Source organism: Staurois parvus, unplaced genomic scaffold, assembly GCF_062004578.1.
Source record: "Staurois parvus isolate SC_StPar_1 unplaced genomic scaffold, SC_StPar_1.0 ptg000669l, whole genome shotgun sequence".
Lineage (NCBI taxonomy): Eukaryota > Metazoa > Chordata > Amphibia > Anura > Ranidae > Staurois > Staurois parvus.
In genome coordinates this window covers 575,215-863,572 of record NW_028318465.1, presented here as the reverse complement: position 1 = coordinate 863,572, position 288,358 = coordinate 575,215, and the positions used below count along the sequence as shown (strand labels likewise).

The window sequence follows — 288,358 nt, the reverse complement described above, 5'->3', positions numbered from 1 at the left end:
CATGCAGTAATAAATCACAATTTCCAGTATTCCTAAATTCCAAGACTCTCTGAAGATCTACATGGAATATTCCGGCGACATTATATGGCCATGCTATGTCACTATTGCAGTTAAATTCGTTAAATACTAAACTCCATGTACTGTATAAGGCTGCTTGTAAAAGGTCAACAGGAATGGAAGATAGCAGTCTAGGCCATCATCACCAAGGTTACTGCATTGATGGGCCTGCTGCGACATATTAACCCTAGTATGGAAACAGTAAGCATTGATATGTGTTGTACAAGGACTGCTTCTCTATGGAGATAAAGGAACTATTCCTAAGCAGCCTAGATCAAAACGCCGGGTCTGCAACTTCCAGCACTCACGCATGCTTGCTTTCTCTGACAAATGTGCACCAGATTATCACAAGTGACACTGGAATAAGTCACATCATTTCCAAAACCGTGAAGCCCTACAGTAGACCAAATAGAGAGCACGTGTGAATGAAAATGAAACAAGAACGGCAGACCTCATTTTATTGACCAATAAATATCAAATCTACTTCACCATCCCTTTTTAGAGGCCGCCACGCCTTGCAAGCATTTCTTTAATGTCACTCTTACGAAACAGAATTAAGTGGTGTCTCTGCTGATTCTCAGTATCCAATGCTGATGAAAGGAATGTCTGTCAAATACATTAACTAGAAGCACAACTTCAAACAGCAATTCAACCTCAGAGAATGTGTACTTCTAGGAAATACTCATAAAGCCATGGACCAAAAACCAGTCCCATATGAGCCGGATCCCATAGTATACAACTATACAAGAGAATTACATGTAGTGAGACAGACAGATCACTTCATAGACTGCCATAGGAAGGCAGCACTTGTCAGTCTCAAGGGGTCATCCTAATGACATCAAAAGGATTCCACCAGATACTTAGCAAATACTATTTGCTCTTCATAATTGACATTCAACATTCAGCTTGGTAGTGGTCCCAAGGGAACAAAACAAAATACTCATCACCTATCCCTCTCCAGCTGCTCCTAGAAAACAAAATGTCCAGCATTCACTACTTGCTGAAGAGTGATGGAAATTACAATTCCACCATAACTAAGAGATAAAAGAGCAAAGTCCTATATGGAAATGCAGTATTATCCACTTACAGTCCAGGCCAATTGTGACATTCCTCTTCTACATGTCAAAAAACATAATTTTTGTGCAAGAAAACTGCTTAGAACCCCCAAGCATTATATACACTGCTAAAAAAAATTACAGGAACACTTTTTAATCAGAGTATAGCATCAAGTAAATTAAACTCCTGGGATATTGATCTGGTTAGTTAAGTAGCAAAGGGGGTTGTTAATCAGTTTCAGCTGCTTTGGTGTTAATGAAATGAACAACAGGTGCACTAGATGGGCACCAATGAGACGACCCCCAAAGAGATATGGTTTTACAAGTGGAGGCCACTGACATTTGTTTCCCTACTCATCTTTTCTGACTGTTTTTCACTAGTTTTGCATTTGGCTAGGGTCAGTGTCACTACTGGTAGCATGAGGCGATACCTGGACCCTATAGAGGTTACACAGACAGTCCAACTCCTCCAGGATGGCCCATCGATACGTGCCATTGCCAGAAGGTTTGGCATCAGTCTCAAGAGCATGAAGGAGATTCCAGTAGACAGGCAGTTACTCTAGGAGAGCTGGACAGGGCCGTAGAAGGTCAAAAACCCATCAGCAGGACCGGTATCTGTTTCTTTGTGCAAGGAGGGCAGGATGAGCACTGCCAGAGCCCTACAAAATATCCTCCAGCAGGCCACTGGTGTGAATGTCTCTGGCCAAACAATCAAAAACAGACTTCATGAGGGTGGCCTGAGCTCCTCTGGTGGGCCCTGTGCTCACAGCCCGGTGCCATAACATTCAAATGGCATTTGCCATTGAACACCAGAATTGACAGGTCCGCCACTGGTGCCCTGTGCTTTTCACAGATGAGAGCAGGTTCACCCTGAGCACATGTGACAGACGTGAAAGGGTCTGGACAAGCCGTGGAGAATGTTATGCTGCCTGCATCATCGTTCAGCATGAACGTTTTGGTGTTGGGTCAGTAATCTGGGGAGGCATATCCATGGAAGGACGCACAGACCTCTACAGGCTAGACAATGGCACCCTGACTGCCATTAGGTATCGCAATGAAATCTTTGAACCTATTGTCAGACCCTACGCTGGTGCAGTGGGTCCTGGGTTCCTCCTGGTGCACAACAATGCCTGGCCTCATGTGGCAAGAGTATGAAGGCATTTCCTGGAGGATGAAGAAATTGATACTACTGAAAGCTCCCCATGCTCACCTGACCTAAATCCAATGGAACACCTCTGGGATATCATGTTTTGGTCCATCCAAAGCCGTCAGGTTGCACCACAGACTGTCCAGAAGCTCAGTGATGCCCTGGTCCAGATCTGGGAGGAAATACCCCAGGACACCATTAGGAGCATGCCTCGACATTGTCAGGCATGCATACAAGCATGTGGGGGCCATACAAACTACTGAGTACCATTTTGAGTTGCTGCAATGAATTATCAGCAAAATGGACTAGCCTGTTGCATCATTTTTTCACTTTCAGTTTCAGGATGTCTTTGCATTCAGTCCTCTGTAGGTTGATCATTTTTATATGCATCAAATGATGGGGCATCCTGTCATTCCTAATACATTGCCCAGTCCACATCAGTATAGATAGATATCCAGCATGAAATTACTCCCTTTTGAAATCTGATGTGTTTTCAATGTGTTTCTTTAATTTTTTTGAGCAGTGTATTTTTAAGCAGAGGCCCTAGGGAATAAAATGGAGGGTGCTGCACAAATATCAAGTGACATACAAATATGCAGCAGTTTTTCAAATACAATTTTTTTTGAAAAAAAAAACACTTTAATGACTGTTAATACACAAAAACATGATATAATATCCAATTGTTTGGTAAAATATAAAAGAGGATCTTACGCCGAGTAAATATATACCAAAAACATATCACACTTTAAAACTGTATCCGCCCGTGGAACGGCACCAAACTATGGAACCTAAAAATCTCCATTGGCAAAGCTCTGAATGCCTTTACAGGTCACAATTTCAGATGCAATTTATTGGAGACCGGGGGTCAGCAACCCGTAGATCATAGTCAGGTAATTGGTAGATCACGGTCTGGGCTTGTGACCCACCATCCCAGGGATGCATAGAGACTACTTGTAAAGTTGCCGCTATAGTAGACAGCAAGAGAGCTGCATAAGCGGATGCCTCCTCTGTAGTGCTGGGTTCTGTCCCATGCAGAGGGATACCAACTGCACTCCACCTCTTATCCTGGCTAGCGGTGGAAAGAAGAGAGTGCTGCCAGCAGCAAGAAAGAAGAGATCTTCAGGTCAGTGTGAAGCAATACACTGGGTGTAATAGTATAGGGCTGCTTTCACACTGATGTACTGCACTTTACCCACACCGCAGGTGCAGTGTACCTGCAACTTTCCTGTGGGTTTGCTATGCTTAGCCATAGACTTCTAATATATCCTGCAAGTTTGGTGCACTTTCTGAAAGCACACCAAAGGTCCTGAATGCAGGAGGTTCGGTGCGCTTTCAGAAAGTGCACCACACCTGCAAGATATAATAGAAGTCTATGGCTAAACGCAGCTAACCCAGGAAGTCACAGATGCACTGCGGTGCAGGTAAACAGCAGCACATCGGTGTGAAAGCAGCCTTATAGGGGACTCAGAACAGTAAGGGTTCATTTATATTTGCAGTTTGGAGAGGTGCAGTACACAGAGCCCTATGTCAAATGCCATTTCCATGAGTAATACTGCAATGTTATCAAGACTAATTGAATATCTACATAGAGCAAATACACAATATTGCAATTTTAAGCCATAACCAGTTGGCATTTTAGGACACATGATTCAACAGTAACACAGTTGTTATAGTGAAAGAGCTGCCCTTATTGTGGACCTATAGTATTAAACTGGCACAGTACGACTGCGGCAGAGAAAACCCTATAGCCTAAACTGAAAACTTAATACAGCATAGCGCATAAAAGGAAAAAATGCCAACTTTACATTTCTCTCAGCAAATTCACTAGAAATCTGGAATCTCCCAAAATCCAAATCTATAAGAGGTTCTGATGGATGACAGAGAAATATCCCAAAGATTTGATTGTTTTTTTACAAAACCAAGTTGACAACCACATGTTGACCAGCTTAACACTTGTCCAACAGTATACTGCCCAATACGGTTATGACAATACGTAGTGTCACTCATGAATTTTAGAGCAAGCTGGATAATCTCTGTAATAGCATTTAGTTCAACCTTTTCAACACAGAGGAACCCTTGAAATAACTTTCGATATAAGGGAACCCCCTACTAACAATTACTATATCTACAAGTCATGATACATTAGTGTGATGGTCAGTGGGAAGAATGCTCCTTATACTTGTGGTCATTGGGAATAATTACCCCCTTACAGATAGCTAATAAGATCAATGGTGTCAGTGGGAACTTATCTGAGAGGCAGAAAGTGCTCATTGTTCAAGGAACTTCTAGCAACCTCTGGAGGAACCCTGGTTATAAAACTCTGATTTAGTTTAAGGGCCCAGTCACATATCTTTAATGTCTAGTGTCGCAGGAAAGAGTGTGCTAACGCACATTACACGTGTTGTGATACCATTCATTTTCAATGGCACACCAGTCTGCATGTCATTCTTTTGCTCAGATAGTTAAACTGGAACTGCACTGCATCTGAGTACCACAAAGCAAAAATGCTATATAATTCATTTTGAATATTTAAAACAAACTCCTCCATCCATCCATGTCTCCACGCTTTATTTTGCTGAGAAATAATTTTGAAAAACACCTCCTGGCATTTCTGGTAGTAGCCATCTTAAGTAAGGGCAGATTCATTTAGCAGTTACTTCCTGGAATTAATCTGCCCTTAGCTCAGGTATTTGCTGAGCTGAGAACCCTCCCTCCCCTCCTGAGAAGTATGACATAATTTGCCTAGGCATGGAAACCAAGAAGTAAAGAAAGGAATGCAAAAAAAAAAAGGTTAAAACAAGTAAATATGATATACTTTCCTATCTATTTACTAATACCAGCAGCATAAGGATTAGAAATAGTTGACTGGGAGAGTCAAGTTCCACTTTAAGTGTATGGGGCATTCTTACAGAAAGAATGCTTTTTAAACAATAAACACACCAAATTTATGTTTTGTATGCTCTGTATATGACTATGAGATTGTAGTATGTGCCACTCACAAAAGGAAACCATTCTTAGAAATGACTAAGCTGAGAAGCCATAAAAAACTCCAATACAATAATGACATCACATTTCAACTTTCCAGTAATACAGATAAACCACAATGGATGTGTCTGAATAATCTGCCAAGTCATCCTAAAAAATGTCTCCAAGAGAAGTGATACTGGAAATGATATCAAAGGAGTACAGATGTGCTGGATAATGTATAGGCTGATTTGTAGAAGTATATATTGATGACCGCTGTAAAGGACTGCTATGCATTTCCTTTAAATCTGTACCTCCCATCTCGCAAACAGGGACTGACAGATTTTAGGAGAACAGGAGAAATAAGAGAAATCATAATAAATAAATGTGGATGGCAGTAGCAATGCGCCACCCTCAGCCCTCCTCAGTGGATCACTAATGCCCTTCAGAAGACACAGCAGTTATGCTAAAGTCAGAAAGTTAATTCATTATGTCTTAAAGCCTCATGCACACTGCCATTGTTAGTCCTCCTGCACCCTGAGGCCCTGGCCAGTGGTTGCATGTGGAGTTCATCAACTGCAATGCAGGGTCAATAGTTCTCAAAAATAAATAAATAAATTCTGCTGCAGCACATTGCGCATTGCGTTTCCATTTTGTCTGGACTGTACCTTTAAGAATCAGAAGCCTATGCTTCCTACTTAAAGCGTAAGTAAAACATAAAAAAAAAATGTAAAAAACCCCTGCGAAGTAAAGCCATAATGTGCTACATCGTATACTAGCACATCGCGAAAGACTTACCTTAAAATGAAGCCCTCCAGCAGCGAGCTGTCCCCGCTGCAGAGACTTCCATCTTCACCCGGTCTGTCTTCCAGGTTCGCGGCTGCTTGAATGGCCGAGCCGCGATGAGTCAGGGCTGCAGCACAGAGCTCTGAAGGAACGGCACAGGTATGCGCCGTTGCGCTAGTGGCGTCACTGTCTGCTGCTCCATAGAATGCCTCCTAAATAGTGCATGTTTAGGAGATATTCATTTAACCTATACATAAGCTTTATTATAAGTTTACCTGTAGGTTAACACACAAATTCAGAGTTTACTACCACTTAAAAAATATATATTTATAAAAGAAATTAGCAAAGAGCTGTTATGTTTTAGCAGCACTGCCCTCCCTGCATTTTTGCAGCTTTTTGACACTGAGAAACACAGATACCGAGAAAAACATCAGAGGTTCTTAAAGGGTAACTCCACTTTGGGGGAAAAAAATGGCAAATAGAAAAAAAAATAATAATATGGCATATATAATTGCGACACAGGTCATATTGTACTTGAATGATATTAAAAATTACCTTTCCTTTTCAATCTGTAGTGTTGTAATTTTCGGTAAAATATAATGCAATATGGCTACCTGATGGTGTTCTGTACAAAGATTTAGTACAGAACACCCCCAGAAAAATAATTTCCAGCTTGTGTAATTGGCTCACTGATTTTCCCAGAAGTCTGCACTAAGATACAAGTCAGATTTCAAACATCCCCTGCAACAAAAATGGTGAGTTACTACCAATGGGAAATCACGTCTAAAGGGATGCAGACCCTGCAATCTACTCATCAGAGCCCTGCAGGTGCAGCAGCTAACAATTATGAAACCACTCCCATTAAAATTACTTTCACCATGAACACAGGCAAACAAATAGCTCTTTCTTCAAAATAACAAAAAGTAGGAATATGCAACAACGTTTGTTAAAATCCTTGAAAGTATATAGATCCCAGAGGGAAATGAATGATCACAGAGGTCACATTGTACAAGGCTATTCACAACAGTCTTGTACCATGTGACAAGCTGTGACCAATCACAGCTCACACAGTATTTCTCAATGGCTGCAAGAATGCAGCCAGAGAGAAGGAAAAATGATTGCTTTTACAGCCTTTATGGGTGTAAAAGCAATCAGTGTAAAATAAAAAATCTTCATCACCCCCCACAAGTAGTAGTGTTACTGACGACACTGTACTGCTAGGGTGACAGTATGTTGAAAAAAAATAAATAAATAATAATAATATCAAAAATTAAAATAAAAATGTAAAACAATTTTTTGAAAAATTATAATTTTTGGTTATAAACTAATTTGGGTTATTTTTTTTTTACTAAAAAGATAGCTGAATACATTTTGGCCAAGATTTATGAAGAAAGATTATTTATTTGCAACATTTTATAAGAAGAACACGTTTTCAAAATGTTTGGGCTTTTTCATTTATATAGCAAAAAAATAAAAATTCCAGCAGTGAATAAATAGCACCAAAATAAAGTTTTATCTGTCTCAAAAAAATGCTAAAAAATTCATATGGGTACAGTGTTGCATGACCGCACAACTGTCATTCAAAGTGTGATAGCCCTGAAAGCTGAATTGGCCTGGGCAGGAAGGGGGTAAAAGTGTCCGGACTTGAAGTGGTTAAACCTTCCCACTAAAACTATATTTGTAGATGCTGCTATCCTAGTTAAAAAGATGTAAAATTGACCATTACTTCCTGGTCCTGCGCTGCATGTAAAGATGTCTGAGAGACCAGACGACCAGCGATAAGGATCAGCTTTGTGGGACCAGTCATACAGTAGGGAGTAAAGCCAGCCATGTATGGATCGAAATCTGAATGGTACAGCAGGGACCGGCCAAGTTTCAATCCACGTATGGGCAGGCTGGTTGCACACAAGTTGATCTATTGATCGCCTTGTGTACAACCAACCTACTGGAACATTTTCTTTTGATTAGTACTGAGTGTATTCTGATGGCGGGGAAATCTCCCTGCTGTCAAAATACAAAGACTCAAAAGGGAGGGATTTTAGTCATTTTCTTTCAGTCAACCAGCAGGTTGAATGAAGGAAAATGGCTCAAGCATGCCCAGCTTTAAGCAGGATAGACAAACAAAACACCAATAAAAAGCACAAAACAATGTAGATGCAGCGATCTCCTCCACTGTTCTATTTTTCTGTTTTCTGACAGCGGGGACTCCCTCTCCCCCATCAGAATACACTGATCAGCACTACAGCCAATGATGACCGAATGCTGATTTTCCAGTAGGACCATTAGAATGGCTTCTATTAGACAGCGGTATACATGTACTGAAATTCACCCAGTTCCTGCTGAACCAGCTGAATTTCAGTACCTGTATACCCAGCTTTAGCCTCAGACAAAGAAGTATAAAGACTGCCAAAGACAGCTTCAATTTCCAATGATTCCTGCTGAATTGACTGAAAATCAAGCCATGGGTGGCCCCTGTTGGCATGACCTGGCTCCACAACTGACTTCTGTCGAAAGAGCAGGGTGGAAAATTGAGGGTGCCTACTGTCAGAATACAACAGCCAGCAGTAATAAAATTCAATTTTTCTTTTTCAGTCCATGGGCTGAATGAGAGAAGAGAAATCTACAAGTATATGGCTAGCTTTAGGCAAGTATTTCTTATTTCTGCTCTCCTAGATATAGTTAGGAGGATGTTTTACTGTTGACTGGAGTTTAGCTTTCAGGGTCGGTTTACACCACAAAAAAAACGCACTCCAGATCAGTTCCTGATGCGTTTATGCATGCGCAATTTTAACTCATTTTTGATGTGCTTACAAATGCCTTTTTCTTCACTGTACTGGGGTCCAGTGCATTTTACCATGTTCTAGTACAGTCCAGTGCTGGAAAAATGCTTCATGTTTTACTTTTTTTTCTGGAACTTGAATGCTATGGAACGGACTGCACCAGTATGTACTATGCAATTGGAAACCATAAAACCTACTTTTCATGCATTTTTAAAGCAGAAAAAAGAACAGGACTGCATGTGGTGTGAACTAGCCTTAAAACAAAACATTTGCACAGTATTACTTTTAAGGGCTCGTTCACACTTGACTTTATTTCTAACTCTTGCCAAACTCCCCTACAGCATTAGACAGGTATTTGTGAAGCGTTTTTAACGTTCCGCAAACGCTCCCAAAATGCCCTATGCACGGTTTCGAGGCGGTTGATAGGCGTTTGCCAAGCGTTAAAACCGCACCACAAACTCCTATAATGAAGTTTAAATGGTATTAACGCTCCGCAACCATGTCGCAACCGCACCGCAAACGCCGGCCAGGCATTCGCGGAGCTGCACCATAAACTTGAATGGGAGGTTTCAACTCCTCCTGACCCGACCAGAGGTCACAGTATTGCCGCAACGCTAACGATTTCGTGTGAACAGCACTGTGTGCTGCCATGTGCAGAATTTTCAGAGGCGTTTGAGAAACGTTAAAAACGCTTCCCAAACGCCTGTCTGACGCCTGCTGACAAAGCTAGTGTGAACGTAGCCTAATACAGTTCTATAAATGTAGACGTTTACTCCTCATTTTAGTAAAGAGAATAGGGATGTGCAAATCATTCCTTTATTATTTTCTCCTATCACAATTTTGTCATTTTCCACGCTCCGCTGAAGTGTGGTGCAGGTGTTTAGATATCCCATAGATATGTCAGTAGGCAGTCATGACAGAGACATAATTACAGGTTTACACAAAGGGAGTGTCAGCCTTCAGGATATAGCAGGAGGACACTGACAGCATCATGGCCTGGTTATACGGGAAAAGAAAATCTTTTTCAGCTAAACTTTAAACACCGTTTTTTACTTTTTGAAGCCTTTTTGATCTGGACTTTCAACAAGAATGGAAATAAGCAACTGTGAATATTTTCAATTGATAATGTTGGTGTTTCTTGGAAAGCCGCTTAATACATAACAGTGACACAATTCATAAAAAACAAAAAATAATCCATATTTCAAGAAGTCAAAAAACAAAAACATTGAATCTCCATCTGCTGTGCCGTGTGGGGTTTTACATTAAATACCGCAGAACACCTTACAAAGCAGCACATCTTCCAATAACAAGATTAGGGCAGATGAAAGCTCGTGCAGGTCTCTGCTAATAAACCAGATCCAAGGACCAGTTAAAACATGCCTGCGCCTTGGGAGAAATAGAGAATGATCTGTCTGTCAGCCTGGATGACTCCCTTCCTCCCTCTCTGCCTTGTACAGGGCCTTTCACTTCACATGCCCATTGTTTTACCTGACAGGACCGTTGGCCAAGGTTATTATTCATGAGACCTGAGTGGTTAACAGACGTTCTAGTGAGGATTTTCTTCTTCCAGTCAGTGTGTTGTCAGTTACAGAAAACATACCAGACTTTGAAACAGTGGCATGACCATTCATACTGAATAAATGTTAAAGAGTAACTCCACTGTTAAGGAAAAAACATTCCCCTCTGGGTGATCGATGTACACTGCAAGGAATTTGTTGCAGATTCCTACCTTTTGTTACTCTGAACAACTCGCTGTTTGCTTGTCTGTGTCCATGTGAGATGATTGGAGTGATTTTATAATTATCAATCAGCAGCTGCACCTGCAGGGCACTAAGGAGGGAAGTGGCAAGGTCTGCATCCCAGACGTTTCCCTTTGGGATTATCTCACCAAAAAATATAATTTTTGTTGCCCAAAACCTGACTTGTATCTTAGTGCAAACTTTTAGGAAAATCAGTGAGCCGATCACACAAGTAGGAAATGAAAAGCAGGGTGTGTTTTGTATACCATCTGTGTACAGACCCGCCTCCGGGTAGCCATATTTCAGTGCAGTTTACAGAAAAATTACAGTGCTGCTAATTGAAAAGGAAAAGTCATCTTTAATAACATTCAATTACAATATGACTTGTCTCACAATTGTATATGATCTGTCATTTTTTTTTTATAGTTTTTTGCCACTTTCAAAATGGAGTTACCCTTTAAATACGTAACACTCAAGGTCTGAAGTAAACTGATTGTGATAAGGCCCATATATGTTTGTGCTATCACCAAATTGACACTGATCATTATCCACACTGCTGACTAAACGCATAGTACTACAATGAATTCATCGGATGTAATTCAGCACCCTGTGAACCCACTTCTATAGGCATGCCGTCATATCCCTTACTAAAGGATTAGGCAGAAGTTTAGTGCCCCAGGCTTGGCAAGTTACCTCTAGACCTAAACCTCAGTCTAACCCCAACCACCAGCCAGTAACATGAGCCCAACCCCTAAGGCTCATTCAGATGGATGGCTAGACTACATCATCTGATGGGATTTGTAGTTTCACAACTGCTGGAGTGCCAAGGTTGCTTACCCCCTCTGTCACTTGGGTGACAGGTCTCGGTGTGCTGAGGCTACTGACATTACTTCCAAGATGGTGGCACCTTCCACAAGCTGCACTATTAGAACAAAGTAGAAAAGGGGGGGGCACACCGACATACCATTTTTAAAGCCCTGCTCAGGGTGCTATAAATGGCAAACATTTCCTCTTAAATGTAAATTAAGTAAAAATTAACTTTTACTATTTGAAAGTAGATATGAAACAAAGCTGAACTGCGCTGCATCTACGCACCGCAAACCAAAAACGCTATTTAATTCATTTTTATAATTCAAAGCAAAATCCACCATCCATCCATATCTCCATGCTTTATTTTGCTGAGAAATCACCCCCAGCATTTCAGGCTGTGGCCCTCTTGAGTAAGGGCAGATGATTCATGTAGCATTTACTTCCTGGACTCCATCTGCCCTTAAAGTAGCTGTAAAGCCTGTTTGTGTACTTGTACCACCAGGTAAAGCTATAATAAGGCTCGCCTGTACGTACTGCAAATATCTCCTAAACATGCACTGTTTAGGAGATATTTATTTGTGTAGCACCGATGCATGTGCTCTGAAACAACGGCATACCCGTGCTATTCCTTCAAAGCTGTATGCCGTATACAGTGACTCCTGCACGCATACGCAGGAGCGACGTCATTGCAGCTCGGCTATTCAAGCCGCAGGAGCCCGAAAACCCGGAAGAAGGACTGAGTGAAGATGGAAGCCCTGTCAGCGGTGAAAGAGCGTCGCTGGAGGGCTTTGTTTTAAGAGAAGTTTCACATAATGTGCTAGAATGCAATGCATACCAGCACACTATGACATTGTCTTGCAGGGGAATTTTTTTTTTTTTTTGAATGATCAAGTTTATATATATAACTCAGACATACAGACAATTAGATGTGAAACCCCTCCTGAAGACTTCTGAGATGTATGAGGTCATTTGCCGAGACCTGGAAACAAGGAAGCAACTGAAGAAATGTGCATAAAAAAAAAAGTTTAAAACAAGTAAGTATGATATCTTACAAAAGAATTAAAAATAGTCAATGTTGACTGAGAGCGTTCCACTTTAAAGTATTTCTAAACTCAATACCAAAAATTAAGATGTTGTGGATGCTTTAGTTTTCTTCTTTACATTTTCTGCAAATACAGAAAAACATCTCTTGATCCTGAGAGAAACCCAATGTCCTTGTGTCTTCCCGTGCACTGAACTAAACTCTCAAACAGGGGCGGACTGACCATTTGGTAACTCGGGCACTGCCCAAGGGCCCGGGGTCAATAGGGGGCCCCATGAGATGCCCCTGGTAACTTTTTCATAGGCTTTTTTGAGTTTGGGCAAGGACACAGGGGCCCCATGATCCCCTATTGCCCGGGGGCCCCATGAGTTGTCAGTCCGCCCCTGCTCTCAAACAATCAGCCCTTCCAGTTCTCTTTTGTGAACTACAGGGGGGAGGTGTTCTGTAGTCCAACCCTGAGGTGACAACACTGCTCCTTTCAAGATAGAGTACAGTGAGCGAGCAAATTCACCCTAGGAAAGGAAGTGAATCACCGGTCGATCATCAGGTGAAGATAAAGCTTAAAACAGTATTAAACCCAAAAGCAAACATTATATTGCTGCTTATGTAATTCTCACAAATTATGGCTGCATTAGTTTTCTTTTTTTTAGGCTATTTTCATCTGGTGATTCAACCAGCAGCTCTGCTGTTTTTCAGAAGTTCAAGTTCTGAAACAGAATGTAACAATTTACAGGGATGAGACCATCCATTTAACATTGGTAGGGGTGATTAAAATGATCAGCTTTTATTTTATTCATGTAAACCCTTTATCCCAAAAGGCAAATAAATGTTTGCTGTAACTGATTATACAGTGTTAGCTGGAGTTTGGCTTCAATTTGTTATTGCATACAAATCTGATAACATATTTAACACTCCCACCCCACTCCCCGTGATTGACAACGCTGCTGTGTCCTGTGCTTTTTCCTCCAAAGTGGTGTCTCACTAATATAGGAGGTGTGTTAAAGGCCGGATGACCAGGTCAAAACAGAGGGAAAAAATGCCACAAAAAAGAAAACTAATGCAGCCACCACATTGAACGATTGGTAAACTGTAATATATTACATGTTCTTGGATTTAGAAAGACATTAAATCAATGCCACTTAGAGGCATACCTGTGGCTTTCACAAACATTCAATGGTGGTATACTACTGTCATTTAAAAACACATGGACCTGGAAGATTCACCTACAGTGCTTAATCTTTTACTGACCAAGTAAGAGTAAGAAAGTTGACTTTAATGCCCATCCGCTGCACATCTGCAGCCACAGAGGCCTGAGGCTCTGTGTTGAGAGCTCACACATAGCACACTGACCAAGTGATCTCCAACAACTCTTGGTCATGGCTTTTGATTGGGAGATAGTGGGACTCCTGATCATGTGACCGCTGTGGGAGCTAAAGACAGTAGTCATGTGATGGAGAAACAGAGCTGCTTCCTGGCATTAGAGCCCACTTACAAGGCCACCAAAAGACAGTGTGAAGGGGTTATGCACTGTGGATTATACTTCTTTTTTAATAAATAAAATATTGTTTTCATTTTTCATCCACTTACTGCAGGGGTGATCAACCTTTTGAAGACTGAGGGCCACTTAAGTGATTTGCCACTAGTCGCGGGCCACAATGAAATTAAGTGGTTCAGAATTTCACATTTTTAATTTTGAATAGCATAATGAACATTTTCCTCCTGCAGAGACTGAATGCTGGAGAGAGAGGAGAAGAAGCCAGCTTTCAGTGATTGCAGGAGGAAAATGGAATGTGTGGTGGCGAGCCAGAGTCTGCACCTGTTGTGGATTGATCTGGATTGTTTGTCTGAGCGGTATACCTTTGTTCTTAGGAGGGAAATGGAGAGGATCGGCTCCTGTGTATGCCTCCCTTTCCAGCATAAGTGTAAAAAAAAGTGTAGAATATGACAGGATGGCCAAATTGCCCCCTGGAGCATTGGGCGGGGTTGCCATTGCGACCCCTGGTACTACACCAGAGGTTGGGGGTATGTGGTTAAAAAAAATGTCTCAACTATGGGGTTTAAACCCCCCCCAAACCGCAAATGTAAATGAGCCCTTAATGTTCTAAGCCCCCTATAAGGCTGTTTTCACACTGACGCACTTTACCTGCACTGCAATACACCTGCGGGTTAGCTGCCCTTTGCCATAGACGTCTATTACATCTTGCAGGTGTAGTGCACTTTCTGAAAGGGTTTTACCACCCCCCCAAATGCACCTGCGGCTTTCCTGCGGGTTAGCTGCCCTTTGCCATAGACTTCTATTACATCTTGCAGGTGTAGTGCACTTTCTGAAAGCGCACCAAAACTCCTGCATTCAGTTTGAGGGCCACAAGCTGAGCACCCCTGACTTATTGTTTATATCCCTGGAAAGGTCTGCTGATGGTGACAACAGTGGACCATGCCTGTGCAATTTGAAAGTACAATGCCCTGTTTTTGCGGAATCATGAGCGTTCTCTACCATGCATGTGTTAACACCCTAAACCAGTGTGAATTCAGCCCTAGAGTTCTTCCCTGCACAAGCACATCAACTAACACCAACCAGTATAATAGCAATCTTTCACTGGTGTATTATGTCCTATTAGCCCTTTTAAAAAGTGTCTCTATTAAAATGGGTAGTAAACCACTTAAATGTAAAAATGAGCAATTACGTTCTTCTATTTTTTCCTGTCCATCAACACAACTAATTTCTGGTGAGGAATGGTGGTGTTCGCCCCAGGTGTGATTATTTAAGAGGTATGGAAACATTTCATCATGCATGCTAATAGCAGGCAAACAACAGGAGCGCATGGGAAAACACCCAGAGATTAGAGCCCTGATTCACACACAGGAAAGTCCATGTCTCCTAACCCGGAATTACACAAACACCATATGCTAATAGCCAAGAAGTCCTGACACCCAACAGTGGTAACAGAACACCACCGATAACATTTTCTTCGAATCCTCCTGGTCTTCCTAGACACATCACACGTCACATCAGTATTCCAGCAATTCGGCTTATTACAATATAATGCGCACCCAAGGGACCGGCCCCATAATATGCCTCTGTAAATCATGCTGTCAGCACACACAATGACTTCACACTTCTCATTTCTTACAACCAATGCAACAAATCTAGGAAAACTACAGATGAACCAATGAAACCAAACAGTGTAGAAGAACTATTTGTAACTAAACTAGCCACAAAAGCTGACCAAATGCTGGTAGATGTTTGAACAAACATACTTGGAAAAATCTTGTCAGGACTATAGATGGGAAGGCCTCGGAAAACAAATAGGAAAAACATTTTTTTCCATTTTTTTCCCAAAGCTGTTTTATGTTTTTTTTTTCTGGAAAAAAATGTAAAAAAAAGGAATGTGGAAAATGTTGTTTTACAATGATAAATAATATATTTATGACATGTTATTCACACTATATAACTTGAAGACCTCAATGAAAGATTTCTGAGCGTCTATGTAAAATGAGTTGGTTTCAAAATGTCCGGAAAATTTACATCTCTAGTCGGGACATTTGATTTGATCACCAAGACATCATTAACGAGTACTTCAAAATTGAATTTTGGAATAAATAAAATTTCCCAAGCACAAACCACATTCACTGTGAGGCTGGGTTCACACTGATGTGATGCGGAATTCGCAGCGTTTTCTGTGCGAATTCTGCACTGCATCACAATCGCACCCTGTTCATGCAAACTGCGGGTGTGTATGTTAACCCCTTAGCCCAGGGGTAGGCAACCTGCGGCTCTCCAGCTGTTGCAGGACTACAAGTTCCATCATGCCTTTGCAAGTCATAGCTGTAACTGTCAGTTTTGTAATGTTGCAATGCCTCATGGGAAATGTAGTTCCACAACAGCTAGAGAGCCGCAGGTTGCCTACCCCTGCCTTAGCCGGTGCCTCCTGACCCTGTAAGGGTATCAGTAGCGGGGAGGCAGGCGGGGTTTTAGGGTCATGTGACTGCCGTGATTCGCTGTCACAGCAGTCACGTGATCGGGAAAGGTCCCAATCGAAAAAGGAGATCTGGACCTTTCCGTAAGTACCGGACATGTGTGTTGGGAGCACGCAGGGCACGCGCTCTCAGCACATATGTTTTTCTTAATTGCACGCAAATTTGCAGCTGCTCGGCGTCAAGGCCCAGACTCTGGGAAGCCGCACATTTGCGTGCGGCCGGCGCGAAGAGGTTAAGTTAACACCCCCCCAAAATTGATCCGCAAAACACGGTTCGATGTGCAGAATCGGATTGCATAGGTGTGAATATCCATGTGATCCGATTCTAGTGCGGACCAAAAAAAGGGTCCTGCACCTTTTTGGTGTGGATGAGGTGCGATTGGAGCCATACAAAATGTACGGCTCAAATCACACCACACAGAATTTGCATGTGATTTGCACAGGAATGCGGTGCGGTTCCTGTGCGAATCACATGTGATGTACCGCACCACATTAGTGTGAACCTAGCCTTAGAGATTTGTTTAAGCAAAATTTTCCATCCTGTCCTTGAATTTTCTCATCACCATAGTCAATCATGAACGGTGCTTTGACCACCACTAATTAGTAAATCAAAGGAACGTTCCAATTTTCTAACAAAATTCTACTAGTGTGTGGCCAGCTATAACCCCATAATAGATAACCCCAGTCCTAAAGACAAAAATAGCCATCATAGGCCTCAGTTATCCAGTTCTTCTAATGCTATTTAAAGGAATGAACAGACTACAGGCAACAACCCTTCCTTCAGCCACTGATGAGCAAGATTCTTAAAGTGTCTTGGTTCTAACAGAAATATCTAGAATAATTCCAAGTATTGGAAGGCCTCATTCACATGGGCATTATCGACCCGCACATTTGTGTGAAGAGCTGTCTTCAGCTGCCTGGGATGCACAAGTGTTCCATTCCAGTATCCTGTTCAAATCAATGACAAGCGCCCAGCTGCATGGACCATGGGTCTCCAAGCACTTATCTGTGTGGGGTCCAGTGCCCAGATCCGAACGCAGACAAACTGATGTACAGTCCACGATGCTCTCAGAGATCCAGGCATCTGACTGCGTGACAATGATTTCTGGACGCCCTTGGATGGGATACCTGTGCATCCCTGGCAGCTAGAGACAGCTCTTCACACAAAAACAAAAAAATAGGAAGGCACCTCTAAGTGCAGTATTGACAATTTATTAATAAACAATAGACAAATTGCACTTACAAGATAGTTAAAAAGCGTGTGGTGTAATGAGATCCAGGTGGGACATCCAGCCATCCAACAGCGAACTCTGTCTATAGGATCAGGAAGTAGAGCCTAGGATGTGCCTGTGCATCAAAAATGAGGCTTGGAGAGCAGAGTCGGATGTAGAAGGTGAAGGGGGCGGTAATGCATTTCGGAGCATACTCAGTAGGCTCCTTCTTCAGAGAAGGAGCATGCTCAGTAGGCGCCTTCTTCAGAGAAGGAGCCTACTGAGCATGCTCCGAAATGCATTACCGCCTCCTTCACCTACTACATCCGACTCTGCTCTCCAAGCCTCATTTGTGATGCACAGGCACATCCTAGGCTCTACTTCCTGATTCTATAGACAGAGTTCGCTGCTGGATGTTCCACCTGGATCGTATCACACCACACGATGAGTCTTTTTAACTATTTATCTTGTAAGTGCAATTTATCTATTGTTTATTAATAAATTGTCAATACTGCACTTAGAGGCGCCTTCCTCTCTTTTTTATGTTACTGCATTAGAGCCATGCTTCCACTCTAAGAAGAGCTGCCTCAGTGTTACTGTTCCCATCCATCCATCCCTGATATCCATCTGGCACCTTTATCCTACAGTTACAGAGGTTGGGCTCCAACAAGCACGCCATATATAACATACATTTTCTAGGTCTTCACACAAGTGTACAGATTGGTATGCTCGTGTGAATGAAGCAAAAAGAATTAATAGCAGGAGAGATTTAAAAAAAGTCAACATAATGTGCAGCAGAGTAGGGCACATACAAAACCTTCTTTAGGCTAGTTTTTTATTACAGTATGTCAGGAATGTGCGTAAAATCATGCGCTTTCCCCGACGCGCACATAAACGCGCTGCCCATTAGCAGACGCCCAGCAGTGGAACTTCACTCTCTCAATCAACACTGATTATTTTGAATCCTTATGCTTCTAGCATTAGTAGATGGATATGAAGGTGTATTATATTTACTTGGTTTAAACTGTTTTTTTAGATTTCTTTAGTCACTTCCAGGTTCCAGGCCTAGGCAAATGATGTCATACATCCCAGGACTCTTCAGGAGGGGTTTTCTCAGCTTAGCACAACTTCCTACCTGCATGTATGCCTGCGCGAAGGGCAGATGAATTCCAGAAAGTAAATGCTACATGAATCAATTGCCCTTACTCAAGATGGCTATGACTAGAAATGCTAGGGGGTGTTTTTCAAAAGTGATTTCTCAGCAAAATAAAGCATGGAGACATGGATGGATGAGTTTGCTTTGAATATTAAAAATGATTAAACAATGCTTTTGGTTTGTGGTGCTCAGATGTAGTTCGCCTTTAATGGCCCCCATGCATCTGGTAATGCATGCATTTTTGCACACATATTCATATTGCTGTAGCACCATGCGGTTCAGTGGGGCACATTTTTGGAAGAGGGTCAGGGACTTATTTTCCGTGTTTCTCATACGTAGGGCAGCCCACTGAAATGAATGGGCTGCCCTACACGTGATTGTCAGAAACAACACATTTTAGTATACGGGCTGGCGTCTGATTTCTACATGCAGTATAGGGAGCATTGTCTTACATTATTACATGCAAGGAACGGGTTACCTTTTTCTTTTTCTTTCAATCTTATTGAATGTCAATAATGACATTTAGTTCATTCGTATGGACCGCAGCTGTGCAGTGACATCAATTGTGCTCGGGTGCATTGCAGAAAAATCTAGCATGTCTGCATTTCGACACATTACACTACAACCCACCTCAAGGCAGTATTATGGTGAAACTGGGGCACAGAGAAACAATTGTTTTTCTGTCTGCCCTTGAAATGTCCTGCGTTGATCAGGTGCAGAAAAACGCAGGTCACCGCACATGGTATGAACGAGCCCCTAAGGGTATCAGGCAGCATATTAGCTGCTCTATTGCTGCACATACTATGCCTTTAGCTGGGCTTCTTTTAATATTGGAAAATAACTTACAGGTTCACTTAGAAAAACAAATGTCTAGCCTTTCCCAGAGTCTGTTCTGCTGAAATACAGCCTTGGCTGCTGTTCAATGTCTTTGCCTTTTTGCTGCACTTGATAAAGTGTGTTATCTATTTATCAGACAATACATTTGGAATCAGACATGGGGAAACACTGGCACTTCTTCATATTTGCTTGATCAAGTAGCAGATTTGTCAGTTATAGTGTATAAGGTTAGGTTCACACCAATACAGGTTGCGTGTGAGCATTGCGTTTTGCGTTGCGTTTGTGCACCTGCGTTGTTTCTGCATTTTTGACACTTTTTTTAAGTGTTTTGTGGGAGGGGGCGTCTTTTTTTTGTCTTGTTGCTAGGCAGATTTAAAACGCAAAACGCATAAAAAATGCAGCAAAATGTATCAAAAACGCATTACATGCATTTCTGCAACATTTCCTTTGAAGTCTATAGAACCACGAATGCAACTTTTTGCATTAAAAAAAGTCCCTGACCCTTTCCAAAAAATGCACCGGGTGAAAACGCAAAGATATGAATCTGTCCCATAAGAAATTATGTTAAATGGACTGTACTGCGGTTTTGCAAAACGCTGCGGAAACCACTTAGGTGTGAGCCTAAAGTAAGGCAGGCCATAGACGAGCCGTTTATCGGTAGAATTTTTGGCCAATAAATGAAAAATCGGTCTGCCCCGTTGCCACCAGCCACGTCCACGAAAAAGTCAGTTTTACGCGGATTTTCCAGCATGACCGATAAAAATAAATGAGGAGATCCGCAAAAAACGGCCGACAGGCTGGCCCCACTAACGGCGTGATTATCGGCCGATTTTTCGTGCGGACGAAAATTCGACTGATAAACGACCCGTCTATGGCCTGCATAAGTCAGTATGTAGGTGACATGCTTAAAATGAAAAGGTGCTCATTAGATCAGCTGAATTTTGTAGTAGAATTGTTCCACATACAGTACATTCAGTCTAATAATGTACTTGTCATATCAGGGGCTTGTGTACCCAGGAATTGTCTTCTTGCGCTTGCAGTGAAACACGCATCAAATGCAGGTCAGCCAATTCCCACTGACCTCAATGGTGCAGTGTGTGCGATGGTTCAGTGGCTAAGTTTGGCTTTTCTCTGGACGCAGCATGTGCTACCGGAAAGTCAAGCAGACCAAACGTAGCCTTTTGCAGTGTTTTCTGTTTGAGCGCCACAGATACAAAAGGCAGCCTTTTTCAACAATGTTCCCTAAAACGTACTGGAATTCAATAGCAGATACTCAGATGGTATTAGAGGGAGATATTTGGGCTGCTCATTAGCAAGCAAACCAGTCCCCCATTAAAGCGGACCTCCCCCTCCTATATATAACCACCAACATTAGTGAAAAGTGTAATGTCAAATACCTAAATATGACTTTTAGAGCTCGTTCACACTTGACTTTATTTCTAACTCTTGCCAAACACCCTTATAGCGTTTGACAGGCATTTGGGAAGCGTTTTTAATACTCTTCAAACGCTCCCCATATGCCCCATGCGCGGTTTTGAGGCAGTTGATAGGTGTTTGTCAAGCGTTAAAACTGCGCCTATAATGAAGTTAAATGGTATTACCGCTCCGCAACTGCACCGCACATGCCTGCCATGCGTTTGAGGAGCAGCACCGTAGACTTGAATGGGAGGCTTCAACTCCTCCTGACTGGACACGAGGGGGTTTATTTACTAAACCTGGTTGACTCAGAATCTTGTCCACTTCTGCATAAAAACCAATCAGCTTACAGGTTTTATTGCTGAAGCTTAACTGAACATGCTGAGGTTAGAAGCTGATTGGCTACCATGCACAGGTGCCCAAGATTCTGAGTCAACCAGGTTTAGTAAATAAACCCCGAGGTGTCAGTTTTGCCGCGAAGTTAATGCTTCAGTGAACAGCACTGTGCAGAATTTTCAGAGGCGTTTGAGACGTGTTAAAAACGCTTCCCAAACGCCTGTCTGACGCCTGCTGACAAAGCTAGTGTGAACTGAGCCTTACTTGCCCCTGCACACATTCTAATGCTCATTTTCATCCTCGTGTGGAATCTGTGCCATAGTTTTAAATGTAGAGAACACTGGTGGCCAGCTTCTTCTTCTGAGTTTTCTGTGATGGCCCACTGATGACAATGACACCAGAACTGGCGCATGTGCTGAATGAGATCTGGTGCAGACTTTTAGGGGTTTATTTACTAAAGCTGGAGAGTCCAAAATCAGACTCCCTTCTGCATAGAAACCAATCAGCTTCCAGGTTTCATTGCCAAAGCTTCATTGAACAAGCTGAGGTTAGAAGCTGATTGGTTTCTATGCAGAAGGGAGTCTGATTTTGGACTCTCCAGGTTTAGTAAATAAACCCCTTATTGTTTACATATTGCTATGATGACCCAACACTCACATTGCTGAACCCGTGGCAATATACACTCACCAGTCACTTTATTAGGTCCACCTTGCTAGTGCCGGGTTGGACCACTTTTGCCTCCAGAACTGCCTTAATTCTTTGTGGCATAGATTGAACAAGGGGTTGGAAACATTCAGAGATTCTGGTCCATATTGTGTTACTGTTTCCTATCATCTCGAACCCGTCTGCCATTCTCCTCTGACGCCAAAATGCATTGATTGGCTGATTAGCAATTTGTGTAACCAAGCAACTGAAAAGGTGTACCTAATAAAGTGGCCAGTAAGTGTATAAACAATTACAAGTAATCTCCAAGAAAAAAGCCCTTCCACCCCTGAGATCTCAGGTTTACACATGGGATATTCCTGGAAAACACTGGAGGTGTATCCTTCCTAGGAGGAAGGCACCGGATTCATCACCAGTGCCCAAGAAAACCAGGAAGCGTATTAAATGAGAAGTTACATTTCTTAAAAAATGTTTTTATTTGGATTTGAATGGAATGTCTTTATACATGTGTGTGCAAAGCTGGTTGCATCTGTGGTTTTAGGGCTCATGTACACTGCAACTGATAAACTCACGTTTAGGAGCTTTTCTGCGTTTTTTTTCAGCAGCCCCTGAACTCACCCTAATGTTTTCCTATGTGTCCATGTACACATCTTCGTTTACAGTCGTTTTTTGAATGCAGAAAACTTGTGTTCAGCAGTAGATTTTATCAGTGTTTTAAACACTTACAAACGTGGCTAACCACGTTTATAGGCGTTTGCGTTTGAATTTTTTTTTAACTCTTCCATTTCCAGATGCTGCTCAGAGCCTTTTTTCATCATGAAAAATGCATGCAAAGCGTTTTCCCGGTACTCAAATGGACCTGGTACACCTTACTTTTAGGTTTTGAATAAAAAAAAAAGTTAGACATTGCTGCAATAATTTCTGCACAGAAATGAGCTGGAACACATCCAAACACCACAAGAAAAAAAAAAAAAGGACAGATAATCTCAACAAATACTGCTCTCTCTGCTGCTGCTCTCTCCATTTCTCTCAAAATGTATGAAATAGTTAATTTTTTTTTACAGTTTTTCAGTGCATTCTGGGCATTTCGGGTCTCCTGAGTTTATCTTTAAAAAAACGCTTCTAAACGCAAACGCTCATAGACGCGGTATGCAAACGTGGCTAAACAGACGTTTTTTAGCGTACGTTTTCCAGCAGTCAGTTTCCATCGTTCAGAAGTGTCCCGTGTACATGGGGCCTTAAGGTTTGTAGATCCAACATACAATGCCCAACATTCCATTTTTCACTTTGTTCTTAAAGTGGAACAACACTGCATCTGAGCACCACAAAGCAAAAATGTAAGTGAATTCATTTTTAATATTCAAAGCATACTTCTCCATCCATCCACGTCTCCATGCTTTATTATGCAGAGAAATCACTTTGAAAAACACCCCCTAGCATTTCTGGTCATGGCCAACTTGAGTAAGGGCAGATGACTTGCAGCACTTATTTCCTGGAATCCATCTACCCTTAGCTCAGGCAGGCGGGTATGCTTAGCTGAGAAAACACCTCCTTCCCTCCAGAAGACTCCTGGGATGTATGACAAGTAAATATAATATACTTTTCTATCTACTTACTAATGCTAGCAGCAAAAAGATTCAAAATAGTCAACGTTGATTAAGAGTGAAGTTCCACTCTAAACATTGGCTTGTGTCACAGGACAACAATTGTATATTTCTTGGTATATGCATGTTAAAAGGAAGCACGCTGTATGGCCATGTTTAATTACAAACAGATTAGACATGTACATCTATACTATTTTTTTTTAATAGCAATACAATTTTCCAGGACATGAGCCTCCTCCTTTGTTTCTACCAACAATACTAATAAGACCGGTCTATTAACTTACATAGATGAGATTCCACATGATAACAGAGCACACAATGTGGCCCGGAGGGTATCTAAGTACAACCTCTGCTACTATTATGTAACAAGACTGCTCAGGCCCAATACTAAGACCAATTTCCTATAGATCACCAGTTATGAAACCTTAGCAGCATAAGGTTCAGAGTATGACAGTCTAAAGAACTCCAGGCAAACAGCTGAGAAGAGAGTTAAAATGGAGCCGTTTCAGCTGCCAAAGAATTTATAATTCAGCTCAGACGTTATCTGACTCATAAGATGAACACAGACAGCTCAAAATTTGGCTAATTAATGGTGAAACAGGCACAATTTAAGCCAATGGTGACCCTGTTGGCACCTTCACCAAATTAAATATTAAAAAAAAAAAAAAAAAAAAAGAAGATTGCTCCAGTTGGAAAATGATCAACCGAACAGTGGCTGCATCCTCCCAGACAGTGACCTATTTCTGTCTCTTGTGGACTAACAGCCAAAAGTTAAGTCACCGCTGCTAGGATTCATGGGCAGACAGAGGACACCTTTTTTATACTGGTTTCAATTTACACTTCCTTTATCATTTAAATTCACAGCTTGAAATTCAACTGATTCCTGCCAAATCAGGCAAAAACTGAGCTACAAACACCACCTGGATCAACAATATTTAATTTAGAAATCAAGAAAGTCAGGTGGAAACGGTCAGTTGAACAGTGACTACATCCTATCAGATGCAGTTACTGTTTGGGTATTAAGGTAGCCATGGGTGCCAAGACTCCTGAATACAATACCAGACAAGGAAGGTACCTCCATTAATGCTTTCTACAGCTGGGAAAATCAATTGATACTCCTTTGTACAACACAAAGAGAGGAAAAAAAAGAGGGCAGCACAGTGGGTAAGTGATTAACACTGTCGCCTAGCAGCACTAGGGTCGTTGGTTTGAATCCCAACTGCAGCACCAACTGCCTGGAGGTTGCATGTTCTCCCTGTGCCTGTGTGGGTTTCCCCCCACACTCCAAAGACATGCTGGTAGGTTAATTGGCTCCTGTCTAAGTTGGCCCTAGTATGTGTATGTATGAATGTGAGTTAGGGACCTTAGATTGTAACCTCCTTACAGGGTGAATGTATGATATGTAAAGCGCTGCATAAATTGACGGTGCTGTATAAGCACCTGCAATAAATAAATGCATGGCTGCCTACAGCTTGGCCATAGATGTCTTTTTTTTGGTTGGCCAGAGAACTGATCAAAAAAAAGGAGGGAAAGTCTCCCTGCAGACAGAATACAAAAACAAATGCAGCCCATATATAATGCAATTTCCTTTCCTTCGACCACAGGTTGAAGGAAAGAAAATTGCTTGATTCTCTTATCAACACAGTCAGTGTTGATGGGGAAATCCCTCCCACTGCGCTATTGTATCCTGACAGCGACTACAGCCCCCAGCAGTGATTAAATAACAAAAATCCGACAGGCTAGTTGTACTAAAGTTGATCGATAGATCAGCTTCAGTACATCCAGCCTGCGCATAGATGGATCGCAAGTCTGCTGGTTCCTAAAGAACTGACCAAATTCCAATCCATCCATGAACAACTTAAGTGAGAAGGAGTCCCCCATCCACTTTGAGTGTGTGGATTGGAGGAATCAAGTCATTTTTTTTCCTCATTCCATCCACTGGTTGAACAAAAACAAAACAGACTCATCTATCGGCTGCCTGTTGATTACACAATGAATTAGCAACATTATCTCTGCCGAATGAGCAGGGAGATAACCCAGGAAGCAGTAAAGCTGAACCATCAATAGATCATTCTGGCTATGCAGATCAGCAAAAGGAATGATAAACTTGCTAAACAAAATTCCTAATTCTCTAGCACAGGGGTATTGAATTAAAATTCAAGGAGGTCCGGTCACTAAAATTTTCTTCTGGCCGAGGTCCAAATAGGGTGTGCCCATCAGTGTGCCCCCTTACATTAGGTGTCGCCATCAGAGGGCAACTTTACATCATGTATTCCCATCACATCAGGTGTGCCCATCAGAGTGCCCCTTTACATCAGTTGTCCCCATCACATTGCCACCTTACATCAGCTATCCCCATCAGAGTGCCCTTTACATCAGCTATCCCCATCACATTGCCACCTTACATCAGGTATTCCCGTCAGAGTGCCCCCTTACACTCAAAGTACCCCTTTCTATCATATTTCCCCATCAGAGTGCCCCTTGCCATCATATTCCCCATCAGAGTGCCCCTTGCCATCATATTCCCCATCATAGTGCCCCTTTCGATCAAATATGCCCATCTGAGTGCCCCTTTCCACAGTATGTACCCATTTGTGCCCCCTTAACATAAAATGTTCTCGTCAGAGTGCCCCTTAACATAAAATAAGGGGCATTCTTATGGGCACAGTATGTTAAGGAGCACTCTGATGGTCACATGTTATGTTAAAGGGCACTCTGATGGACACATTCTATGTTAAGGGGCACTCTGATGGGCACGTTATGTTAAGGGGCACTCTGATGGGCACGTTATGTTAAGGGGCACTCTGATGGGCACATGTTATGTTAAGGGGCACTCTGATGGGCACATGTTATGTTAAGGGGCACTCTGATGGGCACATGTTATGTTAAGGGGCACTCTGATGGGCACATGTTATGTTAAGGGGCACTCTGATGGGCACATGTTATGTTAAGGGGCACTCTGATGGGCACATGTTATGTTAAGGGGCACTCTGATGGGCACATGTTATGTTAAGGGGCACTCTGATGGGCACATGTTATGTTAAGGGGCACTCTGATGGGCACATTCTATGTTAAGGGGCACTCTGATGGGCACATGTTATGTTAAGGGGCACTCTGATGGGCACATGTTATGTTAAGGGGCACTCTGATGGGCACATTCTATGTTAAGGGGCACTCTGATGGGCACATGTTATGTTAAGGGGCACTCTGATGGGCACATGTTATGTTAAGGGGCACTCTGATGGGCACATGTTATGTTAAGGGGCACTCTGATGGGCACATGTTATGTTAAGGGGCACTCTGATGGGCACATGTTATGTTAAGGGGCACTCTGATGGGCACATGTTATGTTAAGGGGCACTCTGATGGGCACATGTTATGTTAAGGGGCACTCTGATGGGCACATGTTATGTTAAGGGGCACTCTGATGGGCACATGTTATGTTAAGGGGCACTCTGATGGGCACATGTTATGTTAAGGGGCACTCTGATGGGCACATGTTATGTTAAGGGGCACTCTGATGGGCACATGTTATGTTAAGGGGCACTCTGATGGGCACATGTTATGTTAAGGGGCACTCTGATGGGCACATGTTATGTTAAGGGGCACTCTGATGGGCACATGTTATGTTAAGGGGCACTCTGATGGGCACATGTTATGTTAAGGGGCACTCTGATGGGCACATGTTATGTTAAGGGGCACTCTCACTCTGATGGGCACATTCTATGTTGTGCCCATCTGAGTGCCCCTTAACATTCAATGTGTCCATCAGAGTGCCCCTGTAAGACTACACCCTACCTTGAGGGCAGACAGGAGCTGTGCCGGGATTCTTGCTGGATGCTTGTGTACAGACAGGGAGCGGGAGCCGGAGAGACAGTAACCTGAAAGGGGCGGGGCACACACGTGATGTCATGTTGCCATGGCGACCACCCTGCTCAGCTGTGGATCTGTCAGTGCGGGCTGGTGGTCCGGGCGGCAGCACTGTTGGGGCCGTTCACAGACTACGGTCGGCCATTTAGTGACCACTGCTCTAGCAGATGAAACAGTAAAAGGTTTTCTTTTACCTTTACATTTAGATGACTGCGTTGAGTTTCACTTTAAAGGAGAAATATATAATTTTCTATGCAATCAACTGTAAGTTTAAGGGGCAACTAAATACCCAATTGTGAGCTGACTTACTGGCAAAAATCTATATTTCTGTATAGTCAGTTTGTAATTTAGGCATTTTCTTTTCTACACAGCAAATCAATATAGCTTGGTCTGGCTGTGATTGGACAGACAAGGAACAGCAGATCACTGATGAGCTCATCTCTGTGCTCTCTTCTCCAGTCAGCATACTCCATTTGTTAGATTCCTTGTACTATGCAATGCAGTAAAACCAGATTGGCTTACACTGGTGACAATTCCTCAACCAGTCCTCAAGCTGCTGGCAGGGCATTACTGCAGGCTGGTAAACTGAATATTAAAGTGGTAGTAAAGTCCCTTGGCATAGATTTACCTACAGGTACGCTTATAATCAAGCTCACCGGTAGGTAAAATGAACATCTCCTAACATTCACCTTTTAGGAGATATTCTATGGAGCAGCAGCCGGTGACAATACTGGCACATGAAGTAATGGCACGGCTATGAGCTGTGTGCCATGGCTGAAACTCCCCTGCGCGTTCATCATCGGCGGCTCAGCCATTCAAACACAGCAGCCCACAAACTCAGAAGGAAGGCCAGGTGAAGATGGAAGCCTCCTGCAGTGGTGACAGTGAGCCGCTGGATGGCTTCCTTCTAAGGCGAGTCTTTCACAATGTGCTAGTATGCAGTGCAGCAGGGAACGTTTGTTTTTCATCACGTTTACTACCACTTTAAGGTGATAACTGATATAACAATGTGCCATCCAATGGATGTATAAGAGGATTAAATGGAGGTAAGTGCCTACAGTCAAATTCAACAGGACATCAACTGCTGTAAATATATACATGTGACCACATTGCCTCTCTCATCTGCACCCATGCTATCCACCAAAGCCCTCATCCCCCCCTGACCTCAGATCAATGGGCCCCCTCTGCCATGGCTTACCAGCCTGCAGGGAAAGGGGTCTCTCTATTGGAGACCTATGCACAGCCTGTGGAGCATACAATGAAGCCTGGCACAGCACAGGCCACAATGCTTGTAAAGGGTTCCCCATTGATCAAAGGCTTGTAGTGGGGGGGGATGGAAACCATGTGGAGGGAGAAGGGCAGGAAGTTGGCAGGCCATTGAAAGTATTTTTATCTGCTTTTCACTTTTCTCTCTGCAGGAGATGCATACATTTTGTAGAGCTCATTTACATGCGTTACAAAAACGCCGCCTACAGACGCATAGTTTTGCATGTATCTGCATGCAGCAATATTGAAGTCTATAGGGTCCATTCACGTAGCTGTGCCTAGCAATTTAATGTTGGTGCTGTATACAGGAGGAAAAAAAAGGAAAAAAAAACTAGAACAAAAGCTGCATCTGGATCCTATTGTAAGCTGCTGGCTGCCGCTGCTGCTCAGGGCGAGTGTGTTAATATCAATGTCTAGCCAAAGATGCCACCTCTGCTGGTTACACACGATTGATGTTTATATGTCGGCTCTGATTGAGTCATGCATGCGGTTGCCATACATCTGCAGATTTATTTTGGCCTTCAAACATTCAGAATAGGCCAAAATCATTTTCTGCAGGTGCCACCACTACATTAAGAGAAGTTCACCTTTGGAACACATTACCCATTTTTAGGACAGAACATGTAAACACAGATGTCAAACTGGCTGCCCTCCAGCTGTTGCCAAACTACAAGTCCCATGAGGCATTGCAAGATTGACAGTTACAAGCATGACTCTCAAAGGCAGAGGCATGATGGGACTTGTAGTTTTGCAACAGCTGGAGAGCTGCCAGTTTGATACCCCTGATTAACATGTTCCAGCATCTGCACCTTCTCCCCCCAATCCCCCCTCCCTGTGACAGTGGGCGGGGGATTATCTCCCGGCTCCCGCTGTCACAATTTGGAAACAGCATAGCCATGCAGGGCTCCCCCCACAAAGCCACATCATTCATTGACAGTTTCCTGTGAATGGAAAGACTACAAGTACCCTCGCCATTATGGCAGACGGCTTGTAGTTCTCAATGAACTATGAGTGTGCTGGTGTAGTCCATCGATCTTCCAGCTCTCAATTAACTGCATGCCCTTACATACTGCTGATTACGGGTGCAATGCTCTGCAGGCTCCTTAGAAGAAAAAAAATAAATAAAACGCACTTTTACCTACAAAAAAAGTTTTTTTTTTCAAAAGGTTAACTTAGCCTTTAATGAAGCAGCAGAGGCCCATAGGGTCCATTTACGCTGTATGTAAACATAAGTACAAATCCTACATGCGTTCCAGATGCATTTACGAAAGCGGGTTTTTGACGCATTCCAGTGGGTTTTTTATGCATTCCAGTACATTTTTTCCCCTCTCTTTTTCTTCATTTTAGATAGGGACATGTATGTTCCAGTGTGTTGTTGGTGTGTTCTGGTGCATATTTGATGCATTTTGCTGCATTCTAGTACAGTTCTGAGCAGAAAAAAATGCAGCATGTTCTACTTTTTTTTTCTGCAACTGGAACGCACTGGAACTACAAACACTGATGTGAACAATGACACTGACAACCATATAACCTACTTTCTGGGCATTTTGGATGCAGAAAAAAAAGCAACTGAAATACATGTAGTGTGAACTGGCCCTTATGGTTTCCAAAGGCATAGTTTACACTAGTGTGGTCAGTTGAAGAAAAAAAAAGTAGAACATGCTGCATTTTCCCAGCACTGGACTGGAACACAGTAAAAAGCATTAAAAACGCACTTAAATGCACCGGCACGCACATGTCCTTCATTTTTACTGTACTGGAACACAGTAAAACACATCAAAAATGCACTGGCACGCACATGTCCTTAATTATTTTTCTGCACTGAACTGTACTAGAACACAGCAAAACACATTTAAGGTATAGGAAAAAAAAGAGGCTAAAAAAAGGAACCAAAATGCATTAAAACCGCACCAGAACGCATCACAAATGTGCATGCAGAAACGCATCCAGGACGCAATCAGACTGTTTCTATGGTGTACACCAGCCTTTTGGGAGGGTTATAACCCCGTCTGACTTCTTTCCACCATCTGTGTCCTGTTGTGGAGATTTCCCTTCACTTCCTACATACATACAGGTACATTGTTACACAGGATCTTGCTGCCAGCAATCAATACAGGTGTATAAATGCATCCTCCTAGAATAGTAGTAGTTTTCATGTTCTGTACACATAGGAGCAAAATGAACTTATCTAACAGATGACGTATGAAGGCAAACCCCAAGGAATGATTCCCAATGTACATCCCACGTAGTATCTGTACAACAGTGTATTCCTCCATCACAGGTCAGCCCTCAGAACACATGGTCTACCAGCCTGACCTGTACTAGGTGTATACAACGGGTAGAAGCTGAATGCTTAGCATGGATGACAGATACTCTTCTTCTGGATGAAGGTGGCACACCGTCCATTGTTGCGGGTACTGCAAGCAGCACTCATGAAGGGAGGACAATTCTTATGCCTTTTTGTATCATTTCCATACTGGTTCCATGACACTACATACCCTTCTCCAATGATTTCCCTTCTCACTAAAGCCTCTTGCACACAGAATACCAAAAAACAGCACAACATTTTTATCAATCTAAATGCAGCCCATTATTTTTAATAGGTCTGTACGCACAGGAGTGTAAACTTGCGCAGTGTATAGATCAGTAAGTAAAAAAACCCAAAATCTTCATTAGTGGACAGTACTTTACTAGCAGAATTTGTAGGCATGTGTGCACACCAACCTGCATCTACTATACAACCCATACTTGCGTTCTTATGCAGGAATGTTCTGCCAGGATCTGATGTTCACATATACAAGTCCCCATATGGTATACCATGACCCTAAAGAGGTGGATCCAGCGTACTGTAATATATGAATTGGGGAAAACCTCTCACGACTCAGGACGTAAAATCAAAGACCGACCATAAAGCTCCAATGAACGTTACGATACACACATACACTGTGTACAGATCTGATTGCGGCTTTATTCAGGATCAATCTAGAGTGGGCCTACATCCTCTGAAGAACTACAGGTGCCAGCATGTCCTGCTCCACCGCCATGTGGAAGGCTCCCAGCAGGCGTACACGTGACTGTGCCCGGCACACACATGCAGAGCACTATTCCCAGGAACCCTCTTTGTTCCCAGCAGATGGAAGGCTCGCCCACCTTCTATTAATTAGCACTTATTGATAAGATGCCAGCACATTCCTCCGCCCAGGAGGAGGCAGCAGACATCAGTGGGGGCTCATCATACATGTCATCGCTCAGCATGGACAATGGTGACCATCCTTACACACAATGCTGCTGCCTGATCATAGAGGGGCTGAGCACTACCCCCCCTATAGGAATGACAGCTGATCACAGGTTGTCACCATTCCCTATGATGACATGTCAGGACAGGGTGACAACCCCTCACCACAATGTCAGTGCTGGGGGCTCCTGATCCATGCTGTCCCCTGTGATAGGTCTGGATGTGATGAGCAGCAGCACCTCATCCCCCTCTCCTCCTCCAGTGTCAGAGCACACAGCACACTCACCTTCTGACAGCTCCAACTCCAGCTCGGCCAGCTGTTCTCTCACCTCCTTCGGGAGGGCTGACAGGTCGAAGCCTCCTCTCTCCGCCATGGAGCCGGCCGGGTAGACTCTTCAGAAGCCCAGAGGTTTGAATTACCGGGAGCTCAGCGCATAGCCCTCACTACGGCCGCCATGCCAGGCCCAGCCTCACGTCACATGACCACACCGCCGCACATAGACTTCCCACGGCTGACAGCGTGCGCACTGACACCAGCTGGACTGTGCCGGTACTGCAGGACAAGAGCCGACTGAGGAGCTCCATGGGTCTCAGGTGCTGTGGAACCGGGATGTGACTGCCACCTAGTGTACAACCCTGAAACTTCACCTTCCAAGATTAACCCCTTCACCCCTCAGGGTAAAACAAATCTAAATGCCTAAGCACAATTTTGCAACTTTGACATGTGTTAGTAAAATCACCACAACTACCACCCAGCTCGCACACTCCGCTCCTCACAAGACCTCCTTCTCTCTAGGTCCCTGGTCTCCTCCTCCCATGCCCGCCTCCAGGACTTCTCCAGGGTGTCACCCATCCTCTGGAACTCCCTGCCCCAACCCATCAGATTATCACCTACTCTCCTCTCCTGTAGGCGCACCCTGAAAACCCACCTCTTCAGGGAAGCTTACCCCACCCCTTGCTAACTTGCCGACCTCCTCCACTCTTCCTACCACTCCATCCCCCACAGCTATTTCCTCCTGTGCCACCATCCCCTCCCTCCTAGACTGTAAGCTCAAAGGAGCAGGGCCCTCAATCCCCTCATGTATCGCATTGTATTGTTATTGTTCTATCACATGTTCTGTCCCCCTTTGTAATGTACAGCGCTAAGCGAACTATTGGTGCTTTATAAATACTGTATAATAATAACTACTTTGTACATTCAGGTGAATTATACCGCGTTCAGGACAAATTGGGCTTTCATTTGGTGGTAAATGTTAATGGATATCTCCTGTTTTTTGTTTATTATCAAAGGAAAACTGGCCCAAAATAGTAAAAAAAAATATCTTTTTTTTATTTAGCTGTGTGTTTCTTGTTACTACCATAACCTACCACCAAAGAACAACCCAAAATAAATTCTCCAGCTCTCGACAATCGCAGCGATATCATATATACAGATGAAACTCGAAAAATTTGAATATTGTGCAAAAGTTCATTTATTTCAGTAATGCAACTTAAAATGAGAAACTAATATCCGAGATAGACTCATTACATGCAAAGCAAGATAGTTCAAGCCGTGATTTGTCGTAATTGTGATGATTATGGCTTACAGCTCATGAAAACCCCAAATCCACAATTTCAGAAAATTAGAATATTGTGAAAAGGTGCAATATTCTCGGCTCAAAGTGTCCCACTCTAATCAGCTAATTAATCTATAACACCTGCAAAGGGTTCCTGAGCCTTTAAATGGTCTCTCAGCCTGGTTCAGTAAGAATCACAATCATGGGAAAGACTGCTGACCTGACAGTTGTGCAGAAAACCATCATTGACACCCTCCATAAGGAGGGAAAGCCTCAAAAGGTAATTGCAAAAGAAGTTGGATGTTCCCAAAGTGCTGTATCAAAGCACATTAATAGAAAGTTATGTGGAAGGGAAAATGTGGAAGAAAAAGGTGCACAAGCAGCAGGGATGACCGCAGCCTGGGGAGGATTGTCAGGAAAAGGCCATTCAAAAGTGTTGGGGAATTTCACAAGGAGTGGACTGAGGCTGGAGTCAGTGCATCAAGAGCCACCACACACAGACGGATCCTGGACATGGGCTTCAAATGTCGTTTTCCTCTTGTCAAGCCGCTCCTGAACAACAAACAACGTCAGAAGTGTCTTACCTGGACTAAAGAAAAACAGACCTGGTCTGTTGCTCAGTGGTCCAAAGTCCTCTTTTCTGATGAGAGCAACTTTTGCATCTCATTTGGAAACCAAGGACCCAGAGTATGGAGGAAGAATGGAGAGGCACACACTGCAAGATGCTTGAAGTCCAGTGTGAAGTTTCCACAATCTGTGTTGATTTGGGAGCCATGTCATCTGCTGGTGTTGGTCCACTGTGATTCATTAAGTCCAGGGTCAACGCAGCCGTCTACCAGGAGATTTTGGAGCACTTCATGCTTCCTTTCGCAGACAAGCTTTATGGGGATGCTGACTTCATTTTCCAGCAGGACTTGGCACCTGCCCACACTGCCAAAAGACCCAAAACCTGGTTCAATGACCGTGGGATTACTGTGCTTGATTGGCCAGCAAACTCGCCTGACCTGAACCCCATAGAGAATCTATGGGGCATTGCCAAGAGAAAGATGAGAGACATGAGACCGAACAATGCAGAAAAGCTGAAGGCCGCTATTGAAGCATCCTGGTCTTCCATAACACCTCAGCAGTGCCACAGACTGATAGCTTCCATGCCACGCCGCATTGAGGCAGTAATTGCTGCAAAAGGGTCCCAAACCAAGTACTGAGTACATATGCATGCTTATACTTTTCAGAGGTCTGATATTGTTCTATGTACAATCCTTGTTTTATTGATTGCATGTGATATTCTAATTTTCTGAGATTGTGGATTTGGGGTTTTCATGAGCTGTAAGCCATAATCATCACAATTATGACAAATCACGGCTTGAACTATCTTGCTTTGCATGTAATCAGTCTATCTCATATATTAGTTTCACCTTTTAAGTTGCATTACTGAAATAAATTAACTTTTGCACGATATTCGAATTTTTCGAGTTTCACCTGTATGTATGTTATTTGTACCCGTAGTACAGCCCAGAAACAATAGTGCGCATTTTGTTTTTGTCTTTTTTTTTTTTTTTTACCTAAAACACACTGACACAAATTTTTTAATCCTGACCTTTGACCCTGACCTTTTGACCTTGACCTTTGACCCTGACCCAAACAATAACCCTGGCACTGAACTAGATCAAACCTTGATCTAGGTATTTTTTCTTTATTTTTTAATATTTGTTTATCTTTTTTTTTTTTTACAAACATTTTTTTTCTCTCTATGCCAGGAGTTAGAGACACAATGTATCTCTCTTCTCTATTCATAGAGAGAGAAAAAAACAAGGGGGCCGGGCTGCACAGTGACTGATCACTGTGATAGCCAATCAGAGCATTTTGGATAGAGAGGTGTAGTGTTATTATACAGGATTTATATAGCGCCAACAGTTTGCGCAGCGCTTTACAATATAAGGGAGACAGTACAATTACAATACATTTCAGTACAGAAGGAATAGGAGGGCCCTGCTATAACTCCCAAATAATAATAACTCCCCAGTCATTTTTATATATGAAATAATAACTCCCCAGTCATTTGTATATATGAAATAACTCCCCAATCATTTATATATATGTAATAATAACTCTCTCTATGTAATAATAACTCCCCTAGTTTTGAAGAAGCTAAATGACATAAAAGTTGAAAGTAAGAGCTTAAATTGATGTGCCTTCTCTGTTAATATATATGTAAGAGTGTTTAACAGGTTTTAATTATTGATAGTAATTAATAATTAATTATTTGGAGGATCCATTCTTTAAAGCAACAAATTCTTTAAAACGCCAAATTCCAAGTTACAAATGCAAAGAATAAACAGAGAATGTGATTTGACTTGGAGCAAATGCGTCAGCACCTTGTGTTATGTTTGGAACAAGGAGACATGCATCCATTTTCTAGATCTGCAAAGAAATTTAGAGGAAGAAAATGCAAACTGACAAAGATAGATTTAGATTTGGGAACATTACTAACATTTTAAATGTACATAACTATGTACATTACATGTATGTTGATATTTCGTGTAATTCTTGTTTACTTTAATAAAAATCTACAATGCAAAAACTTTACAAAACCATTGTTAGTCTCATTTCTTTAATAATAAACATTTAATTCAAAAAATTAATTTATTTTAGATAACTTACACCTTTTTCTGTTTGGGAGTTATTATTACATAGAGAAAGTTATTGTAACATATATAAAAATGACTGGGGAGTTATTATTTCATATATAAAAATAACTGGAGAGTTATTATAATATATATAATAATGACTGGGGAGTTACTTTCCAGGAGAGTCATTATTATACGGTACACTGGTTTACACCACATGGAGTCCAGTGCGTTTTTTTTTTTCAGCATCAAAAACACATGAATAGTAGGTTATCCGGTTTCCAATGGCGTAGTTCAGACCAGTGTGGTCAGTTCCAGGAAAAAAAAAAGTAGAACATGCATTTTCCCAACACTGAACTGTACTGGAACATGGTAAAAAGCATTAAGAAAGCACCTTAGGCTCCGTTCACACCTATGCACTTTGCTTTTTGTCTGTTTTGTAGTGCTTTTCACAGTTCGTTTTTCTACAAGCATTTTTGATGTGTTTTTACCCTGTTTTGCATTGTGTTCAGCTTTTTTTTTCCGTTAAAGTGGATTTTTTTTTATGCTGAGCAGAATGAAAATGCAAAATGCAAAACGCGGCAAAAACACACTACCATGCATTATCAGCAGCTTCTTCATTGAACTCTATTGTAGCAAAAACACTGCTTTTTGCTTTAAAAAAAAAGTCCAAACATGCAGCAGCTCAAAAAAGCATAGATATGAACATGTTCCATAGGAAACCATGTTAAATGGACTGTAGTGTGTTTCTGCAAATAGCACTAAAAAACACATTGTTGTGAACGAGCCTAAATGCTCCAGAAACGCACTGACACGCACATGTCCTTATTTATTTTTTCTGCACTGAACTGTACTGGAATGCAGTAAAACACATCAAAATCATACCAGAACGCACATGCCCTTATTTAAGGTGCAGAAAAATGAGGCATAAAAAAGGAACCAGAATGCATATAAAATGCATTAATACTGCACCAGAATGCATCAAAAACACGCATGCAAAAAAGTATCCAGATCGCAATCTGACTGCGGTTCTATGGTGTAAACCAGCTTTTTGGGAGGTTATAACACCTGTCGATTTTTTTTCACCATCTGTGTCTCATTGCGGAGATTTCCTTTCACTTCCTCTCCCATAGCCAAACAGGAAGTGAGAGAAAATCCCTGCAAATTAACCACTTGCCCTTCAGAAGATTTACCCCCCTTCCTGACCAGGCCATTTTTTGCTATTTGGTGCTGCACTATTTCAACTGGTAATTGTGCAGTCATGCAACACTGTACCCAAACTAAATGTATATCCTTTTTCTCCACACAAATAGAGCTTTATTTTGAAGGGATTTGATCACCACTGGGATTTTTATTTTTTGTGATATAAATGGAGAAAGACCTAAAATTTTCTGCTTTCTGTTATAAAAAAATATTCAATGAACTCAAATTTAGTCATAAATTTAGGCCAAAATGTACTCTGCTACATGTCTTTGTAAAAAAAAAAATCCTAATATGCGTATATTTTTAGTATTTTTGTGAAAGTTATAGCGTCTACAAACAATGGTATACATATTGGAATTTACGCTACTTTTACTTTCTAACTTCCTATCACATTTCTTGAGGTGCTAAAATGCCAGGACAGTAAAAAACAAACAAACAAGGAGTTTAACGAGAGGTACGTTGTGTCCATGGAAGATTTATTTTTGCCAAAAATGTTTACAAAATGACAAAACATTTTTTTTTACACTAAGTTGGTCACTTAAATGATATATTGCTCACACATGCCATGGCTATATGTGGAATAACACCCCAAATATATTCCCCCCGGAGTATGGGGATATCACATGTGACTTTTTGACAGCCTAGCTACATACAGACCCCCAAAATCCAATGACCACTGTGGCAATTGGACACGGACAAACATTTTGTTAAATATCTACCATCTTGTATCATACTCTGCAAATGTCATTCTCTCTCCCTCCAGCCCCTTCCCCTTGCAAGGAATGTGGTCTGTGTGTGTGCTGAGTTCAGGAGTGCACATGGCACAGCTGGATATGCTTCATGGTTGTAAACTCAATTAGCTGGTTCCATGATGTCTGTCAGACCCTTCCCTTGGCCTGGTCGTAAAGCTATAAATCAGTTCGTCACTGGACATGAAAAGCATTCCAGAATGGCAGTAAAACATACATCCCACTTGAAACCACTTTTTCATGCAAATTCATAAATCCCGACAGGAACAAGGTACAATAAAAAAAGGATATATTCAGATAGGTCAGTTTAATACGAGTCACCTGACACATTACACCCCTATGTGGCACCTACAGGAGAGTAGAAAGGAATATGTTGTTATCTGGAACGGTAATATACGTCATATGTGATGTCTGGACGTTCAGGATACAATTCTGCATATTAATCAACCAGTGGCTAGGCTGCTACATGTACCTAGTGAAGGTTATTGGCCATGGTATAAACGTGTGAGGGATTTGGTCATAGCCTGAGTCCCCGCCTAAACACCCCCCGCCTAAACAGCCCTCCCCAAATGAGGAGATTGTTTTTCTGCTTTAAGGAAACACCCTGCAGGGTTCTTAGAAAAAAAGCTGTCATGCCTGGGGAGGAGGTTGAAGAGATTCTCCCTTTTTACATTAGGAACCCACTTCGGGAGAAAAGGTACCCTTTTGTTCAGGACACTTGAACTCTGCTTAAACCGGGACTTCTGCAAGTATCCTACCTTCTTAAACTTCTTTCTTTTATCTCTCTGTTGTGTTATTGCTCTCTCTATTTATATATATATATTTGTTACATCTTTTCTGTAAATATTTTTATTGCACCATTTTGACCTTTTTGGTAATAAATTCTATTATCTGAAAAGTGTTGAACTTTTTCTAAAGCTCTTTAATTGCAAACTAAGAATTCCTGTCTCTGAAGCGTGCTACTGTGTGTTTTAAATCCTCTGGATACATCTGTCTGCGGTGACAGTGTGTATACAGACGCTTATTCAAACATCATAGTGTTACTGCTAAGATTTGTGAGTTTCCTCCTTCTCTATAAAAATGTGGTGGTGGCAGTGTGAAGGGTTAATTGCGTAATTAACCTGACCCAGTAACAATCGCTCTTAGGCTGCTGGTACCTAGATTGTGGCCCAGCGAGCTGGAAAATCTTTGTGCAGGCGCAGCTGAGAGTGGCATTGTTACACAAGAGGCAGCGTGGTTTTAGATTGGCTAGTCCTTTGGTCACAAGTTGGTGAGAAGGGCTGGAGTCTGACGCCGCTAACGTCACAACCACCTCCAGGCTTTCAAAGGGCATATTTTCTCATATCACTTCCTCGCTACTTATCACAGTTTTGGAAGAACTAAAAAGCATGGATAGCACCAACATCCCCCCCCCCCCCAAATGACCCCTCCCTGGAAAGTAGACACCCCAAGGAAATTGATAAAAGGCATGATGAGTATTTTTCAGTTATTTTTTGTCCTGAAATTTTATGCCCAACATTAGAAGCTTATGCCACACATCACCCACTCTTCTAACCACTACAAGACCAAACCTTTTCTGACAATTTTCTTTTACATAAAAAAAAAAAATTTTTGCTAGAAAATTACCCCAAAAGAACCCCAAGACATTATATTTTTTTTTAAGCAGAGGTATAAAATGGCGGGCTTCGCAATTTTTTATGTCACACACAAAGTATTTGCGCAGCGATTTTCAAGCGCAAATTTTTTTGAAAAAATATACTTTTTTGAATTGTACTGCACAAAAACGCAATTTATTGCCCAATTTTTGCTAAAATATAAAAGAGGATGTTATGCAAAATAAATGGATACCAAACATGACATGCTGTAAAATTGCGCATGCCCGTGCAACAGAGACAAACTACGTGAATCTTTATTATCTATAGGTGATGCTTTAAAAGCCTTTACAGGTTACCACTTTAGATGTACACAGGAGGTCTAGTGCTAGAATTACTGCCCTCGATCTGACATTTGCGGTGATACCTCACATGCGTGGCAAAATCTCTGTTTACATACCAACACTGGACCGACTCTTGCGTTTGCCTTTGCCCGTGAGCAGAGGGAGGGGTGTTGTGGTTTTTTTTTTTTTTTTATAATTATTTATGTTGCTTTTTAATTTTTACACTGACCCATTCATTTTTTATTGCTTTTATTGTTATCAGAGGGAATGTAAATATCCCCTATAATAGCAATAAGAAGTGACAGGTACTCTTTTCTGAGAAATATGGGGTCTATTAAACTCTAGATCTCTCCTCTACCCTTAAAGCATCTCATCTCACCAAGATCAGTGTGATCAGATGCTTTCCCAATGTTATAATGGTGCTGTTTATATCCATTGAAACCAAAATGATGAAATGCTCGTAGCTTCCAGTTTCTTAGACTATAGAGATGATTGAAGCCATTCTGGTCTCCAATCAGCTCTATGGTCAGCTGGCAGAACCACCGGCTGCATTCTCGGGTTCTCTGGTGGAACAGGAGAGCACAAGAAAGTAGTGTGAGGTGGCAGGAGGGGGGTGGGGAATGTCCCTTCCCGTAGCTTGTAAAAGCGATTCAGTGGCTAATTATCTTCTAGGATTGCTTTTACATGAAAGCCGACTGCCAGCTGAAAAAATGATACTAGCATGATGCCTGTAGCTGCAGGCATCATCCTGGTATAACCATTCAAAGGCCAATACAATCAGTACAATTACATGGCAGCAACTCAATGCATTTAGATGTGCCAAAGTTCAAACCGAGCATCAGAATGGGAAGAAAGGGGATTTAAGTGACTTTGAAAATGGCATGGTTGTTGGTGCCAGATGGGTTGGTCTGAAAATTTCAAAAACTGCTGATCTACTGGGATTTTTATGCACAACCATGTCTAGGGTTTACAGAGAATGGTCCAAAAGACAGAAAATATCCAGTGAGCGGCAGCGAAAACTGTGGGCCAATCACAGCTCTCCAGGAACGGCAATAAAGCTGTTATGAATCAGATTGTTTCATAACAGCTTCTCTAGCATTGTGAGCATGTGATTGCATAGTGATCACATGATCACCAGGTCCTGATTACCAGGATCTGGTGGACACAGCGGTCACGAGAGAGGTGTGGGGGGGTGCACCTGTGTTGGTATAGCCATGTCACTGTGCCTGTAGCTTCCACCTGTCTGCAGTAAACGTACTGTGGGCAGTCAGCAAGTGGTTAAGGGAATCCCATGGGTCCCCTAGGTCACCAGAACTAGTGTCCTCATTAGAAGATTTCCCCTCATTATCATTGAAAGTGACAGTAAAAGAAAATCCCACATTTTGGGTTGAAGCTAAAACACTAATAGAGGGGAAATTTTCCAATGGGTCCCAAAGGGATTCCTTTAAGTTGTAGAAATTTCCTCTCACTTCCTGTTTTGGTTATGGGACAGGAAGTTCAGGTATATCTTCCCAATGGGACACAGATGGCAAAAAAATTAGACAGGGGTTAAGAGAAGCCTTTCACACCCTTAAACTAAACTTTTATCACATCAGCTCATCCCTCACAGTTATAACCCTCTGTACCACTTGCTCGACCCTATTAGATCGTAAGCTCTTATGAGCAAAGCCCTCTTGTATTTTATTGTATTGTAATTGTACTGTCTTCCTTTATATTGTAAAGAGCTGTGCAAAACTGTTGGTGCTAAATAAATCCTGTATGATAATAATAATAACAACCCTCTTTTATTCTATCTAAATGAAAAAAAAAGGTTTTGTCTATAATTCTACTTGAACCTATTCATGACAGAGGGTGAAACAAATCAAAATGCCTTTGCAGCTTTGACATGTCAGTAAAACTGTACATATCATTGCAACTACTCAGTGTATCTGGTGAATTTAACCTTGTTAGACATGTGCATTTAATTTTGTAACAAGTCGATTTTCATCAAAAAATTTTATTTTTGGAGATTCAGATGTTTACGAATCTCCAATTGAACATACTAACAAATAAAAAAAAAAGTTATAACGAAATTACTGACTGTGTCCTTTTCATTCAGATGACTTTGCATGATTTGATAGTAGTTCGGGCCCATGGGAAAATTAATTCAATTTGTGAATTTGTTTGATAATTCGGATTTGAGTAAATTTGTGATTTATATTGAATTTTTAATTGTCACAGTCAGTCAGTTCAATTCCAGTCTAATGCAGGTCCTAGGTTTGGAAATGTTGGGGGCGGCCAACTTTACATTATATCTATTCCATTGCATCTGAAAATATCAAATCCTTCAGAATAGTTTTGATATATCAAATCCACCCAAAAACTATAGCAGTCTTCTGAAAAACTGAAAAAAAAATGTTTGAATCTACCTGAACCAACGAATATATGAAAGAATGCCAAAGATACGAATCCCAAAAATGAATCGATGCAATTTAACAAATATGACAAAATTAAATTCTTTAACAAATGAACCGAAATTAAATGGAAATTTCCAGCGTGCACATGTCAAATTTTATTTGTTTTTATTTGGTGGTAAATGATAATGGCTATCTCCTGCTTATTTTTTTTTTTAATATCAAAGGGAAACTGAAACTTATTTTTACATTTAGTTATATATGTCTTGCTATTACAATAACCTACCACAAAAAAAACAACCAAAAACATAATATCTCTGATGATTGCAGTTATACAACATATGTGTATGGTATTCATTATTTGTACCCATAGTATGGTCCAGAAACGAAAGTTCCTATTTTGCCTTTTTGAATCCTGCCTGATACTGATACTGACACTAACTCTAATCTTAACATTTTTTAATCCTACCTAAACCACCCGACCCTGACCTTTAACTCTGACTGTGACCTTTGACTTTAATACAGAAAATTAAAATAAAAAACAACAGTAAAATAAAACATGGCACCTGCTCCGGTCTATAACTGGCTTATGAAGCCAGGACTACGTGAACCGGGCAACGCATGTCAGTAAAAAAGGAAAATGGTTAAAAAATCAACTCACCAGCCAGCTTGCCAACAACCAAATTGACCTGTCTAACAGTATGCGTTAAAAACAGGGGTTTAGTTAGCACACATTGGCAAATACATACGTAAGCTCTGTGGCTTACATATGTATTTGCCAATGTGTGCTAACTAAACCCCTGTTTTTAACGCATACTGTTAGACAGGTCAATTTGGTTGTTGGCAAGCTGGCTGGCGAGTTGATTTTTGAACCATTTTCCTTTTTTACTGACTTTAATACAGACACTAACTTTGACACTCATCAAACTCTGATCTAGCTATTTTACTTTTTTATTTTTTTTTATTTTACACATGCATCTTTGTTTACAATTGTATCCTTTAGCAAGGAGAAAAAGTTACATTGTACTATAAAATAAATCTTGTATGTAATAGAATGTATCTTTTTGTCCATTCAGGAGGTGAAAAAAAACACAGGGTAGGGCTGTACAGTGACTGATCAGTCAATCAGAGGTTATCACACCAATCAGATGATCGGGAATCAGGCCTCCCGGCTCCCGATTGTTAGTACGAGACCCAGGCTCAGTGAACACAAACACAAGCACACATGTAGTATATGGGGACCCACAAAAGAAGACCCACTTCAATGAGGTTGCATATATGTGTTCATTCGGCAAGCTGCACCAACACTCTAAAGGGCTCCCCTGGTCCCTGCTGTACTTACCATTGTGGGTGATGAGCTCTCAGTGCCCTTGCAGCCAGTGTAGCAGACTGGGGATTTGAAATGCCCACTCTTTTCCCTCTTCTTTCTGCAGCAATGGGACAGATCAGAGCAATTCTGATTGGTTAGCACTCTAATTCATCCTGGAAGTGCTGCAGAAACAAGGGGGAGAAGAGTGGGGATTTCAAATCCCCGGTCTGCTACACTGGCTGTGTAGCACTGAAAGCTCATCACCCACAGATACAAGTACAGAGGGGACCAGAGTCTGAAATGCAATAAAAATTATAACTAAAGACACAAATTTTTTTCATTCCACCTAGAGTAAGGAAGGGTCCTTACCTGTCAGCTTTATTTTTTCCATAAAGTCCCATTAAGGATTCCATTGGGGAAATTTCCCTTCATTTCCTGTTTCATAGCCAGAACAGGAAGTGTTCTCTCTTTCTCTAAGCAGTATTTTTTCTCTCTCTCTCTAAGCAGTATTTTTTCTCTCTCTCTACCCTTAGGAATACAGGCTAAACATGTTTCCTGCTCAGTCACACAGGCTAAACGTCTCAAAAATCCTGTCCACTCCTGTATGAATGCAAAACATCCTCAGATTGGAGGAGATGGAGAGGTGGGGTGGTGATGTCACACTCCTCATCTCGTCCAGTTAGAGAAATTTTTGCATTCACTGACAAAAAGCATTGAGAGTGACTGAACTCCTGTCTTCACAATGCATCAGGCTGGCCACTAAGCACAGGAACCAGAAGCAAGTAGAAATCATTGGAGTAGTGGTGTCTATTTCAGTGATTTCTAGCTTTCAGAGGCATTGGCCAGGTATGGTTAACAATATACATAACTACACTGGAACTTTATTTTTATTTTTTACTAGTAATGGTGGTGATCAAATTATTGTGGCACTGCGGCAGGCATTCTGACACTCTGGGGAACTGGCACTGACATCACCAGTGACACTAATACAGTGATCAGTGCTAATAAAAAGCTGATGGGAGAGATCTGTATTATCTACATACAGACCTCTCCCCCGTCAGGGTTCCTCAGCAATTGCCAGGTGCTGGCGGGGAATCTCTGGCCGTGACCTGACGATCGCCAGCTGTAGCCGCCAATGGCAGCACGGGTGTGTGCCCCCTACCCAGAAATACAAAATCACATATATACAGTTGTGTTCAAAATAATAGCAGTGTGTTGAAAAAAGTGAATAAAGCTCAAAATCCTTCTAATAGCTTTTATTTCCATACACACTAATGCATTGGGAACACTACACATTCTATTCCAAATCAAAACATGAAGAAAAATATATCAAATTTGTGTTGTTCCTCTAAAGAAATTGAAGAAAAGTGAATATTAGACTGTTCAAAAAAAATAGCAGTGTTTGTATTCTTCTTTACAAACTCAAACATTCACTATATAAACTGAAAAATGTTTGAAGATTTTGCTTTCCTTTGAATCACTTAATTAATATTTAGTTGTATAAGCACTGTTTCTGAGAACTGTTGTACATCTGTGTTGCATGGAGTCAACCAACTTCTGGCACCTGTGAACAGGTATTCCAGCCCAGGATGATTGGACTACATTCCACAGTTCTTCTCTATTTCTTGGTTTTGCCTCAGAAACTGCATTTTTGATGTCACCCTACAAGTTTCTATTGGATTAAGATCCGGGGATTGGGCTGGCCACTCCATAACGTCCATCTTGTTGGTCTGGAACCAAGATGCTGCACGTTTACTGGTGTGTTTGGGGTCGTTGTCTTGTTGGAACACCCATTTCAAGGGCATTTCCTCTACAGCATAAGGCAGCATGACCTCTTCAAGTATTCTGATGTATTCAAACTGATCCATGATCCCTGGTATGCGATATATAGACCCAACACCGTAGTATGAGAAACATCCCTATATCATGATGCTTGCGCAACCATGCTTCACTGTCTTCACAGTGTACTGTGGCTTGAATTCAGTGTTTGGGGGTTGTCTCACAAACTGTCTCCGGCCACTAGACCCAAAAAGAACAATCTTACTTTCATCAGTCCACAAAATGTTGCGCCATTTCTCTTTAGGCCAGTCAATGTGCTCTTTGGCAAATTGTAATCTCTTCAGCACGTCTTTTTTTCAACAGTGGGACTTTGCGGGGGCTTCTTGCAGATAGCTTGGCTTCACATAGGCGTCTTCTAATTGTAACAGTACTCACAGGTAACTTTAGACCTTCTTTGATCTTCCTGGAGCTGATTGTTGGCTGCGTCCTTGCCATTTTGGCTATTCTATCCATTCGAATGGTAGTTTTTTGCTTTCTTACACGTCTTTCAGGTTTTGGTTGCCATTTTAAAGCATTTGCGATCATTTTAGCTGAGTAGCCTATCATTTTCTGCACTTCTTTATATGTTTTCCCCTCTCCAATCAATTTTTTAATCAAGGTATGCTGTTCTTCTGAACAATGTCTGGAACGACCCATTTTCCTCAGAATTTCAGAGAGAAATGCACTGTAACCAGCATGTACAACATTTGCTGCCTTCCTTCCTTAAATAAGGGCAATAATTGCCACCTGTTTTTCAAAGAATGAATGACCTCACAAATAGAACTTCACACTGCTATTATTTTGAACATGTCCCTTTCAATTAGTGATTAAATTACACAGAATCAGCAGCATGCATGTCATGACTGTTGGGTCTGTTGGAATTCTATTACTCTACTACACCTGCTAGTAAATTATTTGCCATGTAGAAATATAATTTCTACCAAAACCAGTTATTGATCAGGTTAGTGATGTCTGACTGCTATTATTTTGAACACAACTGTATAGTATATACTGTACATATATACACAAACACACACAATACTCAGCATAAATGAATACACCCCAACAGATTTGTCAGAAAATCTGAACAAAGTTGGAACTGCAACCATCTCAAAGAGACATCCAAGCCATCCGTGGAAGTTAAAACTTTGACAGGAGCGTCTTCTGATGTGAAGGGTTGAAGAAAATCGCCATGCAACATTGCAGTTTGCTAAAGAAGTAGTAAGCTAAACTGGGGTGATTGTTTCCCATGACATAGTACAGTGTACACTGCAGAGGAATGGCATTTATGGGTGTCATCCATGAAAGAAGCCTCTTTTAGTGCTCATGCACAAAAAAGCCTGCCTAGAATTTGCCAGGGCCCATGCTGAAAAAGAAGTCTACTGGGACTCTGTACTCTGTCGCCAACTTGTTCATTGCATGCCCAGAAGACTTGGTGCTGTTCTTACAAATCATGGAGATCATATAAAATGCTATATGTAGTAGTTTGTGTTGTGAGGTGTATTCACAGATGTGGTAAAAAAAAAAATTAATGTCAATATCACCTTTAAAAATATATTTACCTAGAAAAATGGTGACGTGTTTAATACTTATTTTACCCACTGTATGCAGTGTTTGTACCACACATGAGGCAGCTCCAGTCCTCCTGTGTAACTCTAAACTGGTAACCTGTAAAGGTATTGAAAGGGTCACCTATTGAATTTTTTTTTTGTATCGTAGTTTGACACTGTTCCACGGGCATATGCAATGTTAAAGTGTGACATGTTCAGCATCTATTTGCTTGGCCTGATAGCTTTTATATTTGACCAAAAATTGTGTATTATATACGGTCTGTGCACAATAAAATTCATTGAAGTTTTTTTTTTCCTCCAAAAAAAATGGTGTTTGAAAATTCACTGCACAAATACCGTGTGAGATTAAGAGAAAAAAATTACAACATCCAACATTTCCTGGAGCCTCAGCAAATAAAATATATAGGATGTTTGGGGGTTCTAAGTAATTTTTTAAGAAAAAAAAATTGTAGATTTGTACATATATGTGAAGTGTCAGACTCGGCCTGGTGTTAAAGTGGGAAAAGCAGCAGTACTGAACAGCAATAAAAATGCCCAGCTCCTATGAAGGGGATAAATCATTCAGGGGTTAATATGATTTGTTGCAAAATCTCCCAGCTCTTTGTTAGTACCACCCACTTTGCCAGCTTTTAGCTACCCTGTCCTAGCTGTTTTTTTAGAGATGTTGCTGCCATCACTTTCAAAATTATTTTTTTCCCCTAAAATTGTGCATTTTCTCAAGTTAAACATAGTTTTTTTATGGGTTTACAATTTGCAGATCATTGCATTCTGTTTTTATGTAGATTTTTCACAGCATCCCAACTTTTTTTTGGGGAATTGGGGCTACACGGGCAGTTGGATATGTACCAAAATTATTTTTCTAAAATACCATTCAGTGGAGACCAGAAAGGCCAAGCTCACCTTTTATACCATGTACACCCACAGTTAGGGTGGAGCAGTTAACAGAATGCTGAAATTTTTTTTTTTTTGCAAAAGGTGAGCTTATCCCTTAAATGGACAACATTCAAAATACACAGATCTTTTCTAGAACATGATTTGGGAAGATCTTAAACATGCACATGCAAGGTACCCTCCCCCAATGTTGAACACATGACCCATAATGATTCAGGAGGGGTGGGCCACACACTTACAGACATGTAACCTGGCCAGCCCAGAACAGAAAAGAAGGGGGTGGGTGGTCAACAAGTATACCCATACCAGGGCCACATGCCTTCAACATTGGGAGCATACTTTGCAAGGGGGGTCATGAAACCCCTTAACATCCACCTCCCTTACCCTGCAGGCAATACCTAATTAAAGCCCATTAGATAGCTAAAAGGTGATCCTGGCCAAACTGACCCTGAATTAAATGCATTTCTGTGTTGGGTCTGTGATTATTTGACTAAGTGTATGTATGTAGCAGAAGCCCTGGCTCTATAGGTTTTAAGGCGACATTGTCAGTCCTTATTTTTTAAGGCATTTCTAAGTGGATTCTGGTTAAAAAAAGGTTCAATATTTTTCCATGTTAAAGGCACAGTTTGTTTACTTTATGAGGCTACCTTGGATGGTACCCCTTTGGTACAAGCAATAAAGTTACCCAGGATCCCTAGCTGTCTTTATTTACAAACCGAAGCTAGCCAGGAACCAGTCATGTAACCTGAGGGGGGTAGTGGTGCAGTCTCTACTCCCTGTTCCAAATTATTATGCAAATTCTATTTAAGTGTCACAAAGATTAAATATTTTGTTTTTCAGTTTAACTCATGTATGGCATTGTGTGTCAGGGCTCTTTTGATCACTGAAAACAATCTCGGACACCTGTGATAATTAGATTGGCCGGTGAGCCCAATTTAAGGAAAAACTACTAAAGGAGGGTGTTCCACATCATTAAGCAGAGCACCATTTTCAAGCAATATGGGGAAGAAAAAGGATCCCTCTGCTGCCGAAAAGAGTGAAATAGTTCAATGCCTTGGACGAGGTATGAAAACATTAGATATTTCACAAAAACTTAAGCGTGATCATTGCACTTTTAAGAGATTTGTGGCTGATTCAGAGCACAGACGGGTTTGTGCAGATAAAGGCACATCGAGGAAGATTTCTGCCAGATCCATGCATCGGATCAAGAGAGCAGCTGCTAAAATACCATTATATAGCAGCAAACAGATATTTGAAGCTGCTGGTGCCTCTGGAGTCCCATGGACATCAAGGTGTAGAGTCCTCCAGGGTCTTGCAACTGTGCATAAACCTTCTTTTCGGCCACCACTAACCAATGTTCACAAGCAGAAACGGCTGCATTGGGCAGAAAAATACATGAAGACTAATTTTCAAACAGTCCTGTTCACTGATGAGTGCCATGCAACCCTGGATGGTCCAGATGGATGGAGTAGTGGATGGTTGGTGGACATGCACCCTGTTCCAACAAGGCTGTAACATCAGCAAGCCAGTGGTGGAGTCATGTTTTGGGCCGGAATCATGGAAACAGAGCTGGTCAGCCCCTTTAAGGTCCCCGAAGGTGTAAAGATGACATTTCCAAAGTATGTGGCGTTTATGACTGACCACTTTCTTCCCTGGTACAGAAGGAAGAACTATGCTTTCCGTAATAAAATCATCTTCATGCATGACAATGCACCATCTCATGCTGCAAAGAATATCTCTGCATCAATGGCTGCTATGGAGGTAAAAGGAGAGAAAGTCATGGTGTGGCCTCCATCCTCCCCTTACCTCAATCCTATTGAGAACCTTTGGAGCATCCTCAAGCAGCTAGCAAAAGATCTATGAGGGTGGAAGGCAGTTTACATCCAAACAGCAGCTCTGGGAGGCTATTCTGACATCTTGCAAACAAATTCAAGCAGAAACTGTCCAAAAACTCACAAGTTCAATGGATGCAAGACTTGTGAAGCTGCTATCAAATAAGGGGTCCTATGTTAAAATGTAATGTGACCTGTAAAAATGTTTAAAAAGTTAAATTGAAATAGCTTTTGATTTCAGTAAATATGCTGCAAACACAACAAATGACAATTTTCAATTCTTTACAACCTATAAAGTGTTTTGAAACTTACTGTGTGTAATAATTTTGAACAGTGCATTGGAAGTTTATGTTTAAAAAAAATACTGTTATCATTAGGTTTGTTCAATAAAATTTGAATTGTACTCTTAATAGTTGATAACATGAGAATTATGCTGACTGTTATTTACATCAATTATTTAGGTAAATGAGAAAAATATAATTTGCATAATTTGGAACAGGGTGTAAATCACAGACCTTCAGCGGTTTCTTTAAAAACAGCAGCTAGTGGTTCAGGAGAGTGAACTGGTCAACTGTGGCCAGTTTGGCCCCATACTACAAACATTAGTGACAATACTGCCCCCTCCATATGGAGGGATAGTGGTCACCCTGGGACAGGCAGGATCAGTGGGAAGAAAAAAAAAAAAAAAAAGGCCAGGGCTTGCTTCAAATAACTGCCTGAAGCACCTTGTGGCCAAAAGCAGCATCCACCAAAGTCTGAACATCAACCCAGTAAAACTTGGTAAATGTTTGAACTAAAGATCAAGTGTAGCCTTACAAATTTGCAGCAAAGAAGCTTGATACTGTGCAGCCATGATACGTCCCACAGAGTACTGGTGAGGACTAACTTTCCACTATTCACACCTTGGAAAATAAGCCTACCAGGTGTGGTGATAGACTTTGAAAAGCACGTTTTCTGAACCTTAAAAGCGTAGGGATCTGCGAGTCATCCAGGAACCTCTAAAGACATGCACTTCAACAGCCATGCTGTCAAAGTCGGCGACCAAGAAGCAAGATGGAACACAGAACCCTAAGACAGTAGATCGGGAGAGTTAACAGCCACAGGATGTCCACCAGAAACCAGTGTACTTTGGTGTACCAAGTTCTTAGCCAGTTTGGGGCCATGAGCATCACCGGAATCCCTCTGTACTTGATCTGTCAAAGCAGACAGGAAAGGTATATCAGGGAGAAAATATCACAGGGTCACCAGAATGTCTACTGTAAAAGCCTTCAGAACCGATGACCAGGACACGAGGAAAGTTCATAGGACGCATCTGCCATGGGGACAATCAACTTGAAGATGATAGCTGGTGTATATTATGACTAGTAACATGCACTGGGAAGCACTTCTAAGAGTATGACGCAGACCCTGAGGTGAGCGTCTTCTCATTCTTTTCTCTCATCACTGATACATGAACCTTTCCACCTTGTGGGTGAATCTTTACTTAAGGAGATCAACATCTGGGATCCCCCATTTCTGGCAAATGTCCTGACACCCCTATGGGAGTAGGGACGACTTTCTTGAAATCAGTTGCTGGGCAGCTGAGTGTGCCTGCCAATTTTTAACACCAGGAATGTATATGGCTGAGAAGGCTGGAATGTGAAATTCTGTGCAGAGCACAATTATGTTCATGTCCTGAGCTGCTCAAATTCTGGTCCCACCTTTTAACCAACTATGCCACCATGGCTGTTGCAGTCTGACTGAACCTGTGTCAGTAATCCCCAAAAGGCAGCTTTGTCCATCTCTAAAGGGGGAGGCAAACCACTTTTAATTCCAGAATGTTGATTTAGAAAAATTAAAAAAAAAAAAACAGATCCCTGTAGCAACCAAGTTCCCTGTACCGTGGCTGTCCTAAGGGCAGCTCCCTAGTCCAACAGGCTGGCATTAATCATGATCTTCCAGTTTATTGGGAGAAAAAATTTCCTCAACTGCAACACCAGATTGTATATTCACTACACTAGGGAGTGTCTGACCTTTGCCAACAAGCTCATGGGCAAACCAGAGAAGTAGTCTGCTAATCTCAGTCAGAATGTTGCTGTAATGGCCTTGAATGAAGGCATGTGGCACCACTTCAAAGGAGGCAACCATCAGACCCAAGATCCTAATGCTAAACTACACATAGAGTAGTCAAAGTAACAGTAGAGCCCTTGTCTGAAATTACAAATACATTTTTACTGGTGGGACAGATTCGAGAATGTTGCATCCAGGATGAGACCTAGTTACTCCAAGCCACAAGTCAGAATTCAAAGCAGATTTTTGGAGGTTGTTTATACAACCAAAGGCTTGCAACAGTTGAGGCAGCGAACTGTCATTCAACAGATTATGGGCAGAATGCACTCAATAGAAGGTTGTCCAGGTATCCCACAATATAAACACAGAACACAAAGAATGGAAAGGACCAGGCCTAAGACTTTAGCAAACACCCAAGGGGCCGTGGACAGGCAAAAAGGGTGCACTACAAATTGTGTTTCTCGCCTCAGGCAAATTGAAATAATCAAATCATTGTTAAAGAGGAACATGCAAATAAGCATCTTTGATGGTACAGAGGCCAAGACTTGTTGAAAAGACTAACAGATTTGGCAGATGCCATTTGGAATTTTCAGATCCTTGAGTACTTGCAGACCTTGAGGTCTAAAATGGGATGCACATCCATGGTTTTAAGACAGCAAACAAGTTGGAGTAAAAAAAAAAAAAAACCTCAAACCTTCCTCCCACTGGCATGGGTGCAATAACTCAAGCTGGTAGAGGACAAGCTGAAGAGCCTGTGCCCACTGCAGAGAAGAGGGCCGGTTTGAAGTCAAACCAAGAGTGAGCAGAGACACTCCAATTTGAAGCCTTAGGTGATGGGCTGTTAGCCTGAGTTTGGACCTCTCCCCACACTCGCTCACCCTCAAGTGGGATTGCTCCAGCTGGTTTTGGATTCCAAGATTTGCATCAGAACTGCTTTCCTGGTGTGGGCTTGGAAAGTGTGGCTTGTAAGAGACTAAAGGATTCCTCAGTAGTATTTTCCTTGTATATGTTAGGCAATAGGGCAGCATAGTGGTTAAGTGATTAGCACTTTCGCCTGGCAGTACTAGGGTCGTTTGTTCGAAGCCCAACCACGGCACCACCTGCCTAGACTTTGCATGTTCTCCCTGTGCCAGTTTCCTCCAGGTCCCTCCCACACTCCAAAAACATGCTGTTAGGTTAATTGGATCCCATCTAAATTGGTCCTAGTATGTATGAATGTCTAGGTTAGGAATGTTAGATTGTATGCCCCTTGAAGGTTAGGGACTAATGTGAATGTAATAAGTGTGTGTGTGTGTGTAAAGCGCTGCGTAAATTGACAGCACTATACAAATACCTGAAATAAATAGGGTCCTCTTACCCCCAGGGACCTTTGATAAAAGTCTAGATAACTTGCTGAAGGACAGTCTTCCTACAAAGGCAATTCCCTCCAGTTGCTTTTTGTATGCTAGTGCTGCTGTCCAGTATTTAAGCCACAGGCATCTGTACAGTTGGAAGGCCCACCCTAGACATTTGAGGCATGGGGTAAGCCATGCACACTTAAAAAAAAAAAAAAAAAAAATCTGAGGAATTGACAGGTGTTCCAAGTGCTAAAAGATTTGCGCCAGTAGAGATTAACCCCTATTCAAAAGGACATTCATTTTGTCCAGATTGTCAGAGTATGACATACCACCATAGAGGTGATGACATTACTGCAACAATCAGAGCAAGAGAATGTGAAAAGGACTTCAAATCTTATCCACAGGGAGAAGGATTGCTTACAATTCTGATGTAACATGTCAAATTGTAGGACGTTCAAGATCTGACTGAATGGACAGGGATGACTAAAATCCTTCTAAGGCAGGTGGAGTGTGGGATGCCAGATGAGGTGATAGAATTGTATGAAGAGGAAAGTCAGGTGACAGCTGAGAATGCTCAAGGTTGAACCCAAGGGAAGGGGGCTCATTGGCAGCAAGGGCAATGGTATAATTTGTTTTCTCTATTTCTGGCATTGTGTGAGCCCTCAACAGGGTACTACCTGAGACCTAGAAGTGAAGAACTCCCTAGTCTGCAAACACTGTTTTGCCTGTGAGTCTGTCCCCTTATGCAGCACAGTGTCAAACTTTCTACTCAGCAGCACGTGTACAGTCCACTTGTGCCAGCCATTTAACACCCCAGGGAGAGCTGTAGGACTGCCCAGGGCTGTCTGCAGCACTGCCCAAGTGGCAAGATTACTCCCTGGCCACTTACCTGTTAACCTAACAAGGTAGCAACAGAAATGGGGAAGGGACCAGACAGTAAGCAGATACCCACACTACTACAAATTGGGAGGAAAGTAGGCACCAGAGGGTCATAATCATGATTTGGCAAACAGCTAACACAGGAGAGGAAAGTGGATTAACCCTATACATCTGACTTCACAAGAGGGTCTTCAGGGACTGGGTAACCCATTGTGGATTGCCTCTGCTCTGGACCAGTATAGCACCCTGTTGCTAACCAAATGTGCCTAGTGCCCCTAGCTACTTTACAGGGGAGAGGAGCTAGGAACAGGAAAGGGTTCTACGCAGGTCCTCACAGCCCTTTTTGCCAATCCATCAAAAGGTATCTGCCTATAACCCAGTAGTCTCTAAATCTGCCCATGTCTTGTACAATATGAAGAAATTGAGTTTTAGATGGACTAAACCATTCTCTGGAGACACATTATACATTTTCTGCAAAGCAGTTAACTGAAGAATCCATAGTTGCAATGTCTTTAGATACTTTTATTTTCTAGCCATTTTGTTGGCCAGACTTTTGGATGAGGCCAAGGGTAGAGGTCTTACCACATTGGTTGACATTTCCACCTGATCACCATTATCCGTCTGGTGCAAATATTAGACAATTGCTAATATTCAGAATGGCTGATGTAGGCAGATCAGATGTACTGATTTACATCACACGCTTATTTCAGGTCAGTGACTCAAAATACTGAATGTAGTTTCTAAACTGTACAACCAGTGTAGAAATATTTACAGTCTCTAAGTTTGACTACATATGCAGCATTGCGCTTAATTACTGCAAAACAGATAAACTGTAGGGTATACTCTTCAAGGACTACAAGGCACCTTATACACAGAGCTGTCTAGCTGCTATGCACTTATGTCATTTTAGTGTGCCCTGGAGTGTTGTCCAGCCCCGCAGCCTACAACCTGTCAAAATCTAGGGACAGTGTACCTCAGTGATATTCTCTTAGGGCCATGTGTGTTCAGGGATGAATGTCCAGAATCCAGACTACCTTTGTCCTGGGTATTACCCTCTGACCCCATAGGTCCCCAAGCCCTTTGACATGATAGAACCACTTTAAAAAGGTGTCTAAACAGGAAAAAAGTATTAAAGGTAATGCATTCTCTGCAGGTGTCTGTGACCCCCTTCCCCCAACTCTACTTCCCTGAGCCAGATCTCAATCCAGCACTGTACCAGTCTGTAGCAGCTCTTCTCAGAAACCTCAGCAGGAGCCAGTAAGGAGGAAGCAGGGGAAGGGGCTGACCCACACTATCTATAGACAAGCACACAATATGTGAGATGAACACACAATAGGAGGCAATTAAATGGACAAACTTGGCATGCACTTCAACAAGAAGTTGTAGATCATTCTTAATGCTATCCAAGTCTTTTTTCTTATATATTGCAATTGTCAAATATTGTTCCACACAAGACAAAAAACCCAAAAGACTTCTGTACCCTTTAAATCAGCTTTATTCTTCTAAATCTGTTTTATTCAATATTTCATAGCACCTTGGCAATGTCCAGAATAGAATACAAATACATGTATACATTTAAAGCATGAACCCTACTTCACAATTTTTAAATTAAAATAAGCTGAAACAGAAAAAAAAAATGCATGTTCATTTTGACTAAAAAGCCCCACATATAATTGAAAAGATGCCAAGGCAAGTTAGAATTACCAGGTAAAAAGAAGTTGTTACAATTTCTTTCAGTTCGGCCTAAAAGTTTTCCAAAGATGAATTTTGAGTATAGTTCAGATTTAAACATAAGCAGCTCTTTAAGTGCCAGAAAGTCGATTTTATTTTTAAGTGTCTCAGGTAAACAAAATTCAAAATCATGTTCCAGATTGAGAATACAAATATTGGTATGTATTCCTTGGAAATTCACAATTAAATTATACAAGCTGACAATTCAATGGTACCATATTATAGGAAGCCCTGACAATATACAAAACGCCAGATTAATGAAATCACACACTAACAGAATAAAACTAAAAAAAGGAGATTTAGGGCATGGCAAAGAAAAAAAAAAGCATAGCAAATAAAACACATAAAAACAAAAGCAATCACCTAGTGCATATGCAACAAATTATGCACTGTACAACATTACTGGGAGTAAAACTAACCTTCTTAAAAAGCTGCAAGTGTGTGATTTTTGTGTCGTAGCAGATCATAATCCAACTATAATTTTGAGCAACAGCTTCATGTTAGCGAACAGGAATGTTACACCACACCATTTTAGATGCAGATTATACTTGTATGCCTAGAACTTTGCAATGCAATGTAAAACGTGTTAATAGTGGTAGAAATATTACAAAAAATAAAAAGATGTAGCAAAGTTAATGAAAAAAAAATTTCAAGAAAAAAAAAAACAAAAAAAAACAACACCCTGAAGGAGGAAAAAAAAAACAAAAAAAAAAACAGCTCTTGAAACATGCAAATCAAAAGATCTATTAAATAGATTATGATTGCTATGAACAAAGCTGTAATTTTAAGCAGGTATTGCAAGGTTTGATTAAAACAGGATGTTTTAAATCACAAGATTGCCTAACAGAGCTGACAACAGTATAGTCTGATATCTGAAATTTGCCTGAGAATATACATATTATGTGGAGAATATGACAGACTGCAGTCAGCCAATGAAGGCTGTGTGCTTGTCATGCAACATACTGCATTTGTAGTTCATACACAAATCTAAATATTTCACAGCCTTAGTTATACTTTGATAGCCCCGATCCACACACGAGAGGAGAAAAAAAAAATACCTACAAGGGCACCAAAACATTTTGCACAGGAAATTTAAATACTTTGTTATGGAAAATCCTAATGTTGCACTTATACTGAAAAAGCAAACCGCTTTCACACATTTTATCATTTCTGTACATGAACTATAAGTCTGAAAAATAAAAATGCTACACACACACAAAGCATCCTCTCAAATTCACATATCAACTTACATTATAGGATTTCTGCAAGTCACAATCAATGATAATTTATTTTACATCTTAAAAAACAAAAACAAAAAAACCATACAAGAAATACTCAAGTCCTATTTCAAAATCATATGGTCAAATGCATCGCATCCATATGTTCAGATTTCCACTAGAACAAGATACAGAGACCAAGATATGTTAGATGAAAACTGTACCAAGATTATCAGAGTAGGCCCAGCAGGTCTTTATGTATAGTTGAGTGACAGCTAATACACTTAAGTAGACATGTATTTGCCATAACAAAATGGCAACGGCCAGCAAACCTAAACTGAGTAATCTAGATGGATTAGGGGATAAAAGTTACTCATACCAGATATACCACACACTTAATGTTAGGATACCCCTTTAAACTAGGAGGTGTGTACTCTACACACCATTAACGATCAGTATTCCACTATAGGTCACTATACACAGCTTTGCAAAACTGGTGTTTTTCCAGTTTCAATACTGCACATCCCAACAGCCGCCACCACTAACCTACCAATTATAGGATTTGTAAGTGACATTTAACTTGCAAAGTCTTGGAACATGCAGCAGCACATGGTCATATAATGCCATTAACAGTCACAATTGTTACAAAACTTACAGTCTCAGATGTTATACAGTTGTGCAATAGTATTAAGAACCTGCCAGTGTAGCAAAATCCTTGAGACCCTCACATTATGCACACAGTGCGTTTACTATGAAGCGTTTACTATGAAGCTCCTTAAGCTGCATGCCTGGCTTTTGGCGCTACTAAAATCACCTGTGATTAACCATGTAAACCCCTAATGGAACAAATATCTTCTGAAAATATAAGCTACCCAATAGCATGCAACTCACCAAAAAAAGATTGCCCAATATTCTAACTCTGCATGCCCCACCGCAACTTCATGGTACCACAGGTAGGCATTTTTCCTCATCATTCAGCATACATTTAGTGATTAATCACAAGCAATTTTAGAAACTGCTACTAAACCTGTGCAGCTCAGGCCCCAGTTGTCAGTAAATAAAAATCAATGTTCAGCCATAAATCTAGTGTGGAATACAAAACAAGTTGAAGGTCAGGAAGACTAGCTACAGTCTTTGTGGCAAATTTACTGCATGAGAAATGCAGGGCTGTGGTGTATACGTGTGCTGGGCCTAAAATGGTGGCAAATTTAAAGGATAAGTTCACCTTTTAACAAAAGATAAAATGCAGGTAAAAAAAGGAAGGTTTATTTTTTGTTCCTGGAGCTTCTAAAGCATTGTACCAGCGATCAACAGATCCCTGGTGCCATGCAGGTCTTCTGCAGACCTGTTGGCATATCTGTGTGCCGTATATTGTACGAGCAAGCAGATACTGACAGGAAGACTCGAACTATCACAGCTCTGGTAGTTAATTGGTAACAAGCCGACAGCCGGTACAATCCCCGCACGGCCTGTTTTAAATTGTGATAGCAAACGGGGAGAAGATCCACTCTAGCCGCGACTTATAGCAGGACTGCGGCAGGCATTCTGACACTGGGTGGGAACTGCCACTGACACTAATACGGTGATCAGTGCTAATAAAAAGCACTGACACTGTACTGACACTGGGCTGGTAGGGGTTAGTATCTGGTAAAATCAAAGGGTTTACTGTGTGCTGTGTTTTACTAGGGAGACATGCTGTTTTGTATCTCTTTGCTGTTTACACAGGTCTATCCCATCAGCTTTCCACAACGACGGTCGAGTGCCGGCCGGAAACAGCCGGTCGAGTGCCGGCCGGAAACAGCCGGTCGAGTGCCGGCCGGAAACAGCCGGTCGAGTGCCGGCCGGAAACAGCCGGTCGAGTGCCGGCCGGAAACAGCCGGTCGAGTGCCGGCCGGAAACAGCCGGTCGAGTGCCGGCCGGAAACAGCCGGTCGAGTGCCGGCCGGAAACAGCCGGTCGAGTGCCGGCCGGAAACAGCCGGTCGAGTGCCGGCCGGAAACCGATCCGGTGATTGACATCTCTAGCCGCCAATAGCGGCATGGGTAGGGCGGTGCGCCTGCCCCCTACCCGGAAATGAAAATCGCGTATATATACACACATGGTTTTGTGCAGCCCTGTAGCAGTACTTCTGCTATAGGGTGGAGGACAAGCGGGTAATCTCTTTAGCAGTTCATGTTTCCTACCCACCCTCTAATTCAGTGATGAAGCCTCAATCAGGCTGTCATTTAATATCGGATGTGTCAGATGCCTGTGCCCATCATTGTGGACTGTGGTGCTGTCCTCCAGTTATAGCACTGCTGAGTCCTGTAAGTCACATTAGGCATCAGGCAGATGGATCCAAAAAGCGCAGAGAACTGACATAGCAAAAAGTCTGATGGAGGCTGCAATGCTGGAAAAATCAAAAGGTAGCGGGCACAGCCCACTAGAGAGAAGAGTTTTGTTATCTCTTTCTACTGCAGCTGGGTGTTATTTTTGTAAAGCAACTGACGGTCACTTTCAATGCTACATGGAAAACCTTGAATCTTGTAAACTTTTTTTTTATAGTAAATTCTGAGTCTAGGTAAAAAGGGACCCTTGAAAATCATATGCTACAAAATTAGTTAACAGCAAAGCAAGTCTGATTTGCTTTACAAAAATGAAAGTGTCAATAAGCAAACAAAATATTAAGTCCTAGCTTTAAATTTGTGGAGATGAAAACATGTAGGGCAAACTTTAAAATGTAACTATTTAAGTGCAAATATGTCTACCAAAGCGCATAAGCTTTTGCACAGCTAAATTCATTTAGGTAAACAAATCAGGCTACTACTTTATAATCTTGTACTAGGGTAGAAAAAAAAAAAAAAAAACAAAACAAAAAAAAAAACAAAAACACCACATTTCAATGATAAAGAACAAATCAGTCACTCCAATGAGAACCCTATGAATTCATAGGTCAGTTATGCATAGCCCTTTCTGAAACAAGACATACACATAGTTTGGATTGATAGATTTACAGTTGTGATTAAACATGCACAAAATGGGAAAAAATTAAATTAAGGGGGAAAAAGAAAAAAAAAAAAAAAAAAATTACTGATGCACATGCCTTTGCTTTAACTAAGCCTTTTTGCCATCTTTTGAAGCTTTTATTTTTCCAAGATAGTGAAAAAGCTTAGAGAAATTTTAGTAAGGTCAAAAGACAAACTAATATTTCAAGCTAACTGACATTACATAACATCTGTACATTCAGGTTTATAATTTGTGACGAAAACAGTATCTGGCCACAGTTACACACTGTCCACACACCGCATCCATGATTTTAACTTCAAGGCCAAAATGGCATACACATACTACCAGCAAAGCCTTAAATAGATTAAAAAAGTAATTTTAAATTTCTATATTTTTATATTTTTTTATTTTAACATCTATTTTTCAAAAATATTTTCTTTTACCCTCTTTAGAGGGTTTCTAGGTTATGTCACAACCCTGAAACTGACATATGGCAGGTAATTTCTGCAACGTAAAATATTTAAAATGAAAAAAAAAACAAAACAAAAAACCAAAACAGAAAAAAAAAAAAAAAAAAAAACATACTGATTTATATGCTTTTTTTTTTTAAATCACATCTGGAACTCACTACCACCTCATATCCATTATCTGAGATGATTTTTGGATTCCATTATGTCCATGTTGTGTTAAACATATTTAATGACCATTTCCAATTTCAAAGTCTCTTTGCTGTCATCAGTCCAGTTAGAAATTTTAAATTAAAGACGAGAAGTTTTTACTTTGGTGATCTGGGTGGCACATATTGCTCCTTGCCATTACGCCGTGTTGCTCCCTGAGGTGAAGACCTGCGTCCAAACTGTCGTCTCTGTTCCCTGATTTTCCCTGCACCTCCTCTCTGGGTTCCATTGTTGCGATATCCAGGGGAATCTTTGACTTTTCCTTCAAGCTTCTCATGAGGCTTTTCAGTGTTTTTCTCTGGAGTAGTGCTTTCTTCATTTTTGGCAGGTGGTGCTATGTTGGAGCGAAGCTCACGAAGTGGCTGAACTGGAGCTGGTGTAGGCTCCTTAGGAGGTTTCTGACAAACTTCAGCATAACTTAATTTACGTGGTTCCTTGAAAAAGAGAAGAAAAAAAAAAAAACAAAAAAAAAAACAAAAAAAACTTTAGAATTATAAAATGAGCAGCTTGGAAGTCAGTTTTTTCAGACCCAGTGGGGTAGATTTACTAAATCTGGAGTGTGCAACATCTGGTGCAGCTCTGCATAAAAACCAATTAGTTTCTTGGTTTTATTGCCAAAGAATAACTGAACTAGCTGATGTTAAGATGATTGGCTACCATGCACAGCTACAACAGATCTTGAACTCTGCAGTTTTAGTAAATCAGCCCCAGTGTTTCTTACAAGTTACAGCATTTAGGATTAGAAAAGTCAAAGCGTTCAAATCTGGTACTCTAATCCCTCTAAAAGTGCATTTCCTTAGTATTCTTTAGTAACAGGCTGGAAAAAGAAGCCTTTACACATTAAAAACCCTTATAAATCAAGTAAATAGGCAATGTTCATTGGGTTCACCAACTAGTCCTGAGCACTGTCCATCTAAGTAGAGTAACCAATTTTAAACCAACTACCCCTTTTCTCAATATGGGGGCAAAAAATAGGTGACAGCCTGTATACGTGTAGCAATATATGCACGAGTGTACAGCCAATCACATTAAAGTGGTATTAAAACCAAACATATTGCAGCTTACCAATTCTAAGATGTGCTGGCAGCATTAGGGCCCGTTCACACAAAGCTGTGCATTCTAGCTGCAGTGAGCCAATGGTAGAAGGGTGATGTGGTGCATGATTCAGTGCATCACAAAGCTCCTTTTCTTTTGTTTGCCAAAATAACTTTATTTGAAGTGCACAAAAAGGGACTTCATTCATGTCAACGTACAGAAGCATGGTGCACTGCTGTACAGTAACATGCAACCCCATCCAGTGTACAAAGATTCAATATGAATAGGGCACTTGGAAAATAACTGTTGTGTGTCCTAGCAGTGATTGGTGTTTTAGTCTGGTCACTGCACTGTGTGAATTGGTTTGGTTTTTTTAAGCATTCGCTAATTTTCACCTGGTGATCCTGTCAGTAAGTTGTTTTACAAAAGAAAAACCTGACCTATAGATGTAGCAGACAGAGGGCTGAGGCAAACCATTTAACACCGACAGGGGTGCAATGATCCGCTTATATTTATGTAAAACCTTAATCTAAAAAAGGGGTGGGGGGGGGGGGGGGGAGTTACTGTAAAAGTTAATAAAGTATTAGCGGGAGTTTGGCTTCAATTTGTTAAATGCACTAGTGGATTTAAAGACACTCACCTCCCTCCAGAAGGACAATGCTGTTGTCCAAAGGGGTCTCTGTGCACATTCACCCAGAATGCATGAGGTGTTACAGGCCACAGCTGAAAACACGGACAATAAACCTAGGTACTGCAGCCACTACATCTGATTGGTATAGCTGCATTATATTAGATTTTTTGTTTTGGGTTCAAATCGGCTTTAACTTTAGAAGACCATTTTCCTTTCCAATACATTTTTATTAAGTTTTTTCCAAATATGGAACAGTTGCATATGAATTTTATGATCCCTTAGTTATGGTACTTTTTAAATGAATTGGCCACTATCATATACCAATTTAATGAAATGCTATTCTAACACATCAAATCACAAACTGGGAAAGAAATAGAGGTCTTACCTTTGGGATCAGGTGTACACTTTGCTTTCAGGCTTTGTCCCCCACTCCCCGTTAAGGAATGGCACCTTTGGGGAAAGACGGGGGGAGGTGGGTATCCGAATTTGACCCACTCCCAATGCAATCCCCTAAGGCTATCTGAAGCAGAAGTTGTCCTCCCTCTCCCTTCCCCCCCGTAGTGTTCTGGGACACGGGACAATTCACAAACTGCAGTGTAACTCAAGCAATGCACAGTGGGCACCCAGCTGTGAATATGCAAGCTGTCATAGCCGGTTACCCACACTGAAGATGCCAGCGTTAGGGACAGAAGACTGCCGATGAAACCAGCTGTGGCAAGGACACCGCTGGACCAATGAACAGGTAAGTATTTTAAAAGTCAGCAACTACAGTTGTAGCTGCTGACTTTTTTCATTCAACTGGAACTCTGCTTTAGGTGGCAACAAAAGAAAAAACTCAACTAACCTTTCAGGACAAAAAAACAAAACAAAAAAAACAACAAGAAAAACAAAAAAACAACCATGCTGAGGGAATATACAGGGGATAGCTCCAACGGTTTCAATTGTCACCTTCAGAAGCCAGCAGTATAACAAACTTTTCTGAATTTGAGTGTCACAGAAATAATTTACATTGTACTTAGTGTCACTAAAGGAAAAACTCCTTTTATTTATGGATAGTGGAGAGGGATTAAAATGCGTCCATTTTTATTGCTGTCTGTGCCCCTGTTAAGGAGATTCACCCACTTTGTCCTGTTTACCCAGGGATGCTGAATTTATATAGCTAGACACCAGGGACATGTAGTTCCGGGAGCCAGGCAGGTAGGTTTTTTTTTTTTCTTTACCCTGTCAGGTGGAAGCATTCGGACAGCCGATTGCTTCCACACAGAGCCAGCATCTCACAACCCCCCCCCCCCGATGTGAGGTCTCCTGGGCTCCGCTTGCCCATCTGTGGGCCCGGGATCACCTCACCGTCATTGGCTAGAGGGGAGGGAGGTGAGCTAGCATGTCCCCTCATCACCTCCCCTTCTTGTCCTGACCCATAAGTTATGTTATGATGTCCGGCCATGGAGGAAAGAATGTAATGCGGTGTGAAGTGCACTGCATTACATTCAGGGGAGCACAGGCAAGACATCCAGGGTCTTTTAAACCTTGGATGTCTCAATAAAGAGAACCTTTCACGGAAAATCATCACAGGGGACAAAGTCCCCTATGTGATGAAAAAAGAAAAAAAAAAGTAAAGTTTTTTTTTTACTGTAAAAATAAAAAAAAGTTACAGCCAACAACGTAATATCTCCCCAAAAAATTGAGGCACCCCACCCTGATATATACACACATACAAACTTAAAAGCACACGCTGGAGCACCTACGCATGAAAATGTTGATTGCGGTACACGTTACATATTTCTGCGCATGCCAGAATGAAAAGCAACAATTCTAGCCAGACCTCCTCCATAACGCTAAACTGATGACCTATAAAGGAGCTTTAAAATTGTCGTCTATAGAAAATATAGGGGAGTGAAGTTCGTTGCCATTTTATGAGTGCATGCAAATTTAACATTTAATATGTTGGACATTTACTAGATACAACCTCATCTTTTATATTTTACCAAAAAATAGAGTAATTTATTGCTTTTTTTGTGTCCTAAAATGAACTTGCTTGTATTGTTTTTACTGAAATTGTGCGGTAATATGCGAAAAAATTGGAACTACCACCATTTTATTCTCTAGGGTTTCGGCTTTCAGAAAACATATGGTTGGGGGTTGTGTGTAATCTTCAAGCCTAAAATGATTATTTTAAACTTGTGAAAATGCAAAAAACAGCTCTGGCAGCGAAAGAGATAAAGGCTAAGCCCAGCATTCCCCTTTCCTGAGGAGCACCCAATCAGTGCTCATTACACTGCAAGGTCTCTCCCATCCCTGCTAGTCCCAGAGTGTGGTGCTGGAGACAGGAGGGGAGGAGATATACAGTGCAGTTATAAATATTACATGTTTAAGTCACCATAAAGCCCCTTTTGTTTTTAAAAGCCCCAGACATTCCTAAAATCTGATTTAAATACGGTTTTGGTTGAAAAAAAAATTTTTTTTATCAGGACAAAGTATTTTCATAAAGGAGAAGTAGATTGGGGACCAGATTTAGTCCATGGACAAGTAGTTTTTTAAAAAAAAAATTCCACACCAGTGTTTATCATCGAAAGTGAAAGTAAAAATACTCACGTTTTGGGTTAAAACAGGAAGAAAGGGGAATCTTCAAACGAGGACACTAGTTCTGGTGAAACTAGTATTTATTCACTGGAGTGATTTTCTCACTTTGTTCGGTTGACAGGAAGTGAGGGAAATCTCCCCAATGGGAAACATGGCAAAAAAAAAAAAAAAACCACAAAACAACACCTTGACAGGGGTTACAATCCTCCCTTACTATATGCAAAATGAAAAGGTTTGCCTTTAGTGACACTTAACTAATGCTTTTATACATGGATCAATGAACAGCTTTGTTCTGCACATATTCAAGATGAGAGGGATCTGTGAATGAATCTTGTATATGATATCGGATACAAAGCGGCATGTCTTTCAAAGCCCATTAATGTACTGATAAAGACTGCCAGAAAAAGCATTGCAGGATTCTCAAAGTAATGGATGTTGACATATAAATTACTCATTATCAGTGTGATAAGTGACAAAACAAAAAGGCACTTACCTGTGTGCTCTGGGCAGGGCAGACACTTGCTATAGGTGCAGTGGTGGTAGGTTTGGGTGGTTTTACAGAAGTAGCATTGCACACTGGTAATACTGCCAATGTCTGGCTGGCAACGTCTTTGTGACAAGAAATTTCCGTACTTTTTTTCTCATTATTTGGATTACTAAAAATACACAGTAAAAAAATGATATATGTATATCCTGTACAAAAGTAACCATCTCCAAATTAACTCGTTACCAGGCACCCATAACATCTGGTGCTACAAAGGAATCCAAGGAACCTCAATATTTATTTACTTCAGGTAAATCTAAAGCACTGTCAATTTACACAGCGCTTTACATATATATTGTACATTCACATCAGTCCCTAACCTTCAAGGAGTGCACAATGTAAGGTCCCTAACTCACATTCATACATATACAGTGGGGCAAAAAAGTATTTAGTCAGCCAGCAATTGTGCAAGTTCTCCCACTTAAAAAGATGAGAGGCCTGTAATTGGCATCATAGGTAGACCTCAACTATGAGAGACAAAATGAGAAAAAAAATCCAGACAATCACATTGGCTGATTTGGAAAGAATTTGTATAAAATTGTAGACCTGCACCAGGCTGGGAAGACTGAATCTGCAATAGGCAAGCAGCTTGGTGTGAACAAATCAACTGTGGGAGCAATAATTAGAAAATGCAAGACATACAAGACCACTGATAATCTCCCTCGATCTGGGGCTCCACGCAAGATCTCACCCCGTGGGGTCAAAATGATCACAAGAATGGTGAGCAAAAATCCCAGGACCACGCAGGGGGACCTAGTGAATGACCTGCAGAGAGCTGGGACCAACGTAACAAAGGTTACCATCAGCAACACACTACGCCGCCAGGGACTCAGATCCTGCAGTGCCAGGCGTGTCCTCCTGCTTAAGCCAGTACATGTCCGGGCCCGTCTGAAGTTTGCTAGAGAGCATTTGGATGATCCAGAAGAGGATTGGGAGAATGTCATATGGTCAGATGAAACCAAAATAGAACTGTTTGGTAGAAACACAACTCGTCATGTTTTGAAGGAGAGCGAATGCTGAGTTGCATCCAAAGAACACCATACCTACTGTGAAGTATGGGGGTGACAACATCATGCTTTGGGGCTGTTTCTCCGCAAAGGGACCAGGACGACTGATCCATGTACAGGACAGAATGAATGGGGCCAGGTATCGTGAGATTTTGAGTGCAAACCTCCTTCCATCAGCAAGGGCATTGAAGATGAAACGTGGCTGGGTCTTCCAACATGACAATGATCCCAAACATACCGCCCGGGCAACGAAGGAGTGGCTTCGTAAGAAGCATTTCAAGGTCCTGGAGTGGCCTAGCCAGTCTCCAGATCTCAACCCCATAGAAAACCTTTGGAGGGAGTTGAAAGTCCTTGTTGCCCAGCGACAGCCCCAAAACATAACTGCTCTAGAGGAGATCTGCCTGGAGGAATGGGCCACCATACCAGCAACAGTGTGTGCCAACCTTGTGAAGACTTACAGGAAACGTTTGACCTCTGTCATTGCCAACAAAGGATATATAACAAAGTATTGAGATGAACTTTTGATATTGACCAAATACTTATTTTCCACCATAATTTGCAAATAAATTCTTTCCAAATCAGCCAATGTGATTGTCTGGATTTTTTTTTCTCATTTTGTCTCTCATAGTTGAGGTCTACCTATGATCCCAATTACAGGCCTCTCTCATCTTTTTAAATGGGAGAACTTGCACAATTGGTGGCTGACTAAATACTTTTTTGCCCCACTGTACATACTAGGGCCACGTTAGACAGGAGCCAATTAACCCACCAGCATGTCTTTGGAGTGTTGGAGGAAACTGGAGTACCCAGAGGAAACCAACGCAAGCACAGGGAGACCATACAAACTCCAGGGCAGGTGGTGCCGTGGTTGGGATGTGAACCAGCGACCCTAGTGCTGCCAAGCTGAAGTGCTAATTTAGCCACTGTGCTGCACATCAATAGTATAAAATCTCTCAGATCTCATAATCTTGCAATCATTGGAGGAAATACTACAGTCAGAGTATGGAATGAAAAAAAGGAAAAAAAAAAGGTGGGGGGAGAGGGAGGGAGCGAGAGAAAGAAAAAGATGTGGGGGGGGGGGGGGGGGGAAGCTAACGACAAACTCAAATTGTAACTGAACATCCTTTTTTCCCCCTCTAAGTGTGATACTTCATCACAGGGTTAAATGAAGAGTGCTATCCACACATAATTTGTTCCGGCAGAAGTTTATTTGGCCCCAACCAGTGCACACTGTGGAAGTAAAAAGAAACATTTGTCAAGAAGAAACCGAACCAAGGCAGGTCTGTTGCAGAGAACTGGTAACCTAAAGTCCACTGGAACATGGACACTTGCAAGAGTGCATTTCTATGGTAAATGTAGGAAATCGTAATAGCATGGAGGTCAACAGGAAGAACCAGTGTTGGGAGACCACAGATCGATACTTTTAAAAATGTAGATTTCACAGTTGACTTAAAAGGGATCAGTTCTCTGCAAAGGAGCAGTGCAGGCAGCAGGAGAGGCAAGTATTCAGCACTGCAGTTAGGTTCTCAGCATACCAGTTCTCTGCAATGGAACAGTGTTGAGTGGCACAAGCAGCAGGAGAGAAGTATTTGGTCTCTTCACAGGTATGTGCTTCGGTGGAAAAAAAAAATGTATAAAAATGTGAAAAATGGCCGTTAACCCAGGTGCAGGAGATATTAATGGTTGACCTTTGGACCATTTCCAACCCTACCCCCTTGGTAAACCTTTTAGCCAAACATATAAGCAACAATTTCTGAATGCAATGGAAGTTTTTGTTTTAGGGGAAAAAAGTTATATGTAATAAAGAGCCAAGGGGGGTGGCCAGTTTCCTGTACTCCAAGGTAGAATCTTTGTTTACTATATATTCTTTTTCATCTCAACTGTACAGTAAAGGACATAGGCTGGAGCCTTAATAGACTCTGGAACATCCAAGAAACGAACGAAAAGGGTGGGCAAAAACTAGGCAAACAGAACTGTGGTAACAGGTCCAACAAGAGTTCGACCCAACTTGAGTGTAAATGCAAAAACCTTGTGGCCAAAAGACTCCTCAGAAGACTGGATGTCCATCTAGAACTTTGTAAGACTGCTAACTGGTCCTCTGTGCATACCTTTTCAAACCTGGGCCACAGAGCCTTGATGCAGGAATATCCCAATGGAGAGTGCAAAAAGCACAGGAGTTTTGTCCTCCCACAGTACACAGAACATGGAAATGCAATTTTAGTTAATAAAACTGCTAAAAACCTTTTCTCATCAACAGTTAGAGCAGTCTTGTGACTTCTAATCAGTGTTCAGCAGAGAACTGGTTAACGCTTGTAGGCGTTTTCTGTTATAGGAAGATTCAGAACCCATTACCTGTCTGGACAGTGGCAATAGGCCCTGTGCTGATCACACGCACTCTCAAGGAAAAAAAAGCAATACACACCAAACTGAGCATGTCCAGAGCGTCTCCACACAAAAGGACTTAACAGGAGATAAGCACCCGACCAACATGGAGACAAGGTGCTTTGGGGAGGGGCAAAGCTCCCCCTGCCCTAAACCCCCCCCCCCCCAAACATTAAGGGCAAGTGGCCTGGTATAGTTTAGGGGGACACTAGTGTGTCCACCCCCCTATTCCTGACCTGCCAGACTGCATGCTCAGATAAGGGCCTGGTATGGATTGGGGGGGGGGGGCATACCCACACCTTATATTATGGCCTGGGGGTTCCCCTCAAAATCCCAAACAGATTCGAAGGGCCTGGTATGAATTGGGAGGGGACCGCCACAGTTTCTTAATTTGTAATTACCAGCATTTTTTTTTTTTTTTTTTTAAAACAGGAAACCTGCTGAGGACTTGTCCCATTACTGCATGTTTTCACTAAAATCGCACAACTTCATAAAAACAAAAAATGCTGTATTTCCGTAGCTTTTTTTTTTTTAGTGGATTCCAACAAACTTTTTGTGCGGTATCTTACCGCATACTTGGATGTGGTAAGATAGCACTTTGTGAATTGTCCCCCCCCCCCCCCCCCCCGAGAGAAGCAGATATCCCCCACTCTTAGGAATGAAAGTACCCCTTCAAGAGGAGGGCTTTGGGGATCACTTGGTGGGCTTTGTGGTCTAAGTCATACACCGAAAGGGGGGGGCTGAACTTGGGTTTAGCTGCTATAGGTTTAAAAAAAAAAAAAAAAAAAAAGAAGGTCGAGGCTCCTGGAGGAGAGGGGTTTACATTTTTGGCTGTGGAAGAAATCCTCTCTCCCAGTGGCATCTTCGATTAATTTGTTAAGCGTCTAACCAAAGATGTCCTCCATTTGTATGGTGTCTTACAGACAACTTCAGCTGACCAGGCTTTGAGCCACAAGATACTGCACATAGTGGATGGACATTAGAGCCACTCCAGAAAATGTGTGCCATTACTTGTTCTAGGGCATCCATACAAAAGAGCACAGCAAAAGTTAATAGCACAGTTAAAGCACCTGGAATAAAGGATTGTGTCTATTGTTCATTGCCCTAGTCCAGTTAGCTGCAATTTGACAGACAGAAATTGCAACAATAACTGGTTGCAGAGCTAGGCCTGCAAATGTAGAGCCTTTAAAAAGTCTCAAACTTTATCTGCAGAATCTCTGAATAAGGAACATCTTCAATTAGTACAGCAAGCCATTTAAGGTTGAGGTGGCAGATCTACTACCATAACAAGACCACTTCGACAATTTTTTCCACTGGATAGTTCGGCAAGGTTTTTCAGAAGGGCTGAAAATCTTTTCTGAATTGATCTAAATGTCAATTTGCCTAGGTCCAGCAGCATGATAATTTTCCCATTTTATTTGTTCAGAAAAAGGTAATGTCTATAAATTTAGCAGGTCTCCTTGTACCTAATGGGCCATGGTGAGACAGATGCCAGTAAACAACGTCAATTCTTTTGCACATGGCTTAAGTGAGCATATCCACACTGACCAGCTTAATGCACAAAGCCAAATCAGGTGTACAAGCGTCTGGGGGTGAAAAATCTTCTGCAACCTCCTTTAAAGCCAAATCTGGGTCCTCTTCATTGTCTTTTATGCCTGTCTCTTTCAGGCTGGAAATATCTGGATTAGATAGACATGGAGTTGGAGAAGAAGCCTGGCAGTCTGGAGCACTGGAAGGCAATGGTTGTACTAAAGCTGTTGTCCAAGGAATTCTGACAGTTGCAGAAAAATCTGCCTTAGGGAGAAGGCTTGCTGTGTGCCGGAGATAGGGCTACAACTGGATGCAGATACTGGTGTTAAAAAAACAAAACAAAAAACGGGTCCTGCAAAGGAAGCATAATCAACTTATCACAATCAAGGCTGAGTTGTGCAGAACTTTAAAGTTAAGTAGTCCAAGCAGTATGAAGCAACCAATTTGCAGCCCATCCTGTTGAAGTACTTGTGATGAAAAGGGTAAAAAGTATCTGAGCATCTTAGTCAAGTGTGCGACCTGATAGATGTAACCCTTAGTCATCCAACTGAGACAGTCCTGAGTGATTGAAGTTTAACACCAGTTTGAAAAGGTTGCATCATAAAGTGAAGACATTTCAAATAGTCTTTTACATAAATGTTTAGAGATAAGGTAACCATGTCAACTGTCTACATTGCTGGTCCCTGTATTGGTCTCCTATCATGACAAGACTCAGATTCTGGATTCCACAGTGATGGACCATGCCCCTGAACCTGTATAGTACCCTGTGACCAATTAGACGCAATGTACAAATTGCAAAGGTAGTCATCTATGCAGGATCCAGTGCCCGAAGCAATACTACAGGCCGTTGCCACTTCGGCTAAGGCTCCTAAGTTTTTACCGAGGTTGCACTGATCCTGATTAACTGAATCTATCGTTGCATTAGAAGGCAGTGAATAGCTGGTTTAAGACTCAGAAGATAAAGTAGTTAAGCCAAGAGTGATCTCTCCATAAAGAGGGTCTATGAATACTCATGTCCTGTACTGTACGATTAAGATATACTATTGCACGCCAAAGCTGGCATAGAAGCCAAAAGAATCATTGTACTGGAGTGCTAGTAGTGGTATCTTAATACTGAGATAGGTATCTGGCCATCGATGATCAGGAAGTTTGGTTTCCTTTCCCAAACATGATATCTCTCTCTATATCTATCTATCCATAGATTCAGCCAACTATTCCCATTCAAGCATGTACAAAGTTGGTTTACCTTGGAGGAGCCGGAAGTGGGGTAACATCCTCTGCAGTACTGTGTATGGAGCATGTCACTGACTGCGGAGGAGTGATTTTTGAAGGTTCATCCTGAGTATGAGTAGACATATTTGGAGGCAATTCTTTACTTTCCTTTAAGAAAAAAATTATTCTATTACTGGATAACAAAATAAATTTGTACTATTCATAATGCAAAGGTCAGTCAACTAAAACTTAATTTCAGTAACAGGGGAACACAGTAAGGTTGACTCACCAGCACAGCCTTTATCCATGGTCTTGAGATCTACGTACCTTAATCCCAAGTTGCTGCTAAAGTGCTACTAAAATCTTTATTTTTAAAAAACATATCATACTTACCCACTCTGTGCAATGGTTTTACACAAAGCAGACCAAATCCTCTCCGTCGAGTCCACCAACTGTGCTCGTGGCCCCTCCCTTCTTTTGAGTGCCCCCACAGCAAGTAGCTTGCTATGGGGGCACCCGAGCAGGCAAGCCACGGCTCTGAGTGCCATTCACACACAATGGCAGCTGGGTCCTGCACCTCCTCAATTTGCTCACAGTCAATGGGACCAATACCTTCTGCTGCAGCCTCAGCCAATCAGGAGTGAGTCCCTGGAGAACCGAAACTCTCATGGATAATGCCGTATCGAGAGGAGGCTCAGGTAAGCATTAGGGGGGCTGCTGCACAAAGAAGGGTTTTACCTTCATGCAAAGAATGCATGAATGTCAAAAAACATTGAGCCTTTAGAACCACTTTCATATCAAGTAGGGGAGGGTTACAACCCCTGTGGAGTTTGTGTCCATCTATCTCCCACGGAGAGCCTATTCGTGTCCCAAAGCCAAAGTGAAGTGAGGCAACTAGAGCCCATATTGGTGGATTTTCCTTGCATTTATTAATCAACAGTCAGTAGAACAAACAGGTGCACAGACACTTATTCTCTACTCAAAAGTTTAGTCTCAGTTATACTTAAATCCAAATGAGCAACTACAGAAATAACAGTGTACAAAGGGATGGCAAGGTATTCAGGCATATAAGCAAAAGATCCTGTTGGACAATACCCACTTTTTCTTTGCAAATCCCTTTCACAACATCAGCCATCCTGCTTTCAAGTACCGGCTCTCCAGGTGTGCTTGCTATACTTCCAGGCAGTGGAGGAAAATTGGATGCTAATAAGTCAAACTTTGGTGTCTGTGCCATATCTTCCATTGTAGTCAAAGGGTGCTGAAATAAAGATGAACAAATGAATGTTTATCAGGCCAAACTTTTCAGTACACAGGAAAAAAAAAAGAAAAAAAAAAAAAAGGCCATAGCCCTCAGATCTCATAATCTTGCGATCATTGAGAAGACTGAACAAACCTGGTCTGAGTAGAAGAAGAGTGATCAGAAAGTATAAGATGGATAAAAGAAATGAGTAAAGAATGAAAAGGATAAGCTCAGACGTCCGAATGTCCAGCCCTATTCCCTCTAAGCGCGATACTTGATCATCACTGGGCAGTAAAATAAAACAATCCTACTTCTGCAGCTAATGCCATTAATAAGAACCCCTTTTAGGAAACTATATTCAAAAGAATATGGATGTTTACACCATCTTGAAAAACCCGATGGCATAAATGCAGTAGCTGATCTGAAGAACCACTAGTGAAGGCAACAAATTAGCTGCAAAATAACTGGCTAAAGCACAACTGTACAGTGTGCAATGCAAAACCAGAATATTTTCTATTAGCTGCAGGACAGGCATGTAACTAAATTTGTAAACTGACCTAAAGTGGTTGTAAAGGCTCAAGGTTTTTTACCTTCATGCATTATATGCATGAAGGTAAAAAACCTGTGCCGCATTCCCCCAACTTCCCCCTAGTACTTGCCTAAGCTCCCTCTCGATACAGCGATGTGCACTGGAGTCTTGGCTATCCCAGGACTTCCTCACCTCATTTGGCAGAGACAGCAGCATGAGCCATTGGTTCCTGCTGTCAATCACAGCTGGTGAGAATGAGAAGAGATGGCAGAGCCAAGCTACAGCTCCACGTATGAATGGACACGGAGCAGCGGTTGGGGAGTGCGCATGCTCAGGTGCTCCACAGCAAGCTGCTTGCTGTGGGGACACCTCACAGGAGGGAGGGTCCAGGAGCGCCAGCGGAGCACCTGAGAAAAGGATCTGGGCTGCTCGGTGCAAAACCACTGAACACAGCAGGTAAAGACTTTTTAAGTCTTTAGAATCACCAAGTTAAACTAGAATTCCAGCCAAACTGTTTTGGAAAAAGTGGGAAGGGTTAGAGCACCTGGGAGGTTTTTACTGCTCTCCTGACTGGCAAGACTTCCCCTTAATTTTTCTATGGTCACAGGAGAGGAAAGGAGTATAATCTCCCCAATGGCAGTCACCAATAATAAAGATTAGTGCATTTGCTGTAAAAAAAAAAAAAACCCTTGGAGGCCATTGTAAAGCACAGGAATTCAATTGTCAGATTATACTGCCACCTACAAGACTGGACACTTGCAAACAGACTGCATGCCAGCCACAGGACAACCCGTCTTCTACCCAGCAAGATTACTCAGCAGCAGATAGTATCAGGAGCACCAACAGTGGAGAGACCTGTGCCCCAAGGGGGATATATGAATTCACATACTGTCAGGACATCCAAAACAGTCCAAGTGAGGGGTGGGAAACATGGCAACCATCACCAGCTAGTTCATCTAGAGAACTGGACATTGCTTGCAGTCCAGACAATGCCTAAAAGCCCCGAAGCAGAACTAGATGAGACTAATCCCCACCGGGGAACCTGTGAGCACAATTAAAGTGAGGGCATGGAAAACCAACCTGACGCTCAGACCTGATGTCACTACCAGTGGGCAAGACTGCACACAGGTAGAAACAAACTGAAGGTAAAACATAATTCCCAAAAGGAATAAGAACCCACAACGTAACGTGATTAACCGAAAAAGAGGAATACCTCCTTAAATGAACAAGCCCAGGAAGTGGCATAAAATTATATAGGTGCAGGGGATAATGACCAGCTGGTCTACAAGGAAGGTCTCAGTACTCTAAAATTCCTGATCTTCTAGGATGGATGAGAGACCAAAAACCACAGTTAATGCAGTAGAAATATCAACAGCATCATTAATGCCAGAAACAATCCCTGTAATTCTTGGGTGACAGCAGGCAACTGGATGCATTAAGCACAGTCTTCCATAGAACAAGTCTGTCAAATGGTCACAGCAACTGGTGGCCTGGTCTGTTTTAAGTTCATGGTACAATCAGACAATGCAGGGAATGTCACTGGAGCATGAATCGAGTTTCTGCAGCTGGTACCCAAGAGGAACTCGGTGAGAGCATAATGTCCTGATTTTACATGGAAAGGACTCTGCTTCACCAGACAGAGCTGAAGGGGACTCGAATGACGCAGGCCCTGTACCAATATGTCTCCAGATTCTAGATTACATACATTTGATGCCTCAGAGGATACATGGTAGACACCCTAGAACCATTTGAGAAGTGTGGGCTGAGGTCTCCTACAGTAGTGAGACTGGCTCCTGGGTTTACATGCAGGCATGTATCCAACCGGCAGTACAGCAATTAGGCCCAGAACGCAAGGTTTAGCGCGGAAAAGAATCAGCTAGAGGTCACTGTAGGTGGGCAGTGGAATGGACTGGCGTTCCAAGTGGTGCTTGCAAAGCAGGAGCAGCAGTGGGCAGCTTCCTCCAAGCAAAATGTTAGAGAAAGTTTGAAACAGGAACACTTCCGCCAATTGATACCTTTGGGCTCAGTCACCATTAACCCTTATCACAGTAACAGCAGTGGCAAGAAATCAGAAGAAAAAAAAAAAAAAAGCAATGAGGAGTGAAACACCATCATAGACCGGCAGTAATTGCAGACCTGGAAAAACACCTCAAATAACTTTTAGCAGTACACTCAGTCCTGGAAAGCACCACACCGCAGAGCCCCGTGCCAAAGGTCACATTACAGACCCAATTGGGTCCAGCACTCTAAAGCCAAGCTAGGGAAAGGCTAGTCCAGATAGCTGCTATGTAGAGACAAGCATAAAGGGTTATTAGTCTACCTTAAATAAAAAAACAAAAAAAAAAAAACTTGAAAGCTCAAACCCTACATCCACCCGGTTACTTGCTGTGCCCGCCCCGCCATGGGTGATGAGCTGTCAGTGCCCACGCAACCAGTGCAGCTATCTGGGGATTTGTAAAGATTTGTACTGGGTGGTGATTTCATCTGCCAGCACTGACCAATCAAAACATACATACATCATACATCCCAGAAGCCCTGCAGAATGAAGGGGGGAGAAGAGTGGAGCTGTACTGGCAGTGTGGCAACTAACAGCTATTCATCAGCAGAGATGTGAGGAAAGAGGTGAACTTACACTTTAAGCAGCAGTGCAGTAAGGAATCCTACAGCCAATGGAAAAAGAATCCAAGGAAATATTCAAATAGAAGGCTAGCAAAATGTTCTTCTATCCGAAGGTAGCAAAGAAAAAAAAAAAAAAAAAAAGGCATTCTGGCTAGTGTTTTTCTGGCATTGGCCTACACTTTTTTTTTTTTCGTTTGCCAGAGTGCAATGCTAATGTAGGTGGCAGTGCAACCCAACAGTATCTGAATTGTTCCTAATGGATGAGAAAGGCAGGCATTTGTTTTAGCAGCCTGATAAGCATAGTTCTAGAAACAAAACATACATATATAGTAATATATATTACACACACATACACTACTGTACATAGGTTTTAGCTAGGTGCAAACTACTGTAAGTTTTGGAAGTGATGGCCCCTTACTGTTGCAACATGGCTGCACACCAGTGTACAAAGCAAGGTCCATAAAGACATGGATGAGAGAGTTTGGGGGGGGTGGAACTTGACTGGCCTGCACAGAGTCCTGACCTTAATCCGATAAACACCTTTGGGATGAATTTGATTGCAAGCCAGGCCTTCTCATCCAACATCAGCGCCTGACCTAACAAATGAGCTTCTGGAAGAATGGTCAAACATTCCCATAGACACTCCTAAACCTTGTGGACAGCCTTCCCAGAAGAGTTGAAGCTGTTATAGCTGCAAAGGGTAGACCAACTCAATATCGAACCCTACGGACTAAGATGCCATTAAAGTCAAAGTGCATGTAAAGGCAGGCATACCAATACTCTTAGGCAGGTGTGAAAAAAGGCTGTAAAAATTAATGCATTCAGAAATAGCTTTAATAATTTTAATACAAAAATAAGTAAATGGAGAAGAGAAATCAAATAAAAATTTGGTGTGACCACCCTTTCCCTTTAAAACTGTATACATTCTTCTAGAATCAATACTTCTAAAACCAAATAATGGGACATGCTTTACTTCTACTGATGCTACAACACTTTCTACTCCCAATGTCTGGCCTCACCTAAAGCCTGAAGGACAGTAAGCTGGCCCTTTGTTTAGAAAGTATGGATACCCCTGTTATAGAGTAAACCGTGAATTCAAAGTTCAAACATATCATACATGTTTCACTTACCATGGGCTAACGCCTAAATCAAAACCAGCAAAAGTAAAACTACAAACTTACAGTGGTGCGGTCATCATCTCTTCGTCTTCTGCCTCTAAAAGCACTTCTCCTGCAATAGGGAGTAAAAAAAGAATGTGTAAATTGTCATAAGAAGTGCAATACACCAATTCAAAAAAAGTTAGGATGCTGTGTAAAATCTACATAAAAACAAATGATAAACAATAGTTTAACAATCGTTAATGATGTGCAAATCTTGAAGTAATATTTTATTCACAATAGAAAACCTATCAAATGTTTAAGCTGAGAATGTACCATCAAAAAAAAAAAAAAAACTTGGGTAATTTTGCAAATGATGGCAGCAACACATCTCAAAAAAGTCAGGACAGGGCAACAAAAAGCTGGCAAAGTGGTCCTAACAAGGATGAGCTGGAAGAAAACTGTGCAACTAATTAGGTCATTAATAGGTCAGTAACATGATTGAGTATAAAAAAAGGACATCTTAGAGAGTGTCTAAGGAGTAAATATGGGCAAAGGTTCACCAATCAGAGAAGCTGCATCCAAAAAAAAAAAACCCAAATATTAAAAAGACAGATGGGAAGAGCCTGTGTCCTGTACACTGAGATGAGCAATTTACAGGCAAGTCAAAATTCCTATTACATTCTTCATACAGTTGAGTCAAAACCTGTCAATTGAGGGTATGCAGGGCTAGACGATGGTCAAGAGCAGACTGAAGTATAATCAAAATATTAGGGTATTCCCTGGGACTTCTGTTCTCACAACAGGCGCAAAGCTGGCATATCATGATTTCGTGCCATATTGGTTAAATCAGCAAGAAGCAAAATGAAATGGGGGCCATAGTAAGTCTAGTCTCTTTGGAAGACACCAAAGATCAACCAAAAATCCAAGTATGTCTGTGTAGCATGTCCTCTTGGGCCAGTTTAGAGTAATGGGAATCACAGAACCCTTTGCTTATTTTTCACAGCAAGCGATGGAGGACCTTAAGAGGAAAGACCTATACCAGCTGGATTTGAATCAAAGGAAGAATTTACCATGGAAGCTAGTAATGGCTGAAACATTGTTTGAACCAGGGAGGCCAGATGTTTACATCTGTCTTTCCCCACCTTGTCTTGATAACGTAGGAAGTCCACCTGGTAACTCCACTCCAGGGATGCAGACAGCTGGGAAAACTTGAATGTGAGCTTCTACTTAGGTGTATCAGACTTTTTTCCTTAGTGGAGCCTGACCTCCGGGTCTCCCTTGATGGTTTATGTACGCCACTGTTTAACTGTACCCTGACTAGGTGAACCTGCAGAAGAGGTCCAATGTTGTAGAGATAATCTGATGGCTCAATTCCAAAACGTTGCTGGGGAGTTTTCACTCCTCTGGGGGACCCTGTTCCCTGGAAGGGTCAGGGAGTTTTAATTCCTCTCTCAGCCTAAGGTTGGCATCTATTGTCACCACCTCCCAGGACATATGAAGAAACATTTTTCCAACTTAAGGACTGAATATCCACCAGGCCAAGGATAAAACGGTTTAGCTAGACAGAAGCACTGGGCGATTCAAGGATTGGATTTGCTTGCTCCATGTCATAAGTATGTTGGATTGAAGAGATCTGGAGTGAAACCACGCAAAGGAAATTGCCACAAAAAAGGAGGCTACCAACAAACCCAGAACCCTCGTGCTTACTTCTCCTAATAGTCTGGCTTGGCCTATATCCAAGATTAAGTCCAGGTACGACAGTGTGATTCGCTGGATAGCAAACTTTGGAATTTTGATTACCCAGCCAAAGGTTTAAAAAGGACCTGAACTTTCCTTTGAACACTGGCAGATGAGGTTGAGTTTACTTCAGGAGGAGGTCATCCCGTATAACCCTTGACATGAATGTTCAGAATCTGCAGAAAGGCTAGAAGCATGGCAAGCACTTTTGTAAATATTTGGTGTGCAGAACAGTCACACACAAAGCATTGAAGTGAGATGTGGATGTGTAGATTGGCATCTTGTAAGTCTAGTCAGATATAAATAACAAATCTTGTTGATTCCATGCAGAATTTTTTTGCACTATTTTTCTTAGCCTGCAGATCATTGCACCCCAGATCAGTTTATCGCAGGTGCAATCTCAGACGACTTCTCAGCACACTGTGCACAACTTCCATACAGGCAGTTACTGAAGAGCAGGAAGAATTAAACTACGAAGGTACTCACCAATGCTCACAATTCGAATGAATGAGCTACAAGCCCTGTCATTGAAGCAGATGGCTTGTAGTTCTCAAACTCTGAACGAATGGCACAGCTGTGTGGACGAAACCCTGCACAGCTATGCAGTTTTTAAATTGTGAAAGCAGGTGCGGGGAAAGGATCCCCGCCCGCTGTTACAAAAGGGGGATCAGGGGGTGCGGGGCTGGTGCTTTAGTAGCATGTTACACCTTGAAAATGGGTGTAACATATTACTAAAGAAACTTTTTCTAATCCTTTGGTTTGCCTTTGTAAACAGTCTGTCTTCGCTAAAATAATCACAAATGGTTCCATGCTGAAAAAGCTAATGCCCAAGACAGCAAAACATACTAAAGAAACGTAGGACAATCCAGGAATGTTGCATATATAAATGGTAATAGGAGTGATTACATCTTGTCAATACATCCTCTACCAGTTTCACATGCCTTGGCAGGCTGTAATAACCTAGTTATTCAAGCAACAAAATGGGGCGTTACCAAAAAACTTAAACAGGGGAAGGAGCAGAGGCCAGTAGTGGACTGCGGAAACAATGCAGACTGCCTTCTTTACCACTGTGTCTGGAGTTATTTGACAAAATCTCTGCACTTCTAGTACATTCACTTTCCAGAGGCCAGTAACGTTACATGTAGTTTCTTCCCCGATCAGATTCAAGATTTAGAGGCGGAACCTTTGACTTGAATATATTATGGAGGAAAGTATCATAGATTCCAATTTTGCAGTGAAGACTGCAGAGGATTTCCCTTCCCCAGCATTCTATGCTCACCGGCCACTTTATTAGGTACAACTGTTTAATTGCTTGGTAACACAATTGCTAATCAGCCAAACACATGGCAGCAACGCAATGCATTTGGGCATCTAGACTTGAAGACTTTACGTTTAAACAGATCAGAATGTGGAAGAAAGGGGATTTAAGTGACTTTGAACGTGGCATGGCTCTTATGCCAGATGGGCTGGTTTAAGTATTTCAAAAACTGCTGATCTATTGGGATTTCACGCACAACCATCTCTAGGGTTTACAGAGTTGTCTGAAAAAGAATATCCAGTGAGCAGCAGTTGTGTGGATGAAAATGCCTTCTTGATGTTGGAGGAGAATGGGCAGACTGGTTAGAGATGACAGAAATGCAACAGTAACAACCACTCATTACAACCAAGGTATTCAGAATACCACCACTGAACGCACAACACGTCAAACCTTAAAACAGATGAGCTACAGCAGACCACACCGGATGCCAATATAACCCATCTTCTGATGGCTACATCCAGCAGAATAATGCACCAGGTCACAAAGCTCAGATCTCAAACTGGTTTCTTGAACATGACAATGAGTTCACTGTATTCCAATGGCCTCCACAGTCAACAGATCTCAATCCAATAGAGCACCTTTGGGATGTGGTGGAATGGGAGATGTATGGCTTCATGCCAAATGCTTTCTACTGTGGGCATACTAATTGATATTCTGCTAGCTAGTCCTTGCCTAGCAGCACCTGTCTATGGTCACTAAGAAACTGGCTGAGTCTAGACTTTTTCCCAATACAGGGGGTATAGAGAAGAATACCTACTGTATTGGAAAAAAGTCTAGACTCAGCCAGTTTCTTAGTAACCATAGTCCGGTACTGCTAGGCAAGGACTAGCTAGGAGAACATCAATTAGTATGCCCACAGTAGAAAGCATAGGAAGAGGTCCACAAATGATTAAATTTGTCCCCTGTGCATACAAACAGTACTGTGCAAAAAAAAACAAGAAAAAGAAAAAAACATGCAGTATGGCATACCTGCCTCGGACCCCTCCATCTGAACCATTCTGCTCTGGATGTAGAGACAATGTGTCTTTTGAAAAAACATCCTGGTGCCCGGTTAAAGATGTGTTGTGCCTTTCTGTGGGGAAAGAGCGTGCTCTATTTACATTTAGGTCTGCTAATGATACAGGACCTGTTGTGCCACTGTCAGTCCTTTCTGAAGAGTTTGTGGATGATCGAAATTGAGTCTTCACACTGAAATGGAAACAAAAACACCCTTAGTGCAGTCTTGCATTAAAAAAGAAAAAAATCCAAACATAAAAAAGAAACTCAAACTGCAATTCCAAGCTAGAACAAGGTTTTGAGAAATTTCCTGCAATTTTACATTACGCAAGTGGTTCTAAAGCAGACATTTACCTTAATGCAAGCAGCTTCCCCCACCCCTCCCTTACACTTACCTGAGCCTGACCTCTTGGTTCAGTGATGTGCACGAGGGCAGAGGCTCACGCCCTCACAGGCTCATGGAGAACAGTGTAAGCCATTGGCTCCTGCTGTGGTCAATCACAGCCAGTGAGGGAGGGTGCTGGGCCAAAGCCCCACTGTCAGTAGACAGCAGGGGTCGGGAGTGAGCAAGCACCAGTGCCCACATAGCAAACAACTTGGTATGGGGGCACTCTGCAAGAGGAGGATCCAGGAGCTCTGGCAGGGGACCCCAAAAGAAGAGGATCGGGCCTGCTCTGTGCAAACTCATTGGAGAGAAATCCAGAAAGTCTTGCTACACTTTTGCGGTGGTCTTTGCTAGACAATTTAAGCTCTCCCTTGTTCACCCACTGCCATCAGCAAAATCAGCTATTAAAGTAGATAGCCCTCTTTCCTGCCAGCAGTATGTTTTTTACACCAAGCTCTGGTTCAAACTAAATGCAGCTTTGAAATCAAGTGAAATAGCAAATTTTTAAAGCCGCTGATCAGTGCGATTTTATGTGCGGCTTGTCTTACATTTGTGTGGTTTAATGCACAGATGACTATGCAAGTCACACATCAAATCACCAAAAATAGTGCAGGAACCTTTTATCAAAATCAGTGCTGCACCACAAGGAGTGACACCAATTTGAATGGTTCCATAGGCACAAATAGGGTGCGACTTGCAATGCAATTTTGAACTGTCAAAATCACATGACAAGTTGCACCAGTGTGAAGCCTAGGTTCACACTTATCCAATGTGGGAAGCAATTTTACACATTAACCCGCAGGCAAAACTCACTGCTCTTTGGCAGATGCAATTCGGAATGGCACCTGCACAGACATGTTGCATTTACGAGTTCTAGTGCGTTTACGTATGAAAAATGCAGTTTGGTGTCCTTTTTTTAAAAGCGCAAAAGCAGCACTATGGTATAGTTTAGGCTCAATGAATTACTTTCATATGTCGTTCACTGCATATGGTGTAAACAAGCCCTTAAGTCTCAAATGTAAGGCACCGCCACAAAGTAAAGTGGCACTAGTTATAGATAGGCAGACTAATTTGATATTCAAAAAGATAATGGCACATATCTTATGTACTCCTACACAAATTCTACCTTTGCCAGTTTTAAATGCCTGATGGGGTAAAATAGAACTCTGTTCAAAACTAAAAAAAAAAAAAAAAAAAAGTTTTGCCTTTAGTTATACTTTAAGTTAACACCTTTCCGCTGTGTGCACACATTTATGCGGCCTCACAGGACTGGGTCTTTGAGTGGAACAAGCCATTTTGTGCTGACAGCATGCTGCACAAAGCTCCAGGTCTCGTACCAACAATCAGAAAATGAGAGGACTGGGCTCCTGATCATTATAACCAGTCACTGTACAGCCCACGCCTGTTTTTCTCCTTTTGAAAAGATACACTGCATCTTTTTCTCCTTGCTAGAGGCAAATTGTAAACAAAGTACCAAAAAAAATTTAAGATAAATCAGCCAGATCAGGGTTTGATCTAAGTCAGTGTCAGGGTTAGATTCTAAAGTCATGCTTTGATATAAAGCTGGGTGAAAGGTCAGGGTAGAGGGGGGGGGGGAAAAAAAAAAAAAAAAAAAAAAAAGGATTCTGCACTATTATTTCGATGCCCTACTATGGGTACAAACAAATACACATGGTATTGAAGTAGCAGAATTTGCTTTAAAGTGGTCCTAAAGCCTAGACATTTTATACTGATATACTGCTACAGGGCGGCAGGGGTGTGCAAAATCATATATGTGCGATCTTGCATTTCTGGGTATGAAAAGGTTTAGCACTGATCACTGTATTGGTATCACTGGGGATGTAAGTGACACTAAGTCAGTTCCCCCTAGTGTCAGAATGCCTGCGGCAGTCCCGCTATAAGTCAGTGATCGCCCCCATTATTAGTAAAAGAATAAAAAATAAAATTCTAGTATCTATAACGCCATTTTTAAACGCTGTAACTTTCACGTAAACCAATTTACACGTATTGGGATATTTTTTTTTAGCAAAGACATGTAGCAGAATACATTTTGGCCTAAATTTTTTTTATTTATTTATTTTTAACTGGACATGTTTAATAGCAAAAAGTCAAAAATATTGTTTCTCAAAATGGTCGGGTGTTTTTATAAAGCAAAAAATGCACAGGCGATCAAACACCACCAAAAGAAAGCTCAAATCGTGGGGGAAAATAAAGGACGTAAATTTCATTTGAGTGCAGCGTTGCATGACCGCGTAATTGTCAGTTAAACCAACGCAGTGCCGTAACGCAAAAAGTGGTCTGGTCAGGAAGGGAGGTAAATCCTCAGGAGGGTAAGTGGTTAATGCAAAAAAACGGTTTATGCATCGGTAGTGGCCCTTCACTTCCCCTCATACTTACCTGAACTCTAATTTGATCCAGCTCTGTAGCTCTTCACTGCCATCAATTCTAGGTTTCACAGCCTAGGCTTTGCTGAGACAGCAGGAGCCAATGGCTCCCACTGCTGTCAAAGCCAATGACAAGGGAGTCACGGGCAGGGCTGAGTCCCACTGTCAATGGACACAGCAGCAGGGCAGGGAGCAAACCAGTACAAGTGCCCCCTATGGGAAACTGCTTCCCACTGGAGACACTTGGCAGAGGGGAAGGGGCCAGGAGTGTCATCAGGGACCCAAGAAGAGGAGGTTTGGGGCCACTCCATTCTACAGCGCAGCCATGAATAGACATGTTATTAAAAAAAAAAATCCTTTACAACTTTAAGCTGTTCTTTTAGTTTACGGTAATAGCAAGAAAAACAAAGCTACATTTTTCAAAATATATTTTACAAAAAAAAAAAAAAAAGCAACACAGGAGATATCTTACTATTAACTACCAAAAGCATTTTTTTTGGCAAACTTGTTGCTGGGCAGATTAAAAAAGCAAAATGTGTCCGCCTCAAAAACCGCTGGGAGGTGGATGTGGGGGAGCAGGATGATGAAATGTGGGAGGAGGTGTTGTCCTCGACTAAGACGGTTTCGGACCGACTCTCACTCAGCTATATATTATACACGACACCAATTTGATTGTCTAAAGACAGGCCACAACATAGCCCGCTTTGCCCTAAATGTGGAGACCCTGACAGTACTTTTTTTCATTTAATATGGTCTTGTCCCCTCATTCGGGGTTACTGGTCTCAAGTGGTCCATTTCCTTCATAACAAAATGGGCTCTCCCCTTACCCTCTGCCCTAAGCAGTGCCTACTCTGTCTTCTTCCTAGTTCAGAAACCGACAAAATTTCAGACTATTTTTGCAAGAGACGCTATTTGAGGCTAGATTATTGCTTGCTCATATGTGGTTGCAGGCGTTGTCGCCTACGTTTTCACAGTGGGTAGCTGCGGTAAATAGTACTTTACCATATAAGAAGGTCATTTATATACAGATAGGATGCCCTGCTAAATATCAAAGTTTGGGATAAATGGCTCAACTCTACGTTTACTTGTGATGAGGAGGAGGAATGATTACTCTCTGTAAATCTATTATGTTGGTTATTATGCTGGTCCTCCTTTCCTTGCGGCAAAGGCTCTACAATCTGTATAATGCATTACTAGCTTGTATAAAATCGACCTGTGTTTGTTTTCATTGTATATGTGATGCGACTGCATGTCTGTTCTCAAAAAGTTTGCTTAATACAAAAAAAAAAAAAAAGAAAAAAAAAATACGTGAAAACATGTCAAACCACACTACATGGGTTTTCTGCACTGTCTCAATTGAATCAAAAATGCAATGTCCCTGACCCTTTCCAAAAAACGCAGTAGTTCAAAAAAAGCATAGATGTGAACGTGTCCCATAGGAAATCATGTTAAATGGAGTAGTGTGTTTCTGCAAAAAGCCCTAAAAAATGCACTCGTGTTAACCAGGCCTCAGTGGGGAGGTGCATTTTTTAACTCACCATATACACAACAAAAATGCAGCAAGCAGGATTGGACCAGTGTCAATACGTTGAATTTAAAGATGCATTTTTCTTGTGGTTTTGTTTTGTTTTTGTTAAATCGCTTCAAACACTGCTCAGTGAAAAAGCAGCCTACTGGCCAAAAAAGTGTTGAAAATAAATTCATATTTAAATTCATGATATGAATATAAAAGACTAATATTTTATATATATATATATATATATATATATATATATATATATATATATGTTTATTTTTTTGGTTTTCGGCCAAATGCATCCTGAATTTCCTGTCTCAAAGAATTTTCATTTCGCAGCACCACTAGTGGCAAGTAACTAGTTTGACATCCAGTATGCTTTAGAAAATCTTTATTACCACCAGTTCAAAGAACGCTTTAGTATATAGTCAAATTAAATTTACTATAAGCTACATATTAGATAAGTAAAACCAGTAAAAAAAATAAAAAAATTAAACCTAAAAAACTCTCAAGCAGTGGAAAATATCACACAGGTTCTACCCATGCAAGCAGAAATCAATGCAGACAATGGAAATAAGCTGAAAGTGTCCCCTACATGCCCTGTTATAACATTTTAACTCAGCCTGTGACCTTACAGAACTCAAACCTACCTAGTCATTAACAAATGAGAAGCTAGCTGAACCATTCCAGAAAGCTTGTCAGACAGTTTTAACACAATACATTGAATTGCTAAAACTATTCTTTTGTTTGCAGAGCTGAATGTCAGTCCTCTTTGCAGATGTTTAACATGCCTTTTCCAGCAGTAGAGTAAATGGACATGAAGCACTTGCTGCATATAACAGAACAAGTTATTACATTTAAAAAGGCAATTGAAAAAGGCAACCACACTCTGCATTAACAGTTATTGTTGATATAAATTATTAATTTATCACAATACAAAGTATACCTAGACCTATATATACACATACCGGCCTCTATGGAAAGGTCTTCCTATACTTATTGAGGCAGAACTTGTTTTATAAGAGCCTGAAGAATTAAAACCATTCACAAAGCCACCATTAGGAAACGGAGCCTGCAGAAAAGAAAAAAAAAAAAAAGGATTTGTTAGATGCTGAATTTATATAGTAGGATGTGATCAAAGTTTAGTTTAATTTCTTCCTCCTGGGTACCATTTTAAGCAACCAATATTACCTTCTGGTACAACATTATACCCAACAAAGCCCCATGATCAGAGTTTCAGCAAAGATTTAAATACTGTTCCTTTCACTGCTGTGAAGGCCGCAAATTAAATTTTTGTACTCAGCAGAAATCATTTTCCTTGGGGCTTATTGTGGCAAATATAACTTTTGGGTTAAGCTGCCACCTACAGGAGGATTGCAAACCAGTGATAACACTCAGACCAGCCCAGGATAACTCCTATAACCAGCAACAGTCCTTAGAAGCAAAGCAATACAAAGGAGCATGATCATAAACCAAGCCGTGTGGCCCTCAATGGACTCAAGATTTTACAGCGAGAAAAAAACCCAAAAACTTTTTTTCATCCAGTGTCAAGTCTAACTTACCCAGTGATTAAGGAATGAGAAGCTAGCTGAAGGTAGAGTCCCATAATACCACAGGCCAAGTTAAAAACTTGGCACTGCCTGCAGCTTGAGTAGGTGCCTGAAGGACCACATGCCCAAAGCTGGCATCTGTTAAGTCTCAATGTACATCTGGTAGAGCATATGACTAAGGGCACACGCCTTGACCACTTAGGGTGGAACCCAGTCCTTTAGACAATAAGCCTGGATGATGGTTTCTGAGTCACTTAGAAATGGTGGCAAGAGAAGCCAGAGCAACCTTCTGGGGTCCATCTGGGACAAGAATAAGTTATCCTGAGGAAAGGGAAAAAAACCCCCCACAGAAGCTGAGAGAAACTCACAGCCCAAACCACATCCAGTAGAGAACTTTCCTTTGGGCAAGTTGAAGCCAGGGTACAAAAGAAAGATGTCCAGGTTTAGGTAGAAGCTGCATAAGGAACTAAAGGGAGACCTATAGCTCAATACCACTTTCCTATGGAAACCAGAAAGGGTTGCTTGTAGGATAAAGCTGTTCAAATGCTCACTTAGCATAGGTGATGGCAATAAGACCACTTTGTTCATAAGAGTAAAGAATAAAAACAGCTATTTCTCAAAGAACCAGATCTCATGAAGTGAGAGGAATGGATGGGGAGAAACATGGTCAGCCTCATAAGGTTTCTAAACACTGGCACCAGAATAATTTTTTCATTTTTGCACACAACTCTGCATTTTTGTCCAAAAAAAATACTTAAAACCCACAAAACCTAATATATATTTTGAAAGCGGAGGCCTTGTAGAATAAGATGATTAATGCAACTTCTCATGCTCCATATTTGCACAACTATTTTTCCCAAAAATTTGTGTGATTAACAAAAGATTATAGTGCACACAAATATAACAACCAGTATTTTGGTAAAATATAAAAGATTGGTACATATTTAATTGACACAGACCTAACATGCCAAGTTTTAAAAATTGTATGCTCCTGTGATATGAAACAGTGGTACCCAAAAACCTCCATAGGGAATTTAAATGCCTTTACAGCTCATCGGTTTAGAGCCAACTGAGCTCTGGCGCTAGAATTATTGCCCTCACTCCTGACGTTTGTTGCGATTGCACATGTGGTGCAATCACTGTTTACATACACATGCGTAGGTTTGCATTTGTGGGTGTACGCAGGACAGCAGGAGAAAAAATTGATTTTTTTCTCATATTTAACTACTGCTATCATAAGGGGTTCACACGCAGGTGACACTGTTTATGGAGACATTGGGGGTTTTTGAGATCCAAATAGTTGAACTAGGTAATCAAATGGGAAACCAACTGTCTCTGAAAGACTAAAAAGGACAGAAAGCTGACCCTTGATAGTATTGAAAGCCAAACACTGGTCCAACCTCAACTGGAAGAAGCAGAGGATATGTCCCTTCGACAAACACCTGGAGTGGAAGTCTGGAGACTTACACCAAAAATGCCTTCCACGGTCGATGAAAACTAAAAAATTTTTTCTGGTCTTTCAGCATCAGACTCCAATGCCCCTGGGCTTTAACAGCCAGGGTGGGGAAACAAAAAAGGGACATTTAACATTATACTGACATTAAAGACTTTGCAGCAGAGGAAACAAGACTGTAAAGATTGGTGCTCCTACCCCAAGTAACATCCTTGATGAAGAGCTGATCCAAAGAGGTTGTCTTGAAGGCCATACTAATCAAATGCTGTTTATAGAAAGGTTCACCAGTCCAGTACTATTGCCAAACTAGTCTGGTTAGTGCAACTACATAAAGTGAGAAAAGGGAAGTTTCCAGTAAACAGTCACATCTAAAATGTAAATGCTACAGTCATCTACACCGTGCATTCTATAAGTGAGGTACCAACTACAGCAGAAGTTAGAGCTCCTTTAAGGGATTTTGACAAGACACGTTTGTGAGTTACAATCAGAATCAGATGAAGGGCAGGACCTATCAATGAGAAAAGCTCTAGAAAGGGCTTCCAACCATATATCTGTTGGGACTTATTATACAGAACTTATATAGCGCTAACAGTTTCCTCAGTGCTTTACAATATAACAGGAGACAATACACCAACAATACAGTTCAATACCAGAGGGATAGGAAGGCCCTGCTCCTTGGAGCATACAATCTAGGTACTTGAAGAATAGCTCTACTTGTGTTGAGAAAAATCCCCTGTGGGTGATGAATGTACATTTTAGTGATTTTAAAAATGGTAGCGGCTTCTTGCCCATTGATGCTCTGAAGAAATCGTTGTTTCATTATGTCCTTTGGATAGTGATTTAAATGGGAGGGTCTGGTTCACTATATATTCTGCTGGCGCTGTGTTTTAATAGCTGCAGGGTCTGCATGCCTTTCGAATTTAAACTGTACACAGAGAGTTCTGCACACAGTAGCAGCAGATTGAAAGGAAAGGGAAATTTAAAACAAGGCTTGGGTAACAATTGTATAAGCTTACTTTTATTGGCAATATTTTTCCCCACAACGTGCAGTTATTCAAGGTAGGCAGATTTTAACCGAGTAAGACACTGTTGGATCCAAAGCTGGATAAGACCACGTCTGTACAAAATCCTCACATAGGCCTGGCTCACACTTTTGCAGGTGGCTGCGGGAATCACAGTGATTCCCGCAACCACCTGCACTGTTGTAAAACGCACGGGGCTGCCACTCATTTTTAAAGTGGTCATAACCTCCCATTTTTACTTTGTACCTGCATGTAGGTACCATAAATATTTCCTAAGCGTGCACCATTTAAGAGCTAGTTACATGTGAAGCAGTAGCTGACACCACTGGCGCATGCACACTGTGCTGTTAATTGAGAGTCCATTGAGAGAGCTGTGTCCAGGACTCCCGTGCACTAGCGGCTGAAGTCAGTGAACCCAGAAGGAAAACTGAGTAAAGACTGATTCCCTGGAGGAACCGGTTTCACAGGTAGGTCTGTCATAATGTGCTACTATGTGGTGCATACTAACATGATATGACTTCACCCTGCAGGGGGACCACTTTTTTTTTTTTTTTTCCAAAAGCAGTTTGCTACCACTATAATGAGCCCCCATGCATCTTAAACCGTAGCGCTTTGAGGGTGTGGGAACCACAAGGAAATCGCATGGTGATTGCATGTTTAGAGCAGTGCACACCGCATTAATAGCAGCCAACAAATGTAATTTTGTAACATGTAGAAATACGCTTTTGTTTGAAAAGTACTTAGAGCACCAAACAAGATATTTTCTGAGAGCAAAGATCCTTGAGAATAAAATGGTGGCTTTTGTAGGGGGGTCCAACTATCTTGGTAACATTTTACCACACACAAAATTTAGGATACACCATATTTTAATTTTAAAGCACAAAAAATACTTAATTTTTTTTGCAACATAGAAGATGCACACCTGTGCAATTTCGACAAACTACGGTGGATTAAATATTTCATAGGCGATGCCTTAAAACCTTTTACAGGTTACCAGTTTACAGTTACACAGGAGGTCTGGCGCTAGAATTATTGCTCACTGACATTTGCAGTAATACCTTAGTGATGCGATTACCATTTCCATATGAGTGCATTTGCACATGAGCACAGGGGGATGGGGCACAAAAAAAAAAAAAAAAAAAGGCTAATGACTGCAGCCATGATCCTGATATCACCGCTCCTACTCAAGGACAAATACATAGAATGGAGAGGAAGTATCTAAAAGCAGCATCACCACAGCTTAAAAACATTTGACCCCCCAAAGGACTAAGCATATGGTACACTTGGTAATGTGATCCATGTGGTTGACAGTTTGCCATTTGGCTTTGGGAGGATAACACTTGAGAGCACATAAGATTTTCAATGGCACAAGAGGCCCTCAGATCTCATAATCTTGCAATCACAGGGAAGGTTCAATATTCATAGACTGAGCAAAAATGTGCTGTCAGGGACCAGGAAAGATTAACATTCAGGTCTCTGAGAGCTGTAAAATTTTTAAAACTTAAAAAAAAGCATCTCGTGTATGAATATGAACCTTTCTTCCCTCCAGGCGCAAGTTTTCATCACTGGGCCACAAACGAAGTCCACCAGAGGACCAAAAATAGCAATGTAGTCAGCTTCAACAGAGCCATGTTTATATTAAGGTAAATGTACAACATATTTATATTGATCGCAGCTGCTTACCAGCGGTGTTTCAAAGTAAGGTGCTGGGCTTGGAGACCATGTTTGAGGCACAAGATTATAAAGTGAATACTGTTGAGGACTATATACAGGCTGCATAAATAGAGGCGAGGCAAACTGTGCTTGAGTCTGAACAGGTTGAGTGTACACACTGGAGTCCACTGCTCGATATCCATTCTTTGCAAAGAATGTGTTGATGGCTTTTATCCTAGCCTGTTGGGAAGCAAAAGAACAGTTAAAGTGCATAGATGCAAATAAGCTATGTTTCAACCCTTTGAGAACACCATTTCTATTTCTTTTAAAAACACCCAAAGACTGAATAAGTGTTAACACACATGAACACTTGCTGATGTATTAAATATATACATAAACAGAAAGCTTTAAGTGCCAGCATGTCTCTTATTTTACTTTGTTCCTTTGGCTAGAGACCTTGAAAATCTTGTAACATATCCAGGCTTGTAAAATTATTGCAAAGGCATCTGCTGGAAGCTTAGTCCCTATCCAAGTAGACATGCCCAAAGATCAACATTTACCAAGAATCCCCTTACCTACATACACTTTCTCCAAACTACAGTTATGATATCTTGTATTAAGCCACAATTCAGGGCTCTTACAAGCAAATAAAACCCAAACATTGCTCTGCTTAGCAAATCTGCATATAAGATATCAAAGCTGTATATAACATGATCGGGGAAGCTTGCTTACAAATACATGCAACATTTTTAATGTATGTATTTCCAATTCTGTAGTGGAATTTGAGAAAATCCTGCTGATATTTCTCTCTCATTTGTGAAAGAATGGGTCACTCTCAGCAGCTCAGTGAATTCAAGCGTGGTAATGTGATAGGTTACCACCTGTGCAATAAGTCCATACGTGAAACTTCCTTGCTACTAAATATTCCACGGTCAACAGTTAGTGGTAGTGTAACAAAGTGGAAGCAACAGCATTTCGGCCACAAAGTGGTAGGCCACATAAACTGACAAAGCGGGGTCAGCGCATGAAGCATACTGTGAGCAGAAGTCGCCAACTGCCTGCAGAGTCAATAGCTAAAGACATCCAAACTTCGGCGTGGCCTTCAGATTAGCACAACAGTGCGTAGAGAGCTTTATGGAATGGGTTTCCATGGCTGAGCAGCTGCATCCAAGCTTTACATCTCCAAGTGAAATGCAAAGCGTCGGATGCAGTGGTGTAAAGCGCACCAACAGACTAGAGCAGTGGAGACGTATTCTCCTGACAACTATCAAACCTAGTCTGTCCATCGGATTGCCAGATAGAAGTGTGATTCGTCACTCCAGAGAATGGTACTTACCTGACTGCACTGTGCCAAGTGTAAAGTTTGGTGCAAGGGGGATTATAGTGTGGGGTTGTTTTTCAGGGGCTGGGCTTGGCCCCCTTAGTTCCAGTGATGGGAACTCTTAAGGCATCAGCATACCAATAAATTTAGGAAAAATTTCATGTGGGAACAGTTTGGGGATGGCCCCTTCCTGTTCCAACATGACTGCGCACAAGTGTTCAAAGCAAGGTCCATAAAGACATGGATGAGTGAGTTTGAAGTGGAACAACTTGTCTGGCCTGCACAGAGTCCTGACCTCAACCCAGAACACCTTTGGGATGAATTACAGAGAAGACTGCGAGCCAGGCCTTCTTGTCCGACATCAGTGCCTGACCTCACAAATGCACTTCTAGAAGAAGGGTCAAACATTCCCATAGACACACTTCTAAACCTTGTGGACAGCCTTCCCAGAAGACTTGAAGCTTTTATAGCAACAAAGGGTGGGTCAACTAATATTGAACCCCATGGACCAAGACTGGGGTGCCATTAAAGTTCATGTGTGTGTAAAGGCAGGTGTCCCAATAATAAATATATAGCTGGAGGGGGGTGTTGGAGGCTGGAAAGTTTCTAGGTGGCAGAAGGCGACCTTTAAACTGTACAGTGGGGTAGCAAAGGAAGAATGGGACTAAGCTAGGAGTAGGATAGATGTTAGTGATAGCTGATAGAGTGGGATAATGACAGGTTGGCCAGAATGTTTGACAGATTAGAGGTTGTAAAACCTGCAGGGGAAGTTGGAGCGGCATAAACCAAATGGGCAAGGAGTGATGACAGCAGGGCAGCCATCAGAAATTTTGAGGCCCCTTACAAAGCTTTAGGCTTGGGCACCAACAGTCACCATGGCCCACCCACTGGCCATTTCACGTCCTCCTGTCCCTCCTCCATCCCATGTTGTCATAGTCCTCCCTCTGCAGTCCCATCTCCTCCATCCAATCTTGTCCTCCTCTAGTCCCATCTCCTCCTCCAGTACCATCACCTTCATTCCCTGTTTGACATGGAGTTGGAGGTGGTACAGGCAGCACTGAAGCCACAAATTCTGTAGCTTTTCTGCCATGCATCCCTGTGTCATTTCTGATCTATTTCCACTAGTGGTGCACCGAAATGAAAATTCTGGTGACGAAAAATATACCGAAAATTTAGAATGCATGTGGCCAAAAACCAAACCGTAAGCGAAATATCAACGCATGTGGGGAGGCTGGTTTTTTGTTCTTACCTCTTTCATGTATTTTTTTCTTATTAACTTATGATTTTATTGCCACATAGGGGACCAATAGTCCCCTATGTGATAGCATATGAGTGACAGGGCATCTTTGTAGGGGGGAGTGGGGGGCGGGGCAATGCGTACAAGGAGGGGAGCAGGAGAGGAGCAGTGTATAGAGAGGCCCCCCCTCGCTGGCTGTCACTATGTGTCAGTGCCAGTTTTTAAATGCAATTGCCGGCTTTTTTTCTTCACCATAGCTCAGATGAGCTGTCACTTTACCCAGAGCTAAAGGACACTGTTTTTAGCTCGGCAAAGAAACTAAAAAGAAATGGTTTCTTTAAGCTCGGGGAAAGTGACAGCAGACTGAGCCATAGTGAAGAAAAAAAACCAAAAAAAAAAACCTGGCAATAGTATTTAAAAACTAGCACTGACAGCCAGTCACTGTATAACTGCTCCTCTCCTGCCTTTATCCACCCCCTCCCTACATCTGCAGTACACAGTCCCCTGTATCAACTAAATTAGAGCTATTTTCGGCCGATGTTTCGGTGGCCAAAATTTCAGTGCATCCCTAATTTCCACAAAGAGGCGGAGCCCACTTCCTCCCCCAGCTCACTCTGCATTTTGCAGTCATACCTCCTTTGCAACTGTTAACAGGCAGAGCCTGCAATCTCCAGCAGCCACCAGCTAGTTCAGTGGAGTCTAGTTCTACCCCAGATGAATGTAGTAGCAGCTGTTGTGTGCCATTGTCAGCTTGTTTTTGTGCAGGCTCAGTCTTAACAGAAGAGGAGGAATGACTGCAGAATGCAGATATGGGTGTGGGAGATTGTGGGCTTGTGGTACAAACAGAGCAGAGGAGCCACAGGGATGCATGGCAAGAAGAGCTGTGAATGTTCTGTCTGCAGCATTCAGAGCAAGCAGGGGTTATGTAGGCTCTGTCTGCACTGCCTTTAGCCTTTCTCCAACTTCTCTTCAGTGTTGTCAATCAGAAGCTTTTTTCACTTTTGTCCAGAATTGTCAGATAGCGGTAGTTATCCAACATACATGTTCTCATTTCCAAAGGTGAGAAAATGAATAACCCAGATCGGAGCTCACTGTGGAGAAGGGGTTCTATATAAGAAGTTCATGATACTCCTGCATGCTTACACCACAGTGCTGCATCACCAAGATTTCATTGCAATGATCCTTAGGGGGCAGGAAATTTAAAATGCAGTTCAGGCATAAACCATGCCTGGCCGCCAGACTCAAACACACAGCTCAAGATAAAAAGAGGGCCCATGTGGCCAGCCTGCAAGTTACCTTTGCACAAGAATAATTTTAAAGACTTTGTTCACTTTTTTCCTAAATTCCATTTCTCCTATGGACTAATATACCATTAATGTACTTCTGTTGCAAAACTGATATAGTTTTATAAGTATTTTAGGACAACCTCCAGATTTCTCCATAGAAGAGTTCATGACTTCCTGGTATGTAGATTTAGGATATGAAAACTGTTACGACACAGGAAGTAATTCACCAGCTGGCCTCAGCACACACCCTGCACATGCCCTCCCTCCACCTCTGTACTCACATACAGGCATTATTGAAAAGAGGAGATGTCTGCAAAAGCTCACCCATACACTACATAATCTGATTGTACAATCTCCTTAAGAGCTACCAACTATGTAGTGCAAGGTCCTGCCTGACTGGATAGATAGCGGTGTCCCCTGTTGTATAGTGTTAGTAAATCTAAAGGTGATTTGCTGCACAGATTGTATATTATGTGGCGACCTTTATACACCTAAAATGAACTATTTGTGCTTTCAGTGTCATTAACTGCACCCCAAACACAGAAGCAAACACATTTTGGTGTTTCTCTCCCCCACAACCGACAATGGTCTTGTGTCATGCCTCCTAGCTCATTCATCCAGTGTTCTCTCACTAATACTGGTGGTGTTACTGGACAGATCAACAGGGGACAAAAGAAAGCCAAACAAAACGGATGCAGCCACCACATGAGATTGGTAATCGGCAATATTATTACGTCTGGTTTTTGGGTTTAATACCAATGTCAGTTTGCTATGTGTCTAGTGTCCATTTCTCTTAAAGGTGGCAGTATAACCCTAGACTTTTCACCATCAAGCTCCAGCATGTTCCTCAATAGACAACAGAGAAATACAACGTACGCCCATCAATTGCAAATATTTCATAGCATGTCAGAGAGCTTAAGGGCATCTGCATAATCTGGATTTTAGTACCTATAGAATACACGTCTGCATACCAACTTCCCAAACTAATGTATGCCTACTGCAATACAATAGCTGATTAGACCCAACTAGGTGAAAAATGTTATTTGCGTGGGGGGGGAGGGGGGGGGGTGTTGAAATGCACAAAAGCTCTGACAATGACTGGGTCAGCCAGTGTAAAATGTTCATGTTCTGACCAAATGCACAGTTGGACACCCACTGCTCTAGGATTTTAACTGAACACGTTCAAAGGCATTGCATGACCAGCATTGATGGTAGAACGAAGCCGTGTTTGCAGCAACTTACCATTATTGGCTTGTCCTGAAATGTTTTAACTTCTTCCCTTAGATATTTAAATGCCTGGATAAAGAAATAAGATTATAAAGATGAAAAAAAAAAAAAAAACTAAAAAAAGGCAACAAGTTAAATTTTGCAATATTGCAGGACTTTGCGTATACTTCATCTATGGCCAAATGTAATCCAGCACAATCAGCATACATAACTCCCTCTACCCGCCCACCCCCCCAAAACAGCTCTACATTGCCCCTTCACTTCTGCCCTCTCCCCACTACGGCACTCACCACCTCCTCCTGGTACTCCACTCCCCGGTCGACCCACGTGCCACCACTACCAGACCCACACGCTCCTACACCTCCCATTCCCATGCCACCCTCCTCACCCTTCTCCTATCCGCTGGGGACATCTCCCCGAACCCTGGCCCCTCACCACCTCTCCCCCCCTCCAGGGACCCCCCTGCCCCCGCCAGCCGCCGCAACCCCCTCAACCTCATACCTGTGCACCTCCTCCCCGCATCCATCCCCCCTCTCTCGGTTGCACTTCTGAACGCCCGTTCGGTTTGCAACAAACTAACTGCCATCCATGACCTCTTTATCTCCCGCTCCCTCAACCTCCTAGCCATCACCGAAACCTGGGTACAGGCCACTGACACTACCTCCCCTGCGGCACTCTCCCATGGAGGTCTCGCCTGGTCCCATTCACCAAGACTGAGCGGTCACAAAGGTGGTGGTGTCGGCCTGCTCCTGTCACCGCTGAGCACCTTCCAGGTCCTCCCTAACCTTCTCCTCCTTCGAGGCTCACTGCATCCGGCTCTTCTCACCCACCCCCCTAAGGATCGCAGTGATCTACAGGCCCCCCGGATCCATAGCCCGCTTCCTGGATGACTTCGCCGCCTGGCTTCCCTTCTTCCTCTCCTCTGAGCTACCGACCATCATCCTCGGGGACTTCAACATCCCCATCAACGACAACAGCCCGGCTACTTCCCAACTCCTCCACCTAACCTCCTCCTTCGCGCTCACACAATACACTCAATCCTCCACCCACATCAATGGGAACACCCTGGACCTAATCTTCTCCCACCTCTGTACCCTTAACCACTTCACTAACACCCCCTTCCCTCTCTCCGACCACCACCTCCTCATGTTCTCCATCTCCCCTTCCCCTAACTCCCCCCCCCAGTGCGCCAAACCATCACCAGCCGCAACCTCCACAACCGGCCCCCCTCCACTCGGCTGCCGACCGCTTACACGACAGCATCCTTCCACTGTCATGTCCTGACCTAGCCACCACCGCGTACAACGACTCATTATCAGCTACCCTAGACTCTCTGGCACCCCTAACCACACGCAACATCAAACCCAGACCGCTTCAACCATGGCAGAACGACCATACTAAATGCCTCAAACATCGCAGTCGTGCGCTGGAGAGACTATGGCGCAAAACCAGGTCCCCTCATGCATTCTCCCTCTACAAATCTGCCTTCCTCACCTACACCCCCTCCCTCCACGCCGCCAAGCAGGCCTACTTCGTTAACCTGATCAACACCCTCTCCACCTGCCCTCGCCGACTCTTCTCCACCTTCAACTCCCTGCTCTCTCCCCCCCCTCCTCCACTCAGTACCTCACTTACCGCCCACGAGATTGCCACTCATCTCCACAACAAGATTGACGCAATCCACAAGGACATAGTCAACTTGCAATCTACCTCCCCCCTTCCACTCTCCCCTCCTCTGACCTCGCAACGGCACTGCCCCCCACCACACCCAAGGCCCTGCCTACCGTAACCCCCCCATCGCTGCACTCCTTCAGCCCTACTACCACTGAGGAAGTCACCAGAGTCTTCTCAGAAGCCCGCCTCACTACCTGCCCTCTGGACCCTATCCCCTTCTCAACTCCTCGGGTCACCCCCCTCTTCCCTCATCCGCTCCCTTACCCACATCTTCAATCTCTCCCTCTCTACTGGCGTCTTCCCCTCCCCCCTAAAACATGAGCACATCACCCCCATACTCAAAAAGCCCTCCCTGGACCCCAATGACCTCAACAACCTCAGACCAATTTCCCTGCTGCCACTCACTTCCAAGCTCCTTGAGCGCTTGGTCTTCGATCGCCTAAGCGCCCACCTGACAGCAACCTCCTTGACCCACTACAGTCCGGCTTCCGTCCCCTACACTCCACCGAAACTGCCCTCCTCAAAATCACCAACGATCTACTAACCGCCAAAGCCAAAGGCGACTACTCTGTCCTCCTCCTCCTAGACCTCTCCGCGGCCTCTGACACAGTCGACCACCCCCTCCTCCTTAATAAACTACTCTCCCTTGGCATCAGAGACACCGCTCTCTCTTGGTTCTCGTCCTATCCCAACGCTCCTTCAGCGTTTCCTACAACGATGCCACCTCCTCTTCCCTCCCCCTCTCTGTTGGGGTCCCCCAGGGCTCTGTCCTTGGACCCCTTCTTTTCTCCATCTACACCTCCTCCCTTGGCAAATTCATACACTCCCACGGCTTCAACTACCACCTCTACACTGATGACACTCAAATTTACCTCTCCACCCCTCACCTCACCCCCACATTCTCCGCCCGCATCACTCACCTCCTAAACGACATCTCTGACTGGATGTCGCTCCATTTCCTCAACCTCAACCTCTCCAAAACCGAGCTTCTCGTCTTCCCCCCAGCCCGCGCCCCCCCCCCCCCCCATCCTTTCCATCACTACCAACACCACCATCAATCCCGCCCAGCAAGCCAAGGTCCTTGGCGTCATTCTGGACTCAAACCTTTCCTTTCAACCTCATATCAAATCACTTACAAACACATTCAGGCTCCGCACCCCAGGAACATCGCCAAGATACGCTCCTTCCTTACCCCAGACACCACTAAACTACTCGTACACTCCCTGATTATCTCACGCCTTGACTACTGCAACTCCCTCCTCACCGGCCTACCCCAGTGCAAACTCTCCCCGCTTCAGACCATCCTGAACTCAGCTGCCAGACTCATCCACCTCACCAGCCGCTCCACCTCTGCCACCCCCCTCTGCCTCTCCCTCCACTGGCTCCCCATTGCCCAACACATTAAATTCAAATTGCTCACCCTGACCTATAAGGCCATTCACAACACTGCCCCTAACTACCTCACCGACCTGATTCCCAGGTACCACCCTACCCGTACCCTTCGCTCTTCACAGGACCTCCTATCTTGCTCCCTGGTCTCCTCCTCCCACGCACGACTGCAAGACTTCTCCAGGTCCTCCCCCATCCTCTGGAACTCACTACCCCAATCCATCAGACTGTCACCTTCCCTCACCTTCAGGTGCTCCCTGAAAACCCACCTCTTCAGGGAAGCCTACCCCACCCTCACCTAACAGCCTCTGCCCTTCCCTCCTCCTACCACTCCATCCCCCACAGCCGTTTCCTCCTGTGCCTCTACCCCCTCCCTCCTAGATTGTAAGCTCAAAAGAGTAGGGCCCTCTTACCCCTTGTGTGCTGTTTGAGGTTACTGTTTCATGTATTGTCCCCCCCCCCTCTATTGTACAGCGCTGAGCACACCCTTTGGCGCTATCGAAAACTCGATAAATAAATAAACAGATGCAAATCCAGCAGCCTTTCAGGCACCAATGTCTATGCAACAGTGTTTAACTGGTATTTGCGACTCCAGTTCCTATAGTTTTGTAAACAGGCAGATTTGCACAGGACTAACAGATTTAACTCCGACAAATGCACAGTTAAGCTCAAAGCTCTTTTGGCTGTACTTCTGTGAATCAGTTCATTCTGCACTACTGCAACCAGTTTTCAGCGGGCAGAAGCCCACTGTCAGCTGACGTCACTCAGCTGGTCCAGACCGGGGAAAGATCCCAACTTTAAAGTCGAGATCTACCCTAGAGTCTGGAGTAGCACCTGGCTCAGCCACTCACCGAGCCGCTGCGAGCCTGAGCGAGCCACTTCCTTCTCCACCATTGCCCAGCGCTCCAGTGAGAAGGGGGGTTGGGTAGAGCAGACAGCGGTGACAGACAGTCACCGTTCTCTGCTCAGAGTGGCTGTGAGAACTCAGCAATCACATGATAAAAGTTGCTTAGTTCTCACACTTAGAGTCGACGAGGGACAAAGTGATTTTTTTTTTTTTTTTAAAAACCCATCCCATACTTCCCATTTAAGTGTTAAGGGTCAGAATTCTGCTGCAATGATAAAAAGCTAAGGCAGGAATTCATCACCACTCCTGTTTAGTACTGCATGGCTATGCGGCAAATGATAAAATGTCCTGCCATGCATTTTCAGCGTCAATATGGCTGCTATCAATCGGTTTCTAATTAGTTTTATTAATGATCAAGTTTATTACCACTTTATACAGTCAGTAACACAAAGCACCACTGCATTCTGGATTTTAAATTTTGATCTATTCTATCCCATACAGAGCACACCATCAGCACTAAAAACCTACAGTATTTACAGTTAAGACGCAGCTGCACATTAATCTCTTGCCTCAAAACCAGCACTCACATCCATTTAAGATAACTTTCCCTAATTCACAAAGCTAAACACATCACATTAAATAATAAAAAAAAAAATTTAAAATGTCATACTTAACTGCTCTGCGGTTTTGCACAGAGCAGTCCTGATCTTCCTCTTTTTGGGTTCCCTGCCAGCACTCCTGGCTCATCCTCCTTGATCAGTAACCCCAATAGCAAGCCGCTGGCTATGGGGGCACTGGTGCGTGTTTGCTCCTGAGCCACACTGTGCCCAAAAGATACAGCTGTGGCTTTGCTGCACTCCCTGCTCTCTCCTCCTTGACTCACTGGCTGAGAATGACCACAGAGGGAGCCAATGGCTCCAATTGCTGCATCCAGCAAAGGAGAGAGAGACCCAGGACAGCAGGGCTCTAGTGGACAGTGATGGATTGAGAGGAGGCTCAGGTAAGCATTGGGGGGGTGGGTGCAAGCACACAAGTTTTTTATCTTCATGCAAAGAATGCATGATGCTATAAAAATCTTCAGCCTTTACAACCTTAGAGCTATCACAAAGGGGCCCAACAGGCCCTTATGTGATTTCTCATCAAGGGTCAATAAGACTAATGGCTCTGCTGCCCTCTGTTCAAGCACAGACTATGCTGGATCTGCTGGGTACCCAGCTTTTCAGATGTGTTTTTGACAGCTGTGAATGCAAAAATGCTCAGAGCCGAGTACTTTTGGGTTCACAGTAAGCAGAATAGATCAGGTAACCGCACATAACGAGTCCCATAAAAGTGGCTGGGTGGCTCTACATTTGCCCAGACCACTTACAGTAAAGCCAGGAGGCAGCCATGAGCTTATTGTAACCTTTTCACAATTTGGACAAACTAGACATGTCCAAAGAGCTGAAAAAAGTTACATCTATACACTCTAAAATGCCAAGGTGATATTACCCTTAATGCAAACCAGTATTGAGAAAAACACAGTGATTGCGGTTCCATCCTCCTGAAAATACTTTTTGACCAGCTATGCTCATTTAATGGTTTTAATACTCTGGAGGCACTGGACAGAAATTGATTGGGCGCTCAGACTTCCCTGATTTTAAACAGTTTGCTTGTTCCAGTGAGTCAAATACAGAGCCAAAGATATTCAAACAAAGCAGCTTTGGAAAAAAAAAATTTTAAATTGCCAGTCCCCATGTTCCTCTCACAGAGTCCGACACGGTTAGAGGACAATAATGACTATCCAGATGGTAAAATCGCTTATAAAACAAAAGGAATAAAATGCAAACCGTATATTCCCTAGAGGCCAAACACATGCTGAAATACACAATGGGAAAAAAAACAATTTTTTAGCACTGTCTTGACCTCTTAAACGTTAACTGCAAAAAAGACTTACCTGCTGTGCATCAGTATCAGACTGGAATGTAACATACCAGTTGTTATTGTGAGCAAACTCACAGCTTATTACTTTGGGGCAATTTTCATTATCAAATAATGCTTTCACCTCCTGTAAACAAGATAAGAGAAGACATTTTTGAAAAGATCAAATCTGTCAGACAGACAAGCAGAAACTACTACACTACAATCCCGAAAATGACAGTCAGTTAAGTTTTTTATTTAATTTCAGGTACTTATATAGCGCCGTCAATTTACGCAGCTCTTTACATATATATTGTACATTCACGTCAGTCCCTAACCTTCAAGAGGTGTACAATCAAAAGGTCCCTAACTCACATTCATACATACACATACTAGGGACAATTTAAAGAGGCTCCAATTCACCTACCATCATGTCTTTGGAGCATGGAGTACCCGGAGGAAACCCACGCAGGCACAGGGAGAACATGCCAACTCCAGGCAGGTGGTGCCGTGGTTGGGATTCAAACCAAGGACTCTAGCACTGTCAGGCAGAAGTGCTAACCATTTAGTCACTGTGCTGCCCTGTTTTAAACCACTTATTTTATAGAGCTACTGTATAAACATTCCAGACTTCCCCATATGGACTAATTCCCTGATCATTCAAAGACCAAGAAGTCTGTAGCAATCAAGAGATTCAACTGTTCAAATGGTAGAATAGAAAAATGACTGGTGCTTACAAGGTTTAGGTCTTATAAATATTAGGCACGTATTAAGAGGTGCCAGCCATCATACCTCTACAGGAGTGGTTTCTGGGATTTCACGTAGAATGATAATACATCGCTTGTGATTTGGTCTCACTTTTTCGCCTTTCTCATCAACTTGCACCACAGGAGTAGCTGAAAGCAGAAGATTTAGGAGAACCTATTACAGTATAGATCATCAATCTGTTCTATACATAGACAAAGTACAAAATGTTAAAAACCAGATGCTGCATTTTTGAAGCAAGGTCCACTATAAGCCTAACAAAAAAACAAGACACGAAAAAAAACAAAACAAAAAACACGTTCACATACTATTTGATGCAACAAATCCCCATTTTGGGACATGTGGCATAGACCTGTCTTGTACACAATTAGTAACCATTTAATCCATGGCTTGGGAACATCATGCACTTTTAGTAATTACAAATGTTTTACTTACAGCGAAGAACGTCAACAATGAGGTCCATATCAGTGGTCAACTTCTTAATTCCTTCCATGTTTGCAATAGTCCATATTGGTACAAACTGGTCACTATCCATTTGTGACATTAGATATAAATCTTTTGATAGGTTCTCTCTGCATCCACCCCAAAAAAAAAAAAGAAAACAACATTTTTTTTTACCACCACAAATATTTTTCAAGAGACAATTAAAAGGCACTGTATAATTAAAGAAATTTGGTATCCAGCATTGCCAACAACTCATTGTCAAATGCTAGCTGCCTGGCTGTTTTACAAGGGCATTTTGGCTTAAATTTGATGTTTGTTCCAGGTTTGTGATTCCAGGCTTTACAACAGAAACTAGCAGAGCTTGCTAAGGATTGGTTCACACTGCTGCCACCACAAAGTGGTGGAACTTGCTTGCAATTTCCTTGTGTACTTGCTTACCACTTTTGTGATTAACATTACCGTCTACAGCGCTCAAGTCAGAGAAGTAGTGCAGAAACTTTTTTGGTCACTGACTTGAATCGCATTAAGACATTCACCCATTAAAATGAATGTGTTCTGACTTGTCATGCGACTGTCGCAAGTCATATGATAAGTTGCAGCAATGTGAACCAGAGCTAAAACTTGCAGAAAAAAAAACATCAACCACATCTCCATACAGGTGTACTTCAAACCCTGAATGCATATTAGCAGGGGCTGACTACTTGCTGTATGTTATTATTCTGGATCAGTGACCTAGGCTTCATGCACATAGGGCATTTTTGCAGCCACTTTTAGGGAAGCCAGGTTTTTTTTTTCCCCCTACTTCCAAACAGCCCTCCATGATATCCTATCTGTCCATGCACACACAAGCTTTTAGTAGCAGCAGCGTTTACCAAAAGAGAAAAACACAGGGCCAGTGCGTCCAGGAGCACCAGAGCACCATTTTGGAAGAAAAAGCACTTGATGCACGCAAGTGCCTGTTAACCTGTAGCGCGTGAGCGTTAATTCATTTCAATAGCAAGAATAACCTGTAAATGCTTGTAAAAGCACGAGACACTGACAAGCATCAGGCATCAAGAAGAGCGTTTTTAAAAGGACATGTGTGCATGAAGCGTTAGAAGTACAGAAGTCATAACAAGGAAATTAGCATTTCAAACAAGCAATAGCCACAATTGTGGCTATTGCTGAAAGTGTAATTGTAAACAGGCAGCGATATACACATAAGTTAAAACATCATTAAAGCTTAATTCAAAATCAGATTTTAAAAACGCATCCAGGATCTGGTTTCAGACTAGCTTCATGCAATTCCCTGTACAGCAGAACTCAGCAGTATGAAAGATACAGGGCCAAAATTACAAGTCATTCAGGCTCTGCTGCACTGTACAATTCAGTCAAGTTTATTGCTGGAAATCCAATGAGAGCAGAGCAATACACCTTTACTGCTCATGTTGGTCAATAACCAAGCTGACCGCTTAACTGCAGTGGTGAAAAGTCAAGGTCAATGACCTGGCTAGGCTGTCTGCCAGGAATATTCGATTACAGAGTCAGCTAAAATACAGTTCACATGTAAGGTAGTCAAGTATATATTAAAGTGACACTAAACCTAAAAAGTTTACATTAATGCGTTGCTTGCATTGAGGTAAAAAATGTTCTTTTTGTGCTCCCCCTTCACTGTGTGAAGGGGAGAAAAGGGAGAAGAGATCAGAGCTGTGCACAGCTGCATCTCTTCTCCCCTCTCTTCCTCTTCACACAGGGACTCTAACAGCAGCAGAAGCCATTGGCTATTGCTGCTTTCAAATGTAGTCAAGAGGAAGTGGGAGGATCGCCAAGTCCAGCTATGTATTTCTACAGAGCACAGCTCCATAGACACAGGTCAAGAGTGTACACGCAGAATGTGTAACCATAGCAGACAACTTTCTATTGGGAGGTTTGACACAGGAGGAGCTGAGATCGCCAGCAGGGGACCTGGGAAATGAGGAGGATTGGAGGCCGGTCTGTGCAATACCACTGAACAGAGCAGGTGAGTATAACATGATATAGAGAGAGAGAGAGAGATATGACTTTAGCAACACTTTAAATGGGTTGAGCAGTTTTACAGCAGTTTTTCAATTTTAACTGATCTGTAAGCAGAAAGCTAAAACCTGACAATCTGCACCACACAGACATTTTTATATTAGTAAAAATTAATATACCAGTAATATATTGAACAGATTCTACTTCATATTCGTGAAAGAGCTCCATATACTAATATAACCATATAGAGGTTGTAATTTGATAAAAATTTAGAGTGGTACAGAATACGGAACAATTTCGGCAGCCTGTTAAAATGCAATTACAAGCTTTTTAACAATTATAATTGCAATTTAATTTGCACCCCACACACAAAAAAAACCCCAAACACTTAAGCCTACCTTGAAAAGCAAAATTCAAGTTGTTTTTTTAAACACTCTTTAAGGTCCTCAGCAGAAACAGCTTGTGGAACTGTTGAAGTGCCATCACCTTTTTATAAGAAAAAAAAAAAAAATTAGGAAAATGAATGTTAGAATTGATATTTGCACATATGTCATTAACTCTTAACAGGCCCCTGCCTGTGACTTCTCCTGTATCTTTTTTGCAGCCACAGGTTTACCTTTTACAGCAGGGCAGAAAAGAGTCAAAGTCTACATCTTAAATGTACCAGCAGATTTAAATACACTACCAAATTGAAGCTGGCCTCCAGCTAATACTTTAGAGCCAGTTGCAGCAACTTGTTTTAACCTTTTGGGACAAAAGGTTTTACACAAACGTGATCATTGTTTGCACTGCTACGAGTGTTAATGGTTTTTCTCACCCGTGTAATACTACATCTGCAACAGAACTTGTGCTTTTGAAAAAACAGCTTTACTGGATCACCAGATAAAAATATAAGAAAGCCTAAAAAAAAAAATGCACCCATTATATCTAAGAACTGGTAAGCTGCAATATAATTAGTGGTGCACAGAAATGAAAAGTCTGGTGCCGAAACCGAAAATTCTAAATGCACCTGGCCAAAAAGTGCAGTTTTAAAAATCACACTTTGATTTAAAAAAACAAAAAAAACATCTACATACCCCAATTTTTTGTTAAATATGTAAAGGATGTTATGGAGCATAAATAGATACCCAACCTGTCACACTTTAACATTGCGCACACTCGTGCAATAGAGTGAAACTGCGGTACTTAAAAATCTCCATGGCTGATGCTTTAAAAATTTCTACAGGTTAACAGTATCAAGTTACAGAGGAGGTCTAGTACGAGAATTATTGCGCTTGCTCTGACGTTTGTGGCAATACCCCACATGTGTGGTTTGAACACCATTTACAACTGTGGGCATGGCCTATGTATGCGTTCACCACTACGTGCGAGCACGGCGGATGGGAGCACTTTAAACTTTTTAAAATTTCATTTTTTTTTGCATGGTCCCTTTAAAAAAATGTTTAATCACTTTTATTCTTAAAAGAAATGCATGCATCCCTTGTGATAAAAATTAGTGTCCTCTTAATGGAGCGATATGGGGTCAGTGAGACCCCACATCTCTCCTCTGCAATATAAAGCATTGAAAAACAAAACAAAAAACACACCATTGATCTAGTGCTGAAAAAAAATAAAATAATATGGTCGGAATCAGAAGTGACATCGTTCCGGTCCTTGAAGGGCATAGAGATGCGTGGAAGCCATCTATGCTTCACTAATCTCTACGCCCAGCACCAGGATCATTCGATGGTTTCTCAGGTAACGCTGAGAGCTACCGTGCGGCAGCAAGCAACCGGGGTTTTTCAGCACCTGTATCTGATTTTTTTTTTTCATATCGGCCGAAAAGTTTCAGCCACCGAAATTTTGGTGTATCCCTAAATATGTTTGTTTTTGGGTTCAATAGCGCTTCAAGGGCTATTTGACAGTGAATGAGGGATGACAATGCTAGTGGGACTAGTGATGACGTGGAGTCTTTTGGGGCAGGAGTCTGTGCCTAGAACTTCAAAATTGAAAAAACAAAAATGTAAACCAATTGTGGATGTATGCAATAGGCCTCCTAATGTTAAGGATGAGGAGCAGACCCATCTCAATTCACAGTTCGAGATGGCGCAGAGGCAGGGCAATGTTACAGTCCTGGGGGACTTCAACTAGGCTAACACAGGCTGGGCAGACAACTCAAATAAGTCTTCATTTCCATGTAATGTAGGACAATTTAATGAGTCAAACGGTGGAAGCTCTAACGCTCTGCTGGACCTACTAACTACACAGAGCTGACTGCACTATTCAGAGTAATTACAGTCAAGAACAGAAGTATTTGAACACCCTGTGATTTTGCAAGTTCCCCCACTTAGAAATCATGGAGGGGTCTGAAATTCACATTGTAGGTGCATTCCCACTCAGACAGAATTTAAAAAAAATTCAGGAAATCACATTGTATGATTTTTAAAGAATGTATTTGTCTTGCACTGCTGAACATAAGTATTTGAACACCTAAAAAACAGCAAGAATTCTGGCTCTCAAAGACCTGTTACTGTGCCTTTAAAAAGTCCACCTCTACTCCACTCATTAATCTACCTTAGTAGCACCTGTATGAGCTCTTTAAAGACACCTGTCCACCCCACAGTCAGTCAGACGCCAACTACTACCATGGGCAAGACCAAAGAGCTGTCAAAAGACACCAGAGACAAAATTGTGGACCTCCACAAGGCTGGAAAGGGCTACGGGGCAATTGCCAAGCAGCTTGATGAAAATAGATCAACTGTTGGAGCAATTGTTAGAAAATGGAAGAGGCTAAAGACGACTGTCAGTCTCCCTCGGACTGGGGCTCCATGCAAGATCTCACCTCGTGGGGTATCACTGATAAGAAAGGTGAGGAATTAGCCCAGAACTACAAGGGAGGAGCTGGTCAACGACATAAAGAGAGCTGGGACCACAGTTTCAAATGTCTGTCGGTAGAACACTACGCCGTCATGGTTTCAAATCATGCATTGCACGGAAGGTTCCCCTGCTCAAGTCATCACATGTCCAGGCCCATCTGAAGTTTGCCAATGACCATCTGGATGATCCAGAGGAGGCATGGGAGAAAATCATGTGGTCAGATGAGACCAAAGTAGAACGTTTTGGTCTCAACTTCACTTGTCGTGTTTGGAGGAAAAAGAAGGATGAGTTGCATCCCAAGAACACCATCCCTACTGTGAAGCATGGGGATGGTAACATCATGCTTTGGGGATGCTTTTCTGCAAAGGGGACAGGACGACTGCACTGTATTGAGAGGATGAATGGGGCCGTTTATTGTGAGATTTTGAACAACCTCCTTCCCTCAGTCAGAGCATTGAAGTTGGGTCGTGGTTGGGTCTTCCAACATGACAACAACCCGAAGCACACAGCCAGGATAACCAAGGAGTGGCTCCGTAAGAAGCATATCAAGGTTCTGGAGTGGCCTAGCCAGTCTCCAGACCTAAATCCAATAGAACATCTTAGGAGGGAGCTGAAACTCTGTGTTGCTCAGCGACAGCCCTGAAACCTGACAGATCTAGAGGAGATCTGTGTGGAGGAGTGGGCCAAAATCCCTGTTGCAGTGTGTGCAAACCTGGTCAAGAACTACAGGAAATGTTTGACCTCTAATTGCAAACAAAGGCTTCTGTACCAAATATTAACACTGATTTTCTCAGGTGTTCAAATACTTATGTTCAGCAGTGCAAGACAAATACATTCTTTAAAAATCCTACAATGTGATTTCCTGAATTTTTTTTTTTTTTTAATTCTGTCTGAGTGGGAATGCACCTACAATGTGAATTTCAGACCCCTCCATGATTTCTAAGTGGGAGAACTTGCAAAATTGCAGGGTGTTCAAATACTTCTGTTCCTCATTGTATGTTTGCCAGAAAATTACAAAAAAAGAACACTTGAATATAGGACAAGAATAAAACTTCAAAAGAACCAACTTTACTAAACTTGCTCCATACTACAAGCTACTAAAATGGGATCAAATTCTTGCTGCAATAAAAAAAATGTAATGCTTTAAGGACGTATGAGTCAATTCATCAAGGTAAATATTGCATAAATTTTAAATATTTATGTTTTGCAATATTTAGATCTTAAAATTGCACCAGCGGAGGGGTTGGGGCAGAAACTGGCTCAGGCTCTCAGCAGCTTTATGAGAAATTGTGCCAGGTGGATCCCCACCATATGGCTGCAATCTTCCTCCAGCTTGGACTGGGATTCTCTGATGTGTTGAAACCTAGTCAGAGGAGTGCAGACTGAACTGTGATCCATAGAAGTACAGCCAAATGAGGTTAGGCTGCTCTTTAATGTGGGTAAATCACCAGGAATAGGTCTCAAGGAACTTAGCCATGTAACAGACAAGTTCCTAATTTGTAAAGGACATGACTGGAATGGTACCCAGCAGATGAAACTACAACCAACCAGTAATGCCTAGGCAATCTGAGTGAAATGCTCAAACCCAACACTCTCCTCCCCCCCCCCCACAGCATTCTGGGACACTTCACAAGTCCCAGTACGTCGTTGGACCACTCAAAGGGCGCAACATACATACACACCATAGATTGTAGACGCTATAACTTTCACACAAATTGATACACATGTATTGGGACTATTTATTTTCAACCAAAGCCATGTAGCAGAATACATTTTCGGCCTAAATTTATGACAAACTGAGTTTACAATACATTTTTAAGAAGTAAAAAAAAAATTGTTTCTCAAAATGTTTGGTCATTTATATCACCAAAAAAAACCCCATTGGTGATCAAATACCACCAAAAGAAAGCTCTATTTGTGTGGGGAAAACGGACAAAGTTCGGTTGGGTACAGCACTGCATGACCACGCAATTACCAACTGAAATAACGCAGTGTCGAATAGCAAAAAGTGGCCTGGCATGGGGGGGGGGGGGGGCCTTCCAGAGGGAAAGTGGTTAATCTAAGGTCTCTAAAGACACACGGCCAAGCAATGAGGTTAAAAGGGAGGTGACTCAATTAATCTACATAAGAGTTTCTTCACTGTTTGAGCAGTAAGGATGTGGAACGCCACGGTGGTGTTAGCGGGTGAATGTAGATAAATTCAAAAAACTTCTAGATGCGTTTTAGAGAAGGCTATCTACAGGGACATGGAAAATGGTAGTGAAAAACAGGCTGAACTGATGTCTACTCAACCTTACCAACTATGCAACTATATTGTATGGGCTGAAAAAAAAAAATTCCCAAAAAGGAAAAGAAATACTAACAGGACATTGTCTGTGGTCCCCAAACCAACACCATAGAAGCCATGGCTTCAGCACTGCACTGTTGTTGCCCGAAACAGGCACACCTAGATTTAAGTGGCTGTACTCACTGAGATGTAAAGGAGAGTTCTAAGACGGCATTAGCAAAGGAAAAAAAAATGCTCTTTTCGTGTTATGCATTAGCAAACAAAAATGATCAATCTCAACACATTCTTAAATGTGGTCATCAGTTGAGAATGTTCCTATGGGGGGGGGGGGGGGGGGGGGGGGATATAAATATTATGAGATGTCCTGTGTGTCAAAGGTTTCATAATCATTTTGAGAAATGGAAATAGCTTTCATACTAAGGGCTAATTTCTCTAAAAACTGAAGTTATGATTTTTAAAATAAAGGACTAGTGAGCAGCATTGCCCACCTATTTCATGTGTTTCTTGAAGATAGTAATAGCAAGATTTCATATAGTGATTTCGGACTGTGCCTCTAGTACAAAGAATGTGTTCCCTAGTCTGTTCCATCTACAGAACAGAAAATCCACATGGGCTGCAGGATATTATTTGACTGACTAATGTTGGGTGAACTGCCCATTCTGGTGGCGATACTTTTCCAGTGAAATCACTATGGATATAACAAGCCAGTGATTGATTCAAATCACTGGTGCCTCAAAAATGGAAATACCAGTTTTGGTAGAAGGCATTTTAGTCAAACATCTAAGCAACAGTAGCAAATTCAATTCTAACTAAAATGAAGACCCACATTTGTAACGTAGTTACACAAAGTGGCAAAATAGTTATAACTTGAGTGGCACTTTGAGTTTAGATTTGACATTGGGCTATTTATCTTAGAGTGGGTAGATGCTCCTTTTTGGGGAATTATGTTAAAATTCTAAGGCACTACATCAGCCTAGAAAAAAAATCTGCAGACTCACCTGATACATCAAACATTTGATATCCAAGTTCGTCCTGTACTAATAAGTCCATTCCATTTGCAGCCGTTTCCTCTACATGAAGACCATTCCTGTTCACTTCACAAGAGGTGGGATACATTACTTCAAATGGTTTACAAGCCTCGTTCCGACTTTCTAAATTGCCTACATGAAAACGAGTAAAGAACCTTTTAGTATTTCTTATACTCTAATATCCCTTTCTTATATTCATACTGCAACCTTTGGATTTCATGCACCCACATTTACAGGCTTAACATAAAATTCTGGCTCATATCCATGCCCTGGGAGCAGCAGCTGGTGTGTACGGCCAGCCATAGAAGTGAATGGATGTACACACAAGCACTTAAAAATACAATGATCCTTTTGTGCATGGTCTTAAAAATATGTGCACTAATGATGCATTCTCCAAATGCAGAAGTATTCAGGGAATAAATCATTTAAACATGCGCGTGTATATTACATCATGCACACGGACATTAACCGCTTTCGCACCACCCTATAGCAGAAACTGCTACAGGGCAGCACTGGTGTGCAAAATCACACACACACACACACACACACACACACACACACACACACACACATATATACATACACCATACATATAATTCTGCAGTTCCGGGTAGGGTGTCGCATGCGCCGCCATTCGCCGCCTCTCGGCTGTCAATCACCAGGTCCCAGCCGGTGATTCCCTGCCAGCAGCCTCCGAGGATTTCCGACAGGGGAGAGACCTGTATGTAAATACAGATCTCTCCCGTCAGCTCCTGCACTCTGCTTTGTATGGCTCTGCATAGCACAGCCATACAAGGAAGTGTGCTTACAGTGTACAAACCCACACAGCCCACATAGTAAAACAGCACAGTTAACCCTTTGATCGCTCCACGTTAATTCTTTCCACCCAGTGCCATTAGTACAGTGTCTGCTTTTTTTTTTTGTTTTTTTTTGTTTTTAACACTGAGCACTAATGGTGTCACTGGGGATGTCAGTGACACCAAGTCAGTTCCCCCCAGTATCAGAATGCCCACCACAGTCCTGCTATAAGTCGCTGATCGTCGCCATTACTAATACAAATAAAAAAATTACAGTATATACACCGCCATTTGGAAACGCTATAACTTTCATGTAAACCAATTGACACAAATTGGGAATTTTGTTTTAGCAAAGGCTTTTAGCAGAATAAATTTTGGCCTCAATTTGATTTCAAATTTATTTTTTACTGGACATGTTTAATAGCAAAAAGTCAAAAATAGGGTTTTTCAAAATTGTCGGTTTTTTGCTTATAGCACAAAAAAATATAAAAACCGCATAGGCGATCACATACCACTGAAAGAAAGCTTTATTTGTGGGGGGAAAAAAAGAAGGTAAATTTTATTTGGATGCAGCGTTGCATAACCGTGCAATTGTCAGTGAAAAGTAACAGTGCCGCATCGCAAAAAATGCCCTCCAGAGGATTTACCTCCCCTTTCCTGACCAGGCCAAGTGGTTAAGCGGTTCTTAAAAATACACCCCGTGTATGATCCCAGCCTTGTTCCACAACTGGAGAGTAGTTGCATGCAGATGTACTCCGATTCACAATGATGCTTATGTGCATTGGCTTAAACATGTTCACAAATGTATAATGTATTCCCCCAAATAGACGTTCCGAACTCAGAAAACGTCCCGCCAAGTGTTTATGCCGATGTACAAAAGCATTGGGGTATTTAGCCTCAAGCACATGGACATTTAGAGGCTCTTGCCCATCAGTCTTTTTTCGCCACAGGTAGTGGCCGCAGCAGTGAAAGGCTGTATGTGCTTGTGTTTGAATATACACCAAGGTTTTCACACATTGGCATACACATGTGCATATGACACTCTCCCAAATGTGAAGTTGTGCATCTATGTCCAGGCAGCCTTAAAGTGGAAAGTACACAGAATATATCTGTTTACCGGTTTAAACAATGAGGGTTTTGATACTTCCTGGTATTAAAAAAAAAAAAAAGTGTTCATTAGCTTTACCGCTTTCAGAGTTAGTTCCCTTCTCATTGGACAGAGGAAATTATGCCAATTGATATACAGACTGAAGACAAAAGGTGAAAGAAAGAGGTGGCATCCTGTGATTAGGGTGGTTCAGGATTACCCACAAAAGGTTCAGCAGGGTTTCCTGCGATTGGCTGCAGGCAGCAAGCCCCATTCAAAGGCAATAAGACAATGAGAGCACTCCCAGCTATTTGTGTCCATTTGCATAGAATCGGTCAAGCATTACCTGTGGATATCAGCTTTAGAGGCAGACTCTGTCCAGGGGCAGTCACTGGCAGGTAATCACTAAACAGATTACACATGAATCATGGAAAATAGCTACCAGTGCTGTCAGTGTCCCATTGCATTGATTGGAGCTTCCTGACCGCAGTTAATCTTGCGGATTCTCCCATGTGTAATTGTTAATAGCCCCATTCACAAGTGTGAAGAGGGCCTAAAGTTACACTTGCACCATCAAACCAGAAAATAAGCATGTGACTTGCCAGGCTGTGCAGTCAAGTTTACTGCTCATGAGGTTCACATTTAGAATTATAAATCCTGTGGCAGCTAAAACTGCAAACATATGCATCAACTACTTTTGCTCAAAACGGTTAAAAAAATTGACTTTTGTAAATTCCATATCATGGAATACATACAGTACAAGACACAGGCAGAATATTCACATACCATGGAATACAGGCATGTACCTTCAGGCAATCGGACACTGGAATAACAGATCACAAGCCCCTTGGGTGCCTCCCCAATAACTCTACCCTACTGTACAGATATGGAATTTACAGACAAGCAAACTCAAAGGCAGAATGTTCATACACCATGGGATATCCCCACGCATTAAAAAGAGCGAGCAAAAGGCAGAAATCTGTGGAAAGGCTCAGCAAGCATCAATAGACGCAACCTCAGAACTATTGTGAACCTTGCAGCCAAAAGCTGCATCAAAAAATTTGACATCCACCTGGTAAAACTTTTTAAAAGTTTTAATAGAAGACCAGCTGGCAGCCATATGGAACTGGGCTACAGAGACTCGATACCAAAATCCCCATAAACATGCCCCAATCCGGTGGAATGGGCAAGTAAAATCACAGAACCTCTGAGAATGTAAGCACTTGCAACCAGATTTTGTATCCATCATGCAATGGTGGACTACGAAACTGTTCTTGTGAGGTCCAGAGAACAGGACAAAAAAGAAAACCATCTGTCTGATTGCCTTTTTCATCAAAGTGGTTGTAAAGACTCAAGATTTTTAAAAAATGCATTCTATGCGTGAAGGTAAAAAAAACCTTGTGTGCAGCAGTGCTCCCAGCCCCCTCAATACTTACCTGAGCCTCCTCGCAATCCAGCAATGTGGACGGCCTCAGCTGTCCTGGGTTCTCTGCCTGCTCATTGGCAGAGACAGCCAATCATAGCCAGTCAGCCAATGAGGAGAGGGGGCGGGGCAAAGCCACAGCTCCATGTGAGAATGAACACACAGAGCAGCGGGTGCCCCCATAGCAAGCAGCTTGCTGTGGGGGCACCTAACATGTGGGAGGGGCCAGGAGAGCCTGTGGGGGACCAGAGGAGGATCTGGGCTGCTCTATGGAAAACCACTGCACACAGCAGGTAAGTATAGCCAGTTTTATTATAAAAAAAAAACCTTTAGAATCGCTTTAAGGTGTGATAATATATCTTTCAGCAAGGCAACAATCAGACTCAAATTGCTCTATCCTTTTAACACCTGAGTTTCACCAGCCATATTATTATAATCAGAGACTGGGAAGCAGGACAGGATAGAGTGTCCAGCATGGTACCATCTGGTCTGTGGAAAAAAGGTCAGGGGTCATTTACTAGAAGTCTGACTATAGTCTATGTACCAGGTTCTTCTGGGCCAGTTTTCCTCTCTTGCTCTACATACTTGAGCAGACGCAGTAGGATTTGCATTGAAGGAAAGGTGTAAATTAGTTTCAACTGAGACCAAGGGATTATCAAGGCATCTGAGGAAACAGAGGATCCCTGGTTCTGGCAAAAAAAGACAGTATGTTGAAACTGGTGGCTAGGATCTCTACATCCGGAGTTACCCATTTTTGGAGTATCTGACAGACATCTGGATGAAGGGCCCACTCCCCTTGATTGAGGGGATGGCAGCTCAGATAAAACGCTGCAAACATGTTTGTCCAAAAGAATCTGGTTTACTCTGTTCAAAGAAGCCAGATTCAAGGTGTTCCCTTGATTGCTAATGTAGTTGATGCAGTCTATGTCCAGGGATCACCACTTGCAAGAGATTGCTGCATGAGTGACTAGGTACATACAAGGGAGCATGATTAGCTAAACTGGCAGCCTCCCATTACTGTCAATGGGTTTGCCTCTTGCAGCCAATTACAGGAACCCCCTTACTAGGGCTCTTACATCTAAATCGCTGAGCGAGAGAAGAGGGGGTGTTTGAGCCCTGGACAAAGATGGTTGAATTAAAGCCATGATTTGTCTGAGCAATTGTGACAAAGGCAGAGAATTCTGCTTTTGTCAAGTAGGCCAATTGTGTGCCTGAAATATAGCTAGAATTGGATGTGGAGAGCGGTGTTAGAACTGGGTCCTGCTCTAGTGCATCATTTGAGTACAAGATTTGTGCAGCGCAAATATTGCATTTAGAATGCATGGTTTCCACTATAGCTACAAGTGAAGCTATTCCCCACTGGGGTACTTGTAGAGTAGAAGACAGAGTAAAGCCGCTGAAAAAAGGACTAGATTACCCCATCCACACTTGATGGATGGGGGAATCCTCCCAGCTGAGCTTTTTTCCCACATCAGAATACACTGATCAACGCTACTGGCGGTACTGATTAAGCAACCAGAAATTTGACAGGCAGTTTTACAAAAAAAGTAGATCAACTTCTGTACAACTACCCTGCCCATACATGTATCACAATTCAACCGGTCCCTGCTGAACTAGCTGAATTTCAATCCACGTATGGCCAGCTTAAGAACGTTTGGAAGGAGTATGAGATAACCCAGGTGTTGACTGCCCTACAACAAATCCTCCTGGTAATTTAAGGAGAAAGCACAAGAGTACGTTATAAGGAAGAAGAGCATTAAAGTGTCTGATCAGTGGATATGTGTTCAAGCGCAGTCTCACATGGATGACCAGGAGTTGAGTGGCCTAATTTTAGCACAATGGTCGAAAAGTTTAAACTGTAAAGTGAACACATTCCAAACATAGCCCTGCTTTACACAGCAACAGTCAGATACTGGGTGACCCCATCTTAGTTGTCCATGAGACTGCAATGTATATATATATTATTATACAGTGTTTATATTGCGCCAAAGGGTTTGCTCAGCGCTGTACATTAGCAAGGGGGACTGAACATGAGACAATACAGTACAATACACGAGGAGTTCGAGGGCCCTGCTCTTTCGAGCTTACAATCCAGGAGGGAGGGGATAGTGGTACAGGAGGAAATGGCTGTGGGGGATGGAGTGGTAGGAAGAGTGGAGGAGATCGGTTGTTAGGTGAGGGTGGGGTAGGCTTACCTGAAGAGATGGGTTTTCAGGGTGCGCCTGACGGTGAGGAGGGTAGGTGACAGTCTGGTGAATTGGGGTAGGGAGTTCCAGAGGATGGGGGAAGTCCTGCAGTCGGGCGTGGGAGGAGGAGACCAGGGAGCTGGAGAGTAGGAGGTCCTGTGAGGAGCGAAGGGCACGGGTAGGGTGGTATTTGGGTATCAAGTCAGTTAGGTAGTTGGGGGTAGCATTGTGAATGGCTTTGTATGTCAGAGTTAGTCATTTGAATTTAATGCATTGGGCAATCGGGAGCCAGTGAAGGGATTGGCAGAGGGGGGTGGCAGATGTGGAGTGGTTGGTGAGGTGGATGAGTCTAGCCGCTGAGTTCAGGATAGACTGGAGTGGGGATAGCATTTGTTTGGGTAGGCCAGTGAGAAGGGAGTTGCAGTAGTCCAGGCGTGAGATAACGAGGGAGTGTACGAGTTTAGTAGTGTCTGGGGTGAGGAACGTACGTATCTTGGAGATGTTGCGGAGGTGGAGCCTGCATGACTGATAGTGATTGGACATGAGGTTGGAAGGAAAGGTTTGAGTCCAGGGTAACACCCAGGACTTTGGCGTGTGGGGTGGGATTGATGGTGGCGTTGCTAGTCGTGATGGAGAGGATGGGGGGGGGGGGGCGCGGGCTGGGGGGGAAACTAGGAGCTTGGTTTTGTACAGGTTTAACTTGAGGAAATGGAGCAACATCCAGTCTGATATGTTGTTCAGGAGGTGGGCGATGCGGGCGGAGAGAGAGGGGGTGAGGTGAGGGGTGGAGAGGTAAATTTGTGTGTCGTCAGCATAGAGGTGATAGTTGAAGCCGTGTGAGTGTACCAGTTTGCCAAGGGGAAGGTGTAGATGAAGAGGAGGGGTCCAAGGACAGAGCCTTGGGGGACTCCAACAGAAAGGGGGAGAGGGGGAGGTGGCAGCGTTATAGGTAACGCTGAAGGAGCGTTGGATACGTAGGAGGAGAGCCAGGAGAGAGCAGCGTCCCTGATGCCAAAGGAGTGCAGTTTAGTAAGGAGGAGGGGGTGGTCGACGGTGTCGAAGGCCGCGGACAGGTCGAGGAGCAGGAGGACCGAGTAGTGGCCATTAGCTTTGGCTGCTAGCAGGTCGTTAGTGATTTTAAGTAGGGCGGTTTCGGTGGAGTGTAGGGGACGGAAGCCAGACTGTAGCGGATCAAGGAGGTTATGAGTGAGGTGGGCGCTTGTAGGCTAAACGCTCAAGGAGCTTGGAAGTGAATGGCAGCAGGGAGATGGGTCTAAGGTTGTTTAAGTCAGTGGGGTCAAGGGAGAGTTTTTTGAGTATGGGGGTGATGTGTGCGTGCTTTAGGGGGGAGGGGAATGCGCCAGTAGAGAGGGAGAGATTGAAGATGTGGGTGAGGGAGTGAATGATGGAGGAGGGGGGTGACTGGAGGAGTTGTGAGGGGATAGGGTCCAGGGGGCAAGTGGTGAGGCGGGCTTCAGTGAAGACCTTAGTGACCTCCTCAGTGGTAGCAGGGCTGAAGGAGCGGAGTGTTGAGGAGGTTATAGTGTGCGGGGCGTTCGGTATGGTGGGGGGCAGTGCGGTTGCGAGGTCAGAGGAGGGGAGAGTTGACGGGGTGATGGAGGGAGGGAGGCTAGGTGGAGAGGTAGATTGCGAATTGACAATGTCCTTACGGATTGCGTCAATCTTCTTTTGGAAATGATTGGCAATCTCGTGGGCGGTGAGTGACGTACTGAGTGGAGGTGGGGGGGAGAGAGCAGGGATTTGAAAGTGGAGAAGAGCTGGCGAGGACAGGTGGAGAGGGTGTTGATGAGGGTTACGAAATATGCTTTCTTGGGGGCGTGGAGGGAGGTGGTGTAGGTGAGGAAGGCAGATTTGTAGAAGGAGAACGCTCGAGGGGATCTGGTTTTGCGCCATAATCGCTCCAGCGCACGACTGCAGCGCTTGAGACATTTTGTATGGTCGTTCTGCCAGGGTTGAAGCGGTCAGGGTCTGATGTTACGCGTGGTTAGGGGTGCCAGGGAGTCTAGGGCAGCTGACAGTGAGTCGTTGTACGCAGTAGTGGCCAGGTCAGGGCATGTCAGTGGAAGGATACTGTCGTACAGACAGTCAGCTGCCGAGTGGAGATGGGCCAGGTTCAGGTTACGGCTGGTGGTTTGACGCTTTTTTGGGGGGGGGGGGGGGGGTGGTAGTTAGAGGAGGGAGAGATGGAAAACATGAGGAGGTGGTGGTCAGAGAGGGGGAAGGGTGTGTTAGTGAAGTTGTGGAGGGTGCAGAGGTGGGAGAAAACGAGGTCCAGGGTGTTCCCATCGGTGTGGGTGGAGGACTGTGTGCACTGTGTGAGCGTGAAAGAGGTTAGGAGGAGGAGTTGGGAAGTAGCCAGGTTGTTGACGTTGATGGGGATATTGAAATCCCTGAGGATGATGGTCGGTAGCTCAGAGGAGAGGAAGAAGGGAAGCCAGGTGGCAAAGTCGTCCAGGAAGAGGGACACTGATCCAGGAGGCCGATTGATCACCGCACGGGTGGGAGAGAAGAAACGGATGCAGTGGGCCTCGAAAGAGGAGAAGGATAGGGAGGGGGGGTTAGGGAGGACCAGGAAGGTGCTCAGCGGTGACAGGAGCATGCCGACCCCACCGCCTCTGCGACCACTCGGTCTGGGTGAGTGGGTCCAGACGAGACCTCTATAGGTGAGTGCTGCAGGGGAGGTGGAGTCAGTGGCTTGGATCCAGGTTTCGGTGACCGCTAGGAGGTTGAGGGAGTGGGAGACAGAGGTCATGGATGGCAGTGAGCTTGTTGCAAACCGAACGGGCGTTCAGGAGTGCAACTATAAGACCAGGCATTGTCCTCAGTGGGCATAGCCCTAAAGGATCTTAAGGGACTGGGCTCCATAGCAATGTACCACAGCCCTGGACTGCTATAGCACCTGGTAGCCAACGTTAATATGTTACACCAAATGCAAAATTACAGGCCTGCACCACAGAGTAGGGTCCAGGTGGGACTACAAAAGTTTTACCATAGTTGCCCCGATCCAGATACACTGCTTCTGTGTAGACAGCAAAAGGCAGTAAGGGCGGATTGAAGAATCCAAAGAAAAAAAAAATAAATCAACTAGTGAACCTGGTTTCTTCGAGAAGAAGTCGTCCATCTTCAGACATTAGCAAAAAAAATGAGGATTCACCGAGTTGAGCAGGGTTATAGGGGAGGCAACTCAGAAGGTAAGGTAGAGTGAAGATATATGTCCTTAAAAAGTTTGCCAGTGTGCAATCACCTGAAGGAACAAGCCTACAACCACAGCTTAAGAAAAAATGGTGCATGTCCTCTACAATTAAGATGGTTAGATTTCACTATGCTACAGACATTTGAATTGCAGGGTCAACAGCTACAAATGACATGGTCAGCCAAACTGCATACAAATATCTTTGCATTACCTCTTGGCGCTTTTCTGTAGACTGTCATATTGCTGTACTGCTAAGTGGCACAGTGACAACACAAAGGCCTGCTAAATGAACCAATAGCTAAAATGGAGACACCTTGTCTACAGCTATACCTCCCACATGTTTTCTTTTACAATGTCTACTGGCCTACAGGTCTGCCTGAAAGCAAAGAAAATTCAGAAGCTTTCCAGTGACAATGTATTAGTATGTTATCTAAGTGGATAAAGGATGTAGAAGGTCACGGTCTTGGGAAATGGAATTGACTGAAGCATTGGGAAAAGAACAAACATTTAAGAAAAGATAGCCCAAATCTCCTGCTTTACTATAAATCCTGCTGACAGGCTTTAGATGCATTTAAGGGAACCTGACAAATAGTAACTGCCCTTTTTCATAGGTTTCTTTCAAGTGCAAGAGCCTGTTTTCTCCATCATGTATGCTCCACTACTTGGCAAATCTACCCAGTAAATGTATGCAAGAGTCCCATCTTCAAGTCTGCAATGTAGCAGCTGGAAAAATCCTCAAATGTCATCTTCCATATACACCGATCACCCATAATTTTATGACCACCCACCTAATACTGGGTAGATCCCCCTTTCGCTGCCAAAACAGCCCCGAGTTAAGACATGGACGCCACAGAAAAACTGAAGGTATGCTGTGGTATTTGGCACCAAGGTGTCAGCAGTAGATCATTAAATTCCTGCGAGTTATGAGGTGGGGCCTACATGGATTGGACTTGTTTTTTTCAGCACATCCCACAGATGCTCCGATGGATCGAGATCTGGAGAATTTGGAGGTCAAGACAACACCTCAAACCATTCTCGAACCAGAATGTTCAAAGACCTTGAAATGTATGGGGTGCTGCTTCTGATTGAGTGCGGCTTCGAACGAGTGCATAGAAGAAGCAGTTAAACGCAGCAATCTAATTATGCCTTCTCTACTTTCACAGGTAAATGCTCCTTTCTTCTACCTCCACTCTTAACTCCAAAACGCACTGACTCCTGCTATATTCAGAACAAATGGTGTATTTATATTTTTGTATATGTGGACCAGCTCTCACCTTTAGCTACACCCGTTTTACGACTGGTGTCTGTTTCCTGAGAGAATCATCCCCCACTCCTCATGTGATCTTTATCAGCTTCTAATTGGGGTGGAGTTGAATGCTCATTTGAGCATCTCCCTATAAATTTAGATCAGCTCATGGGGGAGATCTCTGATGGGGGGCACAGTCTCTGATGGGGTGCTGCTTCTGATTGAGTGCGGCTTCGAACGAGTGCATAGAAGAAGCAGTTAAACGCAGCAATCTAATTATGCCTTCTCTACTTTCACAGGTAAATGCTCCTTTCTTCTACCTCCACTCTTAACTCCAAAACGCACTGACTCCTGCTATATTCAGAACAAATGGTGTATTTATATTTTTGTATATGTGGACCAGCTCTCACCTTTAGCTACACCCGTTTTACGACTGGTGTCTGTTTCCTGAGAGAATCATCCCCCACTCCTCATGTGATCTTTATCAGCTTCTAATTGGGGTGGAGTTGAATGCTCATTTGAGCATCTCCCTATAAATTTAGATCAGCTCATGGGGGAGATCTCTGATGGGGGGCACAGTCTCTGATGGGGTGCTGCTTCTGATTGAGTGCGGCTTCGAACGAGTGCATAGAAGAAGCAGTTAAACGCAGCAATCTAATTATGCCTTCTCTACTTTCACAGGTAAATGCTCCTTTCTTCTACCTCCACTCTTAACTCCAAAACGCACTGACTCCTGCTATATTCAGAACAAATGGTGTATTTATATTTTTGTATATGTGGACCAGCTCTCACCTTTAGCTACACCCGTTTTACGACTGGTGTCTGTTTCCTGAGAGAATCATCCCCCACTCCTCATGTGATCTTTATCAGCTTCTAATTGGGGTGGAGTTGAATGCTCATTTGAGCATCTCCCTATAAATTTAGATCAGCTCATGGGGGAGATCTCTGATGGGGGGCACAGTCTCTGATGGGGTGCTGCTTCTGATTGAGTGCGGCTTCGAACGAGTGCATAGAAGAAGCAGTTAAACGCAGCAATCTAATTATGCCTTCTCTACTTTCACAGGTAAATGCTCCTTTCTTCTACCTCCACTCTTAACTCCAAAACGCACTGACTCCTGCTATATTCAGAACAAATGGTGTATTTATATTTTTGTATATGTGGACCAGCTCTCACCTTTAGCTACACCCGTTTTACGACTGGTGTCTGTTTCCTGAGAGAATCATCCCCCACTCCTCATGTGATCTTTATCAGCTTCTAATTGGGGTGGAGTTGAATGCTCATTTGAGCATCTCCCTATAAATTTAGATCAGCTCATGGGGGAGATCTCTGATGGGGGGCACAGTCTCTGATGGGGTGCTGCTTCTGATTGAGTGCGGCTTCGAACGAGTGCATAGAAGAAGCAGTTAAACGCAGCAATCTAATTATGCCTTCTCTACTTTCACAGGTAAATGCTCCTTTCTTCTACCTCCACTCTTAACTCCAAAACGCACTGACTCCTGCTATATTCAGAACAAATGGTGTATTTATATTTTTGTATATGTGGACCAGCTCTCACCTTTAGCTACACCCGTTTTACGACTGGTGTCTGTTTCCTGAGAGAATCATCCCCCACTCCTCATGTGATCTTTATCAGCTTCTAATTGGGGTGGAGTTGAATGCTCATTTGAGCATCTCCCTATAAATTTAGATCAGCTCATGGGGGAGATCTCTGATGGGGGGCACAGTCTCTGATGGGGTGCTGCTTCTGATTGAGTGCGGCTTCGAACGAGTGCATAGAAGAAGCAGTTAAACGCAGCAATCTAATTATGCCTTCTCTACTTTCACAGGTAAATGCTCCTTTCTTCTACCTCCACTCTTAACTCCAAAACGCACTGACTCCTGCTATATTCAGAACAAATGGTGTATTTATATTTTTGTATATGTGGACCAGCTCTCACCTTTAGCTACACCCGTTTTACGACTGGTGTCTGTTTCCTGAGAGAATCATCCCCCACTCCTCATGTGATCTTTATCAGCTTCTAATTGGGGTGGAGTTGAATGCTCATTTGAGCATCTCCCTATAAATTTAGATCAGCTCATGGGGGAGATCTCTGATGGGGGGCACAGTCTCTGATGGGGTGCTGCTTCTGATTGAGTGCGGCTTCGAACGAGTGCATAGAAGAAGCAGTTAAACGCAGCAATCTAATTATGCCTTCTCTACTTTCACAGGTAAATGCTCCTTTCTTCTACCTCCACTCTTAACTCCAAAACGCACTGACTCCTGCTATATTCAGAACAAATGGTGTATTTATATTTTTGTATATGTGGACCAGCTCTCACCTTTAGCTACACCCGTTTTACGACTGGTGTCTGTTTCCTGAGAGAATCATCCCCCACTCCTCATGTGATCTTTATCAGCTTCTAATTGGGGTGGAGTTGAATGCTCATTTGAGCATCTCCCTATAAATTTAGATCAGCTCATGGGGGAGATCTCTGATGGGGGGCACAGTCTCTGATGGGGTGCTGCTTCTGATTGAGTGCGGCTTCGAACGAGTGCATAGAAGAAGCAGTTAAACGCAGCAATCTAATTATGCCTTCTCTACTTTCACAGGTAAATGCTCCTTTCTTCTACCTCCACTCTTAACTCCAAAACGCACTGACTCCTGCTATATTCAGAACAAATGGTGTATTTATATTTTTGTATATGTGGACCAGCTCTCGCCTTTAGCTACACCCGTTTTACGACTGGTGTCTGTTTCCTGAGAGAATCATCCCCCACTCCTCATGTGATCTTTATCAGCTTCTAATTGGGGTGGAGTTGAATGCTCATTTGAGCATCTCCCTATAAATTTAGATCAGCTCATGGGGGAGATCTCTGATGGGGGGCACAGTCTCTGATGGGGTGCTGCTTCTGATTGAGTGCGGCTTCGAACGAGTGCATAGAAGAAGCAGTTAAACGCAGCAATCTAATTATGCCTTCTCTACTTTCACAGGTAAATGCTCCTTTCTTCTACCTCCACTCTTAACTCCAAAACGCACTGACTCCTGCTATATTCAGAACAAATGGTGTATTTATATTTTTGTATATGTGGACCAGCTCTCACCTTTAGCTACACCCGTTTTACGACTGGTGTCTGTTTCCTGAGAGAATCATCCCCCACTCCTCATGTGATCTTTATCAGCTTCTAATTGGGGTGGAGTTGAATGCTCATTTGAGCATCTCCCTATAAATTTAGATCAGCTCATGGGGGAGATCTCTGATGGGGGGCACAGTCTCTGATGGGGTGCTGCTTCTGATTGAGTGCGGCTTCGAACGAGTGCATAGAAGAAGCAGTTAAACGCAGCAATCTAATTATGCCTTCTCTACTTTCACAGGTAAATGCTCCTTTCTTCTACCTCCACTCTTAACTCCAAAACGCACTGACTCCTGCTATATTCAGAACAAATGGTGTATTTATATTTTTGTATATGTGGACCAGCTCTCACCTTTAGCTACACCCGTTTTACGACTGGTGTCTGTTTCCTGAGAGAATCATCCCCCACTCCTCATGTGATCTTTATCAGCTTCTAATTGGGGTGGAGTTGAATGCTCATTTGAGCATCTCCCTATAAATTTAGATCAGCTCATGGGGGAGATCTCTGATGGGGGGCACAGTCTCTGATGGGGTGCTGCTTCTGATTGAGTGCGGCTTCGAACGAGTGCATAGAAGAAGCAGTTAAACGCAGCAATCTAATTATGCCTTCTCTACTTTCACAGGTAAATGCTCCTTTCTTCTACCTCCACTCTTAACTCCAAAACGCACTGACTCCTGCTATATTCAGAACAAATGGTGTATTTATATTTTTGTATATGTGGACCAGCTCTCACCTTTAGCTACACCCGTTTTACGACTGGTGTCTGTTTCCTGAGAGAATCATCCCCCACTCCTCATGTGATCTTTATCAGCTTCTAATTGGGGTGGAGTTGAATGCTCATTTGAGCATCTCCCTATAAATTTAGATCAGCTCATGGGGGAGATCTCTGATGGGGGGCACAGTCTCTGATGGGGTGCTGCTTCTGATTGAGTGCGGCTTCGAACGAGTGCATAGAAGAAGCAGTTAAACGCAGCAATCTAATTATGCCTTCTCTACTTTCACAGGTAAATGCTCCTTTCTTCTACCTCCACTCTTAACTCCAAAACGCACTGACTCCTGCTATATTCAGAACAAATGGTGTATTTATATTTTTGTATATGTGGACCAGCTCTCACCTTTAGCTACACCCGTTTTACGACTGGTGTCTGTTTCCTGAGAGAATCATCCCCCACTCCTCATGTGATCTTTATCAGCTTCTAATTGGGGTGGAGTTGAATGCTCATTTGAGCATCTCCCTATAAATTTAGATCAGCTCATGGGGGAGATCTCTGATGGGGGGCACAGTCTCTGATGGGGTGCTGCTTCTGATTGAGTGCGGCTTCGAACGAGTGCATAGAAGAAGCAGTTAAACGCAGCAATCTAATTATGCCTTCTCTACTTTCACAGGTAAATGCTCCTTTCTTCTACCTCCACTCTTAACTCCAAAACGCACTGACTCCTGCTATATTCAGAACAAATGGTGTATTTATATTTTTGTATATGTGGACCAGCTCTCACCTTTAGCTACACCCGTTTTACGACTGGTGTCTGTTTCCTGAGAGAATCATCCCCCACTCCTCATGTGATCTTTATCAGCTTCTAATTGGGGTGGAGTTGAATGCTCATTTGAGCATCTCCCTATAAATTTAGATCAGCTCATGGGGGAGATCTCTGATGGGGGGCACAGTCTCTGATGGGGTGCTGCTTCTGATTGAGTGCGGCTTCGAACGAGTGCATAGAAGAAGCAGTTAAACGCAGCAATCTAATTATGCCTTCTCTACTTTCACAGGTAAATGCTCCTTTCTTCTACCTCCACTCTTAACTCCAAAACGCACTGACTCCTGCTATATTCAGAACAAATGGTGTATTTATATTTTTGTATATGTGGACCAGCTCTCACCTTTAGCTACACCCGTTTTACGACTGGTGTCTGTTTCCTGAGAGAATCATCCCCCACTCCTCATGTGATCTTTATCAGCTTCTAATTGGGGTGGAGTTGAATGCTCATTTGAGCATCTCCCTATAAATTTAGATCAGCTCATGGGGGAGATCTCTGATGGGGGGCACAGTCTCTGATGGGGTGCTGCTTCTGATTGAGTGCGGCTTCGAACGAGTGCATAGAAGAAGCAGTTAAACGCAGCAATCTAATTATGCCTTCTCTACTTTCACAGGTAAATGCTCCTTTCTTCTACCTCCACTCTTAACTCCAAAACGCACTGACTCCTGCTATATTCAGAACAAATGGTGTATTTATATTTTTGTATATGTGGACCAGCTCTCACCTTTAGCTACACCCGTTTTACGACTGGTGTCTGTTTCCTGAGAGAATCATCCCCCACTCCTCATGTGATCTTTATCAGCTTCTAATTGGGGTGGAGTTGAATGCTCATTTGAGCATCTCCCTATAAATTTAGATCAGCTCATGGGGGAGATCTCTGATGGGGGGCACAGTCTCTGATGGGGTGCTGCTTCTGATTGAGTGCGGCTTCGAACGAGTGCATAGAAGAAGCAGTTAAACGCAGCAATCTAATTATGCCTTCTCTACTTTCACAGGTAAATGCTCCTTTCTTCTACCTCCACTCTTAACTCCAAAACGCACTGACTCCTGCTATATTCAGAACAAATGGTGTATTTATATTTTTGTATATGTGGACCAGCTCTCACCTTTAGCTACACCCGTTTTACGACTGGTGTCTGTTTCCTGAGAGAATCATCCCCCACTCCTCATGTGATCTTTATCAGCTTCTAATTGGGGTGGAGTTGAATGCTCATTTGAGCATCTCCCTATAAATTTAGATCAGCTCATGGGGGAGATCTCTGATGGGGGGCACAGTCTCTGATGGGGTGCTGCTTCTGATTGAGTGCGGCTTCGAACGAGTGCATAGAAGAAGCAGTTAAACGCAGCAATCTAATTATGCCTTCTCTACTTTCACAGGTAAATGCTCCTTTCTTCTACCTCCACTCTTAACTCCAAAACGCACTGACTCCTGCTATATTCAGAACAAATGGTGTATTTATATTTTTGTATATGTGGACCAGCTCTCACCTTTAGCTACACCCGTTTTACGACTGGTGTCTGTTTCCTGAGAGAATCATCCCCCACTCCTCATGTGATCTTTATCAGCTTCTAATTGGGGTGGAGTTGAATGCTCATTTGAGCATCTCCCTATAAATTTAGATCAGCTCATGGGGGAGATCTCTGATGGGGGGCACAGTCTCTGATGGGGTGCTGCTTCTGATTGAGTGCGGCTTCGAACGAGTGCATAGAAGAAGCAGTTAAACGCAGCAATCTAATTATGCCTTCTCTACTTTCACAGGTAAATGCTCCTTTCTTCTACCTCCACTCTTAACTCCAAACGCACTGACTCCTGCTATATTCAGAACAATGGTGTATTTATATTTTTGTATATGTGGACCCAGCTCTCACCTTTAGCTACACCCGTTTTACGACTGGTGTCTGTTTCCTGAGAGAATCATCCCCCACTCCTCATGTGATCTTTATCAGCTTCTAATTGGGGTGGAGTTGAATGCTCATTTGAGCATCTCCCTATAAATTTAGATCAGCTCATGGGGGAGATCTCTGATGGGGGGCACAGTCTCTGATGGGGTGCTGCTTCTGATTGAGTGCGGCTTCGAACGAGTGCATAGAAGAAGCAGTTAAACGCAGCAATCTAATTATGCCTTCTCTACTTTCACAGGTAAATGCTCCTTTCTTCTACCTCCACTCTTAACTCCAAAACGCACTGACTCCTGCTATATTCAGAACAAATGGTGTATTTATATTTTTGTATATGTGGACCAGCTCTCACCTTTAGCTACACCCGTTTTACGACTGGTGTCTGTTTCCTGAGAGAATCATCCCCCACTCCTCATGTGATCTTTATCAGCTTCTAATTGGGGTGGAGTTGAATGCTCATTTGAGCATCTCCCTATAAATTTAGATCAGCTCATGGGGGAGATCTCTGATGGGGGGCACAGTCTCTGATGGGGTGCTGCTTCTGATTGAGTGCGGCTTCGAACGAGTGCATAGAAGAAGCAGTTAAACGCAGCAATCTAATTATGCCTTCTCTACTTTCACAGTAAATGCTCCTTTCTTCTACCTCCACTCTTAACTCCAAAACGCACTGACTCCTGCTATATTCAGAACAAATGGTGTATTTATATTTTTGTATATGTGGACCAGCTCTCACCTTTAGCTACACCCGTTTTACGACTGGTGTCTGTTTCCTGAGAGAATCATCCCCCACTCCTCATGTGATCTTTATCAGCTTCTAATTGGGGTGGAGTTGAATGCTCATTTGAGCATCTCCCTATAAATTTAGATCAGCTCATGGGGGAGATCTCTGATGGGGGGCACAGTCTCTGATGGGGTGCTGCTTCTGATTGAGTGCGGCTTCGAACGAGTGCATAGAAGAAGCAGTTAAACGCAGCAATCTAATTATGCCTTCTCTACTTTCACAGGTAAATGCTCCTTTCTTCTACCTCCACTCTTAACTCCAAAACGCACTGACTCCTGCTATATTCAGAACAAATGGTGTATTTATATTTTTGTATATGTGGACCAGCTCTCACCTTTAGCTACACCCGTTTTACGACTGGTGTCTGTTTCCTGAGAGAATCATCCCCCACTCCTCATGTGATCTTTATCAGCTTCTAATTGGGGTGGAGTTGAATGCTCATTTGAGCATCTCCCTATAAATTTAGATCAGCTCATGGGGGAGATCTCTGATGGGGGGCACAGTCTCTGATGGGGTGCTGCTTCTGATTGAGTGCGGCTTCGAACGAGTGCATAGAAGAAGCAGTTAAACGCAGCAATCTAATTATGCCTTCTCTACTTTCACAGGTAAATGCTCCTTTCTTCTACCTCCACTCTTAACTCCAAAACGCACTGACTCCTGCTATATTCAGAACAAATGGTGTATTTATATTTTTGTATATGTGGACCAGCTCTCACCTTTAGCTACACCCGTTTTACGACTGGTGTCTGTTTCCTGAGAGAATCATCCCCCACTCCTCATGTGATCTTTATCAGCTTCTAATTGGGGTGGAGTTGAATGCTCATTTGAGCATCTCCCTATAAATTTAGATCAGCTCATGGGGGAGATCTCTGATGGGGGGCACAGTCTCTGATGGGGTGCTGCTTCTGATTGAGTGCGGCTTCGAACGAGTGCATAGAAGAAGCAGTTAAACGCAGCAATCTAATTATGCCTTCTCTACTTTCACAGGTAAATGCTCCTTTCTTCTACCTCCACTCTTAACTCCAAAACGCACTGACTCCTGCTATATTCAGAACAAATGGTGTATTTATATTTTTGTATATGTGGACCAGCTCTCACCTTTAGCTACACCCGTTTTACGACTGGTGTCTGTTTCCTGAGAGAATCATCCCCCACTCCTCATGTGATCTTTATCAGCTTCTAATTGGGGTGGAGTTGAATGCTCATTTGAGCATCTCCCTATAAATTTAGATCAGCTCATGGGGGAGATCTCTGATGGGGGGCACAGTCTCTGATGGGGTGCTGCTTCTGATTGAGTGCGGCTTCGAACGAGTGCATAGAAGAAGCAGTTAAACGCAGCAATCTAATTATGCCTTCTCTACTTTCACAGGTAAATGCTCCTTTCTTCTACCTCCACTCTTAACTCCAAAACGCACTGACTCCTGCTATATTCAGAACAAATGGTGTATTTATATTTTTGTATATGTGGACCAGCTCTCACCTTTAGCTACACCCGTTTTACGACTGGTGTCTGTTTCCTGAGAGAATCATCCCCCACTCCTCATGTGATCTTTATCAGCTTCTAATTGGGGTGGAGTTGAATGCTCATTTGAGCATCTCCCTATAAATTTAGATCAGCTCATGGGGGAGATCTCTGATGGGGGGCACAGTCTCTGATGGGGTGCTGCTTCTGATTGAGTGCGGCTTCGAACGAGTGCATAGAAGAAGCAGTTAAACGCAGCAATCTAATTATGCCTTCTCTACTTTCACAGGTAAATGCTCCTTTCTTCTACCTCCACTCTTAACTCCAAAACGCACTGACTCCTGCTATATTCAGAACAAATGGTGTATTTATATTTTTGTATATGTGGACCAGCTCTCACCTTTAGCTACACCCGTTTTACGACTGGTGTCTGTTTCCTGAGAGAATCATCCCCCACTCCTCATGTGATCTTTATCAGCTTCTAATTGGGGTGGAGTTGAATGCTCATTTGAGCATCTCCCTATAAATTTAGATCAGCTCATGGGGGAGATCTCTGATGGGGGGCACAGTCTCTGATGGGGTGCTGCTTCTGATTGAGTGCGGCTTCGAACGAGTGCATAGAAGAAGCAGTTAAACGCAGCAATCTAATTATGCCTTCTCTACTTTCACAGGTAAATGCTCCTTTCTTCTACCTCCACTCTTAACTCCAAAACGCACTGACTCCTGCTATATTCAGAACAAATGGTGTATTTATATTTTTGTATATGTGGACCAGCTCTCACCTTTAGCTACACCCGTTTTACGACTGGTGTCTGTTTCCTGAGAGAATCATCCCCCACTCCTCATGTGATCTTTATCAGCTTCTAATTGGGGTGGAGTTGAATGCTCATTTGAGCATCTCCCTATAAATTTAGATCAGCTCATGGGGGAGATCTCTGATGGGGGGCACAGTCTCTGATGGGGTGCTGCTTCTGATTGAGTGCGGCTTCGAACGAGTGCATAGAAGAAGCAGTTAAACGCAGCAATCTAATTATGCCTTCTCTACTTTCACAGGTAAATGCTCCTTTCTTCTACCTCCACTCTTAACTCCAAAACGCACTGACTCCTGCTATATTCAGAACAAATGGTGTATTTATATTTTTGTATATGTGGACCAGCTCTCACCTTTAGCTACACCCGTTTTACGACTGGTGTCTGTTTCCTGAGAGAATCATCCCCCACTCCTCATGTGATCTTTATCAGCTTCTAATTGGGGTGGAGTTGAATGCTCATTTGAGCATCTCCCTATAAATTTAGATCAGCTCATGGGGGAGATCTCTGATGGGGGGCACAGTCTCTGATGGGGTGCTGCTTCTGATTGAGTGCGGCTTCGAACGAGTGCATAGAAGAAGCAGTTAAACGCAGCAATCTAATTATGCCTTCTCTACTTTCACAGGTAAATGCTCCTTTCTTCTACCTCCACTCTTAACTCCAAAACGCACTGACTCCTGCTATATTCAGAACAAATGGTGTATTTATATTTTTGTATATGTGGACCAGCTCTCACCTTTAGCTACACCCGTTTTACGACTGGTGTCTGTTTCCTGAGAGAATCATCCCCCACTCCTCATGTGATCTTTATCAGCTTCTAATTGGGGTGGAGTTGAATGCTCATTTGAGCATCTCCCTATAAATTTAGATCAGCTCATGGGGGAGATCTCTGATGGGGGGCACAGTCTCTGATGGGGTGCTGCTTCTGATTGAGTGCGGCTTCGAACGAGTGCATAGAAGAAGCAGTTAAACGCAGCAATCTAATTATGCCTTCTCTACTTTCACAGGTAAATGCTCCTTTCTTCTACCTCCACTCTTAACTCCAAAACGCACTGACTCCTGCTATATTCAGAACAAATGGTGTATTTATATTTTTGTATATGTGGACCAGCTCTCACCTTTAGCTACACCCGTTTTACGACTGGTGTCTGTTTCCTGAGAGAATCATCCCCCACTCCTCATGTGATCTTTATCAGCTTCTAATTGGGGTGGAGTTGAATGCTCATTTGAGCATCTCCCTATAAATTTAGATCAGCTCATGGGGGAGATCTCTGATGGGGGGCACAGTCTCTGATGGGGTGCTGCTTCTGATTGAGTGCGGCTTCGAACGAGTGCATAGAAGAAGCAGTTAAACGCAGCAATCTAATTATGCCTTCTCTACTTTCACAGGTAAATGCTCCTTTCTTCTACCTCCACTCTTAACTCCAAAACGCACTGACTCCTGCTATATTCAGAACAAATGGTGTATTTATATTTTTGTATATGTGGACCAGCTCTCACCTTTAGCTACACCCGTTTTACGACTGGTGTCTGTTTCCTGAGAGAATCATCCCCCACTCCTCATGTGATCTTTATCAGCTTCTAATTGGGGTGGAGTTGAATGCTCATTTGAGCATCTCCCTATAAATTTAGATCAGCTCATGGGGGAGATCTCTGATGGGGGGCACAGTCTCTGATGGGGTGCTGCTTCTGATTGAGTGCGGCTTCGAACGAGTGCATAGAAGAAGCAGTTAAACGCAGCAATCTAATTATGCCTTCTCTACTTTCACAGGTAAATGCTCCTTTCTTCTACCTCCACTCTTAACTCCAAAACGCACTGACTCCTGCTATATTCAGAACAAATGGTGTATTTATATTTTTGTATATGTGGACCAGCTCTCACCTTTAGCTACACCCGTTTTACGACTGGTGTCTGTTTCCTGAGAGAATCATCCCCCACTCCTCATGTGATCTTTATCAGCTTCTAATTGGGGTGGAGTTGAATGCTCATTTGAGCATCTCCCTATAAATTTAGATCAGCTCATGGGGGAGATCTCTGATGGGGGGCACAGTCTCTGATGGGGTGCTGCTTCTGATTGAGTGCGGCTTCGAACGAGTGCATAGAAGAAGCAGTTAAACGCAGCAATCTAATTATGCCTTCTCTACTTTCACAGGTAAATGCTCCTTTCTTCTACCTCCACTCTTAACTCCAAAACGCACTGACTCCTGCTATATTCAGAACAAATGGTGTATTTATATTTTTGTATATGTGGACCAGCTCTCACCTTTAGCTACACCCGTTTTACGACTGGTGTCTGTTTCCTGAGAGAATCATCCCCCACTCCTCATGTGATCTTTATCAGCTTCTAATTGGGGTGGAGTTGAATGCTCATTTGAGCATCTCCCTATAAATTTAGATCAGCTCATGGGGGAGATCTCTGATGGGGGGCACAGTCTCTGATGGGGTGCTGCTTCTGATTGAGTGCGGCTTCGAACGAGTGCATAGAAGAAGCAGTTAAACGCAGCAATCTAATTATGCCTTCTCTACTTTCACAGGTAAATGCTCCTTTCTTCTACCTCCACTCTTAACTCCAAAACGCACTGACTCCTGCTATATTCAGAACAAATGGTGTATTTATATTTTTGTATATGTGGACCAGCTCTCACCTTTAGCTACACCCGTTTTACGACTGGTGTCTGTTTCCTGAGAGAATCATCCCCCACTCCTCATGTGATCTTTATCAGCTTCTAATTGGGGTGGAGTTGAATGCTCATTTGAGCATCTCCCTATAAATTTAGATCAGCTCATGGGGGAGATCTCTGATGGGGGGCACAGTCTCTGATGGGGTGCTGCTTCTGATTGAGTGCGGCTTCGAACGAGTGCATAGAAGAAGCAGTTAAACGCAGCAATCTAATTATGCCTTCTCTACTTTCACAGGTAAATGCTCCTTTCTTCTACCTCCACTCTTAACTCCAAAACGCACTGACTCCTGCTATATTCAGAACAAATGGTGTATTTATATTTTTGTATATGTGGACCAGCTCTCACCTTTAGCTACACCCGTTTTACGACTGGTGTCTGTTTCCTGAGAGAATCATCCCCCACTCCTCATGTGATCTTTATCAGCTTCTAATTGGGGTGGAGTTGAATGCTCATTTGAGCATCTCCCTATAAATTTAGATCAGCTCATGGGGGAGATCTCTGATGGGGGGCACAGTCTCTGATGGGGTGCTGCTTCTGATTGAGTGCGGCTTCGAACGAGTGCATAGAAGAAGCAGTTAAACGCAGCAATCTAATTATGCCTTCTCTACTTTCACAGGTAAATGCTCCTTTCTTCTACCTCCACTCTTAACTCCAAAACGCACTGACTCCTGCTATATTCAGAACAAATGGTGTATTTATATTTTTGTATATGTGGACCAGCTCTCACCTTTAGCTACACCCGTTTTACGACTGGTGTCTGTTTCCTGAGAGAATCATCCCCCACTCCTCATGTGATCTTTATCAGCTTCTAATTGGGGTGGAGTTGAATGCTCATTTGAGCATCTCCCTATAAATTTAGATCAGCTCATGGGGGAGATCTCTGATGGGGGGCACAGTCTCTGATGGGGTGCTGCTTCTGATTGAGTGCGGCTTCGAACGAGTGCATAGAAGAAGCAGTTAAACGCAGCAATCTAATTATGCCTTCTCTACTTTCACAGGTAAATGCTCCTTTCTTCTACCTCCACTCTTAACTCCAAAACGCACTGACTCCTGCTATATTCAGAACAAATGGTGTATTTATATTTTTGTATATGTGGACCAGCTCTCACCTTTAGCTACACCCGTTTTACGACTGGTGTCTGTTTCCTGAGAGAATCATCCCCCACTCCTCATGTGATCTTTATCAGCTTCTAATTGGGGTGGAGTTGAATGCTCATTTGAGCATCTCCCTATAAATTTAGATCAGCTCATGGGGGAGATCTCTGATGGGGGGCACAGTCTCTGATGGGGTGCTGCTTCTGATTGAGTGCGGCTTCGAACGAGTGCATAGAAGAAGCAGTTAAACGCAGCAGTTGAACGAAAGCAGGAGAACCCAAGCAGCAGGAAGACACAACAACAGCAAGAAACTCTACTGCATGCTGGAAGACTGCAAGCAAACACCCTGGGAAACCTCTTACATGCCTGAGACCCACTCTGTGTACCTTTATATGATACACCCCTCTTCTCATCATATTACTACCCTCTGTTCCCAAATCTCATTTCTCTACCCCTCTGCTCCACCCCACAACCTGTACATCTCCCCCTCACTGCTATCATCTCCCTACTACTGCTCTCTTCACCTCCCCACAATGTCTCTTCCACTCCTCCTTCTCATTTTCCTCTCCTCCGTTCCCAAAATCCATTCACTATATCCCTCTGCCCCTCCCAAACATTTGTATATCGTGTCCTCACTGCTTCCCTCACCCCTCTATGGCACCCACCATCTCCTCCTATTACTCCTCTCTCCCACTGACCCCAACACCTCCACTAGGAGTTTCTCACACTCCTGCACATCCCGCTCCCATGCCACCTTTCTCACCCTTCTCCTCCTCCTAGCCGCAGGGGACATCTCCCCGAATCCTGGCCCTCCACCTCCCTCACCCGCTCAACACCCTCCCACCTCCACGTCCTACTGCAACCCCCGAAACTTAGTATCTGTCCCCCTGCTCCCTAAAATCTCCCCCCCGTTTTCATGTGCACTCCTGAACGCCCGTTCGGTGTGCAACAAGCTTACCGCCATCCACGACCTCTTTGTTTCCCGCTCCCTCAACCTCCTAGCGATCACGGAAACCTGGATCCAGCCCACTGATTCTACCTCCCCTGCTGCACTCTCCTACGGAGGTCTCACCTGGACCCACTCACCCAGGCCTAACGGTCGTAAAGGTGGTGGGGTTGGTCTGCTCCTGTCACCGCAGAGCACCTTCCGAGTCCTCCCAAACCCCCCCTCCCTATCCTTCTCCTCCTTCGAGGCCCACTGCGTCCGACTATTCTCCCCAACCCCCCTGAAGATTGCTGTGATATACCGGCCTCCTGGATCCATACCTCGCTTCCTGGATGACTTCTCCTCCTGGCTACCCTTCTTCCTCTCCTCTGAGCTACCCACCATAATTCTTGGGGATTTCAACATCCCTGTCAACCTCGACAACCCGGACACAGCCCGTCTCCTCCACCTAACCTCCTCCTTTGCACTTGCACAGTGCATACAATCCACCACCCACTGTGACGGAAATATCCTGGACCTTGTCTTCTCCAACCGCTGCGCTCCCCACAACCTCACTAACACCCCCTTCCCTCTCTCTGACCACAACCTGATGACCTTCTCTATCTCCTCGTCCTCCAACGCCTACCCCTCCAAATGTCACACTACTACCAGCCGTAACCTCCGCAACCTTAACCCTGCCTCCCTCCACTCTGCAGCTGATCAACTCCACGACCGCATCCTCCCCCTGTCCTGCCCCGACTTGGCTTTGACCGCCTACAACAATGCGCTCTCAACAGCCCTTGACTCACTAGCGCCTTTAACCACACGCAACATCAGACCCCGACCGCTCCAGCCCTGGCAGACTGATCACACCAAAACCCTCAAACGACAAAGTCGTGCCCTAGAGCGACTATGGCGCAAAACCAAATCCAAACAAGCCTTCACCCGCTACAAATCTGCCTTCCGCACCTACACCTCCTCCCTCCATGCTGCCAAACAGGCCTACTTCTTGACCCTCATCAAGGCCCTCTCCTCCAATCCTCGCCGACTCTTCTCTGCCTTCAACTCTCTACTCTCTCCACCCCCACCTCCACCCAGCACCTCACTCACTGCCCTTGAGATTGCCAATCACTTCAAAAACAAAATTGACACAATTCGCAAGGACATTGCCGCAACTCACACGCCCTCTCAACCTGTCCCCTCTCACACAGCTACCCCCTTATCCCCCCTCCCCCTCGACATAACCCGCAGGGACCTCGTCGCTGCTCAAACTTTCTCCAACCCCCTTCACCCTCACTCAACTACCCCCTCATCACCCCTCTCCCACGGCCCCACCACTGCTCTGACCTCCTCTTCCACCCCACCCTACATCCCTTATACTGAAGCTCCTCCAACACTCCGCACCTTTGACCTTACTACCATCGAGGAAGTCTCCAAGATCCTCTCTGATGCCCGCCTCACCACCTGCCCCCTCGACCCTATCCCCTCACAACTCCTACGACCTTCCTCCTCCTCCATCCTACGCTCCCTCACCCACATCTTCAATCTCTCCCTCTCCTCAGGCACTTTCCCCTCCCCTCTGAAACATGCACACATCACCCCCATACTTAAAAAGCCCTCCCTGGACCCCAATGACCCGAATAACCTCAGACCCATCTCCCTGCTCCCATTTACATCTAAACTCCTCGAGCGCCTAGTCTACACCCGCCTATGCTCTCACCTCAACGACAACAACCTCCTCGATCCCCTACAGTCCGGCTTCCGTCCCCTACACTCCACCGAAACTGCCTTACTCAAACTCTCCAATGACCTGCTAACCGCCAAAGCTAATGGCCACTATTCAGTGCTCCTACTCCTTGACCTCTCTGCGGCCTTTGACACAGTCGACCACCCCCTCCTCCTCAAAAAACTACACTCCCTCGGCCTCAGAGATTCTGCTCTCTCCTGGCTCTCATCCTACCTGTCACAACGCTCCTTCAGCGTTACCTATAATGCTACCACCTCCCCCTCACTCCCCCTCTCTGTTGGGGTCCCTCAAGGCTCTGTCCTCGGGCCCCTTCTCTTCTCCATCTATACCTCCTCCCTTGGCCAACTCATACACTCTCACGGCTTCAACTACCACCTCTATGCCGACGACACACAAATCTATCTCTCAACCCCCCACCTCACCCCCTTGGTCTCAGCCTGAATCACACACCTACTGAGCGACATATCAGACTGGATGTCACTCCACTTCCTTAAATTGAACCTCTCCAAAACCGAGTTTCTTGTCTTCCCCCCAGCCCGGACACCACCCCCCATTGATTTCTCCGTCACATCCAACAACGCTACCATCAAACCCGCCCCGCAGGCCAGAGTACTGGGTGTCATTCTGGACTCCAACCTATCCTTCCAGCCCCAAGTCCAATCTTTAACAAACTCGTGCAGACTCCACCTCCGCAACATCGCCAAAATCCGCACGTTCCTTACCCCAGAAACCACTAAACAGCTCATCCACTCCCTCATCATATCACGACTCGACTACTGCAACTCCCTCCTCACTGGCCTGCCTCGCCGCTGGCTATCCCCTCTTCAGTCCATCCTGAACACGGCTGCCAGACTCATTCACCTTTCCAACCGCTCTGTCTCCGCCACCCCCCTCTGCCAATCCCTCCACTGGCTTCCGATTGCGCAACGGATCAAATTCAAAATCCTAACGCTGACGTACAAAGCTGTCCACCATACTGCCCCGTACTACATCTCTGACCTAATATCCAAGTACCGCCCAGCACGCACACTCCGCTCCTCACAAGACCTCCTTCTCTCTAGTTCCCTGGTCTCCTCTTCCCATGCCCGCCTCCAGGACTTCTCCAGGGTGTCACCCATCCTCTGGAACTCCCTGCCCCAACCCATCAGATTATCACCTACTCTCCTCTCCTTTAGGCGCACCCTGAAAACCCATCTCTTCAGGGAAGCCTACCCCACCCCCTGCTAACTTGCCGACCTCCTCCACTCTTCCTACCACTCCATCCCCCACAGCTATCTCCTCCTGTGCCACCACCCCCTCCCTCCTAGATTGTAAGCTCGAAAGAGCAGGGCCCTTGATCCCCTCATGTTTTGCATTGTATTGGTATTGTTCTGTCACATGTTCTGTCTCCCTTTGTAATGTACAGCACTGAGCGAACTATTGGCGCTTTATAAATACTGTATAATAATAATAATAATAATAATAATGTATGTTAGAAAAGAAATTATTTCTTGTAGGAAAAACCCTTTAATCTCCTCCTTCGCTACTCCCTATCAACACCACTGATTGTTCTGACTCCACAGCCTCTCCCTGCACTGCATGAAAACAAGGCATGTGTGAGCCGCACAGGTGGAGCTCTGCTGTGAGCATACCTGCATTGAATCTGTTTATCTGACAAGCCCCATCCTCCTGCATACTTGTGACACTACTCGTCTTGGGAAAGGATGAGCAGCCAGAAACATGCAACTACCAATTCCTAGAAAGTTGGGATGCAAAATCTACAGGGGAGAAAAATCTAAAAATAAACAATGTGGGGATTCGCAAATCTCAAACCCACACTTCATCCCCAGTGGAAAAGCCCAGTGGAAAAGAGAAAACATAACAAATGTTTAAACAGAGAAAAGATACCATTTAAGAAAAATTTGTAGGTGATTTTTAAAAATGATGGCAACATCTCAAATGTTGGGAGGGGGGGGGGGGGGGGGAGAAGAAGAGAAAAAAAAAAACCACAGGAAAAGTGGTACCAAGAAAAAGCTGGAACAACATTTTGCAAATGAATTGGTAACAGAACAGTAACATGACTGGGTATAAAAAGAGCATCTTAGAGAGCCAGGGTGTCTAAGATGGGCAGAAATTCGCCAATCTGAAAAACTCCATCTGAAATTGTTTGAAAATTTTTTAGAATAATGTTCAATGTAACATTGCAAAGACCAACAACTTCAATACTGGCCACTTTTACCCCGTTCCTGCCCAGGCCAATTATCAGCTTCCAATGCTCTCGCACTTTGACAATTGACTGGTCATGCAACACTACCCACACTAAATTTTTTTCATTTTGTTCACATAACTAAAGCCTTCTTTTGGTGGTATTTTAGCACCACTGTTTATTTTTTGCTAAATTAACTAAAAAAGCCTGACGTTTTTCTTCGTTTCGGTTAAACAATTTTGCAAATAATTCCTCATAAATTTAAGCCAAGGTGTATTCTGCTACGTTTCTCTGGTGAAAACTCAAATCAGTATGTCTGTAGGAAAGTTATAGTGTCCACAAACTATGGTATATAAGGGTACCTCGGTTTACAAATTTAATGTGTTCTGCAGGACTTTGTTTTGCAAAAAATTCGTAATCCGAAACGTGGCTTCCCATAGGAATGCACTGAAAACCAATTAATCCGTTCCGGAGGTCAGAAAAAAAAAAAAAAAAAAACTATCAATAAATTTTTTTTTTTAAGATTACTTTTTTTCTTTATGATTTTTTTTTCCATAGCACACTGACCAGAGTTGTAGAAGATTACCATAGTAACACTACTCTGGGGAAGTGATCAGTTTTTTGGTCACATACTAATTTCATTGCAAGCATTTAACTGAATGAGAAACTAACAATTCAGGTTTTTTGCTGTGATTAGCCACAGCTAATCATACGACACAGATGTGCTGTTTGGCCCAGTCAGTACTATGTGAATACTATGACCAATCAAAGCTAGTAACAATTTTATAAAGTGGATAGCATGAAAGGAAGCCATCCATTGTTTACAATTGTCATGTGACCTGCTGTGATTGGACACAGAGGTCACAAGGTACTGTTAACTTGCCGGTACAAAGATCTGTTATTGGCTGTGTCCGAGGGACTGATCTCGCTACAGCACAGCCCAGCAGGCAGGTATGCACGAGGCGCGATCCGGGAGGGAGTCATGACACTCACCCGGATTGAGAGTCCTGCTCGGGCATCATCTTGTTAAATCTATCATCTACAGTACAATTTCAAAAGATAACGAGATTCTAGAGGAATCTCTTGTCGCAAGGTATAAGGCCGAAATGCAATAATGAATGCCTGATCTTCAGGCCCTCAGACGACAGTGTATTAAACAGGAATGATTCTGTGATGTACATCACCGCATGGGTTTAGAAATACAAAAATCACTGAACATCGTTTTCTGCGCATTCCAAAATTGAAAAGGTAAAGTTCTATTATGCAAAGTCATATCTGAACATGATCCAGAATCACCACTTCTAGGCTTAAGCACATTTTAAATGGTCTGTTGTGGGGGTATGCCCAAAATGGTTACTGCAGTGGCCGCATAGCGAAGAGCTCTGCTTTCTTAATTTTTAACATGGCTCCATCCAAGGGCTAGAGCTGCCAATGTTTCACCCATCATCCTACCTGCTAAGGCTGCTGTCTGGGGGAAGCTGCCGATTAGCATTTAACCGCTGCACTGGGGACGGTCTAGTTTCCTCCACTTTCCACTGCATATTACTCTACCGATTGTAGATGACTAAAGGTAGAACTGCAACCTCTTGCAAATGATCTGGTTTCTTAGAACCCACCAAGGCTAGCAAGCCAATGGAGCCTGTAGGGGGCAACAGATATGGTCTCACAACCCTAAAGGGCTCAACTCACTTCCAGCACCTGCTGACTAACTTGTTCATGGCAGTACAATACCCGTCAGGTAGTTCTCAAAAAAAAACAAACAAACACCAGAGCACTTACAGACCAACAATGGACTGATTTTGCGGGACTTGGATGCATTTCGAGGCCACAAAGCTAAAATTCACTCTGCAGGTCACGGTCAAGTACCTGGAGGGTAGAGCGGAGGATGCAGAGAATAGAAGTCACTACCTGCGTGAACAGTCAGGGCAGTGCACGTTACCTTTCCTCATGACATTGGGAAGTGTTGGAGGTAGTGTTGGAGGTGGTGGTGGTAAAGGGGGGGTTGTTTATGTTTTGTGGGAGTTTTTAAATTTCTTTTTTCAACTGAGGTACATTATATGTTCTACATGGTCAATTTCTGCAATTTTCAATACTGCAAGAGTCCTATTTCTGTCATGCTGCCTGGTCTGAACTGTGCAATTTTTTTGGGAATCCAGCCTGAGGGGTCATATATTTCCTAAATTCTCCTATAATGATATCCCCCGAATTGAAATGCATTTCCTGGAAATACAGTGCGATTGGAAATCAGTGGGGGAAAGGTGCGGTCATCCGTGAGGCCTCCAGGTCTATAGCACACAGAAAGATAGGAAAAATTGCTGCACTTGGTATCCTTAAGGGAACAGGGGAAAAAAAAGTTCAAGTTCACCTTTACATGAACGGAGGCCCCAGTAGTTTCAAATGCATTGTGTCATAGGTAAACTTACCATTGGATGCAAATGTCACACCTGTATGCTTTTCTGTCACCCGTGAATCCTGGCCAAAATGTTTACATTGCTACATCCTGGCTTGTTTCCAGGAAGCTGCATACATTGGCTCCCCCTCATTACAGGAGCAAGAGCCTTTTCCTGGTGTAGAAGTCACACAGTGCGCTCCCTCTCCCCTTATTCTAGCAGCAGCTGAACTCAGCATTAAAGACTTATAGGCAGGGTTTTTACAACAGAAGAGACCTTAATATGGTCTCTTCTTCCCCCTGCCTGTCAGATGTAATGTACAGGGCATACACAAAAATGGAAACGCTACATTTGCAGGTGTGAAAGTGACATGTTTCAAGTTGAAAGTGGAAGTGATGCAACATTATTTTGCTTCTGTTGTGTGATGGGCCACCTGGCTAAGCCTCACTTGCATCATTCACTGTGTGCACGGAAAGTAATACGGAGTCATGGTACAGTATTAAAGGTATTGATGGCATATACAGTTTCCAGGAAAAATCGTCTAAGCAGCACAAGTGCGGTCAACTGATCGAAAGACAAAAGGACATTGCACAGGATTGTGACCTGGAAGAAAACAACTGCTGCAAAAGTGGCTGCAGAGATCAATCTCAGGCTCCATACACACTAAGCTAAAAAAAAAAAAAAAAAAAAAGCCAAAAAACCACTGGATGAAAGTTGCTCATAACAGTTATTTAGCGCCAGCTATTACCAAAAGTGGTTGTAAAGGTTCAGGTTGTTTTTTACTTTAATGCATCCTATGCATGAAGGTAAAAAAAAATAAAACAAAAACAAACTTGTGTGCAGCAGCCCCCCAATACTTACGTGAGCCCCATCATGATCAAGCAATGTGCACGAGAGCCTCGGCTCTCCAGGGACTCCCTCATTGGCAGAGAGCAGCAGTGGCAAACAGCTCCTGCTGCTGTCAATCACAACCCATGAGCCAATGAAGAGAGAGGGGCAGAGCCGAATGTACGTTCAGAGCAGCGGTTCAGGAGCAAGCCTGCTTGGGTGCCCACATAGCAAGCTGCTTGCTTTAGCGGCACTTGGCAAGAGAGGGGCCAGGAACACCACAGGGGGATCCAACAAGAGGAGGATCAGGGCTGGTTTGTGCAAAACCACTGCACTGAGGCAAGTATGACTTTCAAAATTGCCTTTAATATCACTTAAAGCAAGCTGCAATAGACATGCCAAATCTCAAAGCAAGTATGGGCAGGACAATATTCGAAAATCAGACCTGTATGAGACTCTGTTGCGGCTCCTGCCTCATCCCAAGAATCTTCAGTGCCATTGACAGTTTGTGAAACTTCAGTGCTTCCTTGTGGAATTTCCTGCCATACCTTTGCATTTGGATTCAAACCAGCACCTTTTGACGCCACCTAAAAATAAATGGCAAAATGAAATGGTCAGCATTTGTACACATTAAGGAAATTTTTTTCAGAAAGGTAGTATAATTATAAGAAGCCAACATAGCTCAGTGACCTTAACTTTGCAAATACAGATACACTACTGTGCAAAAGTTTTAGTCAGGTGTGAAAAATGTTGTACTGAATGCCATCAGAAACAGAAGTGTTCAAAGTTTATTTTCATCAATTAACCACTTGCACTCCTGAGGATTTACCCCTCTTCCTGACCAGGCCATTTTTTGCATTACGGCGCTGCATTACTTTAACTGACAATTGTGCGGTCATGCAACTCTGCACCCAAATGAAATTTACGTACCCCCCCCCCCCCACTAATTGAGCTTTCTTTCAGTGGTATTTGATTGCCTGTGCGGTTTTTGAGAAAAAAATATTTTTTACTTTTTGCCCCAGTAACACCAATACAGTGATCAGTGCTAATCAAAAGCACTAACTACAAAAGGCATTGGGCAGGAAGGGGTTAACATGTGGGACGATCAAAGGAGACCTCGGCAATCACTGGGCGACGGCGAGTAATCACCGACCGGGACCTGGTGATTGGAGGTAACAAGTGCGGCGCGGGTAGGGCGTGTGCGCGTCCCCTACCCGGAAATGCAAAATCACGTATGAAAATCACAGTGAAGGAAATAAGTATTTGATCCCCTGCTGATTTTGAAAGTTTGCCCACTCACAAAGAAATGATCAGTCTACAAATAGAATGGTAGGTGTATTGTAACAGACAGAATAGCAAAATTCTAAAGAAATGCATGTCTAACAAATTATGCACTGATTTGCATGTTCATGAGGGAAATAACTATTTGATTCCCTTCACAAAACATGACTTCGTACTTGGTGGCAAATCCCTTGCTGGCAATCACCGAGCTCAGACGTTTCCTGTAGTTGGCCACCAGGTTTGCACACATCTCAGGAGGGATTTTGACCAACTCCTCTTGGCAGATCCTCTCCAAGTCATTAAGGTTTGGTGGCTGACGTTTGGCAACTCGAACCTTCAGCTCCCTCCACAGATTTTCAATTGGATTAATGTCTGGAGACTGGCTAGGCCACTCCAGGACCTTAATTTTCTTCTTCTTGTGCCACTCCTTTGTTGCCTTAGCTGTGTGTTTTGGGTCATTGTCATGCTGGAACACCCATCCACGACCCATTTTCAATGCCCTGGCTGAGGGAAGAAGGTTCTCACCCAAGATTTGACGGTACATTGCCCTGTCCATCGTCCCTTTGATGCGGTGCAGTTGTCCTGTCCCCTTAGCAGAAAAACACCCCCAAAAGCAGAATGTTTCCACCACCATGTTTGACAGTTGCGATGGTGTTCTTGGGGTCATAGACAGCATTCCTCCTCCTCCAAACACGGCAAGTTGAGTTGATGCTAAAGAGCTCAATTTTGGTCTCATCTGACCACAACACTTTCAACCAGTCCTCCTCTGCATCATTCAGATGTTCAGTGGCAAACTTCAGACGGGCCTGGACATGTGCTTTCTTGAGCAGAGGGACCTTGCGGGCACTGCAGGATTTCAATTCTTGTCAGCGTAGTGTGTTACCAATTGTTTTCTTGGTGACTGTGGCCCCAGCTGCCTGGAGATCATTGACTAGAACCTCACGTGTAGTTCTGGGATGATTCCTTACTGTTCTCATGATCATTGACACTCCACAAGTGAGATCTTGCACTGTGCACCAGACCCAGGGAGACTGACAGTTGTTTTGTGTTTCTTCCATTTGCGAATGATTGCACCAACTGTTGTCACCTTTTCACCAAGCTGCTTGGCGATAGTTTGGAAGCGCAGTCCAGCCTTGTGTAGGTCTACAATCTTGTGTCTGACATCCTTGGACAGCTCTTTGGTATTTGCCATGGTGGAGAGTTTGGAATCTGACTGTTTGATTGCTCCCGTGGACAGGTGTCTTTTATACAGGTAACAAAATTAGATTAGCAGCACTGCCTTTAAGAGACTGCTTCTAATCTCAGCTTGTTACCTGTATGAAAGACACCTGGTAGCCAGAAATCCTGCTGAATGATAGGGGATTAAATACTTATTTCCCTCAAAAACATGCAAATCAGTGCATAATTTGTTAGACATGCATTTCTTTAGAATTTTTTGTTGCTATTCTGTCTCAGTGTTACAATACACCTACCATTCGATTTTTAGACTGAACATTTTTGTGAGTGGGCAAACATTCAAAATCAGCAGGGGATCAAATACTTATTTCCTTCACTGTATATACATACAGACACACACAAGTCATTTGTGCACCCCTGCCACCCAGTAGCAGTATATCTGCTATAGGCCAGTGGGAATGAGGTTAAACTGGAAAGTACACAAATCAATATTTGGGGTGACCACACTGCCTTCAAAACAGCACCAATTAAAGGAAAACATGCAGTTTCTGAAGGAACTCGGCAGGTAGGCTGTTCCAAACATTTTGGAAAACTAAACACAGATCTTCTGGGGATGTAACCTTCCTCTTCATGCAATTTCCATACAGACTTGATGTTGAGATCAGGGCTCTGTAGGAGTCTATCACTTCCAGGACTCCTTGCTCTGTGCACTGGCTCCAATTTTGGGGTCAATCATACACCTCCCTGATGGTATGATATGGACAAGTACCTGCTTGTATTTCTCAGCACGAAGGACAACCTTGATCCTGAAATTCAACTCCATGTGAAGAAAAGCAGCCCCAAACGTGCAAGGAACAAGAGCCATGATTCACTGTTGCCTGCAGACAATCATTGTACCGCTCCTCCAGCCTGTTGGCTAACTGCCTCCTGTTACAGTCAAATATTTAAAGTTTTGACTCATCAGTCCAGAGCACCTGCTACCATTTTTCTGCACCCCAGTTCCTATGCTTTTGTGCATAGCTGAGTCAGTAAGCGTTGTTTCCCAGTTGGAGGTATGTCTTTTTTGCCGCATTTCTTCCATGAAGACTACTTCGGGCCAGACTTCTCCAGACAGTGGATGGGTGTACCTCAGTCCCACTGGTTTCTGCCAGTACTGTGCTAATGGTACTACTGGATACGTTCGAATGTCGAAGGAAAGTAAGCATGTTGTGTTTCATCTGCTTATAGGTCTCCTTGCCCGACCATTGCGTCTGTGGTCCTTAACCTTGTGCGTTTCCTTATGCTTCTTCAAAAGAGCTTGAAAAAAACATCTTGAAATGCCCATCTGCGTTGAAATCTTTGCTTGGGAGAGACCTTGTTGGAGTATAACTACCTTGTCTCTTGATGCTGTGCTCTTAACTTTGGCTTCAAACCAGCATCAATTCTTACACGTGCACAAAGTGCAGCCACCCCAAACATTGATTTGACATTCTTCTGCTCACTCTTTCTACATTTTGCAAAATGATAAAAACCACTTTGGCTGCAGAAGGTTTTATCCCCTTCATAACCAGGGCATTTTTTTCTGCTATTCCTCACTGCACTACTTTAACTGTTAATTGCACAGTCATCACACACTGTACCCAAATAAAATTTCTCTTTTTCACACGAGAGCTTTCCTTTGGTGGTATTTGATCACCACTGAGTTTTTTTTTTAATAAACGAAAAAAGACTGATTTTGATAATTAAAAAAAAAAAAAAAAAGTTAAAGGTCTTAATAAATTTTAGGCCAATATATTTTCTATTTTATATGTCCGGTTTAAAAAAAAACAAAAAAAAAACAAAAAAAAACTTCCCAGTAAATGCATATTTATCGGTTTGTATAAACATAGCATCTAAAAATGACAGTATATATACTGGAATTTACGTAGCTATGGAGCTATACTGGTAAGTGATCAGCGACTTAGTAGGACTGATGGTGTGGCAGGCAAACTAGAGGCAGCTGACGCAGACTGGGAGATGCACTGAAAATAGTGGAACCAATACAGTGATCAGCGCTAATACTGTACACGGTCACCGTACCAATGACAATAGCTGGGAAGGGGTTAACTAGGGGCAAGCAAAGGGTAAACTGCGTGGCTAACAATCTAACGTGTGTAATATGTGCTGCTTTTACTACTAGAACATGCTGTTTTTATCCCGGAGAAACAGTGAGATCGCTGCTCTATGTACAGAGCCCTGTGCTATTTGTAAACACAGGACTATGTGTTGTGTTTGGCCGGGACCTGCTGACAAACCAGTGCGGAGCGGCATCAAGCTTGCAACATTTACATTGCTGAGTCTGCAGCTGCCGCTCGGTCATAGCAAGTCTGGTGGCAGCTTGTGAAACGGACAGGCTGAAAGATACTGTGGCTGGACACTGCATTAAGCGGGTCTAACATTTAGGAAAGTAAATGCCCAGGGATGAATGTCTGGAATGCCATTCCATGCACGGTCTAGCTGCAGTAGCTTTCAGCCTACAGATTTTACAGGCCTTCTGTAGTAGGGCATGACAATGACACCTGCACAAAAGAACCAGAAACGCATGCACAGGGACTAAACTTCCACTGTGCATGAGGACTAACAAAGTGGTTGTAAAGGCTGAAGGCTTTTTACAAAAACCTGTGTGCAGCAATGCCCCCCAGCCCCCTCAATACTTACCCGAGACCCATCAAGATCCAGCGATGTGAATGACTGCCTCGGCTGTCCCAGGTCACTGTCTCCTCATTGGCAGAGACAGCAAGCGAAGCCATTGGCTCCAGCTGCTGTCAATCACAGCCAGGCAGCCAATGAGGAGAAAGGAGGGTGGGGCCAGGCCAAGGTTGTGTGTGAATGGACACGGAGCAGCGGGTGCCCCCATACGCAGTTGCTTGCTATGGGGGCACCCGACAGAAGGGATGGGCCAGGAGCGCCGATGGGGACCAGAGGAGGATCCAGGCTGTTCTGTGCAAAACCACTGCACACAGCAGGTAAGTACACACGTTTGTTTTCCAAAAAAAATAAAAAATGAACTTTTAGAATTGCTTTAAGCCTTATTAACACAACGGCTTTGGCTCATGCACCAAGAATGAGCATACAGCCAGGGCAAAGATCAAAAAGTGTTTGCCATCAGCACTCGCTGCTCAGACTGAACAAAATAACGGGAAAATGTTGTGGTAGTTCGCATGTAAACTGAAACATTTGCATACAGTTAAGAGCAGATTTAGGTTGTGCAAGTGCACTGTGGCTACATTGCTTTTTAGGGGGAGATCTGTACTTTACAAGATGGCTTCCTATATAAACAAATGGTGTTGTGGCATGCAAGTACAAGCTGAGGACAGCAATGAATTTTCAGCAGCAAGGCTGTGCGCCAATATGCAGGGCTGCACAGTAAGTGTTAGATCAAAGACCAAGGTGAATAAAAAACCAGGTGGGCTGCATTTAAAGACAACTTCTACAAGAGATGTAACTCATTTAAGTTTTGCCCTCGCTTTCAATTGTGTGACAGCAGGAGAAGAAATTAGGGTAAAGTCATTTGTTGACGCAACACATTTTTACTGTACTATATTCTATTCACATATGCACATTTGGAGATTCTATCTTCAGCAGCCATCTGTAGTAATCTGTAAACTAGCATTAGGTCACAACCTCAGCTGAAAGGGCTTAGGGGGGTATGACATTCAGAGACCTGCCTGTCAATCGAACTTGCCGAGATGAAATGCCAGCATATATACACACACCATTCCAACAAGTCACCGCACTCAATATATCTGAGAAAGACATAGTGAATATAAAAGAAATGACAGTGCAGGACTTCTCAGCAACAAGAGACATCTACACTTCATTTGGCCCATCATTCAATCTGACATAACCTATTAATCTTCTGTGTCCCTTGTGCTGCTGGCTCCTGCATTTCTTGAGTTCATGCTCCTCCAATGCCCTGGTGCTCTCACATGTAATTGATGTCAGGTGAGACTGTAGCCTAATGCAGGCCATACATGGGTTGAATTCCGAACCAAGTTTCTTTAGCAAATCGGAAATTTAGTGTGTTTTGTAATTCGATGGTGCCACCATTGATTTCTAAATTCTACCAACCAAGCCTTTAATTTCACCTCATGCTGCTACAGAAAATTTTCATGGCCAAGAATTTTCTTTTCTTTCCAGGTCACAACTCATGCTCATTTCCTTTTCAATTACATTTCTTGCACATTTCTATCATTTATTAGAAATTTGTTTTACAAAAATTCCAACATGCCTGATAACGCAAATTCGATGGCCGATCGAAAAATTGGCCATTGCTGTGGCCCACTAATGGTGCAAAATTTGAACGAACAGTCTCAGAAAAGACTCAAGAAAATTCTTATGGAATTCGACCCATGTATGACCGTCTTGAGCTGAAAAAACTGTGAAAGGCCCATCAAAAGTGCCCTAATATGCCAGCCATTTCCACCCACCTCTTTCATTAATTCAGAGAAGCTATGGTACGGCTTCTAATAACAAATCTATGAATGGAGGAATGGTGTATGACTAGGGTCTGTCTCCTATGAAGATTTAAAAGCTGCCCATAACATGTAGTGCCTGATCACTTTTTAACCATTTGCCGCCCGCCCTATGGCCGAATGGCAGCCAGCAAATGTCATCAGTGTTCCGGGTGGATGCCAAATGGCGTCGTCCACCACATGCGCAGACTGCGCTCCTGCAGAGCCACGTAGCGGTGCGATCTGTCACCGGCCGTGTACCTTGGACACGGCCGATGACAGATTGAGTATCGGCCCCCGTTGCCAGTACCATGTGACCAGCTGTGACCAATCACAGCAGGTCACGACAGTTGTATGCAATGGATGGCTTCATTCATGCCATCCATTGTATACTTGTGTCTAGCTGTGAATGGTCAGTTAATCACATGCACATGTCATGTGATTAGCTGTGGCCAAATCACAGCTAGGCACAAAAAAAAAAAAAAAACCTGAATGAATCGATGTCATTCAGGTAAATGCTTGCTTATAGCAAAGCAATTCTTTGCTATAAGCAAAAATTGTGGAAAAAAAAAATAAATAAAAAAATACTGATCACTTCCCCAAAGTAGTACAATGTTACTATGGTAACATTGTACTATTTTGGTCATAGTGAAATATAAAAAAAATAAAATCTTGAAAAAAAAAAAAATTTTAATTAAAAAAAACAAAAATTTTTTTTTTTTTTTCATACTGTCACCAGTGTCCCTGATCACTACCATGCCAGTTATATGATGACGCTGAACTGCACTGGTGACAGTATGTAAAAAAAAAAAAAAAATAGTGAAACTAATTTTTTAAATTTTTTCATTTTCCGAAAAATTATGACAAAAAAAATACAACTTCAAAAAACTCGCCATGCCTCTTATGAAGTACGTCGGACTGTCTACTTTGCAAAAAGGGGTCATTTGGGGGATATCTGTACTGTTCTGATATTCTTGGACCTCAAAAAATTAGATTGGCTGTCAGTACTTCAGGATTGATCAATATTCAGATATATACCATAGTTTGTGAACTCTAACTTTCCTACAAACTAAAAAATACATCCTAATTTGGGTTATTTTCACCAAAGACATGTAGCAGAATACATCTCGGCCTAAATTTATGAAGAACAATTATTTGCAAACTTTTATAACAGAAACAAATAAAAACCCCAGCGGTAATTAAATACCACCAAAAGAAAGCTCTAGTTTGTACCCAAACTAAAATTTTATCATTTTCTTCAATGTTGTATGACCACGCAATTGTCATTCAAAGTGTGAGCGCTGAAAGCTGAAAACTGGCCTGGGCAGGAAGGTGTAAAATTGCCCGGTATTGAATTGGTTAAAGGGAAGGCAAAAGTTTTAAATTAATACGCTATCTTAAAAACTAGAACACATCTATAGACAGTATACATACAAATACATCCTTGTTTAACCCACTTGCCCTCCTGAGTATTTACTCCCCTTCAGGACCAGACCATTTGTTGCATTACGGCGCTCTTACTTTCACAATTGCACAGTCATGCAACACAGCTTTTTTATGGTAGTATTTGATGGTCTGTGCATTTTTAATTTTTTTTGTGCTAAAAAAAAAAAAAACCCAAAAAAAAGACATTGCTATTAAACCTGTCCAGTAAAAAAAATTAAGATAAAATTTTGTCATAAATTTAGGCCAAAATATATTGTGCTACATGTCCTGGCTAAAAAAAAAAAAAAAAAAAAAAAAAAAAAAATTAAAAAAAAATCCCAATACGTGTAAATTAATTTTTATTTTTACTAGTAATGTCATTGATCAGCAACGTTAACAGCCTCTGCTGTCTGGGGACTTTCCCTCACTGGCTGTGATAGAAGGAGCCCATTGGCACCCGCTGCTATCACAGCCAGCAAGCCAATGAGGAGAGAGTGGGGGTGGGGCCAAGCTGTGGCTATGTCTTATGGACACAGAGCAGCGGCTCAGGGACGAGCATGGGGTGGGGCCCCCGGGGTCAGCGGCTTTCCCTGGGGGCACTGCTTGAGTGCAGAAGCCAAGAGCACTGGCAGAGACCCCCCCCCCCAAAAAAAAAAAAGATCAGGCTGCTCTGAGCAAAACCACTGCATAGAACAGATAAGTTTAGACATGTTTGTTATTTATAAAAAAAAAAAAAAAAAAAAAAAAAAAAAAAAAAAGAAAGCTAGTGTTCACACTTAAGCATTTAGTAGCTTAAAAATCAAAGCACCACATTTCTTAAGTCCTATGCTTTTAAATTGCGCCTAATCGTATAAGTGCTCAGGCACCCAATGCTCAAAACTGTATATGAGCTACTTTTGAAGCAGAGCAGGGCATATTTAAACCTAAGCTCTTCAATGGTAGGGCTGAAAACCAGCCCAAATAATCTAGCAACTAACTTGCCATTGTATATAAATAAAAAACAAAAACTCAAGCCTGAATACACATGAATATACCTGGAAAAAAAAAAAAAAAAAACCTGGAAAACTCCAACACAAGGTCAAAACATAGCAAAACGGCATGGTATCAGTGTTGGGTGTATTCCTACAAGAACAAGCTAAGAAACTGTGCAGCAATGTCTTAACAACTTTGCCCCAAATAAAACCATCATAAGCATTACATATGAAGGCTAAGAGATCATGAATTTCATATATGTCAAGTCTCAACAACCAGATTTCTTAAGGTGAATCTAAAGACAAGCTATTTTTAAGAACCATGTCATGTCATATGCTCTGTGCAATAGTTTCGCACAAAGCAGCCATGACTCCACTGTTCTCAGCCCCCACCACTTGCTCCTTCCCTCACACCCCATGTCAAGTGTACCCCATAGCAAGCCGCTTGCTCCTGAGCCGGCTCAGATAAAAGACAAAGTGCAGCTCAGCCCCGCCCCCAACCCCTCCTCACTGGCTGAGTAATGGGAGCCATTGCCCGCCCCCCCCCCCCCCCGCTGTGTGAACCAATGAGAGTCAAGAGTCGAGATAGCTTCTGCTCACGGGCACATTGCTGGATGGAGATTGGGCTCAGACAAGTAATAATTAGAGTGGCTGGGGAGGGAGCTGCTTGCAGAAGGTTTTTGCTTACCTTAATTTATAGAGTATTAAAGTAAAAAACATTTTGCCTTTAGAATCATTTTTAACCCCAAGCCATCTATTCCATGTACACACTGAAGTCCAATCAAAACCAGAGTTAAAAGGATGACTAAACAAAAGTACAAATATATTGCAGGCTATTAGTAGATGTGGCAGATACATTTTTTTTCTCAAACTTAGAACATTTTCAGCGAATACAGAAAATAGCCGTTGATCTTGAAAGAAATGCAGTGTCCTTGTCACTTTCTGTGAGCTCCACCAAAAATCTTTCCTAGCCATCTTCTGTCAGCCACCAATTGCCATGCCATCAATGTAATTGAGATGGATTCAAACCTAGGGTGCCATCCCTGGCTCCCTCCATAAACACAGTGGAGGGAGAAGCCCCTTAAGGACAAACATATTTGCAGAAATGCCAGGTGAAAAAGCCAAAGAAATCTTAAGGAAAAACCAATGAAGCCACCACACTAAAAACATTAATAACTTGCAATATTACATTGGTTTTAAGTTTAGATACACGTTAACTCCAATGTTGTGTATTTAAAGTGGTATTAAACACAAAAACTAAACTTAAATTGCAGCCTACCAATTTTTAGATACAGTGGCTCATTTAGTTTTCTAGTTTAGGCTTAATTTTCACCTGTGATCCTGCCAGTAAATGTCATTTTTCAACTTCCTTTAAAAAACTAAAGTTAAGGGCTAGACAAACCATTTAATACTAAATATCCAGTATGCATAATGTAGGCCGGGTGTCGGCAACCCGCGGCTCCAGAGCCGCACGTGGCTCTTTTTCACCTTTGCTGCAGCTCCGGAGCACACTGCCCACCAGGTGACAGGCAATAGGGTTGCCGTAGCTCAGTGGTCGGCAAGCTGCGGCTATTTACACACTTCAATGCGGCTCTTCTGTGTGCCGGGCGCCCGCTCCCCTCCCTCCTCTCGGGCGGCCGCCCCAAAAGTGAGGACTCTGCAGCTAGCCCAGCAATGGGCAAACTACGGCCCGGCGGACCTTTTAATCCGGCCCGCGGAGCGTGGCAAACATTGGCTGTCAGGATGTAGGCGGGGCAGCGTGACAAACTCCTCTCCTCTCAGTCCGCCCTGAAGACCGGAACGGCGCGGGAACACGGCGAGAGGAACGCGCGGAGCAAAGGTAAGTGAATTGACACAGGGGGGACTTACTATAGGGGGGATGAATTACTATAGGGGGGATGAATTACTATGTGGGGGATGTATTTTCAGTTTTAAAAATGTAGCTCTCAAAATAAATTTCAATCGTGGTTTTGGCGAGATTTGGCTCAGTTGAAAAAAAAGGTTGCCCACCACTGACCTAAGGCTATGATTGTGATTATGACGATACACTGTGGCCCTGATTAACCCTTTGCTTACTGGGCCCTTAAACCCCCTTCATGACCAGAGCGCTTTTTGCAATATATGCAGTGTCGGATTTGTTTTAAATGTTGCAATGGTTTTGCGGCTCCCAGTCTTTTTTTCCCTCTCGGAAACGGGTCCAAGTGGCTCTTTATGTCTTAAAGGTTGCAGACCCCTGATGTAGGCCATAGACTGGTCCTTTATCGGTCGAATTTTCGTCCACACGAAAAATCTGCCGATAATCGCGCCGTTAGTGGGGCCAGCCCGTCGGCCATTTTTCTTGGATCTCCTCATTTATTTTTATCAGTCATGCTGGAAAATCCACAAAAAAACCTGCAGTTTTTCGTGGACATGGGTGGCAGCATCGGCAATGTGGCTGGCCGATTTTTCATTTATCGGACTAAAATTCGGCCGATAAATGGCCCGTCTATGGCCTGCCCAAGTTCTAAACAACGCAACAACTGTATGCATTAATATGCCCCCAGTACCCCCTCCTGCATACCTGAAAGTGACATAAGCGTAGGAAGGAGTAATCGGTTGAACTACTGCTCAACTCAGAACATCTGGCACTTTGCTCTGCAGAAAGAGGGGCTAGTGCCACAGGCTCTGCTTTCACCTTGTCATGCCAATGGTGGAGAAGAGAGTACATTCAAGTCTGCATTTTTAAGAGGCATTCACTGCTCCAGTCCTCCCTTGGCATCTAAGCCCAGAGATGCTGGAAGAAAAGCAGAAACTAAAGATGGCATACAGTGCAGACTTGGACTTGTAGGCCAACAGTGCACCCACTCAAACCCAGGAACTACCAGGAATAGTTCAGTTCTCAACCTTATGCATAGAAGGAGCCATCAGCAGACACCCACATATGGCTCTACTGAATTCACCATAGAGCTGCTGCGCAAATCCAACATAGCAGCACTGTAAGCCATCTCTTCCACTGACCTCCAAAACTCTAGTACCACTCCCAATTAGTATCACTAAGCCTTTGGGAATGGTTAACCCTTAGGGTGGCAAAAGGAAATCTCAGGGCAGTAAAGACTCTTCAGAGGAAGAGGGTTAAGTTTAGGATCAAAAATCTCCAGGGACATCCAAAAGGGGTCTCCACTCACCAATGCCACCTATCCAAGCCACCAAGGTCCACTGTTCCTGGTGTAGAATGCAAGCTGGAGAGCACATGAAGACAACCAGCAGGAAGGCCTTGCAATATCAATATTGTTCCTGCTAGGTCTGAGGGGAAAAACTCAAGCAGTGATTATGAGCTTGTTCTTTTGTCTGAACCTTGTGATTCCAGTTTTGGGTGAGAAAAAGCCACACATGTGCGATCTTGGGAAAAACTAACATTATGTAAACTACATATATTTCAGTGGAGGGGCTGGAAGACCGTTTACCAAGTCATACAGCTATTTTACTGCTAGACCAAGTTAAACAGGCTTTTCCCCCCCAAACAGTTCCAAAATAGTGGAAAGGTCACATAAGGTATGACTAATCTATGACACAGGAACTACATATATTCTAAGGGCAAACAAAAAAAGGATTTATGGTACCATCGTAAATTTTTGACAAATCTTTTTATCAGAAAAGTTAAATATGGGTCTTGGGACTAACAAGAACTGGGGCATGCATTTTATCACATAGTACAAGAATCAGGTAATATTCGGTGTCCTCTTTTGTAGCCTTCCCCCAACCCCACACACAAGTCCTACATGAAACCAATAAAAAGTACCAACTAAACTTAAAGTGGTTTATAAAGGCAGTTCCCCCCCCCTTTACTGTATTATCTGCATTAATGTAAAAAGCCTACATGCAGCTCCTCCCTAGCCCCCCAATACTTACCTGAACCCAATCTCAATTCAGTGATGTGCACAAGAGTAGCAGCTCTCTCCTGAGACACAGTAGCAGGAGTCATTGGCACCCATTGTTGTCAACCACAGCCAGCAGGGGCAGGCCCGTGTCAGACTGTCTTATGTACAGAGCCGGCTTCAGAGTTAGCAAGCATAAGCGCCCCCAGAGCAAGCACTCAGCAGGGAAGGGGGGGGGGCCACAAGTGTACCCAGCAGGGGACCCAAGAAGAGGAGGATCAGGGCTGCCCTGTGCAAAACTATTGGCCTAAAAACCATGCCTTTACAATCGCCAAGTTAAACAAAAGGCATAGTATTTTATCACTAGACGCTAGGTACACTCATATGCTTCCACCTCATTTAATAATGAGCAAGTACGATGAATCTCATGTTTACAAATGCACATTAGGAAGTGTATAGGTAAATTTACATGTCTTTGGCAGATTTCTGCTCAACTTGCGCTTCACTGCAACAATCTCAATGTTTTCATTAGAACCAAGGGGGAGAGACATGAACACATTTTAAGTATCTCATATCTTATATATTTGGTGTATTCCCCATGATCTTATTAAATATGGCATATACCTATAGGTGTCCAGTTTTAGATTTGTTAAAATAAAGTATATACATATTATAATGATGTATGGTCTCATGTGGTGGCTATAAAGTCAGCTCCCACACCTAGTTTTTCTGGCAGTCTTTTCTAGAACTCAGGAAGGTTAACAGTGTAAGAAAATTACTGTTTGATGCATTAAAGATACAGTGCCACTTAGTTACAGACCTGGCCAAAAGTTGACAAATATTTTCACAAAGTCTGCTGCTTCAGTGTTTTTAGATCTTTTTTTGTCAGATGTTACTAAGTATACTGAAGTAGAATCAAGTTTAACCGCTTCCTGACATCCCAGTAGCAGATATACTGCTACAGGGCAGCACGGGTGCGCAAAATCACTATATATATATATATCTATATATCTATATATCTATATATATATATACACACACACACACACACACACACACACACACACACACACAGTGGGGATCAAACGTTTGGGCACCCCAGCTAAAAATTTGTATTAATGTGCATAAAGAAGCCAAGGACAGATGGAAAAATCTCCAAAAAGGCATCAAATTACAGATTAGACATTCTTATGTTATGTCAACAAAAGTTACATTTTATTTCCATCATTTACACTTTCAAAATAACAGAAAACAATAAAAAAAGGCGTCTGCAAAAGTTTGGGCACCCTGAAGAATTTATAGCATGCACTGCCCCCTTTGCAAAGCTGAGACCTGCCAGTGTCATGGATTGTTCTCAATCATCGTCTGGGAAGACCAGGTGATGTCAATCTCAAAGGTTTTAAATGCCAGACTCATCTGACCTTGCCCCAACAATCAGCACCATGGGTTCTTCTAAGCAGTTGTCTAGAAAACTGAAACTGAAAATAGTTGACGCTCACAAAGCTGGAGAAGGCTATAAGAAGATAGCAAAGTGTTTTCAGATGTCAATATCCTCTGTTCGGAATGTAATTAAGAAATGGCAGTCATCAGGAACAGTGGAAGTTAAAGCAAGATCTGGAAGACCAAGAAAAATATCAGACAGAACAGCTCGCAGGATTGTGAGAAAAACAATTCAAAACCCACGTTTGACTGCACGATCCCTCCAGAAAGATCTGGCAGACACTGGAGTTGTGGTACACTATTCCACTATAAAGAGATACTTGTACAAATATGGTCTTCATGGAAGAGTCATCGGAAGAAAACCTCTTCTACGTCCTCGCCACAAACATCATCGTTTGAACTTTGCAAATGAACATATAGACAAGCCTGATGCATTTTGGAAACAAGTTCTGTGGACCGATGAGGTTAAAATTAAACTTTTTGGCCGGAATGAGCAAAGGTACGTTTGGAGAAGGGGCACAGAATTTAATGAAAAGAACCTCTGTCCAACTGTTAAGCATGGGGTTGGATCAATCATGCTTTGGGGTTGTGTTGCAGCCAGTGGCACAGGGAAAATCTCACGAGTAGAAGGAAAAATGGATTCAATAAAATTTCAGCAAATTTTGGTCGGTAACTTGATGACATCTGTGAAAAAGCTGAAGTTAAAGAGAGGATGGCTTCTACAAATGGATAATGATCCTAAACACACCTCGAAATCCATGGGGGATTACGTCAAGAGGCGTAAACTGAAGGTTTTGCCATGGCCTTCACAATCTCCTGACCTCAACATCATTGAAAATCTATGGATATACCTTAAAAGAGCAGTGCGTGACAGACAGCCCAGAAATCTCAAAGAACTGGAAGACTTTTGTAAGAAAGAATGGGCAAAGATACCTCCAACAAGAATTGAAAGACTCTTGGCTGGCTACAAAAAGCGTTTAGAAGCTGTGATACTTGCCAAAGGGAGCAGTACAAGATATTAACTCTGCAGGGTGCCCAAACTTTTGCAGACGCCATTTTTCTGTTTTCTGTTATTTTGAAAGTGTAAATGATGGAAATAAAATCTAACTTTTGTTGACATATAAGAATGTCTAATCTGTAATCTGATGCCTTTTGGAGATTTTTCCATCTTTCCTTGGCTTCTTTATGCACATTAATACAAATTTTTAGCTGGGGTGCCCAAACTTTTGATCCCCACTGTACATACACATATATATACGAGCGCACATAAAGAAGTTAACCCTTTGATCATCCTGTTAACCCATTCCCTGCCCAGTGCCCTTAGTACAGTTAGGGCTTTTTTTTTTTTTGGAACGGATCACTGCATTGGTGTCACTGGGGAAGTCAATGACCCCAAGTAAGTTTTTCCCCCGTATCAGAATGTCTGCCGCAGTCCCGCCATAAGTTGCTGATTGCCGCTATTCGTATAAAAAAATTTGTATATCGCCATATGTAAATGCTATAATTTTCACGTTAACCAATTTACACGTATTGGAATTTTTTTTTTTTTTTTAATCAGACATGTTGCAGAATACATTTTAGCCGAAATTTATGATGAAATTTGATTTTTAAATTTTTTTACTGCACATTTTATAGCAAAAAGTCCAAAATTTTATTTTTCTCAAAATTGTCAGTCTTTTATATATACCACCGAAAGAAAGCTCAATTTGTGGGGAACAAATGATGTATATTTCATTTTGGTGCAGCATTGCATGACCGCACAATTGTCAGTTAAAGTACCGCAGCGCCGTAACACAAACAGCTTCCTGACCGCCCTATAGCAGAAATACTGCTACAGGGCGGCACAGGTGCGCAAAATCACATATATACGTGATTCTCGCGCCTGCGGTTTTCACGCCCCTCCCAGATGGTGTCAGATGGCCACTAGTACACCAGTAATCACATTTAACCCCTTGATTGCCAGGAAGACACTCATACACAATAAACCGCCATTGCTAGTATAGTATCTGAACGGATGAATATCTGATCAGATCAGCACTATGCCACTGTCACATTAGTATAGCGTCCCCAAAAATGCAGCGTTAGTGGGATCAGCCCCGGCACCTGCCAGCATCTGTGTTTAGCCCCTACGCTTAACCCCCCTTCTCCCCCAGCAAGTGCAGTGTCAGTAGGTCACTGTCACTTGATACATTGCACACAAAACTGCAGTGTTGGCAGAATCAGGCCTGATCTCTGTTAGCACTTGCCGGTAAATTTTGATGACTCATATGCAGCAGAGTGCCAGTACTAGTGCTACGCTACCTTTTGGTGAACTGGCGAGCACCAGCGGCCTAGTACATCCTGGTCTTTCACATATGTTAGATTGCAAGCTCCCAGGATCAGGCCCTCCTAACCCTCTTGTATTGAACTGTATTGTTGCTTATTGTCTCCCGTTATATTGTAAAGCGCTGAGCAAACTGTTGGCGCTATATAAATACCATATAATACCAGCACTGCAATATGACTTGGTGACGTGTCGAGTGCAGTACAAGCTGGTGCGGTGGCGAGCACAAGTATTGTCCCGTAGCCACCAAGAATTTGCACAGGCCCCAGTATCCTTCTGGATGAGCTTGCAAATCCCAATTGGCAGCCCACAAATACTGCAGCACCCGTACTTTCCCCATTCACTGCCCAACCTGTAATTCAGGTGGAAACAGCAAATTTAACTACTCCCCCTTGATTTTTTTGGAGCGGATTTTCATGGAAGATCTGTATGCATTGATTGTGGATCAAAGCAATTTATATGCACAACAATTTATTGCCGCCAACCCAAATTCAAACCTTGCCAGACCAATCACATGGAAATCCATTACGGTTTCTGAATTAAAATTTTTCCGGCCTAACCCTCAACATTGGCATTACTAAAAAATTGAATTGTGGTTGTATTGGTCCACAGACCCGATTCATCATATGCCCGTGTTCTCTGCTGCCGTGGCCAGGACATAGATATGAGAGTATAATGTGTTTTATGCATTTCAACGATAATACACTCAGTTCTCGGGGTGACCCTGAATTTGACCGGCTCCACAAAATTCAGCCCCTCGTAAATCACGTTAACAAAAAAATTGCAGATGTCTATACTCCCCAGCAAAAAATCTGCATTGAGTCCCTCATTAATTTTTCTGGCCGCCTTGCATTCAAACAATTTCTCCCCAGCAAGCATGCCAGATATGGCGTCAAGATGTATAAGACCTGTAAGAGGTCAACAGGCTATACATATACGTTTCGGATTTACGAGGGAAAAGGTCACATGGAGCCACTCGGATGCCCAGACTACATGAGGAGCAGTAGCAAGATAGTTTGGGACTTGGTGTCATCCTTTTTCCATATGGGGTACCACTTATATGTAGACAATTTTTATTCAAGCGTGCCACTATTTAGACATTTATTCAATCTTGGAACTGGCGCATGTGGCAGTGTGACCTAATGTATGCCTACCATTAAAAGTGGATGTATGAAGGGCGGTATATTCTAATGGTGGGCATACCACACACTTTCTGGCAGAGATTTCTTTTTTTATTCAGCCAACAGGCAGCATAGCAAAAAACAAAAAGAACATAGCATATATACCCAACAAGGATCAGCGATGTACTGGTACATCACTGGGCTTTAAATGGTTATACCAGGATGATGCCTACAGCTGCAGGCATCATCCTGGTATCGTTTTTTTTTAGCCAGCGATCGGCTTTCATGTAAAAGCAATCCTAGTGGTTAATTAGCTGCAGGATTACTTTTACAAACAGCGGGAGATGATGCCCCCCTCCCCCGCTGCCTACCATGGCCTTCTCAGGCAGTCCTGTGCCATCAGGGGAACCTGAGAATGCAACCAGTGTTTCTGCCAGCTGACCATAGAGCTAATTGGAGACTAGAATGATGCAAATCATCTCTATAGTCTAAGAAATTAGAAGTTACGAGCATTTCATCATTTCAGTTTCGCAGGATATAAACAGAGCCATTTGTAAATTGGGAAAGCATCTGATCACACTGATCTTGGTTTGATTAGATAGTGTAAGGGCAGAGGAGAGATCTAGAGTCTGATAGACCCCAGATTTCTAAAAAAAAAAAAAAAAAAATATGACAATGCCCATTGAAGTTATAGGGGATATTTCCATTCCCTGTGATAGAATTAAAAGCAGGGTGGATTTGATTTAAATCAAGCGGATTTAAATCACGATTTAAATCACTAGTCAGTAAGGCTTGATTTAAATCCTAGTTTTCTACATAAAGTCGAATTCTTGCTGGTATAACTTTAATATGCAAGTAGATGAAGATTTTTAGAACAACTTTTCATATTAGTTTTTTTATCCCCAGTTTAATAGGTTAATCATTCATATTTGGACAACTTTTCTGTTGTACTTAGGAAGGAGAAAAATAATCATTACCTTAATAACAATTTAAATAGATTTGTTCAACTGAAACAATAACATTCCAGCATGTTATTTGCTTAAACAAGCATCCATGTTTGTTAACTAATTTGGCTAAACAAAATATATATATTTTAAGAAACTTAGACTGTCAGCCCCTCCTTCCTCCTCGCACTTAGTTTCACTTTCTTCTTGTGCAGATCTATTCCACTCCAAACAATTAAAAAAATATGGTTTCTATTCTATTCACTGAACTTCTTGAAACTTAGCACTGAAGGGGTTGATTCTGTATTCATAGGTTTGAAGAAGTTAGGATTAAGGTCTTTCTTAATTCTGTTCATGTTATAACATTTTTGCTGTGAAGAAGAGGCATGTGATCTCTGCTGAGTCAAATTCAGTTTTGAGAACTGCAAAAGTAAACCGAGCATCTGTGATAATATCTTGTAGGCAGAGAAACTGCCCAATAATCTTACAAAAACCTCCAGAAGAGCATGACATTGTGAATGGATTAATGGAATTTATTTACCAAAAAAAAGTAAACATATACAGCCTTATTCTACATAATTAAAAAACTAATCTTTATTTGATGATGGAATAACCTTTGGATGGTAATATATTTTCCTCAAAAAGCATTTTATTTAAAAAAATCCAATTTAAATTAAAAAAATCAGATTTTTTTAAAAAAAATCATTGATTTTTGTCCACCCTGATTAAAAGTGATAAAAAAAAAAAAAAAAAAAAAAAAAAGAAAGACACCTCGCCGCCCCCCCCACGCATGCGCACACCTGTGTGCACAAGCATTGACCCTGTGCCGGTATGTAACCAGCGGTTGCACCATGCATGTGAGCGCGGATCAAGAGCAGTAATTCTTACTCTAGACCTCCTTTGTAAATCTAAAATGGTAGCTTGTAAAGGCTTTTAAAACGTAGCCTATGGATATTAAAAACGTATGCAGTTTGTCGCCATTGCACGGGGCATGCGCAGTTTTAAAACATGTCATGTTTGGTATCTATTTACTCGGCATACAATCATCTATTATATTTTACCAAATAATTGGCCAATATATTGTGTTTCTGTGCATTAAAAAAATTGTAGCACCCACCATTTTATTCACTAGGGTGCTTGCTTTAAAAAAAATGTATAATGTTTGGGGGTTTAAATTAATTTCCAAGCAAAAAATACTGATTTTTATTCATGTGAACAAAAAGTGTCAGAAAAGGCTTGGTCGTCAGGTGGTTTGAAGAGTGAATGACATGTGGCATAAACTTCTAATTCTGGGCATAAAATGGCCCCCACCCCCCAAAACAACCCCTTTTTGGAAAGTAGACACCCCAAACTATTTGCTGAGAGGCATGTTAAATCAATAGAATTTCTTTTTTACAAGTTTTTGGAAAACAAAAAAATGTTTTTCTCTTCACATAAAATTGTCACTTAAATGATTTACAGCTCACACATGCCATGGGTATATGTGGAATTACTCCCCAAAATACATTCTGCTACTTCTCCCAAGTATGGGGGTACCATGTGAGAGACGTTTTGGCAGTCTAGCCAAGTATAGGACTTCAAAATCCAATAAGCACCTTCAGGCTTTTAATGGGCTTTATTTCCTCATTACACTTCCAGACTACCTATCAGTATCACTATCAGTTCAAGAGCCCTGAAATGCCAGGATAGCACCAAATCCCCTCAAATGACCACTTTTCGGAAAGTAGATACCACAACACTGTTCAACAGGTAAAATGTTTTGGGCATAAAATTAGCTAATCTTAATAATTTTGGGGTGCTGAAAACAAAAATGACCCTAAAAAAATGTTGATTGGCTCTAGTTTCCATGATATATTCACCCATCTAATGACGTAAGCCATTCAAAATTATGATGCAACTTCAGCTGCATATTGCGCAATTGATACTGGTGACCAATAGAAAATTGCATGTATACTGAGATGATGCAATATTAGCCTTTAATTGCATCACTTCACTGCATAAAAGCTGCAGTATCTGTAGCTGATTGTAGTTCGACAGCGTCTTTACATTTCGTTTTATGCTTATATAGGCTACTCAGTAATGCCTCGAACTTGTGTGAATAAAGCAGATAATTTCTGCTATATCTGCGGTGAAATAACTTTTATCTCACAAAAAAGGAGGATAACAGGAATGATTAAGAAAGCCTACAACTTGTATTTTGGCTGCAAGATAGGAGACCAGGACAAGAGCTGGGCACCACATATATGCTGCAATTCTTGTGGGACGGCACTGGAGCAATGGTTGAATGGAAAAAAGGCATCTATGCCTTTCGCTGTGCCAATGATTTGGAGAGAGCCAACAGATCATGTTAGTAATTGTTACTTTTGTATGGTGCCTCCAATTGTAAAAGGGCTAAATAAGAAGAAAAAGTTATCTGTGCACTATCCAAATATTCCATCGGCAATACGTCCAGTTCCTCATGGAGAGGGGCTACCAATTCCTAAAGCACCAGAATCCTTCGTGGTTGAGTCAAGTGAGGAAGAACCTGAAGCGTGTAGTCACGTGCAGTTGTAAGAGATAGCCCTTTCCTCGAATACAAGAGAAAAGCCAAGAGAAGCAAAACCGACACAAACTGAAGACAAAACTAGTGAGAATCCTAAGTATTAAAATGATTCAACTTAGCTTATGGCTATAATTTTTCTTGGTAATCCTATGCAATATATTATGCCATTTAGGCTTTGTTATGTAGTCAATATCACTTGCTTTATATTTGTGGAAAGACATCTATCTATATAATTATTGTGCATTATGTAGTCATTACGCCTATAGTAGAAAACTTTCCGTTTACAGAAAAACTAGAGCCAATTGACAAATTTCATTGTTATATTTGAACTCAGAATGTGAAATTCATTAAGAAATGGATCCCTTTGTTTCCAAAACTGGCAAAAAATAAAAATTTGTTGAACAGTGAAGGAATTTGATAAGCATGGTGAGTATTTTGCAGATCTCATTTGTTGCCACAAGTTTTTGGAAAATGAGGAAAAACAACAAACATTTTTTTCTTTTCTTTTTTTAGATTTCAAAACCTTGTGAGAAAAATTAGATGTTCAAAATACTCACCATGCCTCTTTAATTTCCTTGTGGTGTCTACTTTCCAAATGTAGATTTGGGGGGGTTTGGCGCTATCCTGGCATTTCAGGGCCTCCAAAACTGTGGTAGGTAGTGAGGAAGTGAAATGAGGAAGTTACGCACCTTCAGGCTTTCAAAGTGGTCATTGGATTTCAGGCTCCTGTATGTGGCTAGGCTCCCAAAAAGTCTAACAGATGTGGTATTCCCCCCGTACTCGGTAGAAGTAGCAGAATGTATTTTGGGGTGTAATTCCGCATATACCCATGGCTTGTGCGAGAGAAAAATCATTTAAATGACAACTTTGTGTAAAAAAAAAAAAAAAACCCTGTCATTTTCCAGAAACTTGTAGGGTGTCTACTTTCTGAAAAAGGGGTCATTTGGGGGTGTTTGTACTGTCCTGGTATTTTAGCACCTCAAGAAATGTGATAAGCAGTCAGAAAGTAAAAGCTGTGTAAATTCCATTATCTATACCATAGTTTGTAGACGCTATAAAAAGCAATAAAAATACACTTATTGGTATTTTTTTTTAACCAAAAACATGTAGCAAGATACATTTTGGCCTAAATTTATGACAAAATTTTTGTTTTTTTGGATATTTTTTATGACCAAAATGAGAAAATATTGTTTGTCAAAAATATTTTTTTTCTTCAAAACTTTTGTTTATAGCGCCAAAAATAAAAAGCGCACAGGTGAACAAATACCACCAAAAGAAAGCTCCATTTGTGTAATAAAAAAATAAAAAATAAAAAAAAAAGTACATAAACTATTTATGAACCGTATTGCATGACCACGCAATTGTCAGTTAAACTAGTGCAGCGCTGTATAGCAAAAAAAATGGCGTGAATTGCAGTATCTATACCATAGTTTGTAGACCCTATAACTTTCACACAAAGCAATCAATATACACTTATTGGGATTTTTTTTTAACCAAAAACATGTGACATAATACATTTTGGCCTAAATTTATAACGGAGTTTACTATATATTTTTTATAGCCGGAAGAAATATTGTTTTTCTTCAAATTTTCGGTCTTTGTTTATAGCACGAAAAATAAGAAGCGCACAGGTGATCAAATACCACCGAAAGAAAGCTCTATTTGTGTGAAAAAAGGACGTACATTTCGTTTGGGTGCAGAATTGCATGACCGCACAATTATCAATTGAATTAGTGCAGCGCCAAGTAGCAAAAAGAGGCCTGGTCAGGAAGGGGGGTAAATCCTTTAGAGGGCAAGTTGTTAAGCCAAGGGTATGAGCTCTGTTTATGACAGCAACATTTACTTCAAAAGCATAAAGTGCTCACAGGGACTCAAATAAAAACTAATGAAGTTAACTTGTGTATTTCCCATGCTCTTGCTCTCCCCAGAATAAACTTGCTTTTTGACAAAGTTAAGTGACAGGGGGAGCATGTGCTGTTGGGGAGGAAAGACATTAAGTGAACCTGTTGCTTTATCCCCTTCTTAGATGACACTTTGGGGTTGATTTACTAAAGGCAAATATACTGTGCACTGGAAACAGAGCTTAGTAAATGAGGTAAATCTTTACTTTGGAAAGAATACCCAGTTACATTAAAAGAAAATGAACATTTTTGCTTGCACATGATTGGATGAAAAATTGGATTGAATTTAGAGCAACTGTACTTGTGAATGCACAGTATATTTGCCTTTAGTAAATCAACCCCTATGAATGTAAAAAAAAAAAAATCATAAGGTAGCAGGATATACAAATTAAACCCATGATAGATGCCCATGAGGCTAACCGAGGGTGCCTAGGCACAGTCACAAATACAGAATTAAATTACTGTTTCTAATTAGTAAATATATGCCAAGAGGTATATCTTTAGTATATGTATTTTGTCACATTAAACAATTGTAAAGTGTTAGGGATTTTTTTTTTTTTTTTACTCACCTGCTCTGCGCAATGCTATTGCACAGAGCAGCCATGAACCTCTTCTGGGGTCCCCTACTGCAATTTTGGATCCTCTGTGTGCACCCTTAGCAAGACACTTGCTATGGGGGGTACCTGGGCCAGGACAAGGGGTGGGCGGAAGGGGCGTTTGCCCTGGGCGTAATAGTTTACTATAGGGATGGGGGCAAATTCTGTTACAAGGCTGACAGTAGTGACTGACAGTGATTTTGACAAGCGAGTGACTGCTTGGCGTAGGATTCCCTAAACTTGCAGGTCATAAATGGGAGGGCGCAGTTTGGCATTTTTACCTTGGGCGCTGACTGACCTTGTGCCAGCACTGGAGGACACACAGTGCATGCTCATGCCCAAGCTACATGTGTATGTACCTGTGACTGACACACACACACACACACACACACACACACGGGCTTAGCCCCACCCCCTCTTTGCATCTGATAGCAGAAGGAGCCAATGGAGAGTCCCTGTGTGACGAGAGGGGAGGAGAGATGAAGCCATGCACACTCCCCTCCACACAGGTAAAGGAAGGACAGAAAGCCATAAAAGGTTTACCTTAACCGCTTGGGGACTGCCCACAGTACTTCTACTGATGCAGGGCAGCCCCTGTGCGCAGAATCACGTAAATCCTACATTTCTGGGTAGGTGGCGCGTGACTGACCTATCCGCACCGCCGATTGCGGCCCCAGGTGTCAATCACCAGGTCCCGGCCAGTGATTACCGGCGGTCACTGTCAGGGAGGAGGGCTGCATTGTTTACAATGCAGCCCTCCTCCCTGTCAGTTTGGGCACACTGTGAAGCACACACCCCCCACCCCTAGTAAAACACTCCCATCACACAGTTAACCCTTTGATTGCCCCCAAATGTTAACCCCTTCCTCCCAAGTGCCATTAGTACGGTGTCCGTGCTTTTTTTTTTTTAGCACTGATCACTGTATTGGTGTCACTGGGGATGTCAGTGCCACCAAGTCAGTCCCCCCCAGTGTCAGAACGTCCGTCGCAGTCCCGCCATAAGTTGCTGATCGCCGCCATTAGTATTAAAAAAAAAAATCCAGTATCTATACCGCCATTTGTAACCGCTATAACTTTCACATAAACCAATTAATTTACACGTATTGAGATTTTTTTTTTAAGTAAAGACATGTTGCAGAATAAATTTTGGCCTAAATTTGACGAAATTTGATTTTTAAATTTTTTTTACTGGACATTTTATAGCAAAAAGTCAAAAATATTGTTTTTTTCCCTCAAAATTGTTTTTTTTAATAGCGCAAAACTAAAAACAAAAAAAAAAATGCACAGGCAATCAAATACCATTGAAAGAAAGCTCTATTTGTGTGGGGAAAAAAAAAGGATGTAAATTTTCGTTTGAGTACAGCATTGCTTCACTGCGCAATTATCAGTTGAAATAGTGCAGCGCCAAATAGCAAAAAGAGACCTGGTCATTAAGGGGGGGTAAATCCTCTGGAGTGCAAGTGGTTAATGCAGGGAAGGCAAAAAAGTTTGGGCTTTAAAACAACTTTAATGAAACCTTTTAAAAGTCATGCTTTAGATTTTAAGTATAGGTTGACACTAACTGGCAAATGAGGGCATTTGAACACAGAGGCACAGCATAATGTGGCTTATGCTCTAGCATGCAACGATAAACACAAGATTACCACCATCCATCTATATAGTGAAATGATGAAAGGAGGTAGCTGCACACACACAAAGCTAGCTCTGCAACTAACTTTGCAAGCAGCACAGGTGCAACCCTGTATTTAGTTACATGAATCATAATGAAAGCCTTATAATATGAATCAAAGCTGAAAAGCTAAGCCATCTCAATTTTATAACAATCTTTATATATACTGCACCACAATTAAACCAGTTACATTAAGTGCCTTCTAAGCAATATGAAATCTGACCAATTTACATAGAAAAACACACTGTCTTTGAACAAGCTTTAAAAGTAAGCCTGCGTGTCACAAGTTTATTTAACCGCAAGGCTTTGTAGCAGACAACTAAAGGCAAATTAGATTCTTTCTAAATTAGATTCAGTAAGGGAGAGTTATCACCTTTGTCAGAATTTTGTCAACTGTGCTCCACTAGAGAACTTTCCTTCACACCTTCCCCAATGTCAAAACAAGAAACAATAGGAAAACCCAAGTGAGGGAATTCCTGGTTGTCACAAGGGATACCAGAACTAGTGGACCCATTGGAAGACTCCCCCTTTATTCCTGTTCTGTGGACAACTCAAACATTTTTAATTTTCTCTCACTGTTGAATAGAACAGTAAACTTAATATAGAAGGTGACTCACGAACCCTAGGTTCACACCTAAGCGTTTTCAGCAGCCTTTTGCGCTTTGCAGAAACGCAGTACAGTCCATTTAACATGGTTTCCTATGGGACAGGTTTCAATCGGTGTGCTTTTTGGAAAGGGTCAGGGACTTTTTTGAAAGCAAAAGTTGCGATTTTGGTTCTATAGACTTCAATGGAAACACTGCAGAACACCATGTAGTGCATTTTTACTGCGTTTTGGATGCAATTTAAATCTGCCTAGCAAGAACACCCCTCAAAAACACAGTGCAAAAATGCCTCAAACGCAACCTGCATAGGTGTGAACCTAGCCTAAAGGGAACAAAGCATGCAATAAACTCGACAGGCGTTCCAATCACTCAACTCAGTCCAAAACCTCCAAGAACTACAGAAAAAAAGTTTTTTTTATGCCTTTCATTTACTGAAAACTTGTGCTTGCCAAGCTGTTGCATTATCGACTAACAAAAATTTGTAACTACCTCCATTTTATTCTCCAGGGTCTCTACTTTCAGAAAATATTTTTGGGCACTTTAATATTCAGACCCAAAAAGATTTTTTAAATGTGTGTAAAAATGCAAAATTGGCTGTCAGTAAGAGAGTCAAAACCAGTCACTAATTGAAATTGTAAAGAAAGATTTAGGTACGGGTATATGTTAAAGCAGAAATTTGTCAATTTATACTAGTCCAGCTTGGCAGGATGTAATCCACAACTTATATCTGAAGGTCTGCTGGGAATACTGAAAACCACTAGTAGACTGCACTACAGTGGTAGCCATGCATGGAAGTTTAATTTGTATTGCCCGGGACATGTAGTTCCAGGCAGTTTCTTTTTTTAACCTTTAGCCCTGCTGCGGGCAAGCAGCAGGGCTCACCTGTCAGGTGGAAGCATTCGGATGGCAGCGCTGCTGCCCGAAAGCTTCCACACAGTGCCAGCCTCTCCCCGGCATGTGAAACTCCCCCGCCCACTGTCTCCCGGGCTCCGTTCACCCATCGGCAGACCCAGGACCGGCTCTCCGCCATTGGCTAGAAAGGAGGGACACATCCACTCCCCTCTCCTTGTCCTGTCCTGGAAGTGACGTTATGTCACTTCCAGGTCCTCATTCAGAGATTCCCAGCCATGGAAGCCAGGAAAGAATGGTAACCAGCATTTCCATCTTCGCTTGGTCTTCATTCCAGGTTATGGCTGTCTGGCCTCTTGAATAGTCATCAGGCCATGCATTAGCATGGGAGTGACATTACCACAGCAGGCACAGTAATTGTACGCCAAGCTGAGCTACACAACTGTGTACGTTACTGCTGACAGGCGGGGGGAAATATTTATGACAGAAGATCCCAATAGGGTCATTTCTGTCAAAATCACTGCACTTCTGCAATCATTTAAAAAATGGGTTTAATACAACTTTAATAAGAATTTATCAAAACTGAAACAGACAATCTGGATTATCTTTGCATAGCAATTAGCTTTTTATCTTCAACTTTTCTAATTATCCTTTTCAAAATTTAAGTGAAAGCTTATTGGTTGCAATGCAAAGCTACTCCAATTTTGATAAATTCCCCTCCTTGTATGCTCTCTTTCAACGAATACAAAGTGGTCTGACTAGACAGGGGAGAAGACCTTCACATTATCTGCCACTCCTCTCCAACTAGTCTAATTAGAGAAAGCCTTAAATGCATTAAAAGAGTTTTAATTTTTTTAGGGTTTTGGGGGCAACTCTACAAAATTTATTGAACAAAAAAGTTTATATAATGTTAATTATGGAGGATTAAGGTAAACTAAGATCATATAAAAGGTTAAATAGGTAAACAATAACATTTTTCACTTTATAACTTCTTAGGTTCTTTTGGCTGACACACAAATCGAAGCTCATCCCTTTGATCTGCAGATGAATGAAACAGTACATATCAAAGTGGTTCTCCAGTCTCCCCCCAAAAAATTCAGTCAGCAGCTACAAATAATCTAGCTGCAACCTATAATATAAGGACACTTACCTGTCCAGGGATCCAATGCCATCTCCCCTGAGCCGATTCAGTCAGCTTTGAGTCCTGGATACATCTTAAGGGAAACCTGCAGTAAAGCCTTGCGGCTGGTTTCCTACCGCACATGTGATTTGTGAACGGTTTGCAGTCTTCTGGGACCTGTGATGCGTCCCAGAAGGCTGCTGGGTAAGGGGAGTGGGTACCTGTCAAAACCAGGTACCCGTCCCTCTTTCTTCCCCAAAAAGAGGGAGAGGATGCAAATCTGCATAAGTTCCCCTTTTGGGTGAAGTTCCACTTTAATGTTACATAACAAGGTATAAAGTAGCTGTTGTATTTACAAAGCAACTCTTGGCTGTCATTTAACAGCTGGGAACTGTCAGTATGAAGTGGGGGAAGCAGTGTAGCAAAAGAGCAGGGCATACTACACAATCCCCATGTACTTAGATTTTTTTTTTTTTTTGGCATGTGTAGCAGGCTCAAACGCAACAAACTATATGAATAGCCCAGGAGTACCTGCAAAAAGTGCTCAGTGGTTCCTTCTAACAACCTCTTGTCGCTACTGTGTCCTTGAGTACTGTAAGGGGCAGGAGGACCCAATGCATGCTGGAGGGGATCAGCCTTCTATCACTCCAGAAGTATCAATTTCCAAACAGACTGTTGGATTGTTTGACCTCAGAGCAGAATTCAAAGTGTGGGCAGGATAGGCATTAATAGGGGTATTTACCCCTTTTATGACCAGGTCGTTTAGCATTCAGCACTGTGCTACAACGCAAAAAATAAAATGTATATTTTTTTCCAACAAAGCTTTCCTTTGGTGGCATTTGATCACTTTTTTTATTTCTAATATATAAACAAAAAAAAACGTACAATATTGAAAAACGAAAACATGGTATTTTCTACTGTTAAAATTAAAAAAGTTTCTCCATAAATTTAGGCTAAAATGTATTCTGCTACATGTCTTTGGTAAAAAGACAATCCAATAAGTGTATATTTATTGCTTTATGTCAAAGTTATAGTCTACAAACTATTGTATATATATTTTGAAAATTGATCAATCCTGATGTACTGACGTCCTAAAATTTCTTGATGCCTTAAAATGCCAAGACAGTACAATTACCCCCCAAAAGACCCTTTTTAGAAAGACAGTCTGAGGTTATTTAGTAAGAGACATGGCAATTTTTTTTCAAGTTGCAATTTGTCACTTTTTTGGAACAGGAATTAAAGCCGCGCTCCAGTCTCTGGCAATTTAAATTTTTTATTCTCTTCACTTGACAATCAAATTTTTTTTCAACACACACTATTGCTCATACAGTGAAGATCACTGGATAAGTAATAGCTTTAGTTGTCATGAATGTGTTTCCTATTCATTAACAGCTTGCTTTTGATTGTGATTAGAGGTAAGCCAGGTACCCATGTGATTGCTGTGGGCCAATCACAGATCACAACAGTAAGCAAGCGGTTTGCAAATGGAAAGCCATTCATGACAGGTTGTTTACACTGTTAAATAAATCGCTGTCCAATCCTAGCAATCACATCATACCGGTTTCAGGTAAAAGTGATACCATGTCCTGTGGGCACAGTAGTCAGAGTAAAGGCAAGCTGAGCACTCCTAACATATATACATGTGACTGAGCCTGCATGTGCTGCTCTGCCACAATAAGTGTACTGTAGGGGTGGCAAGTGGTTAAAAAAAAAAAAAATCTGCAAAAACATTGTAATTACAACAGTGTACTCATTTGCTGCACACTATATTTCTCTGTTAGTCCTTATGACAAAAAAAAAAAAAAAAAAATCTACAGCTAAACACATACCAGACAATCCAGGTTCCTTTGGAAAGTTTTAGATGTCCTTAAAAGTAAAAACTGATGGACAATGTACAAAGTGTGGTAACTAATAAAAAGTTTAACGTACCCACGTTTCTTCCATTTTTAATATGCAGATTTAATATTTATAACACCTTTAATAGAAAAAAAAAAATCTAAAAGTGCATGTGCCAGAATCCACCAGCTTACCAAATTCTTAATGTCACATAGCTTAAACAGGTAGAGATGTACAACTGAACTAATATTTCAAGGCCATAATAAGAAAATGAAGGACAGCCATCAGCAGTGATCTCAATCTGCAACAGAGGCAGCAGGAAGTGTTATAACATCCACCACTGGCTGACATGTTGCTTATCACATGGGGCAAACAATCCCTTAACCAACGTAACACAGGAAAAAAACTTGCACAATGCAAAAAGACATCTCAGAGGACACTAAAAGCATTCAACACACTAAATTCTTGAATAAAGTTACATGGGAATGCGTCACCAAAACACACCATTCTAAGACTTTCCTAGGGACCAAGCTGAGGGCGACATGTGATGTTACCGCTCTATAAAAAGAAATACAAGATAAATAAGAGCACCTAAAGTAAATGTGACCGTCCATCCAAAGAAGAAACACCAGCTTCTAGCACTTGAAAACTTTATGAAGACTACCCCCCTTTCCCTTCATAAACATATGGAAACTGCCGTTGCAGATTTGTCCCCCAGATACAAGCTGCATGGCTGTTACTGATCTGAAACAAATATGCAGCCCATAAACCAAAAAAAATGCCACAATCCTATAATGCTATAAGCCTGTGACTAACTAGGTAGTGAAGGCAAGATCAAAATGGATCCCTCGGTAACTGGACCTTGGAAAAAAGGTTCAACGCTAGCACCTCACTAGTCCTGGATATGTTGCTAGTGTCTTGGAATACCAGAAAGCTCCCTACTATTGCAGTGACAGTGGAAACAACCACACATTGACAGCAAAGACCAGGACAAAAAAAAGGGGGGAGCGCCAGCCTTGTGCATTACCAAGATAACATTTCTTGATAAAACACAAGTAAATATACCAACAAACCAATCACCTGGAAAAGTGATTAAACACCAGGCAGCAACCAGCTTCAAGAAACTCCTTGGACAGTGATCAAGGTGGGGGTAGATGACATCCCAGAAGCTAATGTGTTTCGAGGGTTATAATCTCCTCCTCAAAGCTCTAACTCTCAAAACACGTTAGCCTCTGTTTCTGTAATGAAGTCATCTACGCCCTTGGATACTTATCAAGGTGGTTCTTGAGGCTGATTTCTGATATAGTTCAGGGTTAAACCCTCTTCCTCAGATCTATAACCCTTGAGGCACATTAGCTTCTCCCATGTCATGATCTATACACACCTTGTGTGCTGTTCATGGTGGTTCTTGAAACTGGTGTCTACTACAGAACAGAAGCTAATGTGTTTTGAAAGCTTTACCCTCTTCCCCAGAGCTATAACCTTCAAAACACATTTGCTCTGCTTCTGTTATGCCATCTATGCCCTCCTTCAGTACTTAAGGTGGTTCTTAAAGCAGTTTTCTGACATAATGGACGCTGACATGTTTCAAGGTTTTTACCCTCTTCCTCAGGTCTAAAACATTAGCTTCTGCTATGTCATCTACACCCACATCTAGTACTGTTCTAGAAGTTGGTTTCTGTCATTGTAACAAAATCGATTGTCTTTTGAGGGCTAAACTCTCTTCCTCAGGTCTAACATTAGCTTCTGCTTCTGTTATGTCATCTACACCCACATAGAGCACTGTTCCAGAAGCTGGTTGCTGCCATTGTAACAAAATCTACTGTCTTGAGGGCTAAACCCTCTTCCTCAGATCCATAACCCTTCAAAACGCACTAGCTTCTATGTGGTCATCTATACCCACATTGAGTGCTGTTCAAGGTGGTTCTTGAAGCTGGTTTCTGCCATTGTAACTGAAGCAAACATGCTTCAAGCTTTATACCCTCTTCCTCAGATATATAATCCTTGAGGAAATTAGCAGCTGTTATGTCATCTATAACAACCTTGAGTACCAAGTATCTTGAGCTAGGTGTATCTTGACTCTGGTTTCTGCTAACAGAACAGAAGATAAACTGGTTTTGAGGGCTATAACCTCTCCCCAGAGTAATAAGTGTCAATATGCATTTTCCTCTGCTTCTGTTGTCATCAATGCCCTGCCTTGAGTACTTATCCATGTGGCCCTTGAAGCTGGTTCCTGTCATTGTAACAGAAGCTAAAGTGTTTTGAGGGCTATACCACGTTCCTCACATCTACAACACTTGAAACGCATTAGATTCTGCTATATGGTCCTCCACCATGAGTACTGTTCACAGTGGTTCTTGAAGCAGATTTCTGCCATCAGAACAGCAGCCAACACCTTTAGCGGGTTATAACGTTTTACCCAGAGCTAGAACCTTTCAAACACATTAGCTCCTGCCATGTCACCTCCGCCTGCCTCGAGTACTGTTTAATGTGGCTCCTGAAGCTGGTTTCTGCCTTACATTTACTAGCCTTTCCCTCTGCTTGGTTTGTCAGTATAGTCACTTGTGTTCTATACAATCTATTGTATCTCAGGTTGGGGCTTCCTGCTGTCTTTGCTGTGCAGTTACTAGAACCCTCCATGACCAAAGTGGGAAGCAAGGCCTGGAGCAAATCAGGTTACCCGTAGGAGGCCGAAACCTAATAAAGAGAATGTTGTGAGAATTATACTTGTCGGTCCTCAATCCACCCCAGACCACTAAGAGGTCTTGTAAACATAACTGACAGCACAGACCCCCCCCCCCCATGCAGTGAGGGGCAGAACATTAGAGTCTGGGAAGTCTACAGCAGAGTCTTGAGCCTGGTGAGGCCTCCACCTGCTAGGACACATCCAGACACCAGGGTGGAGGACATATTGATCCAATCTGCCCACTCAGGTAATACAACAGCCAATGACGAGGGAGAAGAGGTCACTTCCCCCTCCAGTTCGAGGTCACGCCCCCTCCCCCGGTATATGAGGTCGCTCCCCTCCCCCCGGCAGGCCTACGTCCACACCGAGGCCGGTCATGTGCTCTCTGCCGACCTCCCCCCCCAGACATGTATGCCGGGCACGTTCCATATGTGCGGTGCCCTCTCCTCGGTATAACCTTGACTCCTCCGGCATCAGCTTTCCCCAAAGGTCACTGCGGTGTGCCAGGCCTCCCCTCCCCCACTCCGCCGGGTCAGCACGCTATCCGGCCGCCCTGTGCGCCTCTCACCTCACGAGGCCGGCACAGCTCCCCGCCCTCCCCAGCTCCCCTGGCCGGGCGCTCAGAGCCGGTGTGAAGACTGCTGTGTCAGGCCGGCCTCAGTCACATGGCGGCCTCCTGTGCCCTGATCCCTCCCCGCTCACCCTCTCACCTCCACGAACAAGAGCATCCTCTGGCACGGAACGGGACCCGGGGTGACGATGATGACACAGAGGGGAGGGAAGGGGGGGGAAGACAGGCGAAGATTAGTGCGGGATGGGAGGAAGGAAAGACGTGTGAGTGACAGCGGCGGGCCCGCACTGCTTGTCACACACAGGCCAAGCCCCCCACACCCTCCCCGAGCGGCGACACGGCCCGGCCTCTTCCGGCAACTTCTCCTCCCCCAGGTCGCTGCTGCGCACGCTCCGTCCGACTTCGCTTCCGGCTCTTAGAGGTCAGCGGCCGGCGCCATCACACAGCACGTGCCGCACAGCAGCGTCCCAGGCGGGAGCCGCCATTTTACCGCAGGGCAACGGGGGACTGGGGAGGAGAGCGCGGGCGGAGTCAACCAGAGAGAAAGGGCGGGGACAGAGAGACGAAGGCGCTGCCTACTGGAGCGCGTGACCTACCTGCTGAGAGTCCGCTACCTCATATCAGTTCAAGGCGGCGCGTGTGGTCGTCGTCGGTGGACTTGTCTGTAGCTTCCAGCATTACCCTGCCTATGAGAGGAGGGGGTTTTCCGGCTGAGCTTTGTCGGCTAATATGCCATTTGTACGGCGAAACCGGAGCATAAGCAAAAGGCCCTTATATGGGTTAGTGGGCGGAGTCAGGCGCGCACTAGGCATAGTTCTGTATTTGCTAGTGGGCGGAGTCGGGTACGGTGGAAGGTATAGTCGTGTAGCTGCCAGTAGGCGGAGTTAGGTGCACCATCAGGCTTGTTCCCGTAACAGTGGGAGGAGTCAGGCACCGTCTGCCTATTCCTGTATTGCTAGTGGGCGGAGTCTAGTTTTACTTGGTGTGTGCCTGTAGCTGACCTCGTGGTTGTGTCGTGTGTGCTGTGCAGTTCTGCTTGTTCAGCGACAGGAAATACCGGTCAGCATTACCCTGCCCTGTATCACTGAGTGTAGAGGAAACCTCTTTGTGTAGTTAGTGATCAGAGACCATTGGTTCATGGAACTTTCACAATTTATTATACAGGATTTATATAGCGCCAACAGTTTACACAGCACTTTACAACGTGAGGACAGACAGGACAAGTAGAATACATTTGGAAACAGAGGGCCCTGCTCCTTAGAGCTTACAATCTAACAGAGGGTCAATTGATAACAAAAGAGAACTGTGGGGGGTGAGCTAATGGAGTACAGATAAGCGGTTGGGGCAGGACAGTCTTGTCTGAAGAGAGGTTTTCAGGGATCTTCTAAATGTAGACAGTAGGAGATCAACGGATTGAGGTAGGGAATTCCATAGGATGGGAGAGACTCAGGAGAAGTCCTGGAGGTGGTGATAAGGGAGCTAGAGAGCAGGAGGTCTTGGGAGACAATGTACTCCTGTCACCTGTACTGGGACAACGAAAGTTAGATACAGGGATTAGACAAAAAATGGAAACACTACATGATTTGCAGGTGTGAAAGTGACCACATGTTTCATGTTGGAAGTGATGTAACATCGTTTTGCTTCTTGGGCCCCTCCTTTTCTACCTCTATCCTGCCTCCCTGAGCCAATTGATAACCTCCCATGGCTTATAATACCAGCTCTATGCTGATGATACCCAGATCTATCTCTCCACACCCCAGTTCACCCCCGCAATCTTCTCACATATCACAAACTCCTCCTCTCCCTCTTTCCATTGGGATACCCCAAGGCTCTGTCCTTGGGTCCCTCCTTTTCTCCCTCTACACCTCCTCCCTGGGCCAATTGATAACCTCCCATGGCTTATAATACCACCTCTATGCTGACACCCAGATCGCTCTCTCCACTCTCCAGCTCACCCCCTCAATCTCCTCACATCACAAATCTACTAAGCGACATATCAGTATGGCTGTCACACCACTCCCTTAAACGCAATCTTTCCAAGACCTAGCTTGTAATATTTCCTCCCCCTTATCCCCCAGTCATGACATTACCATTAAGATCAACAGTACAACAATTGGTCCCTCTGCACATGCCAGGGTGCTAGTGCAATCCTAGAAACTGACCTCTCCTTCAAGCCCCACATCCACTCACTGGCTAAATCCTGCTGTCTCAACCTCCTCAACATTTCCAAAATCTGCCCCTTCCTAATGACACCACAACTCAACTTCTCCACGCCTTGGTTATATCCCTTCTTGATTACTGCAACTCCCTCCTCACTGGCCTACTGTTACACAGGTTATCCCCCCTTCAGTCTATTATGAATGCTCCTGCTATACTCATACACCTTACCAACCAATCAGTGACTGCTGTCCCTCTCTGCCAATCCCTTCACTGGCTTCCACTAACCCAACGTATTAAATTCAAAATACTAACCACAGCTTACAAAGCCATCCACAACACTGCTCCTAGCTACATCACCAACCTCATCTGCAGATATCGGCCACTCCGCTCCTCCCAATACATCTTCCTCTCTAGCTCCCTCATCACCTCCTCCCATACTCTCCTCCAAGATTTCTCCAGAGCCTCTCCCATCCTCTGGAACTCCCTATCCTAGTATGTCTGGTCAGCCCGCACCCTGTCTGCTTTTAGGCAATCTTTGAAAACTCACTTATTTAGGGAAGCCTACCCCACCTCCACCTAAGAACTGCACTTGAGCCACCTCTATCAGATCATCCCCTGCAGCTATCACCTTTTGTACCACCTCCCCCTTCCTTTAGATTGGGAGTTCCACAAGCAGGGCCCTCCTATTCCTTCTGTATTGAAATGTATTGTAATTGTACTGTCTTCCTTTATATTGTAAAGCACTGTGCAAACTGTTGGCGCTATATATATCCCGTATAGTAATAATAACATTATGGGAGTGGTTGAAAAATGCACATAACACACATTTTTGCACATTTTGTTTTCTATTTCAAAAAGTTTTTAATTAAAGTTCTAAACCTGAAATGTATTTTTAAAGTGGTTCTAAACCTCAGAAATGAAATATGAACAAAGCATATCCCTCTATAGTGTTGTGTACTTGTCTCAATTAAAGCACTAAGTTTCATTTCTGTCTGCTGCTTCATTCCTCTGCTATCAGCATGAATCACTTTGGACAAGTTTTCCTGACACCAAGAGAAAAATGGTGACAGGAGGGAGCTCCAGATGATTGACAGCCTCAGCTCTATTTCTGTGAGCTGTGGGGGGGGGGGGGGTCTGTTCCCTCCAATCAGTTCTTAGAGTTCTACTCACTGAGCTCTGAAGAGTGTTTGCTGCAGCTCCCCGCCCCCCTTTAACTTTCAGACAAGCTTTTATAAATATTTGGCTTTGAATGGATGTAGAAAAGAGAATACTGCAGATAAATATGTACAACTTATGTAGGACGATTTGTTTAATCTCTGTATCACCTGAGGCCAGTCATTTCATTGGGTAAATGTAGTGGTTTACAACTACTTCAATGCACTCCCTGCATGAAGGTAAAAAACGCCCCACTACCTTTTCACCCTGAAAACCCTCTCATCAGTCCAGCACTGTCCCAGCTGCAGCACCGCTCTCCTCTCTTCCTGGTCTCATGGGAGACACTGAGGGCAGGAGGAGTCATAGGCTGCTGCTTTTAGTGAAGCTACTGCAAAGAGGGAGGAGGGGCATGGCTGAGCCATGCTGCATGTGTCTATGGATGCACACAGTCTGACCCAGGAGCGTACCTGCGCAAGTGCTCCCTTGGCATCCAGCTTGAGGATGGGCCACTTGGAAGAAGCAGGAGCAGATAGCACCGGTGGGGGACAGCCAGAAAGAGGGTAAGGGGCAACAATGTTACAGGAAACAAAGGTACCAAATGTGCCAGAAAGGGGAAAATAGGAATGGTGATTAACAATGACTATTTTGGGGGGGGGGGGGGGGCTTGAGTGTTATATGGAACAAAGAGGAAAATAAACCAGACAAAGGGGTCAATTTACTAAGAGATAAATAACACATTAATTTTTGATTGAAAATAACTCATGCAGTATTTATCTCAAAAGTAGTCAATTCTCTAAAAAAGCATTATTTCCCAAATGTGTTAAATATTTATGTTTTGCTGTATTTAGTGACTAGATTTTGTATTATATTTGGTCTTGTTTTTTTCATATTTTTTTCTTTTCAGGCTAACACTGCACCAGAAGGCACACAGCAATATTGTGAAACTGAAAACATTGTAGTGTGCTTTCATTCACAAAATGATCTCCCTCAGATGAAATGTCACAATTTATTTTCATTCCTGAGCTCAGAGGAGAACATTTCCACACTGATACATTGTATACTCTTCACTTCCCAGCCAATGCAGAGTTCCTCTAATTGTTGTTTTATATATTTCTAAAATACCGCCAGCAACCACCAGTTGATAAATAACAAATGCGTGCATTTTTTAATGAATTGACTTTAATGATTTATCTCATGTTTTTTTGCAGTATTTATCTCACTATTTTAACAAATATGCGGTATTTACCTTACATTCAGTATTTTACTTTGATGAATTGAACGTGACCCTCATATCGCATGTGGCAACCAGGGGCGGACTGACCATTTGGAAACTTGGGCACTGCCCGAGGGCCCGGGGTCAGTAGGGGGCCCCATGAGATGCCCCTGGTACCTTTTTCATAGGCTTTTTTGAGTTTGGTCAAGGACACGGGCCCCATGATCCCCTATTGCCTGGGGGCCCCATGAGTTGTCAGTCCGCCCCTGGTGGTAACCTTTAGTGAATTGACCCCATTATCCCATATCACCCTTAGAGAGGCCAAGGCTGCTGTGCCCTAAAAGCCCACTATATCAGCAAAGCATTAACAGAGTGTAGCGCCCTCCTGATTAGGCTGCTAATTAAATTTAGTTTTTGGCTTCTTCTGTAGTCAGAGAAGCAGCAAATGTTTGATCTGGTCTGTTCAGAGCTTCACATGCTGACAGTTCAATTACTCTCCACTGCCTTGAGAAGATTTTTCTGAAACTTAGGTAGAGAAAATTCAGATGTTCATCCTGAATATTGAGCAGGGTCTAGTCAATCCGTGTGAAGGTATGCCCAGATGGTGGCTGGGCTACTGCTAAACAGTCTGGAGCCCTGAGGACAGGGCTGCTGTTAGAAACTATGGGGTCCCATACAGCCAAACCTGAGGCTTCAGTTATGAATGAACACTACGTGATCAGTACCAATCACTCATTGTGTTCATTCAGGAATGGAAGGGGCTGGTAAATTGTATTCTTACTCCACTCTCCATCCTGAAGGATCCTATTGTTTGCTTGCAGCTGCCAGTGGCAAGGATATGAGGGAGTCCGGCAGCACTGCAGGGATGGAGGCAAACGGAGGTCTGGGTAGCAGGGGGAAAGGTATGGTGCACAGGGAGGGTGATGGGTGCAGTAGGGAAGGGGGCAATTACTGGAACTGATCCCCTGTCACTGCCTCTGCAGCTAAAGGGAAACTGATTGGGGGCAGTAAAAACACTGCTCAACCATGGGGTTTTTACTGCCCCCAACTGCTAGTATGAATGGGGGAACACATGGTAACACATTCCCATGTGATGTTAGAAGAAAATGGCACATGCCCAATTTAATATTTTGTGGTGTGTTGAATGGGCTTCTTTAATGCACTTCAATGGACCAGCTAGGTGTAGATGGGTCCATCCTGTGATCTGCGTTACTACCACTAATTGTAAAATTAGATACATTGGGGTGAATTAATAAAAAGCATTTGTGGCAAACTCTGTCTCAACTGGAGGGGAGCCAATCAGCTTTTACATTTTAAGTTTATGTAGTGTGACTTCATACCCTGTTGTGCTGTACAGATCCTGGCTCTTTAGATATGCTAGAACCATGCATGCACCCCTTAAATAACGTCAGACCAGATTCAGAACAGTTAATGTGACTTTACTGGAGAAACGTTAACATTACAGTCCATTATGAACAAGTCCAATCATTAATCTTGTCTACAGTTGTGCGGTGGCCCCAGCATACCTCTGTGAGTTGGTAGTCCATGCAGGTAGTCTCCATAGCTTGGATGTCCTCTGTAGCCCCAGTGCCTTCTGTGGACTTCAAGGCGCAACCAACCCTCCCACAAGTTGAGATAAAAGTGGGAAACATCAGCACCAGACCTCAGCTTTCCTCATTTTTATGTCACAAGTGGGCAGCCTGGGACCCAAAAATCTGGGAATTGAGCACACATAACTTAACCCTTTCCCCTTAGCCTGGGCCAGCCGCTAACTTACTAAACTGCCATTTAACACAACCTGTCTACATGACCAATCCAGATCCTGCAGTGGAAATCCTTTTGTTACTATCCTGGTAGGTTACCTTTAAGGTTATCCAAACGTCAATATGCTAAGCAAATGCAGGTTTAAAAAAGCAGCCTTCGGCCCCTTTCACATGGGTAGAACGATAATTTTTTTAGGCAGACCCTATATTATCCTGTATGGAGCAGCGGATGTAAATGGACTTATGTCCATTTACATCTGCTTACATTGGATCTGTTAAAAAAAAACAGATGGATGCGGATCGTATGGCAGTCGGGTATAAACGGACAGGTGGTACGTTTACAGCCAAGCACCTATAGGGGACCGCGGGCTGTGTCTGCTCTGCATAAGTGGAGTGGACACGGAGCAGCCATTCGCTTGCTCAGCAGGGATCAGCGGACAGATTGCCCCATGTAGTGACCATTGCAGTGACAGATGTCCTAGTTTTGCTGTCATCAAAGAGATTAAAAAAATTACATTCGGATGTCCTAATATCTGAAGCCAGCACATACTGTGTGTGATCAATGGTGGTGGTCAGATTTATATTGCAATAGATATATACTCTGCAGTCTGTGTAATATAACAATGTGATTGAAACTGATTCTTTAAACTGGACGAAATTGGAGGAAGTCCCTGGACTCATAAAAAGATACTCCTGGACACTAAGGAGAAGAAAAATTCCAGAGGCGGAGGAAATCTTTGGGAAACCATGAAGTGAAGGACTGTCCTACCATACCTCTAGTATAACTTTCTGGGATGAGTAAGAGCGACACCTTTTTGTTTAAATTAGATAGGCAAATGACAAATTCCTGAGATGAACCAGTTATGTTGACCATACATTGATATGCCAAAAATGACTGGTTTGACCCACAATTGTTTTTTCACCTCTACTTTCCATTATACTGGCTTTTCAAACTAATTCTGTGCTTGTAAGCCCCATAAAAAGATAACACCATACTATATTACAAAATCATTTCCAGGGGCATTGTACTAGGTAGGAGGTCTTCTGAAAGTAAATCTCAGCACAGTGTATACATTTCTCATGCTATCAATATGAGATTTATATTATATCATAAACAGTATACATTGCTGGAGGAAATAGACCACTTTAAATCATAAATTGACTCTAATGGTTTCCAGAACATGCTGGGACTTGTAGAGCTTTGTAGAGGTCCTTGCTAAATCTGTTGCAGAGATCCCACCTATGTGCACTGAATGGCATTTAAAACATCCAGCGTCACAATAATCGCCACCTGTGATAGGTGTGTTTGTCAGTGATAACCAACACCAAGCCAAGTAATGATCATACTGAAAACAGGATCTTCAGGAGCAACACGCCCAGCACTTGCTGGACATGTTGCTTCTGAAGTGAGTACAGAGAGCCACATCCACCATAGTGAAGTACAAATCTGTGTGCTGTGTTACTCACTGCAAATGTTAGTGGAACTTGTCCTGTGACCTTTGAATATTTGTTGCTGATGTGTGTGAGGTTAAAAAGACACCATGCTATGTTTAGCTACCAAATACAAAGAGGATACAGGGCTAGGTTGGATTACAAATTTAGCTCAGTAAATCTATACTCGTAAAGTGCACTTGTCCTGGGATTCTGGAACGTTCACAAGCATGTTTTACTGGACAGTGATATATCAAATATGTGTAGACCTGTCATGTCATTTGGGAAAAATAAGAGGCAACTTATATTTTGGAGTTGTGACCTAAGAGCTTGATTGGATCTCCTGAAGTTTTCTGTTCTGATTGGCTGAGTGTAAATAGCACTGCAATTATGCTGGTACGGTGTTGGGCAGAGTGATCCTGTGTCCGATAGTCAATGTGAGGTTATGCAGCACTGGGCTTCTTTTTGCTGCCACAGGCACTAATAATTGGCAGTTCTTTTATCCAACTGACACCAATGATAGTGTTTATATTATCCCAATGACATCTAGATCTGGGGTTTTATTCCATTGATATGGGACTTATTTTCTTTAGGAAGCAGCCACAGTCTAAGCAGAAAAGTAGAAAATCAGCATGGTGCAGACAAGACCACTTGCAAACTAGAATAAAGTGCAGCGCTCTTAATCAAAAAAGTATAATAAAGACTACTATTAATATACTTATAACTATACTCATGTAATCTAAGGCTTACTATGCACTATATCTTCTTTAGAACTATCAACTATGTAATGTAAGGGCTTGCTTGACTGGACACTATTTGAATGGATTGTTTAGGTTTTGCCTCATATTACAACCCCAATTCCAAAAAAGTGGTTTTAAAGGCTCAAGGTTTTTTATCGTCATGCATTTGTATGTGAATGGACATACAAAGCAGCTGGTTCTCCCATTGCAAGCTGCTTGCTGTGGGGGCACCCAACAGGAGGAAGGGGCTAGAAGCGCCAGTGGTGGACCAGAGATGAGGAGGATTCGGGATGCTCTGTGCAAAACCACTGCACACAGCAGGTAAGAATGACATGTTTGTTATTTTTTCTAAAAAAAAATAAGCCTTTAGAATCACTAAGTCTGTAACTAGGTGGTGAAGGCAGGATCAGGATGGAACCCTCTATGACTGCCCCTTGGAAAAAAGGTCAACACTGGCACCTTTCTAGTCTTGGATTTGTTTCCAGGGCCTTTTCTGTGCAGCAGCCCCCCCTAAATACTCACCTAAGCGGCCTTTTTTTTAATTAACCCTTCAATATCACTTTAATGTTTAAACTAATAAAATGTAATTTTAAAATTGATGGAGCAACACATCTTAAAAGTGTTGGGACATGGTCATGTTCACCACAGTGTAGCATCCCCTCTTCTTTTAAGGCCTCTTTCACATGGGGCGGACCCGTCAGCGGATCCGCTTGCTCAGCGGGGGGATCTCTCCACTGAGCAAGCGGATGACATGTCCATGTCCGCTTCGCTGCTGCAGAGTGGACACAGACACAGCCCGCTGTCCTCTATTGGTCGTTGGATGGAAACAGACCGCCTGTCATCCCATCTAATCCAATGGATGAAGGGGAAAGGATCCCCATCCGTCTGTCTCTCTTTGGCAGATCGGATTGGATGTCGGCGGGTGTAAACTGACACATGTCCATTTACACCCGCCTCTCCATAGAGGAGAATAGAGGTTCCGATTGGGTCCGCCTGCAAGCTTTTTGGGGACGTCTCTACCAGCTTTGCACATCTAGAGAGTGAAATTTTTGCCTATTCTTCTTTGCAAATAAGCTCAAGCTCTGTCAGATTTGATGTGAGTGTCTATGAACAGCAGTTCTTGGCACAGATTCTCAATTGGATTTAGGGCTGGACTTTGACTGGGCCATTCTAACACGTGAATATGCTTTGATCTAAACCCTTCCATTAAATAAATAATTTGCGCTAGTAAATGTGTATAAATATATAAATATATATAAAGAAATCATCAAATCATAAGTCCAGAAAAAAATATATATATGCCAATACCACAAAAAAATATATAAAAAAACTTTTAAGTGCAAAAAACTTTTGAGCAAAAAAAGTGTCTAAATATGAAAAATTTCACCAAAAAACCTTGATAATATAATGGCAGATCATCCATAAATATTTCTTCAGAAACGGAAACTCTGCAACACACCGATCCTCATCGATCGAAATAACAGGATAAAAAACTTTGTAGTTAATCGAAAATCCACTTCTCCAATAGAAAAAGGACCACCTTCAAACGTATCCATGGGGGGAAATGCCAAGCACTCGAGAGAAACAGAAAGACTTCATGGTGCAATATTATAAAAAACAATTCCTTTATTAGGTACTCATTGCACTTACTCAAGAGGTGTCCCAGCCGACACCAGCATCAACAGCATAACAGCAATCACATAAACGAGCCTGGCTACTCAGCACATGCGCAGTAGCTGGCAGCCAAAAACGTAATGACGTCACATCAATCAAGCTTCCAACTAAGCTCTGGCTGTATGTTTAGGGTCATTGTTCTGCTGGAAGGTGAACCTCCACCCCAGTTTCAAGTCTTTTGCAGACTCTTACAGGTTTTCTTCTAAGACTGCTCTGTATTTGGCTCCATCCATCTTTCCATCAACTCTGACCAGTTTCCCTATCCCTGATGAAGAAAAGCATCCCCACAACATGATGTTGCCACCACCATGTTTCACGGTGGGAATGGTGTGTTCAGAGTGATGTGCAGTGTTAGTTTTCTGCCACACATAGCGTTTTGCTTTTAGGCGAAAAAGTTTAAGTTTGGTCTCATCTGACCAGAGCACCTTTTTCGGATGATGGATTGAACAGTGCTCCATGAGATGTTCAAAGCTTGGAATATATTTTAAAAATTTAACCCTGCTTTAAACTTCTCCACAACTTTATCCCTGACCTGTCTGGTGTGTTCATTGACCTTAATGATGTTGTTTGTTCACTAATGTTCTCTAACAAACCTCTTAGGGCTTCACAGGACAGCTGTACTTATATTGAGATTAAATTACACACAGGTGGACTATTTACTAATTTAGTGACTTCTGAAGGCAGATGGTTCCACTAGATTTTAGTTATGGGTATCAGAGTAAAGGGGGCTGAATACAAATGCATGCCACACTTTTCAGATATTTATTTGTGAAAAAAATTTGAAAACCATTTATCATTTTCCTTCCACTTTACAATTATGTGCCACTTTGTGTTGGCCTATCACTTAAAATACATTTATGTTTTTGGTTGTAACAGGATAAAATGTGGAAAAAGGGGTTTGATTACTTTTTCAAGGCATTGTATGTACAGGAGAGAGGTGAGCATGGTATGCAGAGTGGAGTAAAGATAGTAGGCAATATGCGCAGGAGGAGATTGTGAAGACTATTAGCAGCAGGAAATGTGTGCAGGAGAGGAGTGTGGAGGGCATGACAGTGGGCAGTAGGTGCACAAGAGGAATGCAGAAGGTATGGCAGTGAGCAGTATGTGCAGTAGAAGACTCTGGATAGTATGGCAGTGGGTAGTAGTGCGGGACGGGAGATAACTATGGAAAACATGACAGTGGACTTTATATGCAGGACAAGATTATGTAGGGTATGATAGCAGGCAGAAGTTAATATTTTGAGTCAAACTGGTGTTTACTGATCTTTCCAAAATTAGAAATCGAATCAATAAAAAATATGGTCATAGCTATACAGGTAAATGGCAAGCTGGATAATTATACCCATAATGCATTTTGCACTCATTTACAAAACTGACTAATTATAAAACTGTGGTATGGGAGCCAAGCTCATCACACAAAGGAATTTACAGAGGAGGGATACAGGTTAAAATCAATGTCCAGGAAACAGGCCTTGAAGCAAGTTATTTTAGTACAGTGGAAGTAGGGTTACCACCTCATCCCTTTAAACCCAAACACATATTATTTATACAGGTTCTGTGGCTAATTGAATGCAGATAAGGCACCAAGTCAATTTAATTACCACCTTAATTTGCCACAGAACCTGTGAAATTAATATGTGTTCGGTTTTAAAGGGATGAGGTGGCCACCCTAAGGCTGGCCACACATTATACAATTTTCTTGAGATTTTTGGTTTAGATTTACCAAAAACCATATAATAGGAGGTTAAACCTAACAACACTTTCAATTGTATCCAATTAGGCAGGCTCTTGCACTACATAGTTGAAGATAAATCGAAAGGAAATTGGACAGAAAATTGTATAGTGTATGGCCAGCCAAAGCAAAGTTGGTGGGGAACGTGTTAGCAACACTGTGGATGGTGGTAAGAAGGATATTGTTTCTAAAACAGCACTTGTCTGTTAATAGAACTGGGGCAAAAGAGGTTGAACAGGAGACACTAAAATTTAAGCAAGTTATTAGCAGGGCCTGTGCCAGAGTGCTGGAACAGTGAATGTATTGCGGGGGGTGTGGGAAATGGGGCATGGTATTGTTGGGGGGAATTTTTAAGCAGGAAAGGGGGGGAGTTAAGCTGAGAATAGCACCAAACCAACACACGTGCACTTGCCTTCTGCACATGCTTTTGAAGTAGATCACATACACTGCAAACAGGTCATGTAGGGATTCAAAGCTATAAACTGTGGTAGGTTAATGAGGGGCTAACACATCTTCTGTGGTGGCTGATCGTTAAGAGACGTGCCACCAGAGCAATTCACATTTGCTTTTTGCAGGACTAAAGTTTACTGCACCAGGCTCCTGGTACTGAAAATGAACCTATCACCATCCTGCTGTCCTAACACCCTAGTGGCTACTACAAGCCATGTAATACTTACCGGTCAGCAGCTCCAGGCACACTTCAGCTGCCAGAACTGCTGCTAATTTTTGTCACTGCAAAATTATCAGCTGCTGGAGCTGCTAGGTATTACCCCCGGTTCACATCTATGCGGCCACACGGGCCGCATTTTGCACGGGCACGAGAGCCCATTCATTTGAATGGACTCCCGTGCCCGTGACACGCATGGAAGAAGTCCCTGCACTTCTTTGAAACACGCAGCCCACACAGGAATCTCGGTTCCCAGTACGGTTGCATTATCCAATGCGGGCAGCGTGCCATTAGAATTAATGGCACCCGCCCGCGGGTCCGCATTTCTCTGTGCGGGTGGTGGATTCGCAGGGGCACCACCCGCACGGATGTGAACCTAGCCTGAGAAATATCCATAGAAATATGGATCTATGAATGTGCATCAACATGCAAACACATGCACGAACATGCATCAAAATGTGTTCACAGAGTGCATTGCAATGTGTGTTAAAATGCATGTCCACACATGGTAATGTATTTTCATTTATTTCAATGGAAAATGCAGCTGTCAAAAAAACAGATAGGTGTAAATCTGCCATAAATCTCTTTACTACGGAGTCCTCATGCACACTGGATGTTTTACAGCTTCTGTTTTTGGCTTTTGACATATTTTTCTACAGCCAGTACACCCCAGCATGTTATCCTATGTGTTTATGCACACATAGACTGTAATCAATGTTTTTTGGCAGGGGCGTTTTTTGGCTGGTAAAAAAAACGCAGGACTGGTGGGTTTCTAAAGGAGTTTTTTAGCTGTAAAAATGCTCTAACGGTGAAAAACACAGTTACATGCTGCAAACGTTTTTTTGAGCAAAAAAAATTTTGTGGGGTAGAAAAAAACCTAATAAAAACGCAAACGCAGAAAAACGCTGCAAAAAGCCGCTAAACGCTAATGCAAAAACACTAAAAAACGCAGAAAAACTCACGTTTTTGACATGACTTTACACAGCTAACGTTACCAGTGTTATTAAAACGCCCAGTGTGCATGGAGCCTTAGATTTAAAGGCTAAATGTCCTTTTAGACAAAGTACACCCACCCACTGTGTCGATTTTCTATAAAACTATTGAAGCCCCAGTTGCTTGCTTACATGAACATTACATCTTGCTGCTGAGACTGCACCAGTGGGAAGAAAGATATGGGCTAGAGTCACTAGAACATATGAACATTGTACAGGCTGAAGTATTTACATATGTAATTAGTTGGGGGTGGAGAGGATTGTGTAGTTTAGATCAGGGGGTTAGGCAGGGTGTGTAAGAGCTTTGAGAGTACACTTACCCTTTAACTACTTTTTGACAATCATTTCATTACCCCTTTTTTGGTTAAAGCAAGCAACAGTTAAACATTCTTGTCAGGTTTTGTTTCCTGCTGTCTGTGGCAACATTTAAGAAAGTTTCTTTTACTTCCTGTCCAGGTGACAATCTTACTCATCATTGTCAAACCTTTATTGGTTACACAGTAACATCTGCAGTGTCAGCAGCTGATCTGTAGTGACTGAGGTGCATTGAGCTAAAGAAAGTGGAATGATGATGACAAAGCTTGTGCACTCCTGAGCAATGGTGTACAAGAATGCCAATTTATGGGCCTGATGTATCAACATGTTCTTCACAACCAGGTCTGAATATGACTGACACCTGGTTTGAAGTAACTCCACTTCTTCATAAAAAAAACCCACAATTTAAAAAAAAATGGACTTAATGTTCTTATTATCATGTACAACCTGACAGCTTTTTGATATAACAAGTACTACTCCATTTCATAAATTATTTTAGGGTTTTAAATAGTTTATTTTAAATTGTTGCTGAAAACAGGAATAAACTCCTTATGTTGGGGTGCAGTACTGAACATAGGACTTGTAGTCATAGACCATGGGCTGTTCAACACCAGGGGTGGACTGACCAGTTGGAAACTCGGGCACTGCCCGAGGGCCCGGGGTCAGTAAGGGGCCCCATGAGATGCCCCTGGTACCTTTTTCATAGGCTTTTTTGAGTTTGGGCAAGGACACAGGGGCCCCATGATCCGCTATTGCCCGGGGCCCCCATGAGTTGTCAGTCCACCCCTGTTCAACACTACCTTTACTGTCATTTGGATTGTCCTCAGTGCACCATCATATTACCCCATCCACTCCGTGGAACTCCAGTTATGTAGCACAAAATATGGAGACACTGAGACCTTATTGTACTCAAAGATATAAAATTTACAGGTAAGTCAAAATTCTCATTATCTTAATCGTACAGTGCAGGACTTGTAGTCATAGACGATGGTACGTCCCCAAGCAACAAACTGGCTGGTGTGAAAAAACCTAGCAAACAGCTGTAGGCAGGCCTACAGAAAACAATGGTCAGCAAACCTGAAACATTCAGATGACAGCTTGAAGAACCTTGTGGCTGAAACACATATGAGCAGAGGCCTGGCGATCCACTCTTTAAAACTTTGGGAAAGTAGAAACAAAGGACCTAGTGGTGTCCTTGCAAGCCTGTGAAATGGATGCTTGATGCTGAAAAGCCCAAGAATCTTTGACAGATTTGGTTGAATAGGCATTCATAGGGAAGGGAGGAACCCTTTCCTTGATGGCATAAGCTCTGGAAATTAGCTGCCTAGGCCACCCAGCACCACTACCCATGGTGGAAGAGGAAGCAAGATGTCCCTTCTTGGGACCTCCAGGGAGGACAAAGAGGGACCCTAAGGAATGATCTATATTTCTGGGCGTTGAGATGCCTGGTTTTGCATCAGCAAAAGAATGCCTTCAAGGCACGATGGTAGATCCTATTAGAGGTAGTTTTTCACAGCTTGAATAAAGTCGGTGACAGTGTCAGAAATGTCCCTATCTTTTATGACCTGGGTTTTAACAGCCCTGCTACTAAAGACAGAAAGCTAAGAAGCAGAATGGCACAAAGGACCTTGTGACAGGAGATCTGGACTGTTTGGAAGAGGTCTAGGCACTGCCAGGAGTCTGTGTACTAAGTTCTCCTAGGCCAACTGGTTGTAATAAGAATCACTGAAATCTGCTTTTTATCTATTTTGCAGAGTAGTCAAAGAGGAATCCTTACTGGAGGGAATACATACATCAGTCTTAACATGAACCAAGCAATCATCAGAGCATCCAACTCGAGAGTCAGTTGATTCCTTGACCTGGCCACAAATCTATCTAGTTTTTTTGATGTTCATATTGGGTGTTCTCCATTTCTGACAGAGGATCAGCAGCATCTACAGATAGAGAGCCCACTTCCCTGAGTTCAGGAGTTGGCCAGTCAGGAAGTCAGCTTGACAATTTCCCAGCATGAGGAAAGCAGAGAGGGTTGGAATGTGTTTTCTACTGTGGAGATAATCAGGCTTTTTTTCCTTCAGGAATGCCCAATGTTTGGCACCATGGCACTTCCTTGGTTGTTTCTGTACGCCACTTCTGTGGCATTGTCAGACTGAAATCTGACTGGGTGACTGTGTAGGAGAGGGGTAGAGTGTTAGTGAATCATTCTTATGGCTCACAGTTGCAGAATGTTGATGGAGAAGTACTGCCTTCTGTGGGGACCAGGTTCTCTGGACAGCTAGGGAATTGTAGACTCCAGCTCAAGCCCCATTCGGTTTTGGAAAATAAAACATTTTGAGCAAAACCCTTTAAACCTTTCCTCCACAGAAACTGGGATTACCACTCCATGTACCTTAAGATGACTCAGGGCTGTCCACAAATCCGCTTGTCTTTGGGGCAAAGCTGGCATACTGGATGTTAGGAATTAAGGAGAGAGCAGGGATAAAAATTGTATTATGTAGCCCTTGGAAATAACAGATTGGATCCAGAGGTCCGGGAGGTCTCTTATCTATACTGATTCACATGCAAAAAAGGCTCCCTCCACTATGGGGAGTGAGGGAGCTTCTTCATTGTGAAGAGATCTTCTGGGTAGTCTTGGATAGTTTTGGAGTCCATGGCTTATGACTAAAGGATTGATCCACTTTCTCCTTAGAGGAGGATGCTTGGGTGGGGTGAAAGGCCCCCTTTTCTTGGATACAGGAACAAGTCATGGTAGTAGTAGGCTTAGAAAGATTTCTTTGGGTTAAAAAGCCTCCCCCCCCCCACAATGCCCTTGATACACTTATCAAGGGATTCCCCCAAACAGGCATTCACCTTCAAAAGGCATGTGTAAAAGTCTTATTCAAGCAGGTTCTGCCAACCAAGCCTTTAATCACAAAATTCTGCACAAAAGAGAGCAGTGTCATCCAAGCAACCTGATGAAGCACAAACTCTGGAGCAGCAGCATAAAATAGCAGTGCATGAGCTTCAATTGTTCCACCTCAACAGGGTTCTCAAAGACATGATTGTGTTCTCTATTTATTTGCTTATTTCAGTTACTGACTAACAAATGGATATGGCCGCAATGGCTGGTACTAAGGCAGGACCAGCAAGGGCAAAGGTTGCTTTCATAAGGGATTGAACAAACAATGGACTGTGCAAAAAACACACCTAAGCCAAAAAATATGCTTGCAAAATGGCAGAGTGATGTACCTTATTGCCATGCAAAGGAGCCACAAAAAAAAATAATTTAATTATGGTAATAAAATATCACTTTGGTAAAGTTCACTTGTAGATGAACAGATGAAACTCTTCAGATACCGCTGACTATCTACAACCAAACCTCCCACCACACCTGTTTGCCATCCCGTGTACCTCATTAAAATGCCTCTTCCACTTCTCCTCCTCATATTCCTCTCCTCTGTTCCCAAAATCTCTTCCCTATATCCCTCTGCTCCTCCCAAACAACTGTATATTGTGCCCTCACTGCTCCCTTCACCCCTCTACGGCACCCACCAGCTCCTCCTAATACTCCACTCTCCCACTGACCCGAACACCTCCACTGGTAGACTTACACGCTCCTGCACATCCCGCTCCCATGCCACCTTTCTCACCCTTCTTCTCCTCCTAACCGCGGGGGACATCTCCCCGAAGCCTGGCCCTCCATCACCTCGCTCACCCACAAGGCACCCTCCCACTTCCACGTCCTGCCGCAACCCCCTCAACCTAGTATCTGTCCCCCTGCTCCCCAAAACCACCCCCCCCCGTTTTCTTGTGCACTCCTGAACGCCCGTTCGGTGTGCAACAAGCTCACCGTCATCCACGACCTCTTTGTTTCCCGCTCCCTCAACCTCCTAGCGATCACGGAAACCTGGATTCAGGCCACTGACTCTACTTCCCCTGCTGCACTCTCTTATGGAGGTCTCATCTGGACCCACTCACCCAGACTCAACGGTCGTAAGGGTGGTGGGGTTGGTCTGCTCCTTTCACCACTGAGCACCTTTCCGAGTCCTCCTCCAAAACCCCCCCTCTCTATCCTTCTCCTCCTTCTAGGCCCACTGCATCCGACTATTCTCTCCAACCCCCCCCCCCCCCCCCGAGGATTGCTGTAATCTACCGGCCTCCTGGACCCGTATCCCGCTTCCTTGATGACTTTTCCGCCTGGCTACCCTTCTTTCTCTCCTCCAAGCTACCCACCATCATCCTTGGAGACTTCAACATCCCTGTCAACATCAACAGCCCGGCCACGTCCCAACTCCTCCACTTAACCTCCTCTTTTGCACTTGCACAGTGCATACAATCCACCACCCACTCCGACGGGAACATCCTGGTCCTTGTCTTCTCCCATCTCTGCGCTCCCCACAACCTCACAAACACCCCCTTCCCTCTCTCTGACCACAACCTTATTATCTTCTCTGTCTCTTCGTCCTCAAACGCCTACCCCTCCAAATGTCAAACTATTACCATCCAAAACCTCCGCAACCTGAACCCTGCCCCCCTCTACTCTACAGCTGATCAACTTTATGACAGCCCTGGCAGACTGATCGTACCAAAACTCTCAAACGACGCAGTCGTACGCTGGAGCGACTATGGCGCAAAACCAGATCCCAACTAGCATTCACCTGCTATAAATCTGCCTTCCACACCTACACCTCCTCCCTCCACGCTGCCAAACAAGCCTACTTCCTGACCCTCATCAATACCCTCTCCTCCAATCCTCACCAGTTCTTCTCTACCTTCAACTCTCTACTCTCTCCACCCCCACCTCCACCCAGCACCTCACTCACCGCCCTCGAGATTGCTAATCACTTCAAAAACAAGATTGACACAATTCACAGGGACATCGCCACTGCTCAAACTTCCTCCCCACCTATCTCCTCTCACACAGCAACCCCCTCATCACCCCTCTCCCTCAGCCTCACCACTGTTCAGACCTCCACCCCACCTAACATCCCTCACACTGAAGCCCCCTCAACACTCCACTCCTTCGACCTTACTACCACTGAGGAGGTCACCAAGGTCTTCTCTGAAGCCCGCCTCACCACCTGCCCCCTCGACCTTGTCCCTTCACAACTCCTATGACCTCCCTCCTCCTCCATCCTATGCTCCCTCACCCACATCTTTAATCTCTCCCTCTCTTCTGACGCATTCCTCTCCCCTCTGAAGCACGCACACATCACTCCCATACTTAAAAAGCCCTCCCTGGACCCTACTGACCTGAACAACCTTAGACCGATCTACCTGCTGCCATTCACATCCAAACTCCTTGAGCGCTTAGTCTACAATCGCCTAAGCTCCTACCTCAACGACAACAACCTCCTCGACCCCCTACAGTCCGTCATCCGTCCCCTACACATCCACCGAAACTGCCTTATTTAAACTCTCCAACGACCTGCTAACCGCCAAAGCTAATGGCCACTATTCAATGCTCCTGCTCCTTGACCTCTCCCCGGCTTTCAACACAGTCGACCACCCCCTGCTCCTCAAAAAACTACACTCCCTTGGCCTCAGAGACTCCGCTCTCTCCTGGCTCTCGTCCTACCTATCACAACACTCCTTCAGCGTTACCTATAACGCTACCAGCTCCCCCTCACTCTCCCTCTCTGTTGAGGTCTCACGGCTTCAACTACCACCTGTATGCCAACGACACGCAAATCTATCTCTCGACCCCTTACCTCACCCCCTCAGTCTCCGCCCGAATCACAAGCCTACTAAACGACATATCAGATTGGATGTCGCTCCACTTCCTTACACTGAACCTCTCCAAAACCGAGCTCCTAGTTTTCCCAGCAGCCCGCTCACCCCCCCCCTTCCCCCGTACTGAGTTATCCATCACGTCCAACAATGCCACCATCAGGCCCACCCCGCAAGCCAGAGTACTTGGTATCATTCTTGACTTCAATCTGTCAAGTCCAATCGCTAACAAACTCATGCAGACTCCACCTCCGCAACATCGCCAAAATACGCCCATTCCTAACCCAAGAAACCACTAAGCAGCTCATCCACTCCCTCATCATATCACGACTCGATTACTTCAGTCGATCCTGAATACGGTAGCCAGACTCATCCACCTTACCAACCGCTCTGTTTCCGCTACCCCCCTCTGCCAATACCTCCACTGGCTTCCGATTGCCCAATGGATCAAATTCAAAATGCTAACATTGACGTACAAAGCTGTCCATAATACTGCCTCAAACTACATCACCGACCTAATATCCAAATACCACCCAAAAAGCACTCTCCGCTCCTCACAAGACCTCCTTCTCTCTAGTTCCCTGGTCTCCTCCTCCCATGCCCGCCTCCAGGACTTCTCCAGGGCATCACCCATCCTCTGGAACTCCCTACCCCAATCCATCAGACTATCACCTACTCTCCTCTCCTTTAGGCGCACCCTGAAAACCCACCTCTTCAGGGAAGCCTACCCCGCCCCCTGCTAATTGCTGATCTCCTCCACTTTTCCTACCACTCCATCCCCCACAGCTTTTCCTCCTGTACCACTATCCCCTCCCTCCTAGATTGTAAGCTCCAAGGAGCAGGGCCCTCGAACCCCTCGTGTATCGCATTGTATTGTTATTGTACTGTCTCATGTATTGTCTCCCATTGTAATGTACAGCGCTGAGCGAACTGTTGGCGCTTTATAAATACTGTATAATAATAATAATGTATCGGAAGGTAAACATATCTGCTTGAACTAGAATCTCTCCTGGAGGAATATGTATAGTTCAGCCATCCACATGCTGGTGTAGGCAAGAAGTCTTGGACAGATGGAAACCGATCCCACTCTTGGCCAGGGAGCTGGTGGGAAGGAGCTGGGACCGTAAACAGTAGGACCGCCCACCAGAAAGGAAACCGCACTGCCACCCACAAGCCCAGGGAAAGCATGGAGGTGGTGGGATACTGGTAGTGTCTGTGTGGGTTTCCTGGCCAGCACCATTCTTCAGAAAAAGTGTTTTTTTCTCAGCGGCTTTCCCTGGACATGTGGGCCACATTATGGTTTCCTCCTACTGTTAGCTGTCCTGACTCCTTCCGACCTGTTCCCTGGCTAAGAGTTGGATCGGTTACCATCTGTCTGGTCTTCATTACCAAGCTCCTCTGGATGACATTAGCTGCATACACTCCAACCTAGCCTCCCAGTTGGTTGTTTAGAGTTGTGGCACTGGTTAGTTTTGATTTTTTCATAAGGGAATCTAAAAAGTTGATTTACTAAAACTGGCGAGTGCAAAATCAGATGCAGCTCTGCATAGAAACCAATCAGCTTCCAGGTTTTACTTTGTGAAAGGTTAACTGAAGCGGCTGAAGTTAGAAGCTGATCTGCTACCATGCACAGTTGCACCAGATTTTGCACTCTCTAGTTTTAGTAAATCAACCCCTAAGTGTCTATCAACAGAATCCTTAATCCGCTTCCCATCCACCCTATAGCAGATATACTGCTACAGGCAGGGGCGTATTTGCTGCGAGGCAAACAAGGCGTTTGCCTAGGGTAGCACTTTTCAGGGGGGTGGCATGGTGGCGGCACCGCCCCCCCCCCCCGCTTTACCATGGAAGGGACACTATGGACAGGGGCTGCTCTGTCTTACCTGTGTCCACGAATCCATGTCCCACTTCGATCTGGTCCACAAAACACTGCTGGAGGAGGGGTCCAATCTGGTGTCTTCATCTCCTTGGATCTTGGATCGCGATGTGGGCAGGATGACATGCTGCCCCTCTCATCTGGCCACACCCCCCAGATCACTGGGCAGCCTATGGCAGCCTGTCCCTTCCTCTCCAAGATCTGCCTTCTCGCCGGTGATAGGCCACAGGATCTGTAGCTCAGGGAAAGCACCCAGGCAACCAATCACTGGTGAGGTGGCGGAGCTTGGAGAGGAGGAGCCGAGCGGCAGCATGAAGATCGAAGAAGCTGATTGGAGTGAAGGACCAGCCGCAGGCGGTGAAGAGGAGGAGAGCGGCCAGAGAAGGAAGACAGCTGATCGGTAAGGTAAGTGTCTGTGCAGCCGAGATCTGGGCAGAGCAGATGGTGCTGCTGTAGCCAGGTATGATGGCTATGGATTGGAGAGGGAGGGAGCCCGGGCTGGAGCAGGGGTCAGCAATGTAAGCATCATTGGTGTCAGTGGGATTGGCAGTGGGAGTGCTCCATCATTAGTGTCAGTGTGGGAGGAATAGTGTACCATCATTGGTGTCAGTGGGAGGAATAGTGTACCATCATTGATGTCAGTGGGAGGAATAGTGCCCCATCATTAGTGTCAGTGTGGGAGGAATAGTGCCCCATCATTGGTGTCAGTGGGAGGAATAGTGTCCCATCATTGGTGTCAGTGGGATTAATAGTGCCCCATCATTGGTGTCAGTGGGAGGAATAGTGTCCCATCATTGGTGTCAGTGGGAGGCATAGAGCCCCATCATTGGTGTCAGTGTGGGAGGAATATCCCACTATTCCTCCCACTGACACCAATGATGGGGCACTATTCCTCCCACTGACACCAATGATGGAACACTATTCCTCCCACTGACACCAAGGATGGGACAGTATTCCTCCCACTGACACCAACGATGGGACACTATTCCACCCACTGACACCAACGATGGGACACTATTCCACCCACTGACACCAACGATGGGGGACTATTCCTCCCACTGATACCAATGATGGAGCACTATTCCTCCCTCTGATACCAATGATGGAGCACTATTCCTCCCACTGACACCAGTGATGGGGTACTATTCTTCCACTGATGGGGCATTATTCCTTAAAATGACACAGATAATGGAATAAAATAAGAGGTGGAGCTCTTATAGGAAGAGGTGGAGCCTAAAGAGGAAGGGTGGAGTTTACAGATGAAGGGATGGATTTTAACAGGAAGGGGATGAATTTAGATAGGGGGTGCCCGATTTTAGTCTTGCCTAGGGCATCACAAAACCAAAATACACCACTGGCTACAGGGTGGCATGGGTGTGCAAAATCACGTATATATACACGTGATTTTGCATTCCTGGGTAGGGAGCGTGCGCAAGGCACGCGCACCCTACCCGCGCCGCCATTAGTGGCCGTGGCTGTCAGTCACTGGGTCCCGGACAGTGATTACTCACTGGTGCCCGGTGATTGCTGAGCATCTCCGATGGGGGGAGACTCTCCTCTCTGTCAGCTTGTGCACACTGCTCACAGACATGCAAAGCAGTGTGCTTACAGTGAAGCACTAACACACAGCCCCTAGTAAAACAGCACAAAGTTAATCCTTTGATCACCCCACCTGTTAACCCCTTCCTGCCCAGTGCCGTTAGTACCATGTCAGTGCTTTTTATTAGCATTGATCACTATATTGGTGTCACTGGGGATGTCAGTGACGCCAAGTCAGTTCACCCCAGTGTCAGAATGCCTGCTGCAGTCCCGCTATAAGTCGCCATTACTAGTAAAAATTTAAAATAAAAAACCCCAGTATATATACCGCCATTTGTAAACGCTAAAACTTTCACGTAAACCAATTAATTTACATGTATTGGGATTTTTTTTTAGCAAAGACTTGTAGCAGAATACATTTTGGCCTAAATTTGTGATGAAATTTGATTTTTTAAATTTTTTTACTGGACATGTTTAATAGCAAAAAGTAAAAAATATTGTTTTTTTTCTCAAAACTGTCAGGTTTTTTTTTATAGCTCAAAAAATAAAAAACACACAGGCGATCAAATACCACCAAAAGAAAGCGCAATTTGTGTGAAAAAAAGGACATAAATTTAATTTGGGTGCAGCGTTGCATGATCACACAATTGTCATTCAAAGTAACACAGCACCGTAACGCAAAAAATGGCCTGGTCAGGACGGGGGGTAAATCCTCCGGAGGGCAAGTGGTTTAAGAAGTGTGTATTCTCAACAGGAACAGTGAGTAGCTTGTTAAGAAGAGAAATGGTAGGATATACTACCTAGACAGACCTCATAAAATTATTTTCCATACTATACAGTATAACTATGGAAAGTGTTTTCAAGAAGGGAATATCTTTTCAGGATTTGATCAATCTTCCTTCAAAGCACAGGCTATTTTCATGCGCAAGGGAAAAGTCTTTTTGTGCCCATAGGAGCTTGTTAGATTGAGGAGATTCCAGTGCTGCTAGGCAATGGCTAGCACACACTACATCAATAAGTGTGTTCACTAGAAAGTATATTGTTTGAAGCCTTAGCTTGTGTCTCATAATATACACAAGGTGAACAGGGGCGGACTGAGAACTCATGGGGCCACTGTGCCCTTGCCCAAACTCAAAAAAGCCTATGAAAAAGGTACCAAGGGCATCTCATGGGGCCCCCTACTGACCCCGGGCCCGAGTTTCCAAATGGTCAGTCCGCCCCTGAAGGTGAAATTTTCTCTGCAGGATACTTTTCTGCATACACATCTCATTCTTCAGCCTATTCTTCAAAGAGGCTAGAAGTGTCAGGGTCATGCTCCTGAGTAGGATACAGGTGGTGGAGAGGCAGAAGAGCACTTTTGATCCCTGGAGACCAAAGGCTATAAAAGGGCAGAGAGTTTTCCATAGAATCACACATAGTTGCAGTGACTTAGTCAGGTTGTCTGTTGTGGGTCTGAAAGGGAGCTAGAATTAGAGGAAGGGAGCTATGTCAAGGAAAGCAACCACTATACCCAAGGCTCTGACCAATGTCTTGTTGCTGTGTCGCTGAAAGGTAGGCAGTTGGGAGACCAGCTAATGAACTTGTGTTTTCTGCAAAAATGGCACGCAGAAGTGTGTTAGCTAGAAGGCATTTGCAACTACATTACACACCCAAGAAGCAATTCTAAATGGGAAGCACACCAAATTTAAAACATTAACTGCTCTCCATGTAGTAGAGACATTTTCAGGAGGGGAACAACACACTCAGTAACTAACACCACCCATGTAAAAACAGGACCCAGTTGTAGTATGGGGAAACTCTGTTTGCCATATGCATGCTGCAGGTTCCCAGAAGAATCCAAATCTCACCGATCACGGTGGACTTTTTCCCTAAGGTCTCTGGTTACCATATGAATGGATCATGGCCCTGGACCTGTATAGCACCCAATGGCTAACTATACTTGCTGCATCATGTGCCAAGGTGAGCACCAAATGTAGGATCCAGTGCCCAAAATAAACATTACAAGCTAGCCCCGCTGCTGTTGGATCCAGGTATGGTTCCTAAGAATTAAAGTGGGAAAATCTACCCCCCCCCCTTAAAATAATCACATTTTGTTGCTTTGCAGCCTCAAATTAAGACAGTTGCTTTATTCAAACAGTTGTTTTATTCAGCTGTATTTACTCAGTGCATCCTCTAACATGCAAGTGAAAGATATATCACCAACATGTCAGAAAAAAAATAAATAACAGAATCACTGAGTTGAAAAAAGGATCACCCCCTTTGCCAGTTTTTTGTTGAATCACCTTTTGCTTTAATACAGCCATTAGTCTGTTGGGATATGTCTCTGCTAACTTTGCACATCTAGACTTTGCAATATTTGCCCTCTTTTCATTGCAGAACTGCCCAAGGTCAGTTAAATGTGACGGTGGCCGACTGTTGACTGCAGTCTTCAAGTCATTCCACAGGTTTTCAATGGGGTTTAAGTCTGGGTTCTGACTGGGCCATGTGGGAACATTTACCTTTCTCTCCTTCAACCACTGTCATTTTGGGTCATTGTCATGTTGGACCGTAAACCTTCTTCCCATTGACAACTTTCTGTTGGAAGGTAGTAGATTTTCCTCAAGAATTTGGATTTCGTCCAGACTAAGCCATGATAGGACATTCACTTTTTTCTCATTCAACCACTATGTGTTCCTTTTTGCTGTGTGCTTTGGGTCATTATCATGTTGGAAGGTAAACCTTCTTCTCATTGACATCTTCTGGCAGAGGGCAGCAGATTGTTCTCAAGAATTTGAAAGTATTTTGCCCCATCCATTTTTCCTTATATTCTGACAAGTGCTCCAGCCCCTGATGCAAAGAACCACCCTATAACCGGATATTACCACCTCCATTCTTTACTGTGGGAATGGTGTTATTTGGATGGTGACCTGTATTGGATTTCCGCCAGTGTTGAGGCCAAACAATTTCAATTTTATTATCATCTGACATGCATTTTGGCAAACTCAGTGGTGACTGTATGTAGCCCTTCTTGAAGAGTGGCTTTTTTCTTGCAACCCTCCCATACAAGCCACATTTGTGGAGAATTTGTGATATTACTTTCACATGCACACAATGACCACTCTGTCATAAATTCCTGCAACTGGTTCAGAGTTGCTGTAGACCTCTTGGTAACCTTTCTGACCAGTTTTCTCCTGGCTCTTTGATCCAGTTTGGAGCGATATCCTGATCCAGGGAGGGTCTGTGTTCTAAAAAATATATTCCATTTCTTAATCATATACTTTACTGTGCTTCTAGGCATTGATAAAGCCTTTGGAATTTTTTTGTGTCCATCTCCTGACTTGTGCCTATCCACAACTTTATCCTGTAAATATTTTGACCATGCCTTGCCACCCATAGTTGACTGTTTTCTTAAATTGCACTGCTAGGGACTAAATGCTCCAGAAAACCTTTTTTTCATGTTGAACTAATCAAAATGACCACAGATGATCACAGCTGAAAGTCAAATGGCCATTGAGAAGGCTATTATTTTTTTCTGACATGTTGGTGTTATATCATTTACGTGGATGTTATAAGTTTCACAGATAAATACAGATAGATAAAACAAAAACTGCATCTGCCTTAATTTCAGACTGCAAAACGACAAAAACTGAAAATTTCCTATCAAATACTTACCATAATTTTCCTTTCCTGATGGCATGGCAGCATATATATGGGTTAGCCCTGCCCTCTCCTCTCCTATATGATCCCACTCCCATAAATCTTTGCTCCTTGCCAGAGGGCGTGTTCCATAACTAGCCTGCTCATGGCATTGGGAGGGTATTACTGCTGCCATGGAGTCCATCAGGAAAGAAAAATTACAGTAAGTATTTGATCTGAAATGTTCGTGGCAGCATACGTATGGGAAATAACTAGCCAAACACACACGAGTGGGCAGTTACTCAAATACTTTAATTTGCCCCATCAACCGACAGGACTTTCAAACCAAAATTAACCACTTGCCATCCTGTGGAATGACCAGGCCTCTTTTTGCTGTTTGGTGCTGCACTGTTTCAACTGATAATTGTGCAGTCATGCAATGCTATACCCAAACAAAATTTATGGCCTTTTTTCACACAAATAGAGCTTTCTTTTGGTGGTATTTGATCACCTGTGCGCTTTTTATTTTATGTGCTATAAACAAAAAAAGGCCGGAAATTTTCAAGAAAAACTATATTTTTTTTACTTTCGGCCATAAAAAATCTATAGTAAACTCAAAGTTAGTCATAAATTTAGACCAAAATGTGTTCTACTACATGTTTTTGGTAAAAAAAATCCCAATAAGTGTATATTGATTGATTGATTGATTGCTTTGTGTGAAAGTTATAGCGTCTACAAACTATGGTATAGATACTGTAATTTATGCCATTTTTTTGCTATATAGCGCTGCACTAGTTTAACTGACAATTTCATGGTCATGCAAAAAGATACATAAATGAAATGTACGTCCTTTTTTTCACACAAATAGAGATTTCTCTTGGTGGTATTTGATCACCTGTGCACTTTTTATTTTTGACGCTATAAACAAATAAAATTTTGAAAACAAAATTGAGGGGAAAACCCACCCGATATTTTCTCATTTCTGTCAAAAAAAATTCCAAAAAACTCAAATTTTGTCATAAATTTAGGTCAAAATGTATTCTGCTACATGTTTTTGGTTAAACAAAATCCCAATAAGTGTATATTGATTTCTCTGTGTGAAAGTTATAGCATCTACAAACTATGGTATAGATAATGGAATTTCCACAGCTTTTACTTTCTGACTGCCCATCACATTTCTTGAGGTGCTAAAATACCAGGATAGTAGAAACACCCCCAAATGACCCCTTTTTGGAAAGTAGACACCCTAAGTTATCTGCTAAGAGGCATATCGAGTCCATGGAAGATTTTTTTTTTTCCCCACAAGTTTTTGGAAAGTGAAAAAAACTTTTTTTTTTTTACACAAAGTTGTCATTTAAATTGTATATTTCTCACACAAGCGATGGGTATATGTGGAATTACACTCCAAAATACATTCTGCTACTTCTACCGAGTATGGGGATACTACATGTGTGAGACTTTTTTGGAGCCTAGCCACATACAGGAGCCTGAAATCCAATGACCACTTTGATAGCCTGAAGGTGCGTAACTTCCTCATTTCACTTCCTCACTACATATCACAGTTTCGGAGGCCCTGAAATGCCAGGATAGCACCAAACCTCCCCAAATGACCCCTTTTTGATAAGTAGACACCCCAAGGAATTTAAAAAGAGGCATGGTGAGTATTTTTCAGATCTAATTTTTTTCCCAAAAGGTTTTGAAATATAAAAAAAGAAAAAATATGTTTTTGTTTTCTTTCTTCATTTTCCAAAAACTTGTGGCAACAAACGAGATCTGCAAAATTCTCACCATGCTTCTTATAAAATTCCTTGTGGTGTCTACTTTCCAAAACGGGGTCATTTGGGGGGGGGGGGGTTGGTGCTATCTTGGCATTTCAGGGCGTCCGAAACTGTGATAGGTAGTGAGGAGGTGTGATAAGGAAATAAAGCCCTTTAAAAGCCTGAAGGTGCTTATTGGATTTTGGGGTCCTGTACTTGGCTAGACTGCCAAAGTCTCACATGTGGTATCCCCATACTTGGGGGAAGTAGCAGAATGTATTTTGAGGAGTAATTCCACATATACCCCTGGCATGTGTGAGCAATAAATCATTTTATTTCAGTCAGTATCCACTTGAAGACTTTCGCGTTGAAAGACCACTCGTTGTCTAATTGAACCATGAATAGGAAGTCCACTTGCGAGTCCTGGGCTCCAGGAACACATACTGCTGATATATTGGACAAGTTTCTCTGAGCCCAGTTAATGATTGGCTCTACCTCCCGCAAGAGGGACAGGTAGTGGGTCCCACCCTGTCTCCTTATGTAGGACACTGCCGTTGTATTGTCTGACCTCAGGAGGACTGATTTCCCCTGTGTTAGGTGCTAGAAGGCCTGTATGGCACAGAAAGCCAATAGCAAAACTCCATCTGCCCTGAGCTATCTCTAACTGGTAGAGAGCGCCCCATCTGGAGTTGCTGGCATCCGCGCTGCCACAAGGGAGCCCACAGCTTACCGATCACAGCACTCCCGCCTCGTCCATTCAGGCTACATGGCCACCCTCTATTAGCAGGCTATCCGGCCCAAGTTGCCACTTGCTCGCCATTGGCAGACTCCCAGCTCTTCAAGGCACTGTCTCCACTCACCTATTTCCACCCTGCCATTAGCTGGGGAACACTGGAATTGATAAGGGACACCTCTGCACAACTCCACCAGAACCGCATCCATCCACCGCGTCCAATACTCCACCATTAACTGGGGACCCCTGGAACTGATGAGCGGCACATCACCTCACATCTTCCGTAGAGGCTCGCCAGGCCTTAGTCGTGGATGCTGCCATCTGTATACGGGAACAAGGTAAGACTTTCTTCACTAGGTCCATAGGAGGAGGACAAAAAAGGAACATTGCTCCTGGCAAGGAGCAAAGATTTATGGGAGTGGGGTCCTATAGGAGAGGAGAGGGTGGGGCTAACCCATATGTATGCTCCCATGGAGTCTGTCAGGAAAAGTGATTCTTTTATACTGCTAGTGAGCCCTACGGCAATTAGCAGTTGGATTCAGATAGAAATATCAGTCAAAGTAGTAGTAGTAAGAAAGATAAAAAATACATAAAAAGGAAAAAAAGAAATACAAATTAGAATAGAAACATCTTTAACCTCTTGCCCTCCAGAGGATTTACCCCCCTTCCTGACTAGGCCATTTTTTGCAAAACGGCGCTGCGTTATTTTAACTGACAATTGCGCGGGCATGCAACGCTGTACATAAATAAAATTTATGTCCTTTTTTTTCACAAATAGAGCTTTATTTTGGTGGTATTTGAGCATTTTTAATTGTTTTGTGCTATAAACAAAAAAAAGACCAATCATTTTGAAAAAAAACCCCTATATTTTGGACTTTTTGCTATTAAACATGTCCAGTAAAAAAAATTAAAAAATCAAATTTCGTCATACATTTTGACCAAAATGTATTCTGCTACGTCTTTGCTAAAACAAACCCCAATACATCAAAATTAAATGGTTTATATAAAACCTAAAGTGTCAACAAATGGCAGTATATATACTGGAAATTTTTTTTTTTATACTAGTAATGGCGGCGATCAGCAACTTATAGTGGGACTGCGGCCGGCATTCTAACACTGGGTGGTAACACTGACATCCCCAGTGACACTAATACAGTGATCAGTGCTAATAAAAAGCACTGACACTGTACTAATGACACTGGGCAGGGAGGGGTTAACTTTTGGGCGATCAAAGGGCTAACTGTGTGCTGTGTGTGTTTTAATGTATGTGCTGTTTTACTAGGGAGGCATGCTGCTTTGTATTTCTCTGTTGTGCAGAGAAATACAAAGCAGTATGTCCTTGTTGGCAGGAGAGAGACCTGTGATGTTTACACACAGGTCTCTCCCCTGTCAGCTTTGCATGGTAATCACCAGGTGCCAGCAGGGAATATCTGGCTGGGACCCGATGATTGACATGCCTGGCCACCAATGGCAGGCGAAGGTTGGGTGGCGTGCACCCCCCTACCTGGAAATGCAAATCGCATATATATACATGATTTTACGCAGCCATGCTGCCCTGAAGCAGTATGTCTACTATAGGGCAGCAGGGTAAGTGGTTAAGGAACAAACGGTCCATTACTAGGACACTTACAAAAAAAAACTGTAGTCTCTCTGAGTGGGTAAAGTTACAGTATATGAGGGTGCACTGGCAGAGATCCCAAAAAAGATTTTTGTCAGTGTTCAGTCACCTGAAGGTAGTGGCATATAACCCATGATTATGCCTACAGTCCGTATATGCAGTAAAGCATGCTTGATATACTCACTGTGGAACATTGTGTAAAAAGGCTGTTTGATCCTGTCTTCTCTGATCTTCCCCTTTTTCCACTGTACCCAATCCATCTGCTGATAGTACAGAGCTCTAGGAGTCACTCTGCACATGCTCAGTGTAGTGTGTATGGCTAGAGGATTTTTTTTTTCTTTTGGAGTGTGCATGTGATCAGCACAGGGCCAATCAGCACTGTCCAGACAGAAGTTAGGGGTCATGCAGGCTCCTAGGACAGTCAGAGGAGAATGAGAACTCCTTCTACAAACTTTAACCAGTACTCGGCTGGACACTGATAGAAGTCACAGGACTGCTATATACTGGTGATGAGAAAAGGTATTTAGCAGTTTATATTTACTAAACCAATTGCATTTCTATGTTCTGTGCGAGACCAGATATAGTGAATGCAGGGTCTTGGATTTACGAACACTTTAAATGTTTACAAGCACAGTGGCTTAGAGGTTAGCACTTCTGCCTGGGGTCTTCAGTTTGAGTCCAAGTTAGAGCACTATTTGCATATTCTTCCTGTTTTTTTGTATAGTTTGCCTCCCCATACTGGTAGGTAACTTGACCCAAGTATGTGTGGGCACGTATATGCATATGAAATAGGGACCTTAGACTATAAACTCCTGGTGGAAATTGTCAGCTCTATTTAAATCCCTGTAATAATAAATAAAACTGACATTTATAAATGCATTTGATTAATGCACAGATCTGTGACCTGGGCCTAGTTTTAAACTGTAAAACAGTAAGAGGTCTGTTTATCAATGTATTCAAAAAAGATTTCCCAATAAGTTTCATCTAGGATTTACACATTTTTACATGAGATTTGATTTGGAAAATGTTTTAATCTTGGAGAAAAACATTGATAAATAGACCCATAGAGGTTCAAGTATGGTGGTGAGAATCTGTGAAAGAAAGTATATGCTAACAATTCTATAGTTAAATAGAAAAGGAAATCGTTCTGTAGAAGTAACTGTACACATTTTCTGATATGGTTGATCTGGAAACACCCCTCCCCAACCGAGCAACATTGATTTATATATCAGCTGCCTATGGCAAGAATATCAGCAGTTGAATTAAGTATGTGCCTGGAGGAGAATGTTTGCCAACTTAGATCTGTGCTGCATTCGAGTCTATTATTAGGTCATTACATCTGACTAGAGAAAACCCTGTTCACCTAGGACTCTTCGCTATTTAGAGTGAATTGCAAGATCAAACCAATTTTGGGGGTTGGCACAGTGTAGGGTAAAGGCTGCAACCTGTGTCTGTTTTTATTGTTGTCTGTGTCACCATTGGAAAGATTAGGGCCAGATTCACATTTGCATTGTGGTACTTCATGCTAATGTGCAACAAAGCATCCAAGAGTTCTTCTAAAATATCCCACCCTCAGGAGTGCGCCATCTTTTCATTTATAACTAGTAGGCAGCTAATAATCAAGGAGAACATATATTTTACCGCAAAAGCATTTATCAACTTTTTCTCTCCCATCAGGCCACTCAAGATATTTGTATATTTTTACTTGCTGAGCACAATGCATTTCTTCCATGTACCAGAACCCAGGCTTGCAAGTTGTCCTCAAATGGACCGAGCACTGCACTATGGGAAGGCAGAGGGAGTGTCACATGTTCTGGAAGTATTGGGAATTCTCCAAACCCTGGTGGTGGATGGGGGAAGCAGGGGAGTGAGTGAAGGTGAAGTAAACACTGCTAATGGAAATGTGCAGTTTTTTTAACCACTTCAGTACCTGCACTTTTACCCCCTTCCTGCCCAAGTCAATTTTCAGCCTTCAGTGCTGTCGCACTTTGAATGACAATTGCACGGTCATGCAACACTATACCCATATGAAATGTTTATATTTTTTTTTCACACAAATAGAGCTTTCTGTTGGTGGTATTTAATCACCACTGAGTTTTTTTTATTTTTTGCTAAATAAAACAAAAAACACCTGAAACTTTTGAAAAAAAAAACACTTTTTTTTGTTTCTGTTATAAAATTTTCAAATAAATAACATTTATTCATAAATTTAAGTCAAAATGTATTCTGCTACATTTCTTTGGTGAAAATAATACTAATTGAATTTTTTTTTTAATGTTTCTATTTTTTTATTTTTTGTAAATAGTTTTCTTTTTTTTACTTTTTTATTATTCAGCACACTGTAGCAACACTGAACAACTCTGGGCAAGTGATTTTTTTTTTTAACACATTATGATTGCTAATACCAATGTATTTCATTGATATTTGAAATCATTGTTACTGAATGAAACTGATTCATTCAGTCTTTTGTAGTGATTAGCTGTGATTGGGCAAAGCTGATCACATGATACAGATGGGCTGTGATTGGCCCTGTCTGTATCATGTGACTGCCTTGACCAGTCACAGCTAACAACATAATTGTATACAATGGGCGACATTACAGGAAGCCATCCATTGTATACAATTGACATGTGATCTGCTGTGATTGGTTACAGCGGTCACATGACATTGGCAACGGGCCAGTGTAGTGATATGTCATCGGCTGTGTCCCGTGTGCGGCTCGTTTTGACAGGACGTCATATAACGCCCAGTCACAATAGTGAGTGTCCCGCCCGGCTGTCAATCTGCTATAGCCTGGGTGGGAAGGTGTTAAAATATATTTTATTATGGTTAGGATTAAAAAAAAAATCATCACATTTTATTGAACCCTTTTGTGATCAGAGGTCCACGTTACCTAGGCCAAAATTCTTAGTATTCTTAGCATAAGGCTGTCCCCTCCATCCATTCAAAGTGCAGAATTTACACATGATCTCTCAGCTCTGAAAAGCAGGGGGTGGGAAATTGAATTTACATCAGTGAGCAGAGTTCCAAGAGCTGATTGGAGGGAACAGACACACCTCCTTCACACAGCACACAGGAACAGAGCTGAGGCTGTCAATCACAGACGGTGCCCTCTCTTGTCACCATTTTTTCTTGGTGTCAGGAAAACTGAATTGACTCATGCTGAAAGCAGATGAACGAGGTAGCAGACAGAAATTACACTTAGTACTCTGGATTGAGACTAGCACACATTATAGAGGGATATGCTTTGTTCAAATTTTATATCTGAGGTTTACAACCCGCTTTAAATGCATTAATTTCAATTGGTATTAGACTCTCACAATCTACTGTACAGCAAAGCTCAAAGAGGGGATGAGAGAAGCAGCACAAGAAGCCGATATAGTGACAGAGTGACAAAGAGATTAGCTCTCACATTCTGCTCAAAAATATTAAAGGAACACTTTGAAAACACATCAGATCTCAATGAGTAAAAACATCATGCTGGATATCTATATTGATATGGACTGGGTAATGTGTTAAGAATGTAAGGATGCCCCATCATTTGATGGAAATGAAAATGATCAACCTACAGAGGACTGAATTCAAAGACACCCCGAAAAATCAAAGTGAAAAAATTACATAGCAGGCTAGTCCATTTTGCTGAAATTTCATTGCAGCAACTCAAAATGGTACTCGGTAGTTTGTATGGCCCCCATGTGCTTGTATGCATACCTGACGATGTCGGGGCATGCTCCCAATGAGACGACAGAGGGTGTCCTGTGGTTTTTCCTCCCAGATCTGGACCAGAGCATCACTGAGCTCCTGGTCAGCCTGAGGTGCAACCTGGCGTCGTCAGATGGACCGAAACATGATATCCCAAAGGTGTTCTATTGGATTTAGGTCAGGTGAGCGTGGGGGTCATTCAATGGTATCAATTCCTTCATCCTCTAGGAACTGCCTGCATACTCTCACCACATGAGGCCGGGCATTGTCATGCACCAGGAGGAACCCAGGACCCACTGCACCAGCGTAGGGTCTGACAATGTGTCCAAGGATGTCATCCCGATACCTAATGGCAGTCAGGGTGCCATTGTCTAGCCTGTAGAGAGAGTTCTGTGTGTCCCTCCATGGATATGCCTCCCCAATCAATGACTCACCACCAAAATGGTCATGCTGAACGATGTTACAGGCAGCATAACATTCTCCACGGCTTCTCCAGACCCTTTCACATCTGTCACATGTGCTCAGGGTGAACCTGCTCTCATCTGTGAAAAGCACAGAGCGCCAATGATGGACCTGCCAATTCTGGTGTTCAATGGCAAATGCCAATCGAGCTCAGTGGTGCCCGGCAGTGAGCACAGGGCCCACTAGAGGATGTCAAGCCCTCAAGTCACCCTCATGAAGTCTGTTTCTGATTGTTTGGTCAGAGACATTCACACCAGTGGCCTGCTGGAGGTAATTTTGTAGGGCTCTGGCAGTGCTCAACCTGTTCGTCCTTGCAAAAAGGAGCAGATACCGGTCCTGCTGATGGGTTAAGGACCTTCTAGGGCCCTGTCCAGCTCTCCCAGAGTAACTGCTTGTCTCCTGGAATCTTCTCCATGCTCTTGAGACTATGCTGGGAGACACATCAATCCTTCTGGCAATGGCACGTATTGATGTGCCATCCTGGAGGAGTTGGACTGTCTGTGCAACCTCTGTAGGGTCCAGGTATTGCCTCATGCTACCAGTAGTGACAATGACCCTAGCCAAATTCAAAACTAGCGAAAACAGTCAGAAAAGATGAGTAGGGAAAAAAATGTCAGTGACCTTTAATTTTTTTTGAACAGTGTATTTTTAATCCTGGGTTCAAACTTCTGCACCACATTCCTGTGCAAATCACATGCAACGTCTATGTGGTGCAATACACTACATCCACACCAAAATAGTGCAGGACCCTTTTTTTTGTCCGTACTAGAATCGGATCGCATAGGTATTCACACCCATGCGATCCAATTCTGCACATAACACCGCATTTTACGAACCGATTTCAGGGTGTTAACATACACACCCACAGAGGTTCGCATGAACGGGGTGCAATTATGAGGTTTGGAATTCGCACATAAACCAATGCGAATTCTGTACCGCATCAATGTGAACCCAGGCTAAAATATATAAGGATTTTATTTGGTACACAGTATTTATTAAATAGCTTGCTCTGTTTTTTTTTTTTATTTTAATGTATTTTTATTTTTAATAATGCAACTATATCTGGCAGTTGAACTATAAAACAACATGGCACTGCAGGTGAACACTGTAGGCTGAAATATTTTATTTTTCAGTAGAGCCCTCAGCCTGCATGTGATCTCTGTCAGAGCTAACATGATCAGCAACCTCCCTGGTTCAGTGGAGACCCCAACAGTTGTTGATAGCCAGGATAGAGAGGCCACTGGCAATCATAGAGGAGAGCATTTAATAACATGTCCTTGGCATGGACATAGTGACATAGACTGTTAATATACAGATTGCAGGTGGACGGGTTTAAATGTCCAAAATTTGCACACACAAGAGTCAGAGCAGTAACTCCCTCTTTCTACCTCTATTAGTGGGGTCAGGCAGAATATTCAGACCGTCTAAAATTGAAAAACATTTGCTGGGCAAAAATAAATAAATAAAATAAAAAAAAAACACAAGTAGCTAAACGTTTATTTAAAACTTTTAAAAAACTTTTTTGTTTTTTGGTAGAGTAGTGAACCATGTCAAATGTTTATGTTGCTGTCCGTGTACCATCTGAGGATATTCATCTTCTTTGGTGTCATGGGACCACTGCTATCGGGATAGAAAGTGGACTTCCAAGTGTGATAATGGATGCTACAAGAGGCAGTTATTCTCATCTTGAAAGTCATTCCTACCTGCCTGTTCACAATTTTTCCTTTTTGCTGCCTGTAGAACCGGTTCACACCAGAATCGCAGAGGAACACGGTGCATGTTCCTATGTGATTCCTGTGCATTCCCCTGCAGAAAAATTTCAGCCCATTCATCCGAATTGGCTGAAATCACACAGGATTGCACAAAAAGTAGCTTGTGCACCACTTTTTAAAAATGTACCACACCAGATCACATAGTACTACAGTACCACGTGATCTGGTGCCTGGAAAGGTACTGTGTCTGTAAAGGATAAGTTTGCCTATATTCAAGGTGTAAAACATGTAACATGTAACTGTAGCACTGGCCCCCGCAACCCCCCAATCCCCCGTCTGACAGTAAGCGGGGGGGATCTCCTTCTGCTTGCTGCCACATTTTAAAGAAAACGCAGCCATGTCATTCATTCATAGTGTTCTGTGAATGTGAAACTGTTGAACACTCTGGTAGTTCATTGATTCTTCTTGTCAGTGTGAAACTGCCTGCCTATACGATGTACGTGCAGACAGCTTACACTGACTGTCTGTAGGAGATCTGCATGGCACCTGCAATCAGCAGATCATGGTGCAATGCTTTCCAGACTCCTAATGATAAAAAAAAAAAAATAGTACCTGTAAAAAAAATGTGCATTAATTTTTTTTTTTAAGTGAACGTATCCTTTAACAATGTTAACAAGCAAATGCAGTGCATTTTGAATGTGGTGCAAGAACTGCACACAGAACGCACCATTTCTGCACCACATTCTGGTATGAGCTGGCCATCAGATAAGAACATTTCTGTAATCAATTTGAGGCCTTTTGTGTGTTGAGAGGTGACATTAAATTGGTAAATATGAAACACAAACAAAGGTTTCAAGAGTTTATTTAAATAAATGGGTTATCATCTTGAAACAGTACCAGTATAATGAAAAATAGTAAAATTGTCTAATTAGGTGTTATCATATACAGAGAAATGAAGACATTCATGATGCCCATACCAACCAATCGTATGCTAGTGGTCGTTCTTCTAGTGCATGCTAGAAAAAGATAGCAAACATCTAATTGGTTTCTATGGTCAACAATTCCGTTTCTCCTTCCCTCCAGATTTTACATACTACAGGCCTGGATATCAGATGAGATGAAACACTATCAGTTCCATTTTGCATTTCAGGAACACGTATTACAACATACTCTGACTGGCACCTTTACTAATCCTTATTCCAGGAAATGTACTCTGATGTCAAACTGGGAAATACAACAATTGGTGCTTTATTGTTCTAAGTTTTTAAACTGTAATTCTACACAAACTAAGACCTTTTACTGAGAGAAAAAAAATTATGAAAGGTGCTTTAAATAACAGGGCCTGAAATAAAAGTGCGTCCATTGCCTGCACATAGTGGAGTTAGCCATGCTGAAGTCTGAACCCGATATTATAAATGTGAAAACAAAAACATGAAAATGGAGACTAGAAGCAACATTTACCTCCTGTTTCCATTATATCACCCCTTTCAAAGTTTTGGAAATATCCTAATTACTACTGTTCAGTATGCAAGATAGCTGCCTCCATTACATGCAGGGAATTGGTTTATTCTAATTCCCAATAACAACAAAGAAAAGCCCTTTGAGGTTAAAAGTACATGTCAATTATCTTCCAGACTTAGGATTCTGAGGATCTCTTCCTGGTAATGTGCTCCAAGTGTGCTGCCTCTGATGTGTCCAGGTTGATGTTGTATTTAGCCAGAATCTTGAGGATGGGGCGAAGTTTCAACCACCACTGCTGCTTGGGCAGGCGATGTCTAGAACACATGGAAAATTACACCATTCATACATATACATTTACGAATTGCATATCATTCTTTTAGATTCTTTTTACAAATGGTCAAACTATAGCAGTTGCAGAAGTCTGCCCTGAGTGCTTGCCTAATAGAAGTCACACATGTGTTGATATGATCATACAATCATTCAATGCAACTATAATAATCATTTTAAATAAAAATTGCAAACCAATGATCCTCTGTTTGATCAGTTTAGTGAACCCAATTAATTTTACCTCTGCCATGACAACTGTCTGTGGCAACACTGTGCCAATCACAGATCTGTACTGGGGGTAAGGTTTGAGCCTGTGTTACCCTCTCTTGTGCCTTTGTGTGATATGCACTCTTAATCACTGCAAAACACTTACTCCTGAGTCCTGTGCCCTTGTGATATGCTCTTCTTTGTGTGTTACTCATTCCTAAACCTTGTACAAAACAGTGCCTAGCATACCAACTATTTGGTGTGATGGGCTAAACGTGTGTGTGTGTGTGTAAAAGTATAAAGTTTTCAAGTACAAAAGCAGAAAATTAAGTAATGTATTTTTTCTTTGCAAAGGAAAGCAAATTAATAACTCACACCCAATGCTTGTTAGAGGGCATATTGACAGCCAAATAATAAAATCAAGCTTCTAATTAAAGTTTTAACATGCCTTTTTCGGGAAAAAAATGGAAAGATTAACACTGTACACCCTCCCCTAACCCCCCCCCCCCCAAATCCCTGCTGTGCTTATCTCTGCGGATCCTGAGCTGTCATTGCCCACATGGCCAGTCCACCAGTCTGTGCATTTGAAATGCCTGCTCTTCTCCCTCTTCTCTGTGCAGCACTTCCAGGACGGTCCAGAACAATTCTGATTGGTCAGTATCTGCACAGTGAATTGCTCTGATCCAACCTAGAATTGCTGTAAAGAGAAGAGGGAGAAGACTAAAGATTTCAAATTCCTAGACCACTGGACCTGAGGTGTTGGCACTGACAGCTCAGCATCCCTGAAGGTAAGTACAGTGGGGACAGGGGAGGTGGGGAGGGCATACAGTGTTAGTTCCCCTTTTAATTTTTTTCTAAAAAGGTGAACATTTTAAAGTCATTTTAGAACCCAAAAGTGTCAAAGTTTTTCAAATCACATTGAAATCTGGTACCCTATTTTTCATATTGCTTGTTTATTAAGCTAAACTTTTTACAACACACAATAACACTGCAAATGATTAAAAGGAACCCTGCCTTTACAATGTCTACCCACCTCCACAAGTTACTGCTGGAGCCCCTAAAAGATCACATACAGATATTATACTGAGCTCTAAGCATTGCATTGTGGATTAGGCCTCATGCACATGGGCAGAAAAAAAGCCGCTTTTAGAAGCATTTTTCCATAATAGTCAATGTGTCCATGCACATTGTGTTTTTTAGATTTGTACTTTAGAGCAGCATTTAAAAGGCATAAAGAAAAATGCCCCAAACCTGCGTTCAGGGAGAAGTGCACTGGCATAACTTACACAGATATGTGCATGAACGCACGTATGCATATAATTTCATTTCTAGTGGCTAGAACAAATTAATATTCTAGTCACTAGATGAAATTAAACACATACACCTATAAACACCATGCATGCAAAAACGCACATGAACACACATATACGTATGTTTTAGACAGATCATTTTTTATGCAGTATTTTTTTGTAACCTCCTGGCAGAAAGATCCTTCATAAATAGGATTATATTAATATGCCAGTGTGCCTATAGCCTTAGAGAAGGAATGTACAAATATACCCTGAAGGGCTCAAGTAGTGCAACAGGTAATGCAGGCATTGTAAGGTAAGATGTGGCACTGTAAATTGTCCTCTGACTGTCTGCTGTGTTACTAAAGAAATAAATTCCTTAGACATGCATTTAAAACCCATGTATGTTTTGGAAAACTTAGACTTTCACTTAACAAATCTTATCAGTCTGCAATGTGAAGGCTGTAGAAAGAAACATACTCAAAATCGGTCTCTTCTTTGATTTCTGACAATGGCTGGAAAACTAGGCTTCTCTTGCGCATTCCCAGTAAGCATGCTGAATCTGCTGTGTTTGCAAATATACGACCTAAAATAGAGTTAGAGTTCAAAAGATAAATCATTCTACAGAAAATAAGGCATTAAACAGAAAGAGAGTCAATTAACATAAAACAATTTAGGGTGTTTTACCATGTCTAGAACACTCCTTCACTTTTCCAGTCATCCATAGCACAGCTTTTGCACCCATTTTTGTTCCAAAATTCCTGTCAAATGGGGTGGGTGTTCCTCCCTGGAAATAAAAAAAATTGTAAAGGAAGTGCTGCAAATATATCTTTTCCACGCCAATAATACAGTTTAGACCAAGATCAGCTTCTAGAAAAATATCGTGACATTTCCTAAATCTAAGTGTGCCAGCCTGCACTTTTTATTTACATTTGAAATTATTTTTTGTGGAGTCTTGAGATTAATAATTTGTATGTCTGCACTATTGTCCAACACAAAACACCCAGATGGTAAAGATTGGTTTGTCAAATATTAATTGAACTAGATGGACTTGTCTTTTTCCAACCTGACTAACTATGTAACTATGTAAATAATACACTAATAAAGAGCAGTTGATACATTTTCATGTCTGCCTTTTTAATTTAATGGAATACATTAGTAATAATAATATATTTATATATTAAGAATGATATGCTTATATTTATTGTAACCCCACATTTTATCTTAACATGCATGACGACTGCATTTTCTTTGGTATAGTTAATAAATAGAAACGGTCAAATCATTTAGGCAATGACAAGATCTCCCTGTCCTCAAAGACAGCACTGAGCAAGGAAACCTCAACATTTACATGCAAGGGACTTATAAAGCTACCTGTAGTTATCAGACAGCTGTTGCACATTACAAACATTACATCTATTACCAATGGCAGGTGAAAGTAGAGCTTGCCAGGTTCGGCAATAGGCCAGATTGAATATTCTTTGCTGACCAGCACTGTACTCCTTTAATAAATCTAGCATTGTTGTGATATTCTTGGCATACCTGCATTCAGGCGATTACAGTGTGCATGCACCGGTTTTAATGCAGAGTCCCTTGTATCATTAACCCAGAATAGTGCTTACTTTGCCTTCGAGATAACTTGCCACTAAGAGGACATTTTAAAAGGCTACTTTATTTTGTGCAAAAAATGTTTCCTACTGAAGTGGAAGCCATCACATCCCCCATCAACCTCCTTCTGAATGCAAACAGTCAATAATAAACTCTCCCTCTATAAGCTGACATATAATAGCAGACACCCACATTTATATAAAATGGTATGCAATAAATAGGCCCAACACCGTAGTATGAGAAACATCCCCATATCATGATGCTTGCACAACCATGCTTCCCTGTCTTCACAGTGTACTGTGGCTTGAATTCAGTGTTTGGGGGTCGTCTGACAAACTGTCTCCGGCCACTAGACCCAAAAAGAACAATCTTACTTTCATCAGTCCACAAAATGTTGCGCCATTTCTCTTTAGGCCAGTCAATGTGCTCTTTGGCAAATTGTAACCTCTTCAGCACGTCTTTTTTTCAACAGTGGGACTTTGCGAGGGCTTCTTGCAGATAGCTTGGCTTCACATAGGCGTCTTCTAATTGTAACAGTACTCACAGGTAACTTTACACCTTCTTTGATATTCCTGGAGCTGATTGTTGGCTGAGTCCTTGCCATTTTGGCTATTCTTCTATCCATTCGAATGGTAGTTTTTCGCTTTCTTCCACGTCTTTCAGGTTTTGGTTGCCAATTTAAAGCATTTGCGATCATTTTAGCTGAGCAGCCTATCATTTTCTGCACTTCTTTATATGTTTCCCCCTTTTCAACTTTTTAATCAAGGTATGCTGTTCTTCTGAACAATGTATGGAACGACCCATTTTCCTCAGAATTTCAGAGAGAAATGCACTGTAACCAGCATGTACAACATTTGCTGCCTTCCTTCCTTAAATAAGGGCAATAATTGCCACCTGTTTTTCAAAGAATGAATGCTCTCACTAATAGAACTCCACACTGCTATTATTTTGAACATGCCCCTTTCAATTAGTGATTCAATTACACAGAATCAGCAGCATGCATGTCATGACTGTTGGGTCTGTTGGATTTCTATTACTCTACTACACCTGCTAGTAAATTATTTGCCATGTAGAAATATCATTTCTACCAAAAACAGTGATTGATCAGGTTAGTGATGTCTGACTGCTATTATTTTGAACACAACTGTAGCAGCTGAACACACAAACCCCGATACCAGGCAATAAACAATATATACATAAAGTGCAGAGCTTAATAAAGTGACAAATAATTAGTGAAAAAAAACTGTGAAAAATGTGTCATAAAAAATAGTCCATCCAAAAATAAAGAAAAAGTCCCTAGAGGCTGTGATGAAACAAAGGAAATCCAAGGACAGTTGTTGTGTCACCAACCACTCATATGAAAGGCTTACCAGAAAGGCATGACCCCCTGTTAAGAGTGGTCAATCACGCTTTGTTATAAACAACCCAGAAAGCCAGACAATCGGATCCTCCTCCAGATCACCAAGAGAGCAAGTAAAGACCTTCCAAACAGTGGAGCTTAATTAGGGTAGCTAGACCACTCAGGATAAAGTTCAGACTCGTGGTAGGAAACATATAAAAAAAAGAGTGCTCCACATAGTGTAAAACCATTAAGACAATATTTATTTAAAGTATGGTTGCACTCGCATGAAAGCAAACATCATTAGGCATTGATAGGCAAAAAATCTAAATTTTCCAGTTTCCAAAATGGCCAGTCGCGCATACGCAGTACCGTGTGTACGTGGCTCCTCCCTACGCATTTCATCACAGGTAACGTCATCAGTGGCACACTGTTTTTTTCACTACTTTTTGGTCACTTTATGTATGTATGTATGTATATATATATATATATATATATATATATATATATATTTAGTGACTGGGTGTGTCTAGCTTAAAATTCAACTGAGCCCTCCTAATGTATTAATGTAAAAGAGTTTAACAGCAAAATAACTAGATAATAAGAAAAGTAAGATGATAAGAAAAAAGAAGCATTTTTATTACTATTGCTATGGGTAATACCTCCTGTTATAAACTGTATATGATGCCTAATGTATTATAATGAAGTACATTATGGCTAAATATACAGAAAGCATTCTTACCTGTTGCATGTGGCCTAGAACATTTTTTCTGCAGTCAAAGATTCCTTTTCCTTCCTCTGAATACAAATTAAATATAAAATCGGTGGAGTAGTTTTCACTGCATTTTTCATTCCTTTAAAACCAGAAAAATTAAATTTTTTTTTAGATTACCCATTCAAGCATATCATGAGTATGAAAGATGAAACAAACAATTCTGTTTAATTTCTATTGTATGTTTAGATAAAATATCTCACAAATGAAAGAGATCATGTTGATATCTCAAATTAAATCCCGACAGAGCTCTAAAGCCTGGAGGCATCTAATATGTAAAGAGTGACCAGGGGCGGACTGACCATTCGAGCACTTGTGCACTGCCCGAGGGCCCGGGGTCAGTAGGGGTCCCCATGAAATGCCCCTGGTACCTTTTTTATAGGCTTTTTTGGGTGTGCTTTGAATGATCCCCTATTGCCCGAGGGCCCCATGAGTTGTCAGTCCACCACTGAGAGTGACTTTACTATTCAACTATTTCCTTCTCCCTTTCCTCATTATTGGCCAGGAAGGCTGCCTATTACAAGGAAGGGCAGATAGTAAACCTTGAGAAGTGAGAGGCGACACCAAGCAAAACGTCTTCAACTGAAGTCACAATGTAGTTGACACATTAGGGTTTATCAAGCTAGGGGGCTCAGGGAAAGGTAACTGTCCATACAAGAAGGCACTTGTTTATGCTAAGGAAAATAGCAAACATCAAACATGGCTGATTGCCTCTTCCAAGAGTAATGATTTCCTAGGGTCTCTGGAGACATCTGCTGGTGCCCATGCACACAGAGGTATTACTGCCCAGCTTGACAAAATTGGTCTGAAAATCATATGTCCAGTTGTAGATTTTAGTATAGGGTTTGAGTAGAAATAACTTTTTCTGAAAGCTGAAACTTCAGTATGTCAGCTTTGAGCATGTATCTAGTGTAAATGATAGCTTGTGGGTTTATAAATTAATAGTTTATATCAGTGTTTCTCAACCAGGGTGCTGTGAGGAGTCCTCAGGGGTGCTGCAGCAACAGCCCAATCTGAGCGATCCTCTGTTAGCTCCTGTGATACAGGAGGGAGAGAGCACTGTTAACACCTGTGTACAGAGGACACAGATAATTCAGCCTGCACCTCCTCCCACTATCTGCTCCTCTCAGTATTCTTGCCAAAAAACAGAAAGCTAAGCTGACTGCCTGTCCGCATGTTACCAACTGATTATGTCATCAGTTTCTAAGGACTTGCTGACAAGAGTACAGAGAGGAGCAGAGAGCAGGGGGAAGGTATGGGCTGAATTCTCTGTCTCCGCTGTGTACAGGAATTAATAGTGCTCTCTCCCTCCTGTAGCTGATGAGTTGACAGAGGATCACTCAGATCTAAAAGTACAGGAAGGGGAGGGGCTGGGGGAGGGGGGGAGAGAGCACAACCCACACCTCCTCCTGGATTTTTTTCTTCTCTCTACTGTGGTGACTACTGTAGGGACAAAAGTTATACTAGGAAGAGGGGGGGATTTGGGGGGGGGGGTTTGCTAGGTGGGGAATTTAGGAGTGGGTGTGGGTGACGGGGGGAGGGGGGTTGTGCTGGGAGGGTGATTTGGGTGGACAGGACATTTGGGGGGGAGGTGCTAAGAGGGGGGATTGGTGAAGGGTGTTGTACTAGGAGGGGGGATTTGGGAGGGTTTGTGCTGTGGGAAGATTGAGGGGGGATTTGGGCAGAGGAGTTTATAACCTACAGACCACTGAACTCTGCCTCACAGAGTACATTTTAAAACTTGTTCACACCAGGAGCAGTGCAATAACAGATGCAAAATTTCATTTTCCCATAGAGCACAAACAATGTGTTGCCTTTTGCAGTTGCACATTTAGCAAATGCATGTACATTTCAGCCTGCTAAAATGCATGGTACCATAGCATCATGTCTTTTAGTGCTGCGCAATTTTTACAAAATCATGCTGGCACCCTTTTGCATGTTTCACATGCACAGAGCAACTCATTAAAAAAAATGCAATGTGTGGAAACGTGCAAAAAAGCATGTGTGCTCGGATGTACCACTTGGTGTAAACAAGCTGTCAGACTGGTGTGTCCCAGGATTGTGAGCAATTCAAAGTCCTTATGCACACTTGACATTTTTACAGCTGCAATTTTTGGCTTCTGACTTTTTTTCTACAGCTAGTAAACCCCCCAGCATGTTATCCTATGTGTCCATACACACAAAGACGGTAATCAACATTTTTTGGCAGGGACGTTTTTTGACTGGAAAAAAAAAACAGGACTAGTGGGTTTCTAGAGGAGTTTTTTAGCTGTAAAAACGCTCTAATGCTGAAATACGCTGAAAAACGTGGTAAAAACGAGGTAAACTGCCACAAACCGGCGTTTTTGGAGAGTTTTTTCTAACCAAAAAAAGTTTTTTTTTTTGGTAAAAAAAACACTAAACAAAAAACGCAAATGCGGCAAAATGTCAATGCAGAAACGCTAAAAAAAGCAGAAGAACATTTTTAACGTGACTTTACAAAGGTAACATTACCAGCGTTATCAAAACGTCCCATGTGCATGAGGACTTTAAGGTGCCTTGACTGAAAAAAAGGTTGAAAAACTGGTTTACTGTGCATACTAACAGCACAAACGTGAGCATAAACACAGAACTCATCATTTTGCTATAGAGTAATGTGCACTGAATAAGGAGTTCCTTATCAATACAGACACTTTCCCTGTAAACAGAGCAGCTAATATGAACCAGGACCCGATACTCTAAAACAGCCTATGAGGCTGATTTACTAAAGAAGTTCAGAAACCCTATTCAAAAATTTAGATGAACATTCACCTCGATTATCCAGTCATGTGAAAAGCAAATTCCTGTTCACGTAGAATACCCAATCACATGCAGATGTTTTTCACATGATTGGATAATTGAATTGATTCTCAACTCCTTTAAAAAACCAGCCGAAGTGTTTGTGGCAAACATGTCATATTTACTATGTACCGACAGAAAATGATAATGCAGGATGGGAAATGCGGCTTTTTGCCTGGTTCATTCATCTAAATCAAGTGGAGGAAAGGCTTGACTAAACATAGCTCCTGATTTGACATTTCCGCATATGACTGACTGTTAGGGTAACCAATAAGGTCTAAGTAACTTTTCTGAAACATTTGTGGGTCACCCATAAGGTGTAAGTAACATGTCTGAAGCAGAGCTGTGACTATGTTGTGTGATCAGTTCAGTTTAGAGGAGTTAAGAAAACATTAAGTCTGTGTTCTATAATTTTGAGCTTCGTCTACTATGATGCTATGAGTGTATTCTCACCAACAAGATCAAGATGAGACAAGCTCACTCTATGATATATAATTCCCCTGGAGAATCACTGGCTGCAGGTGCAGATAACTGCGAGGATCTCCCAGAGGCTAACACAACCTACATTCAGCTATGGCAGCTGGAGATGGGAAGAAAAAGAGTACTGCGCTTTCAGCTTAATCTCATAATCAACCTCTGCTGCAAACTAAAACTTACAACTTCTATGTAAAGGATTTACATTCAATCAGAATATATTCTTAAATGCAACATACCTTAAAATTAAACCTCTCTTCACAGTTGTTTTCATTTTTTCTGTAAGATGGTCCACATTTACCTGACAAACACAAGGACACTCAATGTTTTCCTCATTTCATATATTATCTTTCACGTTCATTAAGAAAGGCTTAAAGTCAGAGTTTAAATAAAAATCTCTGTTCTAGTTGAAATCTGAAGTCCTTTGTGCAGGAGCTTCTTGTAATATTGACTAGTCACTGCTCCTATCTCTCTCCTTGTACTAGTCTTGCATCGGCCCCCTCTGTAGTTTTCTGCAGACAGTTTGTAGTAGGTCAGTCTGTTCATTTCTCCTACAGCTCTTCTCTCAGCACAGGCTATGTGCAGATAGTGATAAGGTATTTGTTGCATAGATAGTGGATTTATGTCCTTTGGCTATTGAGGAATATGTTTAAATGAAAATTCTTGTTCCCAGAGTCCAGTTTTAAAGCATATTTTCACCTACAATATATAGAATGGGGAAGGGCTATAAGCCCTGTTAGGTCTTTACATCGATCTGGGGCTCTGTTACAGAGATTCTTTCTTACTTACTGTCCTGATGCCAACTGTTGCAGCAGACAGGAAAAGAGGAACACAGACACAAATAAAAATGTAAAACCGTGAATGTCGAGACCCACATTGAAGAAAAAATATTTGAAATATATTATAAAAATATTCTTCCCAAATATATATATACACACTCACACTGCATGTTGAAATGTGTTTTTATTAAAAAATATATGAAAAATGTATTTTTAAAAATATTGTTCAACATAGAGTATATATATATATATATATATATATATATATATATATATATATATATAGGCAGGACAGTGGCTAAATGGTTAGCACTTCTGTCTGGCAGTACTAAGGTCATTGGTTCAAATCCCAACCACGGCACCACCTGCCTGGAATTTGCATGTTCTCCCTGTGCCTGTGTGGGTTTCCTCCGGATACTCCAGTTTCCTTCCACACTCCAAATACATACTGGTAGGTTAATTGGCTCCTGTCTCAATTGGCCCTAGTATGTGTATGTATGAATTTGAGTTAGACCTTAGACTGTACGCCCCTTGAGGGTTAGGGACTGATGTGAATGTACAATATATATGTAAAGCGTTGCATAAATTGACTGTGCTATATAAGTACCTATAATAAATAAATGTTTATATATATTATATACACATTTTTAATATATTGAATATGGCCAAAATTGTAGCATTTCAAATATATGTCAATATATTTGGAAAAAATATTTTTAAAATATATTTCAAATATATTTTTCTTCCATATGGGGAACCCCTGTCAGATTTGTATTGCTGACAGTCAACCTGCACGAACAAGCCTTCAGCTACAGCTTACTAAGAAAATCTAACTACTGGTTCAGATGTATATACCCCATAACTATCTGATGGGGGGGCACAGTCACTGATGGGGGTGCTGCATTGCGTGAGTGCTGCGTTGATGGAGTGCGAAGAAGCAGTTAAACACAGCAGTTGAACTAAAGCAGGAGAACTCAAGCAGCAGGAAGATACAACAACAGCAAGACACTCTACTGCATGCTGGACAGACTGCAAGCAAACACCCTGGGAAACATCTCTTACAAATCTGAGTCCCACTCCGTGTACCTTTTAATATGTCCCCTCTACTCCACCTTTTCATATTGCGTTACAAAAATATCACTTCTTTATTCCTCTGCTCCACCCCAAAACTTGTACATCTCACCCTCACTGCTACCATCTCCCTACTACTGCTCTCATCTCCTCCTGATGATACTTCACTCTCCTGCTGACCCAAACACCAGGACTGGAAGGCATGTGCACTTGTGTACATCCCGCTCCCATGTTACTTTCCTCACCCTTCTTCTTCTCCTAACCTCTGGGGATATCTCCCCAAACCCTGGTCCTCCACTATTTCACCCCCACACCAGGCGTCCTCTTTCTTCCGGGAATAGCCGCAATCCCCTCAATTTAATATCAGTCCCCGTGCTCCCAAAAACCACCCTCCCTTTTTCACGTGCACTCTGGAATGCCCGCTCTGTCTGTAATAAGCTCACAGAAACCTGGTTCCAAGCAGCAGATTCTGCTTCCCCTTCAGCACTTTCCTATGGAGGCCTCATCTGGACCCACTCACCCAGACCCAGTGGTCGGAAAGATGGTGGGGTTGATTTGCTTCTATCCCCACTGAGCACCTTTCAAGTCCTCCCTAACCCTCCCTCTCTATCCTTCTCTTCTTTCGAGACTCACTGCATCCGGCTGTTTTCTCCCATTTCTCTGAGGATTCCAGTGATCTATCGGCCTCCTGGACCCGTGTCCTGCTTTCTTGATGATTTCTCCCCCTGGCTACCCTACTTTCTCTCCTCTAAACTACCCACTATCATTCTCTGAGATTTTAACATCCCCATTAATGTCAACAACCCGGCTACATCCCAACTCTTCAACCTAACCTCATCTTTTGCATTAGCACAGTGTATACAGTCCTTCACTCACTCTGATGGGAATACATTAGACCTTGTTTTCTCCCATCTTTGCACTCCCTACAACCTCACAAACACCCCCTTTCCTCTCTCTGATCACAATCTCATCACCTTCACAGTCTCCTCGTCTTCAAACACCTATCCCTCCAAGCGGCAAACAATTACCCGCAGAAACCTTCACAACTTGAACCCTGCTCCTTTCCGCTCTGCAACTGACCAACTCTATGACAGAATCTCTCCCCTGTCCTGCCCTGGCCACTGCTGTCTATAACAGTTTGCTTTCATCCACATTAGACTCACTTGCTCCTCTAACAACACGAAGCATCAGGCCCCGACCATTACAACCTTGGCAGACTGACCACACCAGAAATCTTAAACGACAATCATGCGCTGGAGCGATTGTGGCGTAAAACCAAATCCCACCAATCATTCACCCTATATAAATCTGCTTTCTTAACATTCCTCCCTTCATGCTGCCAAACAAGCCTACTTTGTCACTCTTATTAATACCTTGTCATCCAGTCCTCGTCTCTTCTCTACTTTTAACTCTCTACTTTCTCCACCTAAACCCAGTACCTCACTCACTGCTCACGAGATTGCAAATCATTTCAAAAACAAGATTGACGCAATTCGTAGGGGCAATGCCGATGCACAGACATCCATCCCACTTAGTATACCTTATACTAAACCTCCCTCAACACTTTCCTCATTTGACCTCGCTACTACTGAAGAGGTCACTAAGGTTTTCTCAGAAGCCCGTCTCACTACCTGCCCCCTGGATCCTGTCCCTTCACAACCACTACGGTCACCCTCTTCTTCCATCATATGCTCCCTCACTCACATCTTCAATCTTTCCCTCTCTACTGGTGCCTTCCCCTCCCCTCCCCTCCCCTCCCCTCTAAAGCATGCACACATCACTCCCATACTTAAAAAGCCCGCCCTGGACCACACCAACATGAACCTAAGACCCATCTCCCTGCTGCCATTTACCTCTAAACTCCTAGAACGCTTAGTCTACAATCACCTGAGCTCCCACATCACCGACAACAACCTTCTTGACCCTTTACAGTCTGGCTTTCGCTCTCTACACTCCACTGAAACTGCCCTACTAAAACTCACTAATGATGAGTTGTTTTTGAAATAATGAGTAGTGGCCATTGCTAAAACCAATGGCCACTACTCCGTACTCTTACTACTTGACCTCTCTGTGGCTTTTGATACTGTTGACCATGTCGTCCTCCTCAAAAAACTCCACTCTCTTGGCCTCAGAGACTCTGCTCTCTCCTGGTTCTCCTCCTACCTATCGCAGCGCTCCTTCAGTGTTACCTATAACGCTGCCTCCTCCTCTTCACTCCCTCTTTCTGTAGGGGTCCCTCAAGGCTCTGTCCTTGGACCCCTTCTCTTCTCCATCTACACCTCCTCCCTTGGTCACTTGATAAACTCCCACGGCTTTAAGTACCATCTCTATGCTGATGACACACAAATCTATCTTTCTACCCCTCACCTCACCCCTTCAGTCTCCACTCGCATTACTAACCTACTAAGTGACATCGGCATGGATGTCACTCCACTTCGTCAAACTCAATCTTTCCAAAACTGAGCTCTTAGTATTCCCCCCAGCCCTTGCCTCCTCCCGTGACTTCTCCATCAAGATCAATATCACAATCATCAGTCCCTCCCCTCATGCCAGGGTACTAGGTGTAATCCTAGACTCCCATCTGTCCTTTCAGACCCAAATCCAATCGCTGTCCAAATCTTGTAGACTTCCCCTCCGCAACATCTCAAAGATATGACCGTTCCTAACCTTGGAAACCACTAAGCAACGTATTCACTCCCTTGTTATATCTCGCCTTGACTATTGTAACTCCCTCCTCATTGGCCTACCTCATCGCAGGCTATTCCCTCTTCAGTCTGTCATCAATGCTGCTGCCAGACTCATCCACCTTACTAACCATTCTGTATCTGCCACCTCTCTCTGCCAATCCCTCCACTGGCTTCCCATTGCAACAGATTCAGACAATTCAAAACACTAACAATAACGTATAAAGCCATTTATAACTCTGCCCCAAATTAAATCACCGATCTTGTCTCTAAATATCACCCAAACCTTACTCTCCGCAAGACCTCCTACTCTCTAGCTCCCTTGTCTCCTCCTCCCATGCTCGTCTCCAGGACTTCTCCAGAGCTTACCCCATCCTCTGGAACTCTCTACCCCAATTTATCAGACTATCGCCTACTCTGCTCACTTTTAGGCGATCTCTGAAAACCTATCTCTTCAGGGAAGCCTATCCTGCCCTCAGCTAATACTGGAATCTTCTACTCTTCCAACCAGTCCATCCCCCACAGTTACTACCTTTTGTACCACTAGCCCTCCCTCCTAGATTGTAAGCTCCAAGGAGCAGGGCCCTCAAATCCCTCTTGTATTGAACTGTACTGTTACTGTATTGTCTCCCGTTATATTGAAAAGTGCTGAGCAAACTGTTGGCGCTATATAAATCCTGTATAATAATAATAACACTGTGGTTGGAAACGCTTGATAGACTCTTCTATTTTGTGACAAATAATTACAAATATATCTGGACTGATCCCTGCAGCATGGCTTGCTCATTCTTTCATTGCACAAAAAAAAAAAAATTGTTCTTGATGTTTGTGTCTTGTTGCAGATATTCCCTCACTACTTCCTCACTGGGACAGAAAATCACTCTAATGGGCCCTAGATAGCAGTGAAAACCCTGACAGTAGTTCCAATCCTTTCCCACTATTCCAAACTAAAAATATGCACATCACAAAGTATGACTTACAGCACAAGCCCTTGCTTTGTATATATAGATTTGCTCATGTTGGTATGAATTTACCATCGTATAGGCAAATACGAACATTGACAGGCAGAAATACAGCCATTTTACTTCTATGAGACTTTGCTTAGATGTTGCGATCTTTCTTAAGGACTGAATTTTTACAGCATTCATCACAGACTTTTAATTGACTTTAAATGATCACCTACAATTATTAAACTACAGTTTTTAAACTATATATGTTTTAATACTATAATGAAACTACTGTGTTAAGACTAAATAAAGTTAACTTTTATTGGAGCCTACTTTCTGCCCACAAGTGAACACATACACTTCGAAAACAGTTGGAGACCCAGAAGAATAGTGATTCATTCAATATAGGTGATCTTCTCAAACTACACCTTTGCACACCACCAATGATTCAGAATACCTAACTACACAGCACTTCCTGTTAAAATTAACTTCCGTTGTAATTTCTTGGTAATTTGCTTCTTTAGTAGCAATGTTTCTTGAAAGAGGCAACATTTTAAGCCAGAAAACTCTGGCAACATGCTAGCTCTCTTTGGTATATGACAGCACTCATATTTCCCATTCCTTACCAATTTCAGGTATAACGATCAAATTAAATGTAATGCATTTTGCCATGTGTAGCAATATACTGGGGATATGGGCATTACATGCTTAGGAGTAAATTCTATTATCTTTTCACACAAATTCAATCTGTGTTGAAGAAGCAATATCAGGGTATGCATTCAAGGTGCGTTTTAGACTTTGTTTCAGGCAACTTTATAGCTAGAACGGCCCTTTGAAGATATTTAGTTTTATATTCTGTCATCTATTATTCTTAAAGACAACTTCTAGATTTTTGATGAAGAAAGCTGTGCAATTATTGCAGTTTAACCACTTGCCCTCCAGAGGATTTACAACCTTTCCTGACCAGGCCATTTTTGTGATACGGCACGGTGTTACTTTAACTGACAGTTGAGTGGTCATGCAACATTGCACCCAAATTAAATGTATGTCCCTTTTTTACACAAATGGAGCTTTCTTTGGGTGGTATTTGATTACCTCTGCGGTTTTTATTTTTTGAGCTGTAAACAAAAAAAGATCGACAATTTTGAAAAAAAAAAAAAATATTTTTGACTTTTTGCTATAAAACATGTCCAGTAATAGAATTTAAAAAAAAACAAATTTCGTTATAAATTTAGGCCAAAATGTATTCTACTGTCTTGGTAGTTCTGCTATAGGGTGGTCAGGAAGTGAACATAGTTGCTACTTTATCCTTTAACCCCAGAGTTTTGCCAGTAAAACATACTGCAGTGAATAACTGGAGGAAATCAATTTCTTAATAAATTATCAACAAGGAATCGGGAAGTTGTATTTCAACTTAACTGTATCGTCCCGAAAAATAACAACAACCTGTCACTTTACATTTACCTGCAGATCATGTATAGAAAAGGGCTCTTCATAAATATAGGCTGCATCAGCTCCACCAGCTAGCCCTGCCATAGTAGCTAAGTATCCACAGTAACCTCCCATGGTTTCAATGATGAATACTCTTCTCTTTGTTCCAGCAGCAGATTGCTTGATTCGGTCACAGGTCTAAGCAGAGAAAACACGGACAGTTAGAAAACCAAGAATACAGTTTGTATACTGAATATTTCCTCTAAAATCGTATTGCTGCTTCATATTTACAATTTCTAAACCTAAATTACATTTTCAGTTTAAATTTGCTAAATGCCAAGTGCATAAAATAAGTGCACAAATTCTTAGTTTTGTTCTTTTAAAAAGCTGCCACTGACCATAGCTGCGGGCTGGATAAGCATGGTGTGCAGAGGGTCCCTTCCTCTCTGTGTGGTGGTATCTTTGAAGAGATCAGTTCTAGAGCTCTGTAAATCAGCAAAGTTCATGCTCCCTAATATTTGGAGAAGTCTAGCTCTGACTCAAAATGGGGTCTAACACAACAAACACTTTACTCCTGCGCTAGGAAAGGACTCAGTAGACCCAATAGGAATGTTCTGGAATTTTCTGGAATATGCACTGCTTGCTGCCCTCAACAGACCGGGGTAGTCCGAATACACTGGATACAAATGGAGAAACAGAAAAAGGGTGCACCGACCTAGTGCATTATCGTGTATAGAGCTCTGAGGAAGAGGTTGTGTCCTTGAAACGCGTTAGCCAGTTGGTCATCCAGGGTTCCATCATATGGACTCAGATGTTGTTTGGATCATACATCTTGTTCAGTTTGACATGCCTGTGTTATTATGTCCATTGTGAGTATGATACCTATTTTTGTTTCTTTAATAAATTATTTTAAACGATAATGCACTAGGTCGGTGCGCCCTTTTTCTGTTTCTCCATTTGTATCAAAATGGGGTCTGGCAGATCTCTGCAGGGAAGACACTGCTTCCCCAAAAAGAGCAAGGGTCTTTCTCTGCAGCATTCTGGCAGGGGATAGAGTTTTTGCTCAAGCTGTGACTAATTTCTACAGAAAACAATGTTCTTTGCACACTTATTTTTATGCACCTGGGAATATATTTAGTCAATTTATTATGAAAGTTTAGTAAGGCTATAATGTGTATATTATCATATGCAAATTATATAAAAGGTGCACACATACTTAATTTGTTACAGTAAATGAAGGACATAGGTCCATAAAAAGAAAAGGGGATAATCCCATAAATGCAAGAAAGCCTCAGGAATTAGTTCTTTGCTCCTGGATTGCATCTACTTTCTACAGTCTTTCAGATACCTGGTGAGCTCTGATCTTACAAAATATACATTTTTCAATATGAGACAGACATTCCATGTTTCTCTTAGTACAGGTTCCTTTTAAAGTAAGGAGGGCACTGGTATGTTGTATTTTTAAGTCTTGCTTCAGCAAAACTAGAACCCCATAATCAGTAAAAAAAAATGTTTCTAAAGCTCAAAGGAACAGTTGCATGTTGTAAGCAACTGTAGAACGGATTGATTTGTTTCACAAGTACATTTTTATTTTCTTTTTTTTCTGTTTACTCATAAGCACTAGTACTTATGGGATTACCTATGTTCAGCTTTGTCTGCGTTGCTGCTAAGCAAAGGGAGGGACTATGGAAGGAATGAAAAGTCACAATGACAAGTACTTTCTTCTCACTATTTATACACTGGTGACCAATGATGATAATTGTTACATGTCATATATTGCTATACAGTGGGGAAAATATTTATTTGATCCCCTGCAGATTTTGAAGGTTTGCCTACTTACAAAGAAAATAAGGGTCTATAATGTTTATCATAGATGTATTTTAAATGATAGAGACAGAATATCAACCAAACATCCAGAAAAAACACATGATATAAATTATAAGTTGAGTAAAATAAATATTTGATCCCCAAGCAAAAAATGACTTCGTACTTGGTGGAGAAACCCTTGCTGGCAAGCACAGAGGTAAAGCATTTCTCGTTGTTTGATTACCAGGTTTGCACACATCCAATGGTGTATTTAAGTTTTGTGCTGCCCTAGGCAACACGAAAATTGCCCCCCCCCCCCCACCGAGAGAGCCTGACACCAACAAACACCCCCCTCCCATGGAGAGAGCCTGACATTTACCAACAACATCCCTGCCCCCCCCAAAAGAGCCTTCCATTACCACCCCCCATACACTGAACACCACTTCCCGCCCCCTGTGGAGAGAGAGAAAGACACTGATCTGTACAACTTCGGACATCCCCTGGAACGAGAATCTGACTCTGCATACATTGTCACTCAGCCTGCAGCCTCTCTCGGCTCCCACCTGGTCCCCATGCCACGTGTGCCCCTTCTTCTTGGGGGCAGCACTGCCCCCCTGAAAAATGCAGCCCTAGGCAAATGCCTTGTGGTAAATATACCCCTGCACACATCTCAGGAGGGATTTTGCTCCACTCTTCTTTACAGATCTTCTCTAAATCCTTAATGTTTCTTGGCTGTCACTTGGTAACTCAAAGTTTCAACTCTCGCCATAAATTTCATTTGGAGTAAGGTCTGGAGACTGGCTAGGCCACTCCATGGCCTTAATGTGCTTCTTGGTGAGCCACTCCTTTGTTTCCTTAGCATACACTGTACACTTTAGAGCATTGGTTGCAAAGTGTATGTGAATGTGTGTGCACTTGTTTTTCAACAGAAAAACAATTGCAGACAATCATATTAAAGAATCTTGCCACGCAACCCAACAAATTGAAAAGAGGGTGATGGAGGAAGCCTGTGAATAAAATAATACAGTTCCTATTTCACAAATAAAAAGGCTTTTTCCAATCACATCATGATTCTGGACAAACGATTCCAAGTGGAGTGTAATATTCTAATAAAGAAGCACAGTCATTTCCATATCAGTGATTAAAGTAGAGTAGGTAATGCCCCTTGTTTCAACATTAACAAAGCTGTCATCAATGGTACAAACAGCAAGGAGAGAACTGTAATACTTGCAGTGGTAATAGTGTTGAGAGCTGTATCAGCACCAATACTAAAGTCAGATCCGGGGACATTGTTGGAGACAGTGGCTGGGATAACAACAATAGGTATACATAGTTCTTCATACTTAGAACGTCCTTCCACCAGTTCTAGACTGCCTGTAAATGCCTGCAAGATAAATAACATTTACTACTACTAGGATACATGACAAAAGGTAGTACAGTTGTAGAAAAAGCCAGAGAATAGAGATGGCAACACAGATGTAACTATAATCAGAGTCCATGTGATTATTATGTATCCAGCAACACAGAGTGCTCAGTAAGCCAATAAAATAAATAATTGCTCAAAGTCCAATACTCTTTGGCTCTATAACAGCCTTTATACAATAAAGACAAAATAATTTAGATATACACAAACAGACTAAAGCAAATCTGTAAATAGATTAGGCATGCCAGACTGGTTATTTTTTTTAAAGCAAGCCCGATACAGACCCCAGATCCCATTTCCTTTCTGGAGTTTTGTCACTGCAATGAGGTCATCTATTAATTCCATACTGAATTCAATCCACATACACAATACAGTTTACGACAGAATGCTTCTTACCTCAAAACCACCAATAATGATCAGGCCATGTATGTTAAAGTTGCTTATATTTGCACTGATTTCCTCAAAGTATTTCTTTGGCAGCACCCTGTGAAGATTATATTATACATATTATTTATATAAACACACACATAAATCTTAGTGATATAACATAATATAGAAATAAGTGACATTATTTTAGTGTATTAACTATCTTGTAAACAGGGATACTAGCAAAGGACATTACTATAAAACGTTGGGCACACATGTCACAATCTGGCCTGCCTAAGCAATCTGATCTTTATCCAGTTTATTAGGTGCTTGCACTGTATAGTTGTCAATAAATCTAAAAGGAGTTTGGACACTCAGGTGGGAACGTATTTTGCCAGCTTTACCCTACAACTATGTGACATAAATTCTATTCTGTGTTATGACATTTATATACATTATTGCAAGAAACAAAGCACAAACTTTTCAAAATGATCTTGTACTTGGTATGGATAGAAAAATGCATAAGGGTTCAGTGTCTCGGTGATTTCATTTCTCCTTTGCCTATTAACTCTCAAACATATTCCTAGAAAAAGTCACCTTTTGGTTCCAAGTTTAGATCCTCCTTGTCCAGTCCATCCTCCAACACCACTCCATCCAATTTCTTCTATCTATTAATGAGAAATAAGAAAATATATTAATAAAAAATGAAAGTGTAAATTCTATGCTAATTTTTCTGTCAAATAGTAATAGTATCAAGAGATTCATGTGTGCATATTTAATTTTGCCTATTCACAACATACAATGTTAGTGAAATGAAATTTCTCAATAAAAATATCTACATTTAAATTTAGTTCAGAAAACGACATCAAATAAAAGATTAAGTTTAACCCCCCCCAAGAAAAATAAAGACACACCAGGTGGCCCTATGAATATTGGTGTCCTTTTATGAAACAGAGATCAGAGGATCGTTGCTGATCTCTGATCATTTGTGGTTTAGCAAACAGAAATGATCAGCGGAGAACATGTTCTCCTCTGCTCATCTCAGCACACAGATAGCCAGTGTATGAAGGAGCCATGTCAGCGCGATCTGTGTTCTCTCTCTAGATTCTCCAGCCCAAGCTGGAGAAATGGAGAAACCGCAAACTAAGCAGCGATAATTTACCGCTGCTTAGTAAACAGTGTTTGACTGATCTCTTGCTGTAATCTCGCAAGATTATAGTAAAAGCAGCCGTTTTCTAGCGTTTGTAGATCGTTCTCCCTTCATTCGGAAAACTGATCTACACCGCTTCATAAAAAGGCATTCAAAGGAGAACTGTGTTCTCCGAGAATGCCCGAGAACTGAGCAGCGGTCATTTACCTCTTCATGATAAAAGGACACCATTATCCAGTAAATACAGCTTCTGCATAATGTATTGCTGCCACCTAGTGCCTATTCTATAGTAGTGCAAGAAAAGATCATGTTAATTAGTTATACACCATACATACTACATTTTACGTCATTGAAAAAGTTTAGATTTTTAATTTATGTATTGCATTGCTATTCTAGCCCAAATTAAAAATACATACCAACTGAGCAAAAACCTAACCAGTCTTAACCATACTTCACAAGAGGACAATATTTTGGCACAGGTCTTTTTTTTGTTGTTTATTATAAAAACATGACCTGTATGCACTCCGAATAAAAAACCTTGTGGTACATTATATATTTATCAATAATTTTGTGCACTGCAATACAAGGAATGATAAGGATGTTGTTTTAGTATCAGCATCTATCAGACCTAGAAAACCACATTAATACAATGACTTTGGTTCATACTCTCACTAATGTAGTATTCTCTTTATGCAAGAAATAAAGGTAAGTACCTGTCCTTTGGCAAGGCCCTCAAATCCATCATGCACAGCAAACATCCTGTGGCCTTGGATAATGCCGATTCTGACAGTGGATCTCACTGCAGCGTTCATGCCAGCAGCAGGGGCACCAATATTCAAAATAGCCAAGTTATAACCACTCTGCAAGTAAAAGATAAGTCACTGCAACAGCACAACTGACATTACTTCTCTCTTAATATGCACACGAATGTGTGCATATTATAAACCTGAAAAAATGTTAATGTTTCAGTCCAGATTTCAATGTTTTTTGTACATACTGGAGATCTCTTACCATTTTTGTATAACTCTTAGTGTTTACGTTGGATTTTTACATTTATTTTATATGATGGAGAAAACAAAAGATGGACCTGAAGCGCACAAATGTAGGCAGAAACACCAAAACTCCCAAGTGAACAGTAACAAAATTAAAGTTTTATGGCAGGAAAATATTATTATTTGAGTAACATATAAGGGACATATGAAGACTAGCTTTTTATACTGAGACCTAAGACACCAGAGTCTAATGCCCCGTATACACTATAAGAAAATCAGACGAACGTATTCGTCCGACAAGCAATCGAGCAATTTTCTGATGGTGTGTACATCATTTTTGACAGCCGATTTGATTTTACAAATGAAAATTAACGATGGTGCAAACATCAAAATTTTTGTAGTTTGGGAACAGAACAAACGATTTTTGTTTAATGTGTACTGTTTTCGTACGAAAAGAATTGGGTACGAAAGACCACGCATAATCGGAAGCTGCTTATGACCCAGAAGAACCTGAAGAAAATAAACACCACGGAATATTTGTAAGCATTACAGCCATTAATGTCAGTAAACAGTTGTCTTCAACCCACCCCCAAAAAACAAACATTACATATGCCACTGCATCACAGTGAATGTGTATGTCTGTATGTTGTTGTAAAAATAAAACCACAAATAAAAATTATATATTTTCAACAATAAATTTTATTATTCACTATATACCATGTTACAAAAATAACCATAACCATCTAGTTAGATGAACAAAATACACAAGCTATGACATTCCTACACAATGCCTTTACCGTACAATATTTTTCTCATGCGTAAAAGCACATCACTTTCGACCAGCTGCGTACAATCGATGATAATCGGATGATCGTTCGTCCGATTTTCTTATAGTGTGTACTGGGCATTACCCAGGCCTTCAGGCTCTACCTATAAAGCTCTAGGCTCTATCTCTAAACTAAAATTTTTGGGTTGACTGGTCACAAACACATGCAATACCCTTAAAGGGATTAATGAGTCTCAATCGTTGTCAATCCTGAATCAGTATTCAAAGTTTCAAACATGTCACAGTTACACTCCACAAGAACTGAAGAGATCCCTAAATGCTGTGTGTAATAATAAGGATAAGAAGATTTTCATTATCTCAATACACTCTTTCGGAGATTTTTATTAGCTCAACACAGGGGCGGACTGACAATAGGGGATCATGGGGCCCTTGTGTCCTCACCCACACTCAAAAAAGCCTGTGAAAAAGCCAATGAAAGGTACTAGGGGCATCTCATGGGGCCCCCTACTGACCCCAGGCCCTCGGGCAGTGCCCAAGTGTTCGAATGGTCAGTCCGCCCCTGGCTGACCACACTCCTATTTTCCATGCAATGTTCAATGCAACTATCCTTATATGCACAGTTAAAAACGCCACAGTGTTACTTAAAAACCATAATTACTACACCAGGTTAATACTAATGTAAACACCAAAATAACAATATGGAACCTTTTGGTAATACTAACTGTTTAATCAAAGATAGTTCATCACATGTTTCAAAATGTAGAGTCTTGTCTGAAGTGAAGCAAAGAGTGTACATTATTCTATAGAATTAAATCTCTGCCTAACAACCGCTGTGCACATTTTCTACTTTTTAACCAATTGAACAAATAAATGTAGATTTCTCACCTTTGTGGAAGGGGGCCTTATGTGAGCCAGTGTCCTATAGACATTCCAGTTGTTTTCAAAACTCCTGTGAAAAAAGTCAGTTTAATAGGCAGGTCCTTGTCTCTTAAAAACACAAAGTCTGCTGTACATGAGGATAGTGTTTAATTTGCTTCTGAATCTCATGTGCATCTCTTTTAAAGGTGGTCTATGGTCACGGCAAAAAATATTTTTTTTCCAATATCAGCATTAGAATAACAATGCACACAACAGTGATATTTTACAATCCAATATAAGCGTACTTTAAAAATCTCCTTTCATGTTGTGATTGCTGCCTGTCTGCTGGCCACTTCTTTCCACAACTTTCTGGATTCCCTGCATGCTTTGCAGCTTCTCCTCTGCTGTTTACTTTCTATTTCTATGGACTACATATTCCAAGGTACCTTGCTGCCTGCAAGCAGTGATTCCTGTACTCATCCTCCCTTAACCTCTGTAGTTCAGAAGGCAGGTTCTATAAAATGTGCGACACAGCAGTGCCTACTCATAGGGCATAGTGAATACGTGTCATAGAATTCAAGGAAGTAAACGTGTGGGATCTTCACAAAGTGAGCTTACAAACTTCAAGGTTGCGGAGATAAATAACACTAGGCTAGAAATAATGTAGAAATGAACAAATGATTTCACATTTTCACTATAAAAATGCAGAAAAGTCTTTTTTAAAAACAAAAGCAATTAGCTACAATGCATACAGTATATGTGAACCAGCCTCATAGGGATATACATGTGTCTAGACCCATTAGCATTACCCGCCGTTCAGTGGCTACCACTCTTCTCTGCCAATCCCCCATTGGCTTCTGCTAGCCCAACAAATAAATTCAAAATATTACCAAAATCCATCCACAACTCTGTCCCCAGCTAAATCCTCCAACCTCATCTCAAAATGCTAGCCAAACTGTTCTCTTAGCTCCTCCCAAACGCCCTTGTCACTTCTTCTAATGCTCATTTCCAGGACTTCTCCAAATCTCTCCCATCCTATGTAACTCTCTCCTGCAATCTGTCCAGGTATTAAAGTAAAAAACAAAACATATGTGAAGTAACTGTACCAAACGAAAACGTAAATGGACAAGGATTAGTGATCTGGGGTTGTTTTTTGTAATGCATTTACCTTCCTCTTAATTTAACAGCTTCATTGAATTTTTTATTACCCATGGCCGTTGTCACATCCTTGGTCTGTAAAAAAAAAGATGAATAATTGATTGTTACAATAAGTCATGCATACATTGCTGTAAATAAAGGTACTTATATGTAGCCTTTGTGAGACCTACTCTACTAGTAAGCTTCCCGCTCACAAACAAGGGCCAAGCTAATCTTCATTTGGGTAGAAACCTTTCAGTAAATGTGACTTCTGTATAACTACATTTATTATGTCCAGTGCAATCTGAATACTAGTATGCATAAAGCGACCCTAAACTCTTGAAAAAAGAAAATCTATTCAAGTACTGTATGTATTCTTAATTCAAAAACATCTTTTATTGCTCTCAGCCTTCTCCAAATTCCTTCTTTTTTTTTTTGCTGTTGTGATCCAACCTACTGTTAGAGGTTGAAGGGAAAAATATCAGTTTAGGAGCTCACAGAGGAAGTTACACGGAGGCAGAAAAACACGGTCAAAATTATTTAAAGTGTTGCTAAACTCAGGACCCTGTACTCACTATATCTAGTCTCCCACAGTACACAGAAAATGAAAATGTATTGAAATTTATTTAAAGTGTTACTAAACTCAGAACCCTGTACTCACTATATCTAATCTCCCACAGTACATAGAAAATTAAAATGTAATGAAATTTATTTAAAGTGTTACTAAACTCAGGACCCTGTACTCACTATATATAATCTCCCACAATACACAGAAAATGAAAATGTAATGAAATTTATTTAAAGTGTTACTAAACTCAGGACCCTGTACTCACTATATCTAGTCTCCCACAGTACACAGAAAATGCAAATGTAATGATTTTAGTAAATATAACCTGCTAAATACCTTTTCTCATTAGCAGCATATAGCAGTCTTGTGACTTTTATCAGTGTCCAGCTGAGCATTGGTTAAAGCCTGAAGGAGGAGTTTTCATTCTCCATTGACAGTCCCATGAGGCTGCATGACCCCTGACCCTCTGGACAATTCTGATTGACCCTCTGCTGATCTCATACACCCCCCCAAAAAAAACTCTCTAGCAATACACACTAAACTGAGTATGTGCAGAGTGCCTCCTAGGGCACCTCCTAATTATCGAGTTGACTGGCCAAGTTCAGGCCAGTGGATACACTGTATCTGCTTGTGTTTGGACACTTTATTAATGTATGTATAGGCACATTTAATTTTTAGTTTGGGATAGAGCAGGAAATGGATAGAACCCCAATCAGGTTTTTATTGATGTCTGTGATTCCACTTGGAAGATTCCCCCTTCTTTATGTGTCCTGTTGACCACTGACGACAGAAGGGGATGAAAGCTCAAAAATTTTATAAAATGTTACTAGAACAGAATGTGAAAAGAAACCCTCTATTGGGGACATCCATTCTGGTTAAAACTGTTTTAGAGAGGATTGCCCTAATGTTATAGAGATTATTTTTAGTTTCCTGCTGTGTCTCTAGCATAGAAAGTAAAAGGAAATTGCACCAATGAGACATAGGCAGCAAAAAAATAAAACAGACAAGGGTTTTAACCAATCCATATTCTATCCAAAATGGAAAAGAAATATTTTGGCTACGCATAAACTTTAATATTTGAGTTTAAACCATGTTGTGTTTAAATAATACCAAATTTATGATATGCATTGTACTTGGTGTGATATCAGGCTTGGATGCAGCTGCCTGGCCATGGAAATGAAGAGCTCTATACACTGTTGTGCTAATCTAAAGGTCATACAAAGTTTGGAGATCTTTAGATATTGACTCCGCAGACAGTTCTGCACACTTTGTGCTTCAGCATGCAGTGACCCCTCTCTGTCATTTTACGTGGTCTACCACTTCGTGGCTGAGTTGCTGCTGTTCTCAGTTGCTTCCACTTTGTTATAATACCACTAACAGTTGACCATGGAGCATGGTGGCCAAGACAATACAGCGGTTTAACAGGACAGGTTCCACTCAGAACAGGCCTCGCCATGGTCGACCAAAGAAGTTGAGTGCACGTGCTCAGCATCATATCCAGAGGTTGTCTTTGGAAAATAGATGTAGGAGTGCTGCCAGCATTGCTACAAAGGTTGAAGGGGTGGGGGGGTCAGCCTGTCAGTGCTCAGACCATACGCTACACACTGCATCAAACTGGTCTGCATGGCTGTCGTCTCAGAAGGAAGCCTCCTCTAAAGATGATGCACAAGAAAACCTGCAAACAGTTTGCTGAAGACAAGCAGACTAAGGACCTGGATTACTGGAACCATGTCCTGTTGTCTGATGAGACCAAGATAAACTGATTTGGTTCAGATGGTGTCAAGCATGTATGGTGGCAACCAGGTGAGGAGTACAAAGACAAGTGTTTCTTGCCTACAGTCAAGCATGGTGGTGGGAGTGTCATGGTCTGGGGCTGCATGAGTGCTGCGGCACTGGAGAGCTACCTTTCTGTAGCAGAGCATGATCTCCTCCCTTCGGAGACTGGGCCGCAGGGCAGTATTCCAACATGATAACGACTCCAAACGCACCTCCAAGACGACCACTGCCTTGCTAAAGAAGCTGAGGGTAAAGGTGAAGGACTGGACAAGCATGTCTACAGACCTAAACCCTATTGAGCATCTGTGGGGCATCCTCAAATGGAAGGTGGAGGAGTGCAAGGTCTCTAACATCCACCAGCTCTGTGATGTCATCATGGAGGAGTGGAAGAGGACTCCAGTGGCAATCTGTAAAGCTTTGGTGAACTCCATGCCCAAGAGGGTTAAGGCAGTGCTGGAAAATAATAGTGTCCACACAAAATATTGACACTTTGGGCCCAATTTGGACATTTTCACTTAGGGGTGTACTCACTTTTGTTGCCAGCGGTTTAGACATTAATGGCTGTGTGTTGAGTTACTTTGAGGGGACAGCAAATTTACACTGTTATACAAGCTGTACACTCACTACTTTACATTGTTGCATAGTGTCACATGAAAAAATTATATATATATATATATATATATATATATACACATACATACACACACACACACATAAAATCTATTTTCAAAGCTTGTTGAACAGCACAGATGGAATTCTTCAAGCAGTAGTACCAACCCCATAGTCCAACATTTTTAAATGCAACAATGTAAAGTAGTGAGCTCAAGACTGCAGCACTCCAGTTCTTTTTCTTCTTTAATTTAGTGAATAATATTTACAACAAATATAGAATCACATTTAGTGTTCCATCATCAAACAAGCTTTTGGCCAGCACATCCTTCCTCCAGGCTAGGAATGCTGCTTAATGAAATCACACAATCTCAGCATTTGTGAATACAAGAGAACCAGATACTCAGCATACATATATATATACACACACACACACAGATTCTTATCCATAACCATACACCTCTTGAATATAGAAAAAAAATTATTGCTAAACAAACACACTAGCACAATACTAATCATAAATGACCATAAAGAAATATAAAATAAAAATACCTATAAAAAGAAAAATTATTATCCAAGAGTTGCATAATTTACACATCCTGCATTTCCATCCTTTTTTTACTCATTTGCGATACAGGATTTAAAAAAAAAATTATATACAGTGGATATAAAAAGTCTACACACCCCTGTTATAATATCAGGTTTCTCTGATGTAAAAAAATGAGACAAAGATAAATAATTTCAGAACTTTTTCCATCTTTAATGTGACCTATAAACTGTACAACTGAATTGAAAAACAAATTGAAATCTTTTAGGGGCGGGGGGAGTAAACATAAAAAACTAAAATAATGTGGCTGCATAAGTGTGCACACCCTCTTATAACTGGGGATGTAGCTGTGTTCAGAATTAAGCAATCACATTCAAAATCATGTTAAATAGGAGTCAGTACACACCTGTCATAATTTAACCCCATCATGTAAGCCTCTGATTAACCCCAAATAATATTCAGCTGTTCTAGTAGGTCTTTCCTGACATTTTCTTTGCATCCTACAGCAAAAGCCATGGTCCGCAGAGTTTCCAAAACATCAGAGGGACCTCATTGTTAAAAGGTGTCAGTCAGGAGAAGGGTACAAAAGAATTTCCAAGGCATTAGATACACCATGGAACACAGTGAAGACAGTCATCAAGTGGAGAAAATATCAACAGTGACATTACCAAGAACTGGACGTCCCTCCAAAATTGATGAAAATACGAGAAGAAAAATAGTCTGGGAGGCTACAGCAACATTAACCTCTTCCATACAGGGCACTTTTACCCCCTTCTTGCCCAGGCCATTTTTCAGGTTTCAGCGCTCTCACACTTTGAATGACAATTGCACGGTCATACAACACTGTATCCAAACTAAAATGTTATCATTTTCTTCACACAACTAGAGCTTTCTTTTGGTGGTATTTAATCAACACTGGGGTTTTTATTTTTTGCTAAATTAACAAAAAAAGACTGAAAATGCTGGGAAAAAAACACGTTTTTCTTTGTTTCTGTTATAAAAGTTTGCAAATAAATAATTGTTCTTCATAAATTTAGGCCAAGATGTATTCTACTACATGTCTTTGGTGAAAATAACCCAAATTAGGATGCATTATTTAGTTTGTAGGAAAGTTATAGAGTTCCCAAACTATGGTATATATCTGAATATTGATCAATCCTGAAGTACTGACAGCCAATCTAATTTCTTGAGGTCCACAAATGTCAGAACAGTACAGATATCCCCCAAATGGCCCCTTTTTGCAAAGTAGACAGTCCAACGTATTTCATAAGAGGCATGGCGAGTTTTTTGAAGTTGTAATTTTTTTGTCATAATGTTTCAGAAAATGAAAAAATGAAAAAAATTATTTTCACTATTTTTTTTTACATACTGTCACCAGTGCAGTACAGCATCACCATATAACTGTCATGGCGGTGATCAGGGACACTGACTGGGGACAATATGAAAAAAATTATACTTTTTTTTATTTTTTTTTTTATTAGTTTTAAAATTTTATAAATTTTTTTTCTCTTTTTTTAAGATTTTTTTTCATATTTCACTATGACCAGAGTAGTATAATGTTACCATAGTAATATTGTACTACTTTGGGGAAGTGATCAGTATTTTTTTTTTTTTTTTTTTTACACAATTTGCTTATAGCAAAGAATTACTTTGCTATAAGCAAGCATTTACCTGAATGACATCGATTCATTCAGGGTTTTTTTTCTGTGCTTAGCTGTGATTTGGCCACGGCTAATCACATGACACAGCTGGGCTGTGATTGGCCCAGCTTGTGCATGTGATCGCTGTGACCATTCACAGCTAGACACACTAGTATACAATGGATGGCATGAAAGGAAGCCATCTATTATATACAACTGTCATGTGACCTGCTGTGATTGGTCACAGCAGGTCACACGGTACTGGAAACGTGGCCGGTACACAGATCTGTCATCGGCTGTGTCCGAGGTACATGGCCGGTGACAGATCGCGCCACAGAGTGGCCCTGCGGGCAGGTGCACTGCACATGCCTGAAAGGACGCCATATGGCGTCCACCCGGAGGGATGAGGTGTTTTGCCGGGCAACCTTTGTGCTATTGGACGGGCGGGAACCGGTTAAAGGAGTTGCAGGAATATCTGGCAAGTACTGATTGGGTGGTACATATGACAACAATCTCCCGTATTCTTCATATGTCTGGACTATAGGGTAGATTGGCAAGACAGAAGCCTTTTTTTATGAAGAAAAAAATCCAAGCCTGGATACATTTTTCAAAAACACATCTGAAGTCTCCCAAAAGCCTGTGGGAAAATGTGTTCTGGTCTGATGAAACCAAGGTTGAACTATTTGGCCATAATTCCAAAAGATATGTTTGGCGCAAATACAACACTGCACATCACCAAAAGAACACCATACTCACAGTACAGCATGATGGTGGCAGCATCATGCTTTGGGGCTGTTTTTCTTCAGCTGGAATTGGGGGAATTAGTCAAGGTAGAGGGAATTATGAACAGTTACAAATACCAGTCAATATTGGCACAAAACCTTCAGGCTTCTGCTAGAAAGCTGAACATGAAGAGGAACTTCATCTTTCAGCATGACAACAACCCAAAGCATACATTCAAATCAACAAAGGAATGGCTTCATCAGAAGAAGATTAAAGTTTTGGAATGGCCCAGCCAGAGCCCAGACCTGAATCTGATGGAAAATCTGGGGGGTGATCTGAAGAGGGCTGTGCACAGGAGATGCCCTGGCAATCTGACAGATTTGGAGTGTTTTTGCAAGGAAGAGTGGGCAAATATTGGCAAGTCAAGATGTGCCATGCTGATAGACTCATACCCAAAAAGACTGAGTGCTGGAATCAAATCAAAAGATGCTTCAACAAAGTATTAGTTTAAGGGTGTGTACACTTATGCAACCATATTATTTCAGTTTTTTATTTTTACTTCCCTCCACCTAAAAGATTTCAGTTTGTTGTTCAAGTTTATAGGTTTCATTAAAGGTGGAAAAAGTTCTGAAATGATTTATCTTTGTCTCATTTTTTTACTTCACAGAAACATGACATTTTAATAGGGGTGTGTATACTTTTTATATCCACTGTATTATACATATATATATGAAGCTATATCAACGTACATGAACAGTTATATGTATTAGTGCATTCAGCACTGTCCAGATCATGTCCACGTGACATCTGCAATTGGTGGCAAGAGAGATTCTAGAACTATAACGGAGCCTTCTTGCACCTAGACATGCTAACGGATTTGTAACCATTGTCAGATAACACATGCCTGCAATAAAATGCCTGCACCCTGGCGGGTGCAAAAGCCGAAGGCACGAATGGCAAATCTATAAAGAGCTCTAGCTGCTTGACAACCACTGGATGAAAAAAAAAAGAGGCATAAAGTGAAACAAAATGATCATTTTTAAACTGCATTTTAAACTGTTCAGACATGTTTATTGTATTTATTGACAATGAGTACTACCATTCCATAGAGCTTTACAGAGGACACTGAACCATTCACATTTATCTCTGTACCAATGCAACTTACAATGACGCCAATGTGATTATTTATGGGCGGTGTTAATATCCCTGGTTCTATAGCCTCCCTTGAACAATGCCTCTAGCCCAACCCACATATAAAAGGAAATCAAACAAGCAGCATTGTAAATTAAATCCTCAATTTCCATATACATGTTACACTTATACACGTTATACAGGGGAGGGAAGGGTATATGTCCCAAATACATATCATAGGAAGATTAATAGTAGACTACTGTGCCTCCCTGCGCAATTTTACTTCTTCTTAAATATATAATATACATGCATGTAAAAGGAAATAGAACACATGAGAGTTATTAAATATTCAGAACGGAGCAGAATGAACTTACCACTTGCACACACTCCATTAGTGGCAGTCTGACTGCTTGATTTCCAGACAGGCTGACCACACAAGCAGGTGTGTCTGGTGTACCTTCCAGCAAAGCCATGACAGCTTCAACACCCATTCGACTTCCCTAGAAAATGCAACAATCACCTCAATGAAACACCATGAAAACCTTTCAACAAGAATAAAACAATAACTCCAGATTTCTGAGAAGTAGTCAACATGCAAGTATTATTTACTACTTGTTTTAATCATTGGTATGAACATTTTAAACTTCTTATACAGCCAATAAGGAATGTTGTGAGGAATCAGTTCACATAGCGGTCTATCTTTGCAGTATAACTGCAGGCACAGAGTGCTCCAATGGCAACACATCAAATGTAGACTGTTTTTTTTAGATGAAGTATAGTGTACAGAAACATTAGATTGGTCTTCAGTAACAGACTGCAAAAAAGCCCACTCTTACCAGAATTCTGTCAAAAGCTGAAGGAGTTCCACCACGCTGAACGTGTCCAAGAACGGTGACTCTTGTGTCATACCCAAGGCGTTTTACAACTAGCTGTTAAACAATTGACATTATTGGTTAGATTTAATTAATTTATATTTTGCTGTATGCCACTTGTATTAAATCTTCATGCTTATCATACAGTAAATAAAATGTTAAATGCATTTGAGTATAGTACGTACGCTTTTAACATCTTCTGATGTAATAGGTTTACCATTCAGGTCAATAGCTCCTTCAGCAACGATTATAATGTTTAACCTTGATCCACGACCTCTAGTCTGAAAAAGAACAATGATGTTAGCTCCTTTACCAGGAAAGTGCATGGTGAAAAAAATCTCTGAAATTTGTGAGTTTATAAATATTTGTTGGAAATGCACATAACAAATCAAGGTGTCCTTTTTCAATACAGTTAAGTTATAAAAAAAAAGTAATAGTCACTTTATAAAAATCTTATTCTAAAGAATCCTTACATTTTAACAACTTCTTACCCATCTAACGTCGCTATAAAAATAACAAGGGCTTTCAAAGCCCATCTATGGGCATTTTCTTATAATTCTTTTGACAGGGAAAAAATACTTTGTCAGGTTTTTAATGTTGTGTCCCCATTATAGAGATTTTCCTCATGCCCTCACTGCCTGTCATATGAACCGGAAATGAAGGTAAGGGAATCTCCTTAGGTAGGAAAGGAGGCGAAACTTCTGAAATGACCCTGTTGGAAAGATTTCTGCTCTCTTCCAACCTATCATTTTCCATGCAACAGGGTATTATTGAAACCAGAAATGTCGCAAAGTCTTTTCAGGAGGCAAATAGATAGCACAGAGAGTTTCAAATCCCTCTCGGCACTGTTTAATACTACAAAAAAGTTTTGTATGATACATAAAATTTACTTTACATGTAGATTTGATCTGCCTGGATCTTAATTTAAAATTGTTATAATGCGGCCTTACAAATTTCCCCATCCCATCATCAGGCATACTTCCCCTGATCCCATACTTTGGACAATCAGCTATATTGACCTGCCCACAGCCACTGCAGTCTGTTTTGATTCTATGCAAAAGCCTGAGAAAATGGTCAGTGCATATACCAGGATGAATTGAAGCCTTAAAGTAATATGTCAAGATACCCAGTACAATCAAAGCAAAGAAAACTAGAAATACCTCACTTAATCTTCTGCAGAGATGTTCTTCCCAGTTTTCTTCTGGCGGAGACTCTGGAATAAAAACCCAATCTGCTCCACAAGCCAGAGCTGTTACTAGAGCCAAGTATCTATGTTTTGAAGAAAGTGGTACACGGTTAGAATATACTGTACAATATATCTATGTAAATATACAGTATATAGCGTGTGTATGTCTATATATACACATACCAATATGTTTAATATAATTCACATTCAACTTACTGTATGCAAACTATTGTATATGGCCATTAACAGTACTTGTGAATAGAAGAACTTACCCACAGTGGCGACCCATGACTTCAAGAACAAAGGTCCTTTGGTGACTGAAAAGGAACATTTTATGGGATTTAGTTCTCTTTGTGATTTAAACGCAAAGGCAAACACAGTTTTTATTTGACATTGCTACCTAAAGCTGGTGTAGCCATATTAGTATAGCTATCTGTCATGGTATTTGCAGGGCGATTATATGACTAGAACTGATGTCCCTGGACTGAGTGAATTCAAAAAGCACCGAAATCAGAACAACTTACAGGTAATACGTTTTCACAAACGTAAATGTATTAGTTGACTCCCTTACTCCAAACCTACAGCCTAGATTACAGGGTGTATCATATAACTACAGGCGGAATGGATCTTCACAATTTCACTCATCTCTAATCATGACTGCAAAAACCAGGAAAGCGGCAGAAAGACCAGAGAGAAGCACAATGCAAGTTCTGATTATTGTACTCTATAGTTACTCTTGCAGAAAGCATACGGTCTCACTGACTTATGGAAACTGAACACTATTCCTTGATTGAAAATGTACACATTAACTTGACTCAAAGCAAACCTGTAGTGAAAGTTAGTAATACACCACTTGCATACAATAGCAAGCCCCTACAAATAGTTTTGCCTTTTTTCTAGAGTCCTGGTGGCCTTTTACTATGCAGTTACTGGCTTCAAAGGAAGCTGGTACTTTAGCCAAAGTATGTCATTGTTAGGCAGAGAGGTTGCCCATTATAGTGGTAGACCCATAATAGAAGACAGTGGACCAAAATACCGACTTCTTAGCTGAAGTCCATATCTGTATAACAGAGAATTCCAGGTTTGCTTGCTCTCCAAGTTCTCTGGAAAAAAAGCTATGTACATACAGCTGAAGGTTCTATTACACTTTGAAGTGAAACTCTACCTATGAATACATTTTCAATCATACATTTAGTAATTACTAAAAGTATTCCTTCATTTGTAATTTTTTTTTACACCAACATATTTACATTAAAAAAATCATTTTTGAGAGCGTATCTTCTGTTCATTGCCAGCAAACCATGTGACTTACAAAGGTTTCCCTTTCCTAATAATACAAGTCACACTTGACAGGTTCGGACATATTTATACAAAAGTGAATATGACATTGGCTAAACATTCACTGCAGACAAATCTTCCAGGTCCATGTAATTTAAACAACAGTGATTGAATCACCCCCCCCCCCAAGTGAGTGTTTGGGGAAAGTCACATTCATTGCCGTAGAAATATTCCAATTAATTTGGAACATTATGTCAGATTTGAGGATTTCCAGCAGGCAGAGACAGCATGTCCTGTTAACCTCATACAAGTAAAAGAAGCGATATAATTGAAAATGACCAAATTTGTTTAAAAATAATTTTTCAAAACTATGAGATAGGATGATATGGCAAGATAGAATTACCTAGTACATCTTAAAGAAAACTAGCAGTAGGGGTTTCACTATTGAGGCTTGTATGCTCAGAAATGTAAAATAATCAGTACTTCACATACATGAGTGTGATAAATATATAAGAACAATACAAAGTTATATGACTATACAACAACAATATTATATTAATTTATATATGTATGTGTGTTTATATACAGTATATGAACTGACCCCCATAATATAAAACATATAGATGAATCCTCCCATAACTACTAATGGTGTGAGTTAATCACAGAGTTCCCAAAGTGTTTGCTCCACCATAAATCAGATACTCACATTATATAATAAAAACAGCTATGATGGGAAATTTCCTCTCACTTTATTTGGCATCTCCAAGACTATCTTCTATCTATCCAGCCAAGGATACTTCCAATATGTCCTCTGTTTGATCTGCAGTTGCCTTGCTTATGTACAGTGGGGCAAAAAAGTATTTAGTCAGCCACCAATTGTGCAAGTTCTTCCACTTAAAAAGATGAGAGAGGCCTGTAATTGGCATCATAGGTAGACCTCAACTATGAGAGACAAAATGAGAAAAAAAATCCAGACAATCACATTGGCTGATTGGGAAAGAATTTATTTGCAAATTATGGTGGAAAATAAGAATTTGGTCAATATCAAAAGTTCATCTCAATACTTTGTTATATATCCTTTGTTGGCAATGACAGAGGTCAAACGTTTCCTGTAAGTCTTCACAAGGTTGGCACACACTGTTGCTGGTATGTTGGCCCATTCCTCCATGCAGATCTCCTCTAGAGCAGTGATGTTTTGGGGCTGTCGCTGGGCAACACGGAGATCTGGAGACTGGCTAGGACACTCCAGGACCTTGAAATGCTTCTTACGAAGCCACTCCTTCGTTGCCCAGGCGGTATGTTTGGGATCATTGTCATGTTGGAAGACCCAGCCATGTTTCATCTTCAATGCCCTTGCTGATGGAAGGAGGTTTGCACTCAAAATCTCACGATACATGGCCCCATTCATTCTGTCCGGTACATGGATCAGTCGTCCTGGTCCCTTTGCGGAGAAACAGCCCCAAAGCATGATGTTGCCACCCCCATGCTTCACAGTAGGTATGGTGTTCTTTGGATGCAACTCAGCATTCTCTCTCCTCCAAACACGACGAGTTGTGTTTCTACCAAACAGTTCTATTTTGGTTTCACCTGACCATATGACATTCTCCCAATCCTCTTCTGGATCATCCAAATGCTCTTTAGCAAACTTCAGACGGGCCCGGACATGTACTGTCTTAAGCAGGGGGACACGTCTGGCACTGCAGGATCTGAGTCCCTGGTGGCGTAGTGTGTTACTGATGGTAGCCTTTGTTACGTTGGTCCCAGCTCTCTGCAGGTCATTCACTAGGTCCCCCCCGTGTGGTCCTGGGATTTTTGCTCACCGTTCTTGTGATCATTTTGACCCCACGGGGTGAGATCTTGCGTGGAGCCCCAGATCGAGGGAGATTATCAGTGGTCTTGTATGTCTTCCATTTTCTAATTATTGCTCCCACAGTTGATTTGTTCACACCAAGCTGCTTGCCTATTGCAGATTCAGTCTTCCCAGCCTGGTGCAGGTCTACAATTTTGTTTCTGGTGTCCTTCGACAGCTCTCTGGTCTTCACCATAGTGGAGTTTGGAGTGTGACTGTTTGAGGTTGTGGACAGGTGTCTTTTATACTGATAACAAGTTCAAACAGGTGCCATTGATACAGGTAATGAGTGCAGGACAGAGGAGCCTCTTAAAGAAGAAGGTACAGGTCTGTGAGAGCCAGAAATCTTGCTTGTTTGTAGGTGACCAAATACTTATTTTTCACCATAATTTGAAATAAATTCTTTCCAAATCAGCCAATGTGATTGTCTGGATTTTTTTCTCATTTTGTCTCTCATAGTTGAGGTCTACCTATGATGCCAATTACAGGCCTCTCTCATCTTTTTAAGTGGCAGAACTTGCACAATTGGTGGCTGACTAAATACTTTTTTGCCCCACTGTATGTGATCATTTCTGACCCCAAGAATCTGATGGCTTGACAGTTCAGTTGAGAACCCAAGCAACTTTGACAGCTATCTTTCATTACATGTCTTGAATTTAACTTCCATGTGCCAGTTTTCAGCCATCTTTATTGGCCAGTGCAGGATGAAGTCACACCTGTGCACGTAGGGGAGTCAATTATCCTTGAATACTGGCGCTGTGGCGGAAATGTAAACGGAGCTGTGCATTACATGCGCAGCCCCATGTACGTTCTGAAGAGGATTGCAAATGTGCAGGTAATAGTATTTTATTGCAGAAGGGTCAATGGGTTTTGTTTGGCTTTAAATGAGCCCAATAGCCTTAATTGACGATTCTGATTTACTGTGTTATGTCTGCTTTTTTAGAGCGGAAATTATCATGTGCAACGCACTCCACACTGCCAGAGCAGTGAGTCAGTAGTAGAGAATGGTCCAAAAGGATATTGATTGGGGCAAAAGGGGTTTTCAACATTTTCTATGACATGGAAAACCTGCATCAAAAATACAGCACGCAGGATTTAAGGGAGAAAAAAAAAAAAAGGACACCGGACTCGTAAAGGATCAGTATGAAAAGTTCCATAGCAATACATGGTCACACATTTTTCTTCTGCTTTCTTTATTGCAAAAGTGGAAAAAAAAAATGGATCAGTGTGAAAAGCAGCCTTACAGGGACTTACGTCAACAGAAGAATATATTACAGACAGGGAGAAATACATGCAGGGCTCAAGCTACCTTTGTGCTGTTGTAGTAATTGCATCCACTATCTCCATAATTCTGTGAAGAGCGGAATCAGTTCCAATAGTCATATCTGTGCCACAGAAATCATTGTCAATGGAACCCACCATACCGACGATATTCAGGTAGCCAGACTTGCTGGCCTCATCAGATGATATTCTCCCTAGAATAATATACAAAATATATTGTATATACTTTTAATATGTAGATAATCGATACAACTCAATTGACTCAACTTTACAATGCTTTCTGGTTAAGTCATAAAGAATACAGAAATCAACAAAAGATCTGGACCCATACCAGATTTCAGTTTCTGTATGGGTCGTGGGTACTTTCACTTACACAGATGTCAATATTTATTTTTTATGTGGTATAGTGTTATTATATCTGTGTGGGGTTGACACTATATATACACAATTTCCTTAGTATTCACAGATACTCAGGGCTTTTTGTTTAGCGGGAATGCAGTTCTAGCACCTCCAGCACTGAACGTATGTAATGGCAAGGGGTGCTGGAGTGTGCTGCAGTTTTTATGAATGCTGGCTGCGGGGGGACCTATTGTTGCTGGGGATGTCTATTGCGGCTGTTGGGGGATGTATTGTTAGTGGGGGTGGATCTTATGTTGCTAGAGGATCAATTGTTGCTGGAAGGGTTCTACTGTTGAAGATGGAGTCTGTTGTGGGCTGCAGGGAGATCTGTTGTTGCTGCTTTGGGTCATTTTGTTGCGGGTGGTCTATTGTTGCTGGGGGATCTACTGTTATGTGGAGGGGGGGGTCTAGTGTTGCTGGCTGCAGAGGATCAATTTTATTGCTTTTCTTGTTATCATTAACAAATTCCATACAAATCACTTAGCACCACAACATGATACTTGGTTCTGTATTCTCTAAAAAGGTAGTACTGGGAGGTGGGTAGCGGGTGGAATAAAGGAACGGCGCTCGGAGGTGGGTAGGGGGGAGGAGACAAGGGGGGACTCAGAAAGGGAGAGTTCCTTGTCTGATTCTCTGAGAAAAAAAGCCCTGCAGATATTAATGGGGTTACACGGTTACACTACCAAGTTAAAATTTCAGACAATTATATTTCCACTCTTTGTATTTTTCACCAGAGTACAATCCTATTCAAAATTGATATTTAAGTTTTGCATGGGTGCTGCCAAAATTAGTTGCAGACGAGGCTCTTATTTCACTTGGGAATATATAGAAATGTATACCGTGATAAATTTTCCATGACTGCAATTCTTTTTAGGAAAGTATGTGGTCTAGCTGCAGGAGAGTGACACTATTGTTATGGCCTTTTGGAAGGGGCAACACACAATCTATCATGGAAAAATCTCACCACTGTAAGCACAGGAATATACAAATGACTCAGGTCAATAAGACCCTCCTTTGGGTGGAGTTTATATAAAAACTAACTTAAGTAGTGGTTGCAGAACAAAACCCTGAAACCAGATCTGTAGTGCAGTAGAGAAGAGATAAAGGAGTTAGTTTGGAATCAGTTCAGCAGTAGACTGACTGGCACAAATTAGACATAGTGTCACAGCTTTACCTGCTTTCAATAGGTCGGCTAGTAGTCCACTCCACTCTGCTCTGAAAGTATCTGCTCCTGTCAGACTGCCATCTCCTCCAATGACACACAGGTTAGTAATTCCTTTCTTCACAAGGTTACATGCTGCTTTAAGACGCCCCTCTCGAGCTCGGAAATCTTGGCATCGCGCACTTCCTATTACTGTGCCACCCTACAGAGAACAAAGAGATTGATATTACAGCATTAAAAGGCAAAATACACATGTACATTTCTAAACCTGACAAACAACTGTTTCATCCTATTTTACCTCTATTAACACAATTTATATAGGTTTAAAGCAAGTTTATGGCCAGCAATGATGCCTACCAAATGTTTTAGGTCATGGGAAGGAGAAAGCATGGAAGTATCTTCCAAGCTTTGCAAAGGTTTTAGGACAACTCAGCCATTGTCACAATAGCTACTCTGCTACCCTCAACTCTAAAGCTTGCCAGATATGTTACAATCTAACTGTACATTTTCCTTTAGATCTGTCAACAAGTATGGAATGAAATGGTATTACTGGATAGTTAGATATGTCTTCATATTACATAGGTTTGGTATAGATAGATGATAATGTGTATGGTGTGCCTAAGCATATGATCTGGATTCAAGATCTTGTTTTACCAAATTGGATAACAAATAGAACAGTTTTTAACAGTGGCTAAAATGGTTAGCACTTCATCCTGGCAGTACTACGGTCATCGGTACTAATCCCAACCACAACACCACCTGCCTGGAGTTTGCATGTTCTCCCTGTGCCTGCGTGTGTTTCCTCCAGGTACTCCGATTTGCTTCCACACTCCAAAGACATGCTGGTAGGATCATCGGCTCCTGTCTAAATTTGCCTTAGTATGTGTATGTATAAATGTAAGTTAGGGACCTTAGACTGTACGCCCCTTGAGGGTTAGGGTTTGATGTTAATGTTCAAAATACAGTATATATAAAGCGCTGTGTAAATTGATAGCACTATATAAGTACCTGTAATAAATAAAAAAATAATCTCTTAATTTTTTGTGATCAGCTGATCATACATTACTGTACACAGCATTCCATGTACATAATAAAATTACACTTTATTGAATGGTTATTCAGTTAAAAAGTGATGCCTCCTGCTTGACAAACGGCATCATTATAAAGTGCACTAGCCAACCTTTGTGGCCAAACTGCTTTTTGCAGGGAACCTACAATTGTTACCTATCAATTCTGTAAAGTAATAGCAAACTCTGCATATAGATTCATGCCGAGTAGCCAAGGGAAGAAAACACTATGGGGTTTATTTACTAAAGCTGGAGAGTGCAAAATCAGACTCACTTCTGCATAGAAACCAATCAGCTTCCAGGTTTCATTGCCAAAGCTTCATTGAACAAGCTGAGGTTAGAAGCTGATTGGTTTCTATGCAGAAGGGAGTCTGATTTTGGACTCTCCAGCTTTAGTAAATAAACCCCTATGTGTCCTTCTCCACACCAAAGCTACATGGGGTGACTTTGTAAAGAAGGACGAACATTGACGATTCGGAAAGTTGAAAAAAGACCTGTGTCCATAAAGGTCAACCTCTCAGAACTGTTGCAGCTGTTGTTCAGAGGAAAGCAACAGTGCAAATGTTGCCAATTTTGTCTTACAAGAGGAAAACATATCTTCATGACCCCCATAGGAAGTACTTTCTTGACCCTTTAGTAATTATAACTATATATTATTAGTTTATTAGTAGTATATATAGTAGTATATTATTAGTTTATTAGCAGTATTCAGTCCTTTTTTCAAATGTAATTATTGTCTTTGCCATTACTACCTAATCTGGTAAAACATGCCACGTCTTAACCACTCTTACTGTAAAAAAGCTCTCTAAACTTATGGAAAAGTCTTCATTCTTGCATGGCAACTGATATCTCCTTGCAATTTGTATAGTCCTTGTAATAAAAGTAAATTTTCATGACACTGTCCCCAAAGCAACCTAAAAGTAGAACTAGAAGCAAAACTTTTTTTTTCATTTTGGAGTAAGGGAGGGTTGTAACCCTTGTCAGAATTTTTTCTTCTATCTGTGACCCATTGCAGAGATTTCCCTTCACTTCCTGTTCCATAGCCACACAGGACGTGAGAGGAAATCCCTGCAAATTAAAGGAATTCTTTGTGGACTTGCCAGGTCACTAGAACTAGTGTCCCCATTGGAAGATTTCCCCTCCATTACTTTTCTGGGGACAACCCAAAATTTGGGATTTTCTTTTACTTTCACTTTCAATGACAACGGTAAACAGGACAAATAAAGAGGGTGAATCTCCTTAATGGGGGCACATACACTAATACAAATTGACAGGTGTTCGAAACCCTCTCTACTCTATCCAAAACTAAAAAGAAATGTTTTGCCTAAATATGAACATGTCTTGCAGGGAGAGATGTGCAACAGATGTAGATGCACACAGTGGCCTTTTATTTTAGAACATTTACCAGATGTGTCTTTATCACATCCCAAAAACTGACCAAACCCAAACCAAATCATATCACATAGAGCTTATCATACCTCCTGACAGCTACATCAATATGGTCATAGATCAAATCTTGTGCTATACGTGGGCAAATTCATGGAGACCTAATGCACATGCTCTGAAGGTGCCCAAATTTCTTTTGGTACTGGTCTGCTGTTCTAGATACCATAATTTCTGTCAATCATTAGAGTTCTGACCTGGAACCTAAACTATGTCATTAGATTAGGTTTATAATTGCTAGGATGAGGGGTTATCCCCTGAGGTTCTGATACCATTTCTCGGATTGCAGGTCCTAGCCTTTAAAATAATATCACAGAAGAGCTACTTCATTTCTCCCTGACCATACAGCATGGGTATCCACAGTTAATGATATTCTACTTTGAGAATATTTTGACTCAAAAGAGAAAAGGATGACCAGGAAAGTTTGAAAAATTGTAGAACTGCTGGTTAAGTTCTGTGGCCCTGGCACTTATGCCCCTGACTCAACACAGATTGCCAAGTATAAAGGTCGTTGTTGGGCTACTGTTCCCCTGCCCCCTTTAAGATTTTGCTGTAATTACCCTCTAGCATTCATCTCTGGTTCAATGACCCTGTATGTTTTGGGTGATGGGTTGGATATTTATCATGGGTTGGTGTCTCCTCGTCCCTCACCTCTGGTAGAATGCACTTAACTATTTATATTTAAGACATGATATGTTAATGTTAACCCTTATTTCCAGCCTTTTCTTGCATGGGGTGGCTATTTCAAAATGTAGCTGCAGGTATTGCAGCGCTGCCAATCGCAATGCCTCAGATTTGTGATTGTATCTAATTTTATTGCTCTAATTGGCACTGGATTAGGGAGGGAGGGGAAGAATGCAGGGTGAAGAGTTATTGTACTTGCACTGTGTATTTGTAATATACTTAACAGAAAACTGATTAAAAAAAGAACATTTTCTATTTAAACAAAGTATGGGAACAACTTTATGAGCACCTGACCATCTCAAGTATGTGCTTTTTGCACACAGTGGTGTATTTAGGTTTTGCACTGCCCTAGGCAACACAAAAATCAGACCCCCCCCCCGCAGAGAGAGCCTAACATTGGCCAACAACACCCCTGCCTCCCCCCACCCGAGAGAGCCTTTCAGTAACACACATCACCCCCCTCGGAGAGAAAGTCTCTCACCTTCACAGCTCTGAATATCCCTGGGAACGAGAGTTGGGCTTTGCATGCACCATCAAGCAGTCTGCAGCCTCTCTCAATTCCCACCTGTCCCCATGCTGCAAGTGTCCCTTCTTCCAAGGGGCGGTGCTGCCCCCCTGAAAAATGCCACCTTAGGCAAATGCCTTGTTTGCCTTGTTATAAAAACGCCCCTGGTTTCACACTCGAATCAAAAAACATTGGTATTAATATGGAGTTGCTTTCTAAACCCCCTACCATTGTGACTATAACAGCCTCCATTCTTGTAGCAAAGTTATTAATTTGGTACATAAAAACATACCTTCTGATTATAGTAATTTTTACTAAATGTGGAGAATAAAATATTCTTTATGAAAAAAAAAAAAGGCACAAATACATCTTCTGTCCAGCACACAGACAAGACTAAATAGTGAAGAATGATTATGTCTAAAAACCTGTTCACTTACATAGTGCTAATTGCAAAGGTCAAAGGTATCATCTATTTATGTGTGGCATTTGAAACTGGACTCCACTCAGAACTTTGACCTCATCTGGCACTAAAATGGCAGGTTATTTTGGTCTTTGACATTGAGTGTACCTCTCTGGCTATAGAAGATTCACAGACTTAAGTATCAGTAGCTTGGCAAAGGGCGAACCAGAAGAAATGTCAAGATGTCACAATGCCTATCTTTAATAGGACACTCATCTGACCAATAACCTTTAAAATGTGAATGTTATTTAAAGATTTACGGGGACGCAGCCATGTGAATTACTAAATGGGTGAGGTATATTAAAAGGAAATGTATCAATACAGCTATATAGCTGTATAAGAAAGCACTAATTACATTTTTTAGGCTGGTGTACCTCAGACATAAAATATTATTACCAGATGCACCTTCAAAGTTGCTGAACAATTGTCGGCCAAATTAGTCCATCTACCCCAATTCAGCCAATAATTGATCCACTTGAAGAGCATCTCTACAGGGAACAGCCATTTGCTTACTTCAGGATACATAACTTTCTGCTATTGTTAAATAAAGAATGTTTTAGATTTTGTTGATCTTTGAAGACAAAGGGAAAAGCATACTTTACACTTGCACTTTTAAGGAAACCTGACTGCCTTTCATAACTATAGCTATAATGGATATTAAAAGAAACATTTTACTCTATCAAACAACATGTGATGTTAAATTAAAAAAAAATATCAATAATCAATTAAAAATTTATAAAAATATTGAAACATAAAAAGAAACATGTATTTCTCGCACTAATTCTACCTTCTCTAGAGTTCTTCTCATGTACTCCACATCTCTAAGCCCTGGTTCACACTGGATACGACTTTGAAATCGTGCAACTTCACTTGAAGTCGCATGATTTCAAAGTCGGATAGCAATGAGACTTCGGGTGTGACTTCATAGACATCTATGCGACTTCATGCACAGATGTCTATGCAAGTCACACCCCAAAAAGACAAAAGTAGTTCAGGCACTACTTTTCCAATTGGTATGATTAGAACGGTTACATTGCTGATCATTGGATGCGATTTGTCATGCATTTTAAACAGTCAAATCGCATGACATGTCGTACCAGTGTGGACCAGGGCTAAGCTGACTTTTTCTTTTAAACAAAGGTCCAGTTGAAAAAAAACCTGTTTTGACATAAGTATATCACATTTCTTTACCATTCTTAGATGCACAGAATGCATTTAAGAAAAGCTGAAGCATTAGGATCTTCCCCTAACTTGGTCTAAAAAAGCTCTGCTGTCGGTCACCAAGACACTGACATGCAATGGGTTCTGGACTATGTATTATCTGTTCTAGCAGAGAAAATAAAAACACAAACTGGTTACAGTGGACATAGAAAAGAACCACCCCCTTTAAAATAATCACATTTTGTTTCTTTGCAGCCTGAAATGAAGACAGACACAGTTTTTGTTTTATCCAGTTGCATTTAATCAGTGCAACTTATGACATCCAAGTAAAGGATATAACACCAACATGTCAGAAAAAATAAATTAAAAATCAAAAACAGAATCACACCTTTTCACAGATTCCAACAGAGTTGGAAATAGGATCACCCCCCTTGTGTCAGTATTTTGCAGGACCACCTTTTGCTTTAATTACAGCCCTTTAGTCTGTTGGGATATGTCTCTACTCACATTGCACATCTAGACTTTGCCTTATCTGCCCACTCTTCTTTGTAAACTGGTTAAGTTCAGTTACATTTGATAGTGACTGTTTCTGGACTGCACTCTTCAAGTCATTCCACAGATTTTCAGTGGGGTTTAAGTCTGGGCTCTGACAAGGCCATGCAAGGACATTCACCTTTCTCTCCTTCAACCATTGTCATTTTTGCTGTGTGCTTTGGGTCATTGTCATGTTGGAACGTAAACCTTCTTCCCATTGACAACTTTCTGTTAGAAGGTAGTAGATTTTCCTCAAGAATGTTGATTTCTTCTAGACATATCATTTCGTGTTGAGGCCAAATAATTCAGTTTTAGTTTCATCTGACCAGAACACCTTTTTCCATGTGACCTCAGAATCTTCAAGCTGCGTTTTGGCAAAGGTCAGTCATGACTGCATGCGGCCAATCTTGAGGAGTAGCTTTTTTCTTCCAACCCTCCTATACAAGCCACATTTGTGAAGAATTTGTGATATTGTTTTCACATACACACAATGACCACTCTTTGTCATAAATTCCTGCAAGCACTTCAGAGTTGCTTAAGCCCTTATGGTAGCTTCTCTGACCAGTTTCCTCCTTGCTTTTTCACCCAGTTTAGAGCGATGTCCTCATCCAGGGAGGGTCTGCATTGTACCAAATACCTTGCACTTCGTAATAATGGACTTAATAATAGACACTGTACTTCTAGGCATTGATCAAGCTTTTGACATTTTTTTTAGTATCCATCTCCTGACTGTCCACAATGTTATCTGGAGATCTTTTGACAGTGCCTTGCCACCCATAGTTAATTGTTTGCTTCAGTTACACTATCATGGACTAAAATGCTCCAGGAAAGCTTCTTTCATGATAAGCGAATTAAAATGACCACAGCTGATCACAGTTGAAAGTCAAATGGCTATATGTGCCTGTAAGAAAGTGATTAGCTACACCTGATTGAGTTTAAAAGTCATTTTTAGGAGGGGGTGATCCTTTTCCAACTCAATGATTCCATTTTTGAATTCTTTTTTTTCTAACGGTTTTCTATATTTCACTTGGATGTTATAGGCTGCACTGAGTAAATACAGTTCGATAAAACTAAAACAGTGTCTGTCTTCATTTCAGACTGCAAAGCAACAAAATGTGATTATTTTAAAGGGGTTGCTTCTTTTCTACACCCACTGTATATTTAGTGAATTCAACTGCTTATCATCTTAAAACAATGTTCTACTTTTGAAATAAGCCATTTAGTTTTTGGGGGATTGAAGAAACATGCAATTTTAACATGTATTTTTTGTTCTTTCAAGAAAAGTATGGTCAATGCTTTTTTAGCTTTGCTTTTCTTGTGAGTCACAGGAGTTCCCTTACGTTTGCTCTCCTGTGACCCACAGTCAGCATTTAGTGGATTGTAGCCCTAGCCCAGTGTCAGCTGATGCGGCAGAGCAGCTCCCTGATTGACAGCTGGGTCCAGTTCTTAGTTTGTAGTTTAGAGCTGAAGCATGATGCAGCTGGCCCCTATACGGACAGTCACAGCTCTACACTCCAAGCAGATTGAGTAATCAATGGTCATGTGATTGCTCAGTTCTCAGTCTTAATGCCAAGGTGGGACAACTGTAGGATCACACTACACTGTGTGCACAATTATTAGACAAGTGAGTAAGTTGACCAAATCATCATTTTTATGCATATTGTCCAACTCCAAGCTGTATAAACTTTAATGCTTATTGGATTTAAGCATATCAGGTGATGTGTATTTCTGTAATGAGGGTGGGTGTGGCCTAAGGAGATCAACACCCTATATCAAGGTGTGCATAATTATTAGGCAGCTTCTTTTCCTCAGGTAAAATTGGTCAAAAAAAGACAGGATGCAGCACTCTTGAAATTGTTAACATATTGGGGCGTGATCACAGAACTATCAAATGTTTTGTTGCAAATAGCCAACTGGGTTCGAAGAAATGTGTTAAGAAAAAAAAAAAAAAAAAAGACGCAAACTAACTGCCAAAGGTCTGAGAAGAATCCAACATAAAGCTAACAGGAACCCATTATCCTCTAGTGCTGCCATATTTCAGAACTGCAATCTACCTGGAATGCCCAGAAGTACAAGTTGCTCAATGCTCAGAGACATGACCAAGGTAAGGAAGACTGTAACCTGAGCACCGCTGAACAAGACACATAAGTTGAAACGTCAAGACTGGGCCAAGAAATATATGGAGACAGGTTTTATGGACTGATGAGATGAGAGTGACTCCTGACGGACTAGATGGATGGGCCTGTGGCTGGATCAGTAATGAGCACAGAGCTCCACTTCGACTCATACGCCAGCAAGGTGGAGGTTGGGTCTTGGTATGGGCTAGTATTATTAAAGATGAGCTAGTTGGACTTTTTCAGGTTGAAGATTTTCAGGACTCAAAATCAACTCCCAAACCTACTGCCAGTTTGTAGAAGACACTTTCTTCAAGTAGTAGTACAGGAAAAAGTCTGCATGACCATGATATTTATGCAGGACACCATTGCATGCATTGAAGTACTCCACTGCATGGCTAGCAAGTAAAGGCTTTAAAGATGAAAGGATAATGACATGACTTCCTCACCTGACCTAAACCCTACTGAGAGCTTGTGGGCCCTTCGTATACTAGAGATTTACGGTGAAGGAAAACAGTACACCTTTTTGAACAGTGTCTGGGAGGCTGTGGTTGCTGCTGCACAAAAAGTTGATCGTCAACAGATGAAGAAACTGACAGACTCCATGAATGGAATGCTTATGACTGGTATTGAAAAGAAGGGTGGCTATATTGGTCACGGAGGGTTTTTTTTGTTTTTTTTTAAAGGTCAGAAATGTTTATTTGTAAATTTTGAGTTGTTTTTTATTATTCTCACTTTAACAGATGAAAATAAACAAGTGAGATGAGAAAATGTTTGTTTTTCATGTAGTTTCATAATACTTTTTCACACTAATAGTTGCCCAATAATTCTATGCACATAGATATTCTCCTAAGAAAGCCAAAACCTCACTTTTACTTTAAGTATTCAGGTTTGATGTTTATTAACATTTTGGATTGACCGAGAGCACTGTAGTTGTTCAATAATTAAGTGAATCCTCAAAAATACAACTTGCCTAATAATTGTGCACACAGTGTAAAGCTGCAGCATAGAGGTGAGTCTGGATGTTTATTTTTCATAAACCCCAAACTAGTCTTTTATTGAATTTAAATTTTTCATTTTTGGCCCATGCAGACTGGAATTTTGTGTTGTATTACCACACATGTGCTAACATGCAGTATTTCACGCATTACTATGTGTTGCACTAAGGCAGCCTATCCATTTTGATACTTTAAAAGTGAAAGATAGGCATATAAGCCAGACCGAAATTCAATGCCAGCATATGACAAGCTAAAAACATTAAAGTGTTACCGTATATACTCGAGTATAAGCCGACCCGAATATAAGCCGAGGTACCTAATTTTACCACAAAAAACTGGGAAAAACTATTGACTCGAGTATAAGCCCCATCATTAGTATCAGTGGGAGGAATAGTGCCCCATCATTGGTGTCAGTGGGAGGAATAGTGCCCCATCATTGGTGTCAGTGGGAGGAATAGTGCCCCATCATTGGTGTCAGTGGGAGGAATAGTGCCCCATCATTGGTGTCAGTGGGAGGAATAATGCCCCATCATTGGTGTCAGTGGGAGGAATAGTGCCCCATCATTGGTGTCAGTGGGAGGAATAGTGCCCCATCATTGGTGTCAGTGGGAAGAATAGTGCCCCATCATTGGTGTCAGTGGGAGGAATAGTGCCCCATCATTGGTGTCAGTGGGAGGAATAGTGCCCCATCATTGGTATCAGTGAGAGGAATAGTGCCCCATCATTGGTGTCAGTGGGAGGAATAGTGCCCCATCATTGGTGTCAGTGGGAGGAATAGTGCCCCATCATTGGTGTCAGTGGGAGGAATAGTGCCCCATCATTGGTATCAGTGGGAGGAATAGTGCCCCATCATTGGTGTCAGTGGGAGGAATAGTGCCCCATCATTGGTGTCAGTGGGAGGAATAGTGCCCCATCATTGGTATCAGTGGGAGGAATAGTGCCCCATCATTGGTGTCAGTGGGAGGAATAGTGCCCCATCATTGGTGTCAGTGGGAGGAATAGTGCCCCATCATTGGTATCAGTGGGAGGAATAGTGCCCCATCATTGGTATCAGGGGGAGGAATAGTGCCCCATCATTGGTATCAGTGGGAGGAATAGTGCCCCATCGTTGGTGTCAGTGGGAGGGGTAATGCCCCATCATTAATATCAGTGGGAGGAATAGTGCCCCATCATTGGTGTCAGTGGGAGGAATAGTGCCCCATCGTTGGTGTCAGTGGGAGAAATAATGCCCCATCATTAGTATCAGTGACACCAATGATGCGGCACTATTCCTCCCACTGACACCAATGACACTTGCTGACCCCTGTTGCAGTATGGTGCTGCTGCAGCCAGCATATGTGGTTGCAGCAGCACCTCTGCACTGCACACTTACCGGCTTTTCCCTCACTCGATTTTCGCGGGTCCGCTCGGCTCCGCCTCCTCGCCCGTGATTGGCCGCCTGTGTACCTTTCCTGAGCTACAGTTCTGGCGGCCAATCACCGGTGAGGAGGCGGAGCCGAGCGGCAGGAGTGAGGGAGTGGCCGGAGTGACGGAAGGAGCAGCGCTTCCTGGATGGATCATCGTGGGAGCCAGGTAAGAGACAGCAGCCCTCTGCCCACCCCTGTACGCGCCCCCCTTGACGGAGCCTCGCACCCCCCCTGACATCTGCAGACGTTGACTCGAGTATAAGCCGAGGGGGCCGTTTTTCAGCACAAAAATGTGCTGAAAAACTCGGCTTATATTCGAGTATATACGGTAATACTGTGCATAAATCACCAAATCAGTGTTTTTCAGCAGCCTACTATTCATAGCACCGATACACAAAATATTTCATATAAATATACAACGGGCTGCAAAATTATTCTTCACCTCACTAAATGTTCTGAACTATTTAAAATAATCTGTCCAAATGTTATAATGGAAGAGATACTGACATGTAAATACAAACATAATTTGCCATAGGGTCTTGCTTGATATTTTATTTTACTGGTGGTGAGTAGGAAAGGGTGGCAACATTCACATATACAAAGGGGGGGGGGGGACAGACTGAGAAAAAAAAAAAATTAGGTACCCTATAACAGGATGTCTGAGAACAGCAGAAAAAAGCTTGCATTTGAGACTTGTAAGGTGTTGTTTACATTTTTACAATATTAACAGTAAGTACACAAATTTACAATCTAAATAGTTTTTGTTGTCATTGAAATGGGCTTGAGTCCTTTGTTATAAGTTAAAGTCACTGTAAATGCTTTTTCTTAAAAAACAAAACAAAACAAAAAAAACCACAAAAACAAAAAAACACAAAAACAAAAAAAAACAGGTTTTTAACTTACCTACTTTGTATGGAATTACACAGTGTGGCCCCACACCTCCTCCTCTTGGGTCCCCCACCAGTGCTCAAGTAAGTGCCCACATAGAAAGCCACTTTCTATAGGGGTACTCGTGCGGTCTCACCCCCAAGCCTCGCATTCTGCGTCTATAGACACAGACAGCGAGACTTAGCCCCACCCCCTCATCACTGGCCTTGACTGACAGCAGCAAGAGCCAATGGCTCCCGCTGCATCAGCAAAGCCTGCGAGATCAGGATGTGAGGAAAGAGCTGCAGATGGGCACAGCATTGGATCCAATGAGAGCTCAGGTAAAAGGGGGAAAGGGAGGGATTCTGATGCCTAAACATTTTTTGCCCTAATGCAAGGAACACAATAAGGAAAAAAATGTTTCGTTTTTTTTAACTACTTAAATGGAAAAAGAAGACTTTATAATTTACCTTTTCTTTGGAATATGTTTTTTATATATCATATAGAAGAAAATTTCAGATGGCTGGACATATCTCTGGATTTACTGGTCATTTTGAAAACGTTTTCACAATTTTGAATCCGATGCTCCATTTCAAGTACTCAGGTTTGTGGTAGGTTTACTTTAACAACAAAATAGAGCTTTTGTCACAGACAAACAGCAGAGAAGTTTGTCACTAATATCACAGAACCCTTCTCCACTTAAGCCCACTTTGTGCGGTAGTCCTATAAATCAGGCTCTCGTATTGCATTGGACAAGTTGTGGGAAGTGACCCAAAGCAAAGTAAAACAGTCTGGAAAAAATATCCTAAATGCCACTACAGTGTAACCTAAAATACTACCTAGTAACCTCTTCCTTCCATCATTCATCAACTTTTCTACTAACATGTGCAATGACACGTCATGGTATCATTTCCAGCTTACATCAGTGAGAAAGAAGTGCCTATCTCTTCAGGGAAGCCTATCCTGCCCTCAGCTAATACTGGAATCTTCTACTCTTCCAACCAGTCCATCCCCCACAGTTACTACCTTTTGTACCACAAGCCCCTCCCTCCTAGATTGTAAGCTCCAAGGAGCAGGGCCCTCAAATCCCTATTGTATTGAACTATATTGTTGCTGTATTGTCTCCCGTTATATTGTAAAGCACTGAGCAAACTGTTGGCACTATAATATAATAATAATAAATCATTAACTATACAAATTAGGCAGTCCAAGCAATGACATATACATCAAGGGCTTGGATAAGGGGGTACCACCAGTCCTCTTGTATGGGGCCCAGGCCAGCAGGGGGCCCAGGCAGCTGGGTTAATCGGATATGGGCAGGAAGGGTGGTCAGAATGGTGGTGGTGGTGGGGGGGGATCAATTATTGGAATTGATCCCCTGTATGGCTCTGTCTGGAGCAGCTGAAAGCTGGCTTCTTCTCCTCTCCCACTTGTTGGCTTTCAGCTGCTGCAGAGTTATACAGCGGACCAGTTCCAGTAATTGACCCCCTTACTGCACCCATCACCCTCCCTGTCTGTGTACAATACATTTTCCCCCTGCTGGCCAAGTTCCCCTGTGTGACCCCACTCCCGCAGTGCTGGCAGCTTCCCTCCTCTCCTTCCCATCGGTAGCTGCAAGCACACAATAGGATCCTTCAGGATGGAAAGTGGGGGAAGGTCCTGGTAAATATGTCACATTTACCAGCCCTTTACTTTCCTGAATGAACACAATGAGTGATCTGTACCGATCACTCACTGTGTTCATTCATAACTGAAGCATTATAAACTGTACTTTTGTTTGGGGAGGGGGGGGGGCCCTGTCATGTTGGCTGTATGAGGCCCCATGGTTTCTAACAGCAGCCCTGTATACATCATACAACATAATGATCAATGGAAATAAAAACATGTACAAATTATATTATCAATGGATTAAAAAGTTCAAAAAAATTAATCCACTAATAGTAGCCACGTGGAGAAAATAAAAAAATTAATCTTGTGACTGTTGTGTTCATGTGTTGCACAGGTGGGTGACATGTGCTCATTAAATGACTTGGATTTTTCAATCCACAGCTTACATACACAGCTTCTGGTGTCCCCTGCATATCTACAGTTTGACAATTGTCCTGAGAATCTTGTAACTAAATAAATGCATAGGGGGCTAAAAACAAAGTTCTGACTGCCTGAACCCAAGCTAGGTTACATTGTTGTATTTTATAGAGAAAATGTAATTTTACTAAATGCATTATCACGGCTGAAACCATTTTTGAAAGTGGGAAACAAATGGCTTTAAACACAATAATGGCTTTAGACTGCTTTGAAATGGAGTTCCTTTCTTATACAAGTCAAATGCAAAAGCAGCTTGGAGTTTCTCAAGTGTGGGTTTAGACAGAGGTTGAAGAGTTCAGGGATGTGCTACGTGCAGAGTACGGGGGTGTGCTACGTACATAGTGCAGAGTTCTGGGATTCGAAACACACAGATTGCAGAGTTCAGCCTTCTTCCAGAGCTGCACACTCCTGCATCCCTCATCCACATCTCACTTTCACCCCTCTTCAGCTCTGACCTCTGCATGTAACCCCCACCCTCCACTGCCCCTATCTTCTCCCCCCTCCCTAAACGTTTCACCATCTTCTACATATCTTACTTTTCTTGCTGTATTAATCTAAAGTACCCAGCTGACTCTAGTATCTTCCTTCACACTGTAGGTGACTCCACCTCTCTCACTTGCAGGGAGATCATCCAGTGGGGGTGTTGGCATCTGCACTGCACCCCGGGCACCTGCATCTCTCTTGTCCCCATCCTGCACTCAGTTGGAGCAGCTCAGGAGATCAGATCTATGGGAGCTGTTGGGAGACAAGCTGCTGCTTGTAAACACAGTATCTGGACTTGTGTTTACAAGTGACAGTGATGAGCAGGCAGCAGAGGGCCTGAGCCAGAGGTGGTGGAAGTTCCACCAAGTTCCAGCTGAAAAAGGTCCTCGTTTTATTATTGTCAAAGAGAATTTAAAATCTACATATACACAGTATTTTATCTAAACACTTTTTTCAAAATAGTAGATTTTAGGACATGTCTGGGTTCAAAAATGGTTGGTCCTTGAAGCAAAGGTTATTACATTACATTACATTGAGTTTATATAGCGCCAAAGGGTTTGCTCAGCGCTGTACAATAGAGGGGGGGACAATACATGAAACAGTACAGCAGCTACGAACAGCACACGAGGGGTAAGAGGGCCCTACTCTTTCGAGCTTACAATCTGGGAGGGAGGGGGTAGTGGTACAGGAGGAAGTGGCTGTGGGGGATGGAGTGGTAGGAGGAATGAAGGAGAGCAGCAGTTAGGTGAGGGTGGGGTAGGCTTCCCTGAAGAGGTGGGTTTTCAGGGAGCGCCTGAAGGTGAGGAGGGAAGGTGACAGTCTGATGGATTGGGGTAGTGAGTTCCAGAGGATGGGGGAGGACCTGGAGAAGTCTTGCAGACGTGCGTGTGAGGAGGAGACCAGGGAGCAAGATAGAAGGAGGTCCTGTGAAGAGCGAAGGGTACGGGTAGGGTGGTACTTGGGAATCAGGTCGGTGAGGTAGTTAGGGGCAGTGTTGTGAATGGCTTTGTAGGTCAGAGTGAGTAGTTTGAATTTGATGCGTTGGGCGATAGGGAGCCAGTGGAGGGAGAGGCAGAGGGGGGTGGCAGAGGTGGAGCGGCTGGTGAGGTGGATGAGTCTGGCAGCTGAGTTCAGGATGGTCTGAAGCGGGGAGAGTTTGCACTGGGGTAGGCCGGTGAGGAGGGAGTTGCAGTAGTCAAGGCGTGAGATAATCAGGGAGTGTACGAGTAGTTTAGCGGTGTCTGGGGTAAGGAAGGTGCGTATTTTGGCGATATTGCGGAGGTGGAGCCTGCATGTGTTTGTCAGTGATTTGACATGAGGTTGGAAGGAGAGGTTAGAGTCCAGAATGACCCCAAGGACTTTGGCTTGCGGGGCGGGATTGATGGTGGTGATGTTAGTAGTGATGGATAGGATGGGGGGGGGGGCGCGGGCAGGAGGGAAGACGAGAAGCTCGGTTTTGGAGAGGTTGAGTTTGAGGAAATGGAGCGACATCCAGTCAGAGATGTCGTTTAGGAGGTGAGTGATGCGGGCGGAGAAAGTGGAGGTGTGGTGAGGGGTGGAGAGGTAAATTTGAGTGTCATCAGCATAGAGATGGTAGTTGAAGCCGTGGGAGTGTATGAGTTTGCCAAGGGAGGAGGTGTAGATGGAGAAGAGAAGGGGTCCAAGGACAGAGCCCTGGGGGACCCCAACAGAGAGGGGGAGGGAAGCGGAGGTGGCACCATTGTAGGAAACGCTGAAGGAGCGTCGGGATAGGTAAGAGGAGAACCAGGAGAGAGCGGTGTCTCTGACGCCAAGGGAGAATAGTTTATTAAGGAGGAGGGGGTGGTCAACTGTGTCGAAGAAGGTTAAGTAAAGGTTGGGGATACAGGGAGGATTAGTGTGAGAAGGGTGTGGGTTAAGGCTTTGCTCTGAAAACCGAGAGCTCTTTGCTAAAGACTACCAGCATAAGACCCTCAGCACTATTACTTATGTATTATGTTGCTTGGGTTTATCATTACACAGCCAGACTACACTGGGCACATTTTGCTATCCAGTGCCTTAATCATATGGTCTGCTATAGCTATACTTATACATGGCTGCGACTGGTCCCACCTTGAGCCACATAAATGTCAAGAAATACAACATACACTATAATGCAGAAACAACATTTATTAAACATGCCTGAACTGCTGGTGGAGGAGAAGAAAAGATAATTATGCATTTCACTTTACCAGTACTTTGTTCTGTTACCTACTGTACTGTCTATAACCCTTCAAGTTTCACTTTTCAATTAGTCTGGGTTCACACTACTGCAGCCCATGTTTGCTTGGGCACAGCAGCCCAATAATTTGAATTGGGCTGTTGTGCTTGTTTACTGCAGGAAAAAGGTGCATGCACCTTTTTAAAGACACGGCCCAGGTTCAGGCACCCACAAACGGACTGTGGGCTGAGATGCGTGGGGGTATCATCCAGAATGAATGCAAGCTCTGTGCGTCTTGTAATTCCTTCACCAGCCTGCAGACTGCGGGTGTGAACCAAGTCTCAAAGTACTATATTAGATGCTAAAAGTCAGCAATTCAACTGTTTCTCAAATTTACATAAACCAGGATCTCTGTAACTGTTAAAAAAACACAGCATAAAGCTAAACAGGTGTCACACTAAATGACATACAGCTGTACAGTTCCCTCCATAGCCACTTATCTACATAACTGCTTTAAATATTACATTTTATTTGGATATAAATATTTCTTCATAGCCTGCCTGCCATTTCATTGCAGAAATTTCAAGTATTCACTAACTTACCAACTGCAGCATCATTGACACACTTTCCCAGCTGGCTTCCCGAATGTGGTCACCTCCATCGACCAGTCCTTGGTAACCCTGAAACATTTTTAAACAACTGTACTTGGAAGCTTACAGTTTACAAACATTATATAAAAAATAAATAAATACAAAATTATACACTCTATTCCCATGACACTAGTATACACACCTCATGCACAAAGTACACTTTGGCACCAGTGTAGATACCCACTCTCACCACTGCTCGTACAGCTGCATTCATTCCTGATGAGAAATATAATAAGAATTAATTCTATAATTTCCAGAATGAATAAAGTGCATGTTTATAGAGCTCACTAACTACTACAAAATACATTGAAACTTACTCAATTGTATCAAACCAATATTAATATATTTTGGTGATCAAAAAGATTTGCCTTTCATGAGTATCCGCTCTGTATTATTATTACTACAGGAGTGATATAGAGCCAACAGTTTGAGCAGAGCTTTACAAAATAGGTAAATAGAGACATTTGGGTACAACACAATTCAATACAAGAGGGGCAGAAGGCTTGTGGGAGCTTACATTCTAAAAGGGAGGGGCAAGTGATACAAAAGGTAATAAGTGTGTGGGATAAGCAGATAGAGAAATTAAAAGTACAGTTTTTAGGGGATGGTGAGACTGGCTTCCCTAATAAAATGAGCTTTCAGGGATTACCTAAAGGCGAACAGAATAGGAGATAGCCAGAAAGACTGGGTAGAGAGTTCCAGAGCATGAGAAATTTTCTGGGGAATTCCCGGAGACAAGCATGTGAGGAGAAGCTACAGAGAAGGTGGTCTTGGAATGAGTGAAGAGGATAGTTTGGGTGATATTTCAAGACAAGGTTGGTGTTGTAGTTGGGACGAAGTTGTGGATGTCTTTATTTTTGTTAGTATATTGAATTTATTTGTTGGGTTAGATAAAGCCAGTGGAGGGACTGTCAGAGAGGGGTGGAGGACACTGAATGGCTTATAATGGTGGATAAGTGTGGCAGTAGCATTCATGATAGACTGAAGGGGAAATAGCCCGTGCAGTGGCAGGCCAACCAGGAGAGAATTGTAATAGTCAAAGTAAGGAATAACAAGGCAGTGAGTTAGCAACTTGGTGGTGTCACTGTTTAAGAAGAAGCATAGTTGGAGATGTTACAAAGGTTAAGGAGGCAAGAACTGGACAGTGACAGGTCAGAGTCCAGGATTACACCTAGAACCCTAACATGAGGGGAGGGACTAATGATTGTGTTATTGATTTTGATCAATAGTCTTGAGGGGATGCAGGAGAAGGAAATATCAGGAGTTCAGTTTTTGAAAGATTACATTTGAGTAAGCGGTGACATCCATATTAATATCTAAGTTAGTAAGTTATTGCTGCAAAAGGAGACTGAAAGGGGGAGCTGAGGCAGATAGAGATAGATTTGGGTGTTGCCAGCATATAGATGGTACTGGAAGCCATGAGAGGCTATCAACAGACCAGGGAGTAAGTGTAGATAGCACCAGAGCCTTGGAGGGCTTCTACAGAAGAGGAAGAGCAAGAGGAAAGAAGGAGACAGACTTGTAGGTGACACTTAATGTGCACTTAGGTAGGTAGGAGGAGGATCAGCTAAAAGCAGAGTCTAGCAGGCCAAAAGAGTTGAGGTTTTCTTTTTTTTTGTTTTCTTTTGAAGAGTTGTGGGTAGTTAACTGTGTCAAAGGCAGCAACAAGGCCTAATAGTATGAGTACGGAATAGTGGCGATTGGTTTTAGCAGTTAGTAAGTTTCAGGAGAGCAGTGTCTGTGGAGTGTTGAAGATCAAAGCCAGACTAAAAGGGGATGAGGAGGTTGTTGTCAGGTGGCAGCTGAGACAGTTGTAGGCTAGGCATTCTAGACATTTGGAGATAAAAGGTAGCAAGGAGATGAGTCTGCCAAGGAAGGACTGACAATTCATGGGGCCCCCGGGCAATAGGGAATCACGGGGCCCCTGTGTCCTCGCCCACACTCAAACCACACTCAAAAAAGCCTATGAAAGGTACCAAGGGGCATCTCATGGGGCCCCCTACTGACCCCGGGCTCTCGGGCAGTGCCCGAGTTCCCAAATGGTCAGTCCGCCCCTGGGGTCTGCAGTTGTTCAGACTGGAGGGATCCAGCAAGGATTTTTAAGTATGGAGATGACCAAAGCATGATTTGGAGTTGGGAAGATGGCAGTATAGACTGAAAGATTGATGATGTGAATTACAGAGTGCAGAATAGAGCAAGATTGTGAGTGGAGTAGTTGTGAGATAATGGGGTCCAGGGGGCTGGTGGTTGTTAGAAAAAAAGCTTAGCAACCTTCTTCAGAGCCCTCAGAGGCAAGTCCTCAAAACGCGTCAGCCTTTTGGATGTCTAAACTCCCTATTGCGGACTGTTACTCAGCGCGGTGTTGACCCAGCTGTTCGTTATGATGTGCCTTGACTATATTGTCGTTTGTGAGTACAACACATACTTTATTTTTTATTAAACATTTTTTATGGTAATGCACTAGGCCTGTACGCCCTCTGTTTTGTCTTTCCTCACTCTTATGAAATACGTCAGACTGTCTACTTTGCAAAAAGGGGTCATTTGGGGGATATCTGTACTGTTCTGACATTTTTGGGCCTCACGAAATTAGATTGGCTGTCAGTACTTCAGGATTGGTCAATTTTCAGATATATCCCATATTTTGTGAACTCTATAACTTTCCTACAGACTAAATAATAAATACTGATTTGGGTTATTTTCACCAAAGAAATGTAGCAGAATACATCTTGGCTTAAATTTCTGAACAATTATTTATTTGCAAACCTTTATAACAGAAACAAAGAAAAATTTGTTTTTTCCCAAATTTTCTGTATTTTTTTGTAAATTTAGCAAAAAATAAAGACCGCAGTGGTGAATAAATACCACCAAAATAAAGCTCTAGTTGTGTGAACAAAATGATAAAATTTTAGTTTGGGTACAGTGTTGTATGACCGCGCAATTGTCATTCAAAGTGTGAGAGCGCTGAAACCTGAAAACTGGCCTGGGCAGAAAGGGGGCAAAAGTGCCCTGTATTGAAGTGGTCAAAAAATATATATTTTAAAAAATATATATTTTTAAATATATTCTTCAGATTGTTTTTAAACATATAAAAAAGTAATTTTTAACATATATTTGTAAATGCATTCCAAAAATGTAGATTTATATTTTTAAAGACATACAGTATATTTGAAATGTATTTTTAAAAATAATTTCATATATTTTGTAATAAAAACGAATTTCAACATGCAGTATATATAGCAGGGCCCTCCTATCCCTCTTGTATTGAACTGTATTGTTGCTATATTGTCTCCCTTTATATCGTAAAGCGCAGAGCAAACTATATAAATCCTGTATAATAATTATATATATATATATATATATATATATATATATATATATATATATATATATATATATTTTTTTTTTTTTTTTTTTTTTTTTTTAATATATTGAATATGGCCAAAATTGTAGCATTTCAAATATCTGGCAATATAATTGGAAAGAATATTTTTTAAATATATTTTTCTTCCATGTGGGTGCAATGAGTACAATAATATTTTCAGGGTAGATGTTGGATTTTTTGAGCTTACAGTCAGTTTAAGCTTGAGCTACTGCAAGCCTCTAGACTACACCTATATCTCAAAGCTAACATATGGATGATTAACTTTAATAAACATATGTTCTAAAAAAGTAATCCAAAAAGAAAAGGAAGACAGGCAACTAGCTATATTTGATGAATGTTGATAAACAAACCTAGTTTTGCATTTGTTGTATTTTTTTTTCCTTAAGAATATTAGTCATCACTCATCTCAGGCTGGATGAAACACACACAGACCAGAAAATCAGAACACTGTAATTAATGAAGATATATACTGTACAAATATACATGTGGACATTTAGCTACATATTTAAACTGAATACTCTGCCTTTATCAAACCTCTTACCTTAGAAGTGACAAGAGAGAATTATTACCAGATGACCTAGTTAAATTTGTCATCTATTTTAATCATATGCTTACATAAAAATGGAAATATATTTCTATTTTATTCAAATATCTAGTGATAGTGAAAATGTGAAGGTCACTTACTTTATTCTAGTACTATCTTGAAAAGAAACATTATCTGCTCAAGGACAGACCATGTTGTGATCCCAGATAACAGCTGCTGTGAAACACAGCACGAGACAAAACAACAACTTGAACCTTCCTATTAGTTTGTAAAGCAAGAAATTAGCATGACACCGCCAGAAATCATCATGTCCCATGTTCTAGGTATATTAAGTAATAAAGGCACTTAACACAAATGCCATGGACCTGGGATTCTTCTATATAATCTGTCACTATACTGCTACTTTTAGAGCAGCAGATTTCTTACCAAAAGGTTACAGTAAAGAAGAACGCTTCCACTGGAGGTGTTTTGATAGTATGGCAACAAAGTATGATAAGCTCTTCTAAAAAAAGTCTTAATATCCTACAGCTGTCATGAGTTGATAAAAACATAATGGTGGCTTAGTTGACTTCCACTCAAACTGGCTGTAGTGTGTGTAAAGCTGGGTGCACGCACTTCATTCCTTCAACCCAGCAGACTGAACAAACAAAAAAAACCGGACAGATCGCCATACCAACACAAGCAATATTGGTGCAGCAATATCCCCCACTGTGCTATTGTATTCTGACAGGGAGACCCCCCCCCCCGCTAGAACACAGTAATCGGCGCTCGCAGCCATTGGCTTCAAGCGCTTATTGGATGCGGGTCGGATGCTGATTTTTCAGCATGCCTGTTCAACAGAAGTGAGAGCAGCTTCTGTAGAACAGACAGTTGTACACATGGGGTGAAAGTCGGCCAGTTCCTGCTGAACAGACCAATTTCTGCCTGCGTGTACAAGGCTTAGCAATATCCCTGGCTAGGGCAGCCTGTCTTCAAATACTTCAGAATGTCATGGAACAAAAGATCACTAGCATGTCTCAAGCTCCTCATACAAAATACAACTTTATTAGAACAGATGTGGCAAGTAATGACTATATGGCCATGGCTGTTCATGTATTCCTCGTGATTTTCCTCTGTTTGACAAGCAGTTATCTGTATGACAAAGCATGAGACATGTATTTTTACAACAGGAGATCCACTGGTTGTCTAACAAGGATCAATGATATTGGAAAACTACCAACTTCTGCTATTGGCCAATCTGGCCATAGACTAGTAGAATTTTGTTCGAAGATTTTTTTTTTTGTACAATGTTTGTTCAATTTTGTAAATGTTAGTGGGGATCAAATGGACATTTGTTTTTCGACTGATGTGGTGATAAAAGTCAAACGATAGGGATGGAAAATTAATGAATTTTTAACAATGAATGTGGTTTTCATTTGGGAAAATTCATACACTTCAAAATTAAATGTTAAAAGCAAATGTTTTTTTGAAGCACTTTAGAACGACATTCGTCATGCCATCAAATATATTTAATGAGCATTTTTATTTGAATGTTCATTTGAACATCTACTAAACTCCACTCCAAGTCTACTAGTGTAAAGCCAGCTTTGTACTGTATGGTACTTGCACATGACTGCACTGCGCCCTTTTTGCTCTTTACATCCTTGAGTTCTGAATTCTCTACAGCATAGTGCAAAATGTTACTTTCATTTATATGCTTATTTTTTTTTATTTAAAATGTTTTAAAACTTGCTAAAGGTTTTATTGCATGGATTAACCAAATTATTATATATTATAATATTATTAGCTAATTATGAAAGTTAACCTATCACTTTGGACAGCGCTTTTTATGTAAAGGTCACAACTCAAAACTGATTGCATTTGTTTTATCTCCTTTAAATTTTTCTAGCTTGTAATGGAGATTCTGAGGGCTCATTGAGTCTTTTCAGGTAGGAATAAAATATCAATTCATAACAGGTAAAGGCTTGTGATATAAAAACACAACACATTTTAGTAAGAAAGTTAGATAATATCAAAACACCCAGGAAAGGAGGGCATCACTATCCTTCCAGCGAGATTCGGGGGAATACCAACCAGCCTAAATATTGAAAGGAGAGACTACTGCATTGTGCTGGAGCATCATGATTCAAGATTTGTGCTACTCGGCATTCCTCATGAACTCATCAAAGGATGGTGCCTTCATCCCCTACAGCAGGCATGTCCAAAGTCCGGCCCGCGGGCCATTTACGGCCCGAGGGTCGGTTTAATACGGCCCTCCATGTCAGTGTGTCAGTGTGTCTTATGGAGCGAATATGGAGCGGCCGGTCCGGTATTTCCACCGCGGCCGTGTCAGAATACCGGGCCGGCCGCTCAGCTCTGCAGCGGGACCTTACCTGTTCCTCTATCCAGCGGCGCGCTGTCTTCCCGGCTTCTGTAGTGTGGGCGCTGGGCATGACAACCGGGTGCCAAGTGCGCATGCGCAAGAAGCGGTGCTTTTTGTGAATGGCAAGGCGGTACCTGGGACACATGACAGATCCCAGAAGCCGCCGGACCAATCACAAAGCGCAAGTGCTTCTCGCTCATGCGCACTGGGCACCCGGCTGTCATGCTGAGCGCCATTACAGAAGCCGGGAAGACAGCACGCGGCTGGATCGAGGAACAGGTAAGATCAAAGAACAACTGCGGAAGTAAGAGCGGGTACCTGTCAAATTCAGGTACCCGCTCCCCACCTCCCCAAAGGTCAGCAGTCATCTGTACTGTCCGCAGTCTCTGGTCATCCCTGTGCTGTCCGCAGTCTCTGGTCATCCCTGTGCTGTCCGCAGTCTCTGGTCATCCCTGTGCTGTCCGCAGTCTCTGGTCATCCCTGTGCTGTCCGCAGTCTCTGGTCATCCCTGTGCTGTCCGCAGTCTCTGGTCATCCCTGTGCTGTCCGCAGTCTCTGGTCATCCCTGTGCTGTCCGCAGTCTCTGGTCATCCCTGTGCTGTCCGCAGTCTCTGGTCATCCCTGTGCTGTCCGCAGTCTCTGGTCATCTCCTGTACTGTGTCTGCAGTCCATTAGTTCAGAATTTTTTTTTCCTGTTTTCTGCCTCTAAAACCTAGGTGCGTCTTATGGTCCGGTGCGTCTTATACGGCGAAAAATACGGTAACTTGGCATAAAATAATTTGTTTGCATTTAATTGTACTGGTTCAAAGAATGTTTGGAAAAATGTTCGGCCCTCCACCATGTTCACTTCATCCAATCTGGCCCTCTTTGAAAAAAGTTTGGACACCCCTGCCCTACAGTATAAAAGGCAAGTATTAACCAACCTTTTTTAGCCACAGAATTACTTCAGTGATTTTTGATGGGGGAAGGGGTGCTAGGTGAATAAGCAGACCTTAAATGTACTGCTAGGGCCACTTTAAAGTACTGTATACATGATGTTAAAAACCCTGTTTTATTCATCTACTGTTGTGGTTTGTGTCCCATTGGTTGATTTCTCCTCTTCACTTCCTGTCCTGGAGACGCAACAGGAAATAAGAGAAAATATCTTCAAAGTTAAGGGATATTCCCCTCTGTTCCTGTCACAGCGACAGCTGTAAAATGTTGTGCTTCCTATCAATTTCTGTCTTGGTGATAATCGTCATGGGAGAATCTCCCCAGTTTGGATGCATGCAGCAATAAAAATACTTCTCCACTCTATCTGAAACTGAAAAAAGTTGGCTTTAGATACACTTTGAGTAATTAAATGTGAAAAAATAATGACTGTACACATCAATATATTTATGAACATTAATCAAGCATCCTATTTGTTATAAAATTACAAAAATAACATAACTGATATCAGGTTATATGATTAACATTTATTATAAATAATATTAATGTGAAATTAAAAATTAATATTTTACTGCAAAACTGCTCATTGATCTACACTGTAAATGTACTTATATACTAAAAATGAAGACCAAAGAAACATTTCTATATTCTTCTCGTTTCAAGGGTACAATTTCATTAGAGAAACCTTTGGTCAACTGCATACCTAGTCTGACACAGAGGCTGATGAAAATTAAAGAAAGCATGACCAAAGATGGCCCGCAGTGACAGAGTCAGAGATACAGAATCCAAAATAGCTGAAAAGTTCTAAGTATTGGCAGTGACCATGCTCATTTTTTGTCCTGAGTAAGTTGTTGTTTTTAATGTCTTTTTTTTCTCTTTCAGAGTCTAAAATGCAGGCCATGTCTAGTCAAATTTAATTTATTATAATTGGTTGGTAGACAATAGCAGACAGCTCAAAACTACATACAAGATCGAAAAAACAGATTACCTTGTGCATCTCCTCCTGATGTAAGCACTGCGATAGCTTTACCGACTCCCAGAGTTTGGGCTTCATGGTGCTTATCTTTCCCCAGCATTTCGTTATCTGTAGTTCAAGACAAAATCCTGCATGAAACCAGCAAGGGACAGCCTGTGTGCCTCTGAGAAGCTCCAGGAGTGAGGCAGAGAGAAGAGTCTGCAGTGTTTTGTAAGTCACACTATCCCCCAGCATTACAGGATTCCCAGAATGACAAGTCAAAATGTCACTACAGGTTACTTTCTATGCAGTGTCAGCCAAACATAATCCTTTATTCACGTGCAGTCCAGTCTGCTTATAAACAGGCAAATAAACAAACACAAATCATGGCGCATGTGATATTGGTTCTTAATGCTTGGAGACAAGAAAAATTATGATGAATCGTATCAACTCAATACTGAAATGCTAGAACCATAAACTTAAAACTATAAGTCATCAGAAAAGAACAATAATTTGTTTAATACATTTTATCATTATAAAAAATAATGACTTATCTAGTGCCCTGCTCTGTTATCTAAAGCCCTGTGAGAAAATAATAATGTAGCAAGAGTGTCTTGCAACAATCTCAACCAGTAAATCCTGGGTTGATACCACTGTGTAGCGTGCACCCAAGGACACTTTCCAAAGCACATTTAAAATTGTGAAGGAGATGGAATTTTTGTATGTTCTTAGGTCAGACATCTCATTACTGGACTCCAAACTGCCATGAAATGAAGTCCAAATTTTCCCAAGACAGATCACCAGCCCACAAACTGAATGAGAGAAATTCATTGATGCCTCCATCCATGGTAACAAACGAAGATGGAGGAATCTCCACTGCCAGTTAATGGAATCAGGCAGCTACAGAATCCGCAGCTGCTGTTGTGATGCAAAAAGGAGGATAGGGTAGGGGAGAGAAGAGTGTACTGGCTGGATGGTATGACAGAGAAAGACTAGGGAAGAGAGTTGGGGAAATGAGAATGGTGCAGAGGGTTTGTTGAACTGGATGACTGATATCACAAGTTGCGGCCAGGCCGATTATCTAACTGGCTTCTGACATTAGAGTTTGGTGGTCTGTGAAGGTGAACCCGGTCCAATAAAATCACCTTTCATGACATTGTTCTCCTCTGTTATTGACCGTTGCCATCAGTTCCTTTATCATTTGAACTTTGCCGAAATTGGTGAACCATAGGCTAATTGGTGGTGCTGTGGATTCCAATAGAATGGAATACACAATTTCGTCTCATCAAGTAAATGTATGAGAAGGGAGCATTTATATCTCTTTAGAAATAACAGAGCCAAGGAGGAACGCTACCAAGTCATCTGGCATCTGGATGTCTGTTAGCCTAAAAATTATCTTTTTCACCTGGTTCCAAAAATGTGTTTGTATATTCGAGCAGGATCAGAGTATATTAAGGAGAGAGCCCTCTTCTCCTTGGCATCTCTGTGCAATGTGTTTTACCAACATATCATAGTCTACCTTTTATTTCTAACTTGAATGAAATGTCATTTTGTGGCATTTCAGTAAAGTGGTTGTAAAACTTCATTTTTCCCAAAGTAAAACAAAATGTCATACTTACCTGCTATGTGCAATGATTAATTCCTGTTCTGGGGTGCACACCAGCACTCTCTGCTCCTCCTCTTCTCAGAGTGCCCCCATAGCAAGTTGGGTACACTCCCGACCCAGGCTGTGCGCATCCATAGACATACACAGCATGGCTCAGGCATGTCCTCCACTCCCCCCCTCACAGAATTTGATTGACAGCAGCAGGATTCAATGGCTCCCACTGCCATCAGAGCCTCCTGTGAATACAGGAAGAAGGGAGAAGAGTTGTGGCAGATGGTACAGTGAAAGATCAGAAAACTCAGGTATGTGTTTAAGGGGGGGGGGGTCTAAAATAAAAATTTGTCTTTAGAGCCAATTTTCATTCATTTCTATGCACCACCAATGTGATGTACTGCATTACAACTTCCTGCACAAAAGTGCATTATGCCCTACCTTTTTCAGCACACACCATCTCAGAGCATTGCTGTGAACTGAACTGATTGGCATAGACAAAACATTTTGCCTTATGTCCAAATGCAACCCAATGCGTATGGTGTAAATGGGTCTTAAGATTTTATCTATTTGAAAACATTGACATAACATGAACACATTTTACTTCTAACAATCCGAACCAGGGGCGGACTGACAACTCATGGGGCCCCTGCGTCCTTGCCAAAACTCAAAAAAGCCTATGAAAAAGGTACCAGGGGCATCTCATGGGGCCCCCTACTGACCCCGGGCCCTCGGGCAGTGCCTGAGTTTCCAAATGGTCAGTCCGCCCCTGATCCGAACCAAGCAATAATAAAAGCTGCTTACCAATAAACACATTATTTTTGTATAATGAGATATGCGTTTCTACAGTTTTGACAAGCTTTAGCCTGAAAAATAAAATGATTAAAAAAAAAAAGTCACCTTTCTGTGAGTCACTGAAGCTGGCAGCAGCAAAGTCCTGCTCTTCCAGGCTATCTGGTAATAAGAACAGGAATTCTTAGGAGACATGCCATGGAAGAGTTACATAACAGTGAACATGCATGTAGGTTAAATGTCATAGTATCACATATAATTAATGTTCTGTACTTCTTAAAATGCTCTGTGTTTTGAATATGGGCTGACACACAGACACACAGAAAATCATTGATAATTTACAAATCTTGGGTGGGTTTAAAAATGTTTTACTGGACAGAAAACAGCACTCAGTAAGCTGGTCATGTACAGCAGAAGTTACAGCCAAACATTTTAAACCCTTGACAAATCACTCAGAGCACACGGAATTGTGATGCTTAGTAAGAAACCTGTTGCTATGTCAATGGTTGCTGCAGTTATGCCAAGTCCGTACTTACTTCATTCAAATCCTGAGAAGTTTCACCCAAACACTTAACAAAAGTCCTAATTTGCATATTACTATTAGCTCCATATATATATATACATAGAATACATTTTATTTTTATAACACATTTTACCCATTCTAGCCACTGCAAGCTAAAATTGAATTCTAAAATCAACTAAAAAAAAACTGACACCTAAAATTAAATATATTTGTAAAAAAAAAAAAAACAGTAAAGTAGCAAATCACTTTGAAATTTTTTGATAAATTGTATTAAAACTAAAAAGCATAAATGTATAATTAGGAAAAAGATTTAATTGCATATAACAATTGGACCTGAGTTAGGTCTTTACCTCTGCCTGTGGCCACTACATGAAGGTCCACCCTATTCTAGTTCAGCTGTTTCAGTTGGGCACATTTACATTTATGTGGTGCATTAAAGTGCATTATGTTGTACATTAACGTGTGTTGCATTGAGGTAGCCCACTGAAATCAATGGGCTGCCAACACACCAACAAAAAAGGGCCACCGCTAAATTTGGGGCACAACACACATTACTTTGATAAGTTGGGGTGCCATTCAAAACGAATGCAATGCATGTAAATCTGTGTTACCTCAAAACGGAAATGTAAATTAGCCTTAAGCTCCTGGTTTCTGTCTGGTGTGCGTTTTTTGTATGTTCCAATAGAGGATTTGCTAATAGGATACCAACACCAGCATTATGGTGTCACTGGCCTCCTCCAAGATTCTCCTTAATATAAAGAGAACATGCTAAAAAACCCAAAATTTCGGCTTATATCTGGCAGCTCCATCTAAAATTAAAAAATGTTTTTTCTGGATGCGGTCTTTATAAAGTCATTTGGAGATGTTGTCGATGGTATTATTTCACATGATAACTAAAACCTAGTTTATAATCGCCAGTGCTTTCATGTGTAAAGGAAAGAATCTAAACTGGGGTACTGAATTAAAAGTCATGGAAATCCGACCAGTAAAATTTTCTTCCAACAGAGGTCCAAACCACATTTTATTTTCAGCCCTCCCCTACTGTATATCACAATTCCTATACTTCAGTGTCCTCAGTCCCCCCCCCCCCCCATACATCACATTCCCCAACTTCACATCAGTTTCACCTTCACAGTTGTGTTCTCAGGCCCCCTGCACATCACCCCCACCCACCCCTTTACAGTACACCCCCATTATATTCAGCAGTCCTCAACCCCCATTCAAATCATCACCCCCGCCCCACACTACTGTCCTCTGCCCCCTTCACATCTCTACCCCACACTACTGTCCTCTGCTCCTTCACATAACCCCCAGCAGAACTGTGCCCCCTTCACATCCCCTCACAACACTGCCCCCCCCCTTTACATCTCCCTCCCCAAAGCTTTGCCCCCCTACATTTCTCCCAACAGCACTGCCCCACCCCCTCACATCACAAATTCCCCCCTCCCCCCCAACAGTAGTGTTCTATGCCCTTTTCACATTAACCCCCCTCCCCCCCCCCACACACACACAGAACTGCCCCTTCACACACCACCCCAGCAGTATACTCTGCCCTCCTCACATCAACCCCACCTGCCACTTCACATCCCCACCACAACACTGCCCCTCCTTGACATCACCCCTTCACAGCACTGCCCCCTTTACATCACCCCCCACCACCACCATATGCACACAGCACTGCCCCGCTTCACATTTTGCCCCCCTTTACATCACACACACGCAGCCACAGTAGTGTCCCTGTCCCCCTTCTTTCTCCTACCTTAGAGCAGAGAGCTGGAGGTGGGGCATTTCTGGAATCGGTGTGAGAAGAATAGCACATCATTGAACAGAGTGGCTTCTTTCCCCCCATCCTCTGCTGCTGTCATAACAGCAGAGCGGACAGAAGACTGAACATTTCTGGAGCGAGTGTGGAATAACAGCACAGTATTGAATAGATTGTGGGAGCGGGAGCTATCATAACATTTCTGGATTGGATGCAGGAAGCACAGCGAAGCATTGAATAGAGTGCGGGAGCTGCAGGGATTAACTTTTTGTATTAACCAGCAGGTGATTCTCTGCTAGCACTACCCTGCTTCCAATCAGCCGCTGGTTAACTTAAAAAGTTAACCCTGGCAGCTCTGATGCTCTATTCAATGCTATACTGTGCTTCCAGCATCAGATCCAGAAATGTTATGACAGCTCCCACTCCTGCGCTCTGTTCAATACTGTGCTGTTATTCCACACTGGCTCCAGAAATTTTTAATCTCCTTCTGTCCACTCTGTTGTTATAACAGCGGTGAAGGATGGGGGGGGGAAGAAGCAGCTCCTAAATGGCATGATCAGGTCTGGATGAAACAGTGGCTAGGTCCGCATTCCGGACCGTGGTCCGACATTTAGTGATGCCTGATCTAAACTGTAGTGTATTACCCACAATTTGAACAATTTTTCTCAATGCTGATGGCAAGTCATCATTTATATCAAACCTAGAGATCCCTTGTCACTTGTTTCAAATAGCATACAATTGCACATATATTTTTATGGGATTTTCAAGCGTTATGTTTTTTTTTTTCAGGGAGAGAAATAATATCCAATAAAAGGCATGCACTGTGTTCTTCATGTATGGTATATGTGGTTCTGCTGCTTAAAGGAAAGTGCTCTGGACAAAAAATGCACAGATAGGAGTAGTAGTGTTGTCTGTAATGGCACAGAAGCAATCATGTACAGTATTTTTTTTTTTTTAACTGCAACAAAAATTGCAGATGTGTGAACAGGTACCTAAAATGATCATTCCCTTTCAGGGGAAAGCAAAAGGTTCACCTCAACAGTTGCCCCTGAAAGGTTCTATACTAACCTGTCACTCTATTCACCAGTGGCAGTAAGGAGAAGTCCTCCTACTCCAAATAGCGACTGAGAACTCTTTCACCGGCCCCATATGACAGCAATGGATGCCTAAGCAGCCAATAGCCAAGCATGATCATTGTCACTTGGGTGGAAGGGGACATAGCCACATGCTCAGCCATAATAGGAATGTCAGATGGTTTTCCAGGTTGAACAGAGCACTAGGGAATCACAGGGAAAGTTGTTTTCCATGGTGAACAGAGCACCAAGGAAGCATAGCGAAAGGAAGCACTAGCACCTGTGGGACCAACATTTAAGTCAATGACCGCTTTGTCCTGCATGTGCCACTCATAGTCTTGGAGATGAATGCAGTATCTATAAACACATCCTTAGGTATGTTTTGGAATCCCATACAACTTACTTGAGCTGCAAATAAAGGTTAAAATGCATCATAAAAGTAGTACTCAGGACTTTCTAGGAATGCACCACAATGCATTATGTGGGGATGTATTCTACAGAAAGTTATACATTTTTTTAATGTATTTACCTGCATTGGAAAATACAAACCCTATGTCTGGCTTTGGTACTAAGGCAAATTCAAATCAGGGCAATATTTGCTTTATTTTTTATTTTTCAAAGTTTGTAATATTTTTCAAGGAATGCCAGTTTTTTTGGAGTATGCGTCAGTTATAACTTCTCACTATTTTGTGGTTAAGCAAATATGAAATAAATGGAAACTTTATTTTCAGCTCAATCTAATTTTTATACACAATTATCCCATTATCCATCTGTAGTATATTGGAAATTACCATAGTGAAATGGGCAATTAAACTTAAAACCTTAGGTAATATGTATGGCCACATCATTTAAAAGAAATCAAACTGTTTTTTTTTATTAAAAGAACAATTGGGCAGTGTATAGTTACACAAGTCCCTAAGAAAAAAAATATGAAAAAAATTTAAACTATTTACTTATTTCCTGATCAGGCCAACATCTTCAATTTTTAGGTACAATGGCAAAGGACATGGTCATAACAGAATATAATCAATGCTCTCTAATTAATATCAATGTAAAAGATGTTACATTATCTGCACTACTGCAGTTTTGACACATCATGCTAGATCACAGAGTTGCAAAACATTGGGAAACAACCTGAAATTATACTTTGACTTTTACATTCATACATATTCTACTAGTAATTAGCAGTGGAAACCGGTTTTGTGCTGTCTATTTCAATTTTTGTCTTTACAGCTTTCAGTTTCAGTCAACTTTGCAACGGATTTGACAAAAAAATGGAAAGCTGTACTATGATAGACACAGGGCCTTGAAAATTCAGGTTTCTGGCTGCAAGTCAACACTGATCTGCATACTTGTTTGTGGTCAGTGACGTAAGACAGAACTAAAGCCACTGAATCAGCTTGACAACCCTAGTATTTTTTTTAGAAGTAAAGATAACCAATGGCAGCCTCTATACTTTGCCCCTAAAATAAAAAGCAAAAATACAATATTTAAAAATGCTATATCACATGCATTTTTACAGGCAATCTGTTACAAAAATTAGGCAGTAAAAGCACATGCAACTATTTTTTCAGTTGTTCTGTTTCTCTTATTGCTGTACTTCATAAGGCTAAAATGTCACAATTAATTCAAAAACATACTAACCAGTAATTTCTGTCTTTCTTTTCCTGAGCCGAAAGAAACTGAAGAAAAGGAAAACCCCAACAGAAAGGGACACTGAGATTAGAAGTTTGATGAAAGCCCTATCAAGTTCAATGGCTGTACACATAGCCTGTGGTGGCAGTCATTGGTTCATTGATATTTATAGACAGACGTCTCAAATCCAGAAGCAGCTGCTAGCAAGCCCCTCCTACTGGTGAAATGTGGCATAGCTATGATGTGGAGGACATGACTTGAATAGCTTACTCTAGCAGAAATAACCTCAGGAAGTGCTTTACTGCAGAGGAGCTATCAAAGTGATACAGCACTTTTCGTCAGTACAGTAAAGCACAATTTGGTACATACAGGTCCAGTTTAAAATAAACCACACTGATAAAATAGGAAGGGACTACAAACTGAACCTACAGGTAATAAGATAATAGGAAGGGACTACAAACTGAACCTACAGGTAATAAGATAATAGGAAGGGACTACAAACTGAACCTACAGGTAATAAGATAATAGGAAGGGACTACAAACTGAACCCACAGGTACCGTATTTTCCGGCGTATACAGCGACTAGGTGTATAAGACGACCCCCTAATTTTCCAGTTAAAACATAGGTTTTGGGCTATACTCGACGTATAAGACTACCCCCCTTCTGAGGCAACACCATTTAAAAACATCAGATTTTTAATTGAAATGGTTATGACTTAACAGTACTTAAAATCCTTCAAAATCCTCATGTTCATCCTCTGACATCATAAGTTCATGAATGACATCTTGTGATACATTTGTAAGACAGTCATCATATGGATCAAATTCTAAATCAGATGGTTACCGCTGGATGTGCGGTAACATGGTAGCTTCGGCTACATACAGTATACAGTATATATACAGCCCGCTGGATGTGCAGTAATGTACATACAGTATACCGCGCTGAGCCAAGCTGGCTCAAAACAAATGTCCCTATGACAGATTAATCTGTCAGCCCGCTGGATGTGTGGTATATACAGTATACTGAGCCAAGCTGTTTCAAAATGTACCGGTACGTCCCTACTGTAATCAGACCGTTGGATGTGTGTATGTACAGTAGCTGCGGCTACATACAGTATACACTGGGCCAATCACGGTGAGTGAGGTATTCTACTAATGAATACAAAGCCTGCTCGGATTGGCTAAGTCAGAGAGGTGGGCTGATGATGTCACAACCTCAGCCAATCCGAGCAGGCTTTGTATTCATTAGTAGAATACATCACTCGCCGTGATTGGCCCAGTGTATACTGTATGTAGCCGCAGCTACCGTACATACACACATCCAACGGTCTGATTACAGTAGGGACGTACCGGTACATTTTGAAACCGCTTGGCTCAATGCAGTATATTGTATATACCGCACATCCAGCGGGCTGACAGATTAATCTGTCATAGGGACATTTGTTTTGAGCCAGCTTGGCTCAGCACGGTATACTGTATGTACATTACTGCACATCCAGCCAGCTTGACCCAAACAAACTCAAGGTTCACATTTTATACCCCGCGTATAAGACGACCCCAGATTTTTGGGGTATATTTTTAAGTATAAAAAGTAGTCTTATACGCCAGAAAATACTGTAATAAGATAATAGGAAGGGACTACAAACTGAACCTACAGGTAATAAACTAATAGGAAGGGACTACAAACTGAACCTACAGATAATAAGATAATAGGAAAGGACCACAAACTGAACCTACAGATAATAAGATAATAGGAAGGGACTACAAACTGAACCTACAGGTAATAAGATAATAGGAAGGGACTACAAACTGAACCTACAGGTAATAAGATAATAGGAAGGGACTAAAACTGAACCTACAGGTAATACGATAATAGGAAGGGACTACAAATGGAACCTACAGGTAATAAGATAATAGGAAGGGACTATAAACTGAACCTACAGATAATAAGACAATAGGAAGGGACTACAAACTGAACCTACAGATAATAAGAGAATAGGAAGGGACTACAAACTGAACCTACAGTTGATAAGAGAATAGGAAAGGACTACAAACTGAACCTACAGGTAATAAGAGAATAGGAAGGGACTACAAACTGAACCTACAGTTGATAAGAGAATAGGAAGGGACTACAAACTGAACCCACAGGTAATAAGATAATAGGAAGGGACTGTAAATTGAACCTACAGGTAATAAGATAATAGGAAGGGACTATAAATTGAACCTACAGGTAATAAGATAACAGGAAGGGAATACAAATTGAACCTACAGGTAATAAGATAATAGGAAGGGACTACAAACTGAACCTACAGGTAATAAGATAATAGGAAGGGACTACAAACTGAACCTACAGGTAATAAGAGAATAGGAAGGGACTACAAACTGAACCTACAGGTAATAAGATAATAGGAAGGGACTACAAACTGAACCCACAGATAATAAGATAATAGGAAAGGACTACAAACTGAACCTACAGTTGATAAGAGAACAGGAAAGGACTACAAACTGAACCTACAGTTGATAAGAGAACAGGAAAGGACTACAAACTGAACCTACAGGTAATAAGATAAGAGGAAGGGACTACAAACGGAACCTACAGGTAATAAGATAATAGGAAGGGACTACCAACTGAACTTACAGTTAATAAGAGAATAGGAAGGGACTACAAACTGAACCCACAGGTAATA

The 288,358-nt window shown here is 42.2% G+C and overlaps 3 protein-coding genes across 5 annotated transcripts in view; all 3 read right to left on the bottom strand.

Moving 5' to 3' along the window:
* Positions 1 to 32,415, bottom strand: part of DIP2B (DIP2 acetate--CoA ligase B (putative)) — a 295,019-nt gene extending 262,604 nt beyond the window's left edge. For both annotated transcript variants that reach the window (XM_089652038.1, XM_089652039.1), the window contains exon 1: positions 32,238 to 32,415. In XM_089652038.1, the coding sequence (XP_089508164.1) occupies positions 32,238 to 32,325 (88 nt within the window). In that variant the 5' untranslated portion in view covers positions 32,326 to 32,415. The remainder of the gene's footprint in view (positions 1 to 32,237) is intronic.
* Positions 32,416 to 55,573: 23,158 nt separating this feature from the next.
* On the bottom strand, positions 55,574 to 176,510 carry LARP4 (La ribonucleoprotein 4). Of its 2 annotated transcripts, XM_089652036.1 has the most exons (16): positions 176,313 to 176,510; positions 143,238 to 143,379; positions 111,353 to 111,514; positions 105,610 to 105,697; positions 103,211 to 103,347; positions 102,803 to 102,906; positions 102,048 to 102,158; positions 96,220 to 96,273; positions 91,164 to 91,373; positions 86,424 to 86,527; positions 81,144 to 81,362; positions 77,201 to 77,249; positions 72,731 to 72,889; positions 71,666 to 71,799; positions 65,450 to 65,612; positions 55,574 to 61,144 (listed from the first exon to the last, which is right to left on the bottom strand). In XM_089652036.1, the coding sequence occupies exons 1-16, from the start codon at positions 176,328 to 176,330 to the stop codon at positions 60,809 to 60,811; spliced, it is 2,190 nt and encodes a 729-aa protein (XP_089508162.1). In that variant the 5' UTR covers positions 176,331 to 176,510; the 3' UTR covers positions 55,574 to 60,808. The 2 variants fall into 2 exon arrangements, with proteins under 2 accessions (XP_089508162.1, XP_089508163.1); XM_089652037.1 differs by lacking the exon at positions 111,353 to 111,514.
* Positions 176,511 to 213,581: 37,071 nt separating this feature from the next.
* Positions 213,582 to 285,819, bottom strand: LOC149447802 (ATP-dependent 6-phosphofructokinase, muscle type). Its single transcript, XM_089652035.1, has 24 exons — positions 285,681 to 285,819; positions 280,787 to 280,840; positions 278,323 to 278,418; positions 270,260 to 270,333; positions 270,070 to 270,147; positions 253,494 to 253,683; positions 251,949 to 252,114; positions 247,785 to 247,829; positions 247,487 to 247,595; positions 246,512 to 246,607; positions 246,291 to 246,383; positions 245,829 to 245,954; positions 238,492 to 238,556; positions 237,351 to 237,414; positions 235,400 to 235,546; positions 234,134 to 234,204; positions 233,567 to 233,654; positions 232,979 to 233,131; positions 229,975 to 230,139; positions 223,269 to 223,330; positions 219,709 to 219,820; positions 216,707 to 216,806; positions 216,500 to 216,605; positions 213,582 to 214,510 (listed from the first exon to the last, which is right to left on the bottom strand). Exons 1-24 carry the CDS (start codon positions 285,802 to 285,804, stop codon positions 214,372 to 214,374), a joined length of 2,523 nt encoding a protein of 840 aa, XP_089508161.1. The 5' UTR covers positions 285,805 to 285,819; the 3' UTR covers positions 213,582 to 214,371.
* Between the last annotated feature and the right edge of the window lie 2,539 nt (positions 285,820 to 288,358).

What these genes read in the sequence shown, in the direction of transcription:
- LARP4 (XM_089652036.1), bottom strand. An exon ending in CATTGTTGACGTTCTTCGCT is followed by an intron (nt 102,907 to 103,210) that starts GTAAGTAAAACA and finishes TTCTGCTTTCAG; the next exon opens with CTACTCCTGTGGTGCAAGTT. An exon ending in TTCAGGACAAGCCAATAATG is followed by an intron (nt 91,374 to 96,219) that starts GTAAGTTGCTGC and finishes GCTTCCCAACAG; the next exon opens with GCTAGGATAAAAGCCATCAA.
- LOC149447802 (XM_089652035.1), bottom strand. Translation starts at nt 285,804, where the DNA reads ATGTGTACAGCCATTGAACTTGATAGGGCTTTCATCAAACTTCTAATC. An exon ending in GTCATGGGTCGCCACTGTGG is followed by an intron (nt 247,596 to 247,784) that starts GTAAGTTCTTCT and finishes TTCAAAACATAG; the next exon opens with ATACTTGGCTCTAGTAACAG. An exon ending in GCTGTTAAATTAAGAGGAAG is followed by an intron (nt 237,415 to 238,491) that starts GTAAATGCATTA and finishes CTTTTTTCACAG; the next exon opens with GAGTTTTGAAAACAACTGGA.